At 49.4% G+C, this 285,722-nt stretch overlaps 3 protein-coding genes and 1 long non-coding RNA gene across 10 annotated transcripts; 2 read left to right on the forward strand and 2 right to left on the reverse strand.

The window, feature by feature from the left end:
- Nucleotides 1-3,678: 3,678 nt before the first annotated feature.
- DFFA (DNA fragmentation factor subunit alpha) lies at nucleotides 3,679-10,037 on the reverse strand. Of its 3 annotated transcripts, none has more exons than XM_019493973.2 (6): nucleotides 9,834-10,037; nucleotides 8,715-8,876; nucleotides 7,924-8,057; nucleotides 6,379-6,568; nucleotides 5,997-6,151; nucleotides 3,679-4,864 (listed from the first exon to the last, which is right to left on the reverse strand). In XM_019493973.2, the coding sequence occupies exons 1-6, from the start codon at nucleotides 9,967-9,969 to the stop codon at nucleotides 4,661-4,663; spliced, it is 981 nt and encodes a 326-aa protein (XP_019349518.1). In that variant the 5' UTR covers nucleotides 9,970-10,037; the 3' UTR covers nucleotides 3,679-4,660. The 3 variants fall into 3 exon arrangements, with proteins under 3 accessions (XP_019349518.1, XP_014465909.1, XP_059572687.1); XM_014610423.3 differs by having other exon boundaries at nucleotides 9,828-10,036; XM_059716704.1 differs by lacking the exon at nucleotides 8,715-8,876 and having other exon boundaries at nucleotides 9,828-10,037.
- Nucleotides 10,038-12,302: 2,265 nt separating this feature from the next.
- PEX14 (peroxisomal biogenesis factor 14) lies at nucleotides 12,303-100,984 on the forward strand. The gene is made up of 9 exons (XM_014610404.3): nucleotides 12,303-12,401; nucleotides 22,691-22,738; nucleotides 54,825-54,909; nucleotides 80,816-80,938; nucleotides 88,149-88,234; nucleotides 92,581-92,683; nucleotides 93,908-94,005; nucleotides 96,989-97,080; nucleotides 99,209-100,984. The coding sequence occupies exons 1-9, from the start codon at nucleotides 12,366-12,368 to the stop codon at nucleotides 99,675-99,677; spliced, it is 1,140 nt and encodes a 379-aa protein (XP_014465890.1). The 5' UTR covers nucleotides 12,303-12,365; the 3' UTR covers nucleotides 99,678-100,984.
- A 91-nt stretch (nucleotides 100,985-101,075) lies between these two features.
- Nucleotides 101,076-138,070, forward strand: LOC109284713 (uncharacterized). Of its 2 annotated transcripts, XR_009456353.1 has the most exons (6): nucleotides 101,076-102,370; nucleotides 102,945-103,036; nucleotides 104,084-104,252; nucleotides 111,419-111,580; nucleotides 111,957-112,034; nucleotides 136,614-138,070. It is a non-coding gene; the product is annotated as an uncharacterized LOC109284713 (long non-coding RNA). The 2 variants fall into 2 exon arrangements; XR_009456352.1 differs by lacking the exon at nucleotides 136,614-138,070 and having other exon boundaries at nucleotides 111,957-115,485.
- Nucleotides 113,191-218,124, reverse strand: CASZ1 (castor zinc finger 1). 4 transcript variants are annotated; one of them, XM_059716669.1, is made up of 20 exons: nucleotides 217,952-218,124; nucleotides 168,840-169,409; nucleotides 163,602-163,643; nucleotides 160,011-160,851; nucleotides 155,602-155,670; nucleotides 149,373-149,463; nucleotides 147,144-147,308; nucleotides 144,370-144,542; nucleotides 142,541-143,409; nucleotides 139,281-139,422; nucleotides 138,066-138,129; nucleotides 135,530-135,690; nucleotides 132,772-132,894; nucleotides 131,090-131,422; nucleotides 129,013-129,211; nucleotides 128,211-128,382; nucleotides 125,689-125,837; nucleotides 124,630-124,864; nucleotides 122,687-122,980; nucleotides 113,191-119,323 (listed from the first exon to the last, which is right to left on the reverse strand). In XM_059716669.1, the coding sequence occupies exons 1-20, from the start codon at nucleotides 217,998-218,000 to the stop codon at nucleotides 118,041-118,043; spliced, it is 6,024 nt and encodes a 2,007-aa protein (XP_059572652.1). In that variant the 5' UTR covers nucleotides 218,001-218,124; the 3' UTR covers nucleotides 113,191-118,040. The 4 variants fall into 4 exon arrangements, with proteins under 4 accessions (XP_059572652.1, XP_059572653.1, XP_059572654.1 ...); XM_059716670.1 differs by lacking the exon at nucleotides 163,602-163,643; XM_059716671.1 differs by lacking the exon at nucleotides 155,602-155,670.
- Nucleotides 218,125-285,722: the final 67,598 nt, after the last annotated feature.

Genomic DNA, 285,722 nt, shown 5'->3' on the forward strand with positions numbered 1-285,722 from the left:
AAATTATGGGATGAGATACAGCATTGCAGTCTGGTAGTTCATTACCCAATAGCCCTTGTCATTTTCAATGAGGCTTTTGAAGGATGCTGAATATAGAAGATTTTTTTTTAAAGGGACATGCTATATGTAATGCAAAAGCAGGCTGTTGTTGCAAGTTACTCTTAAGTTTGCTATCAAAAAGAGCACAGAAAAATGAGTATGACAGCATTTTGTATAAGGTAAGTTTGCATTTATTTTGTGGTAGCTGTTTTCCTGGGTCTGCCACACAATAATAAGGGTAAGAAAAACATTGTAAAACATGCAAACACGACTGTAAAACCAGAGAAATTGGCAAGGGAAGCACCTCTTAGCAAGTCTTAAAATTGACTTGATTTCCAGTTGACATAATTTTGTCAAGTGTGAGTATATGGCCCTGAGAACAAGCTTATGAGTCTATATGCACCTGAGCTAAGATAACTGCTCAGCAGCAGCCCATTTCAAATGCTAAACATAAATGCTTTGTGAGCATTAGTTAATGCTCTTCATGTCCCACTCCTGGAAAATCAAGGTTTTACAAGCTGCCAGTTTGCCCCAGTACTGCTGCAGTAGATCACTGGAAATAGCTTCCACATGCATGGAGCCAAATTCTATCTGACCTCCCTTTCTATACGAGGCTGCTTAATCCAGTCATCTAAGGTTTCCTGTTGTTCACTCACACCAGAGCTGTTCTTCCATGGAGTAAATAACTCTTGCTTCTTTTCCAAGCTCCCACAGGACCGGACAGATGCACAGAGAAGCTCCCTGCCCACGTTCCTGTCTGTGCTGTCTGACTGGATGTCCCAGGTGAATGAAGCGCCCCTGGCTGAGGCAGCGGTAGAGCTAGCCAAGCGGCAAGAGAGGGATGCTCTTCATCCGTCCCCAGCCAGGGAAAAGTCTCCCTGCAGGAATTTCTTTTGGAAGACTTTCTCCTCTTGCTAACAGAATAGCTCAGTGAAGCTGTACTGTAGAATGGCTTTAGCACCACCCGCCTCACTCCAGATGAATGTTATCAGTGCCTGCTCTCATCTGTGAACAAATACTGTCTCTCTGTAATAAGTGATTAGACACTCTTCCTCTCTAATTCTCTAACCAACCTGAACAGTATGTGAATCAGAATTCATTCTATGATTGAAACAGATTAAGCCTGATCCAATTGAAATGTAATTCAGATAGTATCAAAACGGCACATTTCAGTGATAAAGCAGAATATTATCTGCCTCATCCTGTTGTTTTTATTCACCCCAAATCCTCATTACCTAATAAAAGAATGGACAGCAGGATCAGGTTTAACAAATATCTATGTCATTATCTGTAGTAGAGATGCAAGGATTGTGTCTTTTTAATGCCTGCTTTTTAGGTTTCTGATAGCCCCAGCTGGTACAGCCCTTATTGCACAGTCTTTCCCCTGGAAAAGATCTTTTTCATCATTTATTTGAAAGCTTTATCAGGAGACTTTAGTTTGTGCATAATTTTTTCTAGTCTCTACACTCATTTTTCCTTTCATGCTGGTATAAATTTCTAGGGGGTGTCACTTCTTTTTAGTGCTAGCCTGTGCATAGAAGACACGGCTTTGATTGCTTTTAAATAACATCATGAAGGGCAAATTTAAGCAAGACTTAAATGGAGGGTGGTTGTTTTTTTGTTTTTAAATGCTAACTGGAAAAAAACTGAAAATAAATAGCAGGTGTTAAAAGTTTCTGTATTATTTGCTGCTGTTTTTTTTTATTGGATGGAGTGTTTTGTCCCATATTAAAAACGAGACATCTTTGTAGGAAGCAGCCATGTTAAAATATGTTTATAGCCAATATATTAAGTTCCACAAAGAGAGGAAAACAATACAAGTTCTCTCTTCTCCCATTTTTCTTTAAAGCTAGAAAGGAAGGAAGCTGTATAGCGTCAACACTGCAGCCCTTACTTGAAGAAGATAGCTGTGGCATCTGTGGCTTTCCGCTAGCAAAATTGGCCTTGTACTTTGTGAATGACAATTTACATATATCCCACCTAACTGCATGCTATGTAGTGTACATAAGAAAAACACATTAGAGTTGCATGAAAAGCCATAATAAGCTTCTCTTATTTTTGTATATACATCTGAGGGGGGTAGGGCTTTCATTTCTAGGCTGAACTTTGTGGCTGCATCCAGATAAGCGCAGATGTTTGGTTCCCCGGGGAAAGCCCATGCCACACATGCTTTGTTGTGTGGCAGGTTACCCCTGGGGAGGCTGGGGCCAGCACTGTGAGCCCCATTCATTTGCATACTGGCCCCAGCAGCCTTATCTGGGGGCCTCCTGGGGCCACAGCAGTGACACTCCTGTTGAATGGAGCCTGGCTGATGGCTATAGCATGGCTCCAGGCAGCCTGACTCTGCTTTTCAGTGGCGCGCACTACCTCGTATATCCAGGAGTCAAAAAAACCCAACAAAGCAGTGCATGCACAGGCAGTGCGCCCAACACCTGACTGCATGGTATGTGGTGCTGCAGACACGTTTGCGGTGCTGCATACCACACTGCTGCACTCATCTGGATGTGCCCTGCATGTCAAACTTCAGGTAGGATAAGCCTCTGAAAATAAGGGTTTGTAATGAAAAACTTACCAACCCTTCAGCTGCTCTATGCAAACAGTGTGAAACCAAGCTTGCTGAAAATCACAGCTCTCACCAGGGCTAGATTTGTATTCAATTACTGAATTTCTGTAATTATCTTTGTAGAACTGAATAAGACATGGCTGTGCCTGAATAGCCTTTCTGATGTATACGTGCTGTTCAGCATGGCTACTAGGACAGCATATAATAGACTAAATACTACCCCTACAGTGGCAGGAAAAGTATCATCTTGCTACTGTTTAAACTGTCAGAAGAAAAGTGCTGCGAGAGAAGATTACTTTCCCTAATTTGTCTCATTTCAGAAGAGAAAGGAAGTTTAAAGCAAAGGCCAATGTTGCTTTTCCCCCCTTAAACAACAGAACACTAGTAGACATTTGGCAATTAAGTCCTGGAGTTTCCTATTAAGGGAAGCGTGACACCCCACTACCATTTGCTCCTGTTCTAATTAAGGTTCAGGAAGGTTTTTTTATGAAATTAAGGAGTTAATTGTAGTTTCTTATAATTTTGTTAAAGCAGCAGATTTTTGCCTACCTTATATAACAGGGCGCTAGAACTGATTGGGGTCATGTTTATTGCAACTATACTTGCACTGTGCTTATGGCACATTCATTAAAGCTAGATTGCAATTTCTATACACAAGGGGCACATTTGAGCATTCGGCTTTTTCTATACTTTTAGCAACTAGTGTACTGCACTGCTTAACCTAAATGTTAGATTAATGGGTTAGGCACAGAGCTGGAAGTACCATATATTATACCTATTAAAAACAGCCTCTGCTCCTCTTTTTTTAAATGCTTCAGAATTGTTACCTTTGTCTCTCCCAGGACTGAACTGTGTTTTTGTGCAAAGTTACTTATGTTGCTGGCAAAAGCTAAGTGATGTCCTTGAGGAAGTTATTTGCCAACCAGTCTTCAATTAGAAACACCCATAGGTGAGAGACAGTGAAAGTTCCCCTACCACACCCTGTTGTCTGGGAGAAGTGAGGGTGCATCTATGAATTAGAAAATTATATTCTTGATGAACAAGTCACATAATACGTACATATATATATTCACCAGTAGGGTACAAAGGTTTTAATGCCTTTAAAAATATTTCAATCATTAAAAAAAGTCAATCGATATGAACAAGGTCATGATGCTGTATCAAAGATAAACACAGAAATACAGACATCCCCAATATTAATTTTGTGTGAGAGGCCTTCTAACCAAGTGTTTTTATCCTCAAAACATTTCACAAATAATAGTTCCATGCCAGTCTCCTGACCAGAAGTGCAAACAGTGTTATGGAAACTAAAAGTCATTTGGCCCATTAAGCAAAGGTTTAATCAAAATTGTAATGTGAAATCTGAAGTCAAGTGCCAGGAGCCCAGGTTGGGGGTTAGTCAGTGCCAAGAGAGCAGTTGCTGGGAAATGTGGTAACCTTACTAGGTCCCCCCCAGGAATGGACACTGAATAGCGCTCTGCTTATTGCTGCACTTTACATTACAACTCTAAACTGAACAAGTAGGTACTGTCTGCCCTCCTGCATGTCAGCACTCGGTACAGAAATGAATGCTTACATAGTGATCCTCAAAGTGTCTTCTAATCGTTAACTCACCCTCACAATACCCCTGTGAGGTACATAATTCTCTCTTAAGATGAGAGAAAAGACAAGGTAAGTGACTTTCCTGTAGCCACCAAGACTGTCGGAGCCATGGTTATCACTCAGGAGCTCCATATTCCCTTTCCCGCCTCCTCTCCACTGCATTTAGCAAGACAATGATTGTGTTCACAGAAGTTATTTGAAGTTCTGATTCGTAACCTCCCCTCTTCCCTTTCTATAATGCCTTTGGTTATACAACATCCTAGAGTCTCATGCCACAGGAATTAACTGTCAAGACAAGCCCAGTTTTCTCAGTTTGCTAAAGCTAGCGCATAGCATGAACAGCAAAATGTGGTATTAAGACTGTAATATACCACTTGTTTGTTTTGGCTCCAGTGCCCCAGAGACATGTTTCCTTGACACCTAAAGCATTGCCAGCAGCAAGGTCTACAAAGTTTCTTACTTCCTGCGTTTTGAACTTAGCCAGTCTCCCCAGGGCAGTGATTTCTTGACCTTTGACATGCTCCTCAGTGACTGCAGAGCTTGCACTTGCTGTAGGCGCCTTGAGAGCTCCTGATCACAGGCCTGCTGGAGAGCTTCAGTCTTTTGCTTGTCCCAGCTTAATGCCAGAGCCAAGACTTCAGTGTCTTCTTTGAAAACCAACTGTGACAAAAATAGAAGTTACTGACACACAGACTCCTGGTGCTGACAGCTTGACTCCTGCAGCAGCTAGAATTTCCTCTAGCAACACATCCTCCTGAAGCACAACCCTTCCCCCATTGAGAACAGGTGGGTCATCATGAGAGAGATGTTGAATTGCTAATAACATTTGAAATATTTAATCAAGACTAGGCACTTGGTGGGAAAGGGGTGCAATAGCTGGGCAACTGAGACATTTCGCAGTAGTTCCAGGGGCATGATGTTGATCCCTGCTCTAGACATGCTGAAAGCCGACACCTGTCAACTCAGCTGTACATGTGTACATGGGTACCTGATCGTTTCGGAGATCGAGTCAAAGGTGGCTCTATGTGAAGCCAGGCATATGTCTTCCTTATGTGCCATCACATATGGAAGCTGGACCTTTTGTGCCATCAGATATGCAAGCCTGATGGACCATTCAGTTAGGCAAACATTTGAATTACTATACCCAACTGGGGCCCCCTAGTTTAACACTCTTGTCTGTCAACCCTAATTTGTTGGCTTAGATTTTTTAATCTGCTTGGCATCTAGAAACTCCAGTTCCTCTGGAAAAGTCCAGCAAAACTTTACAACAGGACACTGAATGGTATTCTTGCCAAACAAGGTCAATGCACTTCAACCTTGTTTGTGTAGCGAGGGAGAGGTAAATCCAGAGACTCTCCCCGATTCAAAGGTAGGGGTTTATTTGCATTGTTATGCTGGCTGGTAAATATTGCAAAATGTTGCCAAGTGCAGCACCATATTCAAAGAGCTTGCTTGGTAAAATAGTCTGAACTCTGGGTGACCATGTTCTGTGAATGGCTGACCAAGCTCCAAGCAAATATTTCCTTTAGAGAAGGAAGTTTGACAAACAACTGTTTGGAAAATGGCAGCGTGACACCACAAGGGAGCTCCAGGCAGAGAGGCTGCCGCAAAGTTCTACAGTGCCATGCTGGGGTGCAGCAAGGCAGACAGAGATGATAAAACCTCGCTGTTTGTGCCTTAAGCTGTGGAAACCCAATTGTTGATGTAGTTCAAGAGGCAATTTCCCCATTTCTGTCCCCATGCCCTTATGCCCTCCTTGCTTCCTCCCGCACTAACCTTGGTCTTTACTCACCTCCAGATCCTGACTGTCTAAGCTGAGTTCTGGGGCAGGTTTTTCTTTCAGTGCAGTAAGTATCTGGTCACTGAGTGTAATTTTGGTTGAGGTGCCTGGATCGCTGGCTCCAGTGTCAACCACATCCACGTCCCCTCTGAGTGCTGCTTCTGGTTCTGAAGAGTAGCAGGAAGAGTGCGTGTGTGGCCACTGGCATGAATGCGAATGCAGGGCTGCACAAATGCTTCGGATGAGTTTGCTCTCTCCTCTGCTATGGCTACTGCTACATCCTCACAAGTGTCTTCCCAGCCCCAGTGACTCGCTTGCAGCTTGCCCACCATCCCTCCTCCTCTAATTCAACCCCACCCTTTCTGATTCTTTCTAGCTGCCCAACCCTTCCTACCTGCTGCCTTGTTTATGATGCTGCCCTCTTTCTTCAAGGCCTCCAAGTAGAGTTCCAGAAGCTGCTTTGACTGTCGTTCTTCCTCTCGTCTGTCCAGCACTTGCTGCAGGGTATCCTGTAATACCTGGACTTGGGGCTGACTTTGGGACAGCTCCTCAGCTAGCTCTATGCATGGTACGTCAATGAGCACCTGAGTAACAAAGTGGACTCCTGTCACACAGAATGATTTAGGTAACCCTCATTTTGAATATTCTCTCTTCCTGATCACAGCATAAGGAGGCCCTAAACCCCAGCCAGCCTCCCAAATGATGCATGCATAGCAGCAAAAGTCTCCCTGTTGAAAGAAGTCTGTGAGAGCAAGTTTTGCTATGTGCTTTCATGCCAAGGCAAATCAGTCTGGTTATAAGAAGCTCTAATGGTACTCATAAATCCCAATATTCTTAACAAGCAGCCATGAAGTACTCAGAAAGGTGCGAAATTACAGCCCAACTTTGGAACAAGAATGTTTATGCAAACTGTTGGATCTGAGTGAGACACATACCAACAGCACTTAGCATTTGAAAAATCAAGGTTGTTTGCTCCATTGTTAAATAAGCACCATAAGGTGCTGTCACCACAACCAAATTCTACTACATGCCAATGTAAAGAGGCAGGGAGTGGTCTAGCTTATAAGTGGTTTGTTCTTGTGACTGACACTGGTTAGGTAAGAGTGACTAGACTGCTGCCAATCCAGTCTGCCCTACTGTCTGACACCAGAAGCAAGCATCATGCTTTGATGGGGAGCCTATTTCAGTTGCTGGCTGAGCAGCCCTTTAGTTCTTTCTGTGGGGAGAGCAACTGGGGCCCTCATAATACAGCTCCCCATCAGAGCCTCCCTGCAGAAAAATAGTCCTAGCAAGTCTATTGAGCACCAAGTCCAAACAAGGCAGAAGATTTTATTTTCTTGACTTTGGGTACTCTGGCAGGGGTGGGACTTTCATATGACCTAGCCAAAAGGCAGGGTCAAACTGGTCAAAACCTCAAACTGGAGCCTGAGGCAGGTCAATCAGCTGGAGATCAGGAAGGAAAGAACATGCCACATCAGTAGGGATGGCCAGGGTGGAACAGCCACAACCTTCAGGGCCAATACAGACCAAAAGGACAAGTAAAGTTGGAGGGCAGGGAAGGAGTTAAGAATTTAGCAAGCAGTCAGAAAGAAGGATGTTGCATCACCACAGAAAGATGAGGAGGAAAGAGGAGGATGGTGTTAAGTGTGGAGGGGGAGGGATACTGAGAAGAGATGATGAAGCAAGAGAAGAAATGGTCCCAGGAAAGAGCACTGTCTAGGGGAAGGACAGAATAATCTGGAGCTTGCACTACCAATCAAGTGCATGTTATCCCCAGAGCTGAACTTCATTTCAGCACCAGAGCAAGCCAACTGCAGTTGAATTTGGACAGGCTGATAGATTTTGCTTTCCTACATTTTCACCCACTACTAGTAAAACCAAAAGGCACTGAGTGGGGAGAAGGATGGTAGGCAGATTTCTGTAGTAGTTCTCATTATACCTGAAGGTCTTCCTCAGACATCAAAATGATGCTGGACAAGTCATCTTTCAGCTGCCGGGCCAGGTGTTTCCACTTGTCTTCACTGGTGTCCACTTCATCCATGGATTCTCTTGAGAGCCAGGCTGTGCCCCCATCTAACATGACAGACATAACCAGAATCACAAGACTAAGAAACTCAAGGTTGCAAAGAGAGTGACAACAAAATCCAGACAGATCCGTGTGGGGAGCTGTCCATTGGGAGTATAGCAGTTATGTATAATAGAGGAAGCAGTGTCTGGTCTATGAGCTATTGATGTTTTCTTGCCCTTGAGTTGGAATCCTAGCTACAAAACCTACACTGCAATTATGGGAAGTGTTTAAAATGCTGCTTTCAGAAGCCATTCATGAGCTGTAGTCTCTTGGGCTGACCCATCTGTGTGACTGATTAGAAGGGCAATGTAACATTTAAACTTTTTTTTTCAGTTGTTTTCTTGGTGCCTATCAAGATGCATGAAGGCAGACTTGTTCCAGAGCTCACATATTTTCTCCCCACCTCTTCATTGCTGTCATCTGCCTTTCCTACATTTACCAGTATGAGTGTATTCATGTAGATGAACAAGATGATTTTTTTTTAATGTAGCAGAAGATTAATATCACCTGTCCATAACAGGTTCTCTCTTCACACCTAAGAAGATGGAATGCAGAAACCATTTCTAAAATGGGCGTCCAGCAAAGAGCCCTCGGTCCAACGTAAGCAGATGATTTTATTTCTGGGACATTCACAGACAAGCTACCACCATCACCCTCAGTACCTAGACTCCTGCTGGACCACTTTTCGTTTCGGGCCAATGCCACAAACTTGGTGTTAGCCGGTAAGCACAGGAAGTAATCTTCATCATCCACAATGGTGCCATCCTCTGCCAGTACTAAAGTGATGGGTTCCCACGTCTTGTCAATGGCTAGAACGTCACAGGCTGCAGGAGAGATCGTTTATTTTTATGAATCAAGGATGCAAGACAGCCTTGGCAGCTACAGTAGGCATCGCTTGTCCAGCACCACATGTCTGACCCCGTCAACACATGTGAGGGAATGGAGCGCCTATGATAAACACGTCACAAGGCAGCAATCCAGAGAGGAAAGCCCAAAGCAAGGAGACATGAGATCAAGGTACTGTTTTGAACACTTACAAACTCCACACGCGAGCCAAGCCTACTCAGTCATCAGGCAGAAGAGCAAAGGCTAAGTACACACAGCCTGGGATCTCCAAAGCAACTAGTGTAGATTTAGCCAAAGCAATTTCGTTCTCTAATGGAGCTTAGAAATCTTTAATGCAATTACAGAGTTTAACCTTTACCACGACATGGGCTGTATTTTGGAAATGCTGATGCTGGCATGTGCAGCACTTGGCACCTCGGTGCCTCTGGGCACGCAAGAGGTGTAGTTGTGCCAGGCTCCTTGAACTTAGGGAACGCGGCAATAGGTCCCGACATCCACCTCGTTCCCGAGCCAGGTGGCTACGCACGCCCGGACCCTCCTCGCGCAGCCAGGAGCTGCACGTCGCGGCGCTCAAGGGTCACACGCTCAAGCCCCGCTCCCGGGGGGCAGCTGCCCGGGGGAAGTTCCCAAGGGCACATTTCCAATCCCATGCAGCCTGGCGCCAGCTGCCAAGACACCCTGCTGGGCAGCGGGTTTCCGTTGAAGGGAGCTGCACCCCATGCTTCCCCCCCAACCCCATCACTTCCCCCACTACACCTGCCCTGCCCCCACCCTCGGCTCCTCCCACTTACACCTCTCCCCTCCCCCTCAGAGGGTCCCTGCCTCGCCCCCACCCTTGGCTCCTCCCACCTATGCACCCGCCACCCACCCTCAGGGTCCCGTCCCGCCCCGCCCCCCACTCTTGGCACCAAGCCCCGCCCTCAGCGCACCCTTACTGCGCAGCTCCCGGAGGCAGGACACCGCCACCCCGTGCTGCTCCCGCTCGTGGTTCCGCCGGATCAGGCACTGCTTCCGCGAGGGGACCGCAGCACCGCCCTCCCCGCCGCCGTCCCGCGGCCCCGCTGCTGCCATGGCCTCCCGGCCTGAAACTGAGGCAACGGCCAATGCACTGCATCCGCTACCCTAGCGCGGTGCACGCCGGGACCCGCCGGCCCGCACCGCGAGGTATGCTGGGACGTGGAGTCCTCCCCTCGCATCATCGCTGGTGCTTCCGCGCTCTCCGTTGCCCCGGTGCCTCCTGGGAGATGTAGTCCCAGTCCGCCGGGCTCGTCCGCCCCTTGCCCGCCCGCCCGCCTTAAAGAGACAGGAGCACGAGTGAGTTACCTTCTAGTCCCCGGCTGTCAGGCTCTGCAAGGTGTTTCTTTGTCAGGGTTGGAGTTTCACAAGACAGGGCCCAGCTCTGATCTGCTAAGGGCCGGGGTTCTTATCAGCTAAACATGCACAGGCACAATGCAATAATATATACACATAGGCAGGGAGGTTCTCTGGGTACATATGATATCTTTTGTTACACCAACTAAATAATAAATAAAAATGAATAGTACAGACACATGGCATTGTCAGCATCAAGAATGCAAATGCCATGAGTCACATCCTCCCCGCGATTTGTTACAAAGACTCGCTAATAACACATTTAGGCTCTTTTTTTAAAATGATTTTCGGGTTTTGAGTCTTTAATGTAAGCTTGATGGTGTTTTCCACCTTTTATGCACGGCAGTGAGGTGATGGCTGCAGGGTTGGGGGTTTTTTAATGAAAGCTGAAATCACTTGACTCCAGGACTTCAGGCTTTAAGAAAAAAACCCAACAGGGTGAGGTACCTGCAATTAAGTTGTGACTGTTGGCAAGAGTGCAAATGTATATAAAGCAGGGTGCTACCATAACAAAACATAAAAATAGTGAAATGTATTTGTAGTGCATTGTGTTTTGCACATGAATTAATAAATAGAGTTATAAAAAAGTGCATCTGCTCTGAACTATAATATACACAAAGAAGAATATTTGCACAGCAAGGAATCACCTCTTGCAAACATCAGTATAGCCCAAATATGCCAGGAAGGAGCTCACGATGCAGGTAAGATCTACACTCACTTGAGTAGTCCAGTGAAGTCAAGAATAAAGTTACACACTTGCAGAGTTTGCAAAATCTGACTCATTATTTGTGCTTTTTAGCACATGGCAGACTTCTGGGAGCTATACAAATGAAATAATAATGAATAATAAATAGTCGTGTGTAAACAAAAACAAGGAAGCGATACACAGCGAGCCAAAAACTTCACCACTGAAATCAATAAGACTTTTGTCAATGGTTTAAGTGGTGCAGGAACAGGCTTTTAAATCCTTTTTACGGAGTTTAATCGAGGGCCTGATATTGTACTCGTTCCCGTTGATAGTACTATTGCTTTACTCATGAAAACAGCCCCACTGAAGTCAGCTGACTGGAGCAGGCAGGATTTGTTGCTGTGCTGCAACCAGTAATTGTTACGGGATTGTGACCGACTTTAATCCTGCAAGCTAAACTGTGCAGGCAAGTTCTTAGCGCATAAGTTGTTTGAAATGCATGTTGTTTATAATGGGAGATAACAAATATGGAGCATGCACCATGCATAGGTGTGAACCATCAGTGATTAATAACTGACAGTGGACCTTGCTTTCAAAGACCCTGCAACCAGAGCAAAGCCATCAGTGATTAACAACTGACAGTGAACCTTGCCTTAAAGACCCTGCAGCCAGAACAACGTCAGCATTGATGTGAAGGCCTAGGTTGACAAGGGTCTTTGGGTAAATGTGCCGGCTGCTTTACTAGGCAGGCAAGGTTCTTTGGGTGAATCTGATATCTTTTATTAGACCAACATAAATAGTTGGAAAACAATTTTTAAGCAAGCTTTTGGGCTCAAAAACCCTTTGTCAGGCTGAGGAAGTTTCAGCAGTTGGTGCGTGCTCTTCCTGGATGGAATAAAAAGTGGTTTACTATTCATTGCGCCCAGGAAGAGCACACACCAACTGCAGATGGATTTGGAGTTAGTTTTGGCTAATTTGACCGCAAATACAAATTAAATTAAAAAAAAAATAGATGCCTTTTCACCCTGTCAAAGGGTATTTATGCCCAAAAGCTTGCAAAGAAAAATGTTCCCAACTATTTGAGTTGGTCTATCTAATAAAAGAGATCAGATTTACCCCCAAACCCTTGTCTGCCTATGCCCTTAGACCAACACAGCTACAACCTACACCCCTCTCTTTTCTTAGAGTTGGTCTAATAAACATGTGGAGCCCTCTTCATGCTGATTAGCGTTGATATCTTTAACGCTCGCAGGAAAACGACCCTCGTCCAGCTCTGGGGCTCAGTCTGAGATGGGCAGACTCAGGTCGATCGATAGCGGGGCGGTCCGCTGCTTCTGCCTGAGGCCGGCGGGGCGCGGGAGGTGTTCCGAGCGGCCGAGGCGGGGATGGATTAGCCGGGTCTGGAAACATGGCCTCCTCGGAGCAGGCAGAGCCGCCCAGCCAGGTAAGCGGCGGTGGCGTCTTCCCCCCTCCCCCGCCGGGGCCGCGTCCCCCAGGCCGCAGGGGCGCGTGCGACGCCTCCTCCCCCGGCGCCCCTGAGGCGAGCGGGGTAGGCCGCGGGGCCTCCCGCCGTGGGGCCCGGGCACCCCCCTGGAGGCGGGGGCGGCTGCGTGTGGCCCGGCTGCTGGAGGAGCAGCGCCTCGGGGGGCCCGAGTGGCCTCGCCTGCGGCGATCGCGGGCTCCAGTGAGGTCTCAGGTGGCTGGAAACAGTCACCCCTCCCCCCCCAAAGTGGGTGAGAGGCGAAGCACTGTGCCCATTGGGGGCCCTCCCCACCCGAGCCGGTGCCACGACTCGCCAGCTCCTCGAAGAGCGCGAGGGGACGAGTCGTAGCCAAGGTGGGGTCGTCAAAGGCGATGGCAGCCTCGTGACGGGGGCAAGCAGCGTGTGAGGGACCCTGTGAGCGAGCAGCGTTGCAGGGACCTCTCGCGAAGGAGGAGGCTACAGAAATAAGAGCTGCCGTAGGGTCGATGCGCGCAGCGGACTGGATCGTCAGGCTGGTGGGAGTCGTCTGCGGCTCTGTCTCCGACTGGGGGCAGCGTCGAGTGGGTCTGGCATCTGTCCCAGTCTTTTGCCAGGCGTGCGTCCTGGTCTCGTACTGTTCTGTGCTTTAATTAGTAACCTGGATGATAGAGCCGAGTGCGCGCTTATTAACTCGGAGGACGAGACCAAGCCTCATGGGCAGAAGAAACTTTGGAGGGAAAGGTTGAGGATTTAAAATGACCTTGATAACTTGGGGGGGTGGGGGAAAGTGTGAAATGAAAAGGATAATATTCAATAAGGAATAGTGCAAGATAATGCACTTTGGAAGGAGCAATTAAATGCAAAATGACGATTGACTAACAGTGTTGCAGTATTGCAGAAAAAAAATGGAGAACTGGCTGTACTGGGTCACGGTTTGAATGTGACCGAACAATGTCGTAGTGTGGAAACGAGCTGTTGTCACACTGGAATCTATGAACAGGAGCGTCTGTGCCGGACACGAAAAGTGGTCAGCGCTGGTGAGGTGCTTTATCCACCCCCGGGCACTTTGAGAGACGCGCGGACCAGTTGAAGAGAGTCCAGAGGAGACCGGCAGGCGTGGCTAGATATCTTGACAATATTACGTATAACAAAAGGTTGGAAGAATTGGGGTCGTTTAGTGAAAGAAAGAAGGCTATGATACAAGGGGGATTTGAGAACAATCTTCGGATACAAAAAAGGTCTGTTATAAAGAGCATGGTCGTTAGTCATTCTCTGTGGTCACCTGGGGCAGGACAAGAAGTCATGGATGATTTAGATTGGATATTAGGAATAATGGTCTAACTCTGAAGGTGTTTAAGCAGTGAAAGAGATCATTTAGTGAGGCAGTGGAAGAGATCATTGAAAGTGTTTCGATGCAGTTACACAACACTTGTTTAGGTTGATTTAGATGCAAGAGATACTGCCTGGTGTAGGGGCTTGGGTTAGATGACCTCCAGATTCCTTCTAGCCCTGGTTTTCTATAATTCAGTGATAATGAGAGACAAGGAATAGAAAATATGCTTCAGCTGGGATTTGAAATGAGGTGGAGCGTTGGTAAAGAAAATAAGAAGCAACAGGAGCAGCTGTGGAGAAAGCTTGGGCACCAACAATGTGCAAGGCCTTTTCTGTGAGGAGTTCAATGTAAATGTCTTCACAAACCAAGTGTGAAGGGGAGTAGTGGTACATAAGGCTCAGGAGACAGGCTCTGGCAAAGCCAAAGAGGGTATTTAAAAACTATGGGGAGAATTTTTATTTTAAACTGGATCCTGAAGTGAATGGGGAAGCCTGCAGAGGAGATGGAGAGCTTGAGCTATTGTTTATACACGCAGGTTTACCTGTGATGGTACCTGTGGAAACCACAGAGGAGGAAGCTGCAATAGTAAAAAAGGATGTGAGATGTGAAGGTCTGGAGAAGGGTTTCAGGCAGCAGAAAGGAAACTGAGGGAGTTCAGGCCTGCCACCAATGCAGTTACAGCTCTAATTTGTGATGTCTGCAAATTTGCACTGGTTTGACAAACACATTGAGACTCCTGGGTGGATCCCAATAGCTAAATTCAGGTTAGGTTAAGCCAGTTGGGAACAGATTCATACTAAACTGAAATAGAACAGAGCTAAATTATTTTTTATGTATATGTATCCCTTTACTTGAATCTGTGTAACTGTCCAAAGATTAAGGTAGCAGGTTAAAGCTAAAGTTTGCTGGACTTGGTTTGTTGCTGGCCTTGCTGGTGTGTTATGGTATGGGCATTATAGGGCGGACCTGGTCACTCTGGGTAAATGCCTGGGATGGACAGGAGCTGACTAGTGGCTCAAGGAGCTCTACAAAGAAATTTGGTGAATGACTGCACCCCCTGGAAAGTTGGCTTGCTTAAGAAATACTAAGTTCTCATGCAGTTGTATATGGTGTTGTCTTCATTCATTCTTCTAATGAGCCTTCTTATTTCAGTTATCCTGAACTGCATTGCCTTGAAAGGAAGTATGATGGTTTGGAATGGAAATGTCTCCTTTTGTGCAGGCTCAGTAAATATGACTTAACAGTTGGGGCACAAGAACTTCCTGGGTCTTAATCCCAGCGCTGACATTGACTTCTGTGATGCAAGGCAAATCATTTCACTGGCTTCTCTCTCTGCTTCCCCCATAAAAAAGTTGATATAGTAGTGCTCAACCAGCTCATCAGTCAATGTTTGTTGGGTTTGAGATGTGATGGAATCCTCCTCTCTCCTGTACAGCCTGCTGGGGGGTAATTTTGTTTCACACAGGGCAATTTATATGTACTGTGTGTGTGATTGATTTAATTTAATTGGGGAGCAGATAAATATGTTTTTTGCCTGTGCTGGAGTGGCATCTGCTGCCTGAAGCCATTCTGGGTGGAAGGGGCTGGTTAACTTCTTGCTTGCTGGACTCCACTATCATATGTGTGGAGGTGCTGGCATTGCAAAGAGTCATAAAGCAGTTGACTCCCTTTAGGCTATTGGCATGTCATCATTCCAGCTGGCCACTGCTGAGATGTAGGACAGGCCTGGAGGTGTGTTTAGACTCACGTAGGTGAGGTGGCACTGAACTGTGGTTAAGGAACAGCTATTGCCATACAGTAATCTTTAAAGATCATTCTTCTGAGAAACAGCCCTGCTTGTGTATGGCATTCTTTTCCCTCCTTATGTAGTAGTCTGTGCACTCGCATGCAACCTGCCTGCTGTATATGTCCTTTCCAAGTCCTATCAGTTTCTGCTGCTGATTGCCTCTCTTAGAATTCTCTTGCCAATTCTTTAAGTTATTGGCAGCTTGTCCTGCACAAGATTTGATCCTGGGAAGTGTTAGTGCTCTCAAATTTCACTTACTTTTTTTTTTTAGTAAGGCAGGATTTGGTAGAAAGAGAAAACAAAGTCTATAATCTCGGACGAAGCAGCAGGAGCAGGGGACATTGTTGGGCTAAGATAAAAATCATAACAAATCTCCTTACTACTAATACGTTAATGTAGACTGATCTTGTTCTCACTGAAGTCATGGGAACTTTGACATCACCCTCAACTAAGGGCAGAGTGCAGACCTTAGTAACTTAAAATAAAAGTATTTACTTTTCACTATTGATACTCTTTGTTTACTATTGTTACATACTTTGGCACAAGCAGAAAGGTGTATGGTATAACCCTTCTTGATCAGCTAGTGCTTAGTCCTCAACATTTTTCCTGGCCAGGATGTAATTAGCTCTAATGATGAAAAGAGAACCATCAGTTTCCTTTTAGTTTCTCATCTGTTTCTACTTAGTTCTATTTTCTAATTCCCACATATTAGTACAGTGCTGCAGTGCGCTGGTTATAAGCAGTGCTTAGGGAAGTTGGGGTCCAAACAACATTTTGTGATATGGTTATATACCCATTTTCAAAAAGGCCATAACATTTCTGGTAGATTTCTCAGGCCTTTGACAGTGCCTTTTTGAAATAATCGAATAACATCAAAGATCCTGTTTCCCCTGAGTGTTCCAATAATAAAGACCGGGAAAAAGAAATAGAGGAAGCATGATGAAGTTAATAGGGCTGTTTTAAAACATCAGTTTCCTAGTTTTGCGTAGGACATCAGTATTTCTCTGATGGTGAACTCTCTGGCACTGAGCTTGATGACTGAGCCTCGCAAGCCAGCAGCCTTGGCTTCCAGTTTTCCAGCTAACTGTGAATGCTTTTGCTGCAGGAGAATCTTGAACATCTTTGAAATATTTGGCAGTGGTGCTATAGGATTAAATAATATTTAAAATTTTTCAAGCCACTTGTTTTGGTACACAAATGACACCTAATTAGTTGTTTAATTATGTGCAGAAGCTGAGAATCCACTAACCCAGAAATCAGCATGTGGCAAGTCTGTGCAACTCATAAAAGGCTTGAAAGTCAATGGCTGAGTGGGACTTGGTGCTGAAATGGGTACTGCAGTGATGACTGGGCAGGGTTTCTCTTTTCTGAAGTATAATGCTGCAGAATGGATTATGCTCAAGGGTCCAACCATATCTAGTTTAATGTGGAGACCAAGCTGGAGAGATGATGTTGTGAATGGAATGCACTGTTGACCTGGTACCTTGTACTCACAGAAGTAAAAGGAGCTGTAAGACCCAAGGATTAAAATGTTTTATGTGCAGCTAAACACGCTTTTTAAGTTGCATCAAACCCACTCTGGTCTGAAACCAAACCCAGCTGTTTGGTCCCTCCTACCCCCTTGGAAAAGAGACACCTAAAGCAAATTTAGAGCTCTTGAAAGGTCCTTATTTGTATGCATAGAGACTTAATTCCTTTATCTGCTGCAGAACCTCATCAAGACAACCTTCTTCCAGGCCTGCCACTGTCTCTGGCTTCTCTGCTGAAACTGCCGGCAACAGATGATCTGGCCACTGGCGTCCACCAAACTAATTTTTAAAGTCTGCTAAATAATCATCAAATGGAAGCAAAATGTGTTCTTTCCTGCCCTGGCTCATTTCCAAGTAGTGGTCTGACTTATAAGGCGAGTCCTTTAGCAATACAGTTATTCCATTTGCTATATAAGGGAAATGTATGGTCACCCTTTACATCAAAAAGTTGTAACCATAGCTGATGCAATAAAAATACCTTAAATAGTCCAGATAGGCAGGTGCATGTAGTCTGCAAATTTCAAGGTGGTTCTTGATCAGAGCACTTCAGTATTTGCCCAGTGAGTATTCAGGATCCTATATGGTTTTCCTACAGGGCCCTCAGAATCCTAGAAAATTAGCATTGGAGGGGACCTCAGGAGGTCATCTAGTTCAGTGGTTCTCAACCTCTTTGTACCAGGACCCATCTGTAAACATTGATGGCCACTCCTGACCCAGGGCCACTCATTCCTGACTCATTGCCCTTTCCACCAGGCCTCAGCCCTCCAGTGTGGGGTAGGGGGTGGGTATGTGGGGCAGGGAGGAATGTGTGGGTGATGGGGGTCCCTAAGCAGCCTCCTTGCAAGCTGGGACAAGCTGGAACTCTGCCAGCCTCCAAGGGAAAAGCCATGGTTTCTCACATATTTCTCATTTAAAGGAGTATCCATCTTTTAAGTTTGTTGATACATTTTTTAAATTTTTTCACAACCCTTTCATATTCTTTTGGGTTGTGACCCACGGGTTGAAAAACGCTGATCTAGCCCGACGCCCTGCACAAAGCAGGACCATCCCCAACTAGATGGCCCCAGCCAAAGCTTTGTCTAGCCGGGTCTTAAAAACCTCCAAGGATGGAGATTCCACCACCACCTCTCTGGGTTCCGGTGCTTTACTACCCTGTTAATGAGAGAACCCTTCTTAATATCTAACCAAAACTTCCCTTGCTGCAACTTGAGACCATTGCTCCTTGTTCTATCATCAGCCACCACTGAGAACAGTCCAGCTCCATCCGCTTTTGAACCCTCCTTCAGGTAGTTAAAGGCTGCTATTAAATCTCCATTAGCCACCTATGCAACAAGGCCACACTGCTGGTTCGTATTCGGCTTATTTCCCACTGTAACCCCCAGCTCCTTTCTGCAGAGCTGCTGCCCAGCCGGTCAGCCCCCAGCCTGTACCGGGGCATGGAATTGTACTGTCTGAAGGGCAAGACTTTGTACTTGTCCTTGGTGAACCTCATGAGATTTCTTTTGGCCCAATCCTCCAATTTGTCTAGGTCACTCTGAATCCTAGCCTTACCCTCCAGCATATCAACTACCTGCTTCTTCTCTCCCCCCCCCCAGCTTGGTGTCATCTGAAAACTTGCTGAGGGTGCACTCTGTGCCATTTTCCAGGTTGTTGATGTACACATTGAACAAAATCGACCCCAGAACTGACCCCTGGGTCACTCCACTTGATACTGGCTGCCAGCTAGACATCAAGCCATTGATTACTACCGTCTGAACCCGATGCTCCAGCCAGTTTTCTCTTCAGTTTATAGTCCATTCATCCAACCCATACTTCCTTAGCTTGCCTGTGAGAATGCTGTGGGAGACCATACCAAAAGCCTTGCTAAAATAAAGGTATACCACATCCACTGGTTTCCCTTTGTTTCACATGCAGGAATTAATCATTTCAAATCCAGAATCGGTCCACTTCCAGGGCTAGCCAAATGTCCCACAAATATACAACACTAGTGCACAGCAAATATTGGTTTGACTACAACGAGCAGTGTTTAGGGCATTAGTAGAGTGTTGTTGTTGTTGTATGGTCTGTTGTGAGTGCAGAGAAGTGGGGATTGAAGCACCTGGATTTCTTTTTCACTTTAACATTGATTTACTGTGTGCTCTTGGACAAGTCTCTTAACCTCTCAGAGCCTCAGTTTTCATAACTGTAAAATAAGAATAAGGAAGTTAAATATCACATCAGCGTGGAAGACCTAATTTCCTTTTTAAAAATGCTTTGAGTTCCCTGGAAGTTGTTATGGAAGGGCAAAGTGTGTGTATTCCAAATAACCAAATTTACATAAGCAGGTTTTGGGAATAATGACATGGAAAGTTGCCTCTGTAGCTACATGTGACTTTGGGAGTTGAGTGAAGTTTCCTGGTGTACCTGCTGCAATGCATGTTCGCAGAAGTTCTGATCCAAACACTGTCAGGATCTTAGTGGGCTTTGAATGAAGCTTACAGGCTTACTGGTCTCTAACATCATCTTTACCCATGAATATGGGGTGGTGGTATGGAAGTTTGGAAAGAAAGACGTACAACTGTGTCAGGCAAAGCTGAGCAGAGATTGTTGCTCATTCACTTAATACTGTCCATAGGAACTTGAAGCATTTTCAAAAGAGTGAATCCTACCTGCCCACACTTACTGGGTTTTGCATTTGATACTGAAGATGGTCCAAGGTGTTTGGCAGCCATGGAACTGGTTAAAATTTTGGACTTGCCAGCTGTCCAAGGCAGAGGAAGTCTGCACATTTGACCATTCTAGTTCTTGGATGGGGTGGTACTGGCAAAGGTGGGCCTTTGTTTATGGCATTACCTGAGCTCTGATCTAGCCTCCCACACAGGGTAGCCATAGGCAAGCCACTCCCAAGGCTCCTGTAGTGAGGAAAATAGGCCCTGTGATGCTCCTATCTCAGTTTCCCTCTCATATGCTCATAAATAAACTTTTATACCGCTCTTAATAATGGGTTATCCCCCATACTTTGATATACTGTACAGCACCTAGCACTGAGATCCTGGTCCCTGGTTAGAGCCCCTACATAATACAGAGAATAAATAAATAATGCATTTCCTTCTTTGAAATCTTCCCCCAAGCATGTTTAATCTCCTGGCCATCAATGTTCTTGCACTGCAGCCAAACAAAATAATGTTTGAAAAGGTACCCACATATTTTCAGTCTCCAAAGTGTGAGCTTAATCTTAGTATCGAAATACATCTTGCAAGCTACACTTTTGTTTTAATCTCCAAATTTCTCCTACTTTTTCTGGAGGATTGGGGAGACCCTGAGATCACTTGGTGGCTTTCCTGACCCTGCCATAAAATCTTGGTGAGCAGGGTGACGAATGGAAGAGGTAGCGAAATATGAAGGCAATGGAAGAGCCTAGAGAGGGAAAGAGTGTTGTCTGTGGTAGCTGGACTCTGGTGGCATGCACTGCCACCCTCTGATACCTGTGTGTCCTGCTGAGAGAAAGGGGAAGCATGCACTCCAATCTCTGAGTCCTGGCATCTGCATGGGTGGCTGGGAACAGTGAGACTGCAGTGTCCGTGAGTTACTGATGCCCTCTTGTGGTAAATGCTAGTCTCTTATAGAGGTATAGGTTGTAGCCGTGTTAGTTTAGGACATAGGCAAACAAGGTTCTTTGGCTAAATGCAATATCATTTATTAGACCAACTCAAATAGTTGGAAAAATTCTTCTTTGCGAGCTTTTGGGTACAAACACCCTTCATCAGGCTTCCTCAGCCTGACAAAGAGTGTTTGTACCCAAAAGCTTACAAAGAAGAATTTTTCCAACTATTTGAGTTGGTCTAAAAAAAGATTTTGGGATTTACCCAAAGTCTCTTATAGACTGTTCTTCAGCATTTGTCAGGTGGAAAGATGTTAAGGCACTGTGGAAGGGTGGCACATTGTGTTGGAATGACTCGCGTGGCATGAGTAGGGAGAGCTGCGCTGGGACTTTATGGTGTCACTTGAGGGTTTAGCCCAAGTTCTTGCCAGCACATAAAGATTTACCTTATGCCAGCAGACAGGGCCTGTGCTCTCTAGCCCAACCTCAAGATTTGTCTTTACTGTCAGCAAAGCTGCATTTTTTAACTTTGGGGTTACCAAAGCCATGAGCCCTGTTGCAGAAAACTACGGTGGAAGTAAGGCCATTTAATTTTGCCACGAGGTAAAGTGAAAAAGGTGGACTCCAGGGAGGGTTTAGGGGCACATGACTATGGAGATTTCTCCTTGTGGCAGAGCACAACTTCTGTGTTTTTATCTCGGGACAGCAGTGCATGGTAGGTACTCTAAGTTAACTTTCTAGCAGCGAAGACAAACCCAGACTGTCTGGTGCAGGTAGAACATCAATCGCTGATTAAAAAGTTACGGCTGCTCTTAGCATGGGAAGTGAGTGACCACAGATAATGTGTAAACTAAGCCTGGAAACTGGGGGCTCCAGAGATCTAAATCCAGCTTGACCACTGACTTGTGCTGTCTTAAGCAAATGTTTTACACTTCTCTGTGTCTTGGTTTCCCACTCTGTATCATGAGGGGGTTAATACTAGCCTCGCAGGGGAGTTGTGAACTCATCCCAAGGTGCCCGTTCCCTTGCTATCCTAGTTTAAATGCAAGGCACTTTGAAAATGAAAAGCATCATGTAGGTGCTATCATTACTAACCTGGGCTTAATTTATTTTTTTTTTAAAAGATGTGGAACAGGTAACATTTGTATTTTTCATTTTGACAAATTCATTTCTTAATACTTTTCACTGTGGGGAGAAAAAGGTATCTCTATTTCAAAGTGTGGAAAATAGGGATGATGAAACGTAAAGTTACCTTGCCGAGTTTCTGTGAGGCTTAATTAATTAACATCTTTGGTTACTTAATTGGTTTGACATCTTTGAATGAGTGGTGCTGAAGAAAGGCAAAGTATTATTGACTCCCAGAAATGAGACAAGCCCAGACTAAATTCAGTGAATTTAGGGGGGGAGATAAAACATTGAGGCAAAGAAATGTGCCTTTGAACTCAGTTTAATAGTGTTACTTTGGAGAGCTAAAGCAGCCCCTTCCCTCCTGAGGAGCTCAAAGCCCTTTGCAGATGTTAATTGCAAAATACCGATAGGTGAACTGCTGTCCTTATTTTGCACATGAGGAAACTGAGGCACCGAATGAACTAGTAACTTGCCCAAGGCCACGCCATTGGTCGAGGATTACAGCTAGGATTTGAACCCAGAAATGTTAAGTTCTTACCTTATGCCCTTTCCACTAGCTTTCCCTGCCATTTGCTTCTGAATCTGAGTTAACAGGAAGATTTCTTTCAAAATGTTAATGACTCATCCATCTGTCCCTGATCTCTTTGGCTCATAATTCTAATGGCTCCTTAGAGGTGTCAAGCACCTGCAACCTTACTGGTTTAAATGGGAGTTGCAGGAACTCATTATCTTTCAGGCTCAAGCCTTTTGGGTCATATAGATTCTTTGGTCCATGACAGAAGTGCCATTGACATCAGTAATGGCTCTGTGTGCCCAGATTGTGGTTAGGTGCTGTGCAGCCTAAATACGCAAGCACTTCTAGCTGTGTCCATCAGGTGGCAATGTAAGCTCATACTTCTTTTCTCTGCCTTGCAGACTGGCTCTTCCCCTGCACCTGAGAATGTGGCGTCCCGAGAGTCACTGGTGAGTCCATCAAGATGCAGCATATAATTCTTTTCACGCTATTAAACCCTGTTGTACGAGTGTTTCCCTCAGTTGCACCATTTTGTATCTTTACTTCCCCTTCTTTTTAGAGCAGGTGTTATACTGAGAGAAAAGGTTGAAACAGTCCAGTGCTGCCCGTCTGGTGACCTCGGAGTTCTGACCTTTGGCCATCACCTCCTGCCTTTCCAGGGGTTAGATATGGGTCAGCCAGGCCTCCCTGCTTATCCAAGACCTGTGCTGTCCTTGAGCCAGAGCTGTTTGTCCTAAATGTGTGTGTGCGCGCTGATGATCAATGCCTATTAGTAAGCAGTCTGAACCCACTGAAGGAAGACCTCTGTGGCATGATTTGAGCTGAGGTCCTAAAGGGTACTGTCTAATAGACAAGCCTTTCAGTTCAGAAACCTCAGCCTGAACTGACTCTACCCTCAAACGCACCGTGAATGAGCTCAGAGGTTGCTGGCAGCCAGTGTTGCATATGATCCAATGTTTTGACTTCTTGAACTGTTTTGGAAAGGGCTCTGGGATTATTGTGTGAGAAGATAACCAAGTGAAACCCTACAGTGATGTGGGTTGGGAACAAAGCCATCAGTTTTGTCTCGTGGGCTGCTGTAACTTCTTATTACAATCTCCTGGTTTTTCTCCTTGGCCCTCTTCAGCCCAATCAAAACACTGCCAAAACCATCTACCCTTTTACTGCTCTAAATGCATCACTCCTCTCTTTAAGTCTCTTTTCTGGCTCCCCCATGGTGATTACGTTGAATGCAAGCTATCTGCAGTGGGAGCTGTGTGTGCTTGAAGATGTGGGACCAGGCACTGCGTGTGTAATATTAAACACCAGCCGCTCTCCATTATGGCCCTGTATTGGTAGTGTTAAACCATTTCTGTATTTGAATCTTTATCTGAAGCTTCTGGGAACAAAGCTTTAAAGGAAAGAGTCTTCTTTTAAGAGACTGAGGGCTGTCCTACCCTCCCTTGTCTCTCCCTTAGATAATGCTGGAGCGCATGGACTCTGGTGAATTTGGAGACCTGAGTAGTCAGGCCTTGCAATGCAGATCCCTGTAGCCACGTATCATTGCAAATCGACCCTAATTGCTTGGATCTCTCTGTGCTGAGATTTCCCAAAACTGCTTTTTTCTTGCTGACATTCTGTGCTTTGTGATTGTATTTTTTTTCAGGAAGCCCATAACAGGCTGCAAACCTTCTCAGCCTGTCTTGGATTAGAGTTTACTCTGTCTCTCCAGGCGAACTCTAACATTACCTTCGACTTAATTAATATCTTTCTCCTTCTTTATATACTGCTGCATAATTGCTCAGAGGAAAGAAAACACATAGCAGCTATATATAAATATAGATAGATTATTTATAAATATACTTTTTATAAGACTCTCAAAATAACCTCCAGTCTCATGATGGCGAATCCTGCCTCTGGGTTAATTAGAGCCCTCTTGAAAGGTGGAGCCATTCTCCTTATTTTAAATTTTTTTAATATTAAGCTTCCCCAGCCTCTGTCACGTTTGCCTAAAAGTCATTATTGCTTCCAGCTGAGTGTCTGTAGAAGCCTTATTAAATGAGCAGTTCAGTTCTGGGAGCCAGATGACCTAGCCTCCAGTCTCTACTGTGGCTCCGCTGTCCCCACAACAGTGTTTGCTCCTCAGTAATGCACACAAGCAGGGCGTGGGTCCATGTGGCAGCCGTATAGCCATATGGTGTCATGCTGCAAAAACACTTGTGGTAATACCCAAACAATCTCTGACCTGGAACCAAAACCAGTTCAATAAGGGAGAGCCTGTACCCAAGCCAGAGCCCCATTGACTCCTGGTCTGATGTTCCCTAGTGGGGCAGGGAAGCTTGTTCTCACCGACTTGTAGGAGTGAAAAAAGAATTGTGACCAGAATCTGATATATGTTTCCAGCTTCCTCAGTGGCTGAGGAGTGCTCAACAACTCTCAGGATCTGCCCCTTCATTTGGAAAGTAGTAGGCAGAGAGGTTCAAGTTCGCATGGACAGCTATAGGAAGAGAAGGTGACATGCTGGCATCTTATGCCAGGCAGCGAAGGGCACATTAGGATCAAATCCAGCTTGCATTATGCTTGTGACCTCAGCGGGCCTGTCCAGGGACATTATTCTCTATGGTGGTGAATGACACCGGCTACATGCTCGGCACTTTCAAGCTTCATTGCCTTTAGTCAGTGCAGGATGAGGTTTGTTGCCTAGTAGGAGCTGTGGGAGCCTTTAGACTTACTGGAGTTTTCAAGATGGGACCCTACCAAACTCATGGCATGCAGGTCTCCTAATAGTTGCCCGTGATGTGCACATGCGTTGAACACCAAATAGGAGGTGAGGGGTTCTCTCTCCCACCATGAATCCCTCGAGTCATCTAGTCATTTTGCGATAAACTGTCCACATTTGAAAAATCCTCCCTAATGAGAGGTCGCTGTGTTACAGCACTGACAGTGGAGAATGGGCTGGGGGCGGGGGGAGCTGTAATTTTTGCAGCGGACACTCATTTCCCTGCTGTCAGTCTTGGCCCATTAAAATTTGCCTTGTAGCTCTGTGGTGGGAAGTGTAACCTTGTGTTAGCAGAGTGTCAGCATCTCGCTCCGCTGCTGTTTACAGCCACGTTTGTCATCGTCGGTGCGGGATCAGCCTCTCCTTGAGTCCGGCTGAGCAGTGACACTGGCACGTCCCTTTCTGCTGCCCCCGGCTTTTGTTTGTACAGCCATCTCCCATAATCCTCTGAGCACTTGCAGAATTTGAATAGGATTGTCTTTTTGCAGTAACTCAAAGTGCTGGGATGTGTAAAAGACCTAATTATAGAGGACAAAACCCCTTTCTGAGAGGTTAAAATAGCAGAGCTCCCCTTTTCTCTTCTTGTTTTCTTTTCTTTTGTTTCTTTTCTTCACCCTCATTTCTCTGTTTTTCCTTTACTTTTAGGGTTTTTTTTTCTTTTCTCTTTCTTTTTCTTCTTTTTTTCTCTGCCTCCCCCATTGGATGCTTTTCAACATGCCCCCATTGCCTCAGAAGTGTTTCTGAATCACTTTCCATGGTTTCATTTCTGCCAAACCTACCGTAGCGTATTTGAGGGCAGTAAAAGTAACACATACCCCAGCTCCCAGTCTGAACCTGAGCTGGAGGAGAACCTGCAGAGGCAGAGCCCCTGACTTAAAAGCACTTAAACACAAGGGCCTTCCACATGTTGCTTAATTCTTCGTGCCGCAAAACTTACTTGCTCCCCAGCTGCTGCTTTGTGTCTGGGAGAAGCACTAGCTGTAAATGTGCAAGCACTGGTTGTAAATGTAAATCACTCTGCTCTTACTGAGGTGCAGTCTCTGGACTCATGGCACGAGAACCAGGGTATTTTCTCTGTCCGCCTTAGCAATTCCATTTCTCCTGCATCTGCAGAACCATTTAGCTTCCCTCTCTCTTGCTCATTCTCTCATTTTCAATGTGTTCTTCCCCCCTTTGTTTCTGGAGGCCAGCAATAGCTTCAGGCAGTGGAACATAGGCATTTAATTCCCCTGCTTTATGGGTCTCTGAGGCAGTGAGTGTAGAATTAGCTGGTATGCACCAAGACCCCAGGGCTTTCACCCACTTCTTCTGGCCCTTTAGTCTTTAATCCTTTCCCTGCCAGTACTAGCAGTTGCAATACTTATATTGCCCCTTCTATCCAAGGACCTCAAAGCACTTCACAGACCTGAATTCATTATTTCTCGTAACATGTCTGGTAGGTATGTCAGTGTTATCTCCATTTTACATGAGAGCAAACTCAGGCATACAGATGAAGTGCCTTTCCAAGGTCAGAGAACTAGTTGGCAGTAGAAAAGAGGAGTCTAGAATTCTAGTTCCCCTCCCCGTTGATTAGATCATTTCTGCATTAGAAACTTCACCGCGCACCTCTCTGCGTGTTTGGGAAGGCTTCTGGCCACTGCATCCACAGTGCATTTTTCATGTTAATGTAGAAGGGACATTTTAAAGTGAGAGATGTGGTACTGACTTCTGCCTCAAACACTGAAAGCTGTTACTGGATTCTAAGCTCTTCTGAACATAGGCTACAAAATACAGTCTGTCCTGGAAACATCTGAGTTTTCCTTGAGGTAGCATATTTTGTTGTTAGAACACAAGGAGGATTCAGCTTCATTATTTTCACACATTGTCACTTTAGTTTGTCCTTTTCCTCCTTTTTTTTTAAAAAAACCCTATTTTTGTGAGAATTAAAAAAGAAAATGGAAAGGGGAATTTAAATCATTCGCCACAAGATTTTCCAAGCTCTTAATTATACAAGTCAATGTATCATCTCTTATATACAGTCAGAAATTCAGCGATTGTGTCTGGGCTTGATTGTCCGGAAATCACCTGAGGACTCGGTTAAACAAAGTGGTGTTGAGATCTATCTTGACACCACAGTTAACTTGAAGAGGATCATTCAAGGAACCTCTATGATAGTGATTCTCAGCCAAGGTGCCATGGGGTGCCACACAGTGTTAGTGCTGTTGGGTGTACAACCTTGATTCACAGGATAAAACCAGAGATTTCAAATACAAATCCATAGCTGTGCTCTTTTTGAGGTTTTTTTTTTTTTTTGCAACAGACAAACTGCTCTTATTTGTCCATAGGCAAGAAAAGAGTGAAAACTAAGTGATCGAGGGTGTTACTTGTAGCTGGGCTGGTCTAAGGACATAGGCAGACATGATTCTTTGGGTAAATGTGATATCTTTTATAAGACCAGATAAATAGTTGGAAAAATTGTTCTTTGCAAGCTTTTGGGCCCTCTGCCTGAAGAAGGGTGTTTGTACCCGAAAGTTTGCAAAGAATAATTTTTTTCAACTATATGGTTGGTTTAATAAAAGAGATCACATTCACTCAGAAGTAAGAGCTGGCATTTTCCTAGGGTTGCCTTGAGTCTGTCAGGGGCTGCCTAGAATCTAAAAAGGTTGAGAACCAGTACTCTGAGTTAAGACTTTTGCATCAATGAAATCAAAATCAAAATTGTTCTCAATGCAGATGTACAGATGAGCTGAAGCTGTCACTTCAGGGATTGGAGAGTAACATAACCCTTCTTCCTGATGGGTTGTTGGTTTGTTTCTGGATCAGCCTGGAGAGGTGAGCAAGAAGCAGCCCAGAGATCTTTGTAGAATGAGTTGGCAGTCTTAGTCCAGTTCGGTGGTTCTCAACCTTTTTGGACTCGAGGCCTCCCTCACTGGATTCGAGGAATCTCCCCATAACTTTCGTGAATCAAGTGAACCCCATTTCAAAAAATGATTTATGTATTACAATGCATGTACAGCCCCTCTACGTTCCTTGTAGAGGGGCTGTACAATGGGGGGGGGGGGGGGGGGGGCATTGTTCAGGCGGGGACAAGCCTGAGTCCCTTATATCTTATCTGCTTAGTTTATTTGCTCATCTCCTAAAACCTCATGGTACCCTTCAGAAGATCTGGCGATAGATACCCCAAGCTGCCCTGACACCCTGGTTGAAAATCATAGGTCTAGTTCCTAGAGCAGAGGAGTACTTGTATCGTGTGCATTTTTAGTCCCTGTGGGCTCCCTCTGCAAAATTTGTGTTCAGTATTAGGTTTGCTGGGTGGTTACACTGCCTTTCACCTTACTGTAAGTCTGAGTAGCAGTGCCAGTGGCTGACCTGACCTTGGAACTGGCTTTACCCCTTGCCCTGGAGAGAGTCCCTCCAGGACATGGCTGAGAACCTGCCACAGGCCATACTTTGCTTTTGTGGGGACACAGGACTTCAGTCTCAGGGGCTTTTTGGCACCTTTCTACGAACTTGAAATACTCTGAATCAAAGACTCTTGAGGTGTAGCTAGAGCTCAATCGCTGAGTGAGCACAGAGCATCTGGAAAGGGCAGTTAGATTCCTGGGTGCTCCAAGTGCGAGGGGCCTTGTCCGAGCTGTGTGAAAGCGCTGCTAAATCAGCAGAAATCATAGTAAATATTTATACTGGGTAATCCCTCTGAGAACAGAAACTAGAACAGCAGTGCAGGACTCTACAGGCTTGATTTTTCTCTCTCTTTTGGCTTGATTTGAGTGCCTAGTGCTGAGCAGCAGAAAAGACTGCATGTTGTCTTTTCCCATTGTTAGTGTTGCTCATTTCCTTATGTTCCTTCCTCTCTAGACTAGGTTGAGGGACAGTTTCCCATGGGTTCCTCTAGAAAGAGGTTAAAGGCTTAATTAAAAACTCTGGGCACCTTTAGTTCTAGCTGATGCCGTTGGTGCCAATGAAGCCTCGGACCCTGAATCCTGTAAGCAGGCTTGTTGAGTTAAATGGTTAAAAGATGCAGGATTGGGCCCTAACCATCAGGCTGCCATCTCTTGAGTGTGTGCTCTGAAGCTGAACATAGTGGTGACTGCTCAGCATCTCTCAGGATTGGCCTCTGTGTTTTTGACTACTTTGCTGAACAATTTGTGGAGAGTGCTAATTAAAGAAAAGTCTCTTGAAAAAGTTCTACTTCTAGGCATGTTAGGCTTCCTCCATAATGTTACAGGCACTGTCTGTCTGTGCCAGCCACTCCATGGGAAGCCTAAGGGCTGCCTAATGATAGGAAGTTTCCAAAAACCTTTCCTCTGTCTGCACCTAAACTTTTGAATGAATGCAAGGAAGGGATTTCCCTTGAAAAACCTCCTACTTCGAGTGAAGCAACACAGCTCTGGTGAGCACATGTACTGTTAGGACCCTTGGATATTTTGATGCACGTTCCAAAATCCTTGCCTCTGCTTTGGGATTTGCAGAAGTGGGCAGCCTTCTCGGAAGGAGCTCTCAGCTTCTGAGAGCCGCTAGGAGAGACGGCTATTTTCTGTGGGACGCCCCCTCTCCTACATTTTCTCTTCTTCTTCTCCCCCCCCCCCCAACTTTTATAGATTACAGTTAAAAACGAGATTTATGCTTGTTTGCTACACAAATTTTCTGTCTGCTGCAGTGGGTTTGTCCAGAGAGGCGGCCTACACTGAATGATTCTCTAAAAGTAAATCTATCCAGAGGGGATTCCCAGACAGCCGGAGTCAGTAGGCAACTAACTTATAGCCCCCAGCGAAACATTAGTCAGGATAATTTACCACTGTCAGCGAGAGAGACACTATCAGCTTTGTGACCTCATGTACCGGCAGTAACCCTAATGGTGCGATAATGCTCCAGTTTGTTTGGGGAGTTCCTGGATTGCTTCTGTGGATTTGCAGTGCTGGAGAACAATTTCATCAGGCCTTGCAGGGCAATAGCAGGGGGGTTTCAGTTCTGTCAGGCCACGAGAAGGGAGCCAGAGCTGTGTTGTTACCTTTTGCAGTGTCCGTGGGTTTGCTGCAGGAGAATGCTTTAATTTATCAAACAGTCTTCTGTTGCATTTGACCTTTTGATGAGTTTGAGGTTTGTGTTTTTTTTTGCCTGGTTTTGTCTCTCATTGCTGAGTGTTCATTGACTTTTTCTGTGGTTCATGCAAAATGTACTCTCTTAATCTGTCGATTCCTTTTACTCTGTTGATTTAGACAAATATATACACACAACTTGCAGACGCAAATTTACTTACAGAGCATAGTTAAAGAGACATTATCAGGTCAAGTTAGGCTCCATATCTGAGATCAATAAGGAGATTTTCTTGGAATTCTTTTTAATCTCAAATAAAAGGTGTATATATTTTTTTAAATTTCTCCTCTGCTCACTGTGTTTACAACCCAAACATCGCAGCATTTTGCTAGTGGATGAGAACAGGAAAGCTGCGACCTGAACATTTGCTGCAGTCCCATGTTAGGTACCATAAAAAAAAATCTACAGCAAAGGATAGTCCTTGCCCCAAAGATCTTACAGTTAAAAAAACAATTTGGAGCAGGTGGATGAGACAGGATAACAAATAGAGTTAAATAGGAAGTGTGCAATTCATAGCTGTGTAGTAGCAATAGTGACAGCTCATCACCTCCTTAGTTAGCAGCTTGCAGAGTTTTCTGAGTGCATTCCTGCAGAGGTGAGTGTTTGAGGAATGAAAGCAAGCAGATTTATTTTCTTTCAGGTGAACAACATTAGTGGCCACAAGTTGATTAGACTTTTAAGGTGGTTTTCTGTGTATTTCATACTGAGAGGTGGTGTTACTAGCATAGGAAATTTACATTAAAAATGCTGCCAGGATCTTCTAAATTTGGGTGCCTACTGGAGGCATCTTCATTAGTGGTTTGACTTCCAGAGGTGCTGAGCTCTCCTATCTTCTACTGAAATCCTTGGGAGCTGCACTTGGTACCTCTAAAAATCATTCCACTTTTCCAGGCACCCATAATTAAATGTTTGGCCATAGCTTTTTTTACTGTAACTTATCTGACTGATCTGAAAGTTTCTCTTTTAGCATGATGAATTCCCCCATGCTTATGTTATGCTTTTGAGGTGTAAAACGTTCCACACTTGCTAGGCATTTTTACCTCCAAGTGTGGTTAGGTGCCAGCTTGTGATTCTGTGTCGCCTGGCAGCCTGGCTCCCTGCCTGCCCAGAAAGATCAGGAGCCCTTTGTTATATGCATCCCAGCTGTCGGAAAGGGCGCCTATTAATTTTGCACAGGTGACGGCGCACGGCAAAGAGGCGCCTGCACTGTGCCCGCTTTGGTAATGACGGGTTGTAGGATCAAGGTGAGATAATGGTATCATTCCAACCATGCGTGTGTGAGAATGTGCTATGTGCAGAGCAGCTTGCAGAGGGCAGCAGCTGCCCACAGTTCTTCCTGCAGAGAGAAGGAGAGAGACTCTGAACCTGACGGTGTGGACTGCTTTTCCAGGTTTTTTTAAGTAATTTTGCACAGGAGCCTTATTCTGTGGAGGAGTTGCTTGTCTCCAGATTGAGTCCCACCCTTGAAATTTTCACATGAGACTCTTTACTCTCCCCTTGCCACCCCTGAGCAATTGGACTGTGGGCTTGTATTCACACAGATGATGCCTGTATTACTTTTAACTTCATCCAAGAGGGTTAACCTGCTGACAACTTTTTTGGCAGCCCTTTTCTTAACACTAGGCTGTCTTGACCCTGTGCAGCAGTAGCTTGTCTTCACACTGCAGTGGCCATGGTTCCCAAATAAGACAAACATATAGGGAAAATGTTCACCTCTTTTCTTGGCTTTGGCTCCCTCTTGCCATTACTCGGGGAAAGTTGCATCCTTTCATATACCAGGGAGTGCTTAGTTCAGTTCCTAATGGACAAGTGTTCCCTTGCCATCATGGTTGACTCTCTTGTTAACAGTCAAAGCTTGAATGAGTAACAGAAACTGAACTTCTGTCCAATAATGGCAGCTTGCCATTTCAATAGCACTTTCCCCCTCAAATTCTCCACACAATAGTTAAAGCTCATGATAGCTTTTCTGGCAGGTGAGTTGGTAATACCCTCCCTATATTAATGCTGCAGTAAGTGGGGCACAGAGGTGGGATGACAGGTCCAAGCATCTCAAAGGACTTTCCCCTAGGTGTGTTCTCTAGAATCACTTTACTGCTGTAATGCAGCCACCCTGAGGTGGAGGGTAGTGCCAGGCTCACAAAAGTAGAAAAGTTAAGTTGAGAAAAAAACATGTTTGAGCATCTTAAATATTTCATCATATGGACTACTTCCCAGCTATTCTCCGAGCATTTCTGTGGTAGCTACAGCAATTCCGTATGTCAGGACTTGTCAAACATGTCCATGGAAAGATTCCTAGGTGAACACCTCTCCTGTCCCAGCTAAGTGGAGCATCTCCCCTTCCCACTTGCAATCCTGTAACATCTCAGGGACACTTATGGTAATTGTTGATATGGAAAAGCGATAGCAGGGAAGCTAAATATTCATGTATTTTGATTTTTTTTTAAATTATAAATGATTTAGCAGTTGGGAGCAAGAAAGGCAGCATCCTGTGGCCAGCCAGGATCTCAGGGAGATGCAGTGTGTTAGATCTCCCCTTGGCCTAACGAGGACCATCCAGTGCAACCTATTTCCTGGTGTTTTGGCAAATCTTATTTTCAAATGCCTTTGAGCGCTGGTGTCCCCTGGGAAACCATTCCACAGTCAGGAACTTTCTCTGCTATTCTGTCTAAATTTCCTTTGTTTTGGAGGCATCCTACTACTCCTGTTTGCCTTCCTGTGCCACCAAAATGATTCCTTTCCTTCTTAAGCATCTGCACCCTTCAGATGTTTGCAGGCAGCTCTCGCAGCATTTCTTCCCCCCCACCCCCATCCTGGTCTCTTAGCCAAGCTCTACATATTTAGCTCATTTAATCTTTCCTCATAAGTCAAGGCTGTAATTGACAGCTCTGACACGAAGAGTCGCATTGGTTACACACGCTGCCAACAGGATATAAATACTTTCTGCACAGTGATTGAGAATTACAGTCAAGACTGTGATGAGTCCTCCTTGCACCCTATTTTTGGCAACCTCTTGCTTAATGCCAGGTTGCCTCAACCCCATGCAGCAGCAGCTTGGCTTCACAGTCCATTGGTCAGGGTCTCCAAGTAATGGGTGTTTCTCAGATTGATGCTATTGGGTCAGTTGGGAGATGCAGTGTTTAAGTAACTCAGGGATCCAGATGAAGTTGTGGTTTTCATGAACGTGGCCTATATGAACCCATGCACAGGGACTGGACCATTGTGGGCCACCATTCCCTCTAAGCTGTGCGGTGTGCGCAGGCGCGCTCATGCCGCACTGCCAAGCGTGCCTGAGTGGCCACACACACTGCACGTATTACAGGGAACGCTGCTGTGGGCCATTCCTTCTGGGAAGGAAAAGTTAAAACTCCATGCAGAGTGTTGTTAGTACTACAGCTCCTCAGCTTGGAGCGATGCTTGTCCAGCCAACGCAGAGTAAAATATTCGAGCACTTGCGCCCAACTTTCAGCTAGTGTATATGCATCCTTTGCACACTGTTGCATGGAGACTTCTAGGCCAGGCGCTAACAGGCTTGTGGCACAGACATTTCTAGCTGGTACTGCCAGGAGGAAGCTCCTGGTGCTGGCATATCTGCTTGGCACAGCTGTGAAAATATGCAGGGAACATGCTAGGATGAATGGGAGCTTGGGGTAGTTGTTAGTCATTCCAGCCTCGGAGGTGCTGGGATGGAGGAAAGGGTAACTCAGTGCACACAGCTCTGTTTTCAGCTGAGCAAATTTTGCCAGTTGCCTTAGGTAACTTGTCTTCTTGTGTTTGTTGCACTTTCTGTGAGAAGATGGGTACAGCAGACACTGGTGTTGGGGAGCCTGGAAGTTGACTGTCTGGTTTTTAATGCTGTATTCTGTATAGCTTTGTATGATATGGCTTCCCCACTGGGACTAGTTCGCAAACATTACATGTATTATTGCAAAGCATGCAACATAAAGAGGGCATTTTATGAAAGGGAATATCAGAGGAAACATTATAGCAGGGACCTTTATAGCCTTTCCATTATTATGGTTTAAATCTTGACATGGTCTTTATTTGCAGTGACACTGGGACCAGTAAAGAAGTGTTGTTTTTTTTTCTCCCTCCCCCTTTTCTCCATCCCCTTTTCATTCTTTTCCTCCACATCCTGTCTGAAGCTGTGGTGCAGAGATATGTATCATTAAACATGCAAGCTGCCAGAGAGCCAGGTTTCGGTTTAGGTGGAATCAGCCTTTTTTGACTCAAGAGTTGGAAACCAGATGACTCACTGTGATGCATATTTGTTGTTTTAAGTAACTGTCATTTTGCAAAATACTGTCAAAGCTTCAAACCCTGATTCCTTCTCTGTCCAGGGGGAGGGCTGTGTGTGTGTGATTCTAAAAGTGATCCTGTTTGTAACTGAGGTCTTTCCCCTAAAGACATCCAGAAATGGGAGTATTGGCAGTGCAGAAACTTGTAGGGATCCATTTTTTCTGCTACTTGAAAAAATAGTCTCCCGGTCAATTACTTGAAAAGCCCCCAGGTGCTAAACATCTGGTGGAGGTTGTAGGGCCCCTGTTTTGCGCTTGTGTTTTTTAATATATACCCAAAGGGACAAGTTTCTCCAAAGGCAAGCAAGCAGATGGTTTTCATTTGGGGAATTTTGAGGAATAAATATCACTGCTGCTTTATCTTGCTGATTTCTAACAAAATGTTAGTGTTTCCACCTTCTTTCTTTTGTCTGAAGTCAGCAAATATGAGAGCAGGTTAACAGTAAAATTCCATGTCTCTTACATCATTTAGCGGTAAGGAAAATCTGAAGAGAGACCTAGAAATCTCTCTATTTTCTGGTGATCACAACAGTCCCCCTACGGTAAGTTCAGATTTAAGGGCTTCTGTTTTCTTTGTTTTCTAATTCAAATGAACAGCAATGTACTTGCATTTGTTGAGAGGCAGGATTCTGATCTAGGTTAAGTCAGTGTAAATCAAACCAGACTTACACCTGTATACAGCTCCTTGCAGGAGAACAGAATTGGGCCCCGTTTGTGAAAACTGCATATAGTTCCCTTCTGATCGAATCCATTTATGGTCATATATTTCTCCCTTGCTTAGTTTTCAGCCCCCCACCACGTTGTTCCACGGCTCACATTGTGTGTTCTGTTGAAGTTCCTGTCACAAAACAAAGTGCGGTGACGTAGCCCAGAGGGACTTACCGCAGCCGATTGCTTTGTGTTAGAAAGTGGAAAATGAGCAGCTAGCTTTAAAGGGAGAGTTTTGCGGTTGGTTTCACCTTTTTACATTGAGATGAGGCATCTCTCAGAATCATGGTTAAACAGCACCAGAAAAAAAAAAAAGGTGCTGCTGTTACTCTGAAAGTTTGGAAAGGGATGCCAGCTCTCAGAGCAAAAGTCATTTCATCCAATCATTCTAATCAGGAAAGAAATGCATCGTGCTTACTTCTTTCTTCTTCTTTTTTTTTTTTTTTTTTTTTAAGTTAATTTAATGCTTGTGAAAGATCATGAGTCAATAGCTCCGGAAACCAAAATCAGCTTGCAGAGTGTATGCAGCCTGGGTAGTAGCATTGCAAGCTTTGTATAGTAGGGACCACCCTCTCCAGGGACAAGAGCTGAGCTCAGTCTCTCTGGCCCATTCAGTGCTTGGCTTCTCTCTGAGGCTGCCAAGAAGGATGCCAGTTCCTCCATTTAGCTGACTATCGTATAGACCTTAAAAGGGAAGGTTTTAATATAGTTGGCTGCTATATAGACTGTTAAAGGGAAGTTATTTATTGGAGCTGGCTGCTGTATGGATTATTACAAGGGTGTTCTTTTAGCTGCAGCTGGTATATTGACTGGTAAATGTGTTGGGCTGTATTGGTAGTAGCTGTCATATTGACTGTTACAGAAAAGATCTGTATTTAAGCAGTAGCACTGCACTGGGATCTCCCAGGCAGGATATTAATGCTAATTCATCTGCTCACCCCCTGCTGTGAGTGTTATTTGTTTAAATCTGTAGAATCCCACAGCGCGTTTATATCCTCACTAGAGTGAGCTCCGCTCCCTGTAATTATTTAACATTATATGCTGATATAAATTGTAACAGTTAAAGAATGGTAATGAGTAGCAAAAAAACACAAACTTAACCTTAGAAATGGCAGAGTCAGCTCTTAAAACAGCAGCCAGCAACTTTCGCTGTTCTCTCGCTTTTCCCAAGTCCATGTGCACAGTATTGTGCATACATTATGTGTGCGCGTGTGTGTTCATGCTCGCTCTGGCAACTGTGCCAGGCAAGGCTATAATGATGCAGAATATACTGTGTTAGCTTATGCACACACACATAATTACATACAGTGACTACATACAGCACGTTCCCCCCTCAGCAGTTCAGTTTCTTGATGAGCTGTTTGATGGGTGATTGAGTTAGGGCTACCATATTGATGGAGGAAATGGAGCTGCTGGAGGTATCTCTGGGGTTCTTTGCAGGGAATACTTGTCCGAAGGTTAAGCTAACAAGCCATTGGGTGTCAGTGTTGCTCCATGGAAGTGCAGTTGGCAGTGGGGTATGTCTGGCAGCAAAAACTGGACCTAGTTTTGGGCTGCAAGCGTTTTAAGTGTTTGCCCACAATTTTTGTATTAGATGTGTAGCTATGCCACGATTCTCTGTGTGAAGATGTGGGCGTGTATCAGTACAATTACATCCTGCCCGCCTGCGCTCTTTGAGGTTGCTTTTGGCTACTGTAGTGTTCTTGGTCCCAACTGTCCTGTGGGGCAGCCACATGCTTTTGTATAGCTGCCACGTTCTACTCCAGAAGTGGCTGTGCTTCTGCAGCAGGTGATGAGACCCTGACTTTCACTTGTCAGTTGTTGTTAAAAAGCTGTGAGGTTTGTAGACAAAAAACTATTTTTCTGGTGTGTGAAACAACAAATGGGAACATGCCTTTTAGAGCTGTAAAGAGATGGGGCATTATTTGGGGTAGGATGGTGATGTAGAAAAGTAAGTCGTTTTTATACCTGTAATACGTGGCAGTTGCACATATGTTACTTTCAGCTAGCTGAAAAGAGGTCTGTATTAAAACAGAAGTATTTAAACCACAGAAGGCTGCTTTATCTGCTTTAAAAAATAAGCCAAGTAGGAAAGAGAGCAAAACAGTGTAAAAAGTAAAGAACATTCACTTTGGAAAGGCTCCTCAGTTCTCCCCCTTCCTCCTTTTGATTTCAGGTGGGGAGTAAAAGCTGGCGTAAGAGGAGCCAAGCTTGCGCTTGATTTGCAGAGCAGCGTGATGGTCGGTCGGGCTGCGTTGGCAGCATGGACCAGTGCCAGACTTCACCACAATTCATACTGTGTCAGTTTAATAAATGCACTACTTAAATTATGAAATTACAAAAGAAAAAAGAGAATGCACTTATTCAGACTCTTAATACATTAAAAATAAGGCATTAAAACACTGACTTTTTTTTTTTCCTTCCAGAATCAATAATGAACAGGAAGGGTTGTAGACATTAACAGTCATGGACATTCAAACTCTTATACATAAATTATCTTAGAAAAATGCACATAAGACTTGAATAATGTAAATACATTAATGCATTTAATAATTTAAACATTAAAGCGCATGCAGGAATTCGTGGCAGAGGCTGTTCTGAGATAAGGAACGGTCCTGGAAGTTGTGTCCCCCAAGATTGATGGCTGATTTCCCCTTGAGAAAACTCTCCGGGGAAGTTGCGGAGCGGAGCTACAGTGACCGGCTGTCCTGAGGAATCCCAGGACGGTGGCCAGCTCTGCTGCTTCTCCACCAGCTGCTTCCCTACTCCTTTCCCCAAATCCCAGTGTCCTGAAAAGGCCAACCCGCAACATGAACTCTGCTGTTTCTGTCTCCATAGCAGGAGAGCTTCAGTTTATCTGAAAATGGTGTGACACTGGCAAAGGAAAGAGAACATGTAAAAATAAAAGGTGGACAGTGACTACCAGGGCTGCTGCAGCCGGAGAGTGGAGGGGAAGTCGTGGCACCGTGTGGGGTAGGGCACAGGGCTTCCATGTGTGTTGGTGGGAGAGGGAATTCATTTCTTAAACTGACACATTCTGATCCACTAATTCCCCTGGAGATGGGCCCAACCTGAGAACCAGCCTTATATACAAGCAGTGTGAACAATGACTTTGTGTCTGGCCCCCACGGATTTGGGGCTTATCTGCCAATACGACATCCATTCCCAGGCAGCAGGACCAGGGGAGACTGTAGTGCCCCCCTCCTGCCTCCCTTCAGCCTTGGGCCAGGTTAAACTCAGAGCTGTCTCTGGCTCCAGCGTACTGACTGTTTGCAGGCTTCTTCCTGTTTTTACTTTTGTCCTCTTTGCATTGAAGCACCTTCATCCGCTAGAGCAGCATCTAACTGGCACACCTAAGTCCTCCTCGTGCCAAGTGTTTTCCTCGGGACTTTGAGCTGTGTCGTGTCTGGTGGTGTAATTAGCTTTGAAAGGTGTTGGAGCAGCCCCTCATTGCATCTTCTGTGGGTTTGGAGCTCAGCTGTCCTTGCCATCTCTACAGGAAAGCAGGCAGGCAATTGATTTAGGAGGTCATTTGCCCTGTACAGTACCACTTACAAAGTTGCATAAGGTGTCCTGCTTAAGCCTGGATACTGAGGTGCCAGATGTTAATAAAAAACAGAACTTAGCCTGGTTGTAAAGGGAGAGGAGTTGGACTGGTTAATTAAAGGAGCCTGGCACAGGGCACCTGATAATTATTATAGATGCAAGAAATCTGGATTTCAAGAGGGCTGTGCTCATGAGGAATAACAAGGAGGTACCCAGAACTGCAGGTTGTGGGCAAGAATGCAGCAAAACCAGATTCTGGAAATCAGATTTTGGCAGAATTTGTTCAATTCCCCTTGGTTTATTTTTTAAATGGGAAGCTGAACTTCTGCATCCGTGTGTGTGAGTGTTTGCATTTGCGTAGGGGAGTGTGTGTGTACACATACAGGTACACACAATGCAGATTACATCTAAAGAGTTAGAGCATGCTATAACTAAAGCCAAGGAAGAGATGGGGAAGTAGATGTAAGAGAGACAGACTTATGAAAGGAGGTCTGGAGCAAATAATCCCCTACTGCTAGGCTGGCTGTATTGATAATGCATTGCTGGATCTTTGGGGAGAGGGGTCCTTGTGACCCCCCAGGATCTGCTGGGAGCTTGTTTCCAATGTTTTGTGGCAAGAGAACCCCAAGCAGGTGCGGTATTATCACACACTTCCTCTCTCCTGTTGAAAGTCTCAAGCTCCTTAAAGTCTCTTCACTTCCAGATGCCAGCTCTGCAGCCATCTGGAAGTTAAATCTATATGTTTTGCTTGACGGGAGAAGAACTGGAGAGTTGTTTCACTTTAGTCAGATCTCTAGATGGCCCCAAGTATTTCTGTGTTAGCTACACCAGTTGGTTATATCAAGGCTTCTCAAATATGTTAATGGAAAGATTTGTGGATGAACAGATCTCCTCCCCATCCCAAATGCATGGAGTATCTCTTCATCCCTTTCACAATTATGTGACATTCCAGGGGTAGCTATGGTGGCAATCACTGAGATGGAGAAGTAGTAGTAGGGGAGCATTAAGGTATTTTAAGCTTTTAGGCTGCCCTGTTGACTGCAGGGCGGCAGCATTGATCCAGTGGTGAGGGTGGACGGTAGATTTTAGGATACCCGAGTTCTAGTTCCAGCTTTGCCACCAACTTGCTTTGTTGCCTTAGCCAAGTCATTCTCAGGGCCTGTTTCCCTCTCTAAAAGATTAGGATGCTGGTGCTACTGCTTTAAAGGGGCCTCGAACAAAAGACGTCAAAGCAAAAGGGTGCTTGTGACTAAAGGAGGAGAGTGGCTTAGGCAGTAGTTAGGGAGAAGTACTCTGAATGGGGTTCTTTTGCTTTCCCTGTCCCAAAGAGGACTGGGTCCTTGTGTGGGTGGAATAGTGTTTGCAGCTCCTCTACCTGCAAGGGTGGGGTGACTTAGGTGCTGGAGTGGGCATGTGCACTGCAGTGGAGAATCTCCTGCAGCAGGTGTAGTCTATTGTCTGGGGCCTGCAGAGGAGGAACTAGGTGAAAAGCTGCTCAGAATAGAGCCTTCAGGGGGAAGGAACAGTAGGTTGGGGATCTCCCTAGACTCACAGGGTTTAACTGCCACATTTAGCTGGATTTAAGAGGCAGAAGCATTTATAGCAAATCCTAATGCTGTGTCAAAGCCTGCTTTCCGCTTTGCTGGCTTTGTCTCCATGGGGGTATTGCATACTTTATCCCATTTCACAGCCTGGACCCTTTGCCCCCTGCTTAGGGGATTACATGGGGCAGAGATGTAAGAATAAAGGGAATCTTGGCCCTGCTGCACCCCTTTATCTCTGTATCTCAGCGTATCTCTACTGTCACAGGGGCCAACTTTCCTGCCTTCCAGAACCCTTTCCTGAACTGCTGATTCAGAAGCAGCCAATGTCTTTTGGGCTCTTTGCAGAATAAATGCCTCTTGCCTGCTCTCTTGGCACTGGGATTTCATCCCTGATTTACGGTGCTCAGGCTTGTTAACGGCCCTTGCCTGAGCTGGGCGCAGTGGTGATGGTGTGAAGGTCGTTGTGTACATGGCTTGGCCATTGCGGGAGAAGTGGTGAGAGGGTGGATGTCTGAAGCAGCTGCACCTGCTGGGAGGGGGAGGAAGAGGAGGAATAGCCCTGCTCTTCTTCTGAGCCTCTTGTGGTGGGGATGAAGGTTTTGACAGCCTAATTCGGCATTTAGGGAAGGATAGAACCGAGCAGAAAGATTCCCCCACCCACTTCTTACAGCCCAGCTGTGACAAACTGACAGATAATTAACAAATCAAGGCCTCCTATTAGCCTTGTCCCCAATGCATTGAAACAGCTCCTACATTACATGTGTCCTTTAGCAGATGCATGCACATTGTGGCCACTGAGGGAGGTATTCCGATCAGCTTAAAGGAAGGGGTTTAAGGAGGTGTCAGTGCGTTGTCAGGCATGGTAGATGTTGTCTGCCAAATGTGATGGTCCAGGAGACCACTCCGGAAAGAAGCTGTGGCCTTGCTGCATAGAAACCCCTTCATTCATGAAAGGTGTTGCTATGGGGTATCTTTTAGGAACCCAGGTTCACATGACAGGAAGGGACCTCCTGAATCAAAGTCACTGGTTTTCGCAATGAGTGCTATGAGCTGAAATGCCAGTCCATGTGGCAGAGATTTGCACACCTGAGACTAACAAGGATTGCAAAGTCTATATGCCAGCAGCAAACTTGATGTGCAGTAGAAATTAGTGGATCCTTCATATTATGGCTTTCATATCTGTCTGTAGGCAGTGTGCTCTGAAGCATTCCTCTTCCTCATTCCAGCTGCTGGAACTCTGTATGTCCCCTCAAGGCCCTCCCCCCCCCCTTTTTTTTTTTTTGCCTAATGTAGAATGGGTCACTTCTCATTCTCCTTCCAGTGAATTTGAGTCCCTGCGTATACCAAGATGTAGGTACATGCAGCCACTGATTCTATGACACATGTTGGAGCAGAGAGAGACCTAATTGCATCAAAGCCACTCTTAGTTCATGTATGTGGAGCCCATCAAGCTGAAAGCATCCAGACAGCATCTGCTGTTATCAAATCACTCGTGAGTCCAGCTAATTAAAATAGAGCTTCATTTTTCTGAACCATTGTTTGGCAGGAATTCGAAACAGGTCTAACCCAATTTCTGCGTGTTTATGAGCCTTTATTATATCAAAGGTACTTTTCTGTAAATGTACAGGGCAGCATTAAATGAATTGATCCGCACTGTATCACTGTAGATGCACTATGGACTTGCTAATGATTTCTCTTCCAGTTTTTTCCAGATATACTCCAGAAAGCTTGTTTTCTTCCTCCACCCTGCTATCTTCTTCCTCTCTCTTTTTCTTATTTTCTCTCTCCCTCTTTCACAAAAGACAATAATCATCTTTGTATTTTACCCTTCCATGTTTCCTTCAGTCTACGGGGATTTTGTTGTATTATTAAAACATTTGCACACTTGCAATACAGAATAACAGCAAACTTTATGCTCTAAACTAGCATAAGAGGTCTCTCTTTCTCTCTGCCTGGGTTCTTAAACAGTGCCCATCACCACTAAACCTGGGGGTGGAAGACTGCTGAATGCTGCTATGTTGAATCTCTTTGGTATGGTGTGGGTTTTTTTTTTTTAATTTAAACTTTTCACAGAAGAATCTAGAGGTATCACATTCCTCATCATAATTTGTTACATACCAAACATGTGGGGGTAAAAATACACAAGAATGCGCTCCCTGAAGGCTGGTTGTACTCATAGGCACCTGAAAGCTAAGTCATGAATATTCTCTGCAGAAAGAGAATACCACACATAGGGCCATTCGGTTCAATATATATGAGCCTGGGTAGCAGCCCAGTGGAACAGTAAGAGGAGGAAATAACTATTTTCTAGTTCCAGATATTTACAACCAGAAGTGTCCATATGACATTCTTAAGTCTTAAGTTTAATTCTGACTAATGGGGGGAAATTAGGAAAGGGAAATTTAAGGTTAGCATCAGGAAAACTTCCTGACAGTGTGATCTATTAGACTGTGAGATAGTTAGGGAGCTTGGGACTGTTAAAAGAAGACTAGACAGAGCATTAAAAATAAACCGCAGCCAACGATTGTGTGCTAGCTGGGAGTGAAGGGGGATGACCTGTTAGGTTTTTTCCTTCTATAATTTCTGTGATTCTGTGAGGTTTTTGATGATCGAAGCAGTTCGGGAAAGGCTGCTACATTTAAGTGCATGTGTCCATACTGGAATGGCTTTGCCTGTGTGATCATCCTTTGAATTTCAGCACACTGTATTTTGCATTTAATGCGATCTGCCCCAGGTGTATAGTCAACTCCTCTGTGAAAAGCTCAAAGACAGCATTCAGGAATTGGTATGGGAAGCAAGCATAATGTTTTGCTATCAGTAAGCGGTCTGGGAAAGCTGTAGTTAATATGGGGGAGATGCAGACTGAAGGTAATGGTATCGCAAACCCTATAATGTTAGACACGGAGTAGCTATGATGGATCTCATAGGACATGTATCCCCCACAACATTTTCTGGGTCTAGTAGCTGATCATTTGGCTAATGCCAGGGTGGGGCCAGAATGAAAGTGCCAAAACCAGGAAAGGTTTGATGGGCTCCATGGCACTTGTGCTTGCATTCACTGTTGATATTGCTGCTGCAGAGAGCCACTTTAATCCCACTATTCTTACAAGAAATGCTCTTTCCTTTTTTGGTTTCAAAACAAAAAGTCGAGCATTTGGTTCGAGGATCCAGAAGCCCAGGAAATGCATCTCTAGGGCTCCTCGTCAATTTGGGGCCTAATGAAATATAGAAAATACTCAATAAAAGCGCCTTGATTACTTTAAATGTTTAAATGTGGAGTTTTTAGCCATCAGGTTAATGTTTTTGTATCATTTTTTGATTTGATTGTAAGCACTTTTCCAGGTATCTCTGCCACTAGAGCGCTAATTGGATTTCCACAGATAAATGGTGCTAGCTGCAGCCCTTACATCACCGCGTTTTTACTTCATCATTATTTTATTTGTTTTTACTGTAAAGGTTAATAAATCTTTGTGTATTTAAAGCATGAAGCAGGACAGGCTGGCAGCAAAGGATGACAGCAAGAGGGACAAAGTTTCGACGGTGCTTTCTAAAAACCGAAAGCTGGAAAGAGAAGCATTCAGGCCCTTTGCAGTATTTTTAAATGAGCAGCTGGGTGTGTTACTCAGCCAAGCAGCGATCCATAATCCTTCAGATAAAAAGCGTTGATCTCTACACTAGTTCTCAGACAGAGCTTTAAGGCATTTGAATTGGGTTACCATTGATTTGGGGTGGGGAGGCCACTGAGTAGTACCAGTCTGTTTAGAGAGAAATATGTGGAGTTTAGTTTTTTTCCTAAAGAAAATTGGAAACCTTTTAGTGCAAACACACCTGGGTACCCCTAGATTACCAGGAAGGTCGATACAAAACCCAGTAATATACTAGGGCCAGGGAAGTAGAAAAGATCAAGCTACTTCTCTTTTGTCACAAAGAGGGGGGAAAAAATAGCTCTGAATGTTGGGCTGACGCCCCGCAGTCGTATGGTCCTGGGTTTTCAGTGTTTTGCCAGTGCTCTGCAAAAGCGTGGACCAGTTGTTGTCACTTAGCTTTACCATAATATGGACCAAGCGTTCAGTGTGGGCGTTGATGCTCTCTGCAGCATTTATGTAGGTAAAGGCTGGTAGTGGTTTTCTTCCTGAAGCGGGTAATTGTTTATTAATTTTTTAGTAGGCAAAAAGTGTAATTGTAATAATCCCTGACATGTGCTGACTGCTCCAAGGTTTAAGAAAAATGAAAACCAGAAGCCACATTGTTTTTGTAGTTTCCATGTTTGCTCATGGTGTCTTCTTGTCTAGACCAAGATTTCTGTATCAAAACTGTGTGGGGCTGAAGATTTCAAGGATCAATCTTGGTAGCATTAATTCCCTTGGACATCATCTGAGCTTGATTTTGGATGGTGGGGATTTGCTAACGGGTTTCTAGGTGAATAAGGTGCATCTGTAATGGTAGGGTCTCATCTTGGGTATATTGTGACATCTATCAGCTTGGTTTTCTTTAAGAAGTGAATGTACCAACCATGAAAATTTCCAGATTAATCTCATGGGAAAATGAAGTCGTCTGTGTTGAATATTTATGGTGTGGACAGCAGCAGTTCAAGCATTCCCCATGCTTTTGCCCCCTCCTGGAGGCTGCATCCTGGAAAGGTTAAAAAGGAAGTTCAGTTTCCCTTAAAGCTGCTCACAGAGGATGCTACTTCTGAAGAAGCATTTTTGTGATGTGGACACCTGTCCTCTGGGAACAGAACAAAGACTGGTGACATGGCTGAACTGGCATCAATCAAATTATCCCACCAGCCTCTTGACTCGGATCAGTCAGCTCTTGTCAGCCGTATTTTCAGACCCATGCTCAGTTTTCTCTTAATGGGACAATTAACAGCAGTAACAAAGTGCAGAGTCGGCCTAATCTCTGTTACAATTTGTATTGCGGTTACTGTCTAGGAGCCTGGTTTTGGACCAGTGCTAGGCGCTGTGCAGATACAGAACAAAGCAGTCAATCTTTGTCACAAACAACTTACACTCTAAGTAAATGTTAAATTTATATCGAGGTCTTTCAGTGGTCTGAACCCCTCTCTTCCCAGCGCCACTTCCCAACTGTTGTGCCTTGCATGATTTATTGTGCACCTGTCATTATTTCCAGCCTCTCAACTGTTTCCACCATCAAAGCTTTTGTTTGCCAGTTTCTTATAGCAACGCAAGCTCCTTCCTCTCTTCCTGCATACGCTGTCTTCTTTGAATTTTCTGAGATGCAGGCAAAGGTGTACCCATGGATTAATTAATTACCTTCAGGTAGAAGAATCCCAACTACAACCCTGTTATTTTTGCTCCAGTCTCATCGTTTTCTGTTATGACAAAGAAACACTTAGTTACTAGGCTCCTTCAAGCACGAATTAGAGGGTCCATCAAGAAGAGTTCTGTATAAAGTAGGTTCATGGAGTTGTGGATTGCTGATTCTCCAGTGCACAAGAGTTACGTATTTGGTGGCAGCTTCCAGAAATCGTGTATATTTTAGGTTAAATTCAAGGGAATCTTGAAAGAGCCAGCCAGCTTCTTATTTATGGAATCACAGGGAGCTAAGTTTATCTGAACAATTATCTTGTTCTGATCCATCTATCTTGGGTGAGCCTTTCAGAATCACACATGCCATGATAATGTTACCACTTGTACTTCGTCCTTATTCATGACACAAGCCTTGTGTCCCCTCTACTTAATCATCCCCCAGTTCAACAGCACGTGAATGGAGTTCCACTAGTCCTTCTCTGCCCTGCACTTAAAAGAACGAGGCAATATGTTGTTATCGTTTTCCCCCTCTGCACGTATGAAGGTACTGTAGCTAGGATAAAAGGAACCGCCTTTTAAAGCTGTCGGAACTGAACTCTTTGAGCATGGCAGTGGGAAGGAGTGAGAGCTGAGGGGTGTTGCCATCAGCTGGCCTTGATGACTATATTATACATACTTTTAGTCCTGGAGTCACAGAGCAGTCTCACGGTTGTTCCCCTGTAGTGAGCATCTTGGACACTGAGTCATTACATTCCTTTGGAGTGATTCAGCTTAACAGCTTGACACTTTCATTAATTTTACAGCAGAGAGCCACAGTCTTCTCTGAGCTACCCTCTGCGAAAAGGATAGGTTTAAAGGGAACCAGAAGAGGAATTAATGTGGGGGGGCTACTGTAAAGAGTTGCAAAATGGGAGACTGTGTAATGAAGAAATCAAATCCCTCTCCCTATTCCTTGCATCTAACCCCTGCCCCATTAGATCAGTTCCCTTACCTGTCCTTGGCAGGCTGGCATCGCCTAAACTTTGAAGCTGGACCCTTCACCTGTTTCCTGGGAGCACAGACTTAGTGATCTCCGTCTACCCATAATGATCCAGCACTTTCAGCATTGAGGTTATCTCGGTTTTCTCCCTCTAAATAGGACTTCAAATAATTTGCTGCCGGTTGGATTTCAAAGCAGTGGAAATGGCAAATGTCATCTCTTTTTTTCCCCCCATCATGTTATATTTCCTTTGGTGGCATCAGCAATTATAGGAAAGCTGCTGCCTAAATCAAGGCAGAAACACGGGAAAAAGGGGATTTCCAAAGTATGATTATGTATTTAGTACGTGTATTTTTCTTCTGGGGGGGGACAAAAGCAATATGATGCCTTCCAGACTCTTCTTCTGCCCCTTAAAAATGCTCTGATACTTGCACCCTAGAATTAAAGGTGTTTGCTGCTTATTGACTAATCCTGCATACTGTAGTACCACATGTTGATACCACTCTAATTAAAGAACTGTTAGTATTTCTTTAGAAACTGGTTTTCTCGGCATTTTATTGCTTGTCTGTAAAAGTTAATTTTGAGTGGAATTGGGGACCACAAATTTTCATCCAGATGACAGAATCCTTTCTGAGGGTACAAAATTGTATCTGTAGAGCCAGACAGCACATTCTCTTAGTCTGTATATATACATGCGTATGCATGCACATATTGATAGTCTGACAGTTTTTAGGTTTGCATTTAGGTTTGCATTTCTCTTAAAATGTGTATCCTGGTTTCCAATGCTATTTTGTTTTATTTTTATTTTATTTTCTGCAAATCTAAAATGGGCGCTGCTCTTTAAAACAAGTCAAATTTTGGCAAGCAGTACATTAGGTTTTAACCAGACCCAAAAAAACTTAAGATGGCAGCGATATTTCACTCTGAAAGGTGGCTGCTGCACAGATGAAGTTGCTACTTTTTCATAAGGGCTTTTACTCCATATATCACCGTGTTTTAAGAGAGACTTGGGTCAATAATACCATGCTTTAGAATTCCCTAAATACATATTTACACAATAGACCTTAAAATATATTAGTCCATCATGTCAGCTCCTGTACACTTCTATCAGGGATGTTTTATGTCCTTAACATATGATACAATAAAACTTTTTGTATAGCATTTTTCATACAAACCGTACCCTGAAATGCTTTGCAGAATTAAATAATACATTTACATGGTTAAAATTTTAAAAGCTGAAGAGCGGAGAAAAGTTAAGATATGGATGTGAACGAGAAAGTAATTTGAGAGGAAAATTGGAAACCAGATGGAAAATCCATGGGGCAGAGAGATGCAGAAAGACTGAGTCCTGCTGCAGGGGAAGCTTAATGGTGAGGCTGGGTGAACGGACGGCGGGCTGATGCTCATGTGAGCAAGGAGTGGAAAGGCCAAGCCATTCGGATCAGCTGGAGGATATGTGAGGTGAGTCCAGAAACAAAGTCTGTCAAGTTGAGGGTCAGGTGGTCTCATTTCTCCGTATGTGAGATGAGAATAAAAATCGAGGAGGAAAAGAGAATCGGAGGGAAATAGACTCATGAAGCATATCTAGATAGCTACAGGGCTTTGATTCAGATCAGTGGGAATGGGGCAGCAGGGACACAAAAGATTTTGCAACTTCTTCCTTTTAAGCCGTTCCATTGTACTTTGACAGTGCCGTGGGTCTCAGCTCAGTGGAGGTTGTCCCCTGCCTTTGACACTGTCTGGACACTGTGAGGGGAGATGAAGACATCTCAGCTGGGATTTTTTACAGCTTTATTATTGATTTTTTTTTTTGATTTTTTTTTTTGGTCACCCTCTTGATGTAAATTAAGCAGGGCTTTTTTGTATGTGATAATTATAGATAAACGTATTTAAAGTAGATCTGAATTTTGTAGTCCTCGGGGAAAAAGAGGAAGAGTAATTTTTCCCCCCCCGTCCCTGTCATATGTGCGTTTTAATGAGCAATTTTAAAAAATTGAAAATAAAAGAGGAAAATGAATAGGTGTTGAACCAGCCTGTGATATGTAAATGCCAACTAGTAATTACCTAAAACCTCAATTTTCTTTCTGTTTCATCTTGCAAAACATTTCATTTCCACTGAGTGAAAACACTTAATTTGGGCTGCGTTCGGTGGCGAAGCCTGCGCCTCCCCTGGGCCTCGGCTAGGGGGAGTACTGGCTCTGCTCTGGCACAGCTCCGGCAACTTTGTCCAGCCCAAGGTTATTCCTCTTGTGCCACCCGGGTGGTTTTTCTCAGAGTATCAAATGGAAATCCACCTGCCCACCCCAACCCCTCCCCACACTCGCCTCTAGTTTCAGGGGGCCTTGCTCTTCCCAGTATTATTGAAAGCCGGGTGATAAATGCTTCCTTGGCATATAATCTTTTCTACCTTTCACCTGGTTTTTATTATGTTGGCATTCTTGGGTTAGATTTCATTCACAGAACTCTTTCTAGTGGGTCCTCGGGACTTGGGATTTTAGATTTTATTACCCTTTCTTTAATCACCCTTCACTGCTTTTGCTTTCTTTTCAGTTCAGGATCCCTGATTTAAATCTGACTTGGGGCTTGTTTTCTTTCTTTCTTCCCTGCCTTCTTTCAGATTATGGATCCTGTGAAATGCTTTACCTTTCAATTTTCTTTATCCTCTGTTTGGGTGAGATCTTTTCTTAATGCTGTTCCACAGAAGTTCTGAGTAAGTTCACACAGGTTTCTCTGGTCTGCTCACTTTGGGGAGCTACCTTTTTAATATGTGATTGTAGAGATGCTGCAGAATGGGGCCCTGTTCTCTCTGGGGGCATCTAGGTGCTACCAGCATGGAAGTAATTCCAGGGTTTCACTCCAGTTCAAATGAGAGCTTTGTGCATCAGGTAAATGTAAATTAGTGTCTGCATGCGATTTCTTTCACTTGTGGTCTACACATACCCTGATTAGAAAAGACAAGCAGTTTTTTGGAAGGCATAAATCTGGTCTCCTTGGCCCCTGAACCCTGATTTAGGAAAAGGTGGGGTTTGCCCTGGGAACAGAAAGCTTGGATTACAGAGCTCAGTATGTGCGTAGTGTCCCAGGACCCTGACTCGGAGAGAGCTCTGCCTGGAATCTCAAGGAGCAGTGCCTCTTTAGTGAGATATATAGCTTCATAATTAGCCCCTTGCATTTTTTCATGAGTGCTAGCATCAGCGTTCTACGATGCGTTTCCCTGATTAACAGCTGCTTTGCAACTATTTCCTTGTGCCACCGATGACCATATTTGTCAAGTTAGTCCTGACAGAGCCCTGATTTCTTACTAAAACGCAGCATTTCTGTTTGAAAAGGTTCTCTTGCTCATTGCAATGCCAGGCTTTTAAGTCAGCCCTTGTTAAAACTTGAGCTGGCTTTAGCCTGACGCTTGTTAACAGGATTCTGGGTATCTCCTTTGGAGTAGGAGTGCAGAAACCTTTCACAGACAATTTAATCTTCTGAGCCTTGCAAACATAGAGCTGTATGCTGGGGGGGTGTTGCAAGAGGCTAATGTATTGATCAGTCCATTTGCCCTGTAGCCATGGCTTTTTACCCTGGCTAAAATTGATTGAGCTTTTCTTGTTGTTTCCATATTATTTTTGTTAATACACTCAAAAAAAAAAAAAAATTTCAACTTCTTTTACATGCATCGTATATATTGCCAGTGTTGATTGCTTCCGTACATGTAATGTAAACTATCTGTGCATAGTTCATGGCCTGTGCCGCCTGCGCTTAATGAAAAGAAGCGTTGCATTTAAACAGCTACAGATCCGCTCGGAGAGACAAAATATCACCTCTTGCAGCATGTAATTCAGACCCAACCTTTGGTTCACAGGTCATCCCGAAGTCTCACTCTGTCAACAAATGCTGTTCCATAATATCCCACGGAGGGTTCCCAGGGTTAGGGAATCTAACGCAGCTCTCATTCACTGCACCCCTGACGACTCTCGGTTCTCTCTCTTCATCTGCCTGCATAGTTGTGAATGTTTAGGCTGATTATTTTTTTTTTCGCTGCCTGGATGTGGGGGACACAAGCACTTGTCCCTGCGTTGTTCTTCTGAATACAAGTGGTTTACTTTGTTCCTGCGAGCAGCTGAATAAGCAGCTTGGGTTCCTTGGGTAACAACCCTGTTTCTGAGAATGTAATAACAATGAGGGCTGACCTCACCTTCCTCACAAATGCTAGCGAGAAGCAGTTTGGGGGTGAGGGACCTTGGCTGCAATGTCAAAATACAGTGCTTTGGCCCAGAATTTCCCAAGCTTGTTACACTCTCACAGCATCTGCAATAAAGTTCCCGTCTCCGTTTTACATCTCTGACGCTGAGGCGGAATATTGGGCCTGAATTTATGTAATTTGGCCAGGCACAAATATAACCCATGAATAGTCGCATTCATCTTCTAATTAGAAAATCAAATGATTAGGCAAGATCTAATGCAGGGTTCTCCCCTCGCTATTGCCATTCAAGAGTGTGTCTCTGTATCGTTCCCCCGATGCAGAAGGGCTGGTAGGATAGCAAGTTTAGGGAGTTAATTCCCTTTTAACAACTGAACACAATATTTTTTCATTAAAAATAATAAATGACTGTGATCAGATGGGTAAATGTGGTCTCTTGGCTACTATGAGCTTGCAATCTGATATAAGAGGGGTGAGGTGATGCACACTGCTTGGCAGTGTCCTAATGCTAGAAAAATTTGGTCAAGTGTTACAAATGTTACAGAAATAGTATGGAACAATAAGTTACCAGCTGAGTCAGAATTATATTTGCTGCATGATTTTTCATCTATACCCAGGACTGCAAAGTGGGGCTTTTTTTTTTTTGTCTTTTAAAGGACTGCATTCGCCCTTGTTTGTGCAAAGAGAATCCTTAGAAGATAGAACATCCTCATGTGCTGTTTTTTAAAAGATTGGCACACTGACCTATCCAGAATGATTTCATAAGTCGTTTATATAAAGAAGCTGTATTACCCAAATAAAGATATTTCAGGTGAACAAGTGGGGAGAGCTCTTGAGGCGAACATAAATTAAAGGAACGTGAGACTCTTGTGAAAAGGAATTAACAGTTTGGGGACTCGGGTTTTTTGTAAAGTTTGCTGCTGGCTGGTCATTTTATTTTGTTTTATATTTATGACCTTTAGGGGAAGAGAAGAAGAATGATACAGGAAAGAGCTTAAACAATTTAGTCCTTGAAGGGGAGATCTATTTTTTTTAAATGAATCATCTTGAAATGTTTTCATTTTTCCAAACAAAAGTGTGTTCCAATAAACAGTGACAATCAATAGAACATTAAAATGGTTCTGTTTAAAATGACACAAGAAAAAAGTATGGCATTATATCTTAGAGATTTAAAAACAATTAAAAAATTGGTAACATTTGTATATGAATCTTAGACCTTATAGAATTTCAGGTCTCCAAACCTTTTATGCTACTTGCCTCTGTTACTAGTTGCTGAATGCAGGAGGGAACCTGGAAGAGTTCCCAAAGAAACAAGGAATTATTGTAAGAAGGAAGTGTTTTGATATGTTCACACATCTACGTGTCTGCTTATTTGGGCATTTTTCTTATTCAGCACATTATCCTAAAGTTATTAGTTGGTGCGCTTTATGTTTCTGGCATCCGGCGTAGTGATATCAGTACCGTTTAAATGCGCGATTTGCCTATCGCCTGCATTTCCAAAGAGACAGATCAAGTGCACGTAAATGAGATGAAAATGTACTTTATGTGGGGTATTCTGCTGTATTACTTTATGACTGAAAATTATTGAATGTAAACTTACCAAAAAAAACCCAACCCACCCACCTCTGCTCATTTTCCCCCAACTTGAAAGTATGCCGGGACTTTGTCAAATTCCCGTTAAAATAAATATGTCAATTTCATCTCCCCTCCAAATTCATTTATCATGCTTTTTTAAAAGGTGTTTTCTGCTTTACCTGATGTTTAAATTGGATTCGCTCGTTTATGCTGTTCTTTGCTGTATCCCCCACGTTTTTCTTAAATGAATTAGTAATGACAGCGTACTCCATCATACCCTCTCTACAGCCACTTTAAGGGAAGCCTGGTGATCTAAACCTTTTAACCTATTAAAGATGATTTTCCCCAATTGAATCAGACCCACCACAGGTGTAATAACTAATCATTTAAACTACACCTGCTATTATGTATTTTTAAGCCATTATGCGTGTTGGATAGATGATAATTCATGTTTATTGCATTGTCCAATGGATCCGTTTTGCCTACACTAGCCTGATTAATGTATTTAAAGAAATAAGAGATGCAATTTAAAAAAAAAAACAACACACACAACATTGATGGAATGCACTGAGTACATTGAAAGTGCCATTAAACCCATCAGAACTTTGCTCTCTGACCAGAAATGCATATTTCAAGGGCTGGATTCAAAAACAAGGTGAAACTTGGTCATTTCAATATGTGTATTCTATTTTTTTCCCTTTTTACCGTGGAACGTTTTGAAAGCCTATTTAGATCTAAACTCGAGAAGCTTCATTGTAGCTTGAACTCCAGGAAACCTGCAAATCCTTTCTTTCCTCCTCTGACACCTACCATAGCTTACAGGGAATACAGATGCCGTCTTTCAGGGATGGGGAAAAAACATCCTTCTCCCCCTTATTTATGGAGGTCCATTTTCTACTAAACAGGGATGAAGTGATCTCTCACCTGTTCATATAATGTGTATATCTCCTAAGTATTGTTTGCTTCAGGCTGGTTATTCTCCTCTGTGCTACATCCAAAGCAGCTGCCTTTTTATAAAAGCATATTAGCTGTTTACCCCAGCACAGAAGGAGGTACCATGCATGGGACAGGACAGTTTGGATTTAATAATGGGACATGGAAAGTAGTCCCTAGATTAAATTTAGTCCTGAGTGGCATGGACCCAAAGTTACTGTGCTCAGCAGACTGTGTGAAAGCAGTTGGTGGCCTCAGCTCTGCCCACTTCACCAGCAGGACCATTACAGTTATCAGTCACAAAAAGGCCTCCTTGTTTATAATCCCGTTAGAAAACCAGGGACCAAACAGGCCATGGAAAGTGAACTCTGTCATCCTTAAAGCTGATTCCTCAAGAAAGGGAAGAGGACAAGAGTATCTGCAGGAATTTGTCCTGTTACCTCTCTGCGGATAGAGAGGAATTGGCACCTCTCGTTGGCACTAAACTCACTTTAAGAGAATGCATCTATTGTGTGTGCCAGTCAGTGTCATTCCAGCTCTTTCACTCTGTAGGGCTGTATGGGTCCCGAGTCCTAAGTTACCTCAAAGTTCCTCTTCTAAGGTGTCAAAGATATGGTCAACAGGCTGGATCCGGCCCACAGAACCCTATCGTCCACCCGCAGTGCTCGTTGTGTGTCTCGGATTCGTCTGGGGCACGCGCTTCTTGCTTGGTACAGGGCCAGTTTGGGGTGCATGCTGCACATGGCACCTGTGCCAGACCACCTCTGTGCACTGGCTCCATTGTGCAGGGTGGTCTGTAGGTCTGATTTGGCCCATGGACCAGCTCCGTGCCCCTCTGTATTCTCGGTTGGTGAAATTATATTCCTTAGTTCCGAGTTTCATGTGCAATCCACCACAGTAAAGCTTAAAGCTAACCATGCACTTGTACAGGTAAATTGCTGGAAAATAAAACCAAAAATTTTTGGTGCCTTTGGTTGGGTATTGTGACTGGGGACATGGAAAAGAACCTCCTACCTACAAATGACAAGAGGGTCTTGCCTATTGCCTGCAGTAGGTACCACAGTGGAAGAAATGGCAGCAGCCCCTTAGAATTCAAACAGAGACATTGGGTTAGGCAAAGGTTAAAACATCAAAAGTCATCTGCCTTTCTTGTGCTCAGATAGCTCTAGACATGTAGACTACATCTCAGCGTGGAGGACTGCTGGTTGTCTCCTTACTTGCAATAGACCCTTGAATTTTTTCCTAACACCCTGCAACAATCTCAGCTGCTGCAAACCACCTGTTATGCCTCAGTGATATGCCTCATCACTCCTGATTGTGTTTGTCCGTGTAGCTAAGGATGGCACAACCTGATTCTTGGTCACCTCTGAGCATCCAAATAGAGACTCTGCTCGTAGCTAAACAGGGTTTCCTCTGGGAGAAGAGGTTTGGGGAGAAATATTTCTTAGTTGAAATAGCTGTACCATTCTCTCCAAGCTGGAGTCGCAGATATGAACATATCCCAAGGTCAGATCAACTTTTGTCTGAAGCCCATCTACACCTAGGATTTGATAGCTTGATGCTCTAGTTCAGGGTGTGTTGTTTAGAATTAGGATTTTACATGTTCCTGACTCAGAGCTTGTCTCTCTTCTGTTTCTCCAATCCCCTCACCCTAATCAGATCGCAACAGCAGTGAAATTTCTACAAAACTCCCGGGTCCGCCAGAGTCCGCTGACAACCAGAAGAGCATTTCTTAAGAAGAAAGGTACGGAGGCATCAATTTCATTCTCTCTTCTTGGCAAGAGTTGGGGTGTGGGCCAGAAGATACTGCTGTGGAAAATTAGGTATCTCCTGTATGAGAAAAATGATGGGGAGTCTGAACAATGCAGCTTCATTTTCCTCTCTGCGGGTCAGAGGTGATATTGGCCCCAGACGTGGCATTGTAGAATGATGCATTGAAGACATACTGGGGAGTCTTAGGGTTAACTATCAACTTAGGTCCTCAGAAGTGAGGGCAGTTTAGAGTTACAGGCTAGTTGGTCAATTCTACCTCCTTAATGTCATTGGCTTTTGAATGGCCAGCTGCAGGTTAAAAGGTCAGCTGCTTCCGAAGAGTCGGGGAGGGGAATGAAGGACAGGGACCTGCTAGAGTAAACAAGGTCAAGTTAAGGTCAGTCTTGGGGTACTGATTTTCAGGCTGAAATGGCAAACTGCGACTGGGCATAGCCTTTTTGATAGCAGAGATAGAACGGATCCTGACAAATCCAATATCTCTCAGGCAGATGGACTGTGCTTTGGTGATAGCCTGATAACAGGTTTTCCCTTCCGTTTATAAAGGAGGTAACTTGGGGCTTCAAGTTTTAAGCCAGCAACTTAGCTACTCATTAGTGCCTTGCAGGTGAAGTTCACTCCAGTTCAGACTGCCCATCCAAGATCATTCCATGCCACTTATGAGCTGAAGTAAATGATATAAAGGCAGGTCTTGCCCTGGATTGAATGTAATGCTCTACAGAACAGAAAAGGTAGTTTGAGTGATGCTAGTTGGGGTTGGGGGTTGTAGAATTCCAAACTTCATACTTGGGAAGGGGTGGGGACCCATTTTTATATTAACATTACAAATTCAGCAGTGTTCTTTGAATTCTGTGGCTGTAGGTCTTGAGCTGTGGAAAGTAAGGAACCCCTGAAATATTGTCAAGGTTGGAGATATGAATCATTTAGTGAAATCCCTGAGATCTGCAGGCACAAGATAGATTGTTCATTTACAAGCACCACACTGCTCTTCTTGGACCTGAAAGCAGCAAGAGTATAATGGGAGGGATTGTGTTTGAACAACCTCACCAGAAACAGTGCTTTGCAGGTACATCAGTTGGAACGTGGTCCTGATGCTAGCTGACCCCAGTGCCAGTTACAGAGCATCCCAGCATAGAGGGATAATTCTGGTGGGTGCATTGTTTTTTACCCTCACCTGCCATCAGGATGGCATTAAAATTTGGAGCTTGTTGGCTGCTCTGCTCCATGAGTTTTTTCCTTGAAATATGTGGACCTACGGGGAGTAATTAATCATAAAAGCTTGGGGATTTCAACTCTATCATCGAAGCAATGAAGCAGGGGAAAGCTGAGCCTAAAAGCTGTGCTGATTACCCGGGGTAACCTGATACAAAATCTATTGTTGCCGAGAGATCCTTAGTCCCTAGTATATCGTGCAATATTATAACCGCCTGATCTTCTCTGCTGACAATGACCAGTTATTCCTCATTTTCTCTCTCAACGCAGCTGGGTTAGAATTTCATTTGCAGAAGGTATTTAGAGCAATTTAGAGACAAATGTCTCTGGTGTTTGCTCTGCACTTCCCCACCGCAGGCTTCGCTGAGCAGTTTTTAGTATCAGGAGCTCCATCTAATCTGTTTAATTTTAATAAATCCCTGACTGGGAGAAGAGGAGGGGTAGAGAGAGGGAAGCAGAGAGACACTGTGGCCCGACTAATACTTCTTATGAATTACTTGGCTAATAATTACCGAAGAGCAGAAACTGTTTGGTAGAAGTGTTTGTTCCTTTTTGTTAATTTCCCCCCTCCCCTTTGCACTAATTGCTCATCTAGAAACTGAAAATTAAGAAACAGGGAAGAGTGGGGTCTGGCAATGCCTGTCTGCAGCAATCACTGGGAACGTGACTACATGGGGTTGACCACCTGACCACATCTCACCTCTGGCCAGTGCTCCATAGCAAAAGTTGCACGTGTGCAGTCTACCCTTATGCCCTAAGGAACAGGTGTCGTTCTTTCCCGCCCCTAGATGTTGTAGTCACTTCAGTCCTGGGCTTAGGAAGAAGAAACTATATGGTTCAGTTTCCAATCCCATTTGGACCCTGAGATCTAACCATTGGCCCTCCAAGGAGCGGTCCATTATCTTCCCTGAATCTCAGTAACCCAGATGCCACCAGGACTTCCTTTGGCAGAGAGCTCTGAGTCTTCTCCAGGCCTCTGGAGAATTTCTGTGTATGTATTTATTTGTAATTGTTCTGCAAGTCTACAGCATCTTTCAGTAAAGATTTCAAAGAGTTTTACAGACATGGAGTCAACTACGTAAGGGGCATATATCCACAGTTTGTAAGTGGTTATGCTGTTTAGCATGAGGCTGACAGTGACAGAGGTAGTACCAGAACTAGCTGTCTTCCTGAACCTATAGGCAGCATTCCCTTTGTGTATACCTCCTTTTCATGGGGCGTTAACTGTTTTTTTGGTCCCAGCTTCTTCTGGGAGAAGTCACTGTAGAGACTAGACGAGGACCACTGGCTATCTGTGACAGCCGTAAGCAAAGGGGTGATGTTCTACCCATGGGGAAGCTTTCAGCTCCTCCAGTCAGTCTCTTCCAGCTGGAAAACCTATGGGGATTGGAACTTAAAATATTGGCTGTGTGGGAGCTCCCACCACTGCAGTCTCAGCTTTGCCCAGGAAATTTCACTTCTGGGACTTGCAGTGATGCCTTGCTTTGAATTATAATCTTACCTCTTTTTTTTTTTCTTTAATAAACATCTCTTTCCTGAAAAGACAAATCCAATTTTGTTTCTCTTTTAATATTATTTAATATTTAATATAGAAATTGAGGTCCCTGTAGTGCATGTCAGTTCAGTGGGAAATGAAGGTTAGTTTAGGATCATCAGCTGGATCATGTTTGTTGCCTTGTGAAACAGCCAGAGTGGGATTCAGGGCAGACTTTCCCTGTTGCTGGTAGGGTAAGAATTTTGGTGGTCTGATATTTTAGGCACGTGGGATGAGGTTGACAATAAGAGGGACGCGGAAAGTCTTTCAAAAGTTGGATGAGATTTCTCTGTTGTCTCGAGCACTTCTAAACTCCCAAATACAGAGGCATTAATGAGAAACATTAAGTTATTAGAATCATTTATCATTTTCTTTGAAGCTTACACTGGCATTTTGTGTAATTTATGACATTTCCTCCTTTTTTATCATGATCTTCTTCAGATGAAGGAGGAAAACAGCTGTTTCCCTTCAGAATATCTGTAAGAAATTAAAAAAAAAAATGTTTGGTTTTTTTTTTTGTCCAACTATCTGGTTCTGTCGATGAAATGCCACAGAGAACCAGTGGCGCCTTGGGAGGAATTGGACAGCATGCGGGGCTTGAACCCTTGTAGAGATGTCTGCTGTTTAGCTGTTGTGCCTCGGCTGTCCTGTGCTGCTCTGCTACCCATTTAGTGGCTCACATGACTTAATGCTGTGCTCTCTGGGCCTGTAGTTTCCAACTAGGGAGAGAATGGGAGTAGGGGCACTAGTGGTGGAAGCTCCACCAGATAAGGTACTAGCCTGGAACATGAGAGACGTGAGTTCAAATCCCTGTTCTGCCACAGGCTTCCCTTGCGACCTTGGATAGGTCACTTATCTCTCTGAAACACAAAGGTGAAAAGACTTCTCTACTGAGAAGAATTTGGGAGAAATGCATTGCGGATTGTGAGCGGTTCCAGTGCAATGGTAGCAGGCATCTCAAGTAGATAAACTATGGTTCCTGTTTACACTGGGGAGAATAGTCAATCTGGAAAGCTGGAGAGTCAGCAACTCTCTTCAGAAGACTTCTTACATTGACTGGTGATGTTCTCATAACACAACTTCAACCTGCCTACAAATGGAGTCAAGCTCTTCTTTGGCGAGATGAGTGGGAGGTCAAAGAAGGTTTTGCCCTTTTAAATGTTGGGTCTATTAATCTGTTTCATTACCTTGGCTCATAGCAATCAAGTTAATGCAGAAGCTTTCCCTGTGGTCCTACACAGCTTTTTGCAGTGTCATTCAAGTCACGATGACAGCAGCAAGGTAGAGATTTGGAGGGTGGTTGTCAGCTTAGAAGGCAACTGGAGGTTGAGAACTCTAGCAGTGCTTGTAAAGCGGTGACGAGTAATTTGTTCTGCTTTAAATGCTCCAACGCAATCCAGGGCCAAGCATACGTGCTTCCCAGGAAACAAATGTCTTGATTCCAGGAGTCACCTGTAGAAAATTGACTCCTTTCTGTTCCTCTTCTAATCGTCTGTATTCCTGGAAGCTGAACCCCCACCAGCAGCTAAACCATCTCTTTGCCAAACACAATCCACTGCAGAAACCCAAGTGGATCACCTTGAGGACAGCAGAGGAGGGGCACTGCCTAGAGTCGGAGGATTTTAAGGGGAGTGAATTCTTCCGCAGATTTCAATTTAACTCTCTTTTATTACTTTTCTTTTTTATAATTTAAGTCCATTTCATGAGGCAGTTTGCATGTCCTTGAATGGAATCTCGTTACCATGAAAGCTTTTTTAGCATTGATTTCATAACAGTCTTAATTTAATAGCTCCGTCATTACTGAGAAGCCCTGAGAGTGAGGCCCTATCTTTCCAGGTCACTGACCTTTTAATTACAAACCTTGTTCTGATGGCCAGGTTATCGACTGGACAGCTCCCAGCTTCTGCCCCCAGGATGAGAATGAAAATAACTGCCTTTCCTCCCCCACCTCCAGAAAAGGGAGGAAAAGAAAAGTAACCTCTTATGTTTCTAAAATTAATTTTCTCCTTCAGCTTTACTTTGTAATTAATTCTTTAACATGTCTCAGTGAAGCTTGAACAGTTTTTTTTACAAAGCTTTTCCTTGAGCACAAAGCACAGCGCAAGGCAGCAGAGTCCAGTGACAGCTCATGCAAAAGACCCAGTTAGCTACATGCGCTGTCAAAACCCACCCATTTCAACAGGATCGCTGTAGTTCTCCCTTCCTGTTTCTGAAGACCCACCCACTTTGACTCAGGGATATGGAGATGGGGGTCAGAGGTACCAGTAATACTTGGGGCACATTGGGCATTTTGTCATTCTTTGCTGACTTGTTGGCAGGATATGGATTTAGAAGATGGGAAGGAACTGGAACTACAAGGCATTTACAAATTGATTTTTTTTTTTTTTTTTGGCCAAGCTTTACTTTTGTGTGTGCAAATCACTGGACTAACAGGGATTTTCCCCCATTTGCACGTGCAGATTGGATAACTGGTTGCCTGTCTGGTAAGTGTAACTGTCCATGCAGATCTCATCAAGCGCATGCACATAAAAAGAGATGCAGAGCTGGAGGCCAAGGCTAAGAATTCGACTGTTGGTAGTAAATGTTTGTTTTACCATTACGTGAAAATACTCGGTGGATTAGGCAAAACAGTGCAGCCAGAGCAAATGGCATCAGTGCAGGATGAAAGGGAAATGCTGAATGAGGTGCTCACCCCAAAGCGTGAGATGGAAGTTGCTCAAAGTTACAGGTGCTCAAACACTGCAGCAATGATCATGGTAAGAGGAAGACTTTTTAAACAGACACAAAATAGTGTGTGCTGAGAGGAAGTTAGATGACTGACACTCTCCTGTAGAAGCAGAATATTTACAAAACAAATAATTTTGTGCATTTCCATAATGCCTTTCATCGAAGGAGCTTGGAGCCCGTTATACCCAGCGACTGATTACACCGCTCAACACTCTGTTCATGGGCACAAAAGGGTTTTGTGAAGGACCCTTTGCCTACCATTGAGATGCAGCCACCTCTGAGAAGCAAGGCTGTTCAACCTGACTGCAAGAGCTTTAGGACAGGAAATACAGATTACTGCATCTGAGTGATCTTGCAAGGTGAGATCTGGGGAAATAGCGTGAGGTTACTGCAGTTGAAAGTTTGCAAAGATTTTGAAAAGCACCATGGGATCTTTAATTACCACAAATAATCAAGGCCTCTGCTTTATGTCTGTGCTGAAAGACAGACCAATGTTCCCCTATCTGTTTTACTTAGGTCCAGGGAAAGAAGGCTTCAAACCTTTCCTTGCAGTACCAGGATATTGTTTAGAGATCTCCCAACCAAATACTGAAGCAACACATCCGTGCTTATCATATGCAATACGATGGGTTCCCTGGAACCGACTTTGAACTCCTAGAATGAAGACTGAGAGAGTGAGCCCTTTTCAGCACTAGCAAACTTGCACCCGGTCCTGGCTGAATCAAGGGTATCTGTTGTTGCATCCACGTCTGGCATCCACTCTGCTAATGTTTGCCCAGTACTGATAGTGTTCTGCATTTACAGATAAGATTTCCCATGCAGGTTGCTCCTGACCCAGAAGTACAAATGCACTTATGGACGGGAGATTAGGACCACAGCTCTGGATTTCTGCATTAGTTTTAATTTTTTTTTTTTCCTGAGAGTGATTGAGAATCTCCATCCATCTGCTATGAAGGGATGTCTTCCTATCCTGACAGTCTCGCATGTGCATATCCGTCACTTGCTGTTCTGTGCCAGCCTATTCATCATGCTGGCTCCTTCTCCCATCAATTTTCCTACTGCTTGTGTTATCTGAACTTGTCATGAACTCTACAGATATCTGCACCAACTCTTCCATGCCACAAGGAAACCTGCAGCAAGCAGTGCCAACAAAACTCCCCCAAACAGTCAGCCACTGAGGTGTGCTTGGGAGTCGGTCAGGGGCTGGTCCTTAGGTCTGCTGGGCTCTTTCAAAAGAAAGCTGTTTGATAGAGATAATCCTTCCCTAACCCTTTCTTCAGAATGTGGAAATAAGGTTGGGGCAGGACACTGGAGTTGCATACAGCTGGAGAAAGTGGTTCACTTCTTGCATCTGGTGGCTATACTACGCATGGTGATTCAAGGGAATGCAAAAAGCACTCTATAATGCAATTCCCAGCTTTGCCCGTTATATGATGCTGAAGTCCAAGAAAGGTGACAGTTCCTGATCACTACAGGCAGTCATCTTTTGGCTGGTGACATAGGCTTTGCATAGCATAAAAGCTATTAATTGTGAAATCAGCCAGCCACTGTTTATAGTGAGAAACAGCAAGGGTGGAATTTTGTGTGGGATTGGGAAGCATGACAACAGTTCCTTAATATTTAGTGCAGGTCAAGAGATTTTAGAAATGATTTCTGTGTGTGTAGGTATTTGCACATGTGCTTGTGTTTTAAAATCCTACTCACTTATAGATGATTTGCTCATTTTAAAATAGCACTTTGATCAAGGTATGTTACATAATTGAAAAACATTTTTATAACCCCGTAGAAGCTTCATGCGAGCTGGAGTACAATTAATTTCCATCTCAGGGGAAGTGGTGAAATGCTGAAATTTGATATTTGTCCTGAATTGGGATGAAGAGTTCAATTTCTAACTTTTTCTTTTTGTGAAATTTCACATTATGTCATTTTAACCTGTTAGAACACAGTATTTTGACAAACTTGCAACACTTTCATTTAGCCTTTTTTATTATAACTCAATATATTTGATGCAGGTAAAATAATACCATAATTTAAACATCAAAATAAAACATGTAGATAATTTGCTGTCAGATTTCAACAAAATCAATACATTTCTGCAATATGTTGAGGTTTTGTCAGATAAGCATTTTCCAGCATGAAAACCTGTTGAATTGTGCAATTTTCAGCACACTTTACTTAAAACAGCAGTGCTGCTTTTGCAAAAGTTCTGCCCACAGTTACCTGAGTACACAGTTGTTGGTTTTTGCTGGGGAATTTCCAGGGGCATCATATCATTTGATGCGTGCAAGGCTGCTGGGGAGTGCTGGCTTGGTGTTGCATTGTTGTATTTGCTGAAGAGTGGAGATGAAGCTCCACTTCGATCTCTAAAAAGATAGAATTAACAAGGCAAGGCAAACTTTGGGGCCTACCATCTTTGAAGGTGTGTCCTGCAAAGTAACATGTCCAGTGGGGTTTGTTAAGTGCTCTGCAGTTTCACGTTGAAAAGATGAAACTCAAAATGACTTTTCTCCTCTGTTTTCTGTGTGAAAGCTCCGGAAAGTGCACTGCAAGAGGCACCCGTTTGATGTTTTAATGATGTTGCAAAGACTCCACTGAGGGAGAGACGCTCTCAAATTTGACAACCTCTAAATGCGCATTTATTTGTTCCATAACAGAGGGTACAAGTCACATTAGTGGTAATAGCCTCTCTCGCTTACTTCAGGCTCACTCTACAACACTCTTGAACCATTTAGATATGCACTCCGCAGAACAAGAGCGCTGATTCATTTACAGTACATTGAGCGAACAGTCAGCCACAACTCCCACTTCTCCCAGCCAGCAGGAAATTCATGGGGATTTCAGTGGTAGCATCCATCAGCACCTTTGCTGTGTTATCATAGCTTGCAAATTCCTGGTATGCAGTAGGAGCAGACTTACCCAGTGCCCAGAAAGCTTTCTGTGCTCCAGAACATCAGCTGGAAGCTTTTATTTGAACAAATAACTGGGATGTCACTGCTTTAACAGTGACTTTCACTTCGGCCATCTGTCTGTAACTGTGTAATGGAAAAGAGCAGTTTAAACTGACTTTGTAAAATTAGTTCATATTGCTCCCTCTGGGTGTGTTTTGAGCCAGATTTGCTTTGTGTACTGCCAGAATCAGGTTTCTGTTCCTGGTAGCCCTGCAGAGCCAACACCACCATGGCAGAATGAACTGAATTCTATTCTGGATCATGTACCAGTGTTAAAATTATTGGCTAAATTCTGAGCCTTGGATCTTTACTGTTGATGATGGTGAAAAGAACACAGATTTTCAAACCCTGGGTTGAGATTACAGCAGGCACGGTTAGAAAAGTTCACTTTTGACTTGTAATTTTAGCAAATAGCCGTAGATGTCTTTGACTGAGAGAATATAGAAAAAGAAGATAGGCCTTGTGGTTACTTTAGGACCTGGTACTGTCTCTGGCATTGATTCCTGGGCCAAGTAACTTAAGGTCTCTGGGTCTTAATATGTCCATTAAAAGAATAGGGGCAGCGATGATTACTTCCACCATACATGCGTGTGGAGGTTTAATTCATTCTAGTTTGTAAACTGCTTTGAGCTCTTCACGTTGCAGATCACTACACGAGGGCTTATGCTGCAACATGTGATGTAAAAAAAATGTGAGTTATTCATTGCAGCGAAAACAACACTTGCAGAGACAGAGAATTTACCTCTGTCAGCTGGGTAAGGGAGGGGGAGTTAGCAAACTTCAGAATGTCAGACTGCCACGGCTCAGGCAGATTGCGTGCAATCCTAATCCAGCCCTGGAGCTCTGACCTTTGAAGCAAGCTTCACCTTCAGACAGGCAGAGAGATCTGTGTACACTTACATAAAATGTTTTGGGATGGAAGGAGGAGTTCACTCGGCCATCCAGCCCAGGGTTTTCTCACACTCCTCCTTGGCCAGAAAGGAAATTCGGTCCCCAGTGCAATCCATGAACAAACCAATTCTGGAGGGATCTCTTTCTCCCCTGGGAACAGAGCAGGGTCTGTAATCTAGGGCATACCATATTGCTCCTCTGATGAACCCCATTGTAGTATTCCTGAGGTGTCCTTTCCCTATGGGGAAGATAAATTAAGTTTCCTTATTAATTTGGTCTCCAGGTTCTCGCGGGCAACATTCTGCTTTATGTTAGACCAAATCTCTTGCGGTGACAAGGGGTCTGAGTGCCCATGGTCCTATAACTGTGTTGTTCCAATAATAATCCTCTTTTCTGCTCCCCATCACTCTCTCCCTGACTTAAAATTGGAGGTGGGAATGCCCTCTCCTTGGAGAAAGGAGGAATTTAGTCTAGTGTTTGTTCTTTTCTGCTCTTCCTGATGGAGCCTAGCCCAGGGGAGACCCCACTCCCCTAGGAGGAGAGAAGAGAATTCATTCCCCGTGAAATCCGAGGCTCTCTTAAGTAAAAGCTGTTGACTTTGTCTTACTGTGCAAATGTGCATTGCTCTTATCAAGACAATAAAGGGTAAATGGGGTGATCTCTGCTCCTGTGGAGAGGTCGGATGGTTACATTACACAATCTTCCAGAGCATCTTGCAGCAAATACATGGGTTATATTAAAAGTTGCAATCATATCATTTTTTAAAAGTAAATTGCTGACCTTATGCAGTGGAATCAGCTTTATTGAATTTCGCCAAAAATGCGTTTATAATTCCCCCCCCCTGCCCCTGCATACACACGATATTCATGTCCTTGATGTCCATGTGGAAATGTCCCTTTTTATGGTGATAAACAAAATTAAATTTGTCTTTGTCTCTGCTGCCCTGCCTCACCTTTAAGTTGCCATCCTGGGGGGCCAGAGACAGCAGTAGACAGACTCCCTCGACTGTGAGGCAGGGCTGTGTCTCTGCACTGAGAGCTGGGGCATTTCATCGTGGTTTGGGGGCCACTGAGTAAATAAAATACCGACATCTTGCAGGTTGGCAAAAACCTGCACACCCATGGCAGCTTTGCACATGTAGGCAAGAGCTAAAGATTAGGCTGGGAGTAGGTAAGGTCTTTTCTAGGAATGTCAAGGTGTGAAAATATTTAAGAATTGATTTAGACTTAAGCTTTGCTCCAAGGCTCTTTCAGTTGCCATACACTGAAAAATATAAACCCCACAGCTAATTGTTGCAGGCCCATATATAATTATATTCCCCCAATAATAATGACTCATTATGACCCCTTCCTGGGGTGCCTGCAGCCCTCTTCCTGTGGTCGTGCACGAGATGTGCATTGCAGTATGCCCCAGCAGCTAACAAATGTTACCCTGCATTTCTGTAGCCATTTACATGTTTGAAGCACTTTACAAATATAAACTGACTAATTGTTATGATGCCTGGTGTGGAAGGAAATCAATATTATCTCCTTTTTGTGTTCCTCTCAAATCTTTTTTTTTTTTTTCCCCACTGGGGAGACCTTTTACTTTTCCAAGCACTTTGCAAACACTAATCCATAGGCCACTTCTGGGAGATGAGACATATCCCTATTTTACCAATGGGGAAACTGAGGCAGGACAATTAAGAACAAGTCAATGTACCAAAGATCTAGTTAGACCTGAGGAGTTCCTGGCTCTCAGTCCTGTGCGTAAGCTGCCATTGTATGCTCCATAGGACATACTGATCTCTGTAAGCACCTTCAGCAAAATTACTCGGACTGTTTTCTCACATATTTTATTTACAGGGCCGTTTGGCCACTAATTTTATTCAGCACAGTCAACATTGATTCATCTAAGTGGAGGAAAGGACAGGCTTTCTCTATCTTGTTTGGCATTTTCCCCTTTTTTGCTTCGTTTTCCCTTTTTGGTGGCATTTAAAAGGCCAGTTTTTCATGCACTAAGAGAAAAATCTCTTTGCTCCCTCTCAGAGTAACCAGGAGCATGCAGCTGTTAAACCCTGAAATATAAAATACATGTTTAAAAGATGACTCGCTGTGTGTTTAAAAAGAGCGAGAGAGAAGAGGTATTCAGGGGAACCAAAAAATAGCAGCTTCCATTACTGTAATTAAATGGCAGCATTTAACCTATCAGGCCGTTGCGTGTATGTGAGAGATGAGCAGGGAGCTGCATTTGAAATGATCACTGTATTCCTGGGGGAATAGAGTAGTTAAATAATTTGTTTGTGAGGTGTGAGTTCAGTGTCGGTTAAAGCGAGCGTGTGTGTGCGCGAGGCGTTGGGGATGGCTATGTGTTTACCGAGTATACCCTCGAGGTTGGTATTTACTAGCACCTGCATGCTATCAATAAGAGCAGAAGCTGCTGTTGCCCATTGCTTAAGTGATCAGAGGAGTCGGGGCCTCACCTGGTCCCACGTATTGCATCATAAAGGCAAAACTTGCTTCATGCAAGGCCGCCTGGGACAGATGAGAGTAGCAGTAAAAGAAAACCAGGAAGAAAATGGGGGGAAGAACCAAACAGTCATTATGATGAACTTCAGATGCTGCAGTGACTGGAAAGGGTAAGTCGTTCTAGCCGGTCGTTGGAAGGCAGGGGCAGGGATCCCTGAGGGAGCCAAGCCAAAGCTTCTGCACACGGAGATCTGCCACTTAAACTTCATCTCTAGCAGTGGCTCCCGTTGCAATAGTTCCACCTGCGCCTGGCATCGGCCCTGCACTTCAAGGATGTGGCTTTCAGATTGATCTGGAGTGACAGGGATCATCAAAACATATCCTTCCTGCCCCTTTATCCCTGACCCCAGCTCTGTGCACTTCCATGTGGGAGCTGTTTGTACATCCCTGTGCTTGAAGAATTGCTGGAGCTGGTTAGCCTTGTGGTACCCTTGTAAGAGTAGACCAAGTTTTCTGCTTAGTGCTCAGTAGGGCCCGTCTGCCCACTCTCCTCCCTTCTATATATCTGAAGATCCTACGTTTCTCCAGAGGATACTTTGAGATTTTTAAACTAGCAGTTAGTTCTATCCCAGTAGAAAGCGGAGTCTGCAGATTTAGTTCCTGAGTCTCCAGCCTCGTCAGCTGCCGCACCCTCTGGTCCGACATGTGTGCAGTAACCTGCCCACAGCCATTTCTAAATGTTTGCTCTAGTTTTTAAATGGGTTTGCCCAGTGCCCCTTTCTTGAAGATCCAGCCTAGGAGGTTGCTGCAGGAAGCAGCACCTGGTCAAACCTTGAGCTTATTGGTGTGAGCATTCACCCCAGAAACCTGATTCCAAGTGTGTCATTCCTCCAGTTAGGGAACAGGAATATACAGCATGTCCTGTGTGCCCACGGGCTTTTCACTTGCTGGCTACACATAAGGAAGTGTTTATGGAAATGAGGAGCAAACAGAAAAATAAGCAAAATTCACTGAATAAGTTATTAGTTGCAAATTGCATATCTAATGCATGTGATGCATAGATCCTGAGACGTTAGTCATTCTCTGTAAATAATACCACTGAATGCATATCTGACACTTGTCAGCAGATTCTCAGCAGTTTGCCTGCACTTTTATTCCTGTTTTATAGGTGGGGAAACTGAGGCACATGGAGGTTAAGTGACCAACGCAAGGTCAATGGTGGAGCTGGGATTAGAACCCCAAAGCATAAAGCCTTTTATTATACTAATAAGGAAACTCTGGAGGTGTGTTTTGGCATGGTAATCGGAGCCCCAGAGAACTGGAGGCAGTTAGTATGCTCTGTGCAAGTCCCAAGGGAGTGATGATGAAACTCCTTTTATACCTTGCCACTCCAGTACTCTGTGTGCGGCCACCATAGTTTTTCCACAGTTTCAGCTTCATTATTTTTAGCATCGTTAGCGTTAGTTGCCTTTTGGGCATTTCTTTTAGGCTCCTTGAATTTTCATCAGCAATCTCAAGAAGTGCTGAAGACTCATGCAATAAATACTTGAATAAACCCACTTTGGATAATATTCCCTTTACAAGCTATTCTACGTTTCCCCCCACCTTGTAGTTTTCAGTCTTCGCTCCTCCTTCATTACTAAGCTCGCTTTGCCTGAATACACGCTCTTTGTTTCTCGAAAGTTTACTGGCTTTACAGTTCTTTGGCTGCCGTTTCTTCTTCCTCACCGCCTGAGATTAACATCCTCTGTGATGACAAAGCTGGTGGTTTTCTAAATGGATGTGATGTAACCAGCAGAATTGTGAGCGGTGGGCAGAGACATGTGTGTGTATATATTTTAAAAATTAAAAAGTAGTTGTAGCTTTTAAACAGAATGTATTTCTACCCTTATTGGCAGCATCCACTTTTCATTTTACAGGTGGCTAGCTTTTTACTAGCATTCAGCAAACAGGATTTTAATGGCATATAAAAAACATCTTTGAAACAAAAGAATAAAGAATCGGAATGGTTTGTAATCTGTAATGAATACTTGCTGCCACGTGTCTTCGTAGTAGCGTAGTGGAGAATGCTTTCATTGTGGAAGAGCTGCAAAGCAGATTTACCTGAACTGTTCATGCTGTCATAATAATGAACACAGATGCATTTTTCTTTATCAGACTAACCCTCCTGATACGCAGCAGATTATGTAGGTGCCTAATGTGGCCTCTTACTGTAGTTGGGGAAACTGAGGCAGGAGAGTGCAGTTTCTTGCTTGAGGTCACAGAAGGAATAAAAGGGATTACCACTTCAGTTTCCTTGATCCCAACCCTTGCTTCGGACCAGCCTCCCAGGTTGCGTTTACAACAGGCAGCAGTTAGATGCTGTGCTCCTTGTTACAGCAACCTCCTGACATAGAAGGGGCATAGAAGAAATGGCAGTGGCTGGTATGCGTATCACTGTCTCTCATACACTAAAAGGTCACTGACTACACACCCTTTATATGACTTTTCCTGGGATCAGCCTGGGCTGATTTGTTTATTCTGTTTCTTTGTAAAGCTTAAAGTTTTGATAGTAAAAGAAGCAGCATGTAACATCAAGGCAAATTGCCCTTTACATTCCAATCAATCTTAGGCGGGAGAGAGCACGCTCTGACAGCCATTGTCTAATGTAAAATATCCCAGATGCCCTAGCTAGTGCATTAGGAGCCATCAGAAATTTTAGAGTAATAGAAAGAACTGGGCATGGTGCATGAAGACAAGATTTCTCATTCTTTTATATAAAAATTCTGCTGCACCCCAGACATCCTCGCAAATCTTGTTAAATGATGCCTGGATAGGTATGAAGTTGTTGACAAACCATCCCCAGCTCTCTTATCAGATTTGTTCTTTCAAAACCTTAGACTTCAGAAATTCTGGACCTGGAATTTCATACTAGGCATCTGCTCCCTGTAATAACAGATCAGCGTGATGTTGCCGACTCAGACATCTTTCATTTCTTTCAAGAGATGCAGAGCCCTATGCTAAAACTGAATGTGTTTACACAACGATAAATCCGTTCCAGAAAAATTGAATTTTTATAAAAGTCTGGAAAGAATTGGACAGCAAACATCAAAATCACTTTCAAGCAAGGCAGTCGTGACCCGAATAGTTGGCCAGGCCTTTCAGTTGGTATCATAAAGATGCCCTTCCTGACTATTCAAAATATACCTCCTTCCTGTTAGGTGACCCCATACTGGAGTTTTGAAGCAAGTTCCTCATACGGCCAACAGTCATCTCACCTTGGGCTGTTTGAGGCCTGAGCCCTCCATTTTTCCATTATATGCCACCTTGCAAATAGAAAGCCTTTATAGCTGGCCATTGAGTTTGTAGCACTTTGACAAAAGAGGCACTTGAGCTTTTGCTGCTGTTACTTGAGCTCCCCTGAAATAATTTAAAAGCTATTTGAGTTCCTGCTGCCCCTTTCAGGGCAAGCCCCCAGGCACAGGCAACTGATGGGGGGGGGGCACAGCAGGGCATGTGCCCCCCCCCAAGATTGGCCCCCAAAAGTGCTGGGGGCCTGTTTTGCTGCGCAGTCTGGCGGCATGTGGTGGTGGGCCGCATGGTGTGGAGCTGGGCCCCTCCGGCCCCCCAGGGAGCTTTTTGGCCAGCCCCTGGGCCTGCCCACAAATTGTGACCCCCCAGACTCGGGAGGCACCAGTCACCCATGCCCCCAGGGTGCTCCCTCCTATCTCTGGACTAGAACCGTACCTTACTGTGAAATAGCCAAGGTCCTGAGCCAATAGGCCTGGTAGGTCATGTGTTGAATGTGCTGTTGTTCAGTGCCAGTCAGCTCCTTCAATTTGGAAATGTGGTTTAATAGTTTAATACTAAAGATAAAGAAAAAAAGAAGCCCCTCCACAATTGTCAGTGTCTTATTTCAACTGAATTTCAGGAAACCGCAAGGTTTTTTTTTCTTTCAGTCCCTGAAAAATACTCTTTGCGCTTGAAGAGCAGGCAGAGATCAGTCTCATCCTGATCAAGTTCTTCTACTAAATAACTTGACCGGTTACTGAAGGAACAGACTTTTTTCACAGTGAGGAGATGTTTCTAAAGCATGAAGGGTTTGGGGCCTTTTTGGTTCCTGTTGGGGACTTTTTATCTTGGGCCCCTTTAACAACACAGCTGGTTTATTTTGGGGCTGTGGAGACCACAGCCACTGCAGGAGTAATGGATTGGCACAAGGATTTCCTGGCATGATCCCCAATTGAGCAGAATGATGATTTCACAGACAACCTTCCAATCCCATTTCCAACACTGTGACCAGGATAGCAATTGCTTACATGGAAAGGCAGCATTAGGCAAATATTGCTGTAATTTAACTGTGTTTAAAGCATTTAGCTTTTGTCCCTGTAAAAGAAAGTAGGATCACTATCTCCTTTTGCTCTTTATTTAATTTCCTCCTCTCATATAGTGGTCGCGTCTACATGAGATGCTTACTGCACAATAGCCAAATTACACGACGCAATAGCATGCTGGTCAAAAACTGTGCTAATATGCTCCTGCACCGTGTTATTCAGATACTGCAAAGCAAACATTAAAAAAAAACAAACCCTGTGCATCAGGGCTACTGCTTAGTAGCATGAGTTACTGCACATTGAATTAGTACTTGGTTAACCAAATACTAAACTTAATGCGCAGTCACTAGGGTGCGTTAATGAACGTGTAGACATGCCCAGTGATCTTATTTGTATTACAGTAGTGTAGAAGAGCCCCAGTAATGGTTTGGGGCTCCGTTTTGCCATGTGCTGTCCAGGAGTGTGGCAGAAGGACAGTCCCTGCCCAGAGAGCTCCACAGACTGTACTATAAGATGACAGTGCAGGTGGGTACCACAAACAGAGGGCATCTTCTTTTTGTGCTGCTCCTTTCATGCACATGCCGATCTGATGCCAGCTCCCCTCCCTTCTCCATCTGTGCCGTACTGCTCCCTGCTATATGACTGTGCTACCTGGTTCTTACATACCACTCCCTCCTGTTTCTCATAGGTGCTTCCCAGGTACCTGTGCTCCTCTTCTCCCCCCCAACTTCCAAGGCACATGTGGCCTGGCTCCCAGTCTCTACCTTTCTCCCAACTTTGGCTGGAAGCTGCAATGTAAGATCTATCCAAGAGCACATTCTGCTGCTTTCTCTGCCTGCTTTTATTTTAGCTGTAATGAAGTTCAGCTAGGCTGGCTTCCTTTCCTTGCAGCAAGTTTTACAGACCCCTCAACCCTTTTGATTTTTGTAATAACAGCTTGGAAACAAGGAATAGTATGGGCTGGTGAGCCGAGTTTTGGGCAAAGGGGACCCATGAGTAAAAGCTGCTGTTCCCAGTGCTGCCTTTGATCTGGTGTGTGAACTGGGGCAGTTAATTTCTCTTCTCAGTCTGTTTTATCTATTTAGACTGTAGGATCCTTGGAACAAAGGCTATCTTTTACTCTGCCTGTAAAACACCTAGCAAACTGGGGCCTGATTTCTGCTGGGGCCTATAGGCCCTAATCATGTAACACACAACAGTAGCCACTAGCCTGGGACCTGCCAGCTCTCCATGACGTGCAGCAAATGCTCACTGATACCAGTCTGGGATGTGGTGTTTTCAAACAGGTGTCAACCACAACATTACAATTACATGATTAGCACCTACCTCATTTGTGACCTGAGTTTCCTAAGGGTAGCGTTTTGTACGTGCTTCCCTAAAACAAATATCTGTTGGCCATGTCTGATTCACGGTAAATAACTGTACTGTTGAATTAACTTCTTACCATGGGCTCCCTAATCCCCATGGCCTCTGATGTATAGAGGCATTTGGTCCCGCACGTAACAGTCTCAAGCCATGTGCTTTCTGAGTGAGTTATACAACAGAGAGAACCCTGTGCCTCCTCATAGTTGTTTGCAATGAGTTTGTCTTCCAGTTCAGCCCCATATGTCGTGCTTTTTATGTTAGATGAAACCTGTGTACTGAACAAGCATTGTCGTCTGCCCCTTTAGTACCCCACAACGATCTTCTATCAGATAATGTTTCTCTAAATTTATTATGATAAAAATGAACAGCTGCAGGCGAGAGACCTAAAAATAGGTACTGGAGATGACGATTGCAATTCTTCCTATTTCTAGAAAGAGAGATCTCAATTTATGTTCTGTAGAGTGGTAGCTTGCTTGTGTCTTGTTTGTTGGTCATACAATTCCCTAGAGCAGTTCTGTACGTTTCTTAGGCATGTGCCTCCATAGGAAGAACTGACCAAAAGACAGGTCTGTCTATGGATTCTCTAACTAAAGACTATGAGAACTTACGGTTCTACTTCGTTTGGCTCAGACTGTTACACTGCTGGCTATCCTCTTTGTAACCGAAACCTTGTTTGGAGCAAAAGCTCTGATGGTCAAAGTGGGCATTCTGCTAGATAGAAGGTATTTGCTCAGGAATTCAGAGGTCCAAATCCTGCTGCTATTGCTGCCTTTAGCAATTTTGAAATGGAAAAGATTACATCACATCGTCCATTTACTTCTTCTGCCCCGGTACAGGATTGTTCTCTTCCCCCTCTTTCTAATGCATTGCCCTGCAAAGTATCTAATTTAGTACTGGAAGCTGTGCCTGAACCATCCCTCCCTTTTTTCCTGTGTGGCAGAGATAACGTACTTCCCAGGACTGGAGAACTCTCCTTGCATTAGAAGAGGAAGACCTGACCTCTCCTATAACAGGTGAAACTGTGTCTTCTCTGCTTTGAAACCACCAGTGAAATACATTTTGCACCAGCTTATAATGCAGTGATTTATGCTGGGAGATGCTGTGTAATATCCCAGTGTCCTTTTGTCTTTGTGTTTTATTTTTCCTCTAATATATTTTTGTGGGTGTGTTCCCCATATATGGTAGGTATTTACCCAAAATACCCAAGGTGAGAAAGATGCCCAAGGTTCTCCTTCACAGGGAAATCTTCCATGCTCTTGTGCATTCCCTTTTCCACTCTTTCCTTCAATGTTTTTTCTTTATTTTCTAAATTTTATTGCAATTTTTCCTGAAGCTTTTGAAATAGTATTTACAAGGGACACATCATTTAAGATAGAAAATAACTGGAGAAAAAGATAGTCCCTTCTCTCTTACACACACACGCATGTGCACACCCACGTGCATGCATGCACACACAGAGACACACACGCATGCACTTTTCATGACCAGGAACAACTTTTTCCTTGTGTATTTTGAACTCCTCACATTTAGAAAACAAGAAAAGTTGCGGTACTTGTTCCTGGTTTTCCGTTTAAAGACACGTTAAACAAGAAGCCTGCCCTTTCCTATTCAGGGCGAAAATACTTTGATCCAGTTTTCTGAAGACAATACTCATTTCATGAGAATATTTAATCAGTAGAAAATAGGGAGGATTTAGTTTGTTTGTTTAGTATTTAACCAAGTGAATAAGGCAGATTAGGGGAAGGGGGGGGACTGGACCCATAAACAAGGTGATATATAATATTTTTTTTCGTTCTCCTTTTAAATAAATACCGATCAGCTTTATGTTCGGAGACAATAGGAGCCGTTGGCTTAAATTTGCAGTTTACTGTATTTATGGCTGTAATATCAAGGTGCTGCCGTCGTAATTTCATGCCCCAATGAGAAGAGCAAGGTCGAAGCAAATGCTTCCATCGGCATCTGCTAACACACTAACTCATAAACAAGGCCCGGCTGGATCAGGTGGCACGGAATAATACAGGCTAATGAAATACAGCACAGCTTTCCATTACTGTTAGTTTTTACAGTGTCGTCATTACGTGTAATTTATGTTTAAAAAATTCAATTTTATACAAGGCTCTGGGAAATAGGGGTCTGCAGGTCACCCGACGACTTTTAACGGCTCTGAGAGTCCTTATTGCACTCCACTGTTCCAACAAAATGTTAATAATAAAATAAATAAAAAAAAATTCCCCCCTTTTACTTTTTTCTTCTTTCCCCTGCTGAGCCTCTGGTTCTGTCCTTTTAATTTCAAGCACTTTAAGGAGAGTTTGGAGCTTTCAGCTGCTGGGGGTGGGGGTCAGCCCCCTCCTCTGGGGTTTGGGGAGAGGAGCAACTGCCTGTTCACTTTCCTTTTGTCCCTCTAATCAATCACCCGGGGGGGGCCTGCAAATGGAGTAAACACAGCTGAGGAGAGGGAGATACTTAACAACCTCTCTCCCAAACCCTCACCCTCTGACATTGCCCTCCTCTCCTCCATTACACTTCATTTTATTATAGACTCCAAGAGCCTGACCAGGAAGAGAAACTGCTGCCAGTTTGGGGTTGCTTTTTTTTTCTTAATGTCAAAATACTTTTATTTTTAACCCCCCCCCCCCCCCCCCGATGGCCCAATGTAATATTTATCACTGTGTTGCCAGTCAGATTTTCTCTTTTTTAGTTTTGTGTAGGATAAGCCAAGAATCAAAGGGACACAGACAGATTAAAAATGGATATGAAATATATATTGTTAAAAGTTCATAGCGGTGTAATTAACAGCACCTTGAATGCTGTTAATTGGATGATTAAAGCTGTGAGAATTCAAAGCGCTCTCAGTTTTTCTTAAAATTGCCTTGCTTTTTGCATTTTTTGTATTTGACGAAGAAAGGAGACCGGTCAGCTTATTCACTTTGACATTCACGTTCCCAGGCACTTGTACAATGACGGGGTTACGAGTGCAGCGGGGGATGTCTAAATCCAAGTCAAGTATCTTCATTCAAACGAAGGCAAAAAAAAAAATAAAAAAATCAGCTGGCTGTTTCTGTTGACCTTAGATTTTGGTAAAACCTTAAGTTGAAATTGAACTTATGCTGCCTCTTTAACAAGGGCAGGTGGAAGGATAAGGATCAGGAGCTCCCCATGAAATGTATTAAACTACGTGAACTTTTTGGAAGTACAAGAGTGTTAATGAACAATAAGACAAGCACCCGGGGTAAAGAACCAGCTAGCGGCGTATAGAACTGACTGAACAGGTGGGATCGTTAATCTTTAGCCGATCCCAGGATGTTTTTATGGCGATTCTTTTAAAATGTGACCATGTCCTTAAGAAAACGGTTGGCTCCGTGGCTTTCAGGAACAGGACTGTAATGTCGTTTCAGGATTGCTGCCAGCAGATTTTCCTTTCAGTGATGTGGGGTCTGATAGAGACTTCATGCAGACAGGTAGTTCGTTGTTCAGCTGAACAAAGTCCGCCCGTTTGGGTTTGTTTGCATTTTAACAGAAATCATGAGAAAAAGAAAATCCTGCTTGTCTCTGGTTTGGCTCTGTTTGCCTCGGGTGTGACAATAGCCCCGGGGCCATCTAGCAGACAGAGTGGTAAAAGGCTGGTTTGGAGAATCCAGGAAAGAGTTTAATTTTTTTTCCCCTTAAGGAGACAACATATTTTCCTTTTCCTAGTGAGAATTTTTCTCCCCAAACCTAACCCTTTCTTCAGGTATTAATGAACCTGCTACCTCAGTTATCGGACTAGATAAAACACTGGGAAACATAATAAAAAGAAAGATAGCTATACTGGATGGGGACTGCATATGATGCCCTACAAGGAACATGTGTGAGAGTTGGAAATAACTCATTAACTCGTCCAGTCAATCTCTCAGCTGATGCGGGGTTGCTTCTTTATAGTACGTTTTCCTAGTGCTTTATCTGCTTATTTGAAACTCAGAATATCTGGGTTTAAACCCCCAGATCTGCTGCAGATTCACTGTGTCATCTTGGGGCAAGTAGCTTACCTCGGTGCCTTACCTGCCCATCTAGAAAATGGGGACAAAGGTATTGTAAGAAAACGGGCTTTGATGTATTGAAGATGCTCAGAGTCCATGACAATGGATGTTATAAAATCACATAGATAATTTAGTTTTAAAAGTCCCAAACAACCAAGTTTCCAAGTAGGTATCCCAAGTGCAGACTTAGAGCGTGGCCTGTTTTATTGTCTAAATGTGTGGCTGAATGACTCCCGAAAATAGGGAATGGCAGGAGTGAAGTTCCTGAACGAGCGGTGCTGAGAACACCTGAATGCAAAATATTGTTGGGTGCTGGATAATGTAAATTAACGCCCTCCAACCTAAAAAGAAAAATTTAACGTTTTATGAAAATTACGACTAATTCTTGCAAAAAGCAGCGGCTCTCTGGAGGAACAAGATAGGCGGATGGGGGAGGGGAGGAGGTTTGCATTCTGTAGGGCTGTGAAGACAGTTTCCTCGCATCCTTCTCCTCCGCTCAGTCCTTGCTCGGTACCCTCTGCGGTTAGATTATTCCTTGCAGATAGCAATCAACTGGAAGGAAGTGTGTGTCTAATTTGCATGAGATTATTTAAAACAAAAAAAAAGGTCTGCATTAGTCAGGGTGATGGTAAACAACGCAAAGAGATGCCTTTTATAATATAGCCGTGGCTCAGCTTTCAAAGCCAAATATAATTCACTTACAATTGGCAGTTTCCTTTATTGTTCCTTTTAACCTTTTGCATTCTGCATGGTCTTGCTCTCTCTCCGACTCCAGAAGATCTAAAATGTTTGTCTTTCATACCATGGGGGAGGCGAGGGTTGCGGGGGATGTTCTGTTACACTGATGTGATGCTATTGACGCACTTGTTCCCAGAGACAATCATATTCAGTGCAAGGCTTTAGTTTTTGTGGCACCATTTATGCACCCAAGAGAGATGGCATATTCTGTTTGGGTAACCAGCTTTGTACTGGATAAGGGCAGTAAGAAAGCCTGTGGATACTTTACAGATCTCACTGGGTTGAAAGAGCTATCGATTCTGGGTGCTGGTGCTGGACAGAAGTGGCGTACCCCAGAGCTCAGAATGAGTTTTGATGTCCATAAGCCAGTGTACATCCAAGAAGGGCCAAATGGTGGGAGTATTCTTCTGTTGTGAATCCCTGATGGGCATAATGACGGAGTGTTGCTCTCATCATCACTTTTCCTTTTTTAAGCACTTAAAATGTCCCAATCTGCTCTACACACATATTAACTTAGGGTGGTACCAAGATGCCTAGGTTTCCTTTTTGTGTAGGCAAACCAGAATTCATATGGGTGAGTGAAGTTAGATGACTTTTGATATTGGTACCTATTTCTGATTTTGTTTAATATTCAGTAGGCAAGCCAGTATGGTTACATCAAGACAAGATACTAGGCCAGATAGGATCACTGGTTTGATCCCAGCGTTTTCAGTTTCTTTGAAAACGCTATAGTTTTCTGCATTCCTGAGTTTTGGAAAACAAAGTTTCCCGGGCTCGGAAAAGTTGCTCCTGCTGTGAGCGTGTGAGAAGAAAAACTTTCATGGCTAAGTGTTAAAGTCCTGAAAATAGACTCCTTAAAATACCTAATAAATTTTTGCTAGCATTCATGAAAAGTGCCAAAGTGACAGCCCTGGAGATAGACATTTTCTCTGAATCCAGAAACGGTGAGCTGAAATGCTGGCTTTTTCTTTCTCTGGCCTTTAACTCTGACCTTCAGTAGATCTTTTCTTGGTGGTTAGAGACTGAGGTGATAGGTCTTCATAAACATCATATTTGGAGATGGACAGATAGGGACGTATCCAGTCCCTGTACTTATTTCAGTCTTGTCCTTTCATTATTAACAATGAAGCCAGATGTAGTAATGTTTTCTGAGATGCTATTAGTAATGTGAATGAGACCGCTGCACAGAGGCCACAAAATGGCCATTGGATGGTAGCAGCTTTTACTCACTCCAAACTTGTGCAGGATTCAAATCGGCAAACTAAATCTGAAAGCTTTCATATCTCATTACCATTCACATGCACTTTCTCTTCCCTGTTAAAGCAGGATTCTGTAATGGAAACAGTGACACTTGAGTCTTGCTAGTGGGCATGACCAGAATAATGCAAGAAGTAAATTTTATCTATAAAACTTTTTTTTTCCTAAACAGGATGAGAATTGAGGGGGTAGTAGGAATGGGAAACAATGAGCATTATTTCCTGTTCTTTGCATAGCCTGAAGATCTCAAGGACAAAGCATCCTCCATAACTTACTGTACGTTCCTCAGTGTTAAATGTTATCACATCTGCTATCTTTGCATGGAAACAGAACAAAATGCCCCTTTTTAGAGAGCTGCATTTGCAGTCAGCAGCTAATATAGCCTTGTGTGTCTGGCTCCAGACTTATAAAATTCCATGGTTGCTAGTGATCTATAATGCCAGCATCTGCTTATGCTCTCCCCTCTATTGGATAATTATGAATCGGTTAAAACAGTTCCTTTCTTATTAGGATTTTGCTGTCTAACAGGGCTCAGATACCATAAATGTTGCTACTGGGGCTTTAAAACAACAGCCTGAGTGAATGTGTCTGTGTGTCTCTTATCGCTGTCCCCTCTTGGTTGCTGGTCTGTCTGTATCTTTGCTATTTGAGGCCCGCATCAAATGCAAGACGATTGTTTTTAGGTAGGTTGGTTGTACCCAAGAGTGAAGCCCAGAACTTCAGATTTAAAATCCTATCTGTGACATTGACAGCCATCTCTGATCTGAAATGGGTCACTTAACCTTTCTGGGTATGAGTATCCCCTTTTTAAAATGGGGATAACAATACTTAACTTAAAGGAGTTCTGGGAAGATCAGCTCATAATTATAAAGCCCTCTAAAAGACAGGCATGGTCACTGCTATGTGTTATAAGCCTTGACATCTATTCCTGGCAGTGTTGCTTGTATTATGGATTACTCTATCAGACTCATAGCGTGCAGTCAAATTTCAGATCCTGGATAAACTCCTCTAAGCAGGCTTTGTTCTGTATTACATCTCACTATGATGTTAAGGAGCACTGTATTGTAAAGGGGATAAAGTTCATGAATTCCATCTACCAACAGTACCGAGAATGGCCATGCAGCTGAACTCCATTTATCTTGAGTAGTGTTGGAGAGAAAGTGCTCCTGCCATCTTTTCTCCCCATTCTGAGCTTTACACCATCTTCCATGCTACGCCTTAAGCTTGAAACGGCTTTCCAAGGGTTGAGTGGCCTCTTTCTTCTCTTCCAAATCCATTTCCTTAACACACGCTTCTTTTGCAAACTATGCTGCTTTCATCTCCTCACTTCCTTCTCTCGTATGCACTCTGTATACAGTGGGGCCACTTGGACTACTCTGGAAATTCCTCAGGGCAAGGACCTTGGCTTTTTACCTGTTTCCATGTATGCTAGGTGGCAAGGTACAAGTGATGAATAACTTTTCAGACTCATGGCATGGTCTCTTTCCTCATGCCACTTTCTTTTCCTAGAGCACTTTTCCTTCTGTTAAAAAATAAATAAAAAAATCCAGCTGTATTTCCTCCTTCACAGATGCTGGTCATCATGGATCTTTCAGCCGCTTTTCTTCCCCCTCCCCCTACCCCGCATTGGCCAAATCCTCACCATATGTTGTGACTGCTTACAGATGGGCACCCTGGCATTTCCCAGTGGCAGCAGAGACTACATCAACATGTACCACGTGTGGGGCTACTGCCATGTGCAAAATAAAAACCAGGCTAGCCTCGGGCAGTCTAATCAGGCTGCAATAGGCTGGGGCAATGCTAATCTGAAAGTTTGGTCTTGGCTTTGTTTTGATCTGTTTTGTTATAGTTTTATTTCCTGCCTGCATTCTGTGTCCCATTCATACTAATCAGAGTCAGTCCTGATTTTTTCTTTTTATTTCTGCATTTGTCATAAAATAAAGCAAATTATTCCCGTCTTCGGAAACGATCTAGACTAATTAGTCGTCTAACCCAATAATTAGTTTTTTGTTTCCCTGTCTGTTTTCATGCATTATTGTTAGTTTTTTCCCCTCTTTTTTTTTTTTACACCATTACAGATTAAAATGAGCCACATTTGCAGTTGATGGTATCTTTTTTTCGGGGGAAGAATGGAGAATTGCAATAGAAAGCTACTTCAAAAGCAGCAATAAACTCAAGGATAAATTAAGGAAATTGAATGAGCCACATTTGGAAGCAGCGTTGAGGCTAATATTCTGTCGCTTAAGGTTAAATTGCAGCAGAGAGAGGGGGAGAGATTTCAGTGAATCCAAAATTGGGGAGGCAATGCTACACAAGTCACCATCAAAATCTTTCTGCAGCTTGAAAGGGTTCTGCTTGGCTTAAAGATTTAATTATGAGTGCGTCAAGTGAGTAAAGGTACTAAACTTATCTCCTTTCCTCCTCTCCCCCAGGACTGACAGATGAAGAGATTGACCTGGCTTTCCAACAGTCGGGCACTGTCGCTGATGAACCACAGTCCCCAGGTCCTTCCACGCAGCTGGTGCCAACTCAGCCCCCTCACCTTGTGCCGTACAGTAAGTAGCCTCTTGAAAGTACTTGATACTCTCATTTTGTACAATTTTTTTTTGTCCCGTGTGCTTTTTTAATGATTTTAGATTTTAGTGCTGGACCCCAGAAATCAGCAGAGTCTGCCCTGGTGGTCCCCTGCAAATGCCCCCGCTTGTCAGAACCACAAACCCAGTGTTATTTTAAATACACTTTTAAATTCTTGATGCACATGACAGACGTATGCAGCAGAAACCAACTCAAGAGTGTGACGCAAGGCAACTGGGGGTACAAGCTGCAGTCATTCACACTCTAACACAGTAAATGAGTCTATGATAGCCTTTAAATCAGGGGTGGGCAAAATGTGGCCCGCGGGCTGGATGCGGCCCACCAGGCTATCCTGTCTGGCCTGCAGGGCCCCTAAAAAATTTAGAAAATTAATATTTATCTGCCCCTGGCTGCCTATCATGCGACCCTCAAGGGCTAGCCAGAACTCAGTAAGCGGCCCTCCGCCCGAAATAATTGCCCGCCCCTGCTTTAAATTTAGGAAGCATGACCCAGAAAAATCTGGGTTCTGTTCCTGACTCTGCCACTGACTTATGTATAAACATAGACAAGTTTCTTATCTTTTGTAGGCCTCAGTCTTTCCCCTCTAAAAATTAACAATACTTGGTTTGATTTATGAATCTTTCATTAATATTTACATAGTGCTATGAGGTTCTTGGATAGAAGGTGCTATAAAAGTGCAAAGTTACTGTTATTTATTGTTATAACAATGGGACTTGTACATGAGATCACCTTTATTTGGCAACTGCCTACGTATGGGAGTCCATCACGAAGTATCCACAAATGTACTGAGTATAATTCTGCTGCACCTTAATTAGGAGATTCACCTCCCTTAAGCTACTGATTGTTGTTGATGGCTTTAGTGGTTGTTTAGCACGGGAGCATAAAGAATTGTAGCACAGAGGGCAAATTACATTATAAGCTCTTTAGGGCACAGACTTTGTCTGCCTGTGTGGTGATCTAGGTCTAGCACAATTGGGGCCTGATCATAACAGGCTCTAGGTGTTATTGGTTTACAAGTAAGAGTGAACAATTAACAATGGTGCTAATTTATCTTCAGGCACACCTTGCATCATGTTATTTGACCATAGGCTCACCCCATTTTAAAGATGGGCTGCAGAAATGTTGTATACGTATGTAGGAGTGGCTGTGTATAAAAAAAAGAAAAGAAAATACATGCACAGTATCTTAAGGTCGAGCAGAATCTGTGTAGACTTAAAAATTTACATATCCATTTGCATTTTAAAACAAACCTAGCAAAAAAGTATCTGAGCTCCATATAATAAAAATGGAACTACACACCATTAAAAATCCATCACAAGGAGCTGTTTAGCTCAGATGTGTGGCTGGCAGTTTGAAAAGCACTTTACTTACCTGCCAAATGCTAAGATAGGGCTTGATATTGCTCCCACAAATTCAGTGAGTCCTAGTACATAGTGTTGTTGCATTAGAGGATGTTGATGCTCCCTTTCATTGCAGGCTACATCATCCGACTATCTCAACACATTTTCTCTGTGGTCTAGTAGGTAGGGAACAGAACTGGGAGATCTGTAGATTGACTTGACCGTTGTAGCTCTCTGCCACCAACTTAAAACTGTGTGAACTTGGCCATGTGATTTAACCAGTCTGGGTTTCAGGGTCTGTGTCAGTGAAATGGGGTTAATATTACTTACCCTCATTTGTAATGTGTTGTCAGAATTTTGGATGAAAAACGAACCACATAAATGCTAAGTTTTGTGGTTATTATTAGACAAATGTAGAGTTTCTGTTGCTCGCACTGCATCTGGTGCTTTATTTAGCTCCCATGCTAGGCACTATGCTGTTTAAACACAGTAGAGAAATTCTAGTTCAGTTCCTCTGACCCACAGGAAGGTCTACATGAGATGATTCATTTATGGCATAATTTTGCCAGAGATGGTCCTAAACAGGCTCTTGCTCTTGTAAAAAGCCTTCATTTTGGGGTGGCAAGAGAAAGATCTGAAATGAAAACCTTGATTTCTTTCGTGAATGGGCTACACCAGGATCCTGAATCCCAACACCATTGACTGTTTTGGTGCAGTTAATGAAATCCAGCTCTGACTGTTGTGTCCTGAGCTAATACCTAGCTGCTGCATTTTACAGGAAATAGCCTAAAATCTAAAAGCTGTCCATCTTGTGTTAGTGCCCTCTTAATCACAGCAGTTCCCAAATGTAGCATAGCCAGCTTCTTTCAGGATCTGGTGTAAAAACAGTGTTGGTTCTCCTGGTTTCCTATCAGAACCACTTAAGCCCCAAAAGGTCACACAAGGTAAAAATGCAAGTACTGGCATCAATGACAGCCCTTTACAGTTTTGCTACATAAGGATTTCTCATAGCCTCAGTTCTGTGATCCTTGTGATTGGGTAAAAATCTTTCCTTTTCAAAAACATAACATTTTAGCCCATCTAATTGCACAGAAAAGCTTGAAGGCCTGATCCCTCAGTACCCAAAGGCAAAGGAAAAGCAAGATCAGTTAGTTTTTTTAAAACCATATTTAAGCCAATGTCATGATCTGGGAGACCCAACTGATGTTTTATTGAATGCTTGGGGATGGTGATTATTGCACAGAGGATTTATCCTGGTAAAGCAAACAAAATTTCACGTGGCAACCCCAGAGCAGGCCAGAGACGACCACAGGGGTGAGATTAGACAGCACCTTTAACTTTCCTCTTCCCCTTCCCCATGCTTTGCAGATCCTTGTAACTACTGAGCCTCTCAGTGTGGTTAAATTAACAAGGCACATGCGTGACCTTTTCCTTTAACCGCACTGCTGTTGCCATTCCTTTCCCCGTGTCTTTGGTTAGCATTATTGGTTAGATTCAGTTAGGCCTGAATCCGTGTTCATATCAGCCTGCAAAGTGCTATTCAAAATGCTGAACTAATATAAATAATATAAATATAACAGAGAAATTGCTGGAGAGCTGACACCATCAGAGTTGACTTTAGGGCTGTGTGTCCCTGCAGACTTGGTCTAATCATCTTTAAGGTGGTTCATTTGTTACAGCTCCTTCATCTGTTAGAGGTTAACGGGTTGAGGGATACTTAAGCAGAGATCCAAATTAACCCCTGGCCAATTGTTTCTGTAATAAGTTTGCTAAATCCTCTGATTTCTGGCAAAGTCTGTGAGCTCTGTCTTGCACAGAAAAATAATCTGGGATACTGTCTGTCTGCCTGCTATTTCTGTGATATTAATACGTGATGCTCAAAAGCACCCATGGAACAGAACTCGTTCAGCAGAGAGCTGAGACTAAGTCCTACAAACTAGATTACACTGTGCTCCCTCTCCTGTGCTCTTGATAACTCAGTCCTTTCTGAAGGAGAGAGACTCAGAAAAGCATTTACGTTATTTAAATGCCTCCTGCTGTGCACATTGTGCCAGGAGTGTTGGCATTAGAAGGTATTCTGATATTTTGCTGGAGAGAGCTATTAGCGATATAAGTATTAAAAAAAAAATAAATAAAAGCTTTGTAAGCCTTATAAATAGCATATATCTTGCCAGCAGCAGAACCTGCCCCTGGCTTGGCTTCAGAGAAACTGCAGTAACTTTCAGGGGGCAGAGAGGGAAGTGCAATTCCTTGAGTTCCCAGTCGTTGTCTTGGAGCTTGGAGTCTCCTGTCCCATTCCTCCTCTACTCCCTACTCTAGGGGTAATTCTTTCCTTCCACTTATGTACTTTTGCCAAGAGGTGTCAAAACTGCTCAAAAAAAAAAAAAAAAGCTTGATTTTGATTAATATAGAGAAACAAGACTTTGCCTGACTGATAATAAAACTGATAAATGACATTTGAATTACTTGTAGCGGTAATTTATTACATAAAATATCTTTTATTTGACATGCGATTAGTTGCTGGAAGCATCACTCAATCTGACTAGTTTAAACATGCTCTAAAATGAACCCCCAGTAAAAAAACAGGGCTGTCTACTCGGTGCTATGAAATATACTAATCCAGGAGTGAGGACGAAAATCTGACTTTAAATATTTAAATGATTAATTGGGTTTATATATTTTTTTTACCTTTCTCACCCCCTTAATTACAAGCAAACTCCAGGGAGTTTTGAGCTAGGTGGGCAAAGCTGTGCGCTTATCATCCAGGCGTTGTCTGTGTCTGTGTTCTTCTCCAGGGTATTTACGGCCTCCGTTCATGGGTGTTCATGTAGATTTTACACCTGCTAAAAAATCAGTGACTGCTCTTCTCCCAACTCTATATTCTTTCTCCTCCTGCCCTTTACTTCGTAAGGCAGGACTCTATAAAGTAAGAGGCCTTGTTCTCAGATAGTTTGATGTGGTGACTCCTGGTTATCTTATCAAGTCTGCCTGCCGTAGACTCGCTGTTTGTCCCAGAAGAAGCCAGCGTTCTGTGCCTCAGTTTCTCAGTTTGTAAAGTATGGGTATTGATCTGACAGATTTTCCTGTGGTTCAGTGAGACTTAATTCATTGATGTCAGTCCAGGCCGATCCTCCATTGAAGTGGACTCTGAGCAGACAGTTAGCATTTGTTCCTGGAGTGCTAATTGCACTTGTTCCATGGCCACTGCTAGCACTTGTGATTGAATAAGCTTAGAGAGACCCCAAACCTAATGATCCAAGGGAGGGAAATGATGTATTGCTATGAGCTAATGTTGTTCAGGCTTCTTAATGTGTCAGTGGTTCAGCTTAGCAGGGTATGGGTGACTGTTATTTACCCTGGTCACCTCTTGGTGGGAGGATATCAGCAGAGATCAAGTGCATCCAGAATGACATGGTCCTGGACCTTTCCGGCAGAGTATGGAGTCTCCCGAGCTGCAGGCCACTTTTGGGATTAGTACTGAACTTTGCTGGTAATGCCTTGTATACTGTAATTCAGAGCCTGGGAAGTGTAGGTCTCTGCCTTTTCTTTCTGCTTCAGTGTGTCCAGTAAAAAACTGACCTGGTCATCCCCACATGCATTTCCACAGCCCTTTGTACAGAAGCTTCACTATGTCCCTGTTGGTTACCAGCCCTCCAAAGGGAGTGCAGAACTAAAATACCTTTTGCAGACCTGGACCGTGTTATCTTTCCTCTCCTTTATATTGCAATTCCAGTTTTAAAGATGGGGAAACTGAGGTATAAAGGTTTACTCAACTCTCTGAGCCAGCATCCAAGGACATGGAGAGGAAGAGCTGTGTTTAGAAACTGGGGTCCCAAGTGGCGGTCTTGGATTTAAATTATAGGCTAGTAAAGAGAGATTGCAACTGAAAAGGGGATGCTGAGATTAGCGATGATATTTCTCCTTCCTGTAATGCTGAAGTGGTCAATGAAGAGTCCTCGCTGTGTCACTCCCTGCCTTTGCTTTCCACTTCTTCCCCCCCCTTTTTTTTTTTTGCCACAAGACTGAATTGTTTCACACATCTCTAAAACGAGTAAAATGGCATTTCAGCTTCTTGTCTTTATAGACTCTCTGAACTTTAGGAAAGATCATTCTGGTCCCTTTTCATTAATAATGAAAACCAGGGGGCAATAAAATGTTCTTAGTGTGAGCATTACAGGAACGAAGGGAGAGATGAGGGAGGTGAAAGGGCAATGCTGACAGGGACCTACAGGTGTCTCCTGATTCTGCTCAGAGGTCACAGCAGATGGGAGAGATTTGGGAGCATCTAGGCAAAGGCTTATGCAGGACGCAATTGAGAGCCACAGAGCCTGTGAGATTAATTAACCCTTTCTTATCGGGAGTTTGCTGTGAGCTACATTGGAAGGATATTTGTGTTCGGATCGTCTCAGCAGAGAACTGGCAACTCAGGGGTTCAAATGCCAGCTGAGCTGCTGATTCCTGTGCCTGAATGTCCCAAGCATGACACCAGATTTCCTGGTACCTTAGTCTAGCCCAGAGTTACAGTGAAGATAATCGTATTTAAGGCTCCTGAAATCTAGAGACATGAACATGGATAAATAGCAAATTGTCACAGTCTCTGTAACAGCTAAGCTTTCAGCCTTAGATATCATTGGTTCCCCACTCATTCGGTTTCAGTGGGCAGTGAATGACTGAGATGGAAAGGAGGCAAGTTTTCAGTCGTTCCTGCCAATGAAGTCTCTTTCTCCTGGAAGCACCGTGTGACAGTTTGGAGAGGGGAGTGCTTTTCCTAAATGTTGTGGGTTGCATGCTGAGTTGGATCAGTCTGTTTAGAGGCCACATGCCAGCCTCTACCTCCTCAGTGCTTGCCCACATCCTGCCACTGAACTTTAGGAAAGATCGCTCTGCATCCTCTTTATTATTAATGACAACCGGGGGCAGTACAAGATTCTTAGCGAGCTCGTTCCGGGAGCTGAAAGGGAGAAGCCGGTGGAAACTACAGGTGTTTTCTGCTTCTTGCCACAGAGAAGGCAGCATCTTTGCTTTGCTTTGTTCAGTCTTTAAGCTCTGGTGCAGAACGGTGTGTTCAGCACCTCACGCTTTTCCCCACTCTTCTTTCTCTCTCTAATGCATATTCTAGCTTTGCTAGGTGTGGTGAACCTTGGCTCCTGCTCTTAATTCAGCCGAGAAAAGCACTGGATCCTCAGATAAGCCTGTAAGGAATAGATCTACGAGACAGCGCAACACTTTTCCTCCGTTATGAGCACATTTAATGTCCCAAATGGGGTTTTTTCTTTTTGAAAAAGGCAATCCCAGGTGGCCTACTGTTCTGTCATGGTTCAGACAGTCCAGTTTCCATAGCCATTAGCACTCAAGGGAGCAGTGGCTGGGGTCATGTCCATGCACCTTCAACTCCTCAACCTGATAGTCCATCCTGGCATTCATAGCTGAGTTGAAGGGGTCCCCTTTTTTCCCACCAGTTCCTTGAAACTCCTCTTCCTTCTCCAGTTTCAGAAATGATGATCTTTGAAAGCACTTGGTTGACAAACTAGACTCAGCTAATACTAACAGTACAGAGATTTGCCCAGGGTCAGTGCAGCACAGGTTTGGGTGCCTGCTCCACACAAAGAAGAGGCTGAGCAGGACTGAGAGACCTCTGTGGATTACTGATGTGATTTTTCTCCTCTCTTTCGTGTCTCTGGAGTTACTCTGCTCAGCCTTAAAACAGAGAAGTTGGCATTATTCTTCCTCCCTTTCCAGAGTAGGTGTTTGCATGGGACAAAAGTGACTACCCAGAGGTCTCTCTGCATGCACGTTCTGACCATGCTTCTCTCTGGCTTTTGGCCATTAGGTGCACCGGGATCTAGATGGCGAGACTACAGTGCTTTGGCTATCATTATGGCAGGGATTGCCTTTGGCTTCCATCAGCTGTATAAGGTAAGTGGTGTCTGTCTGCACCACCGAAGTGGCTTTTGCTCTAAGAGAGTGGTGGTTGTGCTTCCCATGTCCCAGTAAACATGCTGGCTCTGAGCAGAGATGCAGTTCTTGAACCAGCTGCTCTTATTGACTCTTCTTTGGATGTATGAATGGAGCTATATGGGTGCTCCAACGAGAGTCAATAAAGTGGGAGCAAATGCCTTAAACAAGTAATGATGATAATATCTAGCTCTTTAATGGCACTTTTCCTTGGTAGATCCCAAACAGCCACAAGTGAAATAGGTATCATTCTTTGCATTTTTACACCAGGGGAAACTGAGGCATAGGGAGGTGAAGTGACTTGCTCAGAGTCATCCAACATACTAGTGGCAGAACCAGGCATATAACCCCAGGGGGCCTGAATCCCAGGCCTCTCTCCACTAGGCCATACTGCTTCTATGAATTATTTTGGCTGATTAAAGGGCAGAAGAAGAGGCGCTTGCCTCCTCTGCAGGATTCCCAGTGTATGCATGCCATTACTGAGGCTGCGTTTTTAATCAGAGCCCTCTAGAGCAGCATTTCTCAACCCATGGGTTGCGACCCAAAGTGAATATATGAAAGGGTCTCCAACAAACTTTAAAACTGGATTCTCCTTTAAAGGAGAAAAACGTGGGGAACAGTGGGTTTTCCCTTGCAGGCTGGCAGAGTTCCAGCTTGCAAGGGGGTTGCTTAGGTCCCTCGTGTCCCGCACCTCCCTACCCCACGCATGTATCCCTGCCCCACACACTGTGGTACTGGGGGCAGTGGGTCAGGAGTGAAGGGCACCGGCAGGACCTGGGGGCTGTTTCTACTTAAACTATTTCCTGGGTTGGGACTAGCCATCGATGTTTACATATGGGTCCTGGTACAAAAAAGGTTGAGACCACTGCTCTAGAGCAAGCATGTATGTTGGTTATGTGGTAGAAATACCCATCCAGCCTATTTTTGGGTGCTGTATTTTTCTGGTTAAACACGTGCTCAATCTCTCACTGGAGACCTGCTCCCCATTGCTATGGAGAATAAAATTACAGAGCTGTTGGGAGAAAAATGCATGTTATGACCAGGGATCCACGTTTTCCGTTTCCCACCGAAAATCAGGAAAAAAACACGGATTTTCCCCTTTAACTGAGAAAAACGCGGATTGTTCATTTTAATGGGAAAACATGCGGATTTTCCACTTTTGCAAAGAGCTCTTTGCAGGCTAGCAGAGTTTCAGCCTGCAAGGGGCTGGGGGGAGCGGGAGAAGGTGGCCAGGCAGGGGGTGCCACGTTCATGTGTGCTCACACGTGCACATGGCCACTAGGCAGCCTGGAGAGCAGCTCCTGCAGGTAAGCCTGGAGAGGACTGGGGGGATTGAGGCCCCCATAGGGATGGAGGGAGTGAGTTGGGCAGGTCTGGGGCTGGGGATGCTGCCCAGTCAAACAATGGGGGCTTAGGCCCAGGGCTGGCGCTCGTGACTGCGGGGCCCCAGTAGAGAGTGGGACGGAGCTGCAGGCAGCTCATCCAGGGGGCTGGCTGCCCGCTGCTGCATGCACTTCTGGAGGTGTATGGGGGACACGTGCCCCCCAGATTTGTGCCCCCGGCAGGCTCGGGCTCCCAGCCCTGCTGCCCTGCCCACCTAGGGCCTCCATAAACCAGCGGGTGGGATCTGGCGTGGCAGGGCAGAGTGGGGCTGGGTGGGGAAGCTCCTGGCTGCTGCAAGCCCCGCACCTCCCTGGCAAAGTGCCCCCTGCCTGCCCAGCAGCAGCAAGGTTGACAGCACAGAGTTGTGCCCTTCGCTGCTGCTGGGGGAGCAGGGGGTGCCTCGCCAGGGTGCCGTGGAGCTTTCAGCGAAGGCAGTGAGCTTCCCTGTCCAGCTCCGCTCTGCCCTGCTGGGCCACGGAGGTCCCAGGGGGAGGGCAGCAGGGCAGGAAGCCTGAACCCACAGCGGGCAGCCTGCCTCCGCCCCCCTCATGGGCTCCATTCCGGCCATGCTGCCCGCAGGGGAGGAGAAGCCAGGCTCCATGCTCTGCCACAACAGCCACTGTCTCCTGTGGGCAGCAGCCAGGGCTTGGGCACTGCTGAGGGGGATAGGAGGCTGCAGGCTTGGGTCCCTGGCCCCGTAGCCCTGGCAGCTGAAGGTCCCCTCTGGCAGGGCTGTGGGGTGGGGGCTGTGGGTGGGGAGTGAGGGGCACTGGCAGGGCTGGGGGGCTGGGGGTGGGGATTGAGGGGCCTGGACCTGTGTCCTGGTGAGCTAAGGGGGTGGGGGGAGCTCTGATTTTCCATGATAAAAATCCTAAAATCAAATACCAAAATTTATAGGTACTTAGAATTTATTCTGTTAGAGTGATTGAGGTACTGGTAGGCTTCCAAATTGCTTTCAAATTGTAGATATATCAATAAAACATTGTGTTCAATTGATACCTGTATGTATAGTGGAGTTTCATTTTAATTACAAATTTTAGGCTTTTTTAATCACAGAATTTGCAATTTTTAAACCTGGAATACTAGGATCCTTGGTTATGACCACATAGCAAGGTGTGAGGTCAGAACCCCTTGCTTCCAATACCAGTGGACTATGGCAGCTACTAACTTTGGAGACCACAGCATCACTGAGAAAACAGATGTTTGTGTGTGTGAAGAGGGTGTTGGAATGAAGAATAACAACTAGGTTTTTAGTGAGTTTTTTAAAATTGGACTGTGAATGGTTTGCTGGCAAAGCTCACGTTTCAAATGCTGTTTGTAAATGATGCCCTTAACTCTCTTATTTTTTCCTTTAATTCATTCCTTGGGTTTGGGTAAGGGGGCTAGTATTGGAGAGCATGTTGTGCCAGACACAAGTGCAGTCACAAGATTGTGCAGGGTGATCCTTTAGTTTCCTGTCCCCTTGTTACTTTTTATGCTACTGCTTCCAGTCTAGTACAGACTGTTGAGGACTGAGAAGGGAAACAGCTTCTGGCCCTTACAGGATTCATAACCAACCAGTCTTATTGCTGCTATAATTAACATCTACCAACTCTATTTTCATATATAGCATGTATAAGAATGTGAGGTTGGCAATGTGCTGTATCCCACTGCCTTTCTCTCTGTGTGCAGATCCCTCACCTTTTCCCGGGCCACAAGACATCTTGGTTGGCCAGCAGAAGCTGCCTTCCCTTTTATAGGATCCAAAGATGTATTGGGCCAGCTGCTTAAGCGCAACTGGATAATTGGCCTTAGCAGTGATTTTTGTGCCTGTGGTGGTAGTCATCCTTATTGGGTAGATTGCCGCACCCTGTCACATTGCTGATTTGGGTGCTCTGGTAGGTTCAGAAGAGAACTGTCTGCTCTGGCTTTTCAGAATAGGAGGAAAAAAATGGAGTGACAATGTATGTATGTGTGAGCATGTGTTTGTACACATACTCAGTGAGAGAGCTGTCTGCAGAGGCAGCCGAATTGTAGAGTACCAACACGATAATGGAACGCTGCTTTATACCCTCTCTCTCAGAAATGCTTCCCTGGAAGCACTTATATCAAGGGCCAGGTTAAGAGAGAGCTGGTAGGCAAGGTGCTTCCTTATAATCAGGGCTGTTTCCACACACCTGCCCAGCCCCCTCGGCCCCAGTCATGTTGTGTGTGACCCTGCTCTCGTTAGGCTGCACATTCAGTTCACATGTGCTGTGTCCCAAGCGGGATCATGGTAATTAGGAATGGCTGTGGCCTATTAGATCAAGTCCATCCCCTGCAAGGGCAGAATGAGTTTGATTTCATGGCTGCAGTGTATGCTATCGCTGAGCTGCATCTTTTCCTTTAGTGCACTGACCCCCGTCCCTTAGCCCTCACTCCACAGCGCTCTGCTTCCACCGTTGCCCCGTCTTCTCTGTGTTCTTCCCTGGCTCCCTGGGCCTCTAATTTTGGTTAGCCTGCCTCCAGGACTGTATAAGGTCTGTCATTCCCTCTACTCCTTCCCTTGGCCCCTTTGTATCCATACTCTTATTATCTCCCTGCTTCTCCATTTTCTGCTTAATGGGTAGATCTCAGGTATCATAAGAGGCTTGCAGTAGGGACTGAAATCCATCGGTGTGCAGATGGAGAAAGGCTCTGGACTGAGAACTTTTCCAGTAGCCCCTAAACAGAGCCAAGATCTTCTTCTCAGGAGCCCAGAAAAGGAGATCCCAGTAGTTCAGTTTTTCTCATGGCTGCTCTGAGTGCCTCCTTTCAGGGGATCCGTATCCCCACCAGTTGTGCGATCATGGTCATATTTTCTGAGATCGGTGTGGGAATTGGTCTGATAGGTCCTGGGGTTCTGGGATTAGAAGAAACCCCTGGTCCATCCCCATTTCTTAACAAAGCCTTCCTGCTCCATGCAGAAATACCTGCTCCCTCTCATCATGGGAGGCAAAGAAGACAGGAAACAACTTCAGAGGATTGAGTCGAACATTTCTGAGATGAGTGGCAGCGTGACACAGACAGGTAAAGATTAATGACTCCATCAATTCACCCCTCAAAGCCCTTCTGCCTGAGTCCCCATCCTGCCAAGACCCCCACCCCTCCTCTACCCCTCCGTCTCCACTTTATGTGGTGACTTCATTTATCTGCTCTGAGAATCTGTTCACATTTGCAAATGAAGCCGCCGTCATTTCGGTTTAATTTGAAATTGCTTGTTTACTGTCGGCGCGGCCTCAATTAATTATGTTTTTACGGAAAGGCTCCCAACCTCAGAATATTAATAAGGGGAATAAAATGACAGCCTTTCGGAGGGCTGTAAAGTTCATTTTTAATTTCTGCTTCTCTGAGGTTTTCAGGGGCTTTTTTGGTGGTTTCTCCCCCCCTTTTCTCCGAGAATCCAAAGCAGAGGTCAAGAGAGTCTGTAATTACTGTGCCTTTCCTGACCCCAGCCACCTTCTCTGTTATTGACTCCATAGGGCGCCTGTTCATTACCCAGTGCCCTAATGATGGCCCAGATTAGCTGTTACCTGTCACACCAATAGACATTTTTTTTATCATCTTGTTTACTGGGTGGAAGCACTGCATAAAATACCACAGCTGAAGGCAGTTCCTCACCACCCAGTCGGAGTCCAGCAGGGGTTTGAGAGAGCTCCTCTGAAGTCCAAGGCAGGGCACTACGTCTATCCAGTTACAGGGAGAGGAGAGAGGGTGATTTATGGCAACAGGGCTGTTACAGCCATCATGGGGCGAAGGAGCAGGTGGCTTGAGGGTGGGAAGATGCTAATTGCACCTGTTGGCAGCGGGTGTGGAGGAGAGAGCCTTTCTTTCACTCCTCCCCAGATCTTGGGGTTGATCCAGGGACCTGTCAGTTTTCAGACGAGATCTAAGCCCCCAGCACCAAGTGCCCATGCGAGGCCCAAGATAGATAAATGATACAAACATTGTATAAGTTCAGGGAGATGTACAAATCATAAACCAATATAATTAGAAGGGAGAGGTTTTGGACGGATATACTGTGGGCTATAGACATCTATACAATGGAAAGATAAACTAGAAATACTGGAGGTTAGATGCAGTGCAGGTAGATTACCCATAGTGCAGATAAATTATATGGATTAGAGTGAGCGGGCGTGTGTAGATAAATTAGATATAGTAGGAATAAAGGCATCTTGTAGCTAGACAGCAGGAAGGATGTGTGTGTGTGTGTTTTTCAGTTTAACTGAAACTCTCCTGCTGTTCCCCCCACAGTGACTCAATTACAGACAACTTTAGCCTCTGTTCAGGAATTGCTGATGCAGCAACAACAGAAAATCCAGGAGCTCACCCAAGAGCTGGCTGCTTCCAAGGTACCTACCTTCGTCTGCGTGTCCTTCAGAGTATCCCTTAGCCCTGTGGAGCGTGCATGACTTCTTACGGTCGCCTCCCTAATCCAACTCCACATCTTCATTCTATTTCCCCAAGTTTCTTTGTAGCTGGTCCTGTCTTCCTGGAGTATCTGTGCAGATTAACAGGTGTTGACTTTGTGTCTACACTAAACATAAGGCTTTTGAGATAATGTGACCTGCATCCTTCATGCCTGAAATCTGGTTTGTTCTGAGCTCTTCGACTAGTTCTGTAACTACCTCAGTAGAAATTTAGATCGCATATCTAGTTGGTGAAATGGAAGGACAGGTAAGTAGCTTTTACATGGCAACGAAGACAGGATGACTGGTCTGCCAACCTACTGACCAGACTGAAAAGCCATATGGGTAGAAGGTTTTTTTTTTACGGTGATACCAACTAGGATAGCAATAGAGGGTGCTCTGTTTAATGCTCCATCTGTCTAGGTGTCTGTCAGTCCAAGTATTTACACTGTACCTATCGCCAAGGTAGGACTGGATGGTTGAAAGGAATAGGCTAATGAGGTTCTTTGCGTCCAAGTCACCTGTTTAGATCGAGGTCATGTAGTGACTAAAAGCTGCTAGGTGATCCAGCTGAAATGGATGATGGTCTCAGGCCAACAGGTAGCATTAGTTGCCACCTGTGTCATTCTCAGGTTAAACAAGGATCCCAGCATTTCTAGGCCAACATGCCTCATGTCCAGACTAAAAGGCCCATCATTAGAATGAGAATGGCATTCAGTCACTGTTGACTGTGCTTGTGATGAGATTGCCAATAAATGAGCCAGTGGGGGCTCATACTTTTGCAGCATGGTTACCTGTGCATTTGGGGATTATTCTGAACCCCATCAAGCTGAACTTGGATTGTGGCACTGATACTTAATCTTTTTCATCTCCAAAACACTTTACCTTCAGTTGCCAGGCACTGCTGAACTGGCCTGGATTTGAACTGGTCACTTGAAGGTGAAAACTAGCAGGGCCCGAGGGTCATTCTGCCCCACAACGGTTGTGTTCAGTGGTCTCTGTGCAGTGAGAGCTTTTGCCTTTTACAACAAGATGTCTGAAACAGTTAGGTGTTTGTAATGCAGTTCTCCACCTCCAGGACTAACAGTCACTCTTCCCCCAGGCTCCGATCTCTTATAAAACCTTTGATCGTATGTAACTGGTGGGCCATCTCTGGCTATGTGGCGTACAAGCCATACAGTAGGAATCCCTCAGTGGCAGAAATGTAAACCCAACCATGAAAGCCAGTTTATGGTCACAACACTCTGCTTCAATTTTCTTTGGGAACTGTGGCCTGTCAGTGGCCTGGAGCCAGTCCGGAAATTGGAAAACTGTTTTCACATCGTAAGTGTTAAGATTAAGACCACATGTTGATCCTGGAGAAGGGAAGAAGGCAAAGCCGTCTTGGTGGTTTAGAGCGTCTTGAAAAAGTTCTTCCTCCCCCTTCTCCTTTCTGCACTGAACTGGTAGTGCATGCTGTTATGATATCTAAACCTCATGTGTACAAAGAAAGGCTTGGGCAACCCCACAAACCAGGGAGTGAAAGCTGTGTTTTCTCAGTTGTAATGTAAGTTTTTATATCTGCTTTTCAAACTCCTACTAGCACACTGTAAAAAATTAAAAAGAGGTGCTTTAAGTAATTAAAAAACATACATAAAAACTCAAGGCTTGAATTTTCTACAACTGGTTTTTAAGAGACTAAAAAGCCCCAGATGTCAGATTTTATTTCTAAATCCTAGGCATCTGGCACCATATGTGTTTTGGAAATTCGAGTCCTTTGCAGGCCAGCGAGTGGAAAGCACTCCCTTGTTAATGTGCTGCTGTAGCTTTCAAGGTCTTGGTGAGCCAGAACAGTGGCTCCTGGATTCTCGCTGTCTGAGGGCTGGGAGTGTGAATCCCAAGGGAAGGCATCTGTGTATATCACAGCTACCACAGTCTGAGCCTCTTCCAGCTGGAGTCGCTGTAGGGAATGCTGGCTGTGAAGGTGCTCGCGGTTATCCAGCCCTAACTGAAGTCCGTGTAAGGAATGAATACAAGCACTGCCTGTGCTGGTGTTCAGCTCTTCCAGTCCCAGCTTCTCTTCCTAGAGATGCAATCTGGTAGCTCAAGCATATATTTCTCTTTGTTGAGATCTAGTGGAGAGGTTTTTTGGCTCTTCAGATATCTGTGGATCAGAACACTGATTAACTCCATGCACCGAGAGCCAGTGGCTGTTTGTTTTGTGGTTTAATAGAAATGAGTTAGTAGTCTTGGCCCAGTTTTTAACACTCAGTGCTCAGATTATAATCTGCTCCCTTAACTACTGAGGGCAGTCCCAGGAAAAAGGGTGAGACTTGGATGAGTCACTTAAGGTGGCTTTGAAAATTTCATCCTGAATCCCAGGCTCTCTTCTCAAGAAGTGGTCCTTTGAGGTTGGGGTTGAGCATGCTCTTAGGTGAACATGGGGAAGTCTTCATTGCCTTGCCAGGGGCTGCACTGGTTCCCTGCCTTGCTGGCTGGCTGCCTGGCTGTCCAAGGTTTTCTTCTGTCAGCCTTACTGTAGGGAGTCCTATTTACCCCCCTTGCAAATACTAGCTTCCTCTTTTAAACAAGAGAAGAAAACTCCCTTTTACAAGAGCCATGTATGGTGTTTTGATCTGATTTGTGTAACGTGCTTTGGAAACAAGATTAACCCTTCCCATTGACTGAAGGGAAATCTGTGATGCCTGCTAACATCAGAGCAATAAATTGTCGTAGGCCATTGGTGATAGAACAGTTGGCCTCTCTGGGAGTCTGTTCCAGCATCTGCTCCAAGATGTGGAAATCCTTTTGCCCAGCAATGAGAGCTTTTAAATGCTTTGCTGAAGACTTTGCAGGCTTTGAGGGAGGGCGGGAGAGAACAGCACAGTTCTCTGAACGATCTCTCAGTGCCTACTCTGACCATTACCTCTTGTGTTTTGTGTCCTAGGCTACCACTTCCACCAACTGGATCCTGGAGTCACAGAATATCAATGAACTGAAATCTGAGATCTACTCATTAAAAGGGCTCCTCCTAAACCGGTATGGAGGAGTATGTAGACTGGATTGTGGTGGGGGGGAGGGGGTTTCCTTCAGGGAAGGAGGCAGGCACTGCCAGAAGGAACTAGGCCTGGTCCTCCACTTCCATTTCATCTTCTATGCGAGGGTATCAGAACACGTCACAAACTTTCCTTAAATCTCAGTGCCCTTTGTCTGCCGTGAGAAGTAGCTCAATTTTATCATTGCCATTTGGGATAGAGAGGTTGACTGACTCATTCTCAGTTGTAGAGGCAGGAAGAAGGTTCACATCCCTGTCTCTGATTTTATCGAAGAGTATCATGCTTCTCTATTGCATTCCTTGTAATCCACGGTTCATTAGCTCTGTTGGAGCTTTTGGGCCTTCCCAGCCTGATATCTATCACTCCTTGTCCACTTGTAAGAGAGGCTGCCAAGTCCCTTCTTTTCCAAGGGAGGGTGAGGACCAGAGGCCTGTTGAAAATCAGACCAAACGGCTTCTGGAGGCAGGTGTGCTTGGTAGACACTGAGGCCTAAACATTGCTTTGGTTTTGATACTTTTTGAAGAGGGACAGCCTGTCAGGCCACTGTTCAGTGGAGGTCACAGGTCCTGTCTCCATTCAGTTGGGTCATGCTAGCAGCATTGTAGCGGCAGGAACACTGTTGCTGAAGCCTCTTCAGTTGAAGGGAGGCCATTCTAGTAGGTCTGTGGAGGGATCACAGGCCTGTTGGTCTTTTTTCCGCCTCAGCCAACTGAAGAGCACTGCACACAGTCCTGCTTATCCCTTTGCCTCTCGTGAAGACAGTTCTTTCCTCCGTTAGCATGCTTGGCAGGGACAGCAGCAAGGGAAAAGCTCCCTGGGGTGGGCAAGGGGATGGCTGCCATGGAGGGAAATTCTCTGTTCTGCAGCCAGGGGCTAAGTGCTTTTGGAAATAAAAATTAAACGAAAAGGGCAAATCTCGCTGCAGTGAGCAGGCGGTGGTAACACTGGAGCCAAGAAAACTTCCAAATTAAATTTCTTGATAGCATTTGTGACACCAGGGAATAATGCAGGCATGAGCCTGTATGCACTCAGAGAAGATGGAGGCTGGTGTAGCTGGGCTTCTCCACAGCTGGGGTGGCAGTGGGGGGGATGGAGGTGAGTGCAGTTGTTTTTAGTTCTGCCCAGGTTGAATCTGTTGCACCAGATGTCATCCCCTGCAAGGAGGCAGGCAGCTTCCCCTTGCCCCAGCTCTCCTCTGGAGCTGTGTTCCCCGCATCAGGTGTGTGAACTTCCCCCCCAACACTTATGCTTCTTCTCTAAGGGCCCAATCTAATATCACTATATGTGCCCAGTTCCCACTGATGTCAGCCAGGGCTGTGCTGGCTGGGGGAGTGTAGGATCGATCAGGCCCTGCATATGTTGTTCTTTGGATGAGAGCAGTCTTTTGAAGGCAGCAGGGGAAGCTCATTCCTCATCGCACTGCCGTTTGTCCTGCTTCCCATTTTGGTTACCTGTGCTGCTGCATAGGACAGACAGGCCAGGTTATCAGCTGGTGTTAATTGGGGTAACTCCTTGGAAATCTGTGGGACAAAACTGATTTACACTAACTGAGGATCAGGCCCAGATGAATAGTGCACACTGTGACCAGAAGACCATGGGGCAGTGGATATATCTCACAGGGCAACCAGGTGGGTAGAGTACAGCTTGGCTCAGAGCCAGGGTACTGATGCCCATAGCTTCTCCCTGCAATGGGACCTTTCTGGACTAGTTAATCTGCGACAGTGGTACAGCAATACGGTGGTGAGCAATGCTTGTTTCCCAAGGCAGTGCTTCCAAGGGGGTAGAGCTGGGATGGATGAGTTCTGAGTCTGAGTCTCAGCTCGCACTGTGAAAATGGCCAGGGCCCATTTTTTCCCACTTCAGTTTGCTCATCAGTGAGTGCAGATGTGCACAGACTTAATGAGTGGGTGCACGTGAAACAGTTTGGGATCATGGCTAGAGAAGGCAAGGGGCTGTGTTGTGGCTCACTGATTACAGTAGGGACTTGGAGCCCTGTTCTGCACGATTCCTTGAGCATGCTGCTCGCCTCGATGGCTGATCCCTTCTCTGTAATGGTAGCCCTGCTGTCCTAGTAACACAAGCCCCTTTCTTTGCTTTCCCTCCACCTCAAGGAGGCAGTTCCCTCCCTCCCCATCGGCCCCCAAGATCCCATCATGGCAAATTCCAGTGAAGCCTTCCTCGCCCTCCAACCCTGTTGCCACCAACCACAACAGCAGCAGTGATATCTCTCCTGTCAGCAACGAGTCCACCTCCTCATCACCCGTGAAGGAGAACCATAGCCCAGAGGGGGCAAAGGTCAACTGCCACCTCCTGACCACGGAGGAAGGTGGCAAAGCGGTTATTGATGTCAAGGGCCAGGTGCGGATGGAGGTACAAGGCGAGGAGGAGAAGCGGGAGGACAAGGGGAATGAGGAGGAGGAAGAGGAGGACGATGAGGACGATGACGTCAGCCACGTGGATGAAGAGGAGTGCCTCGGGGTCCAGACTGAGGACCGGCGAGGAGGTGACGGGCAGATTAACGAGCAGGTAGAAAAGCTACGGAGACCTGAAGGGGCCAGCAATGAAAACGAGATCGACTAGGGCAACTGGGCTGCTTCTCCTTCTGCCCTGCATCTCCCCACGCCTCCCTTCCTCTTCTGAATTGCCTCTCCTGTTCAGTGGAGAAAGCTTCCCTGCCCCAGTGATTCTCCCATGATTCACCTCGAGTAGCGTCATGATTGTCCAGTGAGCAAGGTGGGTCCTGTGTCACTCCAGGGCCAAGCAGCATCCTGGTGGCTTTCTTTTCCTTTCCCCACACCACCTCCTGCCCCAGGAATCTGAGCTGGGGTCACTGCCCAGATTGGAGAACACCTTACCATGGCCAGAGACTCCATGGCTAGAGAAAAAAGTCCACTTGCAAATGCATTCAGCATCATTCGTGACCCAGTCCAGCCCTTCACTGCATCCCAGAGCCCTTCCATCCACGCTCAGAAACCAGCCTGTCCAAGCCCCTTCTTGTTCCCAACCACATCTTGGTCCCAAAACAGTTCTCCCCATTCCCTGAAACGTCCCACCAGATTTTACTCCTCAAACCAGGCCATTTAATGCCTAAATACCCCATCAAATCTTGCTCCCAGGCCAGCCACCTGCCACCCAGACTTTGTGTGAGACCCAACTCCTGAAGCCGTTCAGCCTTCGAGAAACACTGAAGTTCTGGCAAAGCCCAAAGGACACAACTCCCTACACTCAACCTGGTGCCTCTTGTTAGGGATCAGGCTCATAGAAATGGTCACGAGGCCAGGTGCCCTTGACTTCCCTCTGGTGAAAGAGTACTTCCCCTGCTGACATGATTCACACCTAATTTCCCATCCACCCTCATTTACTGTGCAGGGAAGTGTAGCTCGCACACGTTTCTGACGTCTTCCATTCCATTAATAGCCTGGCCTGAATGAATCAGGCAATTTGGCTGCTGGAGTAGTCAGTTAGTCCCGAGTCTCTGCAGTGGTTCTTAGCTCATCTAAATGGTCAGTCAAGGCCCGTGTCCAACGCGGCACAGGGATCCACCTCGGCAAGATGCTGTTTGCAGTATGGAGAATGGTTCCAACGCAGAGGTGCACCACTCCCCTCCCTGCCCGGCCCGGCCCTCTTTGCCCCAGGAGGGCTAAACACAAAAACAAAACGACGAGTTTTGAATTCTCCTGTTTGCAGCATTGTGTTTGCAGCTGGTAAAATGGTGGTGTCTGATTCTTATTCACTGCATAAGAGCCTCTTAGCAGAGCAATTCCTGTAACATCTGAGTCTCACTGTCCTCACCAAGCAAACGTGCTCGTCTGTGTGATCATGTATAGATTTCAAATATAAAATACGATTGTATATAATTGTAATAAATATGAGTTACCACTATTTAACACTGGGCTGCTGTGGCTGACTTTTTGGGAAGGGGGGTGGGGAGGGGGTGGGCAAAAGAGAATGTGGGCTCTGGAAATGGAGCTCTTAGGCAAACGTTCCCCAAAGTTTATTGGGAAATGTTTGTTAGTTTTATAGTCAGCTGCTCCTGTCCCAGGTTCTCCCAGCAAGGGGCAGTGCAGAGCACCACGGAGGATCTTGGCAACTGAAGCTACCCACGGACCCCTTGTCTCCCCACAGGAGCTATTGATTGCAGTGAGCAATGTAAGTAGCTCTGACGGTGCTATAACTTGATGCTACCCCAGGCCATGGGGTATGCATGGTATGGAGCAGATGCCTCATCTTCAGGGTAACGTGCAGCTCTTCAGTCTCACTGTCTTCCAGAAGGAGGCACTAAGGGAGATGGTACGTGGTAGCTCATGACTATTTGAACCCCACCATCTCCGAGCAGGCGGTGGTGCAGGGAGCAGCGTATAGCAGCTCAGCTCCTGCAGTCCCATCTTGACAGAAGTGTTTGGCTTCCTTCTAAAAAATGAGGGATTTACTTGATTCCTGAGTATTTGGGTGTCTGGTACACAGTGACATTTGCCTACTCAGGGGGAGAGGAAGGGACCTTCATATTACTGTATTTAGACCTGCTGTTGAATGTGATGATTTCTCATTCCTTAAATGGACGAATATCTTCCCCAGGAGTCTCTCTCTCCCTCTCTCTCTCCCCCTCTCTCTCTCTCCCCCTTAGCATTCACTGAGAATGTTGCATTTAGCTAAAACAGGGCAAATTTGAGTGTGTTTAAAAGCAGAGGCTTTCCTTAGATGATGGCACTTTTTGTCTTCCTCAAGCCAAGAATCCTCATGAAATGGAAATGCGGGGTGAACACAGGGAGGTAACAGAAGTATTGTCCTGCCTGTGTACATTTTATATACATAGAAGGTTTTGAAAATAGAAAGTGCTTGGACAACAGCAGTCAGTGAAATGTGGAAAATATGTTGCTGAGGTATGCGCCTTGTGGAGTGACTTACGAGGTTTACAGCACAGGCAGCCCTGAGGTTTTTTTCCTTCCCTCTGTGCTCCCAATGGATAGCTAGTTCATTAACAAGGCGTGTTTTGCTTTGAGTTTTTCAAACCTTCCTTTGCTTTCTGGGGTAGCAATAAAGTGTGATTTTCCTTCTCTTCCAAATCTTCCTGCTCTTGCAACCTTTCCTACTCGAGGAAGTCACAGTTTCCCTGTCCCCTACCCTGCAGGCCAGATCAAAACTCTGGCTTGCTCAGAAAAAGTAACCCTGAGATTGTGCTGCTGATACTGTGTTTATTCACTTACAGGTGCTGGCTGAGAGGACCCAGCACACCAGCAGGGAGTTCTGAGAAAGCTGGGCCTAATTACCAGCAGGTATTTCCGAGAGTCCTGGGGGCCTAGTTCCTGTGCGTTTCCCATCTTGTCTTTGCTTTCCACAACAATCTCATAACGAAAATATTGATGACCAGACCAAGGGCAAAGGGACAGTGATGGAAATGGGCTTTTCCTCATTGCCTTGGCTTGGGATTCTGTAGCCGCTGCCGCAGGGATCAGTATTTTAGTCCTGAGCTGAGCTTGTCCTTTAATTCATAATTCTTCCCTCCTTTCTGCCCCCCATCCCAGGTGGAACCTAGCTTCTTAAATCAGTAGCTCTGGGGCAGTGGCCAGTATATGCTGGGAACACCATCGCACTAGCTGAAAGATTGGTGAGCAGGGATCCTTTTCCCTGCAGGGCAAGGGAGATGACACCCTTCTCCGTCTGTCTATCAGGGTGGAGTTACTACATCAAGAGCCCCCTATTCTACCAGACTACTGTGCAGTAAAGCCATCCCCTGGATGCCGGGTGCCTTCTGAGGTAGCAGGACCCTTTGTTCCTCTGCTAGTGTGTGATTGATTAATCAGACCGTGGCATACGTGGCTGTTTATGGGCATTTTTGCCATTATACAGGAGGCTGAGAGTTGTGCCAAAAGACTGATGGGTCCCTTGCACCTCAGGAGACCCACTGTGGAGCTGAAGGAGTTGAGTGGTAGGTGAGGATGGTAAGTAGCAGGTTCCCTGGTGGCCTTAGGAGGGAGGTTTGTATTAGGTGAATACATTGATTGTTCCAACCTTAAGGGAGAGCAAAGAAAAAAACTGCAAAGGCAGGAGGGGACACGAAGGAGGGAGCCAGGTGGAGAGCGAATGTCAGGAAGAAGGAGATGAAGCTGGCAGGAGAGATTCACTGCTTTAGGCCTTCCTCCCCCTGAAACACCATGGACCATGCCAGAGCAGATGGAGACAGCCTGCTGCTGTCAGGCTACATGAAGACATAAGAGCTCATAATCCAGTGTCCATGAGCAGCAGTTTTGATGCCAGGGCACCTCTGGATACAGGCCAAGGTGGGAGGCATATGGAGAGGGACATCTCCAAATCATCTTTGTTTGACCCAGCCGTGGCTGGCAAGTGAGCCTGGCTCTGTGCCCTCAGAATACAGGGCCAGGCTAAAAGCTAAATGTGAGCCACTTCGCCAGGGTTGGGTCACAATTGTGGCCTGATTGTGGCCCCTCTTTCCCCAGGGACTGCTGGAGAAGGATAAATTCCCACGTTCTTGGGAACAATCAGCATTTTCCATTGTGCACCTTTCTAGAGCACAGTCCAGGACATTCGGGATAGGGACATAGGGATGAGCTCTGTGGGGCCTCATCCTGCCTGGCTACATGACCTTGGCTGACTCACTTGACCTCTCTGCACTGTACCAACCAACACCCAGGGGTCTGGTGAGGCTTGAAATAAACAGCCAGATGAAGGCAAACTTGGGAATCAGGCCCACATTTGCACCCAGGCCGTGCAGCTCCATGCAGCACGCCAGACTAAAGCTGCTTGGCTCCTCACCCACCCAAGTGCACAGCTCCTCTCTGGGAGGACCATTTTTTCCCACCGTGCCTTTCTGCACCTGGAGCAATTAAGTACGGCAGAGCTTGCAGTCCGCCATCCCGGACCTGCTGCCGCTTGCTGCCTCTCCTTCCTACCCAAGGATTAAGTGCCTGGAAGTCCCACTGCGTTTCCCCTCCCTGCTCACCCAGTGCCCCCTCCTCCCCCACCTACAGCCCTTCCCTGAGCCCTGTGGAACCAGGCGGTGACAACATGAGGGCTGCGGGCCACGGTGCGGCCAACTCTGATGTGCGATGGCAGAGCACCGCATTCGGGGATACCTTCAAGGAACCGTGGCCATACAGCCAGGAGGACCGCCTGGAGCTGGGAATGAGCCCCATGCAGGTGAGTAACCTGTGCCTCCTGGGGTCCTGTGCCCAAGGAGTCTGGTCGAGGTGTGGGAGATGCCAGTATCCAGCCCAGACATTGAGCTCAGCCTGTTTTTACTCTGTGCTGTCAGTAAAAGGCTGAAGGGGCTTGGGAGCAGTGGTTTTGCAGCAGTGCTGGCACAGCTGTGCAGACCTGAGGGTACGGCTGAATAAGGCCCTGAATCCTGCTCCCTCGGGTGCTGGCAGCCTGTGGATCCACCCTCGATATTGTCTGTGCTGCTGGCAGGTGGGAGACCCCCCATTGTGGGGCTTTGCTTTGCACGCTCTCAGCCTGGAGCTGGTCCTGACTCACGCACCCAACGTTGGTGTCAATCATGGCTGGGCCCCGTCTTGAGATGTAAGACCCCCTTCCTAGCGCTGGGTGCCGTGTGAGCACTGAGCAGGGTGGCTTCTGCCTGAGGAGCTGACAGTCTGAACGGGGAAGGCAGAGCAAAGTTGGGTGAGGAAACAGGCACAGGGAAGGGAAATTACTTGCCTGCAGTCCTAACACAGAGCTGGGACCAGAACCAGGCTCCCCGCACACTCAGATTGGTGCCCTGCTTGCTAGACCACACTGCCTCCCCAGGCGTTTGCCCAGCATACACGCGTCGGGCTACCTGCATCAGTAGCCATGGGAGCCTAGCCCTGGCTCTTATCTGGGCTGTGGCAAGATATTAAATGCACCCAGGATGAACTGTGGGGAGGAGAGACCTGGGTTAAGGCAGACGGTCCAGTTTGCTGAGGGGTGCAGTGGGAGCTGAGCTGTGTGCGCGCTTTGTGGATGGAGGGGCTGGCATGGGCTCCCTCGGCTCAGGGAAAAAAAACTCCCATCCCCAAAAGGGAGCAAATGCTAACCTAATAAAGGCACCAGCTGGACGGAGGGAAAGCAGCCCTTTGGAGGGAAAAAAAAAAAAAAGAAAACCTCCTTTCATTAGAAAAATAATATATTTCATCCAAATAAGGTAAAAATATTTGAAATGGGGCAGAAGTGAGCACCAGGCAGCATCTGTCAGGCCCTTTCTGGAAAGGGGAAGATTATTAAACTCAATTACAATTTATTTTTGTAGAGTGTCTTTCAGATGAGAAATTTCCCCAAATGCTTTGCAAGGCGCCTTTGTGGGTAGTCACAATATGGAGCATCTTGGAGAGAGCCCCCCAGTAGCCACGGGCTCTCTGGCCCTCTTTTTTTCTACATCTGCTGTAGGATTTAACCCTTCAAGGATATGCCATCCATCCATATCTCAGCAAATAGTAAAGGATCTGATCTAATGCCAGCTCTGGGAGCATGTGTTTGGCTTAGTGCGGGGAAAGAGACAATTTTTTTTCTTTACTGTTTTCAAGAAAATTCCTGCTTTTTTCTAGGATTGCGTCTTCTGATCAGATTTGCTGCCCTGTTTTTTGTTTTTTTCTTGCATCTGTCACTTTGCCAGACAGCCTGTCTGTCTCTTGGTCACTTGGCCTGCCCAGCATGTTTGTCTTGCACAGCCTCTCTCTGTTGATCTCTGCTGCTGTCTGTCCATCTCTCTCTCTTTCCAACTTTCAACACTGAAATGCCTCCAACTTTGCCCCTCGGGCAATAACCAGGGTCTTGTCTGTATGAAAAAGTCTCAACAGCGTAACTTAATGTTGGTTTTTAAACTGATTTAGTTAGAGCCACGCAAACTTCTGTCTGAATGTGCTTGCTTGGTTTTGACCCAGGCTTATTTTGGTTTCAAATGAAGTGGTTTAAACTGAAGCAAATGTTTCCATGCAATGTAGTTTCCCAAACCAGAGTGCTGCGTACCGGCTAGGCAGACATTGTTGCTTGTACGCTCCGGGTCAGACATGGGCACTCGGCTGGGCAGTGGGCCCTGTTGGTATAACCTGCTCTGGCTGCGAGCCTGGGAGCTGCATGCCAGGGTAGGGGGATGGACTGGGAAGAACTGAATTCACCTGCTCCCTTGCGCTTGGGCTTGGTGGCCTCAGCTTACTTGGATGGTACAGGCTTCTTCCAACACAACTATCACGTCCTGTCCTTGGTACACAGGGTGACTGGGGCTCAGGAGGCGCCCAGGGTGGAGCAAGTTGTCCTGGTGGAGCTGAGTTAGGTGCCTGGCACCTGGAGTGCAGGAGACGCTCTGAGTGTGTGCATCGTGCCTGGGCAAAGCTGCTTTGGGGACGGTTTTTCCTGCTACCGGTATTTAGCCGTCTCGGTTCCTCCCACTGGTAAAAACCAAATGCTCCCCCCCAACCCTGCACGGCTCCTCATGGACCAGGAGAGACCCAGCGTCCCACTTTCCAAAGAGCCCTTCAGATTATTTTGGCCCCTGGTTTTACCTCTTATGCTGGCTGTGCATGGTTAGGTTTGGATGGGTACCAGCATATGCCAAGCCCTTCACATGGTGGGGTGTTGGCGTTGGCTGTGGCGTGAGCCCCGTGTCACCATCAGATGCCTCGCCGCCAGGACTTGGAGCGAATGCTCTCGTGGCTGGGTTGCAAACGGTGCAAGGCGGCTCCCCAGACTGCCCCAGTAAGTGTTGGCTAGTGGCTGTGGGAAGGGGGGGGCAGGGCAAGGATCCTTAGCGGGCCTGTCAGATAAATCTTCGTGTGTTTACTTAAATCCTCAGTGTTTCTTCAGTTGTTTGTTTAAAAAATTTCCTGCCAAAAAAGAGCAAAAAGAAGGAGAGAAGCCACTCCCACCAGCCATGCCACCTCGTCCAGGGCCAGAGCACGGCTGGGGCCCAAACTCGCCCCCCACCGGGTTGCGGGGATGGGGCACAGCATCAGGGTGGGACAATGGGGAGAGTGGGCTGTATCCCAGGGGTCAGGGCGAGTCTGTTCCTGCAGCCCCTCTCCCAGTCTACACGTGAGCAACCCCCTTTCCCAACCCCGGGAGGGATTGTCCTGCTACAGAATTCGCCTTCGTCAGCTGCCAGGCTTTGACGCCACTTGGTCAGGACAGCAGACAGAGGGGGAAGGCCGGGCCTTCCTACCAAATGTGGTGTTTAGATGCATAATTGCCTACAGCAAAGGCTGAAAAACACCCTCAGTCACTCTCCTGTTGAATATATGTGCACCAATGCGCGCACACCCCTCTACTTCCACGTTCCCAAGAGAGAGTCTCGGTCTTACACTTGCTCACACCGACTTGTCTCACTCCCCTGTTGCATGCTACATGCACAATGAACTCATGCCCTTGTAGGCATGTAGACTGGCTGGCATACACACCTTTGCACTCGCAGGTATGTGCATCGGCACACACAGTTTCACCTGCTTACATACACATGCATTCCAATATAGTTATACTTACATGTGCTGTGTGTGTATACGTGCACACACAGGCTTTTGTGGGTGCACTTAAATGCTAGAATTATTAATGTACTCATGGAGAGCCTTTCTTTCTGTGTGAACACATGGGCGCACTCATGCTTTCATTCTCTGGGCTTGGCCAGAACCAGGTCCCACCCTAATTCGTACAACAAAGCAGATTGGAGAAGTTGGTTTTTTTTGTTTTTTCATGAAAGCAGCTGCCTTTTGTTTAGAGCTGGCACAAGTTGCTCATTGTCTTTCAGCAAGAAACTTAAAAGTCAAATTCTCATAGGAAAAGAGATGAGACTTTATTGTAATGTTGTTATGCAGCTACTGCCTGAAGTTCCCTCCTCTCCAGGGGCAGGGAGGAGCTCAGCAGAGGTTTGCCGGGAGGAACTCACTGTGTTATTAAGGGTCAAACTGAAGCCCTCAGTTGCTGCTCTTTTCAGAAGGGCCTCTCTACACTTGGAAATAATCTCTGCAAGTTTGGGTACACAAAGTCTTGCCTCTGAGAAATGAGTGTGCAAAAGTGTGCAAGGGGATTTGAGAGGCTGCTTGTGAAATCTGAGCCTAAACATTGCTTCTTCCCCTTGGCTTTTCCCCCTTCTCTTTATCATAATTTCTCTCTCTGGCATATTTTGTACTATTACCCTCATGTCTTGTCTGCTGCCTCCTTCTACTCCCCTTAGTATTTGCACCCAGTGAAAACCGTTGCTGCAGGGGAGTCTAGCACAGTAAGATAGGCTGGGCCAGGAGCTGCAGAGTTTGCAACCCAGGGTTGAGAGTTGTGGTCAGTGCTTCAGCCTGGGCATATTGTTTCCAGGCATTTCTTGTTCTCCCCCATTTGCTTTTGGCTTCTCTGCTGCCTGCAGTTGGGCAGATCATTTGGGCATGAGCGAGGGGCACTGGCAAGCTGGGTGAGGAACCCAGGTAAAGTGCAACTCCTTCATTTCTCCTCTCTGGACCAGGAGGACCCTGTGCTGCAGCAGTTCGTCTGCGGGGCATACACAGGTCCTGACCTTCTGCAGGAGCACTCATTGCCTTGCTCCTGCCCTCTGTGCCCCAGTCCTGGGTTCCTCACCCAGCCTGCCAGTGCCCCTTACTCATTCATGCCCAAGTGATCCACGCATGCTGTTCAATGCCTGAGCCCTGTGCAGCTCTAACCCCAGAACAATTCCCATGTTTCTCTAGATGAAAGGTTTATTTTTTTGGAGATAGTTTGCCCCCCAAGCTTCCCACCCGCTGCTGTACCAAGCCTCAGAGCTCTTGTAGTATTTTTTTTCTGCAGCTGTCCCAAGCTGAGACAGTGAAAAGGTTGTGGTGCTCAGCTTGTAGCCCAGGCGCCTCCTGCTTCCTCTTCTCCAAAAGTTAAAAGCACCCTGAATTTGTCCTCATTTAGGGGTCAGAGGCATTGTGCTGCCAGCAAATTAATAGATTGAAACAGTTTCCCACCTTTTGTGTTCAGTGGCACAAGCTGTGAGGAGCATCTCTCCAGGTAGCAGCAACACTTAAGCACACCTTAGGGCCTGGCTTGGCATTGCTGCCTTCTGCAGCAGCCGCCGACTGCTTCCCTCATCCGCTCTCTGTGCTCTTGAGTCTTTGTAGCCCCCTCGGCATGATGGTGCCCCTGATGTGTGGCCCAAACACGAGCCGGAAGGTAGCTAGGGAAAAAGAGCAGCATAGAGCACTCCACTGCTGTAGATGTTTCCCTGCTCGTTGAATAAATCCATCTGCTCCTGCTAGCAGCAGGCCTGCCCCATGGTACCCTGGGGGCTAGTTTACTGCTTGGGAGATGCAGACACTCCAGGTCATATTTCCTCCTCCTGGTTGTTTTATAGCAGACAGGGTCTCCATTTGCCCTATGCCAGGATCTGACCCCATCTCATGAGGCCAGAGTCACTTGTTTCTCCTGCTTCTGTGTTACGCAGAGGGCCTCGCCACCCAGGTGGGTTGAGATTGAACTTGTGTCCCCAGCTCTGCTGCAAAGAGACAGAGGGGAAAAAGGAGGCTCAAATTCAGGTCTTCATATACCACAAGCCAGGAGCTGCCACAGGGCGCCTGGGGAGCAGGCCTGGGCCTTCCTCAAGCTGTTGGGTTTAGGAGGTGGTGAGAATACTGCAGCTAACCCTGGCTCAAAGGCACGCCACCAGGCACACTACCACAGCAGCATCAGCTGCCAAGACCCCTGCCCCACATCTCTGCCCACCCCCAGGGATTTTTTACCTGGGGTTTGGGAACCAGGCTTCACCGACCTGCCGAGTTGGTGGGCCTGTGCTGCCTCATCCCTGTTACAGTTAATACGTGCACCAGGCTGTGGCTCCTGCCCCACGCAGGTCTTCTCAGGCAGGTGGATTCCTCTTTTACTAGCATCACAAAAGACAAGGTCAGTTAGTGCCCTCGTCATGGCCAGTTTCTGTCTGCACAAGCAGCAGCAAAGCACTTGCCCAGGGCCTGCCTGAAATACTCCAGTGCACCTGGCAGCAGTCTCCGCTGTGAATAAGAAACACTGGCCAGTGAGTCAGTGGCAGTGGCTTGTGCAGCTGCGCTGGTCCTGGCTGTACCCTGCCTTGCACCCACCCCTCTGCTCTGGTCCTGCTGCTCTGTGGCTCACAAAACCCATGCTCCTGCAGCAGGGGCCTGAGCTGCCCTGTTTCCAGCCTGGCAGGGGCACAGCAGCAATGGCTTGTACATGGTCAACCTGGTTTTCTTATTTTCCTTAAGGAACTCTTAAGTAAGTACAATGAGCGCCCTATAAAGAGCAGGTATGTCCCAGTGTGAGCCTCTGAGATGATATGGGGAGGGGGTGCCTGCGCACTTGTGCGCGTGCTGGAAACGCAGCAATGTAACTATCCCATGCGCTGCGGGCAGCGCTCCAGCAAGAACAAACATCCGCACGCTGAGGTCGGATTAGGAGCGTGTTCGGATAATGACATCTGAAAACAGGATGGCTGGGAGCAGCAGCGGAGCAACCAGGGGGCTTTGAAAGAGAGAGGAGTCTTAATCCCCTCTGCTAACAAGGAGGCAGCTGCTGCCAAGGCACAAGGCTTGGCAGGCTCAATGCTGCTGCTTCTGGGCTCCCTTTGATGGGTGGCAGAGAGGACAATGAGGCACAAACAAGCACCTTGCCGTTGGCAGAGGATGGGAGGGACCAGGCAAGACTTGGCAGGGGGCGGGAGGAGAGAGGAGGCTTTCACTCTGTCACTCCCTCTGACTGCAATGTAAGCCTCTGCAGCAGTGGCAAGGGCAGGCGGTTACTGTCCCCAGCTCTCAAGCACTTCAGTAGGACAAGTATCAAAGCACTGTCCTGTGCTGGAACAGCCACGGGGAGCAGCTCAGCTGGCACTGCCAGGGTGGAGAAGCAAGGCTAAGAGGGGCTGGGTGCAATGCTACATTTCCCCCCAACCCACTCAGTCCTCTGCGAGTCCAAGGCAGTCAAGCCAGGCCAGGCTAGGCAGGCTGCTGGCTTTGTGCAGGGCTTGAGCGTGCCAAGGTGAGAGTGGGCTGAGGCTGCAAGTCAGCTCAGAGGCAGCTGTTGTGCCTTGTGCACCCAGCCCCCTGGCATAGGCAGTGTGGGGCAAGCTGCAGCCAGAGAACGTGGAAGGACAAAAGCGGAGGTGAAAGGTTGTCTTGTGCTTTCCTTCGCCCACCACTCCAAAAATAGCCTGAGCTAATGTAGGCTGTGTGACTAACTGCACCGTCTTCATTGTGTTCACCTAGACTATTCTGCGCCCATGCGGCTACCATGCATGGCGGGGAATGGATGGCACCCTCTAATTTTCACTGCTACAAAACTATGTAAATAACTGAGTTTTAACATCCACTAATAAAGTTTTACATCTGTCTTCACCACTACAGGACCTGCTGCTCTCTTTCACTGCTGGACGTGGGAATGCCTTCCTGCCCAAAGCCAATGGCCCAGGGGCTATGCTTCACATCTCAGAGGCAGGCACGCCAGCCTGCAGCAACAGCCAGATGTGGGCATATTCTTGCCAAAGGAGGCATCTGCCAGGAGGCCAGGTAACACTAGTGTGTGGAGAGTGAGTAAGAGTGAGGAAGCATGTGAGAGCCAGCGAGCGAGCACCAGAGGCAACGTCAGCCTGGATTTGGGTTTGATGGTGTGGGTTTGATTGCGCGCTCCTACCAGCCCTACCATAGCATAGTGCTTTCATACTGCAGGTCACAGGAGAGTGGTGTTCCCATCCCAGTCTCGGGACCCCAGCATCCAGGAAAAATCTTTTTTCCCATTCCCCGTATGGGGGCATTACCCAGCTGGTCCCCAGTTGGTCCTGCCTGGCCCCCTGTGCACAGGGCCTACTTGTTAAGCTCCTTGGCACTGCATCATCACTACATGGCCCCTCTACATGTCCATCACTACTGGCCTCTCCTCTTCCAGGGCCTTCTCTAAATCCCTTGGAAGTCAAAGGCAAGACCCAACCCCATGGATTCAGAGATCTGTGGATCAGCTGCTACGGTAAGAAACAGGGTGTGTTGTACAGATCGAAATACTAAGCTCTGCAGTTGCAGGCTGGGGCAGCTACAAAAGTACTTAAACCAGTGTCTGAACCCTCCAGTGCAGCGAGCACGCAGCAACCTGGTGCCAGCCCCATCCTGTGCACTGGGAAGGCTCCTTCATGACCTGTGCTCTTGCAAACAGCTTCAGCAAGCTTTGTAACTAGTTACACATCTGCTAAAACACTGTCATGATTTGGGTCCATTCAGCTGAGCTGAGTCTCTTGTGAAGCCAGGTCTTTAACACTGAGTATTCATGCCAGTGTCAGGGAGGTCCTGATGCTGAGATTATATCTGTGTATCATAGTTTTATAGTGCTTAGGGTCAGAAGGGACCTGAAAAGATCATTAGGTCCGAGCCCCTGCCCCCCAGGCAGGAACAGGTGCCAGGGTCATATCACCCCAGCCAAACGTGTCCAGCCTCCTCTTGAAGACCCCCAAGGTAGGAGAGAGCACCACCTCCCTTGGGAGCCCATTCCAGAGCCTGGCAGCCCTAACTGTAAAGTAACATCTCCTGATGTCCAGCCTGACCTTCTCTCTAACAATTTGTGGCTGTTATTCCTAGTAACCCCAGATGGTGCCCGGGGGAACAGGGCCTCCCCCAATTCTCGCTGGTCTCCCCTGGTGAGTTTGTAAACGGTCACCAGGTCCCCTCCCAGCCTGCTCTTGTGGAAGCTGAACAGGTTGAGGTCCTGTAACCTCTCCTCGTAGGACCTGCCCTGCTGCCCCCGGATCATGCGAGTGGCCCTCCTTTGGACTCTCTCCATGTTGTCCACATCCCTTTTGAAGTGCGGCGCCCAGAACTGGACGCAGTACTCCAACTGCGGCCTGACCAGTCGCATGGAGGGAGAGGATCACCTCCTTGGACCTGCTCACGATGCATCTGTGGACGCATGACAAGGTGTGGTTAGCCTTACTGACCGCGTCCTCGCATTGGTGGCCCATGTTCATCCTGGAGTCAACAATGACTCCAAAATCTCTTTCTGTGTATAGGACAAGGGGGTGTCTGGACAAGGGGGTCAACGGTAAGACAGGCTGAACAGACCACAGCTTCTTGGGTGGTGACAAATTAACCCAAATTCAAACAAACAATTAAAAGCCAATGCCATTGTTGGTTTGTTTGGTTTTTTTTTCCAGTTTTTATTGAGTGAAAATGTCAAACCTTGCATCAGTCATGCAAAAAAAAATCAAATAAATAAAACACATATATTAAATTTCTAATAGCACTAAATTCAAGTGGAAAAATATTCAGTTCTTAATAACGCAGGTGCCGAAGAGACCAGATTCAAGTAAATCAGAGCACACCATCCTGGTTAGGGTGTTTTTTTTTTCACTTTCTGCATTTTTTTTGTCTCAAAACCTATATATATATCTATATATCTATATATATATGTATATACATATAGATATATACACACACACATATATATGTGCATACATATTATTTTTATATTTATATATATACACATACATATTTATAAAACATTAAAAAGAGCATTGGTGGTTCAAGCATTTATTTCCCCCCCAACAGAAAGAAAAAAAATAAAACAACAACAAAACAAAAAAAAAATTACACATTTAAAATTCAAAATGAGCTAGCAATGGCTTATAGTCCTAGTGTGCAATATGGATATTACAAAAGGCTAGAATTCTCCCTCTCTTTTTTTTTTCATCTTGTTTTTTTGTGATTTTTTTTGTGTTTTTTTTTAGTTTGCTTTTTTTAGTTTGCTACATTGAAAAAAATGTTTCTTTTTTTTTTTTTTTTTTCTTTACAAAATTCCTTCCACACAGACTTTAATCCAGTTGAGTTTGTGGCTAGAATGGTCTAGTCAATCTTTTTTATTTTTTGCTCTTCAGCAGCGAATGGTAGCAGATTCGGGAGGGTCCTTCTCAGGGTTTCTTTTGTTTGCTTTATTTTGCTTTGAACAATCATTCAGTCTCTTCTCTCCTCTTGCCCCCTCCTAAGCCAGCCAGTTGAGTCTCTCTCTCTCTGGTCCTCAATTTAGCAAGCTACTTTTAAGTATGTCTAAACTCAATCATACAAGCTGCCCCATTGGCGCGAGTGCTAAAAGTGAGGATCATCTTGATGAGTTGGGGACCTGTGCGTTGGGCGTGACTTCAGTTCAGTAACACACTTAAGTATGTGCTTAAATCCATGCATCTTCAGCCACCCCTTAAGCACAAGCTTAGCAACGCGCACATTTTTGCAGTCTCACTGAAATCAATGCAGCTTGAGCATGTACTTAAGAGAGGTGCTGAGGCAGGCACGTTGTGTGGCAGAAACTAAAAACAAGAGCCTTGGACTGGGCTGCTGTTTTTCACCCATGTCCATTTTGCAGTTTTAAATAAAGATATAAAAGGTCTAAAGAAACAACTGGGGGAAGACTCAGCAAACAGCACCTCGGGCAGGGATGGGCACTGGGCCCAAAGGAGAGCTTGGCTGGAGCAGCTCAGCTTCCTTGGGGCATTCAAGGGTACTTCCCTCTTTGCAGAATCAGGCCCTTGCTGCGGGGAGTGATTCTGGTAGCAGCCTGTCAGGAAAGGAGTCCTTTCCCAGTGCCAGCTCCTGAGTACAGGAAACGCGTAGGGGCGGTGGGAGAGGTGAGATGTGTGGATAGGTGGTGAGGATGGGAGTTGAGGAGAGAGGGATGAATTATGTAGTAAACCCAGCTCAAGCAGCAGTGTCGTGTCTGGAGTTGGGGGATGGAGACGGTGGAGTGGTTTTTCTCTTATCCCCTTTTCCCACAGATCTGCTTTCTCCTGCCACCTTGCCAGATTCACAGTCACTAGAGGCTGGCAGGAGGGGTGAGGCTCCTAGCTGATTTACAGCAGCAAGTAGGGAGTCTTAATGAAGCCGATTTCAAGCAAGGCTTGGCCATATCTATCCTATGTAGCAGCCACCAGTTGAAGGGAGATTCCCTGCAGGTATCTTACTCTTTCCAGTGGGGTGACCCCATGGGGCTGATCATGAAACCCAGGTGGGCTCAAGTATAAAGTTGTGAGTAGTCCTATTGAAGTCAATGTTCCCACTGAGGCCAAGAGAAAAACTCCCACTGATTTAAACAGTGCCAGCTAAGCATGTAGGCTTCTAAGACTAGGCCTTGTGCTAGGTCTGCAAGGTTTCCTGTAGCGCCTGTCGCCAGAGCAGCCGAGCACTGGGGAAATGCACAGACAGAAAACCCACAACAAAATGCCAGAAGCACAGTCTGGCCCCAGCTCCAGAAACCCCCGGCCTGGATGCCCTCACTGCACCCGTGGGGGAGGTAAGCATCATCACCTTTAACGGATGGGGAACAAAAGGAGAGGATGGTTCACCACCGCAAGCGAGTGGCAGGAGAGGGGGGGAGGACGGGACAGAAGTAACAAAACAAAATAATGGAAAGCAAACCAAAAGAAAACCCTCTAAAAATAAAAGCCACACAATTAACTGAGCGAGAGAAAGAAACCCCCCCGGGTACGACACTGAACTACACGTGGCTACGAGCGGCCGTCAGCTCGTCGTTGTTCTGTTTGTTTAGTCTCTATAAAATTCAAGTTCAAATGCGGAATCGTGCAGCTCCGGTCAGTGCTGGGAGCGCGACACAGCCTCCGACCCCAGGACCGCGGTCCCTCCCTTCCCTGCCGCTCCCGCCAAACAAACACTTAAACAAAGAAAAAAAAAATAAAAAGAGAAAAAAAAAATTGCACACAAGTAACCATACCTAGGCTCTACGGGCTGGCCAGGAGGCAGGCGACCCCGTCCCTCTGGCACTGGCTGGTTCTCTTTGTTCTCTATCGAGTAATAACTTTTACAGGAAAATACTGTACAACTGCTTGTCATTTTTTTTCTCCTTTTGCTCTTTTTTTTTTTCTGTCTTTCCTTTTCAACCGTTCTCCAAATGCCTCGTCCCTGCGGCAGAACAGCTCGGCCAACGCGCCTGCCTGCTCCTTGGGGAAATAAGGAAGAAACAACCCAAACTGCTTGAGGCCTTGATCTGTTTAGGGTGGAAACAAATTACCGGGGTTCCCTGGGGCTGCAGGCGCTTGGGACGGGGCTGTGGGGGTTGGGGAGGGGGGGGCTGAAACGTCAACAAAAAAATAAAAATAAAAGGAGGCCAAAATTAAAAAAGATCCAAGCTGCAGGCTCCCGGCTGCCAGGCGCTTGGCTTCCCTACAGACTGCCCTGGAATAACTGCCTCGGGGTCTGTTTGCGCCATGAGGCTTCTGAAGCCAGTACGTCTGTAGACAACCCCTGTTTCCGGCCTGGGATGGGGCTTGGGGGCAAACAGCAACCGTCTCAGCTGTGAGCACCCTGGACAGTCTCCTGTAGTGTGTGTGCACGCTCACCTTCCGGTTCCTGTAACACCTGAGTGGAGGGGCTGGGGAGACGGCTGGGACTCGCTGGAGGGCTGCTGGAGCCGTGCCTGAAGCATGTGCCCTGGTGCGTGGCCTGGCCGTGTGGAACGGGGCAGCGTGCTGCTGCACGGCAGGTAGCGGTGCCCTCAGGCTCTCCTGCTCTCAGCGCCATGGGAGTGGCTGGCAGCAGCAAGGGCTGTTGGAGACCAGGACCGAGCAGTGGAGCAACGTACAACTCCCCAGCCACAGTCAGATCAGAGAAGCCCTGCCAAGGCCTGCCTTGACCTCCCTGCGCTGGTCTGTGGCAGGGGCTTCACCTTCTCCCTCCCTTTTGGGAACTCGGCAGGACAACTCATTGGCCCCTGTACAGAGCTGCTCGCCTGCCACAGCACGAGGGAGAACACGGGGGTGTTGCTTTTGCTCGTCAGCACCTGCGTGGGCAGAGGGCAAGTCGCATTTGCCAGGTGGCTTTCCTGGCGCGGATGGCCTTGCTCTCCATGGCACGGGCGCTGCCCTCCGGTTGCACAGGGGTGAGGAGGCTTTGCTCACCTCCTCCCTTCAGAGCCCCCCTGAGACTGGGAACTGGCTCTGATGCACCACAAGAAAAAGTGAGCCTCACCCTCAACAAAGAGGAGAAGTGCCTGGGGTGGGGTAGGATGGGAGAGGGGCTTAGCCCCCGTCCTCCAGTGTGAGTGACAGACCCTCCCCCTGCCGTACGGTAGCCTCCTCCTCCGGTACTGCCGTCATAGCCCTGCCTGGAGAGCAGCAGGTGAGACAGGAGGCGCCCTACAGCTGTTTCTACAGCACTAGACAGAGGGAAGCGTTACAATATAAATAGCATTTAACAATTAATAATAATAATATTATTATTAATAATAATGAGGATCTGGAAGAACAGAGAAGTGTCCCATTCCCAGCCCTGCTCATTCATTAATGCTTCCTCATTTACACAACAATAAATATCCCCTCCCACCCTGGCTGCCTGATGCCTAAGTCTCTCCCATTAATTTAATGCTGGAGAGAGAAAGAGAGAGAGAGAGCCCCACGTCCCCCGGGCAAAGGCATAGCTAGTCGCCTTTGTGACACCCGTTCCTTACACACACTTAAATATATATATAGATATATATTATATTATATTATATATAATATAATATATATATGTACTTTAAAATTCCTCTCAGGCCTCCCACCCGCCCGCCCCTCTGAGAAGTGGAGATGGTTAGTAATATTGTACAACTAAAACCATGGAAAAATAACATCCCGAAAGAAACCGGGGGGGAGGGGGGAGCCCCGCCTGGGCACGCAGGTCCCGCATGCCGCGCAGGGGCCGGGGCCCACAGCCAGCACTCTCGGGTAGCGTCTGTCTCGGAGGGTTTCGCTGCACTGTGGCCCGTCCCGGCGCCTGTCAGCTGTAGGAGGAAGCAACGTGGCGTCGGCCCTGTCCCTCTCGCGGGGCCCGGGAGCGCAGGTTCCCTCCGCTGCTCCGAGTCCCCTCCCCCCTCCCTCTCTCGTGCGTGTGGCATGGGGCATTTTGTTGCTTGCCATCCCAGTGCTTTGTTCTTGCCTCCTAAGGGGTCCTCTTAACAATTCTGTTTAAGAGCAAAACCAAACCGCTGCTGCTGCTGTCTCTAAGGTTAAGGAGAAGCTGCTGGGGAAAGGGTGGGGCCTGGGGCTGGAGCAAGGGCGAGGGCTGAGGCAGCAGCCGGAGCAGGGGCAGGGGTTGGAGCTGAAGTGGGGACTGGGGCTGTGGCTGGCTCTCCCAGTGGCCTGGAAGCATTGCCGTGGTCTATGGAAGAAGAGGCCTCCTCTGGTTCCCTGTCCTCTTTAGCAGCCAGGCCCTCAGGGTCAGGAAGCGACTCCTCGGAATCCGTATTCAGGTCTTCCTCATCGTCATCTTCGTCGTCGTCATCGTCGTCATCATCCTCTTCATCATCCTCCTCCTCGTTCATCTCCTCATCGTCCTCCTCGTCTTCTTGGGAGGAGTCGTCATCGTCCTCTGCGTCGCCAGAGTTGGATGCCACTGTCCCGCCCTCCTGGGGAGCTGCCCCTGCTCGGCTGGGGGAAGGGCCCCCAGCCGCTTCTGACTGCTTCTTGCTGAGGTCCAGGGAGTCGCTGAGGCCCACGCCGGCCGCGTTCTGCAGGAAGAAGAGGGAGCTGCTGGCATCCGTGCCCAGGTTGAGGGAGCTGTCCAGGTTGACGGAAGAGTTCTGGATGTCGTACTCCAGCCCAGTGGAGTGGGGGAGACCCTCGGGGCCAGGGGAGATGGCGGGCAGCTCCCCTCGCTCCTGCTTCTCATGTTTGCGCTTATGCGAGTCCATCTGTGACATGCCCACCACTGTGTGCTTGCAGCCGGGGTACGTGCAGTGGAAGTGGGAGCACTTGAGTTTGTACTTGCAGTCGGGCACTTCGCAGTCCACGCTCGAGCTGAACTGGCAGAAGCCGGCGGCACTGATGACGTCCTGCTTGCCGTGGTGCTTGCGGTGGGCTGTCACCTTGGTGCTGTCGGTGCAGCGGAAGCCGCAGCGCAGGCAGTGGAAGTGCGTGCTGTTGCCAGAGAACTGGCAGTCGGGGAAGTTGCAGCTCAGCGAGGACTTGAAGCGCTTGAAGTCATCCAGCACCAGGTTGTCAACGCGGTCGTGGTGCTGGGCGTGCTTGTACATGTGGGTGCGGCCGCAGAACTTGTAGCCACAGTTCTCCCGGGTGCAGTGGTAGTGGGTGACCTTGAGGGAGAACTGGCAGCTGGAATCTTTGCAGTCCTCATAGAGGTCGTAGCGCCGGAAGCCCTCCAGCATCATCCCCTCATCCAGCATCTTACGTGAGGATGCTGTCTTGCGGCGCTTGCCAAAGGGAGACATGTCCTCAATGATCCAGAAGCGCTTTTTGGCCCCGGAGGCAGTTGGCATGGTGATGGTGTTCCCTAGGGACAGGAAAGGAAAAAGTTATTAGAGAGGGCCAGCAGGAACCCGCATGTCCTCCAGCACCTGCCAGGCCGACCCAGACCCTGCGTTGGCCCACAAGCATGGCCGAACCACGATGCTGCAGCCAACGCGATCCCACTCTGTCATCCACCATGGGGATTCTGTGTTGTCTGGTACCTGCTGGACGCTACAGCAGCAGGGCTTGGTTGACATATTCCACAAAGGAAACCCTTATGGCTGCTGCTTTTCTAGCCTTAGTCCTGCCTAGGGATTGAGGGCTGCTTCTCATCAGCTTTGTGGATCTCCCAGTCACTTTGCTGTTCCCAGTCCTCTTTTTCCGGTGAACTGGCATTTAGCACCGGGGAGTCAGCTCACCCCAGCCAAAAGAAGAGGACACTCTGCTATAGTTTCACTGAAGTTTGCTGGTTCCTTTCACCCCATGCCATCCCCAAACGCTTCACAAGGTCTGCGCACAAAATGCACTCTGGGCTGGGGCAGCGCTGGTGCAATTCTGCACAACTGTTGAGGCGAGTCAGAAAGTGAAGAAGAATCCCAGATTTAATTGAAGCTGCAAGGGGGATTTATTGAAGCAAGATGGACTTTGGCCAGGAGACTGTAACATCCCTCACCGTAATGAGCCTACATATTACAGTGATGAGTACATTTAGAAAGACAGATGGACAGATGTTCAATGGGGCTAATTCTCATCATGACTAGCCAGGAGGCTGCACATGAAAATACCACTTTGGAAGCTTTCCCTTGGGGGCCTCCACAGTCAGATTAAGGGACCCACATCAGGCTCCCAGTTTCACCTTGACAGGCAGGATCGCTGGCTGAGACCAGAGTCCCAGAGGATGAAGCAGACACCAACAACTTGGCCACCTCCTACCCATTAACTTCCTTACACCACGGGTTATGCCCCAGGTCACTTATAAGATGCCAACTCCAGCATGCTTGCAAACCTTAGAGTTTAATTGGAAATTAAAGTTCACAACAAAACAGAGATCTCTGAGCTGGGTTTGCAGCCTGATGAAGACAGGCATGGCGGGTGCCATGCAATGCCTGCAGTCTGTGCTCCAGACAATCCACGGCAGTTCGTATTTAGGTCTTGGGGTCTGCAGGAATGTGCATCCATTTAACTTAATGCTACTGCCAGTGTTCTGGCTGATGAGCAGCACTGAAGGTGGTGGGTGCTGATTTGACCCTACCCGGCCCCTCAAACCATGTCCCCCTACAACGGGGCTTGTCAAATGGCACTGCTGATGGGCAGCACAGTCTGAACAATGCACCTCTGGCGTGGATGGCAGCAGGCCAGGCTGCCCCCAGCATGCACTGCTGTGTGCCTGAACTGGGCAGACCCTGTTGAGCAGGCAAAGGCTCATTCAGTGTGTGGCACCTTGCTGAGCCAGCTGCTCAGGGCATGTTTGTGACACTCACGGGAAGGGGATCTTAGTGATGTACGCACATGTACATTAGGAATTAGCCTAAGCCCCACCAGGTTCATTTAGCCCCAGATACCCGCTACAGATTTCAACCAGATTCAAACTAGCAACCCCCATCCCATAACCACCCAGGCCCCCATCACACACTTCACTGTCAGTTATTATGAGCAACAAGAAGCACGGCCGGTGCCTGGCTCCCTGGGCAACTCCTGAACTTATTGCCACTGAAAAAAGAAATCTACACCAAAGCAAAGGAGTCCAGTCTTGGGCTGAACTCTGATCTCATTCACACCTGGGTAAACTGGGAGTAATTCCAACCTTCAGGGAAGACAGTCTGGAATTAAGGCCTTGAATCTGTTTAAAACCTTATTTTTAGTTCAGCTGGTTCCACTTTCTCGTGCAGAGACTCACAGAAAATTAGGGATGGAAGGGACCTCAGGAGGTCATCTAGTCCAACCCCCCGCTCAACGCAGGATCACCCCCAGCTATATCATCCCAGGCAAGGCTTTGTCTATCTGGGTCTTAAAAACCTCCAAGAATGGAGACTCCACAACCTCGACAAGGCTCGAGTGAGTGAGTCAGAGAAGACCCAGGCCATCCTGCTCTCTCCCTGTTCTAACCATTGCAAAGTGCCCACTCCCTGTAACTAATCAAAGGCAGAGGTAGAAGTGAGCATTTATGTGGTGCTTCTACCTGGAGTTCTCAGGATCCTTTAAAAACTATCAACCCATTTCCTGCAAAAGGAAGCTGAGGCACAGAGGACAGGTGATCCTCCCTAGCCCACATGGGGAGGCAGCGGAAGAGCTCAGTGTCCTGCCCATCATCAGCACTGCCCACTGGATCACATGCTCCCACAGGGTGAAAGTCATCCCTTTGCAGAAGGCCAGTCTGGACCACTTCAGTCCTAATGAGGCCACTGGAATCCCCATGTGGTATGGGGGACACCTCACTGCATGCTTGGTCTGCACCTGGTGGGGAGATGGACGCTGCCCATTTCCAAGCTGCACCTTTCCAAGGGGCCTTTAAAATATGTATCTCACCAGCACAAATGAAAGTGCTCTCAATTAACTGGGAAGGAGCTGAGCTGAGAAAAGAGACTGAGGCCAGGGTGCACCCTGAAAACCATTCCCAGCTGGACTGAAAAGGCCTGAGACATCTCTGATCTCCATACAGCAGAAAGGCCACAGGTGTGATCTGTCTGACATCCAGCTTTGCTTCCTGCAGCTCTGCTTAGGCACAGGCACAAGTAACTGTGGGTCTGAGAGATGGTACCGAGACCTCTGATGACATGGCATATCATCTCGGTGGCATCTGTGTGACCTCATGGGGTGTGGTGGTGAAAGCAGCCCCAAGCTGTGGGGTGCATATGTGAATGGGGAGCAGTGGGGCTTCAGAACTGAATGGACACCAGAAACAGGAAGCCCAGTCAAATGGAAATCAAAGAACCTGCAGTGATGTGTAGCAGAGATTGGGAGCCACTGGGCTGGGTGGCTCAAGAAGTTTACAGCAAGCTCTGAGAGCATGATGGCACATGGTCAGTGTCTTGCTTTTGGCCCCCCCCAGCTACTGTCCGGAGGCTCAGAAATGGCAATTTTTGTTACATATGTTACTGTCAAATTCATGTCAGGATTTGGGTTGGTGAGAAATTGTTCCTGGCAGCATGAATTTTCATGGGGATTCACTGTGTTATCAGCTACCTTCTTTAACCATGTTTGTGGTGTGAGATCGCTATGCTAGCAGTCCAGAGGAGGACGCCTGTGGGGACAGGGGATCCCTTGAGTGGAGTTAAAAGTGACGAAGAGGTGGGAACACCTCTTACTGACCCAACAGAGCTCAAGGGTGGGGAGAGAACAGTGGGCAGGATGAGCAGGGAGGAGACAGGGCAGGGGATCACTCAGAGATAAAGCATGTAACAGTTACCTGCTGCATCCTGAACTAGGGGAACATCACTTTTTACTGGAGTTGGAGTGGCAATGATGGGCGAGAACCCAGGCGTGCTGGCGGCAGGCATGACAATGCCCCTGCTGGATCCGAGGGTGGCACTGAGCAGAGAGTATGATAGACAAGATGGAGAGAAGAGATAGGGGAGGGTGGGGAGGGGAGACCTGAGCAGGGCTTGTGAGAAAGATGGAGGAAGAGGTGGTGGAGGTTGTTGTGCATTGTGGGTAGCATCATCGGCAACGGCAGCAGTAGTAGTAGGAGGAACCAGGCAGCCTGGAGAATGTGGAGAGAAAAAAAAGCAGAAAAAAAAAAAAAGAAAAGAAAAAAGGAAAACAAAAAATACCAAACAAACCAAAACAAAAAGAAAAGAAAAACAAAAGAACCGAAATGAGAACCCAAGAGCGGAAGCCGTATGATGAAAATGGAAAATACATTCACACACATATGAAACGGAACTGGAACAGAGACGAGATGGAAGGCGCGTGACTGACAGCGGCAGGAGGAGGAACAGGGGCGCTGTAGGAGATGGGGTGGCCTGAACGGCAGGGAGGTGGAGTTGCAGCATCTAAAAGGAGAGTCTTGTCCTGAGTGGTTTGTGTGCATCCAGCTGCACGGTGCCTGCCCGTGCTTGGCCCCTGCTGTGAGCACTGTGCCACTGGGGGCAGGGGGAATCCCAGAGGCCTGTGGATTCACTTGGGTGGGTGTTAGTTGGTGGATCATTTAGGAGGCACCACTGACGCCTCTGACACTGGGCTAATTTAACAGGGAATTCCAGGACCCACTGCCCCTCTGGAGGAGCAATAGTGCTGTGTGGAGCTGTCATTATCATGCAATGTTTATATCAGAGCAGTGCACAGAGGTTGTGTGTTAGTGGCATGTGTGACATGAGAGGTCAGAACATCTCTGTTAGCTGGAGAGCTGCAGAATGTCAGTGGGAATTACTTATTAATTGTATTTCCTACTGCTATTTTAACCTAACAGAGATCAACACTCAGCCAGAAGTTTGAGGCGAACCCCCCAAGCAGAGACACACCAGGTTCAAGTAAAGTAGAAAAAATACCCATGTGATACTGAAGTCCTAAACGAAAGGAAAGTTTGTGACGAGACCCAGAGAGCCAGGGTGCCATGGGGAGGGCTCAGAAAAGGCTGTCCTGTACCAGGCTGACAGAACCCAGGCCACCCACGGGCACCCTTCACGAGTGCCATGGGATGTTTGACAGGAGCTCTTTCACTTAGGAATCATATGAGCCTCAGCAGTTCACAGAAATCATGTAACTTGTGGAAATGGAGGGCAGCCAGATATCATTTCTGAAAACCAGAAGTGACATCAGCGTTGCTTTTTAGCATTCCTTCCTAAAAGAGGATGTGATGTCAAGGAGGTTCTTCTGTGCATCTCTGTTGCTCCGGAAGTGACATGGGAGATTCTGATTTTTGGCATCACTACCCTTAGAAGGGGAGGAGCTCAGCGGGTTACTTTTGTGTGCCACTTCCTGAAACAGTGATGTCAGAGGTTTCCTTGCACCCATCACTTGCTGAGAGGGAAGCGTGGTTAGATGGTCCTGTCTGATCTTTTGAGCCTCAGGAGTTCAGAGAAATATCTGACTTCCACATGTGGCACAGCCACACAAAAGGAAATGTGGGAAGCAAGAAAGCTAGCCCTTGGGACTCACGTGGAGATGTTAATCAGCTCCACTGGGCAAGATCCTCTTCCCAGAGGGAGCAAGAAGAGGGTGGCTGGAGGTCAAGGAGATCCTAGGGGAAATGTGGCAGAGGGGAGCTAACCTGGGAGAAGGCAATATCTGCTGAGCTGGAGCTAACAAAGTTTGTAGGAGAAGGTATGGTTGCTTGCTGGCCTCTACTTGTGAATTCAGCTCTCATGGCAGCAGACGGCTGATAATCCATTTCCCCCAGTTGCCCCTTACCTGCCGATGTGCTCTCGTTGCCCACTGGAGTGCTGGAGCAGCTGCGGTCCATGTTGGAGGACTCGGAGGAGATCCCCCCAGGGCTACAGCCGGTATAATCCATATACTCGTCTGTTTCTGTGTCCATCATGCTCTGGGGTCCCTGGAAGGAAGCTGGGGTCCCTGATGAAGCTGGGCTGGGTGCCATGCTGCCAACGTGGGGGAGATTTTCATTTCTTGGAGTGTGGCCAATAACCTGCAGCAAGAAATTGAGACAGGGATTTCACACTGAGCATGAGATGTCGGGACCAAAACCATCTGTCCGCATGTTTTGTTTTCCCTGACATTGTTCTTCGGGGATAGCTGGACCATGTTGGCACAGGAAACCAATGGCACTGAGGCTGGGAGCATGAGTACTGCCTCGTTTGGAGTCTGGGAACATTCACCTTGGCACCAGATCCATGGTGTGTGAATTGTGAGGCACTCAGAGGCTGGGAGTGTTAATCTTGGCACTAGTACCCCAGCATGTGGATTCTGATGCATTCAAAGACAGGAGGTGTTAATCTTGGCATTAATGCCTTACTATGGGGATCCTGCTGCACTTAGAGCCTGGGAATATGAATACTGGCATCACTATCCTGGCATGTGGATTCAGATGCATTCAGGTGGGAGGATGTCTATTGCTATCGGGGCCTGCTGTGTACTTGCTAACAAGACTCATGAAGTCAGGGTGCCTGGGTGGCAATACCAGCTGCACAGGACTCCACAGGAACCACGGCTACTTACAAGGGCACGAGGCTGCTCTGAAGTCCATGCCCCTGCCTCTACATCAATCCTGGTACCCAAGCCAGCTAGATTAAAGCCAGCCTGGTTTGTCTGTACATGCTGCAGTCATGCCTCCCGGCAGGAGAGCAGACATGTGCCTAGAGTGTGGGAATGTGACTCGTAGCACTACTGACCTGGTTTGTGGGTTCTGAGGCTGGGTGTGTGTGAGTCTTGGCACTAGCCCTGCTCTGCAGGGAACCATCAAGGGGGCATCACTTACAGATGCAGCTGCTGCTTAAATAACCAGTGAGTCACCTGAGCGGGAACTCGGTCAAAGTTTTTCCCCAGCATCCTCCTCATGTGCTTCCTGGCGTGAGATGTCATTTGGTGCTTGAGCAGGAAGGAGAACTGGCAGCCCTCTCGAATGCAGTGGAAATGACTGTTTACCTGGTTATACTTGCAACCTGCCAACACAAAACCGATACCAATCCAGTCCATTAATACAGCAACAGTAGGGGGGGAAGGGGTTGGCGCAGACGCATGCTGGAGACAGCACAAAGCTACCGCCACATTGATTTCTGATGGGGTGGAGAACTCTGGAATGGCTGCAGGTTTCTCAGCGACAGCCCCAGACCAAAAATTAAATCGTTCCCTTGCTGAGCAGTCAGGGAAAAGATCCCTCCACTCCCCCAGCACTGAGCAATGCAAGCTCCAGATCAAATGTGGAGGAGCCAGGAAGAGTTTACTGCTATTCCTGGTTAGCTGATAGGGGGTCATGTTAGGCTTACAAGGATCCTGCCAAGCTAGACGGGGTGCATGCAGATGGAAGAAGTATCCATTATCTTCCCTGTGTGCACATACACAGGCCTACACTACCACATACACACAGAAACCCCATAGCTGACTTCCAGCCATGTCCCCGCTGCACGTGCACATTAACCCCAGCACACACAGACGCTGATACGTAAGTACAGAGCAGTGGATACACACACTCACAGCTCTATATGCCTGTATACAGCTGCACAAAACACACACGGCCGCTGGAACACATTGAGCTGCCTGCACCAACACAGCAAAACATCCAGACGCAGGTGCGGATACATTTGCACACCTGGAAACCTTGTACGCATGCACGTGCACTCTCAAAGCCACACGTCCCTGCCCCTCCCGGCAGAGACGAGACGCCTGTACTCTAAAACGGCACTGCCAAACAGCTCGGCCTGCCTGCCTTCCTGGCAGAGAGGTGCGTCCTGTGCATGCCAAGCTGGCGTTTGCTTAGCTATTCCACCCAGCCCACCTCCTCGGCCCTGCCCGCGGCGCGGTGCTGTTCTTTGGGAGGAAGAACAAACAGTGCTGGCAGGACTGAAACAGTATCGGCAGAGGGCAGGTGAAGACTCGCCCGTTGCCCAGGCAGCGGGCAGGCGGGTGTCGTATATCACCGGCCGGCTTTGTTTAGCCCTGGCTATCACCTGAAACATGCCACGCCGAGTAAATAACAGCAACTGCTGGATCTCCTGACATTTGTAAGTGGAGACCCAGGTAAGGGCCCGGCCTCAGTGTTGACACCGGTTGCCTTGGTGACTGTGGACAAGGTATCGCTCAGGCATTAATTTTTCATGAATTAGCAGCCAAAGGAAAGAGTTTTTTCCTGGTGGCAGCAGGTTGGTTTGTGATTTCTTTGCCCTGGTGCCATTGAGCGCCCCATGTGCAGGGCAGGGAAGCCAAGGCAAAGCTATGGAGCTGCCCTGGCAGTGTGAGCCTCCAGCTAGTGCTGATGGGGAAAGGTGGCTGGAAGGCAAAATCAAGCCAAACGGGGCTGAAAGGACGTGCGAATCCCGGCAGTGGGGGTCCCAGGACAGTGTCTGCTAGGGAGCGTGGGGAGATTCACGCTCCTCTCTCTCATTTCTCGTTTCTTTAAGCTGCTGGAGGCTTTTAGGCTCTGCAGTTTTGTAACCAACTTTGGCGCTGCCTAATGTAGCTGGCAAGGGGGCAAGGCACCCGCCGTGGGTCAGGTGCTCTCAGGAGCTGGCGCCAGTGGAAGAGTGGCACAGAAGGGAGGGTCGCTGCGGGCAGGAGCTGCTGGCGCACAGGGGAGGTTGCTCCCTGTTAGGCTGCAGATTGCCGCTGCACTCAGCTTGAGCCTAGTCTTTACTTTGCACACATCTGTGAGAACTGGGGCCCGTGTGCAGCTCCCCGACCAGATTGTGACTCCCGCCTTCTGCTCCTGTGTCTGTGCTGTGATGATTAGGGCCAGATTTCATATCACACTGTGACTGGGGAAAAACTCCCCGTCTTGTTGTCACTGGTAAATGGGGACAAGAGTCCTAGCCCCCACCCTCCCTGGACGCAAGCCTTATTTAATCAATCTCTGTCAAGTGCTTTGGGACCCACAGACATAGGGGGCTAGACCAGCGGACAGCCATTACACACGAGCTCGCAGGTGTGAGCAGAGCACAGGAGGCTGGTGGGGGATGGGGCATGCCTTTTTTAGTTTCCCCATCCCCAATTAAAGGTCATGTGATCTACAACATGTCACCGACGTTAGATGCAAACGAATTACAACTAAACACGGGAGGCATGTTCCCCTGTCACTCATTCACTTCTGCAGCCCCTGGGAGCTCTTTACGTGGCTGAAAGTGGGTCTAATGGTCCCGTGAGCTAAACCCATGAGCTGTGGGACCTCAGCCCAGGCAGAGTATGACAAAGACTTTCAAAGGAAGGTTTATCACAACTAGTGCAATGGCCACTGCACAGGGAGAGTGCTGGAGCCCGTAGGCCGAGGAATTAATGCAACCCAGGTACCGAGTCCAGGAGGTACAACAAAGGGATGGGCTTACCTAGTCTGCCGCACTCTTCCCTCTTGGTGAAGTACTTGAAGCCATTGGCTGCCCTTCGTTCTGCCTTCTCATGTTTCTTCACATGCCAGGGCAGCTTGGTGGTGATGTTGGTCACAAAGTAGCAGCCAGGACGAAGACAGTGGTAATGCCCTCGCATCCTGAATTCACAGTGCTGGAGGGAAGCCAATCAGATTATTTTAGATGCATGCAGGTGACTGCTCCCACCTGCCTGCTCCCACCCTTACTTTCTCTCTCAAGTTCATGATGGAGATAAGCAAGACCTACTGCCACTTTGCTTACCCTTCAAGGGGCCCAGAGCAGGATTGCATTCATTCTGTAGCAAACTCAACAGTCTTATTCTCAATGGTACCTCTACCACTTCCTGCTGGAGACTGCCTACTGTCTGATAGGCTTCTTTTCTGGATACTCCTCTTACAGTATCTTTTAATTTAATCTTGCATCACTTTAACCATCCCAAGACTATTTCCTCTCCCTACTTGGAGTTTTCAGCAGTAATGGGTATAAATCCACACGTCCCTTTCCCTCAAGACCAAGCAAAGGCATCCCGACAATATTCTGAAGTTCAGAATTTGGATTCAAATCTCTCTCTAGTTTACACCTTTCAAATAGTTGCTAGATCCATTCAGTAATTCAGGAATTTCACACCAAGGCACGAATAGGGCCCCTGCTCGTTTTCATATCTTCCCTATACTTTTCCCCATTCCTCTTTTCCTGCATTTGTTCCCTCACACCCAAACCCCAGCCTGAGCCACCTCCTTGGGTGTTCTTGAATGATGCTTACCTGGTTTGGACAGAGACACTGCAGCGAGTAGTAAGCAAACTGGTCTCGCACGTTCACCAGGTTGTTGTTGGGGTTGATGTGGTCCAGGCAGTGGGACTCTGCTTTGCCGGAGGTTTTGCACACGTACTTGCAGTTCCCAAAGAGACAGTGGAAGTGGAACTTGTTGGCATACTTGCAGTCTGTCGCCAGGCAGGGGTCGCTGGAACACAGCCAAAACCCAATCATCATCTTCATTCCCTCCTTCACACCTGGGCATCGTTCCCAACATTCACTCATTTAACTTGGCCCAAGTGACACCTCTAGTCCAAGTGTGGCCTAGAGAGCTTCCATGAATCTCTCCATAATTAGTCAAGAGTTGCAGTCTACAAATATTACTGCAGATCCCAGCATGCACTGTGTTCTCTATACTAGGGTGTATGGACTGCATGCTGTGATCTGTGGTCTTTGCAGGCCACTTTCCCATGAAAGCTTCAGATCCAAGACAGAACTGCTCTCCTTGCATGTCACACTTCCCTGTTAATGGACAAAGGTAGCTGCAAAACTTTGCTGAAACCATTGGGTTGCCTGCTACAAGATCCAGGGCTTCCCTTGGTTCGGCAAAATCCATGTGCCGTCACTCAATCAGTGGAATGGTCTGGTTGCCTGTCCTGGGGCCCCACGATCCATAGATGTGTGGCTGTAGCTGTGAGCAATCAGGGGCAGATTTGGAGCTTAGTGCTTGACACAGCCAGGGACTAGTCTCTTGCTGGCCCCAATGCTACCTGCTCTGCTACCCACTCTTGATTTACTGAATCTGTTGAAAGGGGACACAAGTGAGTCAGCATTAGGCCTAGAGAGGCAAGGCCTTGCCAGGCTGAGTCCCCGACAGAGCCAGGAACTCCTGATGTCTAATTCTAGGTCTGACCTTGACTCTTCCTACAGCCTCAGGTAAGACACTTAAAACTCTCTGCCTCTTTCTCCTCACTTCTACAGTGGAGGTGAAGCTTGCCTTCTTCCTGGGAGTGTTTGAAGGCCCCTGAACGTTTGCTAAGAGCTCTGATGCAGATGTGCAGTTGTCACTATTTTACAAGTGCCTTTAGTTAAACACTTTTTAAACAGCAGCTACTAACACTGTAAATAGGACACTGCATTTTGCTACCCTCATGCAGCTGCCTACCTGGGAAAGCAGAGCTCTTCCAAAGGAGGAGGTGATGGATATCTACTCCCCCTCCCTCACTCTTGGTAAACCCACTGCTGTCTGATCAGAGAGGTCAGAGAGGCTGAGCACTTTCTTTTTTTTCCAGTTTATCAATTTTATTGAGACAATGCATTGCACAGACTCAGATACAGACTTGATGCTCTTATAGAGGCAGCAGGTGCTATTGTGGGCAGAGCCCGTTTCCTTCCCCAGAGGTTGTACAAGCCTATTCTTGGTCAGCGCTGATGGCTTTGTAGCCACCGATCTCAGTTATAACAGAAACAAAGCTGGTGATACCAGTTTTCACTCAGTTTCCTGTCACACATCACTCAGTTTCTTCTCATTCCCACCAGATACTAGCCCAATTTTGCCTGAACCTTGTCCAAAGCTTAGCCTAAATCTGGTCCGTCTTGGCCTGAAACCCGTACCAGTTTGACCAAACTTTAGCCAAGCCCATGCCAAGTATTGGGTTTGTGACAAGACCTACAGCCAGGCACATCAGGTTCCCTTTGGAACGAATTGCAGTGCTCTCATGCTTTATCCCGTACCATCTGGCCCCAGCGATAATGCAAAGCCAAATGCATTTGTTTTCACAGCCCAGGAGGTACGGTGAGGCTGCAGTGATATGTCAATGGGTTTATTTCTCCCCAGACTTTATCTAAAAGTGTTCCCAGATGTGCTGGTTTCTAAGTGCTTGGCAAGTCATTTGTTAGACTTTTTGAGAGCTGCTTTCTTGCAGGGTGGGGACAGGGGCAGAGTGTCCTGGGAAGGCTGGAAGCACCCAGCTGGAAGCAAAGGTGCTGCATCGAATGGGAACGTGATGACTCCGCCTAATCCCTGGGGCTGAAAGGGATGCGCTGAGGGCTACAGAGACATTCCCTTGTCACCAGAGGAACTCACTTCTCTTGGAACTGGAGGAATCCGGGCTTGACCTGAGGCTTGGCGTGCTCTAGGGAAGTTGTTGCCAAGGGTGACGTTGCCAGGTTAGGCACTGACGCTGGGATCTGAGGCATCTGGGGTATGGTGGAAGCCAGCTGCTTCCAAGCTAGCAGCGTGGGGGCAGAGGGCACCGTCGCTGGGCTCAGGGCACCGTCCAGAGTGGGAGCGCTTGCCAGGGTGGCAGAAGTCGCAGGTGGTGACGAGGGGGCCAAGGAGGTCTTGGTCTCAGCAGCGGTTGGGAAGGGAGACTCGGAATTATTTTTCACAGCTCCACCTTCCGTGCGGAAGTGAAAACTGCAACGAGAAGAGGCAGCAGGTCACATTAGGGAGAGAGAGACAGCGCTGCAGGGTCCTGGACAGAATAGCGGGAGCGATGACCGCGGGTCAATGGGACCAATAACTACATGCTCAGAAGACACATGGAGCACAAATGTCAAAGGCCGAATACTGAGCGGTTCTGTAGGTCTGCTGGGCAATCTCAGCTCCCCCAGGTTTTCGACCTCTTTCTGGATTTGGCCCCGAAGAGGGAGAACAGTGATTTTAGGTGGTGCCCGGGGTGGGGTCAGATTGGACAAATCAGTTGAAAACTAGAGGAGAACCTCTTCCTGCCAGTGAGGTCCATGGGATGGTGTGGGAGACTGCCATACATCTCTAGTCAAGTGGCCAAACCCTGAACCCTTCACTCAGTCCCTGTCTGGTCAGAGCTCCCACTGACTGTAAGAGAAGCTTTGCCTGAGTTTTAGCCCGTGGACATGGGGCAAAAAAGATGTATTAGGCACTGTGACCTTTGCCTACCCAGATCCTGCCCTTCCTTTGCTAGTGCCCTTGTACTAACAATGGGGCCCAATCCCAAGGTCCTGGAGCGGTGAGTGTGGTGCAGGCTTCAGGAACTGGCTCACACATCAGCACTTTTCAACTGCCTGCATCTTAGCACTGCCCTGCTTTCTGGAGCACTATGCAGGTGACAAGAAGGCCAAGGCCTGGGATGCCCCCACACTAAAAGGGATGTCAGGGCAGGGCTGGGAGGGGTCTCATTCCTCAGGTCCGAGTTCCCTGCCTAGATGTAGTCAGGCAAGCAGGGACCTGGGGAACAGCTCCTGTGTGCAGCAATTACAGCAGGAGTCTGTTCAAATGGATCTGCAGAAACAAGGGTGAGACAAATACAACAGGCACCATTGCAACTGAAAGGCCTGCTGCTCTGCAGAGACTATGGCACTGTGTCCTCTGCCCCGAGAAAGGCACTACAGACAGGGAGTGATGTCTGTGTAGGTGCCGCCTGCATGCCTTCTTAGTTCTTATGGCTGTACATGTCTTTGCTGCTGGGCCCGTGTTTCTGGTGCACACAGTCTCCTAGGCAGTTCTCAGCCTGGCTATCACTATTTAGTGGGCAGGACGCCCATCTGCCAAAGGCTGAGCGGCTTAAGTTACTGAACTCACAGGGCATGCCCAGAGCCGACACCAGAATCAGCTGGATGCAGAAAGCCTGTGGATGCTCAGACTGCTGCCCCCTCAGTCATTGTGTCCACACATAGCAAAGCTCCTCACCAGGGAGTTACAGGATGTCCCTCCCCTCTCCCTGCCACACTGCACCTACTTTGGGGTTTCCTCAATACACATCACCTGACAGTTGTTCTTTCACTTACTTGGCATGTTTGATGGCCCCATCGACAGTACTGAAGAGGGCACCACATTCCTCCACCACGCAGTGGAAATGCACCTTGTGGAGAAAGTCACACTGGGCATCGCAGAAATCCTTGGTACCAAACCTAAGCAAATGAGACAAACATGCAGCTTACAACAAGCCCAGGAGGGTGGCATTGTTTGAAGGGAGCATTCAGAAAGCAGATGCTCCAGTGAGGGGTGAAGCCATCTAGGACCTGTTGCCTTCCATCAGGGAGGAACTAACTAATCGAGAAGGAGAGAATAACAGGGAATCCTGATGCCAGCGACCAGCAACTGCTTGGATTCACCACAGTTGGGAACGTCATGGGCACATGAGTTTTCAGACGATTCAGCACTCCGCTATGCAAGGTGCAATGGCAGGAAGTATTTAAAACCCACTAGTGTGGAAGGAGGCTGAGGAATTCTGGGCAATTAAGGTGTGATGGACAACAATTCCTCTGCAGAGCAGAAAGGCAAGGAGCAAGCAGCAGCCTGTGTGGTCCCAGGAGGGACCTCTGAAAATCTAAGGTTAAAATAACAAAAGGAAGCTTGTGCTGGAAAAGGAAAAGGGCAGTGGATCCAGAACATGAGGGTCAGTTCAGGCTGGCAGGGCAGAGATAAGGGAGAGTAAGGACCTGATAAGGGATGAGATAGCAGCACCCGTTAATGCAAGCTAACGGGGTTATTTTATCAGGGACAAGAGGTACTGTACTTGGAGAGAAAGCAGGCCTCTTCACAATGGCCGAGGTACTCAACTGTTTTTGAAAATCTGCCTCTACTATGAATACTAAAGCCCAGACAATTAAGACGGGATGAAGGCCGCAGAGAAGAGCAGATAAGGGAATGCTCAGAAAATGTAAATATGCACACACCAGCCCGTCTGGCTGATATGTGTCCTAGAGCAGGCTGGGAATTAACTCCCCAACTTACTGTGCTGCTACGTGTTATTTTTCAAAAGTGAAGAGAGAACTGGGAGGGCACCGGAAAGCTGGCAGGAATCACCCAGGCACTGATGCCTTGAGAATAAAAAAGGCAAGAGATCCTGGCTATTATCACACCTCTAGTCTTAACTTTTCTTCCCAGTAAAGTAATGGAACAAATATTAAGAGGGAGGAGAAAATCATTAAACATCCACAGGATAAAGGAACCGCGAGCAATAAACAGCATCGGGATTATACAGAATAAATCTTGCTCGACAAATTTAATTGCTTTTTTTGATAGAATTATCAAATGAGTGGATGAAGGGCTGCAATATATTTCGATTTTAGGAAAGCATTTTGATACCGATTCTCACATATGCTTAAAATTAATTCAAATTGGCTTGGATGTGAACCTTGCCACATGGATTGAAAACTGGCTGAAGGACCGTAAACAAAGGGTAATGACAAACGACAATGCACTGAGCTGGGAGGAGGTATCTCGGGAGCGCTGTGAGGATGAGTCTGGTTAGGTCTGAGTTTATTTAACGTCTTCATTAGTAATCTAGGAGAAGGAGTAAACAGCATGTTAATGAAATTCGCAGATGATACTAAACTGGGCGGAGTTGGAAGCACCAGGGCAAGAGGAAAGAAATAATACAAAGGGGTCTAGAGAGACTAGAAAGGAAATCACTATATGAGATCATATTTGGAAAAATGTAGCTAATATTCAATAGGGGAAAATTCAATGGGAGAGGAAACGAAGAGAGCAGCAAGACGGAGCCATCCAATATCATAGTGGACAGCAGATGCGATCCAAGTGTGCAATATGCTGTGGATGCAAACACGACAGTACAATCTGGGGCTGCACATGTGGAGCAGGGAACCAACGGTCCCTCTAGTCTGATGGCCATGTCTCCTGGAGGATTATTCTACCACCTAATCCATGTCACTGTCAGCGTTCTCCCCCGGTCTGCTGCTTTCCCCAAGCAGCATGGCATCATTAGAGCAAGGCTAGATAAAATGCTGGCAGGGCAGGATGCTGCATTGGCCAGGGGCAGAAAGACTAGAAGACCTTACAGGTCTTCCCAGTGTTAGTGTCTGTGATTCTATAAAATAAACAACTGACTGCATGTGCCTGTGGACATGTCAGAGAACAAAACCATACATGTCTGCATGGGCGTATCCATTAGTTCCTGAATCATGTCTGTCCAGGCACGTATGTGCATGTGTCTGTGTGTGGGTGCGTTATATCCCTGTTCCATTTTTCCTACAAGCCTCCTTGTCTCTAAGAAAAACAGTCTCTTAGAACAGGAACCAGTCAGCTGCACAGAGCCCTGTGGATCTCCTGTTTTCTTTCACTAGCCCATAAGACCAGACGAGGGGTGCCGAGTTCCACTGTGAGTGCTCTCATGACTGCTGTGATCTTCAGGTACTAACGGTACATGATCTAACGATGGCTCCCTGCTGAAGATTACTGATATAGGAAGCTCCTAGGATTCACTTCTTCATCCCCAGAGGAGGGTTCAGGATGAAGAACACATCACCATACTGCAGCCAGGTGATGGCCCTTGCTGTTAGCTACCTCCCAAAGGAATCTCGTGTCCCAATTCTGCAAAGTGCTAAGCATCTCTTGCAAGATATGAATACTCCTCCCCTGAGGGAGCTCAGTGCACTGCAGAAGGGGCTCAGCATCTCATGGGGTCAGATATTACTGACTACACTGACCTGAGGTGAACCTGTCAGGGGAACACCATCTTAGCCCTTCCTACAAGAGCTGGCATTTGTAAAGGAAGCTGTTCCTGGCTCCATGCTCTCTTACCTGCGCAGGTACATCTTCCAGGGCTCAGAGAGTTTCTCTTGAACAAGTGCCTTCACGGCCTTGCCCAAGTATGGTGTTGGCTCTCCAGCCCCTGCCTGGTTGCCATCTCCTTCTGTCTTCAAGTTCATCAGGTTGCCAAGGTTGGCATTGGTCTGGGACACCTGTGGTGAGAACATGGAGAGTCCATCAGGCTCAAGTCCCCAGCCAACATGGCTCCACCTGAAAGTGTCCCATACAAACCATATTTTCAGGATCACCAGGGAAGATAAGGCAAGAGGTTTGCACAGGTTACACCCAGCTTCAGAACAAATTAATAACAGCTTGCTCCTCTCCAGGACTCTCCATCCCAAGATCTCAGAGTGACTCTTCTCTAACTGCAGAGCCTTGCTCACTCCTTTATAACAACTGCCATATATATATATTACTTTAAAGGGTATATAAACCTTCTCAAATTCTGGGTGAAATCCTGGTTCCACTTAAGTCCATGCAAAAAAACCCATTCACGTAACTGGAGCCAGGATTTCACCCTCTCTGCTAAATGACTGGTTCATGCAAACAGGGCCTGGAGCTACAAACCCTCTGCCGAGGGACTGCAGCCTATTGCTGCTCAGGGCTTGCAGGATCAGGCAGACGCTCAGCCAGAAAGGGAAGTTCCTTAACAGTGTTTACAGAGCAAACTTTCTCTCATGATAAATGTCTGACAATACCCCAGGGGTGCCATCCTGCTCCCCAACTCACACGAGTAGTTCTGCTACGGGCTGTGGAACTCAAGGCGCATGCAAACTGAGCTCAGTCTCTACATTTAGAAACCACCTCCCATCTGAGGATCTCAAAGCCCTTTGTAAACATCAATTAATTAAGCTTGACAGCCCCCCTGAATACACTGCCGAACAACTGCCATACAGAATGGGAACCCTCTGTAAAGGCCCCCTGAAGGTAAAAGCCCTGCTGTTACAATACATCCCTCACGTGCAGCCTGCAGCCCTGTGTGGCTGGGTGTTAGGAATTCTGCTTGTCTGACTCTCTGGAGCCTTTCGGAGTGCTCCCTTCCATTCCCTAAGAGGGGCTTTTCTTTTTCTTCCAGGAAAAGTTCATGCAAAGAAAGAAAGAATTCCTCAACCCCAGGAGGGACAGTTGGGCAGAAAAAGAGGTATGCGCCTGCACAGACACAAGTGATAATATGGAGCCTGACTGCAGCCATTACTTTTATGCAAGGTCCCACTGAAGTCAATGGGCCTGATTCTCCATTGCCATACACCTTAAGTCATCATGTAATTCTACACTTAGCAATAAAATGCCACCAATCTGATTTGCACCCGAGATGCACTTATTTTGCCCGATTCAGGAAAGCCTGTAGGCAAATGCATAACTACGGGCACATATTTAAATCTCACTGACTTCAGTAGGACTTGCATTCAAGTACTTTCCTGAGCTGCGGCCTTCAGGTGCCAGGCAGTGGAGATTCTGATACAGCGGTCTACTCAGTGGAGGAAGATGTGAAGATTTGGGAGTAGAGACTGGGTGAAGGAGATATGAAGAGAATGGTGGGTGAAAAAACAAAGGGGTATAAAGTAGTAATCCACTTCAATAAGAAGCTCAGGGGAAAAGGAACCACCAAAAACCCAGTGGAGAGAAAAGCAGAACAGAGGAAAAGTGATTAAAGGATGAAAACAAAACAACTGAGAGGAAAAAGGCCAATGGAATAAAGGAAGAGGAGGGGGAGCATCAGACAAAGTCACTTTGCCCTTTCTTGAGGGTTATATGGCCTTGTTGGATGTAATGCCTACAGCTAAAGGGACAGCAATAGTTATGCCTCTAAAACCTATCACACAGTAGGATATTAAAGTGTGGCTCAGAGGCTGCCCTGATCTCTAATGCAGTTGTATACAGTAGCAAAATTAATCTCACTATAGTAAAATTTATCATGTGAAAGGGAAAAATATATTCGAGATGATGTATAATTTAAGGAAAAAAAAGGAAAGAAAAAGAAACCGTGCATTATTTAAAATAAATATTCCCAAGCATGGTAAAGCGGGCTCTGTTGGACACCATTATTCACGCCAGAAAGGCAGAAATTGATGATTTTGGTTCAAATCTTCCAATTTTATTCTTCTTTTCTCTTTTACAAGAACAAATGACCCCCCTCCCCAATGAAGGCAAAGGTTTCCAAAGAAATAAATAAAAGGCATGAGAATACAAAGGGGGAGCAAACTTGCCAGGTTCTGGAAATAAAAATTAAAAAAAAAAAAAATAAAAAAATCTTTGCGAGCCCTCCTCTGTCTGGAAAGGATAAAAAAAAAAAAAAAAGGTGTCAGAGGCTGCGATATATTTCTTCAGCCAGTTCATTAAATTAATTCGTAAGCAGTGGCTCTGAAATTATACCCGATGAAAAATGGTCTCAAAATTTAAATGGTACAAACTCATCTTATTAGAGGCAAAACATTAAAAAACAAACGCATCTCTCCCCCCCTCGCCATCGCAGCTTTAATTTCTCTTGGTGGGGGGGAATGAAAGGCGTTTGATGGATGGCTCTTACCTTATTCATAAGCGAGGATAAAAGAGATGAATTTGCCGAGACTGCGTGGCCATTTGATTCATTACTGGAACACACAAACCAACAGGGTTCAGTTAAGATGTGCACAGGGACCACGAGCACTGAGATTAATTCTTCTCCCTTCAAACTGCCTCTCTCCCCACCTGCTGCATCCAGAGGAAGACATGATGCCAACCTTCCCTTGGGCAGGTCAAGCTTCCATAGCTAAGATGGATCTCTTGACTGCTCAGCACCCCAGCTCCCACCTCCAATGTCCAGTGTAGCTCCCTCTTCCTTATCAGCTGACACTCAGCCCATTCCCTATTCCCCCTCCTCAAGTCTTCAACCTACAGGCAAGACTTCAACCAAGTCTTGGGCTCTTGGGTGCACAGCTGTATAGATACCCAATGACAACCCTGACATTAGAGAAGCTTGAGTAGGACTAGTTGATCACAACCAAAGACTTTGTCCCAGACCCAGCTGAACTAAAGTAGGGGGAGGAAACCTCAAGAGCTGCAGTTAACCTAGTTCACTAGTCCCATACACCTCGTCACCAATGTAGTCTTCCTCATTTAGAAATCATCAGAAAGTCCTGCTCTCTGTTACAAGGGTGAACGCTGTGAGACAGGTGCTCTATGTTGTGCAGGTACAGATGCATCAACGTGGCTATCAAAACCCACACTGCTCTAAGGGCATGCTCCACCTTGGCCGGGGGAAAGAAGACAACCAGCTACTAGGAGCCGCTGATGTACTCCAGTGGTTTTTTTGCTTCCTGTCACAGTCGCCTTCATTCGCCTCACATCACCTTCACCTGGCATTGGACAGGGTCCTTCATGAAGGCATGGCCTTGATGTCAACCTTCAACCCCAAGTGTGACAATAGGGGTGGTGGTACGAAAACTATGGTGAGGAAAGGCCAGTGGTCTAGCGTAGGAGACAAGGCCTTGCAAGTTGTTGAGGTTCTTGATCTACATACAGAGCCTAGTGAAGTCAACGGGTGTTTGTCATGCAGTGAGGGCCTCAGAGGATGCATGTGTGGGGAAGTCATGGGTGCCTTGAAGGGTGCTCCTAAGACTCTTCCCTTCTCAATTTACAGATTATTCTGACTCGAATATGGAACAAATTTAGAGCAAATGGCTCCCCTAGCACTGCCATGTGTGCAAATGATCTGGGCGCTCTGGGTTTAGGGGAACCAAGCCTGCCTGCCTCCCTCTCTCACCCGTGATCCTTCACGCTCAGGTCCAGGCTGTGCTCCTGCAAGGACTCCTGGGTTGCTGCAGAGGAGGATCCCAAGCTCTCGGCAGGCTCCTGCTTCACTTGAACTGGATTGAACCGGCTAGGAGTTGTTGGCTGCCCATTCCCTGCAAGAGGGAAGGAGACAGAGAGGCCCAAACATGAAAGATGAATTGAAAATGAATGTACAAATGGTAAAACGAGGCGACAGAGGGAAATAAATGAATTAAACCACCTCCGCCACCACCACCCAATAACGGGAAAGAAAAAAATAAAGGGGGAGGCAGGGAAGTACTTGGGTTGCTGGTCAGCGTTTATTGCTGGACTGACATGATGGGTTCTGACGTCCACTCCAGCGTGGAAATTCTTCAAGTGATAATTATTGCAAAATTATGTCAAAGTTGTCCAGGCTACGGGCCCTTTAAAGGAGAAGGGCGGAAGGAGCGTGGGGGAGACCTGATTCTCTCCACAAACTGTCATAACTAATTTGCGGGGCTGCCTCTTAAGCGTTTATTAAAGACTCTGTTAATGCTGAGGCAATGTGGCAGCTTTCGACTGCTAGTCAAGCCCCCTTTCCATTCCCCAATCTTGCCGTTGCCTTAGCGACCGCTCCAGCCTTCCATTGAGCATGCCCAAAAGGAACATCTGCTGTGTCAGGTCTATCGAAGCTGACAGCCAATCAGATTGGTTCAAACTGCGTGACCTCTCTCCCATCAAGTTGTCCCGACAAAAGAGAATTATTTTTTTTTTTTTTGGTTTTCTTTTTTAAATTAGAAAAAATCATTAAACATATTTGTATATGTTTAGGGAGAGAAGAAATTAAAAAAAGAAGAGGATGGAAGAAATGAAGGGAAAAGAAAGAAAGGAAAAAAAGTAAGGAGGGAAAAAAATTGAAAGAGAACAAAAAGCGGCAAAAAGTTGCTGACAGGAACATGTCCACTGAGCTTTTTTCCACAATCCCCAAGTGACTAAAATATTAATTTACCCTCAGGCACTACAGCTGACAGTGAGCTCTTTCACAGACAGCAAGTGGCATTTTATTAAAAAATAAAAGGGAAACCGTTCCCTCCATGACCTTTCCCTGTTTGAGAAAAGACTTTTAAAAATAATAATTAAAAAAGTGTGTGAAAGGGTCTTTCCCCTTCTTTGATCAGATCGCGTCAGTCCCCTCCCTTCCACACTCGTGGACGAATCTGTTTCGGACGGGGGCAAAGCCAACTGGCCCAGCTGGCCTTCCCAAAGCCAACTGGCCTCCCTCGGGGCCCAGGTGATGGGAAGGTTTTCAGCAGAGCGAGAGGAATTGTGAAGGCAGTCTGCCATTGCATGTACTCCTCTCAAGTACACTGGTAGAAATCCAGAGCAACTTGACTGCTTCTAGTCGGATTGCCTGGGATTCACAGTGGTGTCCCCAAGAGCCATCTAGCCCACATCTCTAGAAGAGGCCCGAGATATTCTGGCCACAAATTAACTGTCTATGTAGGTTCTAGATGGCAGCAGGTAAAGGTTTTGTTGGTCCCACTGTGGGGTCCTCTCCCATCTTTCTGCTGTATCTTCATGCTGCACCCAAGAAATGTCAATGCTTTTGGCAGATTCCCAGGGGACTAGCTGGCTGCGGGATCACAGGGCAGGAGAGCTACCTGCCGATCAGACCTGGGAAAGCAGAGTGTGTGAGCCACTACTGCAGCTCCTAAGAGGATCTACTGGAGGATGCAAAGGGGGAGCTCTCCCCCTCCCCCAAGAGGACAGAGACAGGGGAGATGAAAGAGAAAAAAATGAACTGGAGCGAAAAGGGAGTGCTGGATGGACTGGACATATCACAGGAGCCTGCTGCCTGGCACAATGCCAGGGTCAATGCTGTTGTTTGTCCTGTAATTACTGCAGCAGAGGTGCAAGGTGAAGGGGAGGGAGCCATTTGGTGCAGCTCAGTTCATCAGAAGAAACCTGCAGCTGTCAGACTCCTCTGAAGCGCTGCTAGATACAGCAGTGTTTCCAGACTCTCCATTTCCCCTTGTGTCTCTTACTGGCTTCACCATCCTCCCCCCTGGCCAGCCCGGCTCCGGGTCTGGAGGAATGGTTATGTCTTGGCAGACGTTCTACCTTCTTTCTTATGCAGCGTGCCCCCAATCACAGCTCCCCTGATTCCTTATGGGTTGTCTACAGCAACTGGCCAGGCACTGAATGGTCCTTGCTGCTGTTTATTTCTTCAGACCATCTCCAACATCCCTCCTACTAGTCCTTTCTTTTGCCCTGTTTTCCTGTGAGACAGAAGCTCAGCTTCATAACAGGGTCCTGATGAAGCAGAAAAGATTCTGCTTGGGGATACGTCAGCAAGGCCTCCAAGGGCAGAGCTGGTGTGTGGGACACTGGATGGACGACAGGGGCAGAGCTCAGCAGGAACCCACCCCAGAGCTCCAGTAGAAGATGGGAAAAGAGGGAAAAGACCAAAAGGTGGTGACAAGCTGGAAGAACTGTGCTGATGTGTCCACCCAACAAAAGACAATGACACAAGGTTCCCAGGGAAGTGTAGACTCTTTCACTGAAGGTTTTTCAAGAAGAGGCTGGAGAAGCATCTGTCTGGGATGATTTAGGAAAGCTGATCCTCCCTAAAGGCGAGAGGGCCCTTGAAGTCCCTTCCAGCCCTATAATCCTCTATGAAGCAAAGACGACAAACCTGAATGGGGAATGGGACATCAGGAGGTAGAAAGGGATATACAAGTCAGGCTCTAAATGCTTCTCAGATCTGACTTACTTTGCTGTCCCATGGAAAGAAAGGAAGCCCAAGCCCATACTCAGAAGCCAAACCCTTAGGGCTGGAAGATGGATCATGGAAGCAGGTGCTGTTCACTAGCCCCGGGGCTCCAGTGAATTCTCAATCCATTCCCCTTTTAATACAATGCCACTCACTTTCCAGCCTACAGCTTGACGGGTGACACCCAGGGACACGTTCCTTCCCCACAGCTGAGAGAAGCTGTCTCTATTTGTGGGCAAAAGCTGCACGTTTCCTGCTTCTCTTCCAGCTATGTGGGCAATATCAGGTTCCACAGAGATGCCCCCTGCTAAGACTGCACCTTGGGATCCCAATTCTTCAACTGGATTGGCTGAATGGCTTCTCCCAGCAATATTCTTGTACAACTCTTCCCCCACCCACTAAGCTCAGCTGCCAGCTGGTGGCTGGGTGATTTGACCCATTCTCTCCAAACGAGATGTCTCTCACTCCCAAAACATTTTCCCAGGAAGGTGACTCACCTGCTTCAAGTGCCATGGATGGTTTCAGTGCTGCTGCTGCTAGCCTGGCCATCATGGGTGAGATCAATCCTTTGCTGGCGGAGATCCTCTCCATAATGGACGCTGCTGGAGCTGGGGATGAGGTGGCTGCTGACTCACCAGACCCTGAGACGGCTTGGGAAGGAGAATCAGCAGAAGCAGAGGATGCTGGATTGGTGCTGGAGGAACCAGCTGCCATCAGATTGGCTGAGCTGGCTGGAAGTGGCGTGGAGACCCGGCTAGGGATGATGGGGAAGAAGGAGCCTGCTGTTCCAGGAAGCGCTGAGTTGGAGAGCGCCAGGGCCAGGGGTATATTGCTAGGGAGGGCCTGGGAGAGCAGGCCAGAAATCTTGGTGGCTGGTGGCATGCTGTTGGCAGGCTTGCTGGCCTGTGCGGAGACAAGCTCTGCAGCTGAGGAGGGCGCGGTTGGGATGATCAGGGAGACGGAAGACTGCTGACTGGTTGGGGAGGCACTCAGGCTGGAGTTTTTAGAGCTCATGGCGGAGAAGTCAATGAGGTCATCATTGCTGGACTCCTCCTGCTCGTTATCCTTGGCTCCAAGGAGGGAAGTGGGCAGGCCTAGCACTCCTGAGCTGCGGATGTGCCTGCGCTCGTGCTTGCGCTTGTGGGAGGTCATCTGGCTGGTGGAAGTGAAGGTGAAGCCACAGCCTGCCCGGATGCAGTGGAAGTGGTTGGTGGCCTTACTGTAAACGCAGCCCTCATATTTGCACTCCTCATACTTGTAGAACTTCTTGAACCCATCCTTGGCATAGGCGTCATCCTTGATGTGGTAGCTCTTGTGCTTCTCAATGTCACACTTGTTCTTGAAGGTGAATGTACATCCAGGTCGCCTATGAGGGCATGAGGGAGGGTGGGGGGCTGCGTGAGTTCAGAGCACAAAAAGCACTGCTGCGCTACCCACCTCCCCCTCTGGGATGGAAGCCATGACCATTATAAGGTAGTGGCCCCTGCTGGCAGAGGGCTTGTTGGGTCTTCTTAGGGATGACTTGGGACAATAAGATGCTGCCAGGTATCAGAGCTGCTATAACTGCCCCCATTTGGAAAAGCGGCCAACGTAATGTAGAGAAACAAGTACCCAACTCTCCCACTCACCATTCCAAACCGTATATGAGCCCAAGGTGGACTCGGGGTGTTTCCTAGAGATAAACAAAGACACTAGCTGGGTACAGCATCTACACAAGATACTAACTGTGCATTAGCCTAATAACGCTGTGCAGTAGCGTGCCAGGCAACACGTGCTGATACACTACTGTACAGTAGTTTTAGGCTACTGCACAGTTAGCATCAATAAGAAGCCATGTGCCGGCACTACTGCGCAGTAGCACCAGTTACTGTGCGCTGATTTAGTACTTGGTTATGCAAGTACTTAACTTAATGCACAGTAACTATGGCACATTAATGACCATGCAGATGCACCCGCTGTGCCTCATTTTTCTTCCAGATGACAAAGGCACTGATGTAACACAGAGCAGGGTTCGGGCTTAAGATGGGAGAGCTGAGTAGCTGGTGCTTACGGAGAACTCACGAGTACAAGAATGATGAATAATATCATGACATTTTTCTCTCAGCAATGACCTTTCCAGTGGGATCACTGGGGTCTCTGCCTTGACAGAGGTTCATCAAAGTTTTCCACTTGGACCTCTTTCCTTTGCTCCACCAATGAAATACCATGGAGCTCCCTGGAAAGACTGGTTGCATATAATCCTGAAATGAAGACTTTTTTTGGAGGGGCTGGCAGACAATGCATCTCTAATGAAGGATTAGAGGCCACCCTCCCCGGCCCATCTCACCTGCAGTGGAAATGAGTGGTTTTCTGGCCGTAGAACTGACACTCCACGGTGCCACAGTCCTCAGTGGCTCGGAACCGCTGGAACCCATCATTGATCAGCTGCGTGTTTTTCTTGTGGAAGTTCTCGTGGGTCATCACATCGGAGGTGCTGGTATAGACTTTGTTACAACCCACCTGCCCAAGAATAAGGGAAAGGGACATCAGCACTTCCCTGAACCAGCTTATATTGCTTCATTATTTCTAGCAGCAATAATAAACAAACAAGCAGCAATATATATTTTAGTCATCTCTGTGCACTTCCCTTCAGAGTATTAAACCATCGCTTTGATTTCCGACCTAAGACTGATGAGGCAAAGAGCCCGAGTCTCTGGGGATGAAGTCATATGATCAACGGGAAGGATGAAGAGGAAAGGTGGAGACGTGGGAGGATAATGGCAACTGCTCAAAGGTGCAGAGGGAAGTGACTTGCTCTTGAGGAAGTCTGAAGAGACTGGCAGACACTGTCATGAGCCTTTGTCACCTTGGGGAGAACTGGAATAACTTAAGGTTTTTTATTCCAGCTCTTCACCTATGTGGGGAATGCTGGGCAGACTGGGAGTTACTTGCTTGTCCCCTTCCTCTCTGTAGCAGAAGGAAGGCCCGCCACATGCCTAGGATCTGCAGTATACAATTCCATTGTAACCAGCCACAGAACAAAGTGGGAATCCTGGAGCCAGCCTGTTCCAGGGAACTGGTGGCTTGTTCCCATCACCCTTCCTGCTATTAATTCAATAATTTCAAACTCTGCAGCAGATGGGAATGGTGTGACGAGAACGGAATGCTGCAAACCTGCCTTCCGCGGGGCAAAGCGGGCAGCCTTGCCATATTGAGTAAAAAACCGGTGGAATCTGACAATGCCATCATCCCTGCCGAGGGTGGTTTCTTCCCCCCTTCTCTTCTAGGACGACGCGTGCCAACGTCTGCACCATCTCAGAAGTGAAGAGAACGAAAACACCACCCCTCGGTTTAGCCCAGGTTGATTCAAACAGGCAATAACAAACCCCCTGACAAATACCCAGAGCGAAAAATAAAAGGATCTCCAACTATTTCCAATATAAAAGAGCCTCGCTCTCTCCGTGCTGACACCTTGAAAAAAGACAGACCCTGCGCGGCATTAAAAAAAAGAATTAAACAAAAACCTCCTTAGGAATAATTTGCAATGCGGCTCTTGGTGTTAAAGCCTAAAAAATGTCAGTTTATATAAACAACTAACTGAATTTTATCCACACCAATTATGGACATAAAGAAAAAAAATCCCATGAGGCAGACGGCACAAATCCTGCCATTTAAGCAATATTCCCTTTAATTGGGAGTTTACGTTCTGATACCTTTCCTCAAAGCTACTGCTTATATGGAAATTGACTTACGGGAAGGGACTGGGCATGGGGCAAAATTACCCCTATATAGATGCCTACACAGGGGTCTCTGCACAGCTTTTGATGGGCTGAAGGTGGTAAGGTCTTGACTGCACTTAAAAAAACAAGTGACTCCCATCCTGGTCAACGCAGCAAGACAGTAAACAAGGAAAATGCAGGAGAAATAACAAGAACATGTCTCTAATAGAGAATCAGATGAAGCTTCTAATCCATCAAAAAGTACTAAGCACATTCTTAAATCCATCCCTATTCAGGACAGCATTTAAGTGCGTGCCTAACAAAATACGTGCTTAAGCCCCGTTGACTTAGAAAAGCCAACCTTACTTCAAGTTAAACATGTGCTTAAGTCTACTGCTATTCAGCAAAGTGGTTAAGCACATGATTAAGGTCCACTGATTTTAATTGGGGTCTTAGGCTGTTGGGACAGTCTAGGAAGCAGGAGCTGAGTTTGCAGACTGGCAGGATCTCACATAGGTTGTCTGAACAGTCCCAGGGGACTTACATGTGCCCTTGCCCATCAACCCAGCAAAGTTTCAGGATGCAGTGTCCACTCCCCAGCCTTACCCCAACTTTGGATCCCATGCTAGGAGATGGGTGAGCCAGCATGGACCTACCTAGACTGTGTAAGAAACAATAAAGGACTGAAGTTCTTTGTCTGTACGAATTCCAAGGGTGGTTGCACTATGGTTAAAACATGGGTGACTAAAACCTGACCATGCTCCCAACCCGTGCTGCATCCATGCTTGATAACTCTCACAACTTCTCCTTTAGCACTGCTGGCAAGGGGGGCAGATTGTCTGGGTTTATTTCAAGCTAAATGCTGTTAATATTTGATTGTCCTAGCATATGGCTACAGAGAAACTAGAATCCGTGTTAAAGGGCAGATGTTGGGTGAAGCGGCCTTACTGCAAGGTAGGTCAGATGGTCTGTTTGGACAGAGGTACTAGTGCTACTTGTCCTTCCAGTCCCGCAGAGATGGAGCATCTCTTTGGGTTAGTCAGGTACATGACAGGCAGAGACACTGGTATCTCCGTGCCCCACTCAGAATGCTGTGATAAATGTAGAACAGCATTACCCCTCATGATAGAAAATTTCGGGGTCCTGCTCAGTCAACAGAGCCAGGCAAACTGGGTACAGATTCTTCATAGAGAAAGCTGAGCTAGGAGGGACCAGAGGAGGCTACGGTCAAGCTCTGTGGATGCTCTCACTAGTATCAAAAGGGAAAATGTTAGGAGCCTTCAGGAGCCTTCAAGTTTGCAGCACAAGAGGCATGGGTTAGGCAAAGTGGCTCTGGGTTCTTCACTGTTGCTACATTCTTCCCCCAAGCCGTGGTGGTTTCTCCCCAGCCTGCTCAAATTACCTGCATGCAGTGGTAGTGTGTGCTTTTCCCATTCAGGTGACAGCCATGGTAGTACACGCTGCAGTCATCCAAGGGGCTGAAGCGCATGAAGCCATGCTGGAGGGAGTTATCACGTTTCTTGTGCATGTTGTAATGTCGAATCACATCCTGTTTACTAGTGAATCTCTGGGGAGATACAGAGATAGACAGAGTGAGACGTATAGGCATGTGAAGGGGCGGGAGAGCATTCCTGGATGCCTGCCTTTATAAACCTCTCCTAGTGTGAATTTAAAACTCAGTCATCTAATGTGTTTGCCACCCTAGGGTGCAATTCTGTGTGTCATCTTTGTTAAAGGGAAAATGCGTGCGAACAAAAACCGTTTCACTAGCTTTAAGTGGGGAGTGAAAATGAAGCTAGTCCACTGTCCAAGATGAGCTCCCCGCAGTTCTAGACACAGTTCTTCTGCCATGTTTTTAACTGCTTCTAGCTCAAGAACTGCCATGTGCTACAGAGGAAACTAGTGAACGATACTGTTTGAAAGTGAGCGATCCCAGCTTCCGTATCCCTGGCTCTAGGGGTGAGACCCTGACTGCTAAATCTGCATCAGAATGCACGTGGGGTGAAAATACTTTCACCTCCTCTGCTGCCTTCATCAATAGCTCTCCAAGTTCTCTAAAATCATCAGTGAACTTTAGCCTCAACATACTCAGAGAGGGTAGGTTGGCTTTATTAGGAAAAGAGGTGGCATCAAGAGGTGAAGCGATTTGCCAATGGCCACAAGAAGTAAATGGCAAAGTTGAGAAATGAACCTATGTATCCCTGGCCCCTGACTGAAGCAGTTAACCAGATCATTCATCCTCTGCCTACCTGGGCTAATGCATCAGTGCCCCACTCCCAGGGTAGACAAAGTGCCTTGAATATAGAACTTTTTGCTTTTATTTCCCACATACATCGATATTAAACAGCGAAGGTGGGAAAAGAAATCAGATTTTTTAAGGAAATCAATACTCATTTATTTTGAGGAGAAATTGAAAAAGCCAGTATTCTAATGTTTAACAACTTTTTCAGCTTCCCTTCATAAGAGACAAATGATTATTGCTTCCACACTGCTCCTATAATATCAATCCTGATCAATTCCAAGTGGATATGTGGCTATAGATTTCAACAGGAAACCTGAGGAGGCTGGAGGTACAATTTCCCAGGGTGTACGTACAGGATTCCTATTGCCAATCAGAGTTAATTTGTGCCCACTTATTATGGCGCGTTACTTATTATAAAATATATCTCAGCCATAAAATAATTTGCATTTTAAAAAGCAGCCTAAATCCTTATTCCCTGTGAGACCAGAAAGCTCCTTTGCAAGCAACTCCCAGACTCTTCGGGAAATAATCACAAGGCCAATCAGAATAATAGTTTTTTTTTTGTCTTTCCAGCCTTTGTGTTTTTTCCTGCTCCTTGTGCACAGAGGCACTCAGGCCATGGCTGGGGCTGTCTCACCTGATGGCCACTCTTTGGCTTAGATGGGTCACTGCCAGCATCCCTGGGTTAGATCCTAGCTTGACTGACAGAAACTTGCAGTCAAACTCAGTGGAGCCAAACTGGCTTCCCTAGCTGTGGTCAGACCCATTCCTTTGATAGCGGGGTACCCCCTGGGGCTGGGGTCACACTGAGCAAAGAACCAAGGCACATGCTGGGATTCCCCCTACGCACACAAGCACACGGATCCTGACCACAGAGATGGCAGTCATGCTCTCAGACCGGGGAAGAGGGTAAACAAACAGCATGTGATTCAGAGCTGGCTTGACGTGGCTCCCCTGGCAGTCCTCCCAGTAATTACAGCACGGCACATGCCCCTTCCCTCGCTCTCTGCCCACCCCACGCATAGATCAGGGCTGCGGTCTGGTCTTATTGGGTGTTTGGTTGCTGCTGTTGTAATGTCACTTGGGCAGCAGGTGAGGAAGAGAGGTTCACTGAGCAGCAGTCCCTGTTTTCACACACGATTTAGAACCTGGCCAAATTTATCCCCTTGGTTACGATAGTGTGGATCTGGAGTACTCCAATGACTTCAGCTGATCCATATTCTGCTCTCAGCTACAGAGGTGCATATCCAGAGTAACCAAGCTGAGTTCAGTGGTGCCAGACTGGTTTGGCTGGAAACAATGTGACTCTGGAAGTTTCAAACAGGATCTCCCCCTATGTCCAGCACAGAGAGACAAGACAGTGTGTCATGCTGTGCCCACCCCTAGTACCTGATAGTTGCACTCCGGGTCCAGGCAGTGGTAATGTTCTCGATATTGGTATGCACAGTGTATGTGTCCGCAGTGCTGGCTGCCAGAGAACCTGGGAATGCAAGGGGAAGAAAGAAAAGAGAGAAAGAGAGAGACTTAAGTTGATCCTCTCCTGGGGCTGCTGACTCTGGGGGTTTCTGCAAGGCAAGACACAAGTGAAACAGGCACGGCATCCTCCCTGTTGCACCATCACACCTCTAACTACCAACTCCAAGCATGCTGGGGAGTCTGGGGACTTCTCTGAGTCACGGGTGCATTGCTGACACCCCTCACTGCCCTTCGCCTTTCCCTCTAACTTCAGTGTCAGGGTGCCAAAGGAAAGAGCTTCCTCCAGCTACAAGCCCCTTTTCCAAAGAGTTTTTGTGTCTTTCTCTCTGAGGCAATACCATTACTAGGCTTCTTAAGCTGGCTTTATTCTTTTCTCACTCCGCTTCACTGGACTGCTCCAGAGTCTGATGAGCCCATGGGAACAGGCTCTTTCAAGTAGTTACAAGAGACCGGGGGCAAAACGCTCAAGCAGCCAGGTTATTTTTCCTCTCTGGCCGGCACCAGAGGTCTTCCCCCGTCCTGCCCAACCTGCTCAGGGACCAATACCACACGGTAGGTGAGCAGCTCAAGGGAGCTTCAGCTGGAGCCACAAGGAAAACAGTATCATTCTCATGCAATGCAGCACCCCGCCAAAAAGCCATGCTGGAAGAAGAGGCGGGAGAAAGGTAAAGAGAAGGCCTGGGGTCAGCAGAGAGGCTGCAGATGTGTGTGTGACTCTCAGCTCTTCTGGAGCAGAAAGACTAAAGGACTGCAAAGGCTACTTGTTGCAGCTGGAGAGAGATGGGGCGCAAGCCGTAATGTGCCATATTTGCATTTCAATTAAGCGGGGAGTCAGCAGCTGCTGTTCCACTGCACCATAAACGAAGGTGATTTTTTCTTCTGACTCGCTGAGAGTTCAAGAGCAGCGTATTGAAAATTAGAGTGTGTCACGGCGGCACAATAAGTGATAATAAATGGGGGTTACTCCCTCACTTGGAAGGGAGAGACACATGATCTCTCTTGTTCAGGCTCCTCTCTAGGGAGCAAGTCTTGTCTCCCTTGTGCCTACGAAGACCCCCCCGCCCCAGGGGAAGCAAAACTGAGGCTTTCAGCATGTTTAGGGACCAGATGAACTGCTCCGGAGACTGGAGCCCTCTCTCTAAAAGAGCAGTAGCAGTAGGCAGATTTCCCACGTGCTCAGGATCCCAGCCTCACCTTGTACCTTACCCCCATCCCCTTCCACTGCTGGATCTCCCTCTGCTCAGGCAACTCTTGAGTTGCTACCTTGAGATCAAACACCAGAATAGAAGGAAGATTCAGCTCTGTATGTTGCAAGGCCAAGAGAAAGGAAATTGCCTAGAGAATGAAGCAGGTCATGTAGATGTCTAGAGGAAAGGAAGACATTTAGAGAGTAGATTTCTTCTCCCCACATCACTTCACAGGACAATGTGGCTCCATGGTGGAGAGTGTCTCTCAGGTCCGCCAGGCTAAATGCACAAGAAGACTGGGCAATACACAGTAAGAGAGATCTCTTCCTCCCAGGACTCCAGCTTCAGGCCTTAGGTGAGGCAGGGTGGAGATGGAAAAGAGTGGGGCTAATGCTGGGGTGGGGGAGAGGGATTTAGGTGGCATGGGGAGATGTGGAAGAGAGGAAGACAGGTCATGGTAGATGGCTCCGAGCCGGGAAAGGAGTGTTCTGGCTCAAAATGATGATCCTAGAAAGGTACGACACAAAGTTGGATGTGATGAGGCAAATGTCTGAAATCAGCCTGGAAGTGACTGCCACCTGGGAGATCTTCCAGACCTGAAAACCTTTGTGGAAATGATGAATGACTCAGAGTCGGGAGATAAAAGGACATGATGGGGGAGTAGTCGAGCCATGGATGACATTTTTTTCTGCAAGCCCCTCCCAGTCAGGATGGTTGAAGAGGAACCAGGCATCCAGGGTCAAGAAGGGAAAGAAGAAGAGAGAAAAAAAAACAGGAAGGCCACATTAAGTAAAGTGCCTAAACCTAGAAGGAGCAAGAAAACAAGATCCTATGAGGAAAAATGAATGCAGTGTCTAATACTCTCAACCTGAGTGTAATGGTATCAGGTGGGGGGGGAGGGGAAGGAGTCACCGTTAGCCCCTTCTTGTATGGTTAAAAGTGTGAGGATCCCATTACTTTTTTCTGTAGTAACATGGTGTCATGCTATGGAAAAGGTTGAGGACAGATGGATTAGGCAATAAGCTGTAGGGAGAACAGAGCACCATGGCTAGATTAGATAGATACCTTATGGTGAGACTGACATACAAAAGAGACCAATATACAGAAATGCATGAGATAAATTAGACAGGCACTTGCAAGCAAGCAGAATGCAATATCTGAAGCAGATAACACACCCAGCAGAGAGCCTGTCTTCAGGAACCCCCAACTCATGCACAACAGCCTGGATCACCCCTGCCCCCAGCAATCCCATGACATCCCCGAAACAACCACAGACCCTAGTTGGATTGGGGATTGTCTTTTAGTGCCGTTTAGCAGTGGGAAATAATGAGGAAGAGCCAACACCAAGGACAAAGCCAGCTCTCTTCAGGCCACCAGCAAGTGCTCCAGAGGCAACATACAGACCTCAGAGACAGAAAGGACGCACAGTCCCTAGCTCCATCTAACCGTGCAGTGACCTCCCCTCTGGTCAGCGTACAAGCCTCTTCCTAACCCGAGCCTGCCTGCTGCAACTGACTTTCAGTGGGGCTCACACTCCCCGTCAAGCAACCTCTAGCTCGGGAGCCACCAATGTAGACACAGACTGGAGAGAGGCAGATAGATCTGAAAAGGGCAACAAGGGGAGACCTGAAAGCAGGGCATCGGGAACAAGCTTCACAGAGCATATTGTGGAGGAAACCGAAAGAGCTGGAGAGCCTGAAAGGGAAAAGACAGAGGAGAAGGGGGCTCTGGAGTCAAACATTCAAAGACAAATTAGCATCTGCTCACAGGCTCTCCCCATTCCCTGCCACCACATACACCAGGAGTGCATGCAGTAAAGAGCATGAGAGAGAGGCAAGGAAAGGCTAGGAGGGATCTCGAAAGTTAAGCAGTGGGATGGGTTAGGGCTGTGATGAGGCAGGGGTGTAGGATGGGGGGCTACGGGTACAGGACCGGAACAGGGAGGGGAAGGTTTGGAGGGGCACACCATGCTGAGGTGGGGGAAGACAGCTAGGGCTGGAGTCAAACACCGTAAGGCAGGTCTGAAGTGCAGAAGAAACCTGAGGTCAGTTGTGGAGATGGGGGGGCCTCCAGGAGATGGAAAGGGGACTTAACTGACAGAAGAGAGAGACATTGCTAAAAAATTAAATGCCTTCTTTTGCCTCAGCGTTCACAAAGGGAGATGGGGACAGATGCCAGACGCAGACATGCCTTTCCCAGGGGAAGGAGAAGAAACACTGCAGGAAATCAGGATCACGCCAGAACAGGTGACTGAGAAACTGGAACAAACCTTAGCTGTGGTGGGGAAACAAACCAAATGGCAAACAATGATGCTGGGTTGCACAAACAAAGGCGTGGGGTGGGAGGGAGTGACAGCAACGCCAGACATGTACAAAGGGCACCAGGGAGGCTAGGAGTGGAACAGGCTGCGCCATCGCTGGTCTGTCCAGTCCAGCACGCTGTCTCTTGAGATAGCCAGCACCAGCAGCTGGAGAGGAAGGGTCAGGCTGGGGACCTGCTGCTTATGGGGAAAGCTTCCTTCCTAGTGAGGTGAGATGGGGAAGAGACAGCAAAGGGTAGGGAGTAAGATACAGGGCTGGAGGGCTGAAGAAAGCAGGTCTGCCTGCTGTGGAGGAGAGGGAGATGGAGACTGACACACATGCTCTTCATGTGATAGTATGAATGGCACTGGCCAGGCAGCTGTATGAGCTAAGGTCAAGCAAGGACTACAGCTGAGGGAAGGGCCAGGCCCTAGAGGAATTGCTGTTCATCAGATGGGTTACCCAAGGCAGCAGCAGGAGTAACTTGTGCTTTCAGCTTGGCGAGAAGGAGACAAGGGCTGTAGCAATGTGGGGGTGGCACTTCAAACTCTTGGCCTCCTTTTGCCTTGGAGTATGCTACAATCTTATATCTGATTGGGGTGTGTGTGTGTGCGTGCGCTACAATTTCATATCTGGTGTGTGTGTGTATTTGTAATTCAACAGAGATGGGAAGCTCCTGCTACTGCACTGCCACAGTGGCTGGATGGTGTTCGGTGGGACAGCGTGCTTTGGGGCCTGCCTGGTGGGAGCAGGGAGGCAGGATTCTTGCTACGCTGCAATATTAACAGGTTAGGCTCCTAAAGGGTTATATTTACCCTGTGCTTTTTCTGACACTTGAAACAGTTCAAAGCTATTAATTTTTAAAGCGCAGCATCTGTTTAGTTTTTCAAAACAGGAAAGCTTACACACCACACACTCTCTGACACGCACAGACATGTACATGCACGCTCCCCAACTCTTCAGCAGAACATCCCTCCTCGCTTACGCAAACGCGCCTGCATTTACAGGTACACGCGTGCATTTGTGTGCACCCACAATTCCGTGCACCCTTACACATCCCCCCCTGTGCAGCACTCTCTGTACCCCCCCACCCGCATGCACACACCTGCTCCCCACCCTTCATTCGTTCAGTTGTTTTGCCAGCAAGAGCCAGTCCCAGATCTGGCAGGAGTTAGCAAGGAAAACTGAGATAAATAAATAATAATAAAAATAATAAATAAAGAAGTCAGCATGCTTAGTGAGTGTTTACAGACTCATTACCCTGTAACGATGATATGAGAGAAGGAAGAAAAAAAAAAAAACCACCCCAATTACAAGGGGGAGGAAACCCACACGCAAATAAATATTTAAGTAAGTGCTGCCAGATGCACCATCTGCTGAGGCACTAATAATAATAGCAATAATAATAATAATTACAAAAAAGAAACCACAGAAAAAATATAAATATACAAGGGAAAAAAACCAGCTCAACCCAAACTAGCTAAGTAAGAGGTTTTGTTTTGTTGTGCGAGAGAATGGATTATCCCTGGGCAGCTTTTGGCAGTGGCTTTGGTGAACTCATTAAGCTAACTGTGCAGCACAGACATGCTCCCCCCACCTTTTATTTTAAGGCTTTAAACTGTTTTTAAAACCATGTGTAAATTAAAGGGAAGTGGCTGGGCTGCCAAGGGGTGGCCTGCGGAGCTTTTTTAGCCAGGAAGTGGTGTCCCAAAGCCACCTTTGCAAACTTCCCTCCCTGCACTATCTCGGCCCAGGGGGAGCTGCGAGGAGAGGACAGGAGTGCTGCATTTACAGCGGCTCTTTACTTGCACAGGGCACAAAGGGACGATTTCTTCCCTCTGCTCTGCCAGCGTAAGCATGCTGACCTCAGTGGAGTGCAGCTGAGAGAGGACTCAGCCTTGAGATCCCCACTGCTCTCTCAACACTGCCCAGTCAGGGTGGAGGCCTGGCACTCAGGGGAGAAGATTATTTTGGCTGCTGAATGGCCCTTGCTCCTTTTGGCCCAGCGAGGTGAGGGTGGGACTAAGCTCTTGATCTCATCTCCAGTTCTCCTGAGGGCAGGCGAGTGGCAGCCCATGCTGGGGCACCACTGTTCTGGGTCCTTTGCTACGACAACAGAATAGCTCTCTCTTTCTCTTCCCACCTCATCTTTCCTGTTGCCCACCACATCCTTACATCTGGGGTTGATGCAGTCAGGACTGGGGGAGCAAACCCCTTGCTTTAATTTTCTGAGGTCTGTTTATGGCTTGCTCTGACTGCAATGCTCTGTATGACTCTCCCCCCCTCCTCCAGCCTTGAGATCCCAGACCCCAAAAAGGGCAGAAGATACAGGCTGGAAATAACACTGGTGGGCACGGAGAATGCCAGCCAGGAGGCCAGGGACTGCACTAGAGCCCAGGCCTCCACAATGAGGTACTTCTACTGGGGACGTGGGGGAAGAGAGCTCTCGTGGGCTCCTTGGGCTTGTTCACAGCTTCCTGCTCTGGGGTCCCGAGGGGGGAACAAAGTCAGTATGGATGTCAGAGGGAAATGGAAGACTCAGTGCCCATGACTGGTGTATACATTTCACCCGGACAGACAGACGGACGAGACCCCCCCCCTCCCATACCCCTCCCTCCCAACCATGTCCCCGAGAAAGCCAAGGGGTTTGCCTACCTGGCAATATATTTCTGGTAAATATTTACATCTTCGCTGACAGCTGGTTTGTCAGTGGGTAATCCGTTCCTAATGAGAAACACACAGGGCAGAGCTGGTTAGCAGGCAGTGGCAGGGCACAGTCCAAGCTCCCCGTCTCTCTCATGCAGCACTGAGCAGGCCAGGGCACTGGGCTCTGGGAACAGTATGCAGCAGAGATACCTGCCTGTGTAACCTCCCCCCTTGCCCTCTCAGCTCTGCACCCCCTTCTTGTAGGGACACATCTCCCTTCCTGCATCTCCCATATCCCCAGAGCTCATTCCTGTTTGCTGAAGAGGCTAAGACCTGCCACAAGCCACAAAGACACCACTGCCCCATCTACAAAGAACCAGAGGTCATCTCAAAAGTGGATGGTCCCCAACCCTGTTGTAACATGGCTTCTGCTTACAAAAAGAAAGCTTTAAATACATGCCTAAATTGTGTTAAACCACTGAAAAACACAAGAGTCTAGCACGATTCAGACACTGTAAGCTCCTGTCTACATTAATGAACAGAACCGTGCTGTGACTGTTGGACTGCGTTTGTGATCTAACCGCTGCAACATGGCGGCAGCATAGAGGGGGCTTTGATTACACTCTCCCAGTGACCCCACGCCCCACTGACAGAACCACAAATATAGCTGTGTAGCTTTGCAATGAGGCATGAAACACGCACTGCACCCAACCATTCACTTGGAAAAGTATCTGGCTTGAAACAGGCACAGAAATTACGTCTTGGTTGGGTTCTCCAACAACAGCAAGAAAGAGCCTTAGTACAGCCAGTCTGGGCTTTGGCCAACAAGAATCGTGGCTGCAGACCTTGCAGTGTGGCCAAGGAGAAATAGGCTGCACTTGGTCTTCCTCGTGCATCCTGGCGCCTCTCTGTTCTGTGCCAGCTACATATCCTGGTTGCACCAGGACAGCTCTGCAGAAGTTTCACATCAAATAAGTAAATGAGTTTAGCCCAAGTTAAGAGCATTAGGAGTTACCCAGTTAATACCATGAATTTGTGCGTGTGTGAGAGAATGAGGGGGTAATTTCTGCCAGGTCATTTAGTCCCAGAGGGTTTCTGAATGGAAAGGCAGGTCTTGGATCATGCAGTGAGTCCCGTCTTCACTAGCACAGTTATCACTTTGCCTCGCACACCTCTCATCTCATGGTGCACACTGCTCTGGATCCCTCACTTGCTGCACAGCCAGCCTTCAGACAAGCACAAAGGCCAGCAAAGCTTTGAAGATTCCCTAAGTTGGGAAGTACAGCAAGTGCCCCCCATTCCCCACTGCAGTGGTGCAGAGAGAGGTTGCTTTGCCATCTGAGGGGCACAGATGTGCAGCCCGCAAAGACCTGGAGGGCATGTGTGGGGGCAGCTCATCTTTATGGCAGTGAAGGCTGGTGCCCACCATGCCCAAACAACACACAGGTAAGGTCTGCAGATGGGCAATGGAGGAGCTGCATGTCAACAGGAGAGCATTACTGGTCTGTGTCCAGTCCAGGCACCTTGTGGGTTAAAGCAGGAGAATGAGAAGCTGCCTCCACTCTGATGGAAGTGTCCCCCCGGGGGCTGTTCCTGGCGAGTGATACCCCCATACCTGGAGGGAGGAGGAATCACAGCCCCATGAGAATGCTCTGCCTAGCCACACCACACCAAACATACCCACAGGTCTGCAAGTGTTCAGCGGAGCACAACTGGGTGGAAGTCTCAAAGCAAGCCCTTTGCCAGCTATACTCCCATCACCATGTCCCCTCTCCCTCATTCCCAGGAAGTCCTGTGGTTAGAGAAGGGATCACCATGGCACTGCAAACCTTCATTCACAGCAGAAAAAAAAGTATGGGGCTGCAAGAGAGGAACAGAACCAGATCCTGATGAAAAGCAAAAGCAAAGCAAGGGCGCATGAGCAGCTCCCTGGAACAATGAGCAGCTCCCTGCAACCCCAAGATGCCCAGGTAGCGCAAGGGCAGGAGAGAAGATGCTCAGAGGGCCGGACTGTCCTTGACTCAATGGGCTTCCTCTTTCCGGAGCTGCAGACCTGTGGCCTGACCACGATAAGGTGCTGGCCACATACACATATTTACAACTAAGTGTCCTGACAGCAGCGGCCCCTGCCTGCCCTCTGGAGCAAGAAACATCAATGAGAGTGCGAGTGAGTGCTCAGCCACGAGGCATTTACAGCATGCTCCTGGCACAGCTGGAAGCCTGCTGCCACAGGGGCTAAACCAGGCTCTGTGGCAGAGCCAGCAAGGTGGAGAATGCTACTATCTCATTGAACAGCACGGCACACAATGACGAGGGGTGTTGGAGGCATCACAGTGCTCCCAGATTGGAGGCTGGGTGATTAATTTAGCTGCAGCTCATGATAATGCTTTCCTCTTTTCCAAATGCTGTAATAAGGAACCCACAGCAATGAATTAACGTGTCACACAGGAAGCAGGGACTCCTGCCTTGCACAGAGAAACTGAGGCACAGGGGATGGATCACTGGCAGTCAGGAACATACCCCAAGTCTCCTGACTCTGAGGCCTATATCATAGCTCCAGGGGCAGTCTTCCTCCCTACACAGGGATAAGGCAGGTGGCTGGACAAAATGGCACTGGTGTACAAATGACCTCATGGGGCTCCTGGATGACAACAGCTTATTCAGACCAGGCTGTTCAGATGTGGGGACCAGCCAAACAGAAGGCCACAACTGAGTTCCTCAGTGGAAAACCACACGATGGATGTCACCTCAACGAATGGAAGGGCAGGATAGCCAGGCAGGAGGAGCCTCCCTCCTATAGGCATCCTTGAAGTACATTGCAGGGAGCAAGCCCCAGGAACCAATAACGCTTCTCACAAAAGGTATTCAGGTCCCATGAAGCCAGAGAATCCAGCCAAGACAGGGAAGCAGTGCTCACACCCCCCTGCTCTGTTTGCACCCTGACCATTTCCTACAGTTTAAGGTCAGCCCATCAGCTCCAATCCCTTTTATGGGGTCAGCAGTTTCCTCTCCAGAAACAACCTTTCCATCTTATAACCCTAACCCCGCGAGGCCTTAGGGTGGAAGGAGTAGTGCTGGAGGGTAGCTGCATTACTTTGTCCAGAACCTGAATGCTGGGAGAACACAAAGCTAGTGCTTCCGCACAGGTGGAGCAGTGTTAACCTCTCCCTTGGCCCCAGCAAACATACCTGTCCTCTTCTTGGATGGCCACATCTACACTAGGATTCCCGACTAGTGCTTCTAACACCACAACAGCGCTGCTGGGCACACAGCTCCAGCAATGCTACAGGGGGCCCTGGTGTCTTAAGGACCACAACATCTAATCCTGCTCATAACTTGTCTGCATGTCAAGGTGGTTGAAGTGGCAGTGCCCATATGCCCATTGTCTATCTGTATGTCTCCTCCACTGCTACCTGAAGCAGAGCTTCCCTCAAGGGGACAACAACAGGAAACAATCCATGCAGGTATCCCTATGGCCCAGTAGGTCGCTGGTCTCTTGGTAGAGAATGCCAACAATGTGTCAGGGGGTTATTAGTACTAACTGGGGTGGTAGATGTGCATGTGAGATATGGCATGTCCTGGCCAAACTGGAGGTGTTTGCCCAGTTGGAGGCTTTCTTGCCTCATTTCCATCTGGGAGGAACGGCTCAGACTGACGTAACATGGCCTACTGTGAGAGTTTTGCCACTGACTTCACCAGTAGAATCGGGCCCTTCTCCAGTTAGAGAGATGCGCTGCTTAAGAGATGTGGAGGGCAGAGGGGAAGAAAGAGGCCATGATCCAGACTTGCACGTCAGAGCAGCTCACCCCTCTGTGTCTTGTCTCACCCTGGGATTTGTGCCTGGGTAGGAGGGCTGACGGATTCAGGCAGCTAGGACCTCATGGGTACTGGGAGTCATTTCACGAACAATTGTGCTTAGAGTTTGCCTTGCTGTGAGCAGCCAGGGATGAGGAGGGCTGACAGGACAACCAAGCCGTCTTGCAGCCGGTGTCCAAGGAAACAGGATTTTCACTGGTCCCCTGCTTGCCTCTCACTGACTAGTCCCATTGAACCTCCCCAGCTGCCTGCAACACCAGGTGAAGATGCCTAGGCCTGGCTTTAGATCCTGACCTCAGGTCATGGCTGCTTCTGCTGGCTCTGTCTTGTTAACCTTATGTTAGCACTGTCCTTAACAGTCCAAATCAACTCCAGTTCTTTTTTCAGGGTTAGGGTCAGGGTAGGAATTAGGATGTTTAGAAACCAAGACAGATTAAGAGACTCAAGCAAACTTGGCGGGTGGCTTCAGCCAACCTCTGAATCAAAAAACTTCCCCTGATATGAGCAAGGGGAGGAGAGCAAACTTTCCTCTGAGGGACCCCCCCGTGCCTCCTCATGTCCCCTGACTAATGGAAAGTAAAGAGAAATGGAAGGGCACTTACTTGACTGTAGAGACTGTTCCAGTTGTGATGGAGTCTGTCTTGGAGAAGGTTGACTTCAGGTACTCAGGGGTGTTGAATGGCAAAGAGACAGGCTGTTCAGGCCCAGTCACTGGAGCACTGCTGGGGGTACTGGTGAGGGGAGTGGGGGCCAAGCTGGGTGTAGCAGGCTTGACTGGAGTGAGCTTCTGGATGTTCCTCACGTCATACTTGGAAGGCCGCCCCACCTTGCCCGTCTTGAAAGCTATGGCCCCTCCCATGTCTGGATTGCCTTCCCCAGGCTTGAAAAGGTGCAAGTACTTGACATTCTCTAGATCATACTTGGAGGCCTTCTTGTAGGTGTTGCCATTCTGTGGCCTAATGCTCTCGCCTGTCTTCAGCTTCTGGATGAAGAAGTCATACTTGGAAGCCCGAGACATCAGGCCCTGCATCTGGGAGCTGCTGGGAGAGGGCAAGGGCAGGATGGTGGCTTTGGTCTCCGTCAGCAGGGAGGCATCTGGACCTGGCAACCGGATGGGCTGGGCCAGCACTGAGGAAGCCTCTTTGCTCAGCTTGGAGCTCAGCTCTTCAGGCCTGGTCAGATGGATGGGCCAGGAGAGCTGTTCGCCAGCCTTGAGCTTGCGGATATACTCCTCGTACTTGGAGAAGCGGGCCCGCTTGCTCATGGCATCCTCGCTGGGCAGGGAGGTGGCAGCCGAGGTGGCCTCTGAGGTAGCAGCATTTAGCTTGTCGAAGCTGATCTTGCGGGCCAGCTCATCCCGCATGTTCTGGTCGTCGTAGCCGAACATGCCCAGGAACTCGTTCATGGTGGTGGCGGCATAATCGCGCAGCGACGAAGCTTCCCCTGCAAACAGACAGCGAGAACGAGTCACACGGGGTGGATTTCTCCTCCTCTCCTGAAACGGCATCGGTGGGGGTGGGAGGGGGGAGTGGGGAGAGGGGAACATGATCTACTGACGTTTGGCTCACTTGTTAGGTTTTACGACTCTTAAATTAATTTGTTTAAAAAAAAAAAGTAATTAATACTGGGGTAAAATAAAAAGAGTTCATCAATGCCAGGAAAATCAATTTCCTAAATGTTCTAGCCGATGGCTTTTCAGTACATTAAACAAAGTTTCATAAATGTCTCTGCACTCTTGCCTTGGCCTAATATGAAGGAAAAGTAATTTTACTGGAAGTGAGGCCAGTGCCAATATGCTGGGGTTTGCGCAGCTCTGTCCTTGTGTGTGTGTGTGGGGGGGGCGCATGCGCACACGTGGCAGAGCAGGGAGGTCGGGTACAGAGGAAGGCTGCGTGGATGTGTACATGGGGAGCAGGGGTGAGGGCAGAGGGGAGGACAGTGTGTGCGGTGGGCAGGGCTTGAGGGCAGAAGGGCTGGCACTGGTGGGGGAGGGCAGGGAGCAAGGCTGAGTTATGGGCTGTTGGGGGCAGGCTGGGGTAGGAGATGTGAGAGGACAGAGGCAGGATGTGGAAATGAGGAGGGGAAGGGGGATAAACGAGTGGGCATAGGGACAAGCAGAGGCAGGAGGGTGAGGAGCTGGCAGGAGCAGAGACTGCTGTGTGGGTGTTGGGGGTGGGGAGGGGCAGCAAGGAATCCCTATGGCTGTCCCGGTCCCTCCCACACCACTGCTTTTCTAACATCTCCTACATCTAAGTGGCTCCCAAAGCATCTATTCCTGGGGTCGGGCTGTCCAGGAGCCCTGCTGCCTCTGCTCTAGGTGTTAACAGTGCACAAAAGGGGCAGAGTCCAGCTGGCCAGGGGGAGAAGAGCTGCTTTCTCAGGGTGGGGGAAAGGGGAGGGGGCTGTTATCCCTGGGGTCAGGGCTGTGGGGGGAGGGCTGTTCTCCCATGGTCTCTCCCTCCCCGCTCCCTCCCACTGGCGCTTTTGCTGGTCACTGGGAGGCGAAGAACAGTGCTCTGGAGGTCACCCAATATCAGTGTAAAGGAGGAAATAAAGATTACTCTGACTGACGTGCCAACTCAGGCTCATTTAGGCTTCAGTCTGACACAGCGTTCCTCCTCCTCCTCCTCCTCTCCTTCTCGCTTTCTCTGGCAGAGTAAAGATTTACTGTGCGCAGGAGTCCTTCAAACCTCCCTCGTCATCTTTCCCAATCACTCACTTGGGCTCTCGTGGGTGGGCACCATCTTTCACAGGGAGGGCGAGTGCTGGAGAGGGCAGGTACGAGGCAGCAGGAAGGGGGTCCTGGCCACTGCCCCGGCTCTGACACTCAGAGGTGGAGTGCCGTCACGAAAGACCGCAGAGAGCTCGGAGGTTGTCTCAGCTATGGAGCCCAAGGGGTTAAAATGGAGCCCTGGGCTCTAAGAGCAACCAATGCCATGAATACAAGCACACGTGCATGGGTATGCACCACATGCACAGACAAATGCACGTGCACATGTCTGAATGCTCCTGTGCAAAGTGGCCCCAACCAACAAGCGGCCTAGCTCAGGAGCTCACCTAGCTCTCAGAAGCCTGTTTCAGCAAGGGCACGGGTGGGAAGAGATACCTGGAAAAGATAGGGCCCTGTGGCGGACTCCAAAAATTCCTGCAGGACACGCAAGGGTCATATCCCAGTACCACCGATGCCTAATGTAGCCAGGTGTGTGGGGCATAAACCTTGCTGTGCTGCTGGCCTATGCTACAAGGGACAGTGTCCCGTTCACACACAGCAAAGGTAGGAGGAGACATCTGCTGCACTAGATGTGATGATCTAGGGCTAGGCCAATGGTGCCAGGATCCAGGAAAGGACAGCACAGTCTTCCTCAGCTGGGCACCAACACCCTGCACCTACAGATGCTGGGCCCCTGGCAAGGTGATGCAGAGCTACCAGGGCTCACAGGAGACTCCTCAGCTAGCTGTGCAACAGGGAAGTGATTTTGGCAGAAGGATGCCCATGCACTAGCCAGCAGCACCCTGCTCAGATGCCCACGTTTGACAACTAGGACTCCTCCTGGGAAGGGTGGGCTCACTTCCCCTGGCCCCATTAGCGCCCCCTCCCAGGGCCCTCACTGCCTGGGGATACCAGAGGGATTGCCTTTCACTTTTGCACACCCAGGCATTAAAGTGCTTCCTCTTTTTTTCAAGCTTTTTGTCCTTTTGATGCCTTTCCCTTTCCCTACCCCCATTCCAGCGTAACCCTATAGCCCCAACAAAAGCGATTAATACCATAAAATCCCCCGAGCCTAAGATTTCCATGGTCCTGCTAACCCTGTCTCCCCTCTTCTGCTTTTCATCTCTCTTTGGCCTGTAAGATGATCTCTAGTTACCCCAGATCCCGAACTTCTAGGCCTGGCACAATGAAATCCCATCCCCCTCAACCCAAACAGCCACGGGGAAAGAGCACCATAAAGGGGATATGAAAGGAAATTAAACTAGCAAGCGATCACTGGCTTTAAGGGCCACCCTGGAAGGTAAGGGCTGGCAGGTCCTTTCCTCTGCTCACAAGGAGACTTATTCACACCGTAGCATTTCTGTTCTCATCCCACATCCAGGAATCCCAAAGTTGTGGGAGATGGGAGAGGAGGCTGAGCCTGGCCCACCCCAAGCTTTGCCCCAAGCCCAGGAAGAAGGGGGAGCTGGAAAGATGATCCCACCTTTTTTGCACTTCCTGGACCTCATGCCTCTCAGTTCCCCGCCTGAAACACAAGGATAACAAGTAGAAGCTGTGAGACTCCCTGCTGAGCCCACATCCCAAGCCAGCCTGGCAAATCCCAGGCTGATCCAGCCCCTGCTGAGATTAAACCACACAAAGTCTTAAGGAAGAGAGACCTGGGAAACCTGGAACTTCCCCATACGACTGAGTCAGGAGAAGCTGCCCCAAGATTGACTTTCTTTAAGCTTCTCAAATTTGCAAGTCTAGGCTTGGAAATGCTTCAGCCCCTGCCCTGGTGAGACCCAGCTGCTGCAGGGGGGTGGACGAGGAGGAACAGGATGATGGGGGAGGGGTCCCTTCTGAGCCTTGATGAAGCCGGGGGGAGTTTGGGTCCCAGAGAGCACTCACTGCAGCCTGCTCCTATTTCAGCCGAACTGGCTGTTCTCTCTCTCTCAATCATCTATGACCTCCACCCTGATTCTCCTTTAGGTCAGTTCTGGATGATCATGCAAGCACAGCTAAGTGCTCCCCAAAGCTGTGGGGAAGACCAGACCTCCCAGAGGCCAGCCAAGGCTGGCTTCCCTACATGTTGCCCAGCCAATGCCCCTCACCCTGGGCCTACCAGCATCTCCTCCAGACCAAAAGCATTCACCCCGCATGCCAGCTACCCCTCGGTGTCTCTGCAGGCAGCTGACAAGGAAGCCTGCAGGAGCCAGCTGCAGTGGTGGCACCAGTAGCTTGGCCCATGTCCCACTGGGAGAAGGGCCGAGACTCAGTCACCTTGTTTCACGTGAGCCACTCAACAGCTGTGAGCTGGCAGCTCCTCATTCAAACCAGAGGCAAAGGTCAAAGCTTCCCCTCTCTTGATCCCAGCCCTCGGGGCTGCCTGCCTCACCCCTCCACACCCTGGTACAACACACGGGGCAGCAGGTGGGAAATGATTCCTCGCAGAGGGCAGCACCACTGAGCTGTGCTCCTTCCAGGCCCACGTGTGTGCGGGGCAGCTTTGTCCCCAGGCTCTCCCTCTCCCGCGCTGTGCCTTTCCTCTTGCAGCGCATTCTTTCCTCCCCTCTGCGTGATAAGGAGAGCTCCCTCTCCCCTGGCCATGGCTCTCCATTTGTGGGCATTGCCAAAGAGCAGAGATTTGCGCGTCTCGGAGCAGCTATCGTATCACAACGGATCCGGAGTGAGCACGGAAAAAAAAAAAGAAAAAAAAAAGAGGGGGCTAAAAATAGCCCAGAGCAGCACACTATATATGGAAGGAAAAGCCAAACAGCCCGAATAGAGCGGAGCTCTGGCCACCGGGGGATGGGGCAGTCTGCGCGGGGCTTCGGCCTGTCGCCTGGGCAGCACAGGAAAACACGGCAGATTGCTGGGTTTAGGGTAAAAACCCAGAAACTGGCTCTGGCCACGTGCAAGCACTTCCTAGTGGGGAAGGCTCCTGGGAAATCAGGGAAGGAGAAGCCCCTGAGTGGGCCAAGAAACAGGCACTCCCCTTCCCACAGGCTTGGCTCACTTAGGAATAACAATCTATACAAACTGGAAACTTTGGAAGCTCAAGAGAGGACAAACCTCTTGGCGATTCCCACTGCCCTCCTGCTCTGTGAGTTAGTGTGTGCGAGGGAGAAAGGGCAGTGCGGGGCGACCCAGGGACATACACGTGTAGGCCTAGTGAGACAGTGCGGAGGGGCTGCGTGGGTGAGGGGAGAAGTGTGTGTGTGTGTGGGGGGGAGGGGGGAGCGTGAGCTAGTCGGCATGCAAGAGTGAGTGAGGCAGGGTGTCTGTGACGGGCTCTGTCACCCGTCTCCTGAAAACATCAGCTCTGCACATCCTGCACATGTTCCCTGTCTGCGACGGAGGGGGAGATGCAGGAGGTACATCCAGGGGCCGACTCAGCCAGGGCAGCTCTCATTAGTCACCTGTCCCTGTAGAGTGGCCAAAGCAGAGAACAAGCCTGCCCCTCGGCAGGGGATCCCACTTCTCCTGGCTCTCCCTGGATGAGTTGCAGCTCGTTTCTGAGGGTGAAGTATTGCAAAGCCAGCCCTGAATGCTGATGTGCTGGCCAGTCTCCAGTGAGCTCTCCCCATGTCCCAGTCACAAGAACAGGTCTGCAATGCACCAAGCGGTCAGGGTACCAATGTGGCAGATGCAGGGCCAACCTGTTGGAGGCCTCAGCTGAGGAAGCGAATGATGGAGGAAGGAGCAGAGGGTGAAACAGGTGATGCGAATGGCCTGTTCTGGTCTACGAAATCTATGACTGGGGGTCACTGATTCCCTTGGGGCAGATCAATCTAGAGGCGGCATCTGCCTTTTAGTCAGGCTCTTGCTTTTTACTTGAATTTCCAGCTGGACAAGGAGCTTGACCAGTGACCACCAATGCTATTGAGCACCTGCAGCTCCTACCGCCTTCAGGGCGAACAACAGACCCTTGGCACCTTAAAAATCAGGTCTCTAGATGATTCCCCTTAGGCCACACTGACTGGGTGACTTGGCAAAGCCCTGTAGCTATTTTCCTGCCCCTGGCCCTCTGCTCAGCTTGCCAGCCCACCCAGGCTTTTCTGAAACGGTCATACCAGACTCCTCCCTGGTGTACAGAAGTGCCAAAGGGCTACACACCCTGTTACATGGGGTCCAATGATGCCTACTGAGGACAAGGTCAGGATCTACGGGGGAGAGAGCTGAAGACAAGAGGGTAGGGAAAGCAGCACTAAGCCCTTCTGGAGGCAAGAAAACCCAAGCCCTGTCCCAGTGCAGCTGCTTGCGCGTGCAACCCTTAAGGGAGCCCATGTGATCTGGGCACCATACATGCTCTTGCCCCTCTCACATGCCCTTGTGCCCACTTGCTCCAATAATTAGGCATGCATTTTTGACAATGTGGCCATGAAATGACATGAAGCCAGAAGCTCTGTTCTGAAGAGGGGACACAGGATCCCTTCGATTCCCCGCAGGTTGGCCACATATTTCTACATTGGGTTCCCCCCTCCAATCCTTTTTTGCTTTTCTCCACATCCCAAACTGCAAGTGGTGTGTGTGGGGGAGGAGGGGAATTTAAACAAACTGCGAACGGAGTCCAGGCGCAATCACCTTGTGTCTGGGAACGACAAGGGCTTTCCTATCAAAGGAAACTGAAGGTCACACTTTTCCTCATTGATCTTGCAATGTTTGTTAATTACTCTGTCACTGATGTGGCGAAGGATAATTAAACAGCTCTGTTTATATCTTATATGCATAATTATGTGCGCTGCCACTGAACTCGTGAAGACTGGAGAATATGCCTCTCCAGAAGGGGAACGGACAGACGGAGATGAGTTTCGGCTGCATTATTAACAGGAGGAGGAAAGCACAGGCACGCACAAAAGAGGGAAAGTTTGATGGATTTGCCAAGTGCTGAGATCGGAGGGGGTGGGGTGAAGAGACCTTTCCATCAAGAGATTCATCCCAAGTAGGTGACAGATGTAGACGTCGTGGGGAGGTCTAGACACTGTGGTACGCGGGGAATTGAGTTACTGTCCACACTTTGTGCTTAAAGGGCTTGTGATGTTGATCTGGAGAGACCAGTGTTTCTGGGGTGAACAAGGAATGCATTTTTCCCCCAATGCTCACCCACAACCACCAGAGCCTCTGGCTGAATTCAAACTGGGTCGAGCCTGACAAGGGGGGCACTCCTTGATGTCAGGAGATCACCACAAATGACAAATACATCCAGCCTCTGGGGAAACCCCTTCAGAGGAGTCATGTCCAAACTGTTATCCAGATACTGGTGTGAGAGAAGCTGGGGCAGAAAAAGAAGAGTGCAGGGGGACCTCAGGCTCTGGGATTCACCAATGCTTTGAGTCACAAGGTGGTTCCCTGAATGTGTGCCTGTAATGACACAGGACAGAGCATCTCCCAGAGGGGACATCCAGCCATGCTGGGGAGCATCCCCTTGATTCTTGAGCAGAGGTAACCATGAAAATGTGAGGGGAGAATTTGGCTCTGTGGTGTGTCACGCCTCTGTTATGCACATGGGCATAACAAACGTGAAAGGGATGTTCACAGTAATAAAGAGATCACAGGAATGAATGAAAGAAGAGGAGAATGCACGCATGTGAAAGGAAGGAGAGCGTTTGTGTTGGCAGGACAAATTGGGCTTGTTTGCTGACAGGAACAAAGCTGCGAAGGACTGTGGCATCCCAGTAGATGCTGCTGGTGTTTGTCACCCTGCCAACGGCAGCGCTGCTCCTCTGGAGGGGAAGGCAGGGAGCCCTCTCCCACACACTCCAATCTCCCAGCTAATCTGCCCACTCCGCGGCTCTTGCATCCACCTGGCTCAGCTTAGGTAACCAGAACAAACAATAGCTTGGGAGTTACACCCAGGACAGCCACCTTTGAGCTGCGCACGTGTGCATGCAAACACACACAGCAGACATGGCCCTGGCATGAGTTCACATGCTGCTTGCATGTGTGCACTTAAAAATATCTGCAGCCTTCACCCCCAAATCCAGACACAGCCAGTTTTCTTTCTCTCTCTCTCATACACACACGTTTGAGCCCTCCTTATCCTCCAGGCTTGTGGTCACACTAGCCGTATTTCCAGGGCCTTTTTTTCCCATGATGATCCTGCTTTACTCAGTGAAAAGCCTTCCCTAGAGTGAGCCTTCCTCATCCTAGACCTGTTCTCTTCCCGTCTTATTCAGGCATCACCCTTGGCTCCTCCTCTGCTTCCCAGCCTATCCTATAGTAACTTCACCTCCAGTTTCCTGGACCTTCCTATGCCCTCATCCCAGTGCCTTGGGCTCTGCTGCTGGGCACCAGCCCTGGCTGAGGAGGCAGAAGAAGCCCTCCCCTCTCTGGCCCTGATCTGAGCGCCATTATTTCACCCTCACTGACAGAACTGGCTGGGTGTGATTGCAGTACAGGATCACTGAGCTATGCACCCAGCTCCCCAAAATGCCAGCGGGGTTCCCATCTTCCCTCCCAGCTCTCAAATACCACAGCTGACTCTGCTTCTGGGACTAATCCCCGTTGTGTAAGACAGCATGTGGGCGTGCGGGAGCACTCGTGCATTCATCTGGGCCTGGCTGCCACATACTGCTGAGCGTGCAGAGTTGAGAGGGTGTGAATTCATGGGTAAGTCTGCTGGTACCACTGGCACAAGGGCAGGATGGGCTCTGAGACCTCCGGAAAAGGTGAAAGTTGCATAAAGGAGTCCATGGGGTAGGATATAGCCTGATCGGGGAGTGCAGGGACCATGCCTTACCTGAGGCAGCTCCTCCAGCCAACTTGGAGCCCGTCTCGCCGCTGGAGGATCGGTAACTCTCATCCTTCGAGGCAGGCCCGTCCGAATCCCTGTCGTCTAGGAAGCTGCCATCCTGGGAGCCCTGCAGTGCATCTGCCTCATCCCCGTTATCTTCCTCATCACTGCAGCCCTTAGGCTGGACCATGTAGACGCCTTCGGGGGGCATCTCCACGCTCTCAGTGCCCTTACCCTCCTTGCCCTCCACTCGGCCCAGCAAGAGTTCGTCATTGTACTCCCCATTCACCCACTTCTCAATCACCTCCCTCCTCTTGTCCTCCTCGATCTTCTGCACACGGCTGAGTCCATCCGAGAACTCAGACCCCACCTCCTTGGTCCCAGGCTGGGGGGCTTCCTTTTTGCTGCTCTCACGCTGGGCACCCTTGTCTGCCCGCGCCTGCTCAGCTCCCCCGTGATCAAAGACCACCTGGCGGCTGAGCTTGGCACAGATTGCGTTCAGCTTCAGGCCGCCTTTGCGCTTGGCAGCCATCGTGGGTTTTCCTGAGGTTGCGTCAGTGCATATAGTTCTTTCAGCTGGAATGGGGGAGAGAAAAAGGGAGAAACAATTAGTGTGAGCTCAAAGATGCCCCACATTTGCAAACACCAGACCCCCAACCCCCACATGCCAGCACTCCCCTCTGAAGCAAGGACCTGCCTTCACACCCAGCACCATGAGGAGGAGCTGGGACTGAGGCGTGTCAGGCAGAGTGCACCCACGGTATTTCAGCAACACCACGCAGCGAAGCCTGTCTAAATTGGTGAATACAGGCCTGGAGCGTGGGCACAACACCAGCAACTTTAGTGGAGAGGCACCTGCTTATGGGAGGTCCTGAACGTCCCAAGTACTGTTGGTGTCAGTGTGTAATGCATTTCATAGACTAACTAAAGCAGAGATGCAGACCACCATGGCTATCTGCCCTCTGCATAATGTTGGTCTGTCACAGGCCCTGCTGCAGGAGCCTCAGCTCTTTGGCTCCAGTGGCAGCAGCACCTGCTGTCCCCATGTCAGCCAAGATGGCAGGAGTTGCCATTGCACCGAAGCCAACAGAAGTACCCTGGCATGAATGAGGCCTTAAGTGTCTATCAGAAAGATCCTGATTCTTAACCAAGGGAATGCAAGCGACTCCCTCACTGGGATTTACTCAGATGCTGAAGCAAAGGGGGAGAGCAGGAGCCTTGGGGAGTGGGTTTGCTTGAGTGCCATACTAAGAAAGGGGTGGGGGAGGTGGTGCTGGATTAGCACCAGTCAGTAATGCCCTCTCTCGCACACTCACAGGAAACTCTGTTCGCACACTTCCCAGCACAATCAGCTAATTAGTCTGGGTTTGTTATTTTAATGTAGTTTATTCATATGTCACAGCTACTGGGGGGGGGGGGCAGGGAGAGAAAGAGAGGGGAAGGATGAAAGGAAGGAAGGAAGGAAGGAAAGATCTTAACTTCAAGGTCAGAGAATGTCTTGAACTGATCGGTCCCCACTACAGAGTTACTTGCATAATTATTGTACTGACTATTAACAAGATTTAATCCCAATTAAAAGCAGAGAACTGCGTGAAGAGAAAGTTAAGGATGGCATTGTTGTTATTGCTTTTTGTTGTTGTTTTTTGATGGCATCCAGGCCAGCACGGGTTAACGCTCTCAACGCAGGGAGCGCTCCTTCTGCTTCTGCCCTTAACTATCTCTAAGGATGGGGTCACTGGCACTGCCTCAAAACCAGGGACTGCCATACCTGCCCTCATCCTCTCCACCCTAGGGGCTGTGCTCTCACTGTCCCAGACCCCTGATGTGGCCCTTATCCACCCTATTTTCCCTCTGACGCTCTTTATCCACCGTCACTTGCTCTTTCTCATCTCGCTGTGTCCCTCCTCTCTGTCCCCCATCACTTTTTTCTCTCTGACCGCAGCATCTTTGTCTGGCATTATCACATGCACCCTAGCTCCCTTGGGCTGCTGAGGCCAGCAAGCACATGCTGCTCCTCGAGGCCACATGTGGTCTAGGAAAGGCCTCTGCATACACAAACCAGGGGCTCCCTACAGACAAAGAGCCTGCACCTTGTCAGGGACCCCAGGACAATGTGCTCTTTGATGTCACATCCTGCTGAAAAAGGGGCCCGGAGGGGAAGGGCAGAGGGAACCCATCCCTTGTGTGCCTCAAATGATGGGAACGGGTGCTTTGAGCACCCAAATGCCTCTCACTGAGGCTCACCCAACACCTCTCCAGCTCCAACCCTGAAGATCCTGCTACACAGGAGTAAAATGATATTAATTAGACCCCCTACAATGCATGCAGAAGCCATTGTGACAGTCCCTAATCCCATAACATGACAGCCCAATACAAACAGACTGAAACTTTAGACTTGCTGTCCGAGAGCCAGAGAGCGGCTGCTTAGCGTAAACTTCTGACAGCTTCAGACACACTTTCTTGTCAAGGCTGTAAGTAAAATAAACCCCCGACAAACCTGTCAACCCCCTCACATAAGGGAGGCACTGATGCACACCCCTCGGGCACTCTTGCACACAACATGCACACCTTTCTGCACTCACACACATGCAACACACATAGCACCCACAAGTACACACTGTTTTTAAAATGTACCTCATCCTATACACACACATGCGCAACCAGAGGTACACGCAGAAAAATGCGGGTGTTGTTTCCCGAGACACAAAAGGGGACATGCACACATCTACATAATGACATGTGCACCCTCTTTCTACACTCCCCTGCATATACCCACTGCACGCTCACACCCTGTACTCCTTCACTTTCTTTGTCATACATGTGTGCAAACACAAGCAAATAAGAGCCAACCTCAGCCAAGAAACATCCAGGGATGCAAAAGCACCTGTATGCTTACTCCCCTTCCCCTGTGCTTATAATAGAAAGTGGAGAAAGACCCCATGCACCACTGGAACCACAGAGGGAAGCTAGAGGCAGCAGAAACTGTTCCTGGCTCCAGCTGGACCCAGGCCAGGACACCTTAGCTACACCCATACGCTTGGGAAAGTGGCCAGAAAAGCTTTGCTGACTGCAGGTGGTGAGGAGAGCACCTCCCGCAGCATGGCGTGTCCCGGCACTGGGCTGGGGCAACGGGTCAGCTCTGAGTCACCAACACTCTTGTGGCAGGCCCCTTTCTTGAAGTCCAACCCCGCTTAGCTAAGGAGATCAGAAAAGCGCACAGCTGAAGGGAGGAGGATGGCAGCTTGGCTGCAGCTCCAAACCCTGGGGCTGAGGGGGAAGGAGCTTTTGCCCACTCTGCGGCCAGCTTCCCCCTTCCTTCAGTGAAGGCAGGTCCCATCCTTCTGGCTGGGAGGTGCACAGCCAAGTGCACACACCAGACAGCAAATGAATATATAAATATTTATTCAACAGAAGAGAGGAGCAGACGTTCCTGAGGTTGCACTTGCTGTGCATGCTGCAGCTCCAGGGAGCCTGCGACTTGTCTTCCTTTCCTGACCATTCGCCTCTTCCCCTTGTCCACCGCGACTCTGCCCCTGCCAACCTGTACAGCATCTGTGCCCCAACCCCATTAGCTCCTGTCCCAGCCCACCCCTACTGTCATGTCTCCACTCTGTCTCCTTGTCCTGTGCCTTTGGCGTGTTCCGAACTCTGCTAATTATTACGGCAGTCCCAAAGATTGACTGCAATCAGGGCTCTACTGGGTTGGGTGCTGGATATACACACTGTAAGAGAGTCCCTGCACCAGAGGCCATTGTCTAACTCAATGAGATAACTGCAGGGAACCGCAGCAGAGGAGAGAATGGCCCAATGACTGCAACTGCCCAGTCAATGCTGGCTGGGGTGGGGCTCAGTGAGGTGTGAGATCAGCTAAATGGAGAGAGAAGTAGAGGGAGCAAACACCTAAGGGGATAGGAAGTATGAGGACAGGTATGAAGTGGGACTCAAGTGAGCAGCCAAAGCCAGGGAGGAGGGCTGGGGTCAATGGGATGGCCATCAGAGCTGGAGGAGATGCTCCAACACATTAGCAGCAACATGGATTCCTTTGGTTGGGCTGGCTCCAAGCACAGGCTCCTTCCTTGAAGCAGCAGCTCCCATAGACTCGGGATCAAGGCAATGAACACCATTTGTGTCAATATTTTCCAAATATTTCATTCAGACTAACTCCTTTAACCCCTGCTTTTGTTGGGACAAGCTGAGGACTCACACACATGGTTCAGGAATCTCCTTTCAAAACTAGGATATTTTCCCAGAATTTTTCAAGTCAAAACAGAGCTTTCCCCAATCTGATCCTAAACCAGTGTCTGACCAAAAAAAGGGGTTTTGGAAAAGGCCCCACCAGCATCTTGCCAAGGGGGACACTGTTCAGTATGAATGTTGCTGGCGCACTGTCTGAGTCCACATGGCATCTGGCAGCCAGAGCAGGAGCCTGGGCACCAGGACTTGGCACAGGATCTGGCCTAGAAGAGGACAGGGAGAATCAGGACTCGTGAGGACTATTGCCAACTTTGTCAATGACTCACTTTGTTGGCATGGGCAAAGTACTTTACCTCTCTGTGCCAGTCTTGGCTTAAGAGCTCTGCATGAGTGTCTTTGCTCCCTTCCCTGCCACCCAGACCTCTTTTCTAGGAACCAGAAAGTGCATTTCCTTAGTCATCTACCCACAAAGGGATGCTCCAACCCGCTGGGTGCCAGAGCCCCTGTATTCCCTTCAGTCCAGCAAAGGGGGCGGAATTGAGCTGCTGAGCAAAGGAGCCTCAAGTCTCTTCTGCACAAGGGGTGGGGGGACCTCTGAGAGCAAAGCAGTCTTCCCTCCCTCCCCCCAATTCAACCCCTCACCCAGCATCACCCTCTGCCACCACTGCACTGTTTAAAGATTCTGGGCTAAATAAACATCCCCCTGCATTTTCTTCTCCCAAACAGAAATGTTTTGATTTCACATCAATCTGAGGAAGCCGTTTATAACCCGGGCCTGTCATAGGGACTTTTCATCTCTGCCCAGGACAAACTCTCCCACATGCTCTATTTACACTGAGCACTTCCTCTGAAAACAATACTAGAGAGAGTTTATACATGTGCCCCCACCCCTGGGGCAGAGCTGCAGCCACCTCCTGGCTTGCATCTAGTCCTCCTCTAGCACCACACCAGGGTCCTCTCCTGGACAGAATGGGTGCAGCTGGGGGTAGCACCAAGGAGGGGGGGCAGAACCTGCTCTCAAGTTCATTGCCCTTTGCACTATAACTGTCCAACATCCATTAGCCTGTCCTTCTTGCCAGCAAGCAGCCCTATATCTGTAGTCCCCATTCTCAGTCCCTCCCTTTCCACTATCCCCAGCCTGCAGTCCACCACCTCCAGCCCCAAGCATGCTCCCCCACTCTCCCCCAACATGGCCATGTGATGAACACCTGATGGTCAATCCTCCAAACCCACAAGGGCTCCTAGCTCATAAGGGCAGAAGGCAAGGTAGGACTGTGCTGCTGAGTGCTCAGACAGCACTTGGTTGGCTCCACCTCATCTCTGAGGGGCAGGAACGTGGTGAGAGAGAAAGGATCCCCTGAATAATCTCCTGTAGGTAAATCCAGCTTCACAGAGCAGGTAAAATCCCCAGCCAGACTGCAACAGGGCACTGAGACCCAAATATTTTCAGGACACATCCAACCCCCAAGCCTAATTCAAGTATACCATCAGCAAGTATCCTGCCTCTCAGACTCATCACTCTGGGGCTTCAGATACTGCCAAATCCATGGCAGGCATCCTATGTGCAAGCCCCAAGCCCAGGGGCCTTGGAGGCCAGATGCCCCCTAGTCTCGCTTGCCGCTAGCCAAACAAAACTTACACAGAGCAAGATAGCAGAGGAACTAGCACTTTGCTTTCAGCTAAAGTGCTAAAAGCTGGGGGAGAGAAAAAGTAATTCCAGCTTGAATGGAGGGAGATGTAGGGAAGTCTGAGTGAGGAGGTAGCTTGGGAACTCATAGCTGAAGCCTCTTCTGTCAGGATGGCTGTAATCAAGCCTCTGCTTCTCTCCCACCTTTGCTGGTGCAGATTTGAACACGTGCTCCCACCTCTGCACAGCAATGCCCCGTCTCTTCTTGGAATGGGTTCTCTGCTCCCCCTGCATTTAACTCTGGGTGCTCATTGGAGTTTCTCTTGGCTCACACCAGTGACAGAGAGAAAAAAAGAGGACCTTATGTGGGTGTGCGGGTGTGCGTGGGGGGGATGGATATGTCAAACAGGGGATGTGGGTGTAAAAGGAGGGGCTGGGTAGGGAAGAGGCTCTCCATTTGCCTGAGGATGTAGGCTGTGGCTGCACAGGGGGAATAAAGTGAGTCTGGAGGAGGGACTGAAGTGGGGAAGAGGGGACTGAAGGGGGAAAAATTGGGCTGGAGAGAGAAGCAGCAGCTCCAAGCTTGTATGTGGGTAGATGGACTACAGAGGAGAAGGGTGTGGGGGTATTTCTAGCTGTGCTGGAAGGTCCTGGCTGAGAGAGAAGTGGGTTGTAGTTGTGTTGGGAGATATTGAGGGGTGTGTGGCCATGTGGTGCATGTGGTTGTGGAGGGAGGGGGATCAGAAGAGGAACCCCTGGCTGTGTGGGCAGGACAGCCTGCCTATGGTGGAGGAACTGTCAGGGGTGAAGGATATGGGAAAATGGCCCTTGGTGATGGGGTGGAGAGCAGCTGAGGAGGGGGGCCCCAGCTGGGTGGGTTGGAGCTGGAAGGTGCAATAGGAAAGGTTGAGGAGGGGGGCCCTGACTGTGGGGATTGGGGGTCTGCTGGAGGAGGGACTGAGGACTGTCACTTCAGAGAGCTGCGTACATTGAACAGATGGAGCTTTCATATTCTTATTGAAGAGTTTTAAGCCCAGATGAACAGCTCCGTTCAGGAGGGAGGCCCCAGTGCCAGCTTTCCAGGAGCTGTGAGCTCTCATTTGATTAATTATTAACAGCATTATTTGGGGCGGGGGGACACAGCACAGGCCTTTTCTTTTTTAACCACTGTGGTGCGAGTGGGAATGGAGACGTTCCAGGCTGCTGAGAAACCCTGAGCGGGGTGGGCAGCAAGCCCCGGGTGCGAGGCTTGTATGCCTTGTGCTAGGGCCTTTTCCCACTGGTGCTCTGGACAGCTGCTTCAGACAGCCAAACCATCACAGCAACACCATGTCTGTGCCCTGTGCGGGCTGTCACAGTGAGCTTCCCCATAGCACTGCCCACTGGGATTCAGCAGGGGCAGGGAAGGTGCCTCAGCCCTCTTGCCCCATTTGCAGCATGCTCCCCGCTTCATGCTGCCCCTCAGGGTGAGGGTTCCTGCATTTCCCTGGGAGGGCCTGGCTGAGGCGGTGGCAGCAGCTGCCCGTGCATGCCCCAGGATGTGTGAGAGCGGATTTAGTGTGTATATTTTCCCCTCTTCAGTTTATCAATAAAACATTTTATTGCTTTTAGCCCAGGAAATGACCTTGGATTAGTGGATGCTGTCTCTTCTGCCTGACCTTGGGGAGTTCACAATGGCTCTTTAACAGTCTCCTCTGCCCTGCGAGCATGGATCCCGCCTGCGTGTGCACGTGGGAGGTTGGGGAAAGCCCTTAGTGTAGAAATCAGACCAAAAGGGCTCCGGGTCTGCACCGTGCAAGGCAGCAAAGGAGGCAGAGGGACACCGCGGGCTATGCAGAGCGAGGGAAGGAGAGATCACAGATGGAGAGCCCTCTTCGTAGCGCTGCTGGCTGCACTCCCTGCTCCTAGCTCTTCCCCCATGCGAATGGGAAAAAGCCCCTGGAAGGCTGGGCGAGGGACAGCACTCTGCTCTGCTCCCCACCCCAGGGTTGTTCACCTGCAGTCATTACAGCTCAGCCCTATGTTGACTGCCTTCCCTTGCCACTGCTGGCCTGTTCATCAGTGCTACAGCCTGCAGTGCTTGCCCCTTCTGCTGCCCACTGTGACAACTTGACTTCAGCCAGCCACCACAGGCTGGCAAAAATGGGATGGGCACAGGCAAGCACTATTTCCTTGTCAAGCCCTGCAGGGCCAAGTTCACAGAGCAGTGACCACAGGTTGCCCCAACTTGGAGTCACAGGCCTTCCTGCACTGCAGAGTTTAACCCCTATGTGCTGGCAGCAGTGAAGAGGTGATAGATGGGGGCATTGGCCAGGCATGGATATATGTGGAATGGGCATGAAGACTGGGAGGAGGTGAGAGTCAGGGCCAGAGAAAGGTACTTGCAGCTGGACATAGGAGGAGTCTCTCCAAAGCCCCAGACATGGGAGGGTTTTGGGTGCAAACCATGTTGGGGTTAACTGCCCCAGACAGTCTGACAGACTGGATCCTCCTGAGGTCTGCCAGGGGCCCTCTGTCAATCCAGCTCATTAATAAAAAACTCTTCACTTTACTCTCGCAGCCACATCAGCTTTGTGGTGTGTGTTTTATTAGATAAACTTTGTAACTGGGGAGAAGGAAGGTCTAGAGATATTTTCCCCCCACAGGGAATGGAAATAGCAAATGAGCAGGGTCAGTGCTGAGCTGTGGGTAGAGGTGTCCATGGTACTTCTGGGCATGGCTTTTGGGGGTGACACAGGGAACACAACACACCCATCCAGGCAACTTTTCCTCCTACCCTCCCATCCATGCCATTCCCAACTATCCTGTCACTTCACAGCAACACCTTTTCCAACCCCCTGACAATACCCCCCTGCTTCAACGTTTCCCCAATAACACACATAGAAGGGTCCCCATCCCTTTCTGTCACACCCCCAAGCCTTCCCCTGTCCCACACAGCACAGAAACCAACCCTGCGTGCACCATGACCCACACCACCTGGCTCTGCCCAGGGCCACACGCTCTAAGGGAACCTTCTTTCCCGCACCCGCTGTCTCCCGTTGCGCTCGCCTGAAAAGCGAGACCTAAAGTGTTAACGGCGATTGGTGAAATGGCACAGCAGATTGCTACAATAAATAATTTACTGATATTTATAAATATTCAAATCAGCAGGCTTCAGAAATTGAAAGGGGGGAGGCTGGTGCGGGGGGGGGGGGGGGGGGGGGTGACATTAATTCCCAGGCTCTCCAAATTCATTTGAGAACCGTTTCTCATTTCAAACAAATATTAAATCTTTTGGCGCCAGGCCTCCAAAATAAAAAAAAATATAAAATAAAATAGAACTGCCACCCTCTCCCCACCAGGGCCTATATGCGCCTCCAGCCCTACACCTGTGGCTCTGTGCCCTTGGAAGGGCCAGCCCTGCAGGGTGCCACATCAGCCTGTATTGCTGGGGCATCTGAGCACTGGAGGACTCCCAGCCAAGGACCCCCCTCACAAACACCTGTAACCCATGTCTCACTATATGATCAAGCACCAGCCTAGTCAGGCATCTTCTACCAACCACCTCCAAGATCCCTGCCCTCACTTTTTAGTGGAGTCTCGTCTTCTTAAGGAAGAAGGGATTAATGCTGAAAACAGCCAACCTGACGCAAAACTCCTGGGCTCCATTCTTGACGCTGGGAGCACAGCCTCGTGATCATAGCAGGGGACCAGGACTCAGGACTCCTGGGTTTGATCTCAGGCTCTAGAAGGGAATGCAACCTTGTGATTTAAGCAGGCAGCTAGGAGTCAGGACACCTAGGTTGTACCCCTTGCCTAGGAAGCGAGCGCGTTTCAGTGATTCAAGCAGGGGACTGGGATTCAGGACTCCCGGGTTCTATCTCTGGCTCTCTCTCACTGTCTGGCCTTGGACAGGGCTCTTCACCCTCTGTGCCTTAGTTTCCCCACCAGCAGACTAAGGATGCCGTCAGCCACATGACTCAATCCAGCCACGTTTTCAAAGTGCGCCAAGAGCCTCAGTTGGACAGTACGGCCCGGATACAGCACGAGCATTGGCAAACACTCGTTCCTCACCTGCATCCTAGTGTCCCACTGATCCCCCGGGCAGCAGAGAGGAAGAGGCTGGCCCCCACCCTGGAACTGCCCCGGTGGTAAGTGTGAGGCTTCATCAGGGGGCGAGTTTCCCCTGAATGAGTAATGGCTTTTCTAATGCACGGGCAGGCTGTCAGCTTCCCTACTCCCGGTGTTTTATGGGTTTAACGGAACGGCTCTGAACTCCCTAGTAAGAAATAAAGTTATCCCTCAGCGTCCCTTCTAAACATTTCACTCAGTGCAAACGGTGTTTAAGAAAAATGAGGACATATTTCTTCTTAAGGATGCAGTATCCCCCTTCAGAGGCCTAATTTATGCCATATATCACTGGCCAGGGAGAGAGAGGCAGCGCAGACCTCACACTGGGAGAGAGCTGGCCCCAGCAAAGCCCCAGCACAGACACGCCTGCTGCATCAGTGCAACGGGCTGCTTCGCGGAGTCCTTCAGAGCCTGCGGAGCTCCCTTCGGAGAGCGGCAACCTGGCTGACAAGCAGCTGAGCAGGATGGACACCTCCAATGCACGGCACATGGGCTCCTTGCTCATACTGCAAAGACCGCCTCACACTGCTGCCCTCCGGATGCTGCTGGGCCCCTGTACTTCTCCAGCCTTGTCCCCTCTCACTGTGGGTGTTCTTGTGCTAGTTCTTCACAAGCCTCTTCCACACTACTGGCTCTTGTCATGCCAAAAGTGACTGATCTGTCAGTACTAGGACAGGATTAAACTGCTCTCAGCACTGCCTGAGCTTTGCTCCAAGCAGGGTCTAGTCCTGCTTCCTGATACTGCTTCCATTCTGCCCACCTCTGAATGCATGAGCCTGTCATACTGTCCTGGAACACCCCGCTCCCCCCCATGTTTCATGTTAGTCTGCAAGGCACAAGCCCTGAACTTCCAGGAAGCCAGAGAGATTTGATGCACTTTTTGCAACGTGCATTTAACCCACAGGATAAGCTGCCAGATGAATAGGGGGGCGCGGGTGTGGAATCAGGGACTGGGGCACTGGCCTGGGAACCAGAAAGCCAGGGCTCTGCTCCCTACTTTGCCACTGCCTTGCTGGGTCACCTTGGGCAACTTGCTTGGCTTAAATGAGCCACTGTTACTTTTCCTGTCCCTGATCTGTCCCACCCACTGGACTGTGAGCATTTAGGGGCAGAGACCTTCCCTTAGTATGTGTATGGACAGTGCAATGGGGCCCTGAGGGTGGCTGGGTGTCTCTGGATGCTTATTAAATCAAAACCTAGGCAGGGAGAGAGTCAGGACAGTTTCAGAAATGGCAAGAGTCCCTTATGCACTGGAACCACCTTCCCTACCAGCACACTGACTTTGTGTTACTATTTCAGTTGCTTTCCTCCCTTCCTCTGTGGCAATCCTCTCCCACCCCAGCAGCTCCAGGTGGAAAGTGGTCAGTGGGATTTCACTGATGCCAAGGCCCTTTCTGCCTTTGTGGAGTCTCTTTCTTTCTTTCTTTCTTTCTGCCCTTCACTGTGAAGTCAGGAGAATCTGCCTTTCCAATCCAGGTCCCCTTCTTTCTCTTCTTTATTTATTTATTATTATTTTTAGCCCAGTTAAAAGGTTTACTATCCAGACAAGTCTAAGTGGCCTCACTTAGCCTAAGTAACTCTATAAATCAGGCAGAACTGTTAACATCTACATCACAATCTTGCCATCAATCTCCCCACAGGTCGCGAGGAAAACAAGGGGGGAAAGAAAAAGAGGAAGGGAGAGTGCAGAGAAGTAGCCTCAGTTGGGCTAGGTCTCTGCACGCCACTGTGGCCCCTGGAAAGCTCTCCAGGAAGCCAGTATGTTGTCAGGGTAACTGAATGTGATCACAGCGTTTAACTTCACCTTTCTGCACACGTGGGGACCTGGCTCAGGATGCTATGTCAAGAGACAATGACAGCACAAGAGCAAGTGAAGCTGAGCCGGGGAACAGAACAGTTTTTTCCTGGTGAAGGGAGCAAGGGGCTGTGACAGATCAGTAACCCCATATACTGAAGGGGGGGACCCAAAGAGACCAGGAGGAAGGCTGGGAAAGTGCCCAGAATGGGATAAAGGAATAAGGATGGCTGGCTGGAGGCCAGTGCAGGAGACCATCCTTGAGAAATGCTGTCCAATGTAGGGGCCTGACCTAACCAGAGGGGGATGAGGAGGGTCACCCTAATGAATAGTGGGAGAAAGAGAACAGCAGACAGATAAAGACAGAGGGGCTGGGGTAGGACAAAAGTGCCCCTAGAAACAGAAAGATGCACAGGCCATGAGGGCAGCACAGGGAAGCCTTGCGGTGAATACATAGATTCACAGATACTAGGGTCGGAAGGGACCTCAGTAGGTCATTGAGTTCGACCCCCTACCCTGGGCAGGAAAGAGCGCTGGGGTCAGACGACCCCAACTAGGCATCTGGCCAAAGATACATGAGAGACCCTATGGTAAGACGTCTGGCAGACCGCTCCTCAATCTATTCTACTACAAACCAGGTTTCCTCTCCCCTTTCCTCCTCCAAGTCAGAGGATTTCCTTCCCCTGCACTCCCTCCCATGCAGCCGACTCCCCCGGCACAGGAAAGACCTGCACGTCTGCCTGCTTGGGACGGCCAAGAGCCTGCACCCGCTCCGAGCAGGAAATGTCTGCAGGAGGACGGCATGTGTCGGAGCCAGCTTGGCCAGGCCTCTAGGAATTGCCTGGGAACAGGGAGGGCCTTGGAAGGAGCAGAGCAACTGTGAATGTGCAGTGAGCTCTTTGGAGCAGGCCCAAGGAGCACTTGAGAGCTCTGCTTCATGGCACTGCAATGGAGACACCAGCCCCACTTCTGTCCCTGGCTAGCAATCCTCCAGCACTGCCAGTGAGGGGCTCCTGGCAGATAGGAACCCAAGTGACACCAGCCTGACCCTGATTGTGAGTGTTGGGATGGGGAGCAGATGGCTGAGAGGGTCTGGGACCCAGCTCCATGAGGAAGAGCTTTGGGCCACACTGGCTGTTCTCACTCAGTGACCTGCGCTAAGTGAGTTACTTCATCAAGGGCCTAATCCACAGACCACGGAAAGTGAGTGAAGAGGTACCTTTTGACTTGGGTGGGCTTTGGACCAGGCCCAAAGTCATCACACCGAGCAACACTACCTGGATTCTGCATGATCATTTCCAGCAGAGATGCCATGGGCAAGGGGATCGTGTGGAATAACACCCCACTGGTCTCCAGAGCAGGGTCCCTCCAGCCAGGTCAACAGGCAGCACAGGGTAAGCCTGAGCCCACCCTGGGCTGCCAAGCCTTCTCCTTTCACCATCACTAGCCACTAAGAAATCTGTGAGAAGAGGGCCAACATTTATTTATGCCCATATCTTCTCTCTAATGCAATGGGCAATGATTCAGGGTGTCATTCCCTCCCGCTCAGCAGTGGCTAGAGCAAGGTCTCAGCAGGAGCTTCACGATGGTGGGAAGATGAAATCATTCAGGGTGGCTCAGCTTGTGTTTACATCCTTCCTAGAAATCCCAGGGAGCAGCATGAGTCATATGTAGGCTGGTAACATGCTCTGGTGCCCAGCTACAGGAGGGGCATCTGAGGCCTGTACTGACATGGTGCGGCTAGAAGCTCCTCAGTCCGGCAAACACATGGCAATATCCAGAGCTCTCAGGCTCCAACCACATGGTGCTATGGGAGGCTGAGGACCCCTTTATCACACGACAACCGCAGGGCCCTAAGTGCTGTGCAACACGGTTAGCAGAGGATGTGCATCGGTTCTATCCATGTGGAAGAGGTTAACAGTTCTGCCAGAGGAGAGCTGATTGTTGGTGCGAATGGAGTGGGTCATTCCCAGGACTGTCCTACTCAGCAGTCCTGTCAGAGCCAGCAGTGACTGAGAAAGCCTCAGTGAGCAGGGCTGCGTAGGGGCTAGCACCAGCACCTGCCATGCTCACACCAAGCCTAATGCCCTGCTTTGCCCTCTGCTAATGGTCCTTCTGGTCATTAGGATTTATCTCATCTCCCCCATCCCTGAAGCGGATCCATGTGCTGGTGCTGTCCACTCAAGTAGCAAGCACATCTGTGGTTGCACACACGTGTGCATGCACATGGTTGTGCAGATGCACTGTCACATGCAGAGGCACACGTGGAAGTGCACGCAGACAGAGGCCAGTGCATGTCTGTGCCTGCACAAATGCATGCCCACTGCCTGTTAAGGTCCACACACAGAGCCCCTATGTAGGCACAGTGTGCTGGAAGCACTTTCCTCTACAGACATACGTGCACGCTGAAGCATCCCCCGAGGCACCTGTGCACACGCACATGGGCAGAGGACACTCTTGCATGCACGTGCACCCAACGCCTATGCATGCACCCCAGCACAGCCCCATGCACTTGCACACGCATGCAGACTTCCGGTGCAAGACTGCCAGCTGAGAGCAGCGTCTTAGGCAGCTCAGGAGATGGCTGTGGGGGCCCATTTGGACCCCGCAGACAGACTGAACGGCAGGACAGGTGGGTTCCCCAGCCCATCTAAGAGCCCCTCTTTCCCGCAGCCCCTCTGCACTTCACACCTTCAGGCAAAAGGAGCGGCAGTGAGCGCTTGCTGTAGCCAGTGTCCCAGCGGAGCGCGTGTGCTGGGCAGGGGAATCTCTCTCTTCCACTCGCATCTTTTCATGAACTCTATTTCTCTTTCCTTTCTGAAAACAACTGAGCTGTAAATACTGTTTAACCTTCTTCCCCCCTTCCCCCCTCCCCTCCGCACTATAAAAACACAAATATGCCATAACTCAGCTGGCTCAGCCGCCGCGCCTCCAACATGCCCTGCTCCAGGCCTCTCAGGAAGGTCATAACAAACGACTTTCCGATTCAGTGCTCCTGAAATAATTTTGTGTATTAAAACCTGAATCTGCACTTTCTGGACCGAAAGCCTCTCTTAATTATGGCAAGCGTCCTTGGGATGGACAGTGATCCTTCACTACAGCACCGCTAACCAACCGGAGAGCCAGCAGGCTCCCCCCCACTCCCCACCACCACCACCACCACCACCACCTCCTCCTCACTGCTGCCCCCCTCCCACCACCAACCAACCCTCGCCCCCCTCCCTCCCTCCCTCGCCCCCCCGCCTTCCCTTTGCCCAATCTGTTTTCAAAGTGTGTCTGTCCTTTATTAAATTGTTTTCTTTTCCACATTATCAGTTGCCATGGAGACCTCATCTCTCGGATTATTTGAATTTCATTATATCTATTGATTTGGGAGCATTTCATCTTTTTTATTGTTTTTCTGTCAATTTTCAAAACGAATAACCATCTAATTTGCGTCAGTGCTGATTATGTTTGTCCCTCAATAGAGGTCGGCAGCTGCGTCGGGGAAACAAATCAATGGGAAACCATCATAAACCTCCCCAGTACAATCTCCAGGATATGTGGGTGACATTCCACGCCTGCGAGGAACACTCATCACATCCAAACTTCTCTCTTTCTTTGCTGGGTTATTTTCGTTGCCCCCATTCCCAGCTCTGCTGGGCAGCAGTGGGGTATCTCAAAGAATCATGGGTTTTATTTAGGATTTTGGACTCCTCACATTTCCAGACCGGGAGGGGACATAGCGAGCAGAGAGAGAGAGAGAGGAGAATTGTTTTTTTTGTTTTGTTTTGTTTTAAAGAAAAAAAGAAAGAAAGAAAGAAAGAAAGAAAGAATTAAAAGAAAGATGGAAAGGAAGGGATGAGAGGGGAGGGAAAGAAAGGAAAAGTGAATCGGGATTGCAAATTGCTTACTATGTTTTTTTTTTAAATAATTTATGCAATTTTAAGCATTTATGTATAAATTTTTTAATAAGCCACCCTGGAGCAAAATAGCCATTAACATCCCGACGTCCTTCTGTCCAATGGGCTCGTGTGCAGGATCAATTTCCGAGAGTACTTTCCTTTTTTTTTATGACATGATAAAATGCTTTTAAAGCAACTTACACAAATATGGAAATTTTTTCCCCCTCCTCCCCACCCCCCCCTTTTTTATAACAGCCTCCACTTATTCACCAGGGAGAGAGAGGGAGAGAGAGAGAGAGTGTGTGTGTGTGTGTGCTGGGGAGGGCAGTTGGCAGAGGGATAGACCCAGCCCTAACTGGAACAGACCTGCCTGTCCTTCTAACAAGGGCATAAACTTTCATTAGCGATGCACACAGTCAAAGGCAATTTAGGGAAACGCGCTGTACAGAAAAGGAAAACCTCAGCGTTTTTTATACAGCGGCTCCTTGGCTCCGTCCAGGGGGCTCTATCCTTGAGCGCAGCTCGCGCTCTCCAACCAAAGTGACCCCACCGGCCATGGGGGAACGGAGGAGAAGGGCTGGGGGAGAAAGTCTGTGGCTGCTCCTGCAGCTGCAGCTCTCCGCTGGACCGTTCGTTGTGGTCTGCTGGGTGAGTCTCATGTCCCAGGGATGCTCCAGAGAGGCCAGTCAATATTGGTTTGTAGTGGAGCATGATTGTCTTAAAGTCTCTAGCCAAGCAATACCTATTGTTTTGCCTGCCCTGCACTTTGCTAGCTCAGCCTGCCAGAGGATCTCAGTGGAGCCCATTATACCTCCCGACAGGTCCCTATTTCTAGTTTTCATGTGCTGGTAGCCACTGGATGCCCCTTTAGAGCATTATTTTCAATCTGGCCCTGTCCAGGACAAAAAACAGAAGTATCGCTGCTGCTCCCCTTTCCACAAGGTACATGGCATCCTTTTGCAGATGTGCATCATTCAGCAGCTTGGGAAGTGACGGTATCTGAGGGATGAGTTGTAACACAAACCCCTTCAATGGCTAGGCAAACAGGTAAGGAGCTGGGGATGTTCAAACCCTGGGTTTGGTGGTAAAGTGATGGTGCAGCAGGGTGGGACACAGGAGCATCCTGGCTTCAAAACTGCCACCTTGTCATGATCACAGAGAGAAAGAAAATGCTGCTCCCCCAGCTACTGATTCCCTTGCCCTGGAGATGAGGAGGGGAGGCTGGGACCAAGCCCAGGGGTCTGCAGTTCTCCACCTGCTTCAACATGCTGCCAAGCAGGGTCTTTTTCAGTGAAACAGCTCCCAACAGCATGGGCCCAATGCTCCCCACTCCACAACTGTCACCGACTGGTCAGTGCTCTAACAAGGGGATCGCCCACTTCCCTTGGAGCATAGCAAATGAGTGAATTTATCTCAAGGGGCAGGGGGAGCCAGCTGTGTTTGATCTGAGTGCCGTGACTGTCACTGCAAGGACTGTACTCCTGCACTACTCAGTTATAACTTATTAGACTCAGGAGCCCTAATAATCTCACTACAAACCACCCCAGAAGCACCCTGCTCAGCTTCAGGTTGGGATTGCTGTCCCTCCTGCTGCACGGACATGCACGCTGTCCATGGGCAACTGCATCTCCTAAGCTTGCAGATGCCTGGAGAAATCAAGTGCTTGCAACTGCGCACAAATCAACACAGCCACTCAAACCTGCGCTGGGTCAGACTCACACTCGTGCAGAGGCTGGCTCGCTAGCATGTGCGCAAGCAAGGAGCCTCCCTTGCTCACGCACACACACTCGCATACCCGCACGAAGGCAGAGATGCAATTTACAATAAAATAAAAGGAAACAAACCCAAATAAAATCAAAGGCCAGGCAGCTCTCCCTGGAAATGCAGAGTGCTGAAACCAGCACAACCAATCAATAACCAATGCAAGCTAGGCAGCAGGCAAGGAAGCGCAAGCCACTCCAGCTTCTTCCCCATGTGCGTGCCTGTTTGGAAAAGTGCATACAGCTCCACGCTAGCTCAGCATGGCCCAGGATTTTATCCCCCAGTCTCTTGTGCTGCATGACTTGCCAGGCTCCTGCCCTGCCCAAAAACACCCCAAGAGCAGGGAGCAGAGCTCGGGGGGTGGGGGGTTTCCAGCATAAGCTGGCATGTCAGGAAGGTATCAAGGGCCCTGCATGTCACCACTGCTCCTTCCTGCCCCTGTGCTCTCACCCATGTACCTCCTTCTTCCTCTGTCCCCACTCTCACCTTCATGCTTCCTTCTCCTCCCACCTTCTTCTTTGCTCATGTCCATGCCCTCTCCATCCAGCCCTGCCCCCTTACTCTCTTCATGCCCTGCTTACACCCCCATGCCCTCCTTCTTCTTACCCTCCTGCCTCACCCCCATTCTCCCCTGTGTGATTCTAGCCTCTCTTGGCCTGAGCACTGGCTTTTGAAGCTACCCATGGAGCTGACACTGCCAGCTGTCCGGTGATAGTATGTCAACTCTGACTGAGCGGCTGAGCAGGAAGGGGCGGCAGAAGGTGAAGCGAGAGCTCTCCCTTCCCCTGGCCTCATGTCACTCCGCTCCCAGGTTGCAATGTGTGGTGAATTTGCTTTAGAAGCAGGGAGGTCAGCAGGAGTTGAAGGTTTTCAGATCTTGTACATCACTCTACATGGTCTGTCTACAGTGGGCACTAAATATAACTGAGCCGAACCTGGAGGTGACTCCAGCTCTGCCATGCAGGGACACTAGCCCCTTCACAAGCACCTTCCACTGCCCCAGAGCACTGAGGACACCACCACCAACCCAATCCCTTATGTCGCTCCTTGCCCTCTACCTTCCCTCCCACAAAGGGGGCGATGGACATCCACCCTCTCTGGGTGCTCCTATAGTGCCCCAGGCTGTAGCATCTCCTGCTGGAGGGTGAGCTTATGCCCAGCCTAGGAACCCAAAGGGATGATGCATGCATGCAAGGCTCAGTGATGTCGGAGTGTGGAGAGGAAAGGACACCATGTACCACAAGGCTGAGAAAGGAGCAGCCCCTAGCTGCAAGGGCCACCCTTCTCGGCTGTGCCTATACATCCGCTTTGTGCCAGCACATGGTTCTCAGAAGCGATCCAATGATTGAAGCACCAACTACTGAAGCGATCCAACCTGGCAACTACAGTTGATGCCAATGGGGAAGGGACCAGATAAACTGTCTGGGTCCAGACTGTAGGGTCAAGCCAGAATCAGGCCTGTGTGCCTACTGCTGCTTAAGGTCAAAGTCATGGCAGGCCATTGTTTCCAGCATCCCTCCCATTAGCCTGGAACGACGGCATGCGCTAGCCAGCACGGGAATCTCAGGGCCCAAGACCCGTGTTGCTCTAGCAAGAGGGCCCACAAGTATCCACTCCAGCTGCATTAGAGCTGGGAGAGCAGAGGCCAGACAGAGATTGAGACGAGCTGTTTCCCCAACAAACTTGCTTCCTTCTTTCATTCGCTCCTTTTTTTTTGCTCTAACTGTCATTAAAATAACAAGTTTCTGTTACAGTCTAAACATTCCCACATTGTATAAAGGGTTATGTTACACTAGAGTCACTGCCGGCCCAGTGTTTGCACAGAAACCTCGCTGCAGGTCCCCCCTCCTGACGAAGTGACTTATTAAAGTTTAAACAGTAATTAACAGAACAATAAAAATAAAGGGATGTTTGGGGAGTCGTAGTGCACACAGGGTTTTTGGCAGTGCCAGCACTTTTCAGTGCCCTGCGCTGGCAGCAAAAACGGCTGCAAAACCAGTGGGAGAGATCGCGTGATCTGAGCCAGCGTGGAAGCCAAGGCAAGGCCGAGTTCAGAGTCAGCCGCAGCAGCTAGAGCACAGGGGAGTGGGGTGCAGGAAGGCCAGAGATGGGGGCAGGAAAAGAGGGAGATGGACAAGCAGCTGACGGGTGGTAGAGACTGATCTGAGGCCTCCCAAGACTTTAGCTGTCCTGGACCCAGCACAGACTAGGCCGCACTGCTCTCCTGCTCAAACCTCTCTGGAAAAGGCCCTTTCAAGGGGGTCTGGCTGGCTTGCTGAGTAGTTACCCTGTGCTCTCTCTGCACTCCCCAGGTCCAAGGCTCTCCCACCTGTAGGAATAAACTGACAGCAAGGAAGGATTTATACTGTCCACAGACCTTTCTCTAGATCCCAGGCAGAGACAGGCTTGACTCAAATGCACCATTCTGTACTTGGGGGATTCCAGCTCTTAACATGGAGCCACGCCTGCATCCTTGGCCCCAGGGCCACGAGGGGGCTGTGGATGCGAGGCTCATAGCGACCCTGAGGTCTCATAGTGACCCCGAGGGAACCGACTCCAATGGCACCGTGAGGAGCTCTCCAGAGGGAGGCCCCTTCACCTGGGAGCTTGGAAACTAGACAGGACAAAATGTCCTACTGGGAGCAATTCTGGCTTGGCCTGGGGGTGGCAGGGAGGGCTAAACAGATGATCTAACAGTATAATAATAAGGCTAGGCTCATTCTCTATCGTAATCCAATCAGAGCCATTAGCATGGGGTCACATACTGCAGCCTAATCTGCTCAGTAGGAGCTGAAGCCCTGTCTCCTCCCCTAGTTCAAAACCTCACTAGCTTATGTGCAAGAGGCAAATTTGGGCTCCCTGCAGTGAAACGTAACACATTTCCCTGAGCTCTATTTCAAACTATACCCTGGACTCCCACTTTCTGCCTCACAGCAGAGGGGCTCCAGGCAGCACGCATGGTGTGTGCAACTAGGGCACAGGCTGATTTACCCCCATCACTCGGGGCTTTCCTACAGCCCTGAATGCTATGTGGGGATCTTTCTGATGTCTGCTAAACTGCTCTGAGGGTCTGCCTCCAGCGTAGGTAGCTCTCTGGCTGCCACTCAGTTCAGGCTACATGGTTCCATGGAGCACTCTTCCAGTGCTCAGTTTGCAAAATAAAAAGGTGGTTTTTAAGGGGTGCCATCACTGCAAAGCTAACGTGGGCCCTTCTTCACACCCCTCCATGCCTCTGGCACAACCCCCTCCCTCAACTGAGTCCCTACAAAGGGAGTGATATGCCAGTGAGGACACAGGAATGTGGAGATGGCTTTGCAGCTCACATCAGGCAGGTTAATTCACTTTGCAGCGAAGTCAAGCCCTGAAGTGGCAGCACGACAGACTCAGCTCTGGATCTCAGTCAAGCTGGGTTCCTCCTGTTTTCCTTCTCACTGCAAGGGAGATGATTTGGGCTATCTACTTGCCAGTGACACTGTGGCAGAAGCCTGCTTGCTCTCTCCTGTCATGCTAACTCTGCGGGGCTAAGGAAACAAGCAGCGAGACAGGCCTGAATCTTCTCAGCGAAGTCAGCAGATCTCATTCTGAATAGAGTGGTTCTAGTGAGCAGGAAGGTGTTACCTTTACAAGACTATGTTTTCCCAACTTGGCAACAACCCAGAGCCACCAGTGTGAAGCCAGGCAGCCCCACTTCAACCGCCATCCTACCTGCAAGCGCACATTAGGAGAAGCCCCACATCACAAGGGAATCCGTCAGATTTGGTCCTTTGCTCCAAGCTACTCTCTTAATAGCCAGCATGACTGGAACTTGGACTTTCCTCCCCTGAAACAAGGCCCACTTGGGGGCTCCTCCTCTCTCCCACAACAGCCTCGGGAAGGAACTAATTCAGCAAGGTAAGGATTCTCCTGCCTACGTTGTCACTATTTGATGAATGGGGAAATAGGCCAAGATCTCAGCTCCCATCAGGAAAAAGTTCTCAGTCCCCAGAGCTGCAACGGGGAGCAATTTCTGTTCCCTCCTCCTGCCAGACCCCATCTGCAGGTAGGGAGGGGGTCTGAGCTTCTGGGCAATGGAGACCATGGACAGTGACATGCTCCACATGTGGCCCTTCAGCTCAAAGACTCAGCTGCTCTCTCGAGACAGTTTTTACCCACCTCTATGCACCATTAATTCCCTCCTTTCCCAAAATCCAAGCACAAGTTTGCTCGCTTGGGCTGACAGGGGTATCTAGATCCCAGAGGGACACCCCCCGCAACAGTGAATGACTATGTTCCCTGATTAAGTCTCAGCCCCTCACTGGATGCAGTTGAGGGAGAGAAACAGCTCATCTCTAAAAGACTGGAGGGAAGTGTTAAAAACATGACTTCTCAGCCAATTACCAGTAGAGATTTTTAATAAGCTGTTTTCCTGACGCTGGGGGAGCGAGGGACACGAGGGAACCAGCCGTTATGAATCTGAATTCAGCCTGGGTTTCAAAGGTGCTGGTTTAATAAGTCGGGAGGCGAGCCCACACTAGCAGCGACAGTCCTGAAAACAAGCGCTGGAGCGGGGGGCTGGCGTATCGGGGGTCAGAATTAATGAAACCGAGACCTTGGCAACCCCCAGTGATTTTATTGCATTCCCACCTAAATTGATAAACTTGCCTTGTGCTCGGGGAGGGTTGCCAGGTGGGGGAAGGGAGACAGCGAACGAGGGGCCTAATGGCCCCTTCCCCTCGCAACCACGGACGTCTGTTGGCTTTGGCAGAGCGGATCCCGGGGGACAAGCGGGGAATGTAGCACCTGCTCCCAGCCTCGCACCCTACACGCAGGCCCAACACTGCATACTATCCACCCTAGGCAAAGGAGGTCTGACAGAGCCCAAAGGCTGTACTGTCCCCTGCCCCAGGGCTCTCCGCTCTGCTGTGCAGAGGTCCTGTGCTCTGACAATCAGTATGCAACGGCAGGGTGCTGGGCAGAAACCCAGCCTCCTTCCTCTTTATCCCCAAGGAGCTGCTACACAGGCAACCTAGAGACTGCCAGGGCAGAAGGCGGCTGCCCTTCCCACCAGTGCAAGCAGTAGAGGTTGTGGTCTCATTCATTCACCTCCAGGATGTGGCATGTCCTCCAGGGCCAATCCTTTATCCCAGCACACAGCCCTCCGCTGCAGCTGTAATGGAGACGTGCCATCAACGCCCAGGTTGTAAAGAGAGAAAAACCCCAAGGCAGAAGGAAATGATGTGCTCCCAGCTCTCTGGCGAGTCAAAGGGGACAGAGTCCTGCTAAGCGGTCACTTGGCTGAACTGTCGCTTGTGGGGGTCGTGATCCCAAGACAGGCCCCTCTGGTTGGGGAGGGCACTGGGACACAGCTCTGGGGTTGGTGCCGTCCGGATCAGTTTATAACCCGTCACAGGGCTGGAGCTGGTTGTTCATGCATGTCATTCCAGCTGTGCTGCTAAATCAGAGCCAACTATAGGAGAAGCCTCTGGGAGGATACAACATATAGGCAGCACAAGAGATAACAGACCGGGGCCCCACTGTAATTGGGGGGCTGCCCCACAGACACAGGATGGCACCCAATGCATTTCTACTCAGCCACCCCTCCATCCCTAGACTTTAGGTTTTCCTTGTGGCTTCTCTGTCTCAGGGTGAAATTAAGAGTTGCTGGCTTGTTCAGACCTGCCCCGAGAGGTTATTTCTACAACGCACTCCTGGACCAACAGCCAGCCAAGCAGGGTGACCTCTGCCCATAACTCTCTGCTCAGCTAGACCTCAGGCAGACCTCAGGCCATGTTCTTTCCTTCCTCTCCTCAAGCCAGCCAGGGCTGCCCTGCAGCTGTGACTGGGGACAGCAGCCGGAGCCTGGCACTGGGGCATGATGTGGTGTATGCTCCAGTGCAGCCTCTATGTTCCTGGGAATAGCAGATTCGGGTGCCTCTTCTCCATCTAACCCCTAGGCTATTATTCACTGCAAGCTCCCAAGCCACTCAGCTTTCCAGATACGAGCAGAAGCTGGTTCTTTGTGTAGGACTGGATTTTGAAGGACTACTTTGGATCCAAGGGGCTGTAAGAGTTGCATCTGGCTCAAATCTTTCCCACAGTCTGGGAACCATAGGTTTCTGCTTGTCTCTAGCCCTGAGCCTTTTCATTCGTCTTGCTGCCCAGGTGCAGAATATTTCCCAGCTCCTGGGTGGATTGGAGCCACAGCCTCTAAAATGTATTCATAAATCAGGTGGCACAATCACCAACCAATCTTTATGGACTGCTAGAAATGGTCCACTGGATCACTGATTCGGGAGCCCAAGATCTGTGATGATCTGTTCTACAGCTCTCTCACAGATAAAGTTAGACAAGATTTTGAATGCAAAGCTGGGACCTGAAAAAAGAATTTTTGCATCTGTAAGCCTGTCTAACTTTATCCCAACTATACAGGTGGCTCAATAAAAGGTATCACTCAAAAAAGCCTTGCTTCTTGCTTATCTATTTAGAAAAAGAAGGGTCCCTATCTCCCCCCACTCCCGCCAACTGGAACTGGGTGGCACTCAGCTAATATCATTATTAATTTAAACACCTAAGTTTTAAAACAGAAGCCATGTGATTTAACTCTGAAAATCAGCTGCTGCTGCTACTACTCCAAGTGCTCCAAGGGTCCCTCAGGACAAAAAGTCCACAGTGCCCTATCTGAGACTGACAGACAGATGGACAAATATACACAGGAGCTGAAGCTGTTAGTCTGAAGCATCACGATGCCCTAGTACCACAGGTTCAGCCCCTGCAAGACTTGATTTATCCCTTCCCTCCTCCCAAGGCAGATTAACAGAGCTCTCTGCAGTTTACAGAGTAGAGGTCCTTGGAACAAGGCCTTAGAAGCCAAGGTCTGAACTGCTCGGTTCAGGCATTAAAGACCCCCTGACACTTTTGGTGCGAGTTGCTTTTGCTGAGGTGCTCCTCTGTGCTGGATGCCCTGGTCTGAGAACCACTGCTGGTTCCTTTGGGACTGAAAGGCATTACTGAAATGATACAGGAGGATCCCTGGATGCAACTGTAAAAGCACCTCTGGTCTGAAGATGGCTTCAGCAAAGGTTTGTAAATGGAGACCCAAATTAAAAAAACAAGAGCCCCAACTCTGTCAGCACTTAACAAATACTAATCAAATAATAAATCCTAATCCTGTGAGCAGGCCTAGCAAGAGGGATATGAGATACCACAGCTGCACAAGGCCGGCCCCAAGGGAAAGCAGGCTGACTCTCCTGGCAACTGTATTCCCTTCCCACCCTTCAGTGCCTCCCACCCTCTCAAGGAAGTCAATGAGAGCTAAAGGCACCAAGCACTTGGTAGGGTCAGACTTGTAGAGGCAAGTCTGTATTAAAGCCATACAACTGCAGCTCTCACTGTGGGGAATGGGAGCTGCAGTGTCCGTACCTCTTAGGAGCACACCCTCCACAACCGTAAGAGGAACACAGCAGGGACCTGGTCTTTGTAACACTAAAATAATACTTGGCTCATCTCACATGCAGAGTTCAAGGTACTTCCAAAGGAGGCTAGTATCATTATCCTTATTTTAAAGATGGGGAAACTGAGGCATGAGCAGTGAAGTCATTTATTTGCGTGAGATCCCAAAGCAAGTCAGCAGCAGAGCCAGGAATGAAAGCCCTCCTAGCTCCTTGCCTTATGCCCTTCCACATGGGGCAAAGCTGTCTGAGCACTACATGATGCTGAACTGCTGCAGAAATGCTCCCACCACAACCCTCAAAATGGGGTAAGGAAACCCAGGGAAGTGAGGACACAAAGTGACATCACTTCACTGCTATCCCCTCTGCCCCTCAGGACTGCAAGGCAGGTTGAATCCTCAGCACTGCACTGAGCCACTCAGCAGGGACTGGGCCAAACTAAAGGGACTAATTTAAAGTATTTTTAAAACTATGGCATTTGTGACAGAGGGTTTAGCACTTGTCAGCCATCTGGAATAAAGCATTACAGCCACCTCCCCTAATCCTATATTCCCTAAACCCTAAAGCTGGTTATGGTGCAGGGATGAGGCAGCAGGTTGGGGGAGCTGTAATGGGGATGGAGGGGCAGAAGAGGGAAGGCACCGTCAGAAAATTCTCAAACTTTTTTCATTCCATAGCGTGTTTGGAGTGGTTCTGGGTGTATCAAAAAAAGCATTTTTTACAGGAAGCCATGGTGTGAAGGGTGAGAGAGTGAGAAGGTGTCTTCCATGACTACACACACACGCGCGCGCGCACACACACACACACACACACACACACACGCACACGCGCGCTTCCCGGCCTGTGCAGGGCTGTCAGGTAAATTAGATCTGAAAGCTGACAATTTCTGACCATATTTCCTTGATTATTTCAAACAAATGCACACCAGCCGCTGTAAGGAGATTAAAGTGACATAAACGTCCCGAGTGGGAGGAGGGAGGGCAGAGAATTCAGGTCACCCCCATCCGTCCCCCATTTGACAGCCGCTATATCGCTATCCAATCCAATAAAAAAATCCCCCCCTTTTGCTTTAATTAATTTTACAGCTAGCTTGCTTAATTACTTTCAATCAAAATCCTCCTGCCATCGCAAAATTAGAGATGGTTGAGCTCCATTAGCCTAAATTCTTCATTTCCATGTAGAAAGAAGCTCCCTCGGCATAGCCAACAGGGCTCCCTGCTCTCCAAGCCGCCATCGGACAGATGCCTGTCCCCCTGTCCAGCCTCCACTGCTCTGCCTTTTAAAGGCAGGGCTCTCCTCCCCCACACCCCCGAGAAGATATCACCATGACAGCCCTGCAGATTGGAGGCCTTTTTGTGCAGGTGAGGAACAGGGAGGGCAAGCAGGGCGAGCTTCCCCTGTGCCCTGCCAACACAGCCCTGATGAGGCAGCAGGCTCCCTGGGGCTGCAGAGGGAGTTGGGACCCCCAGCTGGCTCAGCCTTGATTAGCCCCTCGACTAGAGTAACCCACAAAGGGGCCAACTGAAAGGAGGCAGTCTGAGATGCAGGCGGTTTTCCAACTGGGAACCTGCCAGACTCCTTGCACATGAGCTCAACGTGACCTGCTCAAGACACCAGGATGAAACCCAATGTGGGGACAGATTATCCTGCATTTGCACCTGCCTCTCAAGTTTGTGGCACAGGCCACTGCCAGACAGGACACAAAACAAGATGGACCACGTCTCCGATCCAGACTGGCAACTGCTATGCTCCTACAACCCCTTGCTGGCTCCCGAGTCCTGTGGGGCAAGTCATACTCTATCCACACCGTGTACTGGTTTTATGCAGACAGAGCTTACCAAATCACCGTTCCCTGTCCCTTCCCCACAGGCTGTTTTTCATAAACACCCAGTGCCCAGCATCTCCCAGTGCAACACCTGCAGCCACATGTTCCAACAGGCTCAGTGCCCAACGGGCACCCAAGGAGCAGAGGCTTCCTGGAAACTCTTCAGTCACTTAACCTGCCTTCATGCAATCTTTCTCGACTCCCTGCCCCCCTCCTGTCTGGTCCCCCATGCTCACCCAATTCGGAGTCAAAGCAGGGTCACACCAGCATCCCGGTCTCTGCACCTTCCCACACTCATGAAGACCCAACAGGATGCAAAAGCATCAGAAGCCCGACTGCCCCTGACGCCACAGAAGGGCCAGGCCCCAGTTTCTTTATTACAAAGCGAAGAAGAGCCAAACACAGCCGTATTTTGTTTATAAGCTTAAAACTGAATCCGACGTTGCATCTACCTGGGGATTTTAGATTAAATGGTTTAAGAAACTCAAAGAGGCTTTTTAATCCGGTCAAATAAAAAGGGACCCAAAGAAGCAAAGAATTCACCCTTCCCAGGCTTGTTTCTAGGAAGTCCATGGGGCGAGCATGCCCCCACCACTTCCCCATGCCTCCCCACGCCTTGCAGAAGAGGGCAAGTGTTGGGCTCCCGTTGCTCAGAGCCCATACGACCTTATGGCTTGCCTTCACTGCTCTGGTTCCTTGTGCTCTCTGTCACCCAGTTACTGCTGCTCCAGGCAGGCTGTGCAGGCACCTGCCTTGGGAAGTAGCAAAGGGCTGAGGAAAGGCCGCCAGCTACAGTGGGTAACCTCAATGCCAACCAGAAGCAAGGTGAGCTGGGACACACAAATCTCCAGTCCCACATGACACCTTCATCTGCCTCCCCAAGTGTTTCACAGGCCACAGAGACAGAGGGAAAAGGGGAGTTTTCAGATAAAGCATGGGGAGCCTGGCAGAGAGACGAGGAAAGGAGAAGGCTCCTGCACGAAGTGTGCTAGTGAGGCTGCTGCTAGGGGAGCCCAAGCAGAGCAAGACCTAGGAGTTCATTTTGCACCAGGGAGGGGATTGAGCTGAATCCCCACAGGAATGAGGTAGCAGGGGCCCGCCTGACCTGGTGTTATGGAGGCTGCAAAACCACTCCCCAAATACTGTCATCCCCCACGTACTCAGTTCCTGCTCCTGATGCAGCATCTCCTGAGGTGCTTCCTGGCTATCTGCTTGCCGCCCATCACCCCTGCTCTGCTGGTCCAAGCCAGAAATACTTGGAACCAACACCCCCTCCCCTCCACAAGCCAGCACCAACCTGCGACACAATCCCCGACTCCTGGCGCGCCTGCTCCAGTGCTCCGAGAGGCCAGGACAATAGAATAGAAACGGCCCTAAATCCACCAGACTCACCCTAAATAGCAACGGCCCATAATCTCGCCTGACATTCAGGAGCTTGTTATTCTTTCCCCTCGTCGCCTGGCTGGAGCTGTTCAGACCCATCAGTGTTATTCTATGCATTAAACGGAAAAAAAAACAACCCAACAACAACCAGCGAGTTTCAGGGTCAGCCCAGAGAGGGCTGACACCAGGGTAAGGGGGGTGTCCCCTGGCTCTGCTGGCTGGGATGGGCTTGGTGGGATTGCTGTCCCCAAACCCAACAAGCCTGGCTCCACCTGCAGGCTGGGCCTTTGCTTCAGAGATGACTTGGGCACCCAGCAGAGGAGCCTGAGAAGCTCTATTGCAAGCTCCTCTGAGCCCTAGAGCGAGACCTGGGAGTTCTTGCTAACCACAACAGTTTGGTGTTGTGTGGGGCTTTTTTTTTTTGGTTTTTTTTACAGGCTGGCTCCAGCTGATTAAGGACCTGCAACAGGATGTAGGGATTACAGTAAAACCTGGCTCTGGATCAGCTGGGGCACGGAGCCAAACAAGCGCGCGAGGATTGCCCCCAGCCTGGCTGCCAAACCAGTGCTTGCTTTCGGGATGCTTCGAGTTCACAGGCGTTGAAGGGCCCCAGCCCTGCCAGCGCTGTCGGGGAACAGATGGGAGGTGGCAGAACCAAACTGGGCTGGCTCAGGGGCAGGGAGAGCTAGGAACCCAGAAGGCAGGGAATACAGAGAGCAAGGAAGGAGAAGAAACCTCCAGAGGCCTTCTGCTCCATGCCCTCTCCCTCTCTTGAATTACTGGGGATCCCCCTCCCTGAGGTCAGGGGCATCACTGGGCCAGTTTGTTCCATAGGACCCCAATGCTGAGATCCAGCCACCAGCATTTGCAAAGCTCAAAGCTACCAGGTGTCTAGAGGTGACACAAGGGACAAGAGACCCTCTGTTGGAAAGGGTATCAGAACTGCTCCCAAACAACCTGAGCCGACACAGGCACAGTGCGGGGGGTCAGGGAGGTACCCAGCAAGGATGCCCTGAGCCGAGTCAACAAGTTCAGTTCTCTCCCATTAGTACTGTGTGAACCGGCCGGCAGCAGCAGCATCTAGCATCATATCTTTCTGAGGCTCCTGTCACTGTAGTATCCACCTGCTGCCTCATCCAAGGACAGTCTTTCCTTCTGCTCCCCCTTCCACAGTTTCAGAGTCCTTCTGCACTATGTGCCCAAAGCAAGGGGACAGGAGCAAACAAACTGATTTTTTGCTTGGGAGCCTCCCTTCCCCTCTGCTTGGGCTCCACCTCAGCCAACATGGGCTGAGACAGTCTTTTGCCCCCCTAGCTCCCCACAATGGAGTCAGAACTAGGCCTGTGTGCATCTCTCCTTCTGGCCAAATCCTGCAGAAAAAATCCCCGCCAGCAAAGCTGCCTGTAAAGACCCCCAGCTCTGCACAAGGATCTGGCCCCCTCCTCCCATGGCTCCCCTCTCAGGCCCTGGCAATGCCCGACAGCAATAAGAAGGGAAACTGCTCTGAGCAAAGCAGCAGGAGGGGGGAGGAAATCTGTCTGGCAGCAGCAGCGTGGAGACTTCTTAGTGCTGCCCAGCAGACTCATCCTAGCAGAGAAACTCCGGAGTCAGCTCCTGCTGGCCCGGGGCTGAGGGGGGAAGGCAGGAGTTGATGCTGCATGCGCAGGCCGCAGGGACGCCATTGAAAGCTGCTAAATATGACCAGGTTAGCACTTTAGTCTTTAATGGTGGGTCACCATTAATAAACCCAGGGCCCCAGGGTGCAGTACAGAGCCTCTCCTCCTCCCCCCCTAAACACTCATTTCATTAGCTTTACTGTGCGCGGCGCTCGGCACCTGTCAGAAGGTTAGGCAGCCGGGAGGGCTCGCAAGGGTTAACGGTGCCTTATTAAAGTGCTAACCACTCTTCTCCACTGAGCTTCCAAAGACCTGTACTGAGTGCTCCATGGCACGGGCTGGGGAGACTGCCCTCAGCATCTTTTCCATTTCCCAGACACACGGACATGAGTTGATGTGTGAAAAACCCCCACTGCCCAGAGGTACAGTCACCAGCCCGGGTACAGGGCCAGCAGCCAGTGACTCTTGGGTTAACCCCTGTGTTGACATGGGCTGCAACCAGGCATAGCAAGTCACCAAGCCTCAGTTTCTCCCATTGCAGAATGCTGACAGCTACAGAGTTGTAAATCAAGAGCAATTTTGCCCCCGATTCTTGCTAGGGAAACCAGGAGCAGAGTCTGAGTTCAAGTGCTCTGCACAACTACAAGAGGTCAGATACTGCTCCTAATGATGCCACAGCAAATCAGTGGTGGGCAACAGGACCACTGTGGTAACAGAGAACAGATCATGGCCATTGTAAGAGGAATAACCACAGAGGGGCCAATGAAGTCAGTGTGGTTACAGCTGCTGTGGGACATAGCCCTAGGCCTGGCATCTGTCCCTGGTCAAGAGTCACATTCAGGCTTCCTGTTCCACTGCTGATCCCTGCTCCATCCAGTCCTGTGTTCCCTCCTGCAGGAAGCCTAGCAGTCTGGGAACAGCAACAAGGACAGCAAGGGACAAGGTGAGACAGAGGTGCTAAGGACAAGGCTGTGCTTCACCTGGCTTTACTCTGAGGCCGCCTGTTTCCCGGAGGGAGTGGGGGAGGAGGGACAAATGGATGCCCCAGCTGCCAAAAATCCCATCCCAAGTCTCTATTGATCTGCCCTACTTGGCAACTAAAACTGCAGCCACTGTCTGTAGAGCTGGATCAATACAACCTGGGCGGGTAGGGCTGGAGAGGCGCGTTTATGGGAAGGCAGGGCCTTTGGGGGGAAATATTTTGGCTTTTAAAGCTCTTGCTGAGTAGAGGAAGAGAAATGCCAGGAGCGAGGCTGAGGTTTGGTTTGGACCCACTTCAGATGCCTGCCAAGCCTTGTATCCTGGGATCTGATGGGGAGGAGATGGGGAGGCTCAGGGCTTGTCTTCACTGCGGAGCTAAGTCAGGCTCTTGTCATGGAGTTGCTTCTACACTTCCTCTGTCCATACACAAAACCCGGGTGATGGTGACAGAGTCTGGTGCTTTTGGCCCAGGCTAGCTGGCTCATCTGGGGCTATGGGCTACAGATCAGGTCCTGCTTACACTCCAGCTGGTAAACCATCCACTTTGCAATGTGACACAACATGCTGACAGTCTTCCCATGCCTTCTCACAAATCCTCGTGCATCCAAAAGGACAGAGGTCTTCTCCAGAAGTTATGGGGAAAGAAGCATACAGTAGATCTGCCTCTTGAAGAATAAGGAATCATAGGAGATGCCCAAAAAGATGTTGTGTGCCCGAGCTGAGCTGGCCTGGTTGCTCAGACCTACGGTGGTCTCCCAGGTCAAGGCACAGGGACTGGCCCACCCTACCCTGATCCTGCCCCTCAACTTTTCCATGGGGGTCACATCCTGGTTCAGAAGTGCTGAGTTGGGCAAGATGGGACAGAGGACCTGGCCACAAGTAGAGGCATCAGCCACCTGCCCCAACCAGAAACCCTGATGTCTATATGCACCAGGCAACCGATCACCTCCTTCTCCCCTTTCCCCCTCAAGGGTGTTCTTCAAACCACCCCTGCTCCACATGCTGGAGGTCCCATCCTGCTGTCCAAGATGAGTGACCAGGCCCATGATTCAGGCCCAGATGTGGGATGGCTTGTCCAAGCTAGCACAGAGACACTCCTGGCTCCAATGCATGCTTTCTCCTCATTTTTGAGTTATCAGCAACCCCACGAGAGCACAGCACCATGGGCAGTTGGGAGAGAGGGGACTCTTTGTGTGAAGAACGCCAGGCAGGAATAACCCTTGCACCTAGAGCGCCCCCCTCCCAAAGCCCTGAACCAGTGGCAGGCCGCTGGCTCGGATCATGATCAGCGCCGGCTACGCAAGGGCCGCTGCGCTGGGTTTCACCTCCAAATGCCCTTTGGAGAGATATGTCAAGAGCGAGTGAGAATCTGCAGTTGTTCCAATGTTTCTCACTCAGAACAACTGTTGCGGTCCTTCTAGCATAAAACCGGCAACTGTTCCCAAAAGCGCAGCCCCCTCAGCTCCTGCCCTTAAAAAAACCCAATGACCGATCTCCAAAACACCAGCTTCTGAGTCAGGGTGAAAATGTTATTAACAAAAACATCACTCAGGGGTGGGACACCTGCTCCCAGACAAGCAACTGGCCTGGCTGCCCATGGTTGCTGTATTACATCAGGCCCCAAAAAGAGAAAGGGAAGGGAGGGAGAAGGAGAGAGTGGAAAAGAACAGACGAGGGAGGGAGAGGGCTCAGAGTAACAGACTGAAAGGAAAGAGCAAGAAATGGGCAGAGAGAGAGAAAGTGGATGAACAGAGTATGCGTGTGAGAGCACACGAGGAAGCGTGGGTGGAGGGTGCGCTCAGCAAGTGGCAGTGTGAGAGAAAGTGTGAGAGTGTGTGGGTGCGTGCAAATGCAGGCGTGTGAGAGTGGGGTAGAGCTTAGGAAGGGAAGGTCAGAGAGGAATAAAGGAAGGGGGAGCAGAAAGTAAAAGAGGGGAGTAGGAGGCCAGAGCCAGAAAGTGCCTAGAAAGGGGTAGGAAGGGAACCATGGAGGCTGAGTGAAAGACAAGGAAAGAGGAGGGCACAAGCAACAGAAAGGAAGGGGAGTGAGGACCAGAGGATAAGCGAGGGCAGCAAAACCAGAGAATAGAGAACAAGGCTGAAGAATGAGGGGCAGCAGGAGAAAAGCACGGAAAGGGAGAAGGGGACAGACAAGAGAGGAAGAATAAAAGAAATAAACAGGGGGGAGGGAGAGAAAGATGTCTATTAAAAACCTCAGTGCATAATACAAAATGTCAGGGTTTATAGCTTCATTCTTGGCATTGCTGGTACTGAGAACCCCACACAGAAATGTCACTGCTTGTCATGTTTAATCACCTGCTATTTGTTAACACCTTTGCTGCAAGGAGTCTGCCCCTCACCCCCTCCCGGCTTTCCATTTGGAGTGCAGACCGGGAAAACACACCCCTTCCCTCTTGTTCTGGTTGGACTAATATAATTGGGCCCGCAGCCAGAGTGAGAAGGCCTGGGGCGAGGGTGGGGCAGGCGAGAAAGCTTGCCTGGGGGTGGCACTGCCTGCTTTCTAGCCACAGACCTCCAGACAGTTCTGCACTCCTGCATACTGGCTACATCGCCACCTGATCCAGGTTAATGATGTGCACTGATCATAGGGGTGCCACAGCTCAGGGAGAGGATGGCAGGCAGGATTTCCCCTGCCCCCAGGGAGAGAGAAAAAGATCTTGTTGAGAGCCAAGAGAAGGAAGGAGTGGGCACTGGGACAGTAAGACAGGTTTGTGGAGCAAAAGGGAGCTCAGAGCAGAGGTGCTCCTGGGAAAGGGGAACGGGGGCTTGGGAGATGAGCACTAAGCCTAGGGCAGGAGGACCGGAGCTGGTGCTAATGGGAGCCCTGTTCTCCTTCCTTGCCTTGTACCCAGGACCCATTTCTGTCCTCTGCTGAAAGGCCATATTGTGTACGTGTATGTGAAACCCCTGAAATCCCCGCAAGTCTGGAATCCTCCTATCTGTTTGCTTGAACAGCAACTGTCACATAAAAGCAAACATCCAAAGCTATTAAACGTATAGTTACAGTTTCTCACTGTGGCATCTGCACTGGTGACTTTGCTCCCGCTCCTCTCCCTGTCTCCGACTTCTTTTATTTAATTAAAAGACTCCAGTTGTCCCTTCCATCCGGTGCCCATGATACTCTCGCACCCTATCCTGCTGCCAACCCTCCATCTACAACATCATATCCCACTGCCACAGAAATGATTTTGAGGTCACTGCCAAACCTTTTCCCTCCTGTCTTCTACCTCCCTTCAATTGAGGGGGGGGGGGGGCAAGGGAGGGGAGTGGGGGTGTGTGGAAATCTATCCTCCCCATCACAAAGATCTCTCCAACGTAACTGGGGAAATCTGCTTTTACAATTTCTTGGCTCACCAAAGAAATCAACAACTCAGCCCAGCAAAATTATAGGGACAAAAATGTGTCCCCCAGCTTCTTTAGTGGAGCTAGGGAGAGTTTTGATGAGGAGCACTAGAATCCCTCCATGCCGTTTGGCTGGCTGATGGGAGTATCCCATCTGGGAAACCACAGAGGAACAGATTTACCTAGTGAGAGGGCTTTCAAAATCTCTTCTCATTGATTCTTTTAACTGATTCAGTCAAAGGGGATATAACAGACAAAGACCCCATCCCTGTAGCACTGTGTCTAAATGCAGTCCAGAGCAGCCATGGCTGGACTTGAGTCCCAAATGGGAACCCCAGCACTATGGAGTCTGCAGCTCGATCCTGCTTGTTCTCAGGCCAGGATCCTGCTTGTTCCTGGCTGCTCTCAGGTGACCTCCTCACCAAGAAAGGGTCCTAGGTTAGCTCCCATATTGCTACTCCCATCAGCACAGTGAGCATTGCCTAGTGCCCTCACTGCCCCCTTCATCACTGGAATCAAGGTTGGAATAAGATCCCCTCTCCCCCTTGAGTGCTCGATCTGGAGGAGTTGCAAGGCAGGTTCCAGGAGGGCTGGTCCTGGGGAGGCCTGCTCTGCTGCAGGCAGGCTCTGGACTGTGAAGAGAAGCCATCTCGCACCACAGCAGCTAATCTGGCACCTTTCCCAAGCACTAAATTCAATCCCAAAAGTGTAAAAACTCCTCCAACAAATGGGCCTAATCCACTCCTCTGAGCACAACAGGTGTCACAGGAGAACATGCACACATGAGCCATAGCTGCTACATCTCGTGTTAGAATTGGGCGCGTTGGAGCTATCGGTGGCTAGAAACTCATCAGGAGGTTTTGACAGGAGGTAAAACTTGGCTCTGTGCAGAGGGCATAGCACAAGGCCTGTATGCCAATTCAGCCCTATTTCAAGAACCAAAACGAGGCACAGGCTTTGCACTGGCCTTTTTCCAAGAGGGAGTTTCTCCCTTTTGAGCCGAGGCCAAGCTTATGCAGTGACTAGTGATTTTTGGTGCTGAACTTGAGACACCTCATAAAAGTCTGGCTGTCTGGGGGCAGGTGCTCTGCACTTGTGAGAACTGCTGGCCACCCAGTCCCCACCTTGCACCAAGGTCAACACTCCTTCCATTATGACACTTCCTGCTATCTCGCCAAGCTTTGATCTAGTTTTTTTTTTGTTTTTTTTTTAAATTCTTCCCATTCTTTTCTTTTCCAGATTTTTATGAATTTCCCTCTTGCTTCCCTCCCTCTCTCCCCCCTCTCTCAAGGTCACGCTGCTCGTTTGCACGTTGAATATTTACTCAGCAGCCCAGGTCCTTTCACAGGCGCTCACCACAAATATGCTTTCTGATAAAAGCTGGAGAAAAGAAACTATAAAACCCAAAACAAGATCAGAAATAATAATAAAAAAAAAAATCCCAGCAGGGCAAGACAGGGCAGGCAGAGGAATAAAATAACCCAGCAGAGAAAGCTGAAGAAGAAACGGGCTTGGAGCAAGTTAGTTATTTTCCCCACATTTTCTCTGGGTTTGTTTTTTTTTTTCTTCCCTTTTTCCTGTTTGTTTTTCTGACTGGTTTTGTTCTGCCCTCAGAGCCATGACCTCACTCTGGAAGAGGTCCCCAATTCACCTCTTCTGCCCACACAAAGGGAAATCACCCCCGTGCAACAGGCCGGCTCCCTTCCAGCTCCAAGTCTTTTTGTGCTGACCCTCTGCACAGGGGCAATTACAGGTTAGCCCCCCACTGTGCAGGATGTCTCCTGGACCCATTGCTCATTAACAGGCTGAACAAGCAATGGGGCACTATATTATATGGTATGAAATGCTGCGCAGTCCAGAGGACAGATTAAGGGGACTCAAACTTTTCCCACTCCCATGAATAACCCTATCATAGGAAACCAGGCTACCTGCATGACAAAGGTGAGTGGAATGATACCTTGATGACCCAGTGGAACTCTTCACTCCCTGGTGTTATTGTCAAGCTATGATCCTACACTCTGGCCCTTCTTAGGAGGTCACAAAGTGACTTCACTGAGTCTCTGCCTCACACCCTTAGATCACAAGACCCTGGGACAGGTCTATGAAGCACACAAGTTCCGTTGTTTCTGAAAGAGGATACGAGTTTGATAAATTCCCATGTGACATTAACAGAAGCAATGTTTGGCTGACGTTGTGTGGTTCTGAAAACCCCAACCCCAGCGCTCACATTGTCTAACGAGGTTTTTTAATCACTTCTTAGTGACATCATTTCCATCTCCATCTGACCATCAAAACCAGCACTTGGCTCTAGAGTGAGTGGTGGATCCTAAAACTGGTCTGTTTACCAACGTCTCATCATCTTGCACCGCAGCCCCTTTTGGGCTCCTTAGCCCCTGAAAGGCACGTAAGAAGAAGTTGTTATGTGGAGGAACAGTGTAACGACGAAGCCTATACAAATCACCATGAACTTCAACATAAGTTCTTGTCCTAGCACTGGCTTAGTCTCCAGTTAACTTTTCTAATATCCATGGGGCATAGCTAGCAATACAAGAACTATACCAATGCCAGCTTCTGTCTGGAAGGGACCACACCACCAAAGCCTCATCTCAGTGGGTCTGAGACCCAATCTGACCCACATTTACCCAGAGACATGCCACGATCTGGCTGCTAACACAGATAGCTGGCAGGTGTTAGTGAAAGGCCTGATCCCACCAGCAAGCATAAGGAATATTACCCCACATCTGCTTTTCCCAGGAACATCCAACTGGCATTGAAGGTCTCTTGCTCAAGGATGAAGCCCTCAGCCATCCCCTCGTTCCAGAGCTATCTAGGTTGCTGTACCCTGCTCCAACCCTTGCTCCCCAGATCAGTGTAGAGGACGCCCCACGGATTCTTCCCTCAGGCTGCTTGGGGAGGAGAGCCAATCTGAACCACTCTGCTTTACCGTTTACAGCTCTCCTTGGATTTTTTGCCGCAACCACCTCAATAGCTAAGGATCTAAAGTCAACCTGTTGCTCAGGCTCACAAGCAAGTCACTCCCACCTTCACTCTCACCCCATGTAATGCCTTTTGGCAGCCTCACTGCCTCAATGGGGCAGAGGGAACCAGGTCTTCTGTCTATGTTGGTTGTTTCTATGGAGTTTGACCTTCTCCTTGAGGTTGAGAAACATGCCCTTCTTTAAACAAATACTGCAGCGTTCTAGACAGGAACAGCCCAAACTACTGTATTAACACTACAGACTATTCTCTTCTGGGTCATCAGCAATACCGTAGTAAATATGACAATAAAACTAGTGACATTGCTCCTAGCAGTTGTGTCTTGGGCTATTCATGTTACTGGTGGATCTACACAGTAGTAACATGATCCTAGGCTGCTCTCTTTGGGCCATGCTGACACCAGTCATACCAGGGACCTTCAGAATTACTATGGGAGTAATATGCAATGTTTGGCTCCTTTAGTACTGTAGCAACTGCCTCGTAATAAAAGTTGTAGTGTTTGCAGCCCTCCACAAGACTGTGATTTTAGTACTGCAGTACCAGTACTCTGGTCTGGAGTGATTTGTTGCTCACAGTACGGTAGTAACAGTGCTCTAGGCTGCCGTGGATTAGGCTAGTGTCATAGGAGGCTGCAGTGTTTTTTACTGACCCCTTCTCTACTCAGGTCAGGGGACAGACTGGGTGCCACCGGGGTCTTTGTGTGGGCTCCCCATGACCCTGCTGTCTCCCTGGCACAGCCTGTCTCGTCTCACTGAGCTCCTGCTCGCCCTCCCTCCCGCCTGACGCGCACATGGCTTTAATGTTTTTATTACCTGTTTGACTCGCTGCCTTATTGCTTCTCCCCTTAATGGGGCCGTAACCGTGGAAACGAGGAATAAACGGCCACCAGAAAATGAGATGATTAAACAGGTCACCCTGGCAAAACAAACTCTGTGTTCACACAAGCCAGCATGTGTATGCAGCTCCTGCCCAGGGAAATAGAGGGCTCGGCTGGAGGGGGCTAGAGGGCAGCAACGCTGCTCATGGAGGGGATGTGGAACTGAGAAAGATCCTTCCTCAGAGGGCAGGCGCCCTCACTCAAGGGAAGGTGCTGTACATGTCTCTGCATGTGGGCCACACCTTCCTAGGGCAGGGGAAGGAGACAAGACTGGCATGAGTGTGAGCCAGCCAGCCCGTAACCAAAGCACAGGTCTGAGGCAGCACTGAAGAAGGTGCCAAAGACCCAGCTTGCACCCTGTCCTCAGACTCTGCCAGCCGATCTCCCTACTACAGCCCAAGAGCAGGGGCTAGAGACCGCCAGACGCCCTCTCTTCTTCAGTACCTCTAGGTCTTGTGTTTGCCCCCCAACTGTTGCTCCCCTTAGTACAACTGCCCCAGCAGTAGCAACAGCATGGTATTTTCCAGACAACTGTATATGCATCTACACAGCACACAGGGTGTTGGGGGAGCTACTACAATATAGAGAAGAAATCAAAGGCCACAACCCTGACTTTAACATGATTAATAATAATAGTGGGTTTATTATGGCCACCCTGGGGGCTCACCATGCTCAGGGTCCCATGGCGCCAGGCCCTGCACAGAGCAGACAGTCCTTGCCTCAAACAGCTTAAGCTCCGAACAGATGAAACAGTCCCAGGGCATGTCCTAACCTGCTGCCAGAGTCCCAAGCTGACCGACCTGATTACCTTCTGTGATGAGATGACTGGCTCTGTGCATGTGCGGAGAGCAGTGGATGTGATATACCTTGACTTTAGCAGGACTTTTGATATGCTCTCCCACAACATTCTTGCAAGCAAGTTTAGGAAATATGGGTTGATGAATGGACTGGAAGGTGGATAGAAAACTGGCCAGATCATCAGGCTCAAAGGGTAGTAATCAATGGCTCTATGTCTAGTTGGCAGCCAGTATCAAGTGGAGTGCCCCAGGGGTCGGTCCTGAGGCCAGCTTTGTTCAATATCTTCATCAACAACCCGGAAGATGGCATAGAGTGCACCCTCAGCAAGTCTGCAGATGACACCAAGCTGGGGGGAGTAATAGATATGCTGGAGGGTAGGGCTAGGATTGAGAGAGACCTCTACAAATTGGAGGATTGAACGAAAAGAAATCTCATGAAGTTCAATAAGGACAAGTGCAAAGTCCTGCACTTAGGATGAAACAATCCCATACACCGGTATAGGCTGGGGACTGACTGGCTAAGCAGCAGCTCTGCAGAAAAGGGCCTGGGGGTTACAGTGGACAATAAGCTGGATATGAGCCAACAGCACGTCCTTGTTGCCAAGAAGGCTAACGGCTTATTGAGCTGCATTAGTAGGAGCGTTGCCAGCAGATCGAGGGAAGTGATTATTCCCCTCTGTTCTGTACTGGCGAGGCCACAAGTGGACTACTGTGTCCAGTTTCCCCCCACACTCCTACAGAAAGGATGTAGACAAATTGGAGAAAGTCCAGTGGAGGGCAACAAAAATGGGTAGGGGGGTGGGGTACATGACTGAAGAAGAGAGTGGAACTGGGCTTATTTAGCCTGAAGAGAAGACTGAGGGGGGATTTAATAGCAGCCTTCAACTATCTGAAGTGGGGTACAAAGAGGATGAAGCTGGACTGTTCTCAGTGGTGGCAGATGACAGAACAAGGAGCAATGGTCTCAAGTTGCAGCAAGGGAGGTGTAGGTTAGATATTAGGAAGAACTTTCTCACCAGGGGAGTAGTAAAGAACTAGAATAGGTTACCCAGAGAGGTTGAGGCATCTCCATCCTTGGAGGTTTTTAAGACGCAGCTAGACAAAGCCTTGGCCAGAATAATCTAGTTGGGGATGGACCTGCTTTGAGCAGGCAGCTAGACTACATGGCCTCCTGAGGTCCTGTCCAACCCTCATTTTCTATGACTCTGTGTCCCAATGGTTGGCCATGTTTGTTCCACAGTGCTTTGTTACTGCTTGGGGTGAGGCTCAGGAAGGTTGGGGCTCAAGTGAATGAAACAAAGGAGGGAAGGGAGCAAACATGCTAAGGAGCACAGGGCCAGGAGGAATGAGGGGCATGAGTGGAGCGAGGCTGAAGTGTAGAGGCCATGCTGGAGAGGTTGCGGCCAACAGCCAACGAGAACTGAAAGAGATGCTCCGACGCCATCACGGTAGCATGGGGTTCCTCGCTCAAATAGATCCTGTAGCTGCTGTGCTGCCAGGTCCAACCCATTGGCTCTTTTCTCCAGGCCACGTGGCTGTGGGAAGCGCTTGGCCCAAGCGCTCCAAAGGGATGTCTCCTCTGCACAGTTCTGTGTCTGGAGGGTGCTAGGAAGGAGGGACAGCCCTAGCTGGGCCTCATTTAACCCTCTTCCCTTCAGTGCTACAGATCTAATCCTCACTTAAGCCATAAAAGCAGCTCTAAGCAGGAATCCAGTCCCTAACCCCAACAATGAGCCAGGGATACGCCAATGGCAACTCCAACTGACCCTCCAAAACAGGGCACTGTGGGTCTCTTGGGGGCTACCACACCCACAGGCCAGGTTCCAGGCCTCACAAGGATATTCCCCCAGCGCATCATCACTGCTGCACACCACATCTAGTCCACACCAGCAGGAGAAGGAAAAGGCAGGAGCTTCTGCTCTCCCCATCTTCCCTTCCCTCACCCCACCCTGAGAGCTGGCTCTGAGCTCCCTTCATCAATCACTGGGCCTAGTCAGATGCCGAGCCTCCCAGGCTGCATCTTTCAGCACAAAATGTTCTTGAAAATAAAACAAAGCAAACAAAAACCAAACAAGCAACGTCACAAACCGTCCTCCAAAGTGGTGGGGATCCTGCCAAAATCCACATCCTGCCCCTACCTGTTTGAAACCTAGAGCTCCCAGGTGCCAGCTGTCTAGGGAAAAAAGACTCCCAGAGACAGAAGTAGCATAATCAGAAGAAACTGGCACCCTAGAGCCAGGGGGGTGGAGATGAGAAGACAACAACTAGTGGGATGTTTTAAACACGCATGAGGGTTATAGCACTAGCTCAACAGTTTGGTGGAAGAACAGCTACATTCATCAGCTCCTCTCCTGGGGACAGCTAGGCTCATTTGTGTCAGCCCCCAACAGGGGTGAAGAAGAGGGAGACAGAGACAAGATGGCAGAATGAGCAAGCATGAAAGGGAAGGTGAGGAAGAGCATTGCAAAGGCTGTGTGAAAAAGACCGAGTGAAGTAGTGACGGAAAAAAGTGAGAGAAAGAGAGACGTGAGAGGAAGTAGCAAGAAAGCACACGCATGGGAAAGGCTGAGAAATGCTGGAGAACAAGACAGGGAAAGACTGTGAATACAAGATACACTGAGTGACAGTGAGCCAGAGCAGGTGAAGGAGCATCTGTGGACAGGCTGGACCCAGCTCCCCGGGAGCTCTCAGGCGGCCTGCTGAGCCATGCAAAGGCCAGAAGGGAGGCCGTCCTACCAAGTTCCCATTACAAAATATTCAAATGAGAAAACAAGCCAGCTTGCCCCCATGGCCCTCAAGCCCCTTCAAGCTGGTCCTTCTCTGCCAACAGCAGCTGCTTGCCTCCAGGACACGCAGGCAGTAATTACTCCAGGAGCGACTTCCTCTCCCCACTGCCCGCTATGCAGAATGGCACTTTAAAAGAGATGCGGGAGGGGAACTCTGAACACCCAACAGGAATCCTGTCCCCACAAGATCTGACAGCAGGCAGAGGGTGATGCTGGATAGCCCCACAAAGGGAGCCTGGCACGGGAGGATGGCACAGGACCATCCCATGAACATTCAAAGGCCTCCAGAGACAGGTGCATGCGGGACACCTACTGATGGCAAGGAGGGCACCCGTGGGCGGGTCAGTCCAACATGTGGATATGCACAGGCATGGCACTGGCATATGCCGCACAGAAAGGCAGAGCTGCTTTAATGAGATGATGCTTCTATGACTCAGGCCCCAAAGGGATTGGGACTTCTTTATTATTATTATTTTATTTTTCCATCATAAATGATGCCCTGGAATGCCAGGTTTTTCTGGAAATACCAGCTGAGAGCCAGTGTCATTACCTGACTTTGGAGCTTCCGTGTTGGGAAGCTACACCACAGTTTGGATCTCAAACCCTTGGTGAAGGCCCTTAAGGCAATGGAATAGATGCAAGGCAGTCCAGTGGTGCTCACTCCTTCTGACCCAGTGTACAGAAGGAGTGTAGGACCTGGGACAACAAAGGCAGCCCAGTTCCCTGTGGATGGGATGGCAATGCTGCAGTGGGACCAAGCTTACTGCCCCCTCCCAGGTTGAGGAAGAGGCATACCCAGCTCCACCCTGCATTCCCCCTAGGATAGGATACAGCCCTCATTAATCCCTTTCCATCACTAAGGTGCCCATCCCTGGCTCTGGGCTTCATGGGTACCCACCCATGTGATCCCTGTTTTAGAGATGTGGGATTGTTCAGCCCAGACAGAGACACAGACAGGAGTAATGTGACTTATCCACATTGGGAATAGAACCCAGGTCTCCTGAACCCCGAACTTCTCTCCCTTGATTACATACATATTCATGGCTGGCTCTTTTTCCATTAAAAGGCAGGGTAGATGCGCAACTTTATAGAGCCAAGTCAAATATATACATTTTATACATATATTGTACAAAATACAAGAGACGGCATGCTCAAGTTTTTGTGAACAAAAGTTCACTTTATCAGATGATTCACAAAAGCTTGTGCTCACTCTGTATATTTAATCTTATTTAGTTAGTCAATAAAGGTGCATATCTACCCTGCCTTCTGACTGACTTCAGACTAAGACGTCTAACTACCTCTGTCTTCTGTGATTGCCTGTATAATGATATAGCCTACAAGACTAAGGGATCTGAAGGAATTGGAGGACCCTCTCCCATCATCAGGCTTCATTTCTGAGACCCACCCAACCTTTCTCGCAGCCTTTCTGCTCCCTCCTGAGTGGACAGCAGCAATTCTGTCAGCAGACACACAAATGTACCCTGCGGTCTCCTCCTTGCCTCTGCAGCGTAGCCCTCTCTATATTGGTGTGCGCTAGGTGTTCTGGAGGTCAGACTGGCTGGCACCAGAGATGAGGTGGAAGAGGGTGAGGGGCTCCTCAACTCTCATGCCTCTTGAAGAGACACGTCTTTAAATGGCCCACAGATTCCTGCTGGAATGTTACCTGCTTCAATATAACAGGGCTGACTGGCATGAGTCAATTGTAGAGGGAAAAATACCCCACCCCCTCTTTGTCCAGGTGGCTTAAAGATCTCTTCCCCTGTGCCCAGGTCCCCACCATGCCAGGATGTCACTCAGACCCTAACACTACAGCTCTAACACAGACCGTGCTCTGCAGTTCAGGAGTCCACATCACAAAAACCACCAGCCTAACAACCTCCCTTGGGGACAACCTCAGCAGAGGCCAAGGACTGAACTGGCCAAGGAGGTTGAATTCCCCATATCTTCACTGGCTCAGGTACAAGGTACTGGGCAGAGCACAGGGGAACCCTGCAAGGGCACAAGCCACCCTGCATCTGTCCCAGCTCCGTTCACCAGCACAGATGTCACCCATGGGCAGAACTGAACTCCAGAGAGCATCCCTAGCTCTACATGCACAGGAGGGAGCAAGCCACAAGCAGGAGTGTATGCATGGCAGGCTGGTGGGGTTATGTCCTGTGCAACTGGGCACGGGTGATCATTTGGGAGCTTCACTCATCCTCAGAATCACCCATGCAGCACTTTGCTTTCTCACTTCGTTTCACAAGAGGCTCTGCTGAAATGCTGCCTGTCTACAACAAACACGTACCCATTCGTGAATCATCCCCTCACACCCAAATACTGGGAATGGGGGCCAGGTTCCTCCCTGGGACACCAAGTGCTTTGGGGAGCTGTGGGTGCTTAAGCCTGTGGTGAAGTTTCTCCATTAATTTGAAGCTTCCCAGATTTTCCCCTCCCCTTTTCTCCTCCCTCTGCCCTGTCCGAGGTGCAGCTTTTATCGTGAGCACGAAACTGCTCCAGGACTGGAAGTTCCGAGAAGCTTTCCAGCCTCGGCAGTTTTTTGTTGGTTGCGTTTCACCCTGCTCTGCTCCATGCCCGACACCCCCAAACAGCCTGGGAAGCCCTATGCAGCCAGGGAATGAGGGATGGAAACCCCAGAGATCTCTATAAGGACACTGGAATTTGCAGAAGGGACATGCTTTGGGCAAGTGAATTGCGTATCTGTGGGTGGGAGGGCTCCCAAGGAACTGGGGGAGTTGTCATGGTGGGCTATGGACTCAGCTCCCAGGTACCTTAAAGATGTAGGAAGGGCTGGCCTGGAGTTTGTGGAAAGGAATTTCCACATACTCACCCAGTCAATGCCCACCCTGCCAACCTGTTCAACCCTGTATGCACACAGAGAGCAGGCCCAGCTCTAGCCAGAGACCAGGACCACAGTGTTAGGAGCTACACAAACAAAACAGAAAGAGAGCCTGTGCTCCAAGGAGCTTACACGTCCCTGCGCCAACTGGTCAAGGCATGTAACTATTCCACCTGCCCAGAATCCTATGCTCCTCCAGGCCATCTCTGTACATACTTCCCAAGCTGGTCAAAGCCACCAAGTAAGCATATGCTCATATCTGCCTGCACAGCACCTTGGCCCAGCCCTGTACCCACTCAGCACTGCTTCCCTCCTCAAAGTGGCTCTATGCCCATAAAGTCCCCAATTCTTCACTTGCCGTCTTGTGTCACCTCCTCCATTTCCACTAGCCCTTTGTTAATCCAGGGTCCCTGCTGTCACCTACATCTGCCAGGCAATGAGCAGTCCCACCCTATCCTTGGTCTCAGCTTGGCACTTCATCCAATGGTTCACCCACTAGCCATGTGCCTGTGTGCCTGGCCTGGCTCTGAAGTCACCCAAGTCAGTACTCTTGCAGCTCTCCAGCTCCTGTTGGTGTTTTTATCTGGTGCAGGCAAAAGCTGGGTGGGACGTGGAATTAAAAGCCAGTAAGGTCCTTCTCCCATGGCTGGTGTCCTTCTCCGCCTCCCTCAAGCCCTGGGCTGTCCAAGAAGAGGAAGCAGGGAGCAGCCAGGTCCTGGTCCATGGAGGCTCTCAATCCTCAAAATGGATTTTACCTGTCTCTGAAAGCCTCCTCCATCTCTCACCCCACCTCGCTTTCTCTCCAGGGAAATCAGTCTAAAAGGGGCTAATGGAACAATGTCCCTCTCCCCCTCTTATTCTCTCTCTCTTTTTTTTTTTTTTATTAGCATTTGTGGAATTTATTCCCAAACTCTCCTAATCTTTCGTACACAACCATTTGATTTGCATAACCCAGCCCCCTCTCATAAAAACTGGCTGCTAGTTTAATTAAAAAATGTAAATTTGCTGTCATCTCGGGGCCTGGTGAATTAGGACGACATCGGCATTTTTTATTGCTGAAGACGTCCAAATTGATCCAGTCCGCATTGAACCAGAGGGGAGGAAACAGTGCCGCGTGGGACTCTGGGCTCTGGCTTCTGCCCCTCCCCCACCACCTGAATCCAACCTCCGTTGCCCCCTCTCCGGTTCACCAAGTACAGCTGGGGACACCGACTGCTCCAAACCACATTGGGCTTGGCCAGCGAGGACTCCTGGGTGAGGTTGCTTCTGCAAAGTGATTCTTGGTCAGGACCTCAGTATGAAAATAAGAGAAGAGAACAGAGATGATAAAATACTTCTCTGGAAGAAGAGGGAAACAGAGGTGGAGGTGTGAGACAGGGAGAGGACATGTCTTTTCCTCCCACAGCGCTAAGCCATGCTTTCCGTATCAGCCTGTTACTCTCCAACCACTTTTCACCAACTTCTGAGTGGGAAACCTAAATCATGGACTATTCAGCCGAGATTTACTGCTACAGTGATAGCCCTCATGCAGAATACTCCACATTGAGCCAAAAATCCTTGGGATTTTGGGAAAGCGTGTGCAAGCCTTTTCCAGGAACAGGAAAGAGAGGGGAACATAAATAGGTACAGGGATCAGAGAAAGAGAAACTAAAGGTTCATAAGCCATGTTGTTAAAGTTTGGTCACTAAGAACCTCTAATGTTCATGGTATTCCTGTTCTTTCTATGATCCTAGTAAGCACTATGTTTTGCAGTGGAAGGATGTACTGAAATATCACGTGGACATACAGACCTCACTCAGTTGGTCTCCAACTGTTATTTGAAATCCAGCCTAGAAGCCATATGCACCCAGGAGGCTGGCAGCCAGTGGGATAGTTGTAGGGAGAGTTCTTATGTATGAATGAAGGCCTTGTAATCCAACTACCAATCCCCATTTTATCAATGCCCAACCTACGGTGAATTACCACTCTATCCAGTCCTGATCCAAGGCCCATTCAACCAACACAAGTGCTCTGCTGACTCTGCTAAGCCCTGGAGCACATCTTTCAAGCAACCACAAGGCCTTACTTGATGCTGTTACTGGAGGGTGAATCCCCCACTCAGGTAAGTCTTTCTACTGTGGAACAGCCCTTGCCAAGTGCTCCTTGTCACCCTCTGGACACACTTTGGCCCAGCAGAGTCCCCAGAAAAGCTCCCAAGGAAACTTTGGTCTCCAAGGTAAAGCTCCACCTCCTGCATGATGCCACTGTAGCTGGTGAAGCCAACACAGGAATGAACCAAACCAAAGCAGACCTGTGTCTGCCACAGTGTAGATAGTGTTCTTTTTTTAAGCAATACAAAAATGAAAATATAAGCTGCATCCCCTCTCCCCATTACTTGTTTCTGTCCATCTCCCCCACCACCTCTAGGCTCCTGGGCATCATGCTGAGTGCAGTACCTCTTCCCTCTTGAAGAAGTTGTGTGGATGGCAGAAGAGTCTCCCAAAGGAAGTGACCAATGCTCAGTCACTTAGAATATTTATGACTCTCAAAGTCACATCCTGGGACAGATCCTACCTTGAACCCAGGCATAACAAGTTGGCCTGGCAGGACCTTCTCATCTTTCACCTCTATGAAAACTTCTGAAACAAAGACAGCACAAAAAGCAGGACCAGAGCTTCAGACCTCACATCTTGCATCCCCCCCTGGGAAAGAAACCTCTCCTGGACTGTCCTTTGTCAATCAGCAGCTCACAGGAGCAACCAGCCCTTCAAGCTGACTCCAGGGAGCCACTGCCTGAAGGTTTGGAGCGAATTTGAGATGCAATGCCTAAGGGAGATAAGCTGGCCCCAAGTAGATAAGGGTTAGAGGTGGTGATAACGGGGCAAGTCTTTGTCCCGTAACCCCAACTAGACAGTTCGCCACTTGCAGATTGTAATGCTGACCTAACTCAGACCTGCCCAGACCCTAATTTCCACACTCATCAGTGCCTTGGGTTTCTGTACAAGACCAAGGAAGGTCTATGTTGCCCCAGAGCAGCTGTGGGGAAAGCTTAAGCATGTGTTATGCTCCCAACTTCTGTATCCCCACGGTACAGGCCAGGGGCAGTTTCCATAGCAAATGGGATGGGACAGGAAGGAGGAAGTCCAAACGTTCATTGCGAGTGAAGCCGGTTGACCTTGCCCGAGAGGCAGGAGTTGACACCGATTGGCTGGCAGGTGCAGCTCCAGCCAGCAGGGGGCAATGCCTCTCCAGAAAGGGGAGTTAAAATGGAGAGAGGTCTTGGAACCAGGCCAAGGCTGGTTGTAAACACCTGGTACAGCTGCATTTTCATCCCCTCTCTCAGAGGTCCCAGAGTTCCTGGAGATGAGGATCAGGCGTAAATCATTGTTTATTCCTCTTGAAAGTACCTGCCCTCCTTAATTTAACCACATCCTTAACGCTTCCCTTGCCCAGGCAGCCTCTCAGCTCCCTTGATCTACCACAGCACACGCCCAGGAGCAGGCCAGCCCAGAGCCAACACTGCAAACGGAGGTGTGAGAGTCCTTCCTGCTCCTTTCCATTCCTGGTATCATTAAAAGAAAACAAACAAACAAACAAAAACACCTTATCCTTTGAAAGCAAACTAACAGGGTTCAAAGTTCATGCCCAGTCAATCATCAACCAGTTTATTACTGCCTTAATTCTTTATGAAAATTACACTACAATAATGGTCCACGACACAGCAGAATCGCCAGGGCGGGCGGGCGGTATGGCCCGTCGCCGTCACGTAGTTTCTAAACAAAGGGATGGGGTTTAAGCCACTGAAGGAGAAGACATCTTGATTTCCTGGTGGGACCGGGCCAAAGCCAGGGTGTCGATAAAGCCCAAGAGGGGGAAACGGGCCCTAAGGGATCTCTGCCAAACTTGGAGCTGGCTCACACCACCTCAAGGCCAGGCTGCGAAAGCCAAACTCAAATTCTGCCCTGGGCCGGCAAGGGACTGGAAACCCTACTAACATAATGCGCTTGATCCCAAGCTGAAATCGTGCCCCGGCCCCACACCGGGCTGTGAAATCCCAGCCCTGTGCACAACCCCACCTGGAGCCCACGCCACGCTCCAGTCTTGCGCTAGGCCCAGAAAGCTGCCTGCCCCCTGCCCTCCCCGCACGGGCTGGAGAGCCAGGGGGCGCGCCGGTCCCCTCCGCGCCGCGCCGCTCCCGGGGCCTGTCACGTGAAACCAAAACACCGCCCGTCTCCGCATGGGGGCTTTTAAAAAAAAAGCCAAAAAAAAAGGGGGGGGGGGGGGGGAGCCTACACACCTGACACAAAAAGGACGAAAATAAATCCACCCGGGCGAACAAAAAAAAAAACCCCAACACACAACAAAACTCATTAAAGGTAATAAGCAGCCTCTTCCTCTGACACTGCCTCGTCCCAAATAAATTAAATTCCTTTTCATTTAGCCAGCGCAGGAACCTGAGGAGCCGCCTGGGCCAGCCCCGCGCCGGTGCTCGCGGGGGGAGGGGGGGAGAAATGAAAGAGAAAACAACCCGCACAACTTGCCAAAAAAAAGAAAAAGAAAGAAATAATATCGAGGCAGAATCATTTCAACCCCCCTCAACTTCCCGGTCCCCGGAGCCTCGCCCCTGCTCCCGACCCCGGCGGCCGGGCGGGGAGCGGGGAGCGAGGCGCGGACACGGCGGGGGGGGGAGGGAGGGAAATAAAAAAAAGCAACTTCCGTAAAAGAACCGAAAGAAAAGTGAAAGAGCCGGAGCGGAGCCCGCGAGTCCCGCCGCGGCAGCACCTGGCGCCCCCCCGAGCCGCCCCCGCGCGCGGGCAGAGCCGGGGGGCGCGCGGCCAACTCCGGCCGGCGGCGCGGCGGGCGCGGGGCGCTACTCACCATAGTCGGGGCGCCGACAGCCGAATTCACTGAAATAATCAACTTTCATACTACTTCCCCGCGCGCTCCGCGCCGCACCTGAGCGCGCCCCGATCACAAGTTGTGCCGCGCTGATGTCATCGCCGGCGCGGTCGGTCCTGCCCGCAGCGCCGGGGCAGCCGCGCCGGGCGGGCGGGCGGCGGCGGCGGGCGGGGGGGGCGCGGAGCCGCGTGATTGGCAGCCGCCGCCGGCCCCGCCCCCCGCCCGGGCCTTCCCCGCGCCGGGGGCAGGTGAGCGCGGGCCGGGCCCGGCCGGGAGGAGCGCAGCCGCCGCCCGCCCGCCCGCCCAACCCGCGGCTCGCACCTGCCCGCGGCGGGAGAGCTGAGGACATCGGGAGTTTGTGCGGGGAAGTTTGCACTCAGCACAGAGCTGTTGCACGGCCGGTTTCATCGCGGGGATCCTGGCAGCGAGAGAGCGCCTGTGCCCGAGGCACGGCCGGCTGGGAAAGGGGGTGCAGCTCTGGGGGTGCTCGGCACACGGAGGGCCGCGCACCGCGAGCAAGCGGGAGCGGGACGGCGCCAGGCACGTGCGAGTGTGTGACGTGTGCTGGTGCGCAGCGGGGAGTTGTGCGAGGAAACCCTTTCATAGGGGCAAATGTTTCTGGAGAAGAGTGTGCATGTTGTGTACAGCACGGTGCGTGCACAGGAGAATGCGTGTGCCCGTAGGGGAGCACCTGCTATGTATAGTGCGTGCACAGGAGAATGTGTGCCCGGATGCGAGCACCTGCCATGTACAGTGCATGCGCAGGAGAACACGTGTGCCTGTATGGGAGCACCTGCCGTGTCTATACACAGGAGAACACGTGTGCCCATAGCGGAGCACCTGCCATGTATAGTGCGTGCGCAGGAGAATGCGTGTGCCCGTATGGGAGCACCTGCTGTGTATAGTGCGTGCGCAGGAGAACAGGTGCCTGTATGGGAGCACCTGCCATGTATAGTGTGTGCGCAGGAGAACGCGTGTGCCCATATGGGGAGCACCTGCCATGTATAGTGCATGCACAGGAGAATGCGCGCTCCCATATACACGGCAGGTGTGCTCACGGTAGGTGCACAGGGCAAAACAGACTTGCACCAAAGCAGCTGTGTTCATGCTGAATTTCTGGGGATTTCACTGGCCTGTGTCACAATCGCTAAGATTACTTCAACACGCTGGGCCAATCTCACCACAAGCGTAAACTCGGAGAAGGCCGTTTGGCCCACAGTGGGGGTTTTTTTTTTTTTGCAATTAATTTCCTCATTTTTGTTGCCTTTTTTTAAGTAGCAAAGAATGCGAGGGAGGCTCCGAGAGGCGTATTGGGTAAACATACATATAAGCCTCTTTCTTTAAAACAAACGAACAGATTATTTACCCGATTAAACAGGTATTTTGAGCAGGCTGTGTGTTATTTTTTTTAAAGGTCCTGTGTTTGGCTCCCTGGGCTCTGGTGAAGCAGGCCGCTCTGGCAGGGCTTAGGGGCAGTCGACGAATTCCCAAGCTCGTACATGCAGATCTTTTAGCAGCCTGTAAAGGAGACCAACATCATTACACCTGTGCTTAGCACAAAGGATCCCAGCTGCCCTCTCAAACTGGTCATCCTAGTCTCTACCGGCATCAAATAAGACACAGGGCGCATGGCCAGGAACATTTGTTCCACTGATGGGCCAGGACATGAGGTTGGCATGGTCTGACCTAGTCACAAATGTGGGGCATATGCAGGTGGAAAGGGAAAGCAGCATCCCCAGTCAGAGGGCACCTGTGCCATATGCCCCCTCTCCCACTTGGGACTTGCCCACCACCTTCAGGCTTGTGGGCCCCCTGGTGGAGCAGATGTTGCAGGCACCATGCACAGTTACAACCAGTGCTGCAGCTGGATGTGGGACCTGCACTTGGGTTGTGCACCAGCATCAGTGGGGGTGACTGGAGCCCTATATTTTAACAGCTTTCCATACGACTGATGGACTAAAAGCCCCCAAAGCCATCATACTGGAGTTCCCTTCCAGCTTGAAGAAACCAAACTCCTGCTCTAAAGGTGCCCCTAGCATAAAAACCAGAAGTCAACACACCCACTGTTCAGTGCTGGGTTGCTGACAGTGGCTGCAATCTCCACCACCACAATAACCCAGCACTGCCTTCTGAATGACACCTGCTAGCTGTCCACACCTCACTCAGCCCAGGACGTGACGCCAACCTGCCAGCCCCCTTCGTGCTCTCATCCGTGCCACTCCCTGGGTCCACTGTCCTGGCGAGACATGGCCATGAGGGGGCTGCAGTCCCTGAGAGGGAAGGTTTTATTCCTAACAAAAAGAAGTTGTTTTGAATCAAAGAATCCCGGCTATCGTTCTGCTACTTCCAGGCTCCTGCAACTCGATGTCAGCCTCATGCCAGCTCTCAGAGCCAAAGCCTCTGGACAATCTCTCCTCCGTTTCATAAAGCTAGACACATCCTTTGTCCCTCAGGTTCTTCACTCTAATTTCTCCTACAGACACGTCATTATTAAATGGGGGGAACGACTTGTATTCATCACCACTGTCCGCCGACAGCCCAAGCTCTGTGTTTCACAACCCAGGAGGGAAAACACATACATGCAGTTACATGCACGTGCCAGCACACAGGTACACACAGCGAGTACATACTGTCCCACAGAGATTCACCCTCCTCACTGCCTATACTCTCCCGTATACACAAACACGAACATTCATGCATCAATGTATACATGCCAGCTCAGACACTCCTGCAAAAGCACAGTAGCTCAGGCACTCAAGTGCACGTGCAGGCACCGTGCTGAACAAACGTGCACACACTTCCGAGGACTCCCCTCCACAGGCTCAGGTGTGGGATCCCCATGACCCCTCCTACTTCTCCCTACAGAGGTGTCATTTCAGGTGAGGCTCCCGCCCTGGAGCTGACGCAACGCTTAGGCCTGATTTCGTATCTCAGAGATCTCCAGTCATAGGATCATTTTTTATTTCCCCATCCTCCCACCCTTGCCTCTTACCCAAGCAAAGGCTGCCTTCCCTCCTTCTGGGACCACCTGGCTTCTTGCTTGGTCAGCCCTCCCTGTAAAGCATTTAAAAAGCTCCCCTACCCCACCCCACCCCATCCCTCTCCCCTCCTCCTTGTGAGTGATCCAAAGTTGTACTTTGTGGTGTACAGGCAGCTTCTGTATGCCCTGACCCTAGAGACACCTGGAGGCAGGGTAGTGTCTATTATCCTAGCCTGAATTGTAACACAATATCACCCTGCTGTGTCTACCAGATGCCCTGTTCCACGCCAGAGGTGGCTGCACTTCAGTGGCAAGTGAAGCAATCTGTGTGTGTCCCTGCCCTCCCTCCCAGGGGCACCAAGAGCTTTAATTAATTGTTTGCCAGGTGCTTGGAGATCCACAGATGAAAGGTGCGATGGGAGGATGCGGGATGATTAATTAAATGTTGTTATTGCAGGTTAATGCTTTGCCTGTGGAGACCATGGCAGGGCTGAGCAGGGGACGCAGTGCTGCTGGGGAGGAAGAACAGTAGGTAGGGCACCCGCAGCATGTTTCTCTTACCCCCATGTTTTCCTGCCTCTCTCTCCATTCACCTCTTTTCCTGTCCATCCCCTGGGCTTGGGCTAACTCAACCACTATCCACTCTGCTTTGCACATGCATGGGCTACATACTGGCTTTTGGGCTGTGGGTCTGGGGAGCCCTCCCCCTCCCACTTCGGGAGTTTATTAAGCAAACACTCTTGCCCTCTTTCTGCAATTTTGTTTGATTTCTCTTTCATCAAGGGAGGTGCCCAGAACCCTCAGGGCCTGGGAGGCAGGAGCAGACAATCTGTACTTTCTTCCCCTTTCCTACTTTTTCACTCCTTTCCTTCTCAATTCAATTTCAATCATTTTATTGGCATGCCGAGCTTGACAGGCATTGCCAAATCACCTGTGCTGAGTATCAGTATACAGGGTGGGGCTCTGCATGGCTAGCTTATGCCACTTGCTATTCCTTGGGTTTTACTCAAACAATCTGACGCTCGTCCTGTGCCCCTCTTCTTGCCATGTAGCTGCTGTTCTTCCAGGGATCCCAGCTCCTTCAGCAGGTGCCCCAGCCAAGTGTTGTTCATCACTTGACTGCTGCCCCCGGGGATTTGTTGTAACCGGAGCAGGCCACAAAGCAGAGAACATACACTTGGCATGCTGCACAAGGGCCCCCAGGACTCTTGTGGGGGAAGGACAGCAGGCATTTGAAGCTGCTAACAAATAGTTACAATTAATAGCAATAATTAAAACGGCTGCCTAGTGTGAGCCAGGCATTTTGGTGGGGAGTTGGGACAATTTTACCGTAGTCTAGCCCTAAATGCCACAGCCTGAAACCTCCCCAGCACTGTCCCTGTGCGGCAGGCACCAGGATTAACTCTCAATAAGTCTCTGGCAGACCTGTGATTATCAATTAATATTAGCAGTAGTTTTGGGTTAGTGCCTAGGAGCTCTGCTCATGGACTAAAGCCCCAATGGGCAGGTGCTATATACACACCAACCAAAGAGTCCCTGCCCCAAAAAGTTCAATCGCAATCAGTCTGCCTCATTCCAGCGCCCACACTTGAGCACGTGCAAACTCAAGGGCTCCAGATACACATGTAAAGACACCTGATCCAGGTCAGCCCTGCTCCCAGCATATGCAGACACAAGCTACTGAAGGTGCCATGCTTTGCAGAGCCTTCATCTGAACCCTCATGAAGTGAGGGTTTATATTTTTGCAGGATTGGGCCCTTTTAAAGTGCTCTGCAGCCATGCACTTGTATTTGGTCACAGTTGTAGGGCACTTTCAGGGGCCAGATCAGGTAAAAATCATCAGTTCGGTCTGCCCCTCTTGTTCACTCCTCAATGGATTGGGCTTCCTCTTGGGTGACTGCTTCCCTAGCCACAACTAGGTGGGACAATGGGTTTCATCAGGTGCCACAGGACCCCTAGCAAATAACTGAGGTAGAGAGGACAGATATGGTGTGGTTTCAGGTGGAGCCCCTGTATCCTGAGGGAAAGTGGGTGTGTGCAAATGCACAGCACTGAGCGGATGGAGGGGGACACGAGAGACCACAGGGTGGGTGGGATGGAGAGTGCAGCAATGGGGAGGAAGAGCAACATCTGGATCTGAGGGGTACTGAGGAGGTAGTTTCATTTAGTTTAGTCTCCGGGGTTGGCCTATTTGGAATCAGGAAAGAAATGGGGACACAAGAGAGGGAAATGGGAGGGTGCCTGGACGGTGCAGCTGGTGGGCTCTGTTTGGCACAGTGAGCCAGGGGCAGGCGCTGCTCTAAAACACATGAAGAGTATGAGAGGGATAGATGGAGTGTGGGAGCAGGGTGGGGAGGACAGAGCAGCACAGACACTTGATGACAGCCGTTGCTCAGAAGCAGGCAAGGCGCTGTGGAGGGCGCTACTCAGCTGAGAGCAGCCCGTTCCGATGAGACAATAGTCGGGGCTAGCTGAAAGCTGTGCCGGGGGGTGCCTTTTGTGCGGGCAGCCCATGGGAGTGCGGATGGAAAGTGCTGACCTTCCTTGGAAGAGGCAGGCAGGGCTGGCACTGGGAACATGGCTCCAGCCCTCAACACCATCAGGCTGGCCGGAAGTGGGGGCAAAGGCAAATGACAAGGGGGGCAGAGAATGGGGATTTGGGATAGCCCGTGACAACTGGTGACAGGGAACAAGCAATGGGAATTCACCAAGATGCAGCCAGTGACAGGAACCGAATGGGGGCAGCTTCCCCATCCTGCCAGCAGCAAGGGAGTGGGGGAGAATCTCCACACAATACAATGCGTGGCAGGGAAGCAAGGGGGTGGGGGACTCCCCACGACACAGCGTGCATATGTGTGTGCACGTTGCCACCATGCAGGAGTGCGCATGCACGCTGACCCTGGGTATGTGCCTCTGCGTGCTGACACAGCGAGCATGTTAGTGCATGTGTGCTCTGACCCGCATGCTGGCTGTGTGCACTGGCCACCTCCAGGTGAAGAGGCCATAAAGGCCCTGCTGAAAGAGTGGCCACGCAGGAGGCTTGGATGATGAGCCAGGAGGGAGGCGGGGGGCAACGGCGGCGGGCGGGAAGTGTGAGGCAGACGTAGCGATTGCATTACTGAAGGAGCCCGGGCTGGCAGTGCCGAGCTCTCGTCCCTGTAATCCTGTTAGCCAGCAATCTCCATTCCGAAAGAGCTTCATTTCTTTGTGAATATTTGTAAACTAGATATCTAATGGAAAATTATAGGAAAATTATAGTGAAATTCATGACGAAGAAATCCGATTAGCCCTAATTCAATTATGCCATCTTAGCCCACACAGCACATTTCCCATTTTTTTCCCATAAATACCAATGCCAGGGGTCCGGGTAATCAAATAAAATTGAAAATCATCTTCCCATTAAATTCAATTAGCTGCAATTTCTAAAGCCTATCAGAGATTTTAATTACTAAATTATAAAATTCTCCAATGCTAAATTGAAACTAAAAAAATTGCACATCCTTATATTTCAGAGTAAAAAAAAACCCAGTAGAAACCTTGAAAAATACCCTTTCTCCTCCCATCAGTGCCCACGTGAACCTTTGCCAAAGGGATGGCAGCAGAGAGGGTGTGTGTCGTATCAGGGAGGAGGCAGAGGGTGGCTGTCTTGCAAGGATGCTGACATTAAAACGTAAAGCCCAGCCTCATACAAAACTGACTCCATTACAGAAGTGGTCTAGAAATCCCCCAGCAGGATGTCAGATCCTGTCTCCAGCACAAGCTCTTGGCCACAGGCTAGCTCCCACGTGCTGATGGCAGCTCTGGGAATGACCACTCGGGGCCAAGGGGAGTCAATGGCAGTTTTGCTGGCAGCTCTGCCTGTCTCTCTGTTCTAGACCCCAGGGAAGGCAGGTGAGGATATCCGAAGGGAAGCAGAGAACTGTGCTTCCCAACAGCAGGGAAGGCAGGTCCTAGCTTCAGCGTCTTGCCCAGACAGATCGCTGATAGACGTGGTCCTGATAAAGGTTCTCATAAAATCGCTGAAGGAGCCCTGTCTGGGCCTGAGCTGCAATTTGGGCACACTAGAGCCAGAAGTTTGCAGACCTATTCCATCGTATACACGGCGGCACAACAGGGTACCTTTCCATACAGTATTAGCAAGCCTATCCCCATGTGAGGAATACAGCAGGCAGGAAAATGCATTCCCAAGCCCCTCTCCTCCCAGCTAACGGACAAGACAGTCAGGTGAAAAGGGAATCAACACAACCTGTGCCAGGAGCTGCTCTGCCAGGCTGCCAGCCTCCTCCCCGCCCTTGAAGGACATGGGATCTAAGAGGAATGTCGATGTGTGAATCAGTGACAGGCTGGGAGAGCAGCTGTACAGCTGAACCTCCCGTTCCCAAACAGACTTTTTGACTGCTGGGAACCGACACTTCTGACCTCCTTGCTGACCAACCAAAAGGGCTGGCCACTACACAGAGCTCAGAAACCCCCAGCCCTCACCAGCAGCAATGGTGCCTGCCGGCCAGGATCTTGCACACAGGGTATCTCTACTGGCTTTGAGAGGAAACTTCTTGGGATATATCTCCCACTAACTCAGGTGAGTTGCTATCTGTGCCAGAGAATATTTTTACCTGGATGCTCACCCACCAACCCAAAGAAACCCACTTTCTTTCAGATTTTCCAGCAAGAATTAAGTTGTCCTGTTGCTGCCTTTACCACTTACCCAAGCCGATACCAAGTTTAATTTGTCAGCTGCCTGAAAGTTGCCAGCAGGGGAGTTGCCCGCAAACAGAAAAACAACAAAAAAGTTAATGATCTGGGCTTTTTCTTAATAAATAGGCAAACTGGCTAAGCCGGATTGTTGGCTGGGCTCTGTCTCCCCTTTATCACCCTGGAGCCTCAGTGACACATTCTCCAAATCATCAGCATTTTGCAATTTGAGGTTGTTACCAAATACTATTTTTTTGCCAGGGAAGGGGTAAAAAAAATATCAATAATTAAGAAGCCCAAGCAGGGAGAGGCTGCTGGTTGGATGGCGCGGCCACCTCCGCGGGGATTGCTCAGGCACCTGGCACCTGGCCCAGCGCGTACCTAGGTCGCTGGCTCACTCTGGAATGTGGTGCTGGCACCTGAGCACTACTTTATTTTACTATGAATTAATCAAAGTCTCTTCTGCAAATGTCTGCCACTAAATCGCCACTGGCTGCGCTTCAAATGCAATTCCCCTGTTTCAGGGACTCGGAGCAGGGAGATTACCAGCTCCAAGTGAAAAGCTGAAGGGGGTTTCCTCTCAGTAGAGCTCCCGGTATTCCCAGGCATCAGCCTCTCCCAGCTGGAGGTTTCCTGCATCTCGGCTTTCATTCACAGCAGGTAGCTGCACAGACTGTTCAGGATATGCCAGGACAAAGCCATCTCCACAGTCTGACTTCAGTGCAGTCACACCAGGGAGGAGTTTGCCTTAATTTGCCTCCATGTGTCTAATGTAGGCAGCAAGGAGTGCTTTTGTGTTGTGTGCGCGCTCGTGTGTTTGTGGAGTTGCACAAGAGAGTGTACCTCATTGTATCGTTGTGCGTCCACATTCATGTTTGTGTGTGTGTGCGTGCAAAAGGGTGACTACACGTAGGACTCTGGAGGTGCAGTGTGGTGTGTGTTCCCAGTTTCACATGTGTCTACAGAACTGTGTGTGTGTCTAGTATGTATTCATACAAGTGTGCATGAACATACCTCTCAGCAATGCTTGTTATGTGAAAGAGCAGCCTTCTTGTCCTGGCCAGCCACTACTGAAGGGCAATACCCAGACACTGGCAAGCCTGGGGGTAATGGGTACGTATTTCCCTTCCTTTCTCTGGAGGCATGGCACTGCCTTGAGCCAGGGTTGAGCTGTATTCCCCTCGCCGCACTTTGCCTGTCTCAGAGCCCTCTCATATTTTCAGTGCTCACTAGACCATGAATTCACCTTCATACCAGTTATAGTTATTTAGCTTCTCCTGACACTAATAACTACCAAACTTTCACTGGCAGCTCAGCTTCCTCCTCAGGGACAAACTCCCGCACCCTGCCAGGCCCACCGCAGACCTAAGGGGGACAGATCCTTGAACAGGAGGGAGCTGCTGAGGGGCATCTGGCACCAGCCAGCTACAGCTGAAGGCTGCATGTAATCTCCAGCACAAAGACCCTTGACTGCCGGGGACATGAACAGAGCAGGGGAGCGAGTGACAGTGGGATGGAGGGAGTGTAACAGGCAAGTGGGCAGGCAAATCAAGAGAGGGAGCAAAGAGAGTGATGCGAGAGAGAGGGAGTGGGAGACTAGCAGTACGGGGCAAAGAGAAAAGAAGGGAAGGCAAACAGAGGGGAGGAAGGAGACAAAGCAATAGGGAGAGGAGAGAGGGAGCCAGACAGAGAGCAGGGACGTGCCGGCCTCCCCTCGCAGCACTCTCCGGCGACTGACACTAATATATTCTACAGCTCTCCTTCAAATCACAGGCATGGACTCTGTGACCCCCAGGAGTGCCTGTATCTCAGCCAGACCGCAGCTGCGGGAGGGCTGTGGCACTGCTGGGGAGTGGTGCAGGCTGCACGGCCATATGGGAATGTCTCCAAGCTGGGAGGGAACAGGAGTCAACTGGCCACGGATGGGGGTGTGACTGCCCAAACACAAGTGGAGGAACCAGCTCAGTGCCAGGTCAGTGACAGCCGCATAGCTGAGCCACGGGCATGGTCCCACCTCTGCCTGCTCTCCTCTCACCATGCAGGCTCACTCCCTCATCCGTCAAGTTTCTCCCGCTCGTTTCTCAGCTGAAGTTCACTCTCAGAGCAGTGACATTTCACTTGGAAAGTGAACAGCTGCTGATGGCGAGTGATGCTCCCAGGAGCTCCAGCCTAGCCCCTGGGGCACGGTGCTACACGAGACACCCAGCAAGGGACAGAGGTAACTGTGGTGCACTTTCAGTGTCGCGCCACTCACCCCAGAGTCAGGGACAAATAGCACCTCTGGGGATTTCCTTCTTCCTGCCCACAGTAAACCCCACCCGTGCTCTCTGCTGGCTGCCTGCCTCCCCATTCCTACCTCGCCACGTGGCACTGTTCAAGGCTGTACACGGCTCATACAGTCCCTTTCTGGGGTGAAGCAGTTACAGAACTGTGTGTGGCAGTGTGTAAGGAGCAGAAAAGTGCCAGAGCCTTGTCAGTCCTAAGCCTTACTGCAAATGAGATCTTGGGACCAGACGATGTCTTCTCTCTGCCCCACTGCATCCTATGCATGAAGATATGCACACACAGGAGCAAAGCAAGCAGCCATGCATGGGGGAAACGCTGTTGCCCCCAAGGCATTTATGGCTGCTCTTACCTAGCCTGAAGGACTGCGATGCAAACGGGGCTCAAGAACAATGTAATAAAGATCTCACTCAGCAGCTCCCAGACACTCTTGTCCTTGGCCAGGCCCAGCTGCCCCTCCATCCCACCCCAGGCAGGGATTACAGCACTCATGGGGTGACAGCTTACATGCCGCGGTGATGGGCACAGTCTAAGAACTTGCCCAGAAGATCATCGAAGTGTCAACCCTGGCAGAGTCCCATGCGAGCCAAGCATCTCCTCCTTTCCCTGAGATTTCTCCCCGGCACAAAAGTTTCCTGTCACCGGAGTTTCGGTGGATCAGTGATGCCGGTTTGCCAAGGCTGATCGGAGGGAGCAGAGTTACTGTTCCTGCAGCAGAGAACAGGCTGCCTTCACTCCACGGCCCTCCTCCTCCCAAAACCAGGGTGCATGGGGGGAAATGCCCCCTTCCTTCCCAGTCCCTTTCCCCTTCATAAAAAAAAAAAGCTTTGTGCAAACAATAGCTCACTGGAGCCCCCGCCCTCTCGGAAGGAAAACAAACACCCGGATCACCGCAAATTAGAGAATGTTTCGCTTCACTTCATCCAAACAGGCTGACAATTTTTTTGGGTTGTTGCCACGGCGACAGAATAACACAGCGTTCAGCCTGTTGCAGAACAATCAATTAAGTTAATGCCTCCGAGTGCCTGTTTACTCTTCCATTTAGGAGGTGCTGCTGTCTCTCTCTCTCTTTCTATCTTTCATTTCAATTTGTCCTCCTTTGCTTCTTTTCCCTCTTCCCTACTTTATTCCCCCTAAAATAAAGTCCCTTCTCCCTCTCTGGGTCAGTAACTAAGCTCCCACTTTAGGGGGTGAGTGCATGGAATAAAGTTTCTTTCTCTTTTTCTGTCTCATTCTCTCTCTCCTCTTCCTGGTGACAAGGGACCTGGGAATACAGTTGTCCTTACCTCTTGTCTTTCACAGCATCCTTCCCACTTTCCTCCCAGATATCCCAGTAGCATGCAAGGCCTCCAAAGACAAGTTACTGCCTCAAGGGGTGCAGGGGTCACTCTCACCAGAAACAGGCACCGGTAACTCTCCACTAACTCAGAAAGCACCTGACACAGTCCACTGAAATCAATGGAAGTCTTTCCGGTGCTATCTATGACTTCTTATTTGTGCTGCAGTAGTGTGTAAGGGGCCCCAGGACACTGTGCAAACCTGGAACGCCAGGCCAGTCCCTGAATGGGCTTTGAGGCTGGCCCTGCAGACACAATTCAGCAAAGCATTTGAGCTTGTGCCCTTTGATTTTAATGGGACTTACGCAGGTGGTTCAAGCACCTTGCTGTTTCAAAGCCTAGCTTGGGAGAACGCAGGCGGTGAAGGCTGGCATCTTGAGGTGAACGCCAACGGGAGAAAAAGTCCTTGGCCAGTTGTTTAGTCCTTTAAAAACAATTTGCTGGAGGCGTCCATCCCCACCTGCAGCCTGGCAGGCTTCGCCCGTCTCACACACTTTGCACCACTTCCTGTGTTGCCGCCTACGTGAGCATCGAAACTCGGCTGCTTGGCTTCACTACCCCTTTACAGTCACTTCCATATTCTCCTGCAGCTGCAGTGCTAACAACCTGAGCCCTTGCCCACTGTCTTTCTCGGCACACAGTATAGTCTTTACCCAGGAAGGTAAAAATCACCGCTCTCTGCTACGCCACGGATACCGAGGCACCTGCTTGAGGCCAGGCCAGCATTGGATTACCCCTCTGGTAGCCCACTCCCTCACCAGCACAATGGCCTGTTTAGGTCTCCAGCCACCTGGGGGAAAGTCTAGCTCTCCGGTCCTGGCTGGATTTAATGGAATTTAACTGAAATTAGGAGAGAAAAACCCCACCACCTCATTCAAATACAAACAGAGCCCAGAACAGGTATCACAGCCCTTGCCCTTTGCAGACATATCCTCAATGCACGGCCTATAATAAGTGATGTAGCAGGTGGGATAAGAATGCAGAGAATGTGGGGAGGGGAGCTGAGGCACAGGATCCAAGCTACCCCAGGTGAGATCCTTGGGGAAGGGCCTGGCTTCCCCACATACATGACCTACAGGGCCTGAGGAAAGAGAAGGGCTAAGGACAGGGGTGTGCGGGCAGGTGGGGATGCCAAATAGATTTGCCCCCAGCCTCCTGGTTTTGTAAAAGACACACTGGGCTTTGGCCGGCTGCAGGCCGCCTGGGCTGGGCACGGGAGGACAGAGGCCCCATCAGCCTCTCTCTTTCTCTCTCCCCCGCCCTGAGAACAAGTTGTCAGCGGAACCTGTTGGAGCACGGGCTCGTTGACTGCTCCCTGTCCATTACAGCCCAGATTATAAGCATATTGCACAGTGCTCTCTGCACGGTGCTGGGGAAATCCAATACGCTGAAAGGTTAATGCAATCAATTAGGGTGACAAGGAAGTAGAGTAAAGCCTTCCGAGTAGATGAAAGGGAGAGAGAGATGGAGAGAGAGAAAAGCAAAGAGAAAAGGGGGGGGCGGGGGTTAGAGAGCACAGAGAGAGATGGTGGGGGGAAGGTGGAGGAGGAAGAGGGAGCCAGCAGGAAGTCTGGCCTCCTGGACTGCAGGCCCCGGCCAGCTGAAGCAAGGATCAGGCTGCCTGATGTCCTGTTGTGGGCTGGAGCGATGTGTCCCACAGGATGCGCCGCCTGCCCAGGACAGCAGGGCTCTCCTAGCCTGGTTGTGTTATCATGGAAGCAGCATCCCTAAGGTGCCAGGTGCTATCCAAACAGCAAATGTACATGGACCCTTCCCGAGGGAGTTCACAAGCAGGCCAAGGGGCCCAGTGCCTGGGAACACTGTTCAGCTGGGGTTTCACCAGGGCCCTGCTGCTTGACCATGCTCACCTGCTTGGCTGGCCGTAAGGCAGGCATGGAGGGAAGAGAAGAGGGGGCAAGGAAAAAGACAGTGTGACAGCAGAGACAGGGGCAGAGAAGGAAAGGAGCAGAGGAGGAGTTTTATCTCTCTCCCTCCCTCCTTGTGGCTCTGAGCACAGGGCAAGGACAAGGATAAAGTGTCTCCCCATGCAGCATCTCAGTGCACATCAGTTCAGCCCTGTGGCAACAGCTGTCCCGTACTGCCTTGCTCTATCTCCCTTGCCAAAATAGTGGCATTGTGGATTTTTATGACTAGGGTTTGTGATCCTCATGGTGCCCCCAGCCTTGAGTTTCTGAAAGGCAAGAGCTCCTCTCCCTAGCAGTGCTGCTTCCCTCTGAACAGGCAGTCCTGGGCCTGTCCTGCAAGCTCAGCGAGCTCCACATTTGGGCATTTGCCTGCAGGGACAGGCAACAGGCCACACGCTGGTAAAGCGTGGATATGCCAGTGTCACAACACAGCACCCGTCCTGCCAGACAAAGCCACGCCACCCCAAGCAGCCTCTCCCTGGGGCACTGAGCTCTCTCCCCAACCCTGGGATGGTCTGTGAGGGCTGGCTGAGCTCCTGCTCTCTGACCCCCCATGCTGAGCTGCACTTCATTAACCTGGGCTGGCAGGTCAGCGAGTGCAGCCCTTGCCTACCACGGCTCCAGCTCTCGCCTCGGCCAGGCCTGGGAGAATGTGACACCAGCTCATTAGGACAAATTATTACTCTATAACCCCTGCCGCAATGTCCTTTAATATCCCTATTTAGCCAGAGACAAGTCCTGGTGGGCTTCTTGCCATTAAACCGGCCTCGCAAATCACCAGAGGCACAAGTACCAAGCTCCCTGTTCCCAAATGGAGAGGAGAGAGCCCAGCACCTAGCCCAGGACCCTGCAGGTGAGGAGGCAGGGCCAAGTGCTGGCTGACTGCCCCAGACAGGGAGTCCTGGCATGCTGGGGGTTGCTCTATGGCCATTCGAATGAGCACAAGTTCCCATCTTTCTGCATTTCAGGGCAGCACAGGGACCTGTATCCAAGAGCCCTCAAACCAACGGCCTGAGATTTCTGTTCAGGACACTGGTCCATTTGCTCTGAACTACCCCCTTGGTAGGTCTGTGTCCTGCCGTTTCCACCTCTGCCCCAAAAGCTACATGACACACGGAGTCTGGGGCAGCCCCACTGCCTTCTCCACTTCATGAACTGTGTAAATACAGGGGCCTGGGCCTCAGGCAAGGGTGCAGCATGTCCCCTGTCTGTATCTCTACTGGGGCTTATGGACACATCCAGTGTGCAGGCCTGCAAGTAGGCACTGCTCAGGGAGGGATCAGTAGTCACTGTGCACTCCCTACCTGGATGGAGGCCATGCTAACAGCTGGCAGACCGTGGGGGAACAGGAGAACTCCGCATACAGACAGCAAGCGAGCGCCTCACGGGGGACGGATGGCTGCAGGCTGGCCAGCGCTTGTCCTACACTTGCAGAACCTCAGCAACTCGGGCCCGAGGGAGAGAGTGCAAGGAGAAACAGGCCTCTGCCCCAGAGTCCAACAAAGACTGCCACTGAACAGAAGTGGAGAGGGATCAAGCAGATCCCTCTGACCCTGGCACCCAACTCCAGAACTTACTTAGGGGAGAGTGGGGAAAAGTGAAGGGGGAGAATGAGCCAAGAGAGTGAGTGAGAACAAGAAAGGAAACAGTTTCAGGCCAGATAGGAGAGAGCAAGAAAGGAGAATGAGAAACAGAGTGAGAAGGGGAAAAGGGAAGTGGACGGGAAAAGAGAGAGAGCCTGAGAATGGAAAGGACAGGAGAGAATGAGAGCGAAAGGAGGAGGGAGAAGCGAGAGACAGAGAGAGGAAAGAGAAGAGAAAAGAGCAAGAAAAGGGAGCACAGCGAGGGAGCGTGCAGGGCGAGGCAGAGAGCTGTAACCAGGGTTGTGAAGCATGAAAAGGGAAGAATCTGCCTGTTCCTTTCAGCGCTTGGAGCATGGTGCTCGGTGGTGACCTACACTGCGCCCGGCTGTGATCACGTTTTCAGGGCCACTGCCTGCCGATCCCAAACAATGATGGGGAGCCTTTGAAGTCAGAGAAAGAAGCCGCAATGTGAACGGGGGATTTTTTGGGGGGTGGGAGGAAAAGGAAGGGCCAAGCGGGTGGGGGAAGAGGTTGTGAGGACAAAACCCAGAGTCGCTCCCAGCGGGGTGCTCCGAAACGCGAGAGACAAAAAGAAAACAAACAGTTTATGAGTAGGGCACATGCTGCCTGTGTCTGCATCCCCCGCGCCGCCCGCCCCCCGTGCTCCCAGGGAGGCTTCTGTTCCCCAGCAATGATGGATGGACGCACAGGGCCATTCACTCCTGCCATGTTACAGCAGAAATATTTACATAACACTGGCCTTCCACCGGTCACCTCTGACACTGCCCAGCCTGGCTTGGGGGCCTCTGGCACCAGCCGGCCTGGACTTGGGCCCTCCCCAGCACCTCTCAGACTGGGTCAGGGGCTTCTCTGACATCGCCTGGCCCAGCTTGAGGGGTGCCCTCTGACACTGCCCAGCCAGGCAGAGGGGCCTGGACTAGCCCCTGGGCTCTCCCAGTCCCCTCTGGCCTGACAGCCCAGGCCCAGGAGCTCCTCCAGTGCTGCTCAACCAAGCCTGGCAGCCCCTCTGAGACCTCTGCAAGCTGGCCAGATGCTCAGCAGAGAAGACAACCCCAACTCTCTCCCTAATGTGCCACTTGCACCACAGCCCCATTGTTCTCTTTGCTCCCTCCCTGCCTGGCTCCCTGCAATTTCACAGGACTCCAAGCCATCACTTCGAACTGATCCACCCCGCTGTCCCCAAGCAGGATTCCCAGTAAGCACCAACTTTCCCAAGTAGCCAGGGAGACCTGTCATGACCAGCACCCTTGCCAGTGGAAGCACAGTTCCGGGTCTGAGAGAAATGGCATCTAGATAAGAGCCCGGAAGAGCCAGGACACTTGGAAGGCCAGAGGGTCTGCCGAATGAAGCTAGGTTCTGTGGGGACATTGTGATTCAGGAACGATTCAGGGAAGGAGTGAAAACCCTCTGGGAGAAGACAAAAGGGCCAAGGGGGAAGACTTGGGATTGTGGAGGGTTTGCAACAAGGAGGTTAGGATGATTGGAACAATCTTGGGAAGAGCAGTGAGATCTCAGAGGCTGTGGAGCCTGAGAAGGAATAAAAGCAGAGTGGGGTTTTCAAAGGCGTGTAAGGGAATTAGACCCCCAAACTACTGTCTCAATGGGATCTGAGCTTCGAATTCCTGCCCATTCTACACTGGGAAGCCCTGGAAAACAGGTTGTAAGAAACTACTGTGCCATGAGTACTGGGGCATGGACTAAGTGACTCTTGAGACCCTTTTCCATCTCTGGCTCCAGGAGACCATGACACTTCAGTCTGTAGGAGCCCAAGGAATGCAGAGATTTGGATAGAGTGGTGCTGTGGTTTAACTATATGCAAGTCTCACTCTGTGCCAGCACAGATGCATCATGTGAAATTACTTTTGTTCAGATTCAGCTCAGTTTATCCCCAGAGGCACCAGGGAGTGGGTCTCAGATGTATGGAGACCAAGCCCTCTTCCTCTCTCACCTGGACAAAGTGAAGAAGAGAAGGCCCCACAACCCACTCCCATCCCCTCTTCCCCCACTTCTTCCCCATGCACATCTCTGCACCAGAAAGGACCATGATGGCAGAGAGGCCATCTGGAGCTCCCCAAAGACACAAACTCAAGAGCTTAGAGTGACAAAGACACAGACAGGGTTAGAGACACATGGGCCATGTCTGCACCAAGCCTTCCCCATGGAAATGTCTCTCCAGAGATAACACTGGTTCCACCCCACCACCTCTAGCCACCCTGGGAGCCCTAGTGCAGACAATGCCACAACGACCAGGCCACCGAGTGAGAGACACGCAGAGGAAAAGAGAACCCAGGAGGGTGTGGTCACATACCCATTGCAGCCTGAAGTCTCTCCTACCTTTCGGAGATTTCAAGGCCTGGTTTCTAGCCTGGTTTTTAGCTGTAAAGTCACTTCATCCTGAGGAGGAAAGAGAAGGAAGATGGCTAATGTTTAGACATATCCAGCCCAGGACGCACATGCATGCAGGGGAGCCCCAGGTCAGAGATGGGAGCACCAGAAAGCATGGGATCCGTTCCACTGCATCCGGGGCAGCCACGACGAACCCGGGATATAAAGCAAGGAGCTCCCTTTTCTGCTCTCAGCTAAATGGTGCAGTGCTTGCGAGTACATGCAACACCATCCTGGGAGACACGGGCCCCTGCCCTGGTGACGAGGGAGCTCGAGGACTAGTGAGGAGTGGATCAGTGAGATAGTAAAGAGCACCCCTTACCAGGCAAGGTCCTGCCTCACTGTTCAGCACAGGGACATGCAACAACAGACAAGCCTAATGCCCTTCATTATCCAGGTGCTGAATTTTCTGCTAGTTCTTTATACATCAGAGACTCTGGAGTATAAAGGGCCCCACACCTGGTCTCCACCTGACTCCACCTCCACACCCGTGCTCCTCTTACTTCCTCATGCCCCCTCCTTTATACACATGCCCCACCCAGTCAACACATAACTCTGCCTCCAGATCTGAGCTCCTCCCACTCTCACTTGACTCCGCCTCTATTTCTATGCCCTTCCCACTCTCCATCAGGCCCCACCCCTAGCACCATGCCCCTCCCCCTGCCCCTCCTGACCCTGCCCTTCTCAGAGCATCACAAGCACTCTGCTGCTACACCCACCTTGATGTATAGATGGGGTGCAAGCCCCTAAGGGGTGCTGTATGGGCTCAAGGTACCTGGTGTCCCCCCAGTTGTTCCTCTATACCCATTAGCGACTGGGGGAATGCAGAGAACAGGGAGAGAAAAGAAAGGGGACAGTTGGAAAAAAAAAAAGTCACAGCAAAACACAGGAAAAGTAAATTGAATTATTTAAAACCATATGTTCCAAAAATGTGACAGAGCATAAAAGCCGCGCTGTGAGACTTCCGGAGGGGGTTATCCTGCACAGGCACTGCGGGAGGAGCGAGGGGGAAGGGCGACGGCTCAGAAAGCAGCCAGCCATGGGTTCCCTTCTCCCGGGGAGACTGGGAGGGTGACAGAGCGCTCAGGGAGCCTGCAGGCCGGGAAGGGAGGGAGCTCTGCCCAAGTGCGTGTGAGGGTGCCAAAGTGCTTCTCATCACTAACGAGTCCCTCCTCTCGCCCCCTGGGCAGGGGCTTAGCTGGGCACGCGGGGCAGTGACGTGGCCCGCCAAAGGTCACAGGTGTGCGAGAGGCTGAGCCCAGGAGTCCCCACTTTCCTTGCTGGGCTCTACTCGCGGCCGCATGCTGGCTACTGCGAAAGGGTCTAGCTTCCCTGACCGGCCCCTCTGAACAGGCCGGCACACCTACAAACCCCAGAGAGGACAGTGAGAGGGACTTGGCTCTGGGAACCCTTGGCTGCTGCAGGGAGCAAGCGGTCACTTGTGTTTTGGGTCCTGGTGCTGTGTGTATTTGGGTGGCCTCCTCTCATTGCCAGACACTGCAAAGAGAGACAGCCTGGCTTTGGCCGGGGCCCAGGGTAGGAAGGAGCCAGGGAGGAATCCCAGACAGAGGGAGGGACCCAGTGAAGGGAGCCCCATCGTGAGGAAGACGCATGGCCATCGGCTCCTCTCCAAGCCCCGTACTAAGGAGGCTGGGGACGCGGGTGTCCTCTCTGGCAGCTGCAAGCGCTGACAGTGCCCTACCTGCACTACCACTCCCCTTCCCTCTCTCACTTTTTCTCCCTTTTGTTCTCCTCCCTTGTTTGCTCTTCCTCTCCTCACTCTCCCATCCCGTCACTCTCCCTTTTGTTCTCTCCCTCCCTCCCTCCTTCCCAGGGCTCTCCCTGTTCCCCTCCCAGCCCCCCAGGGCAGTCCATGCCCCCCGTGTGGGGCCAGCTCTTGGGTTTGGGGTTTTGATGGGTTTTTTCCCCCTCATTTCAGATGCAGCTTATCAATGATGCAAGAGGAATAACGCCAATTTACTTAGAATGTGTAATCCCCAAATCAGATTGGGGGATTGTATGAGGCAATATGACCTTGCATATGTCTCCATTAAAGCCAGCCAGGCCTCCTCTTGTATTCTGTGTTCCCAGTACATATTTAGACAGATAACGCTAATTGTACTTGACATGTCCTCTTAAGGATGGACTCTTCCCTCCCCCAGCTCTGCCTGCCTTCCCTGCCTGACAAAGCGCCAGAGCACAGCCCGCTCCACAGCACACCACCTGCGGGGCAGGGCACCGCCAGACCCGGGTGGGCGTCCTGACAGGGACCCTCTCCGCTCAGCTCTGCTGGGGGAGCGCTTGCTGCTCCCCTTCCCCGAGTGAGTGCACTGTGCGCATTCACTGCTCTGGAGGGAGCCGGGCTGGCTCAGCAAGGGCCAGGGGTGGGGGAGTTTCTGGGACATGCTTAATCTGGGATTAAAAGTTGTTATTGTAGCAGCCTCAAATTCTCAAATAAAACCTGCTTGGTGTGGCCTTCATGCCTCCTTTCTCTGCCCCATTGCTTCCCCTGCCTCTCCCCAGCTCTGCCCACATGGCCACGGTCTCTCTACCTCAGCACCTAAACTCTCCTCTCTTCCCTTCCCCATCTCCCCATGCCTTGTTCTGGCTGTCCTAGTGCACGTGGCACCACTCTTCTCTGCCAGCCCTCCCTACCTCTCCTCACTTCTTAGCCCCACTGCCTCTTCCCTTCTTTATGCCCCTCTTTATAAGAGGCTTAATATCGAAGGACTAGTGCTTTCTACAGTGTGAAGAGCTGAGCTGAAGCGAGGGGTAGGGACACTGTAGGGAAGGTTTGTAACCACTTCAGGGCAGCTGGGCTGCAAGGCACTTTGGCATCTGTGACCCCACCGCACAGCCTTGCAGTATCCCATCTCTCTTCCGAGGAGGGGCTCCTGGCCTGCATCACCATCAGCTCCCACAGCTGGGCAGCAAAGTCCTCTCCGTATAAATATTCATACCTGGCTACCAGCCTAGAGATCCCAGCCCTGGCTCCTCGGGAACAACGGAGCCACCTGGACATCCCTCTTCGCCTGTGCCCGGCCATGCAGCTCTGCTCTGGAGCTGGCAGGCAGGCAGGAGGAAGCGTGCATGGAGAAAACCAGGCAGCTTCAAACTCTTTGCCAAAGTGGACTCAGATTTTTTTTCTTTTCCCCTTGACACAACATCCTAATTCGACTTTTTCAGTATCTTTCCTTCAACAACCTTTTTTCCTTCCTCCCCTTCCTACCCGGCAACTGCGCATTTATTAATTCATGAGGCACTAATTAGTTCTTTGTTTAATTTTGTGTTAAACAGACTGACCGGAATGATAACGACTTGCAGCGTTGCATTACGGTCCCCAACCGCCCCTGTTTTCTGACAACAAGGGAGCGCAGAGAGACTGGCGTGATGAACCCCAATTCCCACTCCAGTTGCACTTCATTAAGTCAAAATGTGACAAGAAGCTTAGAGAGCAACTTTCAGATCGGATCGCACATAACAATTGGGCAGGAAACTTTCCAAAGGGGGGAAGCGGGAGAGGCGCGCAGAATGAAAGCTGGCACTGGCGCGCAATTCCCCTAGCACGCTCATCTTAAAGGAACAGCACGCAGGCTAGGCTGGGCGAGGTGGAGTATGTGCATGTTGGTGGAGGGTGGACTGGAGGCTAGCTCCCCCCGCAGCTCACCTAATGGGTAGGACAAAACTTTCTGGGCCCCGGGTTGCATTTGTGGTTGGCGGAGTGGCTGGCAGGGGCATTGGCTAGTGGGAGCAGGTCAGGATGCACAAGGTTCCCATCACGCACTGGGTCACTTGTGTGACTGTGTGAGCCATCTCCTCCCCACGCCTTAGTTTTTCCCCCAAAACAACCTCCTCAGGCATATGGGAACAGTGGTACATCTGTACTCTCTGCATTACATGGAGCTTGGCTCTGGCCAGAGGGACAGCCCTGGCAGCCTGGCAGAGCGAAGATAGCTTGCTCCCTGGTGCAGGGGCTGCGCTTGCCTATGGGGTTGTCCAACCTGCTACAGTCAGGCACTGCCCCAGTCTAAATTTAAAGGAATGAAAGATCTGAAGGCAAGATAGCTTGATAAGTGGCTGAGCAAGTGTCCACACACATGCACGTGCAAATCCTGCTATGTCCAGGCTCCAAGTCCCACTTGCCCTTGAACTCTCTGCTGAGAAGCCCAACAAGCAGCAAGAAGAGCAGCAATGAAAGCAATGCATGTTGGAGTGGGAACGAGTGTCTGTTTGGACTCTAGTCCTCCACAAAGACCAGCAAAGGTCAAGGCCAGGTTTGGCTGGATGTTAATCGGTCACTTGGGACCAAAGGGTTCTGCAGCCGATAACCCACACCCTGAGACCACCGGGTGCCCCTATCCTTCTAGCTCATTAAAGTGTGGTGCAGGCTGTGAAGAGTCTGGAGAGAAGTGACAAAGCCCATCAAGGCTTGAAATACTCACTGACAGGTATGTGCCTGAAGAAGCAGAAAGGAACGCAAACCTCCTCTGAAACGGGCCCTCCGCATCAACTCGGAAAGCCTACCTGTTCCATGGATACTTGTGCTGTTGGGATAACGGACAGGGCTTGCATGGGCTAGGGTGTAACTTAGAAAGACCTCAACCCAGAGAATGGTAGGAATTTGTCCACAGCCATTCTAAAATTGAAAAGAGCCACCTCTAATTAATAGACAAACTTTGTTTGGGAAGAGCCCACAGCTGGAAGAGTGTCTCGGGATTCAAGAGCATTGGCCTGTGTTGTGTGTGGGGAGCCTTGGGTTGGAACAGCTGTAAGGGAGGCTGCAGCTCAGCCTGCATGGGAATTCAGAGCTAGGACTGCAAGGGCTAGGTGCACTGGCAGAGCTGGGCGATGGGCAGAGTGCGCTGGCAACCCAGGCAGAAGTGAATTGGCAGAAGCCTGCCTAGCACCTGTGCATACCCACATTATCAGTTCCTCCTGTGGGTATGGGCTCTGAAAGAAGCAGAAGTGTTTCTGAAGGGGAGAGGCAGCCAGACTATGGCGAGGTGTCACATCTTGGCATTTGCTTGTAGAGTCACAGCTGAATAGCGTATTGACTTGAGCTAGCTGATGCATGGGATCTAGCATTTGTACTGGCCTCTGTCTTCCCTGGACATTTTAATGCAGCAGGGAGCCACGTGACTAGTCTTGCCTGGTTGCTGCATGATGGAAATACCACAAAAGCGCCAGCTCTCCTCTGCTTTCAGTCCTACGAATGCTTCTGGGGCAGCAAAGAACACATAGACACAGATCTTATTATCACCAAGCCAGCGCGGCTTGTTGGGACTCCAGAGGGGGGCAAAGGGAGTCAAAGCCAGGTCAGCAAAGAAGGGGCAGGACCCCCAAGTGCTGAGAAGTGTCCCAAGCTCTCTCTAGCCTGGCACACCACCTCTACCCCTGTCTCAATGTACCAGGGAGCCTAGATGTGTAAGGCGATCATGCAGCTACTCTTAAGCTCTGGCACCATTAAATCCGGGTTAGAGGCACAAGGACCTTCATTGCAATCTGATGAGCAGACATTTTAGAGCAAAGACAAGGGCAGATAAAGAGACTGTCCCTTAGAACAGCCCAGCTCCCAGGTGTTAGGAGGGGCTCCCAGCCAAGCCAGACTCAGCAGGAAGGGTAGCATGGGAAGTCACTCCTTGCACAAAAGCTCAGCAGTGCTGGGAGCTGAGAGAGGCTGATGATGTGTTCAGGGCCAGCTGGCCAGGGCTTATCTAGAAGAAAAGACACCATCCAGCCCCCAGCCTGGAGTTCACTTACTGGTTCTCTCTGGCTGACTAGTTATGCCCACGTGTCTGCTCCTATTGATCCTGGAAAAAAACTGGGCTGAATGGAGAGACATGGAAGGGAACCTCGCTTCCTCTTTTGATTTGACCCTTGCTTCATCTTCATCTTCTGATTCCCCCAAAGAGCAACAATAGCAGCCGTCATGCAAGCTATACCCGCAGGCTTGCTCAATGGCATCTAAACCCCAAAGCCCCTCTACAAGGGGCAGAGCCTCAAGCTGCTCTGAGCCCAGGTAATGAGCAGTAAAAACTGGCCATGCCCTGTCCCTCCCCCTGCCGACTGTCCCCCCCAAATGTGACAGTGGAGCATCCCAGCCTCCAGACCAAAGCCTCTTTGACTAGGCAAACTCTCCTGCCAGGAGGACTCCCCCGCCTCCTTCCCTTCCCTTCCCCTCCATCTGGCTGGGAGCAGCATGGGACCGAGCGTTCTTCCCAGCCCTGGGAGAACCCTGCAGCTTCTCTCTCATAAAAAAGAAAAATGGGAGCTATAAAAAAAAAGAAAGAAAAGAAAGAGAAAAAGAAAGAAAGCAAAAGGAAATCACTGTAAAGGGACAGCAAGGCACCCCGGGCTCCCAATGCCCCTCCCAGCCCTCTGGGGAGAGGCTGCTGCCAGGCCACAGCCACAACTGCAAGGGGGTGTGGGGAGCTAGAAACCCAGGGCTGCCATGCCCCACCATTCCGCAGAAACCTGTTGAGCAGAGGTGAGTTTAGCGCAATAAATGCCAGTATGAGAGGAAGGAAGGAAAGTTTGGTGCCCAGGGCTGTGAGCCTCATAAATGGCCTCCTTGGTGGTGCCCTATGGCTAGGTGACTGCAAGCTGCCACTCTTCGGGGCTGGATCTGGGTAAGGATGGAAGCAAAGATCCTCATCCATCTCCACACTCAACACCGTGTGTCTGCAATGAAGGCAACCAAGAGCAGGGCACAGCTGGGGACCGCAGCTGAACGACACATCTGGAAAGAACCCTACCAGGCTGACCCAGCACCATAGGAGGCAGTGGAGGGGAGACAGACAGGGGTTCCCTTCTCCTCCCCTCCCTTCCTCCCCATCCCTGGCCCCGGCCCTGACCCAAGGCATCTGGAAAGCACAGCAGTCCCCCAAACTTGGCATTCGGCAGCCCTGGGCTGGCTCCTGCTAATTTGCTGTCAGGCTGCCTAAGCAAACCAATTAAAACTAATCATTAATTATAAAAAAAGAGAGAGAGCGCGGGACTAGAAGGCTGGAAAGGGCACAGGGAAAAGAAACATGGTAGGAAAGAGAGGGAGGCGAAGACAAGGACTACATGCAGTGGGCCAAAGTGGGTGCTTGGGTCCATGCTGCCCAACTTGGGGTGAGACCCAAGTCATGGGGAGCGGGTAATCCATGTACAAGATGCACAGGGGAGAGACAGCAAGAGGAAGCAAGGGGAGAGGAGGGCAGTGCTGTGGCAGTCAGACAGATAGACAGAGCATGACACAGGTAGAGGGGGGCCAGTACCCAAGGGAAGCTTGTGTTGCGCTGAAGAAGCCACTAGAGGTACACAACTTGACACCAGCTGGGAAGCCGGCCCCAAGGGCTGGTTCAGCCTCCCTCCCCCCTGGCACCAGGCAGCGCGTTGCTGCCAGGGCCCTTCTGCTGGGGTCAGTGGAACGAGAAGCGACTCAGCATGGAGGGAGGGTGGCCGGACCCTCAGCCCAGAGAAAGGCAGAAAGAGGAGGAAGAGGCACTGAGCGCAAAGCAAGCGAGAAGGGGGAAGCAGGCGCGAGGACGCGTGTACCCGGACCCGGGAGTGCTGTCTGGTCCCCTCTGTCCCTCCACGTCGGGGTTATCGGCTCTCCTGGAGCAGATGCCTGAGACAAGGATGAAAAATGGGACGTCCATGGAAAGCCCCTGGAGGAGGATGAGGACAGGGCGCTCACAGGCCCTGCCTGGCCTGACTAAATTACTGTCGATCCTGCTGGCTCCCCAACGAGCCAGCACTGCAGAGAACCCGGGCAGCTGTCAATGCAGCCAGCACCCCCCACCCCCTCCTGCCACCTCCACTCCTGCTCCGTTTTGTTCCTCTTCCCTGCACACACACACGCTCCCCAACTCCGTCCTTTTGAAAAGTCTCGGGTCCATGTCAGGCCGGCGGATGGCGGGGGAGTGGGGGCAGTGTCATGGAAACGGCCCCTTTCCTGGGGAAACATGCTGTTCTTCCCCCCTCGCCCTGAGTCCCCCTTTTGAGGAGCTGTCAGGATCCTGAGTGAGTGTCACACGACCCAAGGACCAGGCGTGACCAAGCCTATTTTCTGCCTCAAATTTGATTGATTAAAAAACTTTTTAGGAAAACCATGTTAAAAGACAAAAAAAAAAAGGGGGGGGGAGAGAAAAAAATAAAATAGAAAGGGCCAAGTGAGGGGGAGAAAGGCCTGTGTGTTGGGTTTCCCTGGCAATAGCACCAGGGGACAAGTGTCAGAGGAAGCTAAACAGCATAACCAGGCTAAAAAGAAAGGTCAAAGGAAGCATGAAACTTTAACACAACAGTGATTAAGATAATGATGAAGCTGAGGATCCCAAAAAAAAATACAGCCCGCACACCCCACACGCTCCAGGTGACAGGGTGGGAGCGCTGGGCGCAGTGGGAAGCGGCGGCCGGGTCTCCTGGGAGTCTGGGGCTGCTTGGGGTGGGTAAGAGGAGTGACAGAGAAAACAAAGTGAATTTTGGGGGGTTGCATTTTTGAAGCCAGCCAAAGAGAACCAGCCCAAAGGCAGTGGTTTCACCTGAGCTGGCGGGGTCCGCACCCCAAGTTCAGTGGGCAGCCTTTTCCTCACGTGGGGCTTGAATCTGCCACTCGTGATGGAGCTCCTTGAGAACATTTCTCCAAGCCCGGGTGGGAGTCAACCTGCTTTCTCTGCTAGGGCTGGGTGAATCACTGCATCTGAAAGTGCAGTGGAGGAGGATCTGCCCCTTTGCCTGTAAATGGCGGGTGAAGAAATGCCGCAAAAAACATGAGGAGGAAAGGACTCTGCTCTTGGACTCTGTTAGCATAGTGGGCTGCCTTTGCTGTCTGCCTCCCCCTCAATGCCCTTCTCCCCCTGCCTCTCTCTTTCTCTCTCTAATCTCTCTTTCTTCCACCCCTGCTCCTCCTCTCCTTTTTTCCACTTTTCTCTTTCTTCCTTTGCACTGCTTCTGCTGGGGAAGAAGCACTGCATGACATTGCTGCAAGGAAAGAAAAGATGACTGGGCAGCAGGACTGAGGATGGTGCGGGGTGAACAGGTCTCACAGACCTCTTCTCTCTAGCCTCAGGATTCCCATGGTCCAATCCATACTGCCATTTAGGCCTGTAACTCTCTCCAAGCTGGCAGGAACTCAGATCCCGGCAGGAAGTCCTGCTTCTGTACTACCTAAGGAAACTGAGCTGAGAGATCATCAGCAGAGAGGCTTCTTTCTGGTGTGGCTGTGGGAAACCAGACTCGACTCCGCTCTGCTCCCAGCCTACAGCCACCCCGTCTGCTCGCCCTGATGCTAGCTGCTCAGGCACATACTTGCCGGGAACATCTGGACTCATTCTGGCCCGCTGCTGTGCACGTGGCTTGGGCTCTTTTTTTAACCAGAAATCCTTTTCCATGAGCAGTCCTCTTGCATCACGTCAGTCCCTATCAGCAGCTAGCTGACAAACTGCTGTTCTTAACCCAGAGACTGGGGAGGGGGAGAGAGCACAAAGCGGCCCTGGTGTGTGAGATCCTTGAGCCCCTGCAGTACTATTGATGGGACACCTGGGCATCCCTGGATTCAGGTCAGTGGACTGATGCACAGGTTTAGTGGGGCAGCCGATAAGCGGCCTTGGCATGTGTACCCTATAGTCCCTCTCCCTCAACAGCCAATGCTTCCTGCTTGATGAGGCAGCTTGGATGTGGCTGTGAGATGGGTGCTTGGCAGCTGTACCTGTCAGTCTCATCGCTGCTCTTGCTGGCCTGTCTGAGCCTGGGCTCGGTGTAGCTAGGGTTGGAAGTATGACAAGAAAATGGGCTCTCTGAGCCACAGCTGCCGGCTGCCCTGACACTAACTCTCGTCAACCTCATGCAGCCAGCACAGTTACTGGAGAGTGAGCTGGATGGCATCCTGATTCCTGTGTCAGCAACCAAAACCGAACCGCTGGCCATGAGGCAGCTGCTGAGCAAAGTACAAACACAGCCATGCACACAGCTTTAATGGGCACCTCCACACACAAGTGCAGACATGTACTGGAGAACAGCAGGAGGCGGGCAGCTCGAATCCAAGCTAAATATCCCCGCGTTCAGGACACAGAGTCTTCTATATCCCAGCTTGTGCCTACTGCATGTTGGCATACAATGTGCACGTGTGCTAATATACGTCCACACTTATCTGTAAACACTCGTGCTGCGGCAGTCTAGGGGTGAGTGATCCTGCACCTTTGACATCAGGGGAAGCTTTGCTACTGACTTTGGTAACACCAGACTCAGGACTAAAACACATAATACATGAATCTGCATATAAGCACATAAATACATGCATGTGCAGAACACATGCAGCCCCATCCTACATCATTTGCTAAGCTTGCACAATTAGCTCAAGCTCCCAGGCAGAACTGATCAGAAGACTCTTTTTTCTGCAAAAGATTCTGATCCCAATTTTAGTTTTCTCCAAAACGATCTAGTATCTGACTAGCATAAAAAACAAAAAACGTTTGGCTTGGGGGTTTTCATCCAGACCCCCAAGACTTTTAATGAGAATCATTGTTTTTAATTAAAGAATGCCACTTCACCAAAAAGATCCTTTCTGTCAAACACTTCAATCCAAAACTTTCTAGCACCATATTTGCAAGCCTTCCCCTTCTCCCATTATTTAAATTCACAGACTTTTGCAAAGGGTGATTCCATTAACTTGCAATTATTTCTAACTAGAAGAGCCTATGCACTGACAAGGAACCCGTAAAGGCATGACTGGCACAGACAAAGTTTTTTATGGGGTAGACATAATTTGAAATACTTCACAGAAGGTGTGCAGCATGTAAGAGATGGGCTCGCTATCTACTGAATAGCAGTACATTTTTATATTGTCAACTCCAAGCATTCAAAACTCATGGATCAGGTCCGTAAAAGTGAGGAGATTGGGTCAGAAACATAAGGGCAAAAATAACAACTATTATTATTATAACTATAATTATTATTATTAGGTTCTTTTGATTTTTCTGGGGGTTTTTTGGACCTATCAGAGTTTGCACTTTCAATCTGTTATTTTCAGCAACCAGAAGGGCTAAAAATTAAAAGAGGGGGAAAACAGAACCAAAACCAAACCAAGAAAAAGCTGAGAGTCGTACTGTCACTTGACTCGAGAGACTGGAGCTTTAAGAAAACACACCATATATTACAAGACTAATGATAAAATAATGAGTTGGCAACACTGTGTTTAGTTTAGTGCTGGTATGAAATGTACTGAAAAGTCTAAGATACCAAGGATACTTGTAAATATTTTCTTAAGTCATCCTACTCATACATTTGAAAACATACCTTTTAAGATGCGCGTGCACGTGCGCCCCCCCCGCCAAAAGGGGTGAACAAGCCAGTGTTAACTAGGGCTGGACAAAACATTCACAACAAAATTCAAAATCCTCAGCGTTAGAGAGGTTTGCATTTCACTGTGCATTCATGAAAATGATCCCATTTCTCACAAAAGGCAGCAAAACTTTGAGATCTTCTGAGTGAAAACAAGCCCATTCTCATCAAAATATTCCCTCACATTAACCAGCGAGCACAGTATTTTGCATTTTGGGGCAAAGACTGCTTTTCTGCTCCAGCAGTGCAGTGAGTCAGATTTGGGACTGTTTGGAGGAGAATTTGGCAGCTTTGCAAAAAAGCAACATTTCAGTTGCAAAAAATGATCTTTCCACAAGTGCTAATTCTTTTCTATGAGGGTTTTCCGTTGCTCCTGTTACACCCTTCACAATTACCAGAGAGGTAAGTTTTACTAGCAAGCTGCTCACTTACGGGAGCCCTGCATACTGTTTAGATAAGGTCACTGCTGGCGAAAAGAACAGCAAACAGCCAGATTCCTTTCTCATGCTGCATTTGATTCTGCTGATTGCCCTTCAGTCCACCCAGTGCCGCGGCCTCCAGGCCTGGCATGTGCCCTGAGCTTTCAGGCTACTGAATGAGGCCCCTCCTGAGACACACACCCAAGCCAAGTGTCCTTGTCCTTGCAGGACCACACAATCACACACATGCACACATGTGCAGTGCACACAACCCCCCCTGCCATGGCCCAGGAAACTGTCAGGAGAACACAAGCAAAAGCTGCTTCTTGACAGCGAGTCATTTATATTTTAGCTTCGTTCCATTATCCTAACGAATCCTTCATCAGCAGATGCAATATTAACAGCAGAAAATCAGCTCATTACATCCGGGGGGATTTCATCAAGTTGACAATCATGTATGCAGCTCCCCGAGCCTTAGAGAGGACAGTGCTTGAGTTAGTTATTTTTGTTTCATTTTAGGGTGTGTACATGTGTGCGTGCATGTGTGTGCGTGTGTATGAGTGCGTGCACACGAGTGGGAGGGGGCCCCTTCCAGATAATCACTACATCCTGAAGGTTTCAGGAATAAGCTGCCTGCCCTGTGCAGCACAGACAGACGTGCTCTCCGCAGGGAAATGCCCACCCCATTCACAATAGTTGCTGCTATTTAAAAATCACTGGAGCTTGGAGGCAGGGCAGCTCTTCCCTGAGTTCAGGCTCCAAGAGAGTGTCTTTATCCAGAATAACTCCTCTCTTTCTACCCACAGCCCCCTGGATGGCTGAAGAGGGGCCTCTGCTCCAGGCAGGGCTTCACTAGTGCAATGCTTTGAAGGGCCTCCATCATGCTCTCCCTCCCCATCTAAAGGACTGTCCCCAAGGAGATGGCAGAGGCTGGGGTTTTGTGACAAGCCGGGGTACTAAGAGCATGATATCAAGCATGATATCGTGGGGCTCGCTGAGGATGTACTCCTTGACACCTGTGCAGCAAGACTCCTGGATAAAGTTGTGCCGGATCTGGCTGGAGGATTTCCCACCCTGCCTCACCGCACGAGGATCCGCTTCTACCAGGAAGCCAATGGGAATCCCCCACATCCTGTGTCTGAGTGCACCTGATCCTCCCAACCCTGTGCTGCCCACCATGAAAGCACCTTGGGAGAGGCGCACTTCCTGCTGGGTCCTGGTGCTCACACTGTGGATGCTGATATCAGCACAATACTCAAAGCCTGGGAGCCGGTGATGCCAGCTGGTGAGTGATACCCTGATTTCTGGGGCTTCCCCTTTGTGCCAGGGCAGGAGGTCTCTCGCAAGCAACCTACACAGCCTGACAAGTCACTCCCAGCTCCATATGGGTGCCACAGCTCCTGCCATGCAAGCCCCCTGCCTGTTGAGCCCAGAAGGCTGAATGTCTCTGGGGGAGGATAGTGGCTTTGCTGGGGACCAACCCTGAGCCCAGCCCTCCACCCGCCGGTCCAGCTCAGACAGGGCTTTGATGGGCATGTTATTTCTTCCCAGCAGGGCCTGGATTTCCGCACAGCAAGGACTATGTTCCCAGGACGTCAGCTCCAATCTCTCCTTCGCTCTGACAGAATTAAGCTCCAGTTTGTCCGACAACATCCCAAAGTGTAAGAAACTGGGGGCAGACTCTCTAATCAGGCTGTAGGACAAAGGCCTGGGCTGACCCTGTCACTTCCACTTACTCTTGCTGTCTGTCTCGCTCCCCCACCCTCTCGCAGCCTCCATCCTGCCCCTCTCCTCCCTGCCCCTCCCATCTCCAACACAGCTGGGCTAATCCTGCTCCACCCGTCCAGAGCAAATCCTCCCCAGAGTAAACCAATCCTGGGAATTTTTATTAGATTATCAGCCTGCCAGCTCAGTGCTGGCTGGACTAATCCTAATCAGGACTGATTTCTATTAGCTGGCTTCTGGAGGGAGCTCAGCTGTCCCAGCACCCAGAGGGGTGGCCTGTGGCTCACTTTCTTTGGATCTCTGTTTTAGAAAGGAAAGAATTTAGTCTGGGATGGAGAGCTTGGGGGCAACCCTGCACAATCCCTACCAGTGCGGGCAGTGGCAGGGCAAACTTCCTCCAGGCACTGCCCTGGTGGCGTGCCTTAAGCCGGAGCAAGACAGCCAGTCTGTGGCCGGACAGCTCAGCCTCCCTGCTGGTCCTGCCATCAGGCTGGTTAGTGCCAAGTTTGCGGGTGCTTTCCGCTTGCCTGCTAGGAGGCAGGTTGCAATGACTGATTCATTCCAGGTCACGAAGCAGCCGCAGCCTAAATGACCAGGGCAGTTTGCAGCCTGCCTCGCCACTTAGCCAGGCACAAACCTTCCCCTCACTCCTTCCCCATTTATGATAAACCTTCCAGTGGCTTTAAGCAGGGGCAGTTTCTCTGGTAACACACCTCTGGGCCTGGAGCACAGCTGTCTGCCCCAGGGTGTCCTGCTCATTCCAGACCTGGCACTGCACTCAGTTTCACAGGACTAGGAGCAAGACTTTGGAGAACAGCATGGCCTCTAGGAAGGCAGCAGAGCAAAGAGTCAAGCCCCCACCACTGCCCCCTGCCTAGTACTTGCCATTTTGCACCAGAACATACCAGTAATGTGCTGCTTTCAGAAAAGATCCCAAACCACTTTCCAACACAGACCTGTGCTGAGGGACAGCCACCACACAACAGGGTATCTCAAGGAAAAAAACCCTGGAAAGCTGATCTTTCCCAAAATGCCCTAGAGTCTTTAAAACCGTTCTAGAGCAGTGAAATCCTTACATAAGAGCTTTTCTGAACCTTCCCACCCGCCTCCCCTTCTTGAGACAATTGCCTGGTCATAAGTTATTTTCTTAGGAGAATGAATAGCTGCTTTAGCCTTGGAAAGACTTGGAGCTGCAGTTTCAAACCTGATTCTTAAACGGTGAGGCACCTTCACCCAGCTGGGGGAGGACAATGCCATACATAAGTCAAGGGGCAGGATGCCGGAGATGGAGTCATGACCAAGACTGCGTATGGCATGCACCAGTACATAAATCTTGCCAGAGAAAGCTCAAAGGCATGACCCACCCCAAAGCCCGAATCCCAGCGCTCTGCTCAGGCTCTGCTGCAGGGAAGAAGACTAGCCAGCAAGAGCTGACAGTTTACAAGCCAGGCGAGGGAAGCAGATATCCTGAAACAAGAGCAGCCTAGCATCTGCTGCAGAGTGGATAAAATCTACACCTCCAACACCACATGCTGCTTCAGCTCAGGGCCTGATTCTGCTCTAAGTCATGCTGGTGTCAAGCAGGCGCAGCCGCATGTAACTGCCACAGAGCCCCTTCTCTTTGGCTAGACTGACAGCATCAACACTGCCCTGCTAGACTGTGAGGTTCCTTTGGAGAGAGTTAAGTGGATCCGGGTGGAAACCGAGACCGCAGCAGGCGTCCTGATGAGACGAGGGACTTGGTTCAAACCCTCTTGAAACCACATCAGAGGGCTGTGGGGGAGAGCCAAGAGCAGAAGATCCGCCTGCTGAAGCCTCTGCGTGCTTATGTGTGCACGTGTGTGCGTGCAAGCAGAGGCGAGAGGAGGGATCAAAAGAAAGAGAGAGAGGAAAGAGGAGGAGTAAAAACTAATGGGAAAACGGGAAGAAAGGGTGAGGAAGTGTGAGGCTGTCACAGCACACACGTCCTGTGCTCAGCACACAGTGAACTTGAAAGCATGGTAATAATACACACTAGACAGCACTCGCTGATGAGAAATACGCAGCAGAAACAAACATGAGGCCCTTTTCCAGCCCCTTCCATCTCAGCTTCTACAGCGCTGCAGCTGTTCTAGTCCTGTTCCAACCACCTTGTGCCCATAGGTATTACTGGGACAGTGCCCTGTTTCCAGAGGCACAGAGATGTTAACCAATGTGCCTGCTCCAAGTCAGTAGCAGAGCTGGCACCAGAACCCAGGAGTCCTGCCGCCCAGTCTGGTGCTTTGGATGCCAAACCACAGTCACGCTCATTGACAAGCAAAGCACCATGATGATAATACAATCCTAAAAGGCGTAGGGCCCCTGCTAGAACAGCTCCTGCAGCAGCTGCCTCTGTTGAACTCACAGAGCACAGACTTGCTGGGTTGCTTTTCTGCTCAGTGTGGAGGGGTCCCAGGGCAGTGCCGATAGCACTGGCCTGACTCAGGCGATATTCCTGCTCCTCAGGGAGACCAGTAACTCATCTCAATTGGCATGTGAATGGAGTCTCCTCCCTTGCTGGGGGCTGCCCATTGATACTAGCATACTGGGATGAGCACTGTTGGGGATGGATGGATAGATGAATCCTTCTGCTAGTCACTCTCTGCACTGGAAGAAGAATCAGGCCTGGACACCCAGCCCCAAGCTGAATCCCACCTTCCCTCAAATCTGGCAGGTCTGGGTTGGGCTGAGGGTCCCCTGTGTGAATGGGACCAGTGGGGATCTTCCAATCTGCTCTAACATCAGTGCAGTCCAAATGGTGGCATCTGGCTTCTTCTGTGCAGAAGGGATGGGGTCTATAAGCCTCCAAAAAATCTAGGCTAGCACGGAGCATGTCTGCCCAGGCAGGCACAGAGTCTGAATTGTAAGCCCAGCACTGAGAAGGAGGGAGCAGGGGGGGAGAGGTAAGAGGCAAGTGGGCCTGCGGACAGACCCAAGGGAGCAGAGAGTTGGTCAATACAGTGACAGCAGCCAAGACCTAGGAGGGTACGGGCTGGAAGGGCATGGGCCCTGCTTTGAAATCCCTGAGCTCCAGCAGCTCCACAGCACTGCCAACAATCAGGGAAAGTTTAGCCTTTCCTCCCCCCACTCCCTTTTTTGCCATTTATCAGCAGATTGTGCAGAGCCGAGTGGCGCTCGCCTCACCCTGCTAAATAAAGCTTTGGTATTTCTGATAAAGCCATCAAATTCCTTATCACGCTGACACAAAGAGCATTTAAAGAGACACACACCCCCACCTCCAGCAGCCCCTCCATCCTTTCCCATGCCCAGCCACTTCAGGGTAACCTTTCTGAGCTAAAACAAGTAGGAGGGGGAAGAGGTCTGCCTAGAGCCCCCTGTTTCCCAAGCACGGAGGCAACATTGCAGGAGCCTGGGCAGTTTCATTTCAGAAGGGCAGGTCAGATCTGCATGGCCTGCATGAGACACGGGATGGGTTTGATCACTCTGGGTAACCACCAGCAGCCGAGCTGATGGGTTGACAAATGCCTGGCAATGAGAGGAGCACTGAGAGCCAGAAAAACCAGTGAAGAAGCTGGGAACCCATGGGTCCTGGGTGTTCTCAGCCCAGGAGGAGGGGCAGAGGTCATGGGGCACAGGGTGGCACGGCTCGGGCTGCCACTGGGCTGTAGGAACTGCTGCTGTACCCAGGGTGCACAAAGCTGGACACTGGGCTGTGTGCACGTGTAAAGGGGCACTACCGTGTGGGAGCCCAGGCCTCTGCCACCCACACGCGCTGTCCACTGGAGGCTAGTCCCCCCCTGTGTCCTCTGTCAGCCATGACAAGGACCCAGTTAGCCACAGAGGAAACCCCAAGGCCTCCCCCTGGCCCCTTCCAAACATGCTCTGAGCCGCTCTCTTTGAGCTGCTGAGCGCAGGCTGTTGTTTAACCTTCAAATTTATTATTTTTAATTATTTTGATTTATAAAAGCGTGCGGCAGTTAAAACCACATTAAATAAACTCGATGTTACGGCGCTTAACAAACACACATAACTTTGGACTTCGGAGGACTCCATAAAATACTCACCCAGCTGGATGGCACCGCATCCACCCACCAGCACCCTCCAGTGCTCCAGCAACACTTCCTCCCCTCCCCAGCCCCCTCTCCACACAGGTACTTGCTAGTGTACACAATGGGGACCAGCTGCCTGGGTGCAAATGGCACTTGATGCATGAGTGGCACTTGATGCATCTCCATGAGGGATCTGCCTCAGCAGAGCTACATCAGTTGCTGCAATTATAGTGTAGATCAGGCCTGTTGAACCTTTTATTACCACTTTCCCCCAGGAAAAGGCTGTCACCCTGACCCCGCTGAGCTGAGCTCAAACCTCTTTCACCCCACTGGCCCAGATGGATGCTCTCTCCTCTGATCCCCACTCCCTTCCCATCCAAAGTAGCTTGGTCCCACTTCAGACATGGCTGCAGTCTCACCAGGAGGTCTCCAAAGATTCTGGGCACCCCCAAAACCCAAGCCCTGTTTGGTCTCCAGCCCAGACCCCAGGACCATGCTGAGTTTTGAGACCAGAATCAGCTCCTCTCTGAATGCATGATGAACAGGACCAGGGAGGTGATACTTCCCCTCTATGCAGCATTGGTCAGGCTGCAGTTGGAGTACTGAGTCCAGTTTTGGGTGCCACACTTCAAGAGGGATGTGGACAACCTCGAGAGGGTTCAGAGGAGACCACTCGTATGGTTGGGGGCCTGCAGGCAAAGCCCTACGAGGAGAGATTGAGGGACCTGGATCTCATCAGCCTCCACAAGAGAAGGCTGAGAGGTGAACTTGTGGCTGCTTACAAATTCATTGTGGGGGAGCGGGGCAGCAAGGAATAGGAGATGCTCTGTTTACCAGGGCACCTGTTGGAGTAACTAGGAACCACTTCTACTGATGGCAGCAGGCCCTGCCAAGTCATTTTCCCCCAAGCACCACCAAGTTCTATCAGAGTACCATGTTTGAACACATGGCAGCCTCTCTGAGTCTCAATCCTCCTGTCTGTAAAATGGGATCGGGTCCTGGGTGTGCCTTGGCAATGTCAGGAACCAGGTGCCCTCCAGCTTGTGCTGTGTCCACCACATCTTTCTCTGGTTGCTCTTGCTGTCAGGAACGTTACAATTCATGCAGACGTTCAAACCCAACCACCTGCTTCTCTTCCTGGAGTGTCCCAGGAAACACATGGGATGAACCAACAAAAAGGAGATAGAGAAAGTTGAGGGAACACAGCCTCAGCTTCCCCGTTTCCTCCACATCTGCAGTAAAACCTAAGTGATTTATACAGGAAGTAGGTGAAGAGCAATTATAATTGATTGGGAATCATTTCCTGATGGCGTCTGGGTGTGATTGATGGCGCCGGCCGACCGCTAAAGGACAATATTCACTAAAGAGAGACAATTTGTAGCTCCCGTCCACCAAGCTGAATGCACCACAAATCACCAAACCGTCTTGCACTAAAACTCCTGCTCAGCCAGATGTGGATCCCCCATGCCCACCTGGTGCCCAGGGCTGAGTGCTGCCCCCCTCCCTGCCCATGTGCAACCAGCCAGCCCTATGAATCATCCCGAGAACCCTCTTCCTCATCCAGATCTAAATGCCCCAGCCCTAACAGCAGCCCCTACAGCTGCACCATGCTTCCCTGCCTCTCATGCCTTGTAGGAGTAAGGAGATGGTTGTTTCCATTCTCCAGCAATCTGGACCAACAGCCAACGAGACAATGTTAGCCAGTTACCAACCAGCTTCTGCTCAAGTTCGAGGGCTCCCTGCTTGGACCAGGGACACTAGGAAGAGGGCAGGAGCTGGCAGGGCAGATGTTACGTTTCCCCTTCCCTCGGGCACACTGAGAACCACTTGCACGGGCAGCGCTCTTCAGTGCCATTCACCTGGAGGTCACCTGCCTGAACACAGGCCAAGTCCTGTTTGGCCTCTCCCTGAGCATCAGGTTAAATCAGGAGTGACTCCACTGCACCCTGGGGAGTTAAACTGGTGTCAGAGCAGCGTGAGTGAGAATGGCATTTGGTCAAAAGCTGGTGATGACCAACTGGCAATCCTTGGACTGTGTGCAATGATAGGAGAGGTGGAACTAGTCTCGGCCCAGTACACAGCCAGGCAGACAGCCACACGAGGACAACCAGTGGCACTGTTACAGTCTCAGCCAAGAAGCCAAGGGCTGGCTTGTAGCAGAGACTGAATTCTTCTGCACGTCATCCCAAAGGGCAGTGCTCTGAGCCATACTCACAAATACATACAGGAGCTCCTACAAGCCACTGCCCTGCTGCAGACTCCACCACCTGTCTTGGGGCGCATGATCTTTCAGTCCCTGGCACTCAAGTCCCACTGAGAGTAAAAGGCTTGTGGAGCCTGACTTGCTTCCCAATGTTCCCCAAGCCCCTTCCCAGGGGCTCATGAGGGCTCTTTCTAGGGTGCCAGTTATTCAAAGAAAATAGCTTCCAGGTCAGGCCCACTACCTTAAAAATGTCCTCCAACAGCATCACATTGCCACAAACACAGCAACAGTCTAAGCCTTCTGCTCCTAGGTCACTGTGTCCAGCTGCAGCAGCACAGGCCAGTTGTCTCTGGCTGGTACAAAAGCACCAGACACTCCAGAGTCCTGGTGGACACTGACTTCTTCTGTGGCTTTGGGTACGTCACTTAAGCTCTGTTCCATGGTGCAATGAGGATACTGGTGCTGACCTGCCTTATGCAAAACTAGGGGTGCACTTACATGGAGGAGGAGTCACAGAAGTGCTGCTGTGTATCCTGCACGTTCGCTTCTGCTTCTGGCCCTGGTTTTTAACACAAATAGTAGCAACCCCTTGCAAGCAGCAGCCTCTGTCTGCGATACTCTATGCTAGTGGGGCAGGAGCAGAGTCTGTTACTTAAAGAGAGCAACAAAATCCACAAACTAAAAACCAAGCAACCAATGTCAGAAAATGATCCAACCCCAAGCAGTGTTTCCCCCAGTAACAAAAAAAACCAGCTACTCCCAAAACACACCTGACAAACTTCAAATTACAGAGAAGGCATTCAGAGATTAGGTGATAGGAGATAGCATAGATTTACACAGAGGGAAACTGAGGCACGCATGCAATACTCTGACTTCACACAACCAATCAAAACAGAATCAAGGAATCAAGGATCCTGTGCCCCCAGAGCTTCATCTCTTGCTAATTGCTGCTTCCCTTATAAATAACGACACCACTAAGAGTCCCCGGAGGCAGCCAACTTCAGATGAGAACTTCTGAGCCGGCTGCTTTCCTCCATGGGTCTTGGCAGCCATTTCCGGGAGAAGAGAGGACAGACCAGGAGTGAGGTACAGGGACCCAGCACGACCCCCTTGGCTACAGTCTGGCTGCCATTGCACTGAAGAGGCTCTTGCACACAGTGTACACACCAGCAGCCAGAGGAAAGGTACCTTGAATGTGCAAAATACATGCTGGAGAGGGCTCATGGGCTGTGATGGGAGCCAGGAGAGGGGGCTGGGATGAGTAGCCCACTGTCACACTAGTCTGTCGATACATTTTGCATTGCTTTGCTTTCTGACAGAGATTCATGCCCTAATATGGGGCTGGTAGCTTTCTGGGTTATTTCGAGTGCGTGTGATAATGTTCCCTGGATACCAATGGCTTCCTAGGAGCAGGATTCTGAAAAAAACCATGCCTTGATCTGTGGGGTGGAGAGGAGCGAGGTGGCTGGGAAGCCCTCCAGGGAAAAAAAAAGGCAATGCAGGGCTCTGAGGGCTGGTGACTTCCATGGGGCCAGCGTGCACTGAAGTGGGAAGCCCAGCCTTGCTGCTCCAGAGACTGCTGGGGAGGTTTCGCAGTAAGATGTGGCGCGGTCCGTGGCAGCTTCTACCCAGGGAAAGAAGTCAACTCTGTTAATTGCAGGCTGGTAGGACCCAGAAATAAGTGCCCTCTTGCTCTGACAAATGCTGAGCTAGAAACAGCCCCTGCCCTGCACAGCTCAGTCTAATAGAAAAGACAGGCAAAGGATAGGAGGGAAGACTGACGCCCAGAGGGAATGATTTGTTTGAGGCCGCCCTGGTCCACAGCAGAGGCAGGAACAGAACATGAGGTTCCTGCCTCCCAATCCAGTACCAATCTGCTAGACCGTACTGCTTCTCTCATCATAGCCTCTAGCATGCTGGTCCATAAGGCAAAATCTATGCCCATCCAGTCCTCTGACTTTCTCAAACTTTCTACCCTGCTGGATCCCACAAAGTCTGCTCTCCATTGCACTCCTGGGTTATTGCTTCCCCAGAGCCATAAAGGGAAGCTGGCACAGATCATCTAAAGCCCATGCTGTCTCCATGCACCCAAGGCTGAGGCCTGGTCCTGGCTGGTTGGGACTGAGGGCAGTTATCATGTACTGGCCACATCAGTGAGACGAGCTTGGCGGGTCTCAGCCCAGTCCCACATCACAAACAGTCGCCGAGTTAGCAGTTTTGCCCAAGAGGCCAAAGACTGATGAGGCTGCTCTCTCTTTTCCCCCAGAGGGAATCACTCAGAACTGCAGATGGGGGCATGTGGAAAACTGGGACTGCCAGTACTCGCATTAATAAAGCCAGGCCTTCGGTCGACAGGGCTGTTAATAAGGCACCAGCACTAAATTTACTTGTTCTGAGCCAAGCGCATATTCTGCAGCTCCCCATAAAACATTCAAGTGGACACTGACACTTGCTCAACTGGCGGCCAAAGATGCTGGGAGGAGGATGTGCATCCCAGGTAGGGAATAGGAAGAGCAGGTGGTAACCCCTCTCTAGCCCAGACTCCTCCCACAGGGACAGGTCCCCAGGAGCACGGCCAGGCCTGCCGCGGGAATGATTTCATGGAAATCAGGCACTGAAGCAGGCGAGCCTGAGGCTGGTGTCTGTGCCTGGCCATCTGCTGACAGAGCCTCATCTCCTCCAACCTGCCCCAGGATCACTTTCGAACTGTATTGCCCAACACTTGAGAATGAGAATGGCTGGCTTGGCAAGGAGGGCGTCCTGGTCCCCTTCCCAGGCAGCCCCCTCCTGTCAGGTTCATTGCTCGGCTGATCATGCTGGACAGGCTCAGCAGCCGCCAGCCAGCTCTGCACAGCAGCGATACGTAGACGCATGCTACGCAGTGCTCTCTCTTGCCTGCTGCCCTCTGCGATTGGAGCTTGGGGAGTCCTCTCACTTGTAAATCTGGCAGGTGCCCTGCAGCTGTACAACCCAGCCCGATGGCACTCGCAAGTTAAGCAGAGCTGAGCTGGGGGCAGTGTTTGGATGGCAGACTTCTTAGGGACCTCCAAAGTGGTGCTAGGCGTTCCAGACGGGGTGCCCTCCCCTACCAGTCAGTATCTAACCAAACTCCCCCACAGCCTGGCAGGAGCTCCTGCTTGCAGATGTGACCTGAACCTGAGGTCCTGCCCACCCCTATGAACCAGAGACCCCTGGCACTTTCTGCAAGAGAAGGGGTATTCACTTCAGCATTGTAGTCAGACCATCTCACACCACCACATTCTGCCTACACACATTCCTGGCTCGGCATGGAAGGGAGAGGGTCAGGTTCTTCATATCCTGTCCTATGCTGCTGGGCAGTGCTGCTCTCCACACCCCTGCTAGCATACAAGATCATTTGCACAGGCAGCGGAGGGGAGGAGGAAAACCACAATAGGCCTGCAGTCAGGGTACCAGAGGGGAGCAAATGGATATGGCTGCCTACTCCCAGCAGCACTGATTTGGACTGGGTGGCACAGGCCCAAGGTTGAGACAAGTACTGTCCCCGAGCCAAATTCAACTTTCTTAGCTCTGTTTTGGTCATTGACCAGTCAGGAAAAGAGCAAGAAGCACAGTTCACAAGTCATTTTTAAAAGGGGATGCTCTTCCCAGAGAGAAGAGGAACTAACCAGGCTCTCCATGCATGGACATACACACTCAGACATTTGGCTGCACACCTGCATGTCTGTACCGATGCAGGGTCCTCACACGCATACACTTGCACGCTCACATAGACTCACAAGCCCACTTGCATTCATATGCTCATGACGGCTTCTTGCGCAAGTGCAGACCATCACACAGGGATTTTTCTGAACAAGCAACTGCATGATGACATGCAGCTACTACAGCCCACACGCACATGCACACCTTCTCAGCTATGCCTGACATTTCTAACCACTTGAATAGGAGGAAAAAGGATGGGTGGGAGGCAGCATCATTATCCATAGCTACAGAGAACTCGCCAGTGAGTCCATGGCATAGAACGTAGACTCAAGTGAGTCTGGATCGCATGGAGCAAAAAGGCGACTGCTTCACTTACTTTGCTACGTGAACATTAACCCCAGAACAAACACAGGGACAGGCAAAGGAGAAGAGGAATTCACCAGAACTCCTGCCCTATGGCAGCACTTGGCACCTGCAGTCTGAATGTGTGGTTCTTCCTTCTATTCCAACACCCATCGCCACTGTGGGCTCACACAGGTCTGATTCATCCAACTGGACAGACCCCTCCATAAGATCCTCCAGCCAGAGGCTGGCTTCCCTGATGATGGCCCAGTGCCCTGGCTGAGTGGCTTCTGTTCCCAGAGGTGCAATAATACCCCAGGCAAGCCACAAATAGGCAAGAGAACCAAAGTAGTGGGAATGGGTGCAAAAGCAGAAGGGGCCCAACTGAGTGGCTGGGCAGCTCTGGCTGCAGGAGAGCCATTTTGGAAACCCATTGGGATCCACTCACCAACCATCTGACCCAAAAGAATGAGGTTAGAAAGGAGAACACGCAGAGCCCTGCCAGTTGCTTATTTATATTATTATTTTCTCCCTGGACATGAGCTTGCTCTGGACCATGAGGGGTTAACCACAACAAGCTGCTTTCTCTGCCTTCGCTCTACCTCAATTTCCACTGCTCCCATCACCTTCCTCCCCCACCCCCTGATCTTATGAAAAAAACCCATCAAAATAACTATTTTATGTCTCCAAATATGCAGATCATTTTCTTTAATGAAAGATGCTTGACGTCTCCGATCCAATTAATATGCAAATGCAGGCGAGGATTTATTTGTGACATTCTGTCTGGGTGAGAGAAAACAAAAAAGGCCTGTTAACCAAAACACTAATTGCTGTGACTGATTGTCACATATCATCATTTTCATAGGATCTCCTCCATCCCTGGCTTGCAGGGAGCTGTGAACCAGGACTCAGAGACTAGCAGACACCAAGGAGAAGCAGGGCAACCAGCTACCTGCCTGGCACGCTTGGCTGAGCCCAGGTCTCCCTTCCCATTGCAAGCCAAGCCTCCTGTCTGCCTGCACTCCCTTGCTGACCCACCTGCCTGCCAGCACCCCCTGACCCTGCCGTGCTCCGAGCAGGAAGCCTTGGCACCCCCGAAATGCCTCTGGAGTTGCTAGTCTCTGTCTCTTCTCACTTGCTCCGCACCCTGTGAACCATGGCTAGGAGGCACCAATGTGTCTTGTGCCAGACAGGCAGGGCAGCCCTGTGGAGCATGTGCCCCAGCACTCCCAAACAGGCCTGATTCAAAGCCGCAGTATCTCAGCACCCTCAACTACAGAAACCCAGATCCAAACTCTGCAGCTGGTTTCAATCTAGGCCACATACCACTTCCTGTCTCTGTCGCACCACGGGCTCGAAAGCGAGAGGAGCTGCTTATATTTCAGTCTCTGTTTCCCACAACCACCCTGGGAGTGTTGAGGGCTGGGAAACCCAGGAGGGCAGGGGAAGGCAGAGGCACAGATTGCCAGTGAGGGTTGTGTGGAAGTTCTCCGAGCCCTACCCGAGTGAGCTTTAAAGCAGCTAGCTTGAGCACTGCCTTCAGCACAACCACAGCAGCTGGGAGCTCAGCACACGCTGCCAAACCTGCCTGAGTACTCAAGTGGTTAGTCCACAGCTAGATGGCTCTCAGCACCTGAGCCAGATAGTTCAAGGCAAGCTTGAACTCGGTACTGCTGCATGAGTTGCAGTATAGACAGGCCCGAAGCAGAAGAAAGAGGCGGCAGAGGAGCTGTCCAGCGCTGAGGGCCTCGGGGCTTTCCCTACCAGGTAGCAATGGCTGCTCGGCCTGCCTAAGGGTCCATTTGGTGACCAGAGTCACCAGAGTAACATGTTTAGGAGTCTTACAGCCACACGCACGTGGCTAGAGGTGACAGGATCTAGGAAAGGGCAGCAGGGTGTAAAGCAGAGGGGCTCTGGATGGGAACTCCTGGTGACCTATCTAGGCACTGAGCCCTACTGTTCCACAGAGACATGGGGGTCACGTAAGGAGGGTTTCTTCTCCTTGCTTTCAGCTGCTCAATAGCTTTCAAAGAAGATGAGAAGACACAGAGACCGGGACTGGCAAAAGAACTGGTTTGGTTTCACTGCCACTGAAGGAAATGAGAGCAGGCTCAGGCTAGCACTTCTCTCAAATTCCACTTCAACATAACCCCCATCTAAGGAATTGCTGGAGTCGCCCGGGGGGGGTTGATTTGTTGTGAATGGGAGATTGTATCCATGAGACCAACTCCCTAATAAGACAGAACCCATCTGATCGCAGTCTGGAAATGTCTGGTGTACCAATTGCCGCACAGGGCTGAGATGCACAAGAACCAAGTCCTGCTTGGCTAGAGGCTCATGAACACTTTCATGCATGAGTCACGTAACTGCTGCCATCTGCTATAAGAGGGCCCCAGACTGGCCTTACTCACAGGGGATCTGTAAAACTTAATATACTGGTCTTTTCAAGGCAATGGAGAACTCCTGATCGGACAGCACTAGGATAGGCACAGTGTCATCATCACTGACGCCTTGCAGCAGCTCTTCATGCTGCCATACCTTCCACCTGAGGGCTAAAGCTCTCTACAAACCTTCACTGACTGAGCCTCTCACCCCAATGGTCTTGGGGCAAAGGAGGTTATCAGTCCTAAGTCACGCCAGGGAAGAGGAACAGAGGGAGCTGGAATGGTCTGCTGAATAGTCACAAAAGAAAGTCAGCTTCAGCCCTGTCCCCACCTCTCCACTGTAATCACTAAGTGACCCTCCTACCCTCTTAGGGGCAGGAAAAAGGAGCTAATTGCAGGCCCTTAGTATATCTTCAGTGTACTACACAGCAATGTTTCTCAACCTGTGAGCCATGACCCCAAAGTGGGTCACAAGAATATATAAAAGGATTGCGAACAAACTTTAAAAATGGATCAACAAACTTTAAAGGGTTGGCCTTTAAAGGAGGAAAACATCAGAAACTGTGACTTTTCCCTTGCAGGCTGGCAGAGTTCTAGCCTGCAAGGGGCTGCTTGGGGCTCCTTTGCCCTCTGCCCCACACACTGGGGGGCTGGGGCCTGGGGGCAGCAGGTTGGGAGTCAGGGGCACTGGGTCCGAGACTGGCCATCAATGTTTCCAAATGGGTCCCGGTACAAAAAAGGGTTGAGAACCACTGCCGTACAGGACTGGGAACAGTGAAGAAGACAGTGCCAGAATCTACTCTGAACTGACTGATGAAGGAGGGGGAGCACTTTGTCAGCAGAACTCCTAGGCCCCATCTCCACTCAGAAAAGTGGATTTTAACATGTTAGCTTGAATGCATTAAAATCTTCTGTTGAAATCTTGGCCTTGCTGAAGTCACTAGGAGCTTTGCCACTGGCTTCCACAGAGCCAGGATTTCCACTTAACACAGATGAGAGCTAGGGGCAGTTTTACCAAGTGTTTGCTTGTTGAAGTAAACCCTAAATCCTCCATCAGGTTTAACTCAACTAAGTAACTCCCAGTAAATCTAAAGGGTGCCTTGTCCACCTGAGGATTTTCCTAAGTGCTAACAAACACCTGCTAACACAAACATTTTTCTCCTTGTGAAAAAGTTGCTGGTTCATCTCCAGCACAGGACAGTAGTGGCCTAAAGCCATCACCATCTGACAGCTGCCCAGTGACCTGTGTGAGATGAATGAAGTCCTGGTCCACGTTACAGAAACTGATAGGCAAAACTGAGCATTCCTCTTGGTAATGGTTGTATGAGCGACACACTGACTAGGTCACGGGGTTGTGGCCGTGTCTGGGGATCTGGATCTACTGATGCTGCGAGATCCCTGCCTCCTCACTTAAATGTTATCCATTCAGCATCTTCCATCAGAACTCAGCCAACATGAAGATAAATACACTGTGGGGTTAAGTTGAGATCAGCGGGGCAGGACCAGGACCACCAAATCTGATCTGAGTTGGGTGAACAGCAGAGATCACCAGGTACCTCCCGTCTCCCTGTTCTATTCAGGGACATAGCAAAGGGCACATTCTTTGCAAGTAGGAGGCCTTGACACTGGCTCAGACAGGGGCAGCTTTCAGTGGGAGTGCAACCAAACACAAAGAAGTTAAGGGGGAAGCAAAGGCTCAGGGGTGACTTGCTGACAGCCTATAAGTATATAAGGGGTGTGCATCAGGAGCTGGGAGAACGTCTGTTCACCAGGGTACCCCAAGGGAAGACAAGGTCTAATGGTCACAAACTGCTGGAAGACCATTTTAGACTGGACATAAGGAAAAACTTCTTTACCGTCCGAGTCTCCATGGTCTGGAGTTGACTCCCCCCAGAAGTGGTGTAAGCACCTATTCTGGATACCTTGAAGAAACGCTTGGGTCCTTACCTTGCTGGGGTCATCTGACCCCAGCTGACTTCCTGCCCCTTGGGCAGGGGGCTGGACCCGATGATCTCACAAGGTCCCTTCCAGCCCTAATGTCTATGAAATCTATGAAAGGTGAGCCTAGGATGACCTGGATGAGGATCTGAGACAGACAGAGCTGTGCCCCTAACTACAGATATCCCCATCAGACAAGGACAAAGCAGGAAAACACTGCAGGTGTGGAAGAAGTGCAATGTGCTCTGAGATTTTATCTGGCTCCAGAGATCCCCAGCTGGAGTATGGCTGGGGATGCCCCCTCCCCTCCCCTAGACAAGCCTGTTGCCTCAATGAACTGTAAATCAAAGGCACATTTCACTGCTAAAATTGCCTTCCAGGTGATCTAGCTCACAAACAACCTGCACAGCACAGCCTGGCCTTGGCCATGCATCCTCACGATGCAGTGATGTGGGGAACCAGGTGGCTAGTACACCCATCCCTGAATCCCGCCCAAACAGGCCATCAGCTGCACCCAGATCCCATGGTTATGGGACAAGGTGGCACTGAGCTAGAAGACCCCAAGGGACCCTAAGGATTTGGTGACAATGCAGGTGGAGAGACCAGCACCCTCTGGAGTGGTAAGTCTGAAACAGCAGGGCTGTTAACTGCCCTTTCCATCCACTGAAGACTGGTGAGGGAAATACCATGAACCTGGATATAAAGATGGGACAAGTGCAGCACAAAGAAGTCTTGGGAAGAGGCTGCCATCCATGGTACTTCAACAGTGCTCCTCACAGCACCCCTATGCGGTATGGCTATGCAACTGTGCACTTTACAATCTGGGGAACTGAGGCACAAAGACACCAAGTGACTTGGCCTATGGTCATAAAGAAAAACGGTAACAGAGAAGGGACCTGAACCCAGGTCTGTTTAGTCTGAAGTTAGGGCCCTAACTGCTTGCCCACCCTCCCGCTGTAAGAAGAGGTACATGGAGCCATGACTTCAGTGTTGCGCTTCAACTGCTGGTTCATGATCTCTTCCAAAGAGATGCAAGTAGATGTCAGGAGTCCTATTCTAACCACTAGCTGACACTGCAGTCTGATTTTGGCAGCCATTCATAACTTATTCTGGTGCATTCAGGAGGTTACATTCAAGGAACCCATAGTCAGTACACAGGGGGCACATGTTGGGCACTAGCCCAACCTGGTATCTAATGTGTTTCCCAGTTTGTTTAGTGTTCATTTGATCCCACTGTCAAGAGAAGGAAGAGGATTGGTAAAGGAGAGGTGGGGAGGAATATGGCAGCTGCTTTCCAGCAGACAGCACTCAAACCTCAGGAGGAATGCTTTCCAATTAGCCTTCATTATCATCAGGCCCATCTCCTGAAAAGACAGCACAGGGCAAAGCACCAATGGCCACAGTATGCAAATCAGCACAGGGGACAGCTGTGATGCTAATCACCCCTGAGCCCTCCCCATTACAAGGGACCAGCATCCAGAGCCAGCCTCTGGTGGGACCCTTGCCCTGCACTACTGATTTAGCGTGGTGAAGTGAGCACAGGATATGGACAAGAGAGCTTGGCCAGGTTTGTTGGGGCACTAGATCAGCAGCTGCTGAACCAACAAGATGCCTGAGCCATTGTTTTACTCCTCCTTCATCTGCTCATCTGTACATGGAAATGCCGATGAGACAGGGATAAATGTCCTGATGCTGAGCCGTCCATCAAAGCCAAGTGCCCTATCAGCTGGCCTGCTCCTTCCTCCTCTATCACAGCTTCCCTATCCTGCCCTAAGATCTGCATCTCCAAACTGGCACTGCCCTTGCCCTGGTCTCCTTGCAGCTGCAGCTCTGCCCACTAAATAGCAAGTTTGTTATGCAAGAGTCAGGCTCCATGGGGCTAGTTTCCAGAAGCACTGAGAACCCAGTGACCAACCCATATGAGGCATCTTTAAGGTCCCATGCCCCGCTGTACCTAGATGACAGTCTTCACTGCATCCATCCTCACAGCACTCCAAGGGGGTGGTGCTATTGTCCCCATTGCAGAGATGGAGAACTGAGGCACAGAGGGATCCAGCGACTGGTCCCAGAGTTGAATCTTGGTCTCCTGAACCCAAGGTAGCACTGGACCCTCCTTCCTTCTGTTAGCTTTGGTGGGAGCAGCAGACACTCTGACAGCCAGGCCCAGCTGTGCTCTATCATCTACATCTACAACGCTCTGCACTCACAGAACTTGTTCCAGCAGAGGGTCCCAGGGAGGGAAGGACAGAGAGGGACCAGGCAGAAGTTTGGATCCAGATCAAAACCCGCTTCTTCCCTAACAAAGTCCCAGGAATTGGGATCCAGAGCCATCCTGAAGCCCTCTCCCTCCATTTTGCAGATAGGCAAATGGAGGCAGAGAGTCCATGTGGCTTGGGAGGCAGCCATGTAACAAGGCAGTGTTCAAGCAGAAACTACAGCCCAGGCCTCCTTGCATGCAGCGCTGTGCTGTTTCACTGCACAAGGCTGCTGTCCAGCACTGCCCAGTGGGGAGGATTTAGCAGGCAGAGTCCAGGCCAAGTCATACTGAAAGCTTCTGACAGCCTTGCTGTGGGCTACCAGGACAGTTTGCAAGGGTTAGTTGCCTCACGAGAATCCCAAGCTGCATCTCTTGGCTTCTAATTTCTCAGAGGCCTCTGTGACATCTGCTCTGGGTGTTTTATCCAAGACATGCTGATACAGAGCACATGGAACTGCAGGAGAGCCGCTACCAGGAATTACGGCTGTATCCAGCATCGTAGGGCAGGGACCCCCATCTTCCTGAACAGGCCCTCTCTGGCTGCTGCAGCCACACTGCAGACAACTTGGGCTAATAATGAGCTTAAGACTGGGTGTCAAAAACAAGCAAATCTGAATTCTGGTCTGACTCTGGTTCCCACAAGGACCCTGAGCAGGTTGGCATCTTCAGTCCTCTCCTGCCTAGACTGAGGGCGGTAGCCCCTTGGCCAGGGAGGCTCTGCAAGTGGAGCTCCACAAGACACTGCAAAGATGGAAGTGCTTGTGGCTCAGAGGAAGGGAGAACGAGGCAGGTGGAACCCTGAACTCTTGGGATATCACATCCAGCAATGGGACCTGTTGTTGCCTCACTCCTCTTTGGTGAGGCCAGCAATGAGGAAGGCTCAGGTGGAGAACAACCAGAAGTACAAGTGCATCTCTGAGCCAGCAAAGCTGGAATGGAAACTGTGCAGAGAAGCCAGGTGTCTAGGGTGAGCTGGGACCTGGGCAGTGCAGAGGCAGAGGAAAGAGAAAGATGGGCACAGGAGAAGCAAACCCAATCTCTCTTATTTATATAAATTTGAGGTGAGATGACAGGCATTAAAACAGAAGAGTCCATCTCATAGGGGACACTGAGACTTGGGGCCTAACAATGCTGCACACCATGCCCTGAATGCCATTCATCCCCAGTGAGGGACACAGGATGCCAGGCTGCATGCAGGATCTGCCAGGCAACCTCCTCTGGCCTGTGCCTTGGAGATAGCCAGACAAGAAGCTCAAAACAGCCACTTCTGGCCCCACCTCAGCTCAGAAGCTGGAGATCCTTGCTCTCTGCCTACACAGAACTCTGTCTTCCCCTCCTGCTTCCCGCGTCGGCTCCGGGAGCCAGGCAGGGCCTGGGGAGGAGTGGGGGAAAAGGAAGAGGGGCAGACACCGAGGCAGCAGCAGGGGTGAGATGGCGGCAGGGGCGGTGAACTTGCCCCGATCCTGGCACTTTGAAGATCCGTGTGTTTTGAATTTAATGTTGAATTTCTTGACTTCAGCAGATTAAAGTTGAAATAACCTACAAATTACTTAATGTGCTGTAAATCTTCTGAAATTAAGGCCTAATGGGTAACACATGTCAGCAGACTGGAGACGCCAAGGAGAAGCGGGGCTTCTCACCAGCAAGAGAAATGCTGCCACCACACCAGCAGGAGGAGGGCGGGGGCAAAGGAGGGGAAGGCTCAGCTGTTCTCACCCCACACCTCAAGCTGGGGCTGCAATTGCAACCTCCACCAGTTGGCCACACCTATGTAGATCCCCTGTCCCACCAGCAAAGTCAGCTAAAGGGGCCTGACCTTAGCAGGGACGGAGGATGTTAGCTCTTTGGTCAGGTGGCTGCTGGGGTATTCTGCAGGGTGCAGGACTACCGGAGGAAAAGGTAGCTCCGTACCCACTCTCCTGCCCTCACTCCTCCATCCTCTTGCCTGTCCAAGCCTGCAGCTGCCCCTTCACAGCCCACTAGCCATTGAGCATGCCCCGGGGTTGCCTCTACAGTCTTCCTTCCCATGGCATCCCCTACGATGCTGGACATGGGGATGCTGCCTTATACTGCTGGTGCACTAGATCACCCTGGGCCTGCCTGGCACTGGGATACCACACCTGGTGTCCAGGATGGGAGGCACAGAAAAGAGCTGAACTGCCTGCCCTGAGAAGCGGAGTGTCCTCCTCTCACAGCTGCCCAGACTCCATCCTCCCCTGGCCGCTGTCCTGCGGGCCACCCATGTACGCCTGCCCTGTCCCTTCCACGCAAACTGGCTTCTTCCCCTCTCCAGTCTGTGCCTCCCCACTCTCCCGCTGCCTCTGCCTGCATGTGCTCCCCTCCCTCCTTTTCAGCAGATTTCTCTCAAGTGCGCTGCCATATGGTTCCAGTTAAGCCCCATATTTTTTCTTGTCGATTGAAAAGACACACTTTCCTCTGTGCCAGACAGTTTACAGATTGCTCCGTTGGCTCAATTTCTTATTGGATTTCTCAAAAAAACTGACATTTTAAATTAATTTACAGCCACAACAAAAAGAGTTCAGAATTTTAATGGTGTTGTAAGTAATTTTTAGGTAATCCGCTCCAGATTTTGATATTAACCTTTGAAACGGAGTTCATGCAGCTACTATGTTACAGCACTTCAGTTGGACTGGGTACTGGGAGGAAGGCAGGGAGCTGAGGTGGAAGGAGGGAGGTAATTTACTACGGCCTGGCGTGTGCCTCCAAGTACATGGGAAAGGCTGAATGTGTAAGTATGAGAAAACAGGCCTCATACCTATGTCAGCGCACACACGATAAGCACATAAAACCCATGAGCATGGGCTGTGCAGGGATAGGTGTGGGTTCCTGGGTGCAAGTGCGAAGCATAGTGTGAAGCATAGTGCATTTGTGGGGGCAGGAGCAGGTAGGAAAATGAATTCAGGTGAATGAATGCAAAGGGACATATAACTTTGTGCAACCTTCCTGCACACGCGAGAGTATGTGGGTATGGACATGACAGGCATCTGTGAGCACATGTGAGCAAGTGGAGGTGTGGGAAGTGGGGTAAAGACTGAAGAGTGCAGAGGCGCCACAAGAAGTGTTAGGCGAGTGCTAATCTAGAGGAGCATGGACGGGTGTGAACACATGATCAGGTGCATGTGTATCAGTCCATGCTTGTGCAAGCAGCAGTGCCAATTCACACATTCAGGAGAGCAAGTGTAGGTTTCCCTCCGCATGTGTGTGTGCGTGTATGCATGAGTGCGCACAGGGGAAGTGATAGCACAGGGTTGACCACACGCTTAAAACCCAGCATCAGCACAAAGACCATTTTGGAGACAGGGCAGCGATTCTGCTCCACTGTCTGTCCGTCCTCCCCCACCAAGTACAGCGGCCTGCAGTCCAGCACCATCATCCATCACAGCTGGCAGCAGGCCTAATCTGCCATGAGTCAGCCAGCAGAGGCACCTGCAGCACACAACTGCCACGGGCAGCCAATGCCATCCTCTGCAGGGAGTGGGTGTTAGGCGCCTGCCTGCCCTCCACATTGCTTTTGCTTCTGGGCTGGAAAAACAGAGGCCACCCTCCAGCATTTCAACCAGAACCTGCAGAGAAGCAAATTCTGCCTGCCTTCACCTATTCAAATGGCGGCTCTGGGCACAGGTTTTACATTGGGAAAGGCCAGGCCTCTGTCCCAGCAGGGGCTCAGCTCACCTTTGGTGAGAAGCAAAGGGAAAGAACCATTACAGGTGCTGAGCACGACCAGAAGCAGCGTTCAGGAGAGGGACAAGGGCAGGCACAAACAAGAGAGGACCTGAACTACATAGGAGGGAAAGGACAGATGAGAGGGAACAGATGAACAAAAGGAAGAGTGATGGCAGGAGATTAACCAAGGAACAAGTGAATGCGCACAGAGGAACGCATAAATGGGAGAGAAAACGACTCGGAGAACAAATGGAAGAGGAAGGGAAGGAAATTAACCCATGATCAAGAACAAATAAATGACAGAAAGGAAAAGAGAGAAAGACAAAGCAACAGAGACAAGGGGAGTCAGAGATGGGGTCGGAGTCCTTTCTCTCTTCCCCACGTGATCAGGACTCCTCGGCCCACAAGCTGCTGGAGTCCTGCCTTGCTTCGTGGAGCCCTCTGCAGTAGCCTCACTTTATTAGTAGCCAAGGACCCTGACGCCTGCCTGCAACCCCAGTCTGTCTCCTGCCCTGCTCACTGCCTGGGGCACGCATGCTTCTGCAAGCCCCTTGCAGCATTTGTGGAGGGCAGACGCCTGGGTCAGGAAACTGCCAGGCATGACCCTGGCTGCTTGCTCCCCACCAAATCTCCTTGGGCACAGCCTGGAAATCCCGCACCACCCTCTGCCTGCACACGGCCAGCATTTCTTCCGTGCTACCCTGAGCTGTGCTACTAGCATGCAGCTGCCAAACCAAATGAAACAAGGAGGGAGGCATGGGGTACAGAGCTTCAGCCCTCGCCAACATTTTGCTAAGCTCTGGCACAGAGCAGACGGTGGCTGGGTCTGGTGCCAGCTTACTAGAAGAGCAGATTTTTAACATTCCTCCCCTACAGGAGTTTCCCCGAGGCAGCCGGGGAACCTCAGACAGGGCTGTGAGGGCAGCTGCAGAAGGCTCAGGCCATGCTGCCACTGGGCAGGGGTGGTGGCAAGGAAGGGACCTTGGGAGGAAGCACCTGCACAGGAAAGGAAGGAGCTGGTTACCTGCAGAGTATGGTTAGTCGCTCTGCAAACGAGTCCCCCAGTGGATGGCTGCATCCTGGGCTGGGAGGCCCACAGGGCATTTCTAGCCACAAAGAGGAGAGAAAGGGCAAAGCACAGCAGCTTTGAGCTTCTCCAAAGAGCCTTAGGAAGTAACCAGAGAGAGTGCTGCGTGGTCCTACATACAAAGAGAAAGAGGAGAGGCGAAGGAAGGTGCCCCTTTGATGCAGTTACTGATTCCATGCTGCCATGCAGCTGCACTGTTGTGCGGCTAGGTGGCAGTGCCCATAGAGACACTGCCAGCTCAGACCAACACTACCGGCCCAATAAGCTCTTGGGGAGGATGCACCATGCTCCCAGCACCCTCCTGCCACACACGGTGTGAACTGGCTGCAGCAAGGATACTGCCATAGCTCTGGCCACAGGACTCTATGGGCCAGCCCAGAGCCTGGGGGGGGTCCCGGGGACTCAGCTCTGGGGCTGTACTAAGTTGCAATGGGAGTGCCTGGCTCCTGCTCTCACAGACCAAGGACTGAGTAGGTGGCTCCAAACTACATATGTAAAGGAAACTCTTGTCCATCCATGCTGCTCTCCTCAGAGCTGCCCAGAGAGGGCTCCTGGCCATTCCCTTCCCCATGTCCCTTCTAAGGGCATGGTTGCAGTTTGCAGTCATGAACTGAGGGAGCCAGCCCAGCTAAGACGGGGAGATGGGCACAACCCGAGGGAGCTAGCTCTTGCTAGCAGAGCTCCCTCAGGGATGACCAAGTCGAATTGCCTCTCACAGCCCATTTGGCCACCGCCCACCCAGGCCTTAACATAATGCTGTTGTGCCACCAGGTCACTGCTAACAGGACCCCATTGGGGACTCATCTGCATGGGCACAAAGCCAGAGGGTGTGTGCCATCCTGTGGCCTCCCTTGGGGCTAAGGGTTGGTCCATTCCAAGACACTAAGCTGCTAAGGTTGGAACATCATTCCCCCGCGCTCAGCAGGTCTCTCTCCCCCTGCAAGCCTGGCCCCACTAAAAGGGACTGGAGACTTTCCTGCTTTCCCCCAAAGCAAGAGTTCTCCGGGGCACTACCACACGTTCCCTGGCCCTGCATCCTCCTGCAAGATGTGCACTGGGGCTGATCCTGTCACTCAGCTCTGGCCCCGTGCCATGCTCTGATCCATCAGCAACGCCCCATGGGCAGAGGGAGTCAGAAGCCCCTGGGCACCATGCCATGTGCTGGGGGAACCCAGATGCCCCCTTGGCGCCAGTCCAGGCACAGGGAGCGGGGGATTCTCCCTCTGGCCCTGTGCCAGGAGCAGAGGTGCAGCGGAGGAGGGAGGGTACCCAGGGGCTGGGTGCGAGTTTGGAGAAGGGTCAGGGTCACCGCCTCCGCTGCCCCCTCCCGAAGGGGGTCCTGTCCCTTTATTCACTCAAGGGTGACGCTGACTCCGGCAAACAAGCAAGGCAGCCTCCCACGAAAGGGGACCCTGAGAACAACCTGGCTGCCGGCTCCCTGCTGTGCGAGCCTGCCTTGCCACTCACCGCGCCAGCCCGCTCCCGCAGCCACTCCTGAGGCATGATTGACTGGGGGGGTTGCTATGGCGACCCCGATTTGAAAAAAAACCCGTGGTAGTTGCCAACTATTTGTGTTGTTGTTTTACAACTGTGGCCAGTGTCACATGAGCGGGAGCCGGCTGGGGGCCTGGGGACACAAAGGCGAATGGCTTTTTAATGGAGTGCCCTGCCAGCGCTTGAAGACTCAATAAAGAGTGACTGGCGAGACCCCTCCGAGCGGAAGGCCCTACGCACGGGGCCCGGCCTCTTTGTAGAGCCGCAGCTGGGATGGGAAAGTTGGAAGGAGCAGAAGAAAAGCCTCCCCCTGCCTCCTGCGCTCAAAGTGCTCTCTCCCTTGGGGATGTACCCATCCACGGTTGGCTCCGGCCGCTTCGATGGAGCTTGTGCTGGGCACTTCCCTGCCCCTTGCCTGCTGTTGGCCTTGCCTGGTGAAATGGGAGAGAAGTCCGGGGTAGATGCAAGGGTGTGGGGACGGAGGCACAAAGGATCCGCCCTCGGACTCAGTAAGAGTTTCAAAACCAGCCTGGGGAGAGAGTGCAAGGGAAAGTGGGAAAAGGGAAGGAGATGCAGGGAAGGAAAGGTGCACACTCACCCGGGATTTCCCTATTTCCAGCTGATGGGACTTGAGCAGTACAGGCACCCCAAGGCAAAGCAGGTGGTGGGTGGGAAAGCAGGTGCCCCCCTCCGTGGCCAGGGATGCCTGTACACACTCCATGCTCGGCCATTGGCTAAGGGGGCTCCAAAAAACACTTCCCTCGAAGTGTGCAGAGCTAAATTGGGGCAGAACTTAAAAACGGGGTCATGAGAAACAGAACAGCCGGGGCTTACAAACACTGCCAAACTGTCCCATCTCACCTGGGAGGTACCAGCCACCCAGCTACAGATACCACTGGACACCACCCAATCCTTCCCGAGGGGCGGCCACTACTTGGAACTGAAACAGCTGGGCTTGAAACGCTTCCATGCCTGCCGGTTTCCCCTGGGACCTCCTAGCTTCTGGGAATGGCTACAAAGAAGGGCAACGTCTCCTCCATGGATGGCACACTGATGGAATTTGAGTGTGTGTGGGGCTCAGTCAGACCTGCCACGTGGCACGTACCTGGGCACGTAGGGTTTGGAGTCTATCCAGGCCTTAAGGGCATTTCATGCAGCCCAGCACCACTGAAACGGAAGCCCCCTTTTACTGTGGGATCAAGCAGCAAGAAGCCAAAGGCCAACTTAGAAGGCAGAGAGCACTCTGGGCACAATAAACACCTTGAAGCTCTAGGGTATATCTTCTGGGTCTGCCCCTAAAAATAATCCCCAAAAAAGGAAAGACAAAAAGTCTCCAAAAGGCCAGCGTATCCATGAAGAATGTGGAGCCAAAGGGGTACTCTTCCCAAACGGGTGCTATTCCCACAGGCCTCTCTAACTTCAGCGTCATTTCTCAGGGAGGCTATAATTACATTGCAAGGCCTCTACACAAACTACTGGGGCTTATTAATTAATCCTGCTTGGGCTCCCCCCAGCCGGGGCCCAGGCCTCTTGCAGAGATGTGGAATTTTCCAGGAAAACTTGAAAATCATCATCAAGGAGAGGAAAATATTTGTGCTTGGCCTTCAGTGGGCAGGGGGCAAAGACGAGGTCTTCTGACTCCAAAATGAGGGGGACGGAAGAGGGGAGTGGGGAGGCTTGGAGGAGCTTTGACTCCAGGACTTTGTCGGAGATCAACACGGCATTTTCTCACCTAAGTCTGCAACTGCATGGAACTTGCCTAACTTTGACAATTTCTAACTAACTGAAGAGAGAGGGAAAAGACAGGGATAACACATGCACGTACTCCAGAACTGAATGCAGGATTCAGATCTTTTGCAATGGGACAAACCAAAATTCTGGATCCAGGTCTCTTAAAAATCCAGCTCTGACTCAGAACGTCAAAGCTCTGACTGTTGTTCATCCCATGGTAGAGAGAAGCTCCAAAGCTACACAAGAGCTGTCACTGGCACCGGAAAAAATTTGCAGCATAGCGGACCATCTGCCTGTTTAAATTAAAGTTTTGCTTTGGAATTTCAGGGTCTGTTTGAACCCCAAGCTCAGAGAAGAGCTGGGGGACCCTCCCAGGCTGCCAGGGGAGAAAGTGTCGGCTGGAGTCCCCCGTGGAGTGAAAATGGAAGATCTCATCAGATCGGGTTAGTCCCTTTTTCACCAGACAGCCGCAAAGGTCAGGAGCGAGGTACTTCGTGCCCTGCCACGTACCCCCTTCTCAGTCGCTCTACACTGAGAGGCAGCGGCTCACTGAGGGCTGCTCTGGGAAGAAAGCTAGTCATATCCCCTACCCTGCAGTGAGCTCAATTCCTGCACCAAGCTCATAAGCCTCATGAAAAGTTTGGTTTGGAAAGGGAAAAACAGTAGCAAGGGAAGCAGCCATGGGTAGCAACTGCTCAGGAGCTGAGTGAGCCTCCTCCAGCCCCCCCATCACAGTTGCACACCCTGCCTATGCCCCAGGTACCATCAGAATTGCTGGTTCAGCATCTCACCATCAGTCCTTGCTCTCCCTGTGGATTTCATTTGACTTTGATGGCACCAATATGCCATGGTGTCCAAGGACATTCACTTGTGCACAGACACACATGCAAACACCTGTCGCTTGTGCCATCATGTGCATACATGCTTGTATGCAGACAATTATACACACACTCACAGGCACACCGGTGTACACACACGCTCTTTCCTCCTATCCGGTACACCGAAATCACTTTTTGAACTGGAGCAGACTAACAAGCCAGGAGCAGGCGAAGCTACAAACGAACCTTGTCCCAACATGGGACCGGCTCTCCAAACTCACTCCACAAACCCAGAACTCCTAAGCAGACCTGGTTCTGCTTTGGCCTAATCTCTAGCCTTAAATGAGATGCTGGGGCTCCCTCTGGGAGTCACTGGGACTTTGCCTCCATACTGAAAAAGTAAAAGGCAACTCGATGCTCAACTAAAATAACGAGAAAGAGGCACTAATTGGTGAGCACCTGCCTGGAAGGAGCGGGAAAAATACCAAAAAAATTAAAAAATAAAATAAAAAAAACCTCTAGGAAAACAAAATGCACCGACATCTTTTTATTTTGTTTTTTTCGGTAATTATACTAAAGATGAAAAACTCATAATAAACATCTCCCAGTCCCCACCTGCTAACAGTAATTATAATAGACTCAACAATAAATGGTAAAGCAGAGCAGTGCTGCATCTCGGGAATTCTCTAGGGTATGTGGATTAGCTCGGAAAGCCTGAATGATTAAAATACACTAATTAAAATTTTGTGTTCCTTGGTAACTCGTCTGCCTGGGCCCCTGGTGTTGGCAAAATGGGAATTAACGTGACAAAAGCAACACAGAGGGTTTTTGTTTTAAATAAAGAAGGGGGGGGGGGAAGAGATCTATATAACCAAGTTCTCTCCGCGTGCGCACACACAAATTCAGAGGGACCCAAACTCTCTGGGAAGGACAGAGGCTCGTTTCTGGTGTTCGGGATGAAAGTGGCAGCGAAATGCTTCTCACACTGCCCTGTTTCTCCCTGAGCAGCCAGGGAGGAGAGCTCGGGGTGGGGGAAAGCGAGAGGGCGCTTTGGGTTCAGATGAACGGGGCTGCGAGTGATCAGGAGCCCAGCTGTTTTAAAACAATTAGAGAAATAAATAAGCGGTGAGGAGGAGAGGCTAGCACTGGGGAAAGCCGAGCGGAGGACACTCTTCCGCTCCGTCTCCCTCGTGCACATTCCTCCACGGAGGCGTCTGCCCCTGCTCTTTCCCAAAGAAAACAGGACTTTGGGATATCGCACCAGAGCTTCTACCCCACTGCAGATACACAAAAGAAATTGAACACTTTTGGGTTGCCCTTAGCAACCTAATTGCATCAGTACATTGCACACAGGAGCCAAAGTAACTGAATTTTGATGAAAAGACGGCAGTAATTTACGGCATCACGAAATTAGTTGTCATAGCGACGGGTTAATTACATCTCAAATTAACAATGCAAGTGTGGTGAAATTAAATATAAATCATATTTTCTGCATAAATTATAGGGGTTGATTAGACCGGGGCTCGGGGAGAGGGAAAGGTTGAGCCGCCACGGGCCTACGCAGCTTTCTGAGCCGACGAGAGAGTCTCCTGGAAACACCGGGAGGAAGACAGGGAAGGGGGGGAGCAAAAAAGTGTCAAAGAGAAAACAACGTGCTGCCTCGTTGCTCCTCTTCTCAAGGCTCTCTCCTGCTTGTCAATTGTCAGCTTAGGCCTCCCCAAGTTTCCCCTGTTAGTGCTGGGAAAGGTCCCCCAGACAGGAACGGCCTCTGTACGGTTACAGCTTGGGGAAGGGCAGCAGAAACTCCTGCATCCACTCTCCCGCACCTCGGCCGCGACCCGGTGATGCAGGAACAGAGGAGGGAGAGGGATCTCTGTGGCCGTCGCAAGCCGACACCTCTTCAGGAACCAAAATGAAGTGCCAGCCGGGGCTGGAAGTGCCAGTGGTATCTGTCACCTGGGGAACAGGCTGCAGCCTGCAAAACTTGCTCGGCAGTGGCTACTGAACTGCCGTCTGATGGCAGCTCCATTGAGCAGAGCTGGACCCGAACCAGCAGCACTCAGGGGACAGGCAACACCGCCGATTCACAGCCTTCTGCACTACCTGCCCTCTCCTGCTGCACTTCTGGGGGGGAGGAGAGAGGGATGAGGAGGAAACTAGTCACTGGGTCACCATGAGAAAGGGCTGGCTAAGGCATGAGGCGCTGCATAGTCAAGCTAAGGAAATTTACTCTTGGCATATCCAGTGGCAGGGAGAACAGCCAAGATGCACGCTGCTCCCTGGAGACCACGCAACCAGAACTGCGGTGACTGGGTCAGCCGGGCTGGCTACGCCCAGTCCCTCTGCCCTTCAGCTCCCCTTGCTCTCATCAGTTGTGCTCAGCCACAGCTGGCACTGAGCTGGCAACATCAGAAGGGTTCACCTGTAGTCCCCACTCGGAGGAATGAGTCCAGAAGCCTATTGCAGCAGCAGGTCAGACATCGGCACTACAATCAGAGGCCAAAGGCAGTGGGGGAAAGCAAGCGACTCTGCTAGGAAATGAATCAGGGTAGACTAACTAAATAAGATGTATAGAGACTGCAAGCTTTCATGAACTAAAGCTCACTTCATCAGATGCTGTGAAAGGATGTGAAGAAAGAGTACTGCTTTCTGCATGTCCTTTTCACAGCATCTGAAGTATATTTTAGCTCATGAAAGCTCTCTCTCTATATATATATCTTATTTAGTTAGTCTATAAGATGCACCTCTACTCTGCTTTCTGACTGACTTCAGACTAACACAGCTAATTACCTCTTCCCTAGGAGATAACAGTGGGCAAAGGACTGTCACCCAAGCCATGTGCACCTCCAGCCCAGGGCTGTAAGTAACACTCTGCCAGAGGCACAGACCACACCTCTCCACTCACTTTCCAGAACCTGCCCCTACTCCAGACCAAATGCAAAAGCAGCACAGGAAGGAGAACACCCGCCCCGCTTGGGCAGTGCCTTGCGAGCGATGGACTGCAGTACTGTTGGGAGCGGTCACCAGCCGCACCACCAAGAAGCTGCTTGGTTGCTCTATTAAACTCTCTGTGACCCTCTGAGAGTGCAAGAGTGTCGCCACTTCACAACAGGATGCTCACAACAACAGAAAAAGAGAACCTAAAAATAACCAGCCCCAGCCTGGGCCATAGTCCTGCCACCCCCTAGGAGTTGAGTGTTTGCAAGGGACAGTGCCTGCTCCTGGGGACTGGTCTGCACACAGTTTCTAGAGGGGTGCAGAGGAGATGGTTTCAGTCTGAAGCATTTAAATACCTGCAGAGATTAAAACAGCTCTGGATTTGGATCCTGAACCAACCAGTCATGATGCACCATGGGGGCAACAATAGTAAGGCGAGCCACCAAGCTTGTCCCCCCAGCACAGGAAGCACACAGGCCCTAAATGCAGGCCGCAATTCAATTTCTGCTCTGTGGATCAGTGTGAAGTCAATGAAGCTGTGCCAAACTGGTCCTGGACAGGTACAGCATGCAGGTGATGGGGAAGAGGGGATATACATGGGTCTCCCCTCCCTCCCAGAACACACAGCATGTGTCAGCAGGTGGCAGAGGTGCTACCTTTAACCCATGGCATCCATTGCAATGTGGAGAAGGGCTGAGGGTGCAGGGCTGCTGCGTGAGTGATGTCAACTCAGGTAGCAGCTGTGTCTCCAGAAAGAAAGACCTGCTAAGAAACTCTGGACAGGGAGGATGGGCTAAGACCTGGTGGTCGCACCAACACAGTGGGTCTGAGCAATAGCAGCCACAGAACTACCCCAGGCAACCCCTCTGCACAAAATCCCTCAAGCATTCCAGTGTCTCTCATGATACCTAATCCAATAATATGGTGCTTCACACAGGCCAGCAAGTCTTGGCCCCCAAGTCGTACCTGTATAAAGTACCGGAAGAGGAGAAATCAGGCCATGTGCTGCCTGTGTGGATGCTGCTAGCAGCATTTTGCTAACAGCCAGCATTTCACTGCTGTTTGAGGATGTCTGTCAGAAGGGGGTTCCCTCCTATATGCCTAGTGCCAATCAGTCTGGGATCTGGGCAAGATGCTCCTGCTTAAACCCAGCTACAACTCCAGCAGGCTGGTTGTTGACTCACCATCTACCCAGTCTTGCCTCCCTCCCACGAAAGTCTCTGGCAATGACAGCGTTATGCAGACAAAATTCTCACAAAATCCTGCCAAACTTCACCTGGGCCTGCACTGAGGAATTTCTCAAGAGGGGGAGGATTTTTTTTTTTTCTCCAGAGGGCAGGAGGGGAGGGCGCAAGACAGAAAGGAAGGAAAAAGCCGAAAAGTAAAAAACCCTCTGGTCCTGGAAGCCAGCGTGATCGATGGCGGTGGATTTGCATGTACATTTCATTAATTTTTCAGCATGCATTTTATTTATCTATGCGCCATACATCTGCTGAAGTTTATATACTTGATAATATATAAATATAGACACACGGCAATCAATACGACATCCGCCTCACAGAAGCTTCCATTAGCGCCCCCCCCACCCCCTTTCCCTTCCTCGTTTCCACAACCTGCTGCCTGGGCACCTTGTGCTGCTCCATCGGTTTCCGATTTTCATTAGCGGTGGAGTGCCGGCTCCCCCCCAGCGCGCCCCACGCCATTTCATTCACCTGGCACGTGGGGCTGGGAACCACACCCGGCGGCCAGAAGGCGCCTGCCCCGCTGGCAGGAGGGAGTCGGGAGTCTCCCCCAGCCCGCCCTCCCCCTCCGGGTCAATAGGCTTTCTAGGCAATACAGCTTGTGCCGGGGCTGCCCAATGGGAGGGGGTGGGGATCAAGGAACTCCCCACCTCCACCTTCTCGTTCAGACTCCCAGAGTGGTGGGCTCCTCCTGCTCGCAGCACTGGGGATGGGGGACTGTGATCAAAAACACTCATACACTAACTGAGGGGCAGGGAGAGGCCCCTGGGAAAACTCTGGAGGTGCAAGCAGGGATGGGGGTAACAGGGAAACCTCGCTGTGCTAATGGGGGAGAGGATGGGACCTCCTTAAAATGTTTGGAGGCTACTGGGCAAAGGAGTAACCCCCACCCACAGTTCCTAGGTGCTCTGAAGGGGGAAACGACATTATAGTGGAGAACAGTCTCCACTATAATGGGGCAGATGAGCAAAGACTCAAGCATAATTTCCATGCAGCAGGGAGACCCTGAAAGCTCAGTGCCCTACAGCCTAAAAAGGAACCGTGGAGCTAGGCTATGTGGACAGGTGGCTTCACCATTCTCTGGGAGGCTGGTTATCTTAATCCTATTTGCTCTTACAGCCCAGTCACTCTCCAGTTCCCCTAGACTTCAGAAGTAGGGACACTTCCCAGCCCTACTGTTTGATGGGTAGTCAGGAGACCAGTGCCTCCAGGATCCCCCTTCATTTCGCCTCTCCCTTCCCTGCTACCAGAACCGCGGAAGGGCTAAGTAACACCCTTCAGATCCTGGCCTCAAAGTGCCACAAAGAGGGTTTTCCATCCCTTGTCCATGTGCCTCCAAGCAACTTGCACCCCGAGCACCATGTATCCATTACAGTTCCTACCACAAATTAACTGGCTGGTCTGTAGGGGTAAACCACCAACATCTGTACCCAGACTGGACTTCAGAAGAGATAGGTACCTTCAGTTCACAGACAATCGACTCGCTCAAGGTGAAAAAACTCTAGTACATCTACTTGGATGTACAGCACCGTGCACAACGGGACCCTGATTGGAAAAATGCCAATGATGATAAACAGTTTCAACCAGCGCTGAAAGGCACTGGCAAGGAAGACAGAGAGGCTGGCAAAGGAAACAACACGGAAGATCTGGTTTTAAAAAGGAAACGGGACTTTTCAGACAAAGGATGTGTGAACACGTGTGGGAGGGGCAGAGATGAAGGAATTAAAACATGATGGGGGATGTTCTGAGGGTGAGACACAGGAGTCACAAGGGGCACAGCTTTTCAGCATGATTAACTGGGTATGGGACCCCCGTGAAAATGCACTGGAGATGCAACCTGTTACTCATCTTGCCATATACCCTTAAATCACTCGCTCCACACCCCTAAAGCAAGAGCTCCATGGGAAATGTGAAGAGAGGAGTTGAGGGTCTGGGTGTACAGGAATGAACCCAGCACCCTACAAGCCCTTGGCTGTCCCTACAATATAAGGTAGAAAATTCAGCTTCCCTGCTCCAGCCTGGCCTAAGCGAAGCTCCGCTGCTGGTCATGAACACTCAAACCTGGATTTACCCATCCCTTGCCAGTACTTGCCTCTCATTTGCTTTCTCCCTTTTAGCTTTGCATGGCACGTGGCAAAGCCCAACGAGAGAGTGGCCAGGCAGAGTTTCAGAGAAAGAGAGGCTGAAGATAAATAAAAGGAGGACTGTGCCTTTAAAAGAATTTTCATTTATAGGCTCCTCTCCTCTTCCACCATTTCAGTGATCTATATGCAAATATGCTAATGAATGCAAATTAAGACACCACTTTTAGTCCCAATTTAATAGAAAGCATTAAAATACCTTTTTTTTTTTATCAAAAAACTCCATATGCATGAAGGAAGGGTTTTTTTTAATTTTTTTTTTAATTTTTAATTTTTTTTTGTTACTTTTTGTTAAAGTCACATTCTGGAAGCAAACACCCGTCAAAGTGCTGGAGAGGAGGAGGGGAGCTCTGACTGGCTTTTCCCGGTGTCACTTACCAGGATCTCACTCATCTTCTCCGAGAACTGGGAATTTATTTATTTATTTCTCGAAAAAGATGCTATTCAAGTTGTTGGGCCAGCTCCCTCATCTGACTTCAGGAGCCTTCCCCCACTTCACACAGGCACATGCAGAGACATAAGCCAGACACAGAACTGAACCCATCACATACACAGAGGCATTCGCACATGATGGGCTGTATATACTTTCCCGAGGGGCAGTGCCCTTCATGTAGGTGGGGAAGGGCAATAGGGAAAGCTTTGCATGTCATCGTGACACTAAACAGCATCCCCGGCTCCAGCTGCGGAAAGGGTGCTCTGACTGGGGGTTTTTTGGGGAGTTGCAATCGACTCTGCAAAGTTTTGCTGCACGTGACAGCAAAGACCTTAAAAGCTGAAGCACAATGGTAAAAGCCAACGACACTTGTCAGGAACCCCGTCCCCAAGCCTCCTATTAATGTTTCTGGGTGTTCAAGATATGTTTTAATACTTTATTAAAAGTAAAGCTCCGAAAAGCAAATGAGTGGGGCCACTCGATTAGAAACTCTCTGAAACAGCTCACAGTTAGCAGTGCTGATTGAAAAATATAAAGTATGGGAGATACAAACTTTAGTGAGTAAATGTCACCCTTCTAGAGCCGGTGAAACTCTTCTGGGTGAAAAATGGCTATTTTGCAACACAAAAATGTTTTGCAAATCATTTTGATCATTCACATAAGGGAAGGAAAAACCCTGAAAAAGAAAAAAAAAGGACGTCCTCTGGAAAATTTCAAAAAGGACATGTTTAAATTTGAACCTACTTTCCATTTTGAAAATGTTCTCGTTTTGTTTTTAAAATTAAACACGCAAAAATGAAATCTGAATTAAAGGTTTTCTTTGACACAACACAATTTAAATTTTCAGAATTACCACTAAACTGTGTGAGAGTTATTTGTCCCACTGCCCCCAACAGGCTAGTTCTAGGAACAAATGAAGCCTGACACTGCTTTGCTGACAACATTTTGTTGGCTGTAACTTCACCTCTCCATAAAGCAACAGGGAAAGCTGGTGTGAATGTGGCGCAATCCTGCCAACAACGGTGGATTTACACAGGTTAGCCCACGACCAGAATCTGGCTCACTGTACAGCAAAGAAGCAACTATCCTTCAGCTCCTCACTGGATGTCCTTCTAAGTGCCCGGAGCACAGCATTTTCCAGGGAAAGCTGTGCTAATGAGGATCAATAGACACAATGAGTGGCTGATTGGATGACAGTTCTCCCTGGATCGTAGCAGGGGGAAGCACACTGTCTGTTGCTGGTCGGGTGGCCTCTCTTCCAAATTGCTCCCAGGCTACCAATACTGCCAGCCTTGCCCATCCCATTCAGGTTCCTAAGCAGCACTACTCTACAGCTCACAGAAAACCTCCTTTAATTCGCCTGGTGCAAGAAGGAACAAGGTGCCCACTGCCTTCTGGACGGACAGTTTGAAAATAAGTCCACCGGGAACATAGCTGGATGGCCAGCATTTTCCAGCATCTCAGGGGCTGGTCCATGTAATATGTGGACTGACTGACAGTGCATCCCAGACCTGCCTGCCTGCTAGCATGTCCTGTGGCCTGTAGTGTCCTGGAGCCTGTGGACCGACTGATTGCTTGCCAGTCTGTCCTGGTGCCCGTGCCCAACTGACTGACAATGGGCAGTGCGTCTCTGGGACTTTATGACTGCCTGCCAGCCTGGTCTGGGACCTGGAGTTGGCCTTTCTGTACTGGTTTATGCCGTGTCAGCAGTGGGTCCTGGGGAGGACAGCGCTGAGTGCGCTCTGCTCCACTCACCTGAGTCCACTGACCCACATCAGAGCTGGACGTTTGCCCGTGAGGCTACTCTGGACTTTTCCCCAACACTTACTCTCAAGCCTTCTGTCTCTGGCAGGTCTGAGAGCGCGAGCTGGGGAGGAGCCTGCACTGAGCTCCCAGGTAAAATTCTGCCTCCGGAGCCCATCAGCCGACGCAAGTGGGCACGGTGTGCTCATCCTAGCCTCCGCCAGCCCTGCTGTGGATGTGCTACAGACAAACCCTGGAACTGCTTGAGGGCGCACCCTGTAGCTGGTGCTGGACTGTGAAATCCTGCCCAGGTGTCCAGGGCCCTATGGCTGGTCCAGATTTCCAAGACTGGAAGAAAGCTGGTCAGACTCTACCAGCATATCCCAAGGCCAGCGGTTGATCACTCTGCTTGCAGTCTGTGAGCATGCATGTTTCTTCTTTCTACAAAGTACGCTATAACCAAGATGACAAGCATGCAGTAGATAAATGGGCTTCTCCGACATGATTGGGCAGATCTCTGAATGTTTACAGCACAGAACAGAGATTTAGATATTTAAAGGGAGTATTTTGTCAGTGCCAAACTCCAGGTTTTATTGTCAGAAAAAACAAACTGAAGCACCAAAACTTGCCTTCAAATGGCAATCTGCACTGAGGAGAACGATTTCCCCATCAAACTAGTTTTATTGGATATAAATATCTAATTATTTGTACCAAGCGCTGGGTTACCAGAGATTTTACACGCAGTTTTTATAACGTGTGTAGGAGTCTTTACATAAGACCTTTTTATGTATTAACGAACCTGATTTGAATTCCATCTGAAATATTTTTCTTTCTTTTTTTCTTTTTTTAATGAAATTCAAAAAGGAGGCAGAAAGATATTTTCTCTCCCTCCTAGTGAGCATTTTCCTGGCCCTGTACACTTAACACACACACACACAATAGTATCAGTGAGAGACACTCGCACCTCTGCCTTTGGCACCAGGCTTTTCGTATCATTGACTGTTCTGTAATCTCTCCGGCGTTCTTCCTGTTGGTGAGGAATAGACACCCCCAGACCCATCCTACAAACAGACACGACACATGCCAACAGTGGAGCACAAATACATCTCCCCAATACACTACTAAATCCCCTACATGTAGATGTACACATTGCAAACACATGCCCCACACATAGACATAAAAAATACGACGGCGCATTCCCTACAAATACTTGTAAAACACGCAGATGACCACAGCCCAAATTCACATCAGGCCACCTACAAGGTACACAAATACATGCACAAGCATACATTTAAATACATTCATGCAACACACAAAATAACAGAGCACGCACACACATCTCTTAACCTAAATGTGCATACCATACACACACGGTCCTACCCAAAGCACAAAAAACAGACTGCAAAAAGACACGATTCTCCAAAACTAGATACAACATCCCCTAAGAAATATGTACTACACACACCAAAGACACTCCCCTCCAAATACGCAGAAACACGCAGACACATAATCGCATAGCAAATATATACAGCAGATATATTCCTCAAATACACAAAATGCAGCCTCTCAACTACAGAAAGAAATTCTCTTCGTTTATGGATATGGTTAAAGGTTCAACACTTTACATCAGCTTTTCATTTCTAAGGGAAGTGGAGAAGATGACAGAGAGACAGACGGACAGAGAAGGGAAGGAGGGATTGCGAGGGAGGGGAGGAGGAGGAGAATGGAAGTTGTCTTGTGGGGAAGAATATGGATCAGGCTGTCATCTGGAGACCCATCTTCATCCAGAATTAATGCACTAAAGTTCTTTGTTTTCCCTCTAAATGGTTTTAAAGAGACAGCAAATGCTGTACTCTGGACACTGGGAGCAGGGTTAGTTCAGCTGGCTCAGGCACTTCAAAATTGAAAAGGTAGCAGATTCTACATTTCAGGGCCAAGATTGTGAATGGCTGGACAAACCAGCGGGCTTGGGTTCACTGTGTGGGGGGCAGTTAGTATTTTTAGACTTGCTAGACACCTGCTAAAAAGTTTCACAGATTTTTCCTTGTAGCTCCTCTCACCTCTAGCCAGGAGCAGGGGAAAGTCTTAGGGCTGGTGCGCGCGGAGCGGCTCTGCTGCTGTAACACACCCTGACGCCAGTAAAGTGATACAGCCACAGAAGCACAGAATGTCAGAGGAGAGGACATTTCTTTGTGGGGCAAAGTTGCTGCTCTGCGCATGTGTGTCTGTCAGGAGGAGAGTTTCTTTTTAGAGTGCTCATACTAGGAATCCAGAGGCTGTAACCACCTTGGACCTGTATACCTGTGAACACTGCCAAATGCACCACCTCCTGCCGGTCTAGCTACACCCCAACCCACAGTACCCGCCACCTTCTGAAAGCAAGGCTTAAGGCAGGCACAACATTCATACAGGGCCCTTATGATAATGCCCTGGTGGGAGTGCGTGCGGAGGGGGCACAGCATCTCCCCACTCTGCACGGCTCCGAAAGGCAGAGAAGGGCAGGGGCAAAGTAAAGAGGTAATGAAGATGCTGGAGGGGAAGCAAAACTGTCACCAAAGGACATGTTCACTCTGCCCCGGTGAAGAAGAAAACTCCTGAGACAGGTGCCAGAGCCCATGAGAAATGCCAGCAGTGCACAGGGGGAAAGCACCCTGGGAACACTGATCTCATCCCTTGGGCCAGCTGAGACTGGTGCAAGAACAGCTTTGTGCTGGGGAGAATAAAGAAATCCCTTCGCCCCCTCCCAACTCCAGAAGGAAACTGCTACGGGGCAGCAAGGGCCCAGCTCCCATGCTGAACCCCTCTCCAAGGAGCCAACACATCCTCACCTTCGAGTCCCATGCCCTGGGGGGATGCAATGGTTGAGGGGGGAGGAAGAACCGAGAGCAAACAACAGCAACAGGAACAGAGTTGAGCCATTTCAATTATTCATA

Source organism: Alligator mississippiensis, chromosome 13 (assembly GCF_030867095.1).
Source record: "Alligator mississippiensis isolate rAllMis1 chromosome 13, rAllMis1, whole genome shotgun sequence".
In the NCBI taxonomy this organism is placed as follows: Eukaryota; Metazoa; Chordata; order Crocodylia; family Alligatoridae; genus Alligator; species Alligator mississippiensis.

Excerpts from the sequence above, each read along its gene's own strand:
- DFFA (XM_014610423.3), bottom strand. The coding sequence starts at position 9,969 with ATGGCAGCAGCGGGGCCGCGGGACGGCGGCGGGGAGGGCGGTGCTGCG. Across the intron at positions 8,877-9,827 it reads CCGGGAGCTGCGCAGTAAGG|CCTGTGACGTTCTAGCCATT; the intron begins GTGCGCTGAGGG and ends TCTCTCCTGCAG. Across the intron at positions 4,865-5,996 it reads TAGACAGTCAGGATCTGGAG|TTGGTTTTCAAAGAAGACAC; the intron begins GTGAGTAAAGAC and ends TTTTTGTCACAG.
- CASZ1 (XM_059716669.1), bottom strand. The coding sequence starts at position 218,000 with ATGAAAGTTGATTATTTCAGTGAATTCGGCTGTCGGCGCCCCGACTAT. Across the intron at positions 155,671-160,010 it reads GGAACAGTCTCTACAGTCAA|GAACGGATTACCCACTGACA; the intron begins GTAAGTGCCCTT and ends GTTTCTCATTAG. Across the intron at positions 143,410-144,369 it reads ACCACTCATTTCCACTGCAG|GCGACCTGGATGTACATTCA; the intron begins GTGAGATGGGCC and ends ATGCCCTCATAG.
- PEX14 (XM_014610404.3), top strand. The coding sequence starts at position 12,366 with ATGGCCTCCTCGGAGCAGGCAGAGCCGCCCAGCCAG. Across the intron at positions 22,739-54,824 it reads TGGCGTCCCGAGAGTCACTG|ATCGCAACAGCAGTGAAATT; the intron begins GTGAGTCCATCA and ends CACCCTAATCAG. Across the intron at positions 94,006-96,988 it reads AAGAGCTGGCTGCTTCCAAG|GCTACCACTTCCACCAACTG; the intron begins GTACCTACCTTC and ends TTTGTGTCCTAG.